Source organism: Calypte anna, chromosome 9, assembly GCF_003957555.1.
Source record: "Calypte anna isolate BGI_N300 chromosome 9, bCalAnn1_v1.p, whole genome shotgun sequence".
Classification (NCBI taxonomy): Eukaryota; Metazoa; Chordata; class Aves; order Apodiformes; family Trochilidae; genus Calypte; species Calypte anna.
Genome location: NC_044255.1, coordinates 2,040,919 through 2,329,276, shown reverse-complemented (window position 1 = coordinate 2,329,276; position 288,358 = coordinate 2,040,919). Strand labels below are relative to the sequence as shown.

The window sequence follows — 288,358 nt, the reverse complement described above, 5'->3', positions numbered from 1 at the left end:
TGATTGATTTCTGTGGGAATATGTGTTTGGAATAAAGCATATACAATTTAAATGTATCAGAATGTAAGCAAACATGAAAATCCTTGTCTCTTATATAGTACTGCTTTAGTGTTAACAATAGTACAACAAACTCTTCAGAACAAGCTGGAAGGTTACATTCAAAATGGTGCATCACATTTTTTCAAATGGAAACAGCTCCCAACTCACATTAGAGCTGCTGGGAGTTCCCATTTCTGAACCATCCAAAAGATTCCCCAGAGGAGAGTGATGTGATACCAGAGCTTTGTCCTCTGCTCAAAACATTTTAACAGGTACTTCTTCCATTTCATAGTGAGTTACAAAACCTCTAAAAGCTGACATCCACAAATGATCATAAATTCAACACGTGAGGAAGCCCCTCAGCCCCTAGCACCCAGTTCCACACGAATAGGTGGTGAGGTGATACAGGGTGCTTCCAGGTAAGCAGACTCCAGACCAAGCCACCACTACAAACATCTACCTGCAGGTCCAGACCACCCTGGGAGAGCTTCAGTGCAGCAAGGAAGCCTCAGGACTGTCTTGCTCTTTAGAGAACCCTAATCTGTGTAAAAGGTGCATGAAGTCTGATACACTTGGCCTGTACTGGCTAAGAATGTCTACGTTTCAGCCAGGATCACTAATCCTGTGCTACTTGGTGTCTGCAGCAAATGTAGGGAAGACCCAGCCAGCAGGACCCAACAGGCTGCCTGGAGAATCATATTTATATCAAGCACCCAAGAATGTTGTTTTGCTTGGCTTTTCCTGCCTGACTGGTTTTCTTCCTAACAACCAAACTCTGTCTTAATTTAAGATGTTTACATTTGCTGTGATTGCAGTAAGAGCCCATGTCCCTGTAAAAAGCAATCTACACAAAAAAAGGCAGGGCAGGAAATCAACCCATAACAATGTCCAAGAGACTGAGCCTGTAAAATTTCTGCTCGGGACAGTGGCAAACTAATGAGCAATCATCTAATTACACAGAATGTATCTAAGTAACCATGATAGAAGATGATAAACTGCCACCTCTTACAGACAAACTACTTATAGTTTAGCACAAGGAGCATCTGCAAATATCTACAGATTGTTCAGCCAATAAGGCTTTGGCAGTGATGCAAAATAAAAGGAGAATTTATTTTTTTTACAGTTGAGGTTTATTCTGTCCTACTCACAGATGCACCCTGCTGTAAACTCATCTTTATTTCAGTCTAAGTTCCCAGCAAATTAAAGATTTGTTTTGAAATCAGAGAGCAATACAAGAGCAGAGTCAATTCCTTAACTGAGGTTCAGACCCAATGACAGTGTCTTACAACAGACCTCATTTATTGCACTGTTTATGCATTTATTTATGAAGGCCAGCTCTTCTATACTAAAACTTCTTGCTCATAGTTCAGAAGTGTTTAAGGAAATACCTTCCAGCAAGAAGAAATCATCCATAATATTCAGGCTTCTTACGACAGATTAGATAAATTACCAGAACAAAAGTAATTCCTTTCTGGAAGAAACATGTCTTGGTCATAACCCTACAACTTTTTTGTTGGCTGTTATGCATTCTAAAGCTAACTGGGTGAAGATTAACCATTCTTTTTAGTTGTGTGTCATCTGCAAATTTAAGAAGAGAGCAACATGTCCCACCATATAGGTCACGTATGAAGATGTGAAACAGGGGTGAACTCAGCATTAACTCCAGCCATGGCATCCACCACTGGTGAATGGCCTCCAGCTGGACTTGATGGCACTGAGCTCGGCTCACAGCACAGCTCCTTTTCATTCTATCTCACTGTCCATTTATCCAGCCCAAACTTCAACATCTGTCTGTGAGGATATTATAGAAGACAGTGTCAAAATCTTTGCTAAAGTCAAGGTAAACAATACCCACTATTCTCCACATCAAAGCATGCTAGCTTTCTGCACAGCTTCCAGCCAGTGGAGGGTTTCTATTACCACCTCTTATTTCCTTAAGGTCACCCTAAAAAAGCTTTGATTTTGTTTATGGTGGGCAAATAGTATATTTCAGGTGAGTTTGAATCATTTAAGGGAGATGCAAACTGAGAATGCAAACTGTTAGTAGCAACTACAAAATCAAATAATACAGCTGAGTAAATACGAGTTAAAGTTTGGATGCTAAATTGAAAATTAGACATGAAGTGAATATACTGACTTTCTCCATGTTCTAAACTTAGACTATCTGCTCTCTCACAGCCCAAAGAAAGATCCAGTGCTGCTAATTCAAGTTCTCTCATTTATTTCTGTGAACTCAGGACCACAGCACCAGCATGGCTGTGTTGCCCCTAGCAGTCCTACCATGGCCAAGCTGGGCAAGCAGAGCAGAGTGGTGACAATAAATCTCATCAACAGTCCAACAATCATCAGAGAAAGGCAGGGTAAAAAACCATGTCCAAGGTCAAACAAAGGAATCCAAACAACTATTTAGGAACAGCAAGGTTATCAAGGTGTATTGATGGGCTTGGAGCTCCAACATGCAGTTCAATATCACAGAAACATCATGGAAAATAGGAGAGGAGGTCCCTTCAAAACATATTTGTCTGATCCCTAAACACATCTTCTCTTTTTCATACTCTAAGAATGGAAAACAGATCCACAAATCATGATTCCTATTTCAAAGAACTGTGAATTTCCAGCTTAATTGTGCTCAGATATAGCCTGCTTGTCAAGGCTAAAGTGGCTAGAGAAAGAGAAAGAAGATCTCACAGGGATAAAAAAAAAAAATAAATCAGAGCTTAGTCCACACACTCCATAGTCTGAAATCATCTCTTCCTCTTCCAAAGTCCATCCAGCATGGAACATAAGACTATCTGAATCTTCTCACAGACACAGAAGCATAATAATGGAAACTGATACATACATTATTATTTTCCCACTTGCTGCCCTTGCTTTCCAATTAAACATTATTTACTAAGAATTCTAGGCCATATATTCCACCCCCTAAGTATGGATTAAAATATCTGTAATTCCATACTGTCCTTGATAGTTCTTTTTACTGTTAACCTAAAAAACAATGCTCAGTGCTCCAAAGAAATCATCTCCATGAGCTAAAGTGAGTCACAGTACAACTCACTCAGTGTTTTCTTTCACAAAAGGGCTGGATTCCATTCGTTCTCTTTTTGAGTTTTGTATTATACCATGATAGACCTAAAATATGCACATTGTATAGCCACCTCTTTGCAAGTTGATTTACTACCACACAAACCATTAAGAGTTCTCCAAAGAATCTCTGAAAGCTTTAATATCAGAATCTTTCTCCAAGATCTCCTTTGGTACCAATATCTGATTAGATTAAAACCTAATTAAAGTCTAAAATGAATGATGTGCATTTTCTCTGCATTAGACAGTCTTATTTGCATTCCATGAAAGAGCACTGGCATGGCAGCATGCCATTTGATTCAGTTTAATTTGAAGATGTCCCAGTGAAATTTGTCTCTTTACCTACCTGCTCCCTGCCCCACATAAGCTATATTTGTCTTCTCTATCAGGGTCTCAGGGCCTAAAAGTTTAGACATATTTAATTACCTGAGATAGATAGTGCATAGGAACATTTAATTGGGAGTTACCAGTCCACTGAACCATTCCTTTTCTTTTGTCCCCACCTCCACTGGTGCTGATTACAAGATACTTTGCTCAGGTTTTGTACCTGAGTGTGAGAGGCATTCTTCAGTACCTGAAACACCTGAAACCTCTCATTAACTGCCTTCCCCTTCAGGTGTTCTTTACTTGTTCCCAGGTATTTTGTTCAGCAGAAACTCACTAAAGCATAGCAGTGTTTGGGACAACCAGTGAATTTTAATTATCTTCACGGGAGGAAAGCTGTCTTAAGGCTGTGACCAGAGCAATTATGGCATTTTAGCTGTAAACGATGGGATGGTCTTTTGCTATTGGAAGTACACTTCAAGGAGGTTCTTTGTTTTAAGGCACAGATTCCTGTGGAGTTTGTATTGACACAAAGAGGAAAGCTGTGACATAAAAAGTAGCATTCTTGTCTGCCACAAATATTTGACAGAGATAATTTTCATTTAAAAGAGAGTGGAAGTGGCTTGGTCATCTATAATCAAGAGAGCACAAGTAAACAAGGACAGAAAAGCAAAACCTCAATTGCTCTCTAACCCTTCCATGCTCAGTCTTTGAGTTTGTGAAGAAAATAAATATGTAATGATTATGAATGAATATGAGATTTAAAAGTCCACAAAAACTGATATAAGGAACTTTTCTGTTATCAAAACTACTCCCTGAGAGCTCAGAATTGCAACTGCTTTCTCAGAGCCCTGGCTGGTATTCTTTGCCTGTTTTATTCACATGCAAAATGAGGTACCCTGAACTGGAATGTAAGGTGGGTCAGAGCCCTTCCTGTCACAGACAAAGCTCTCAGCTTTTGGGCAACCAAAACTTGTTCTTTATGAATTGCTCCAAGGATCAGTTTGTGTCATTTGCCTTAAGGCCTTTTCTGCTTCCCTCCTGGTTCCTGCAGGGAACAGTTCTGCATCTCTTATGCTTTAGGATTCTGCTTACCAGTACATGAGACTACCCAGCACCACTGTTCTCCAGTTTTGGATTAAAAATCCTACAGCTAAAGACAGTTCTTGAGATTTTCCCAGCACTAGTTTGCTCCAGGCTAATTTATTACCTTCCTTGCTTCTACAAGTTTTTACCATTCCTTAGAAGCCACACACTGGACTTCCCTAGACCACCTTTTCCACCTTTTTTTTTTTTCCTGTGAATTTAGAAGAAATTAAAATAGGGGTATCTTCCAGGTTTCATCATAAGGGCCCATGTCAAACTGTAATTTTGGACTGAGCACCATGTTTTCCTCTATAAGTCACAAAATGAATATCAAGAAACATTTTTCCTATTTTTCCCCTGTAGATTACATCTCCTAAAAAGCTTAATCAAAAAGGTCACAGAAAAGGCTATTACAGCTCTTATTATATTATAACTGAGAGAATGAGCTATTCTGTCAACCCATGTCTGTTAAATCTTAATTTGTTCAGCTGCTTTTCTAAAATGAAACCTGTTGGTAAGTTTTCTATTACTTCTTATTTTATGTAAATCTGCTTACTGCCTGCTGCAACTCAGCTTGTTGTTACCCTGTAGCACTATGCACTCTTTCCTTACAACACTTCTCTGATTTAGGAAAGAGCTACTGTCCCCATATTGAGCATGGAAAACCAAGGCATAGTGAGGTCTGTTTAGATATCAGTTAGATATCAAGTCAAGTGTGGGTGTTTGTTTGGGAACCACCAGTGTGAATTCCCTCACAGCACTGCCCATTGCTTAAAAGCTGATTTCTATTAACAGCATTATACCAACTGTCTCATCAGCCATCAGGGTTTCCTTTGCTCTGTGACACGTTTCTCCTGTTCAGGAACAAGATTATTTACAGGCTCCCAAGTTCTTTTTGCTTTTTTTTACACTAAATCATGACCAGCTACTGGTAACCCAAGTCTTAACTGGGATAGGATGTGGAGCAGGGCTAAGCAGTTTGAGATGTCAAACAGGTTCATAAACTGAGTGAGAAGCAAGGCATAAATGACTACTGGCAGAAGAAAGCAGCAAGGAGCACTGCTCCTTGTGGGAGGGAAAGTTCATTTGACAGGAGAGAAGGTTTAGAGCTTTCAGAGGGCTGCACTGCTGAGAGTTAAATGGGAAGCAAGAAAAGACAGGCGTAAGCCCCTCACCTTGCACTGTCACTTTCACTTCTATTGCCACTGCAGGCAGCTTTCTCTGGCCTTGATCCCTCAGACAAGGCAGTGTGAGAATGTGTTTTCCAGTCAGTGCTGAGACATCTAATGATGTCTGCAGCACATCCATAACTCTGTTGAATGTGTGACACCTCAGCAGAGAGGCAGAGATGCATGACTACTATGTGAGATACATGACATGCTCTCCATAACATCCCCTTCTTTTGTTTCCTTCACAATGGCCAACCTTTTTGGAATTAGAGAACTCTGTTTTCTCTGTTCACCTTCACCTCCTGTCCTTTTTGCAAGGCTGTCTGTGGAGGTGATTCTGTCTTTTTTCCTGGCACAACATTTGCCATAGTGACCAATCATTCCTGAAGAATGTGCACAATGCAAGTATTTGGATCCAGCTTACATGGGTGGGTGGTCTTAGCCACATGAAGAACACTTGAAGCCTGCTATGTCATTCAGGCTCCTTGGTTGGCTGGTATTGTGATTTTTAGAAATATGCCCTTGAGAAGCTAGAAAATAACTGTGCCAGGTGTGATGTGAAGAATACATAATTTTCTCTTACCCACTGGCCAGGCTTGTGAGCAAGTGACTGTATGTAAAGGAATTATGTTAAGCTTGTTAAAAATAAGCTGACAGGAAGCAAAGGATTCACTGACAAGAAACAAGGGAATCGCTTCCACAAAACTAGGCTATGGATGAAAGAATCAAAAGTCTTTTCTTCAGCAATTCAGTGTAATTTCTGTTATATTGCTGGGATATTTACGATGCAACACGTATATCTTGATAAAAACCTCCACATGCTCAGCATTTGTTCATGGCAGAGGAACTAAAGACAGTATTTTCCTTCAGTCTGCTCTTGGCCATGCCACTTGCAGGAGTCACCAAATCTGATTCTTCAGTTATTTTAGAGTTGAAGTTATATAAGAAATCCTGGATTGGTATTTAGCCTGAATTCTACAGACAGTGATTATTTAAACATTATTTGTTGAGGGTGGTTGGTTACTATTTGCTTCCAAATATCAGTTTGATACCTGATTTGATATTCAGTGTATCATAGATAATTAACTTTTTATGCCTAAATGAAATGTGCATTTAGAAATGTTCATTAATACTATTATCATTAATTGGTTCTTACCTGCATCTCACTGCTGCAGAGATTCTTCAAATTAAATGACAGATTGTGGCCAGGGTTTTTTTGAAGGGGAATTTTAACAGCCTCCATATGTTGTACATGAAGTCTGATGGGCCAAATCCTGTTATCCTACCTGTTAAAAAAAAAAAAAAAAAAAAAGTTATAGTGTTTAGGCTATTCTTATTTCATACCAAGATATCAGGGTTCAGAATCAATGATATTTTGTTTTTTTTAACAATTATTCAGTGCACAGTTTTACCTAGGCATCTTCACCTGTGGAAGGAAGAATAGGCATTGAAATAATTTCATTTTTTCCTGTACTGAACAAAACTGCTGAGGTGCATAGACAAACACTCAGGAACAGCCTGAACTGAGGTTAATCAGCAGCAGTCTCACATAGACAAAAATCCTCCTCTCAGTTTGAACCTCACCTGCCCACTCTGATGTCCTTGTAACTCCTCTGAGTGCAGCTGTCATCTGCCAGGGTACTCTTGGCACTACACAGCAACTGAGATACCAGCTCACTGCAGCTGAGGATCTGACCTTGGGAATACACAGGCACAGGTGTGTCTGGGATGGTCATGCTTCAGATACTGAATTTTCAATGGCCTTTACACTTTCAGGTGCACCTGCAGTGTACTGCTAAGCTGCCAGTCTCTAACATGAAAGAACCCAGTAATTGGAATAGCAGCTTTCTTGTGACCCACTGAGACTCCCTCATACAGCTCACCCTCCCCAGGCTGTTTTCAAGTGTCTAAGTGAAACACTTCCTAAAAGGACAGGCAAAGGAAACCACCAGAGACACACTGAAAGTCTGGAATACAGAATTTATTCACTTCCACCAGCACTGAGAGAGTTCTCAAAGCACAACGGATGTTGAGCTCCCAGCCTCCTCATCAGAATGCAGAAACATTAAGCAGTATTTTCTCATACACAAAGCTATATCTGATTAAAAGCAAATGAGAGTCTTGATCCAACTTCTAGGATTAAGTATTTCCTAGGGAGATTACATGAGTCCTACAACATACTTATAATTAATAATTTACTCCTAAGGCAGTCCCCATCGGGACTGACTACAGGTGTAAAGAACTATTTTGTCTTGGTCAGCACGTTGACTTCTTGACTTCTCTCATGCAATGTAAAGCTGTGTGCAGCAAAGGAAGTGGCTTAACCAGGACAGACACTTGTATTGGGAGCAGCCATTTGCAAAGCTTCAGCAAAGGAAATTTGTTGAAAAAGTGCTAAGTGCTGGCACAGAAAATGAGTGTGTGGCCACATGCATGGTAGTAAAAGGAGGAAGGACATTTTTTTAACTCTTTTAATCCTGCAGATATTCTTCCCAGCACTTCAGCATAGACAATATATTTTTTCTTACCTTGGCAGATTCTATTCTACCAAAATTGACACCTGAAGCAGCATTTGGACAAAAATACCCCAGCAAAACCAACAAATAAGCAATAAAAGCCGCACACAGTACTTTTTTTCCCTTCCAAACCCCTGGATCTTTATAAATCAAAAGAGTTTACTGTTAGTCACGTTTTCCAGCTGAGAAACACTTCACTGAGATGGCAGCAAAATGCAACTTCAAGCCTGAAACTTGTTAGGTAGTGCACAATACACTCTTTCAGGCTCTGATCAAATCTAGTCCTAGGTTATAGTACATAAATGTGCCTCACAAACACTATTCTTTAACAAATTTCTTGTTCCTTGGTAGCTCTTTGCAACACCACACCATCCCAAATCAGCAGTAAACACAGGGAAGTCCATCACTAAAGAATCCTGCCAAAACAACTTTGGATCAAATTATTCTAGTGATTCCCACCTCATCCTCACTACCACAAACGATGCAATTGAAGAAAGGAAAACATAACTTTGTTTCCCCGGCTCTCTTTCTCCCTAGGTACCACAAAAATTAATTGGCAAGGACGCGTTCACAGTCCAGGTTTTACCAACTGAACAGGAAACCTCCTCACAGTGGGTTTAACACAGAGCACATCCAAACAAAAGGGTGAAGGGAATCGTGAGATTCACCTTGTTGAACACAGCAAGCCTGGTTATAAGTAGCACGAGGGCAGATTGAGAACTCAGTGGCTGAGCTGGAAAAATGGTTCCAATAAATACTGCAATTACCCATGGAATGCAGTCACTGGAGGTTTGTGCCATTTCCATGCTGACTGTAGGCAGCAGAAAACGTGTCTCCAGGAGGAAGATCTGCCTCCTGTACAGCACCACTTCTATTTGAGCCCAAACCAGTGAGCCAGGGGGCTCCCTGCCACCTGACCATGAGAAACACAAATCAGAGCATCAAACACCCCTTTTAGCAGAAACAATGCTTCCAACCTTCCCTGGTTCTGCTCTTCCCTAAATCATATTTACTGGCTTGGAGAACTAATTCTTCCCTTCTTCCTGCCACTATTTCCATGATTGCAGCTGCCCTTACTGATATGCAGCAAATTACATTAAAAAAAAGAATGACTGTATGGAAAGGATATGAAACCTACCACTGAACAAGACCCACATTACAGGTGTCTTCTGTATTCCTGAGTACCAGAAACAGACTGCCTTTGTTTCCCACACTCAACTCATGTGGCACAATCCCAAATTCCTTTTAGGCAACAGAAATCCTTCTGCTGTCTTGAACATATTTCAGAGCAGAGGCAAGAGAAGAAAAGTTTTCACAATTAAAAACATTTTTTGTATTCTACAAGGAATGGCTCAGAACCTAGTTTCAGCCACCTGTTGGCAGAACTCTTGAGAATAAACAAGCTGTTCTATACAGCCCTATCCTCTTAAGGTAAATTCTTTATTTTCTAAGCTCCTAATCTTCATAATCTTTGTTGCTGACCACTTGAGAAAAGAATCACTTGGTCTTGGAAGTTATTTAGCCTAGGAATAGGCAGGAAATAGAACAGCATATTCCTACATTAAAAGTGCAGTTTGGCCTCCTTGCTCCACTGAGTTTCAAAGGTTTCCTCCTAAATTTCTGCTAAATTTCCTTCTTGAAAAGGCTGTTACTGACAATCAAGGAAGGAAGCAAGCAATTACATGCTCTTATAATGCTCAAAAGATGTAAAACTAATCAAACATCTTCATAGGAGATGCAGAACAACCTGAATTTCTCTGTGCTGCGGCAGAGTTATAAGTTTGGGCTTTTTTAATCTTAAAGTCCTTGATGTATTTTTTGATCAGATGTCAGCCAATGACAATTTATGACAATGACTGCCTAGTACCAAAAATAACTGTTTAATGACAGCTCATGGTCCTGAAGTCACCTGGAAGTCCATTTCCTGAGACATCCTTAGTACATCCTTTTCCTGGGCCACCATACTCACACACCAAGAAGAAATTTTCATACTTCAGTGACCAGCATCTCTTTCCTTTTGCCTTCTTTACCAAGAAGCCCAAAAAACCTTTCTTCTTCATGTCTCCAAGTATACATGGCATTAAGTGACTTAAAGACAAAGATGTAAACTCAGTCAGGCTACATAACTGCATTCACCTTAGATGTCTGTCAGTTGTGAATCCATGCACATTAGATCAGAAGGTTTGCACACAAACATCCACAAGGTCCATCTAACTCTATGGTGGAAGACTATCACAGTAAACAGTTCTCAAAGGCCTCTGCCTTTTCTTCTTTTTCTGAAACTTCTGCCTTTTTTCCCAGTGATTTTTGATCTGGGAAAAGAGGGCTGAAGTACAGAACCAAGCCCAAGATTCACATCCAGATTCCTGTCTTAAAAGTTCCACTGCTCAGGAATATTTGGATATTTTTCTTTAACTGGAGTCACTTGACCATGGCTTACTGAAGCTCAAGTTCTCTACGATCTCCTACCTTTCAGAATTTTATATTTGAGTTTCCTTTGTCTCTGATTTTGAGGAGGCATCACTGCCATGACAACATGCAGTCTTGTTCTATAATATTTCCTTTAGAAGTCTGAATTTTCTTTAATCACAAATAATGAATAAAAAACTCCCAACATGACAAAATATACATTGATGAGATTGCATTTCCCAGCACTGTTTCACTACTTACACGTTGTAGTATTTTCTTTTTGGGAAACTAATGTGTATCTGTTGCTTCCAGCAATTAGTACACATAATTTGAACAGAAATTAAACATACTATCAAACTATTCAAACTATTACTTGTGGAAAAACGATCAGTTAATTCATAGCATTTTATTCCTGCCAGAAAGGTGTCTATAAAAAATAAACATTTTCTTAAATATGTATCTTATATAAACACAGCAGGATTGGGAAAGCATTCCAGGACATGTTTCTGTTGCTGTAGCTGCTGTGACCCTATAACTGCTTAGCTAAAATCACTATCTAATCAGAAAAGGTAATGGAGTTGTTCTGATGGCACCAGAAGGTGATTATATGAGTAAAAGGTGTCAAAAGTGTCATTCTTAGTACATTTTCATTCACAGCTGAGATTATATAGAAAAGCATAATTGTACCTTGTGCTCACTCAGTGTTTTCAGAAGAAAGAAGGTAGGATTTTAACATCTGCTCTCTATTCTTCTAGCCTTAATTTTGAGGTTTGGTAGCCAGAGAGGAAAAATGCAGCTTCATTTTCTGGTTTCTAGAGAGAATAAAAAAACCCACATTAATTTAACTAGCAGGCTCTGCACACACAGGGGGTGTGGTGGGATGAGAAGAAGGCATGAATAAAGATCAGGCAGAGCCATCACCAACATTAATCTCCAAGAAGCTGCCTAAGCATAATGTCTGAGGCTGTACATGAGGGCTTACACTGAAAGGAGGCAAAAAGAAGTTTGTCTCTGCCCATCACCCTCTATCAGGGAGAAGAGCCCCAGCAGCTGCCTCTCTCCTGTTTATGCACAGCAGGCTGAGAGCTGTGGGGGAAAGAAAATGAAGGTCTATAAAGTTAGTTCCAAGGCAATCACATTAGACAAAAGATCAGTTTAGTACCTTTGTTCTTAGTTGCAGTTCTGTGTGGTGTCTGGGATATCGTTATTGACATCCCAGTCACACAGAAAGGCACTTCAGGTACATATGGCACAAGTGAAATGTTCCTTTTTTATGGGTAACATTTACCCGCAGGATTTGGCTATCATATAAAGTGACATTTAAGAATATTCTCAAGGGCTTTCTCATCATCAAAAGAGAAAAAATATCCTTGTAGCCTGCCTGGCTTCCGTGTTCTATATAGAAGAAAACAGCCTGCTCTAGTCACAGAAAATGTAAATAGATATTTCACCATCATCTCACTGTGAGCTAGCACTTAGTTTAAAAATTCATCAGCATGACCATAAGGTCATGAAGGGAGAAGGGAGAGAAAGAAAAAAAAAAAGACAAGAACCACCCATGTTTCCTGAACTAACAAGTCTTGAATGGGACAAAAGGATTTAAGTCTTTTACTCAGATACTGCAATATTCAGGCTTTGAGATAACAAGGGAAAGAAACACTTCTGCAGATGGGTTAGGGTAGGAGGAGAAATTGTGAGAAATCTGCACAAGAAAACAAATACATTGTATTCAGTCAAACTTATATTAGGGTTTGTAGCCAAATAGCTTTATTTTATCTTTCAATTAGTAGGCAAGCTCATTTATGGAATAGCATGAGCCTTGCTTTCCTACAGTTTTTAGCACAATAGAAAACTAACTGGTGAAACTGGCAGATGCAGTTTTTATCAATAAAGCTCTGCTTAGAGGAGTTGAAAATCTTTTCCTTTCAAGCTTTCAAGTTCTCATTGTATACAATTGTTTTCCTCGGGGGATTATACCTGATCCCATGAAGCTTTCCCTGCCAAGACAGTCCAGCCTCATTGTGGAATAAGAGCAGACATTGATAGGCAGGGACCACAAGGGAGATTGTGGCAGCTCTGGGCCCCTCTCTCCCAGCAGGGTTTTGCTGCTCAGCCTGTAAGGGTCACCTGAGCATGGCTTAAAGGATCTGGAAAGGAGAGGATATCTGAAGGCCAAATATTTTAAAAATGCAAGCCCTTTGCCATTTCTTTATTAACCTCTCCCACCAAATGAAATAGATTCAACATTGTTTGTTTCCAAATGTGCTGGAAATGAAAATAACTGCAGTTATTGAAGCTGTGGGAGGTAAAATGGATACTTCAGCTGCAAAAGGATGGGAATGGCCATTCAAAAGTTTCCTTCAAGCTCTTTATAGCAGGCAAATCTTCAAAAGAAAACATACTTTGTAAACTTTCATTTGAATACATCCTGCTCCAGCCAGCCAGCCCACTTAAAATGACACAGAGGTAGTAAATTGTTCTGCTGATTTGTTAGCTGGAGTTTAACAGCTTGAGCTTATCAGGAGAGAGATAGGAACAAAAGTGTCAGGCATATCATCCTTCAGACAAGAACTCCATCCACTCTCCTGAGCCTCTGAGGTGAGGGCTGTTAATTCCTCTTTGTGGTAAAAGATTTGTCATGAAAACACTGAGAGATGGACAAAGGCCACCCAGAAGGGATCTTATTCGACAAGCCTTGCTTACAGCACACCCCACAAGAAGCCCTCTTAATGCAAAGTATTTGAATAGCTGCATTTGTGTATGGATCCGTGTTTTTCCAAGAATGTGTTTGCCTCAAAAGTCCCTTATGAGGTAGAAACAACAGGAGATCTTGTCCTCAAGGTACTTCCGATATCTAGCAGCAGAAAGATGATGAGAAGCACAGACTTCCTATTTTTGAGTTCTGAGAAATGGTACCCCAAGGCATTAAAATGCCCATGAAATATGAAGGGCTAGATAATCACAGACACTCACAGCACACACTCAAAATGCTCAATTCCTGTTTTCTGGCCAATCCATTTAGGCTGCTGACTTCTGGCTCTGAATCCCCTCCAGAGCTCAATGGCTTCTGCCCAAGAACATACACATGCCATGAAGCCCAGTGTTGTCAGACAGCTACAAGCTGATCAGAAGCAGTTGTAGGTTTGGTTATTTCTTTTTGATGTTCAAGTCAAATGAATAATTGCTTTGGAAGAAATAGGAGCAAATAACACACATCCAGTCTGGCCAAAAGCATTTTATCAATGCCAAAATCTCCCCAGTGTACAAGACTACAACAGACAAGGACAGCCCTTCAAAGGCAACTGTGATTGTTGCATGAAAAAGTAAAAAAGCAAAATTAACCAATTAAATTGTCTGCCAAGAGACTAAGGAATTCACTCTTCAGACATACATAGAATTCGGATAAATACAAAGTGTAGAGCTCTAGAAAGAATGGCCCTGCAAGAAAGAACATACCACATGTATCAGTTGCTAAGACATCCCCAAAGCTCAAGAAGCAAAGGAGATCCTAGGTCATGAAAGGGCTGGAGAAACAAATAATTAGCACATCTCAGTGGTGGTATTTTTTTTGAAACCCTGAAAGGAAACACAATATGAAAATCCACCAGTCAGGTATGAGCTCTTATTTGTGTTCAGTATGAGGTCAAAGATTCAAATATCTTAGATCCCCTTATGGTGTTGTTGTAGGACATGTGTGACACAACTAATTTGAGTTTCAGGGAGACAATCCATACATCAGAGTTTAAAATTAGATATAAGCTTCCTGATTTAACCCCATCTCCTATGTTTCTATCGTTTGTTTTGTAACAACATTTAAAATGTAACTATAGACCCTAGTGGAAGTTAAATGGATATAGTAAAGTGAAATCACACCTGTCCAACCTGACAGCCTTCTCCAATGACCTGACTAGCTCAGAGAAGAAGGGATGGCAGTAGACTTTGGTTATCTTCCTTTTCTTTTGGTTATCTTCTGCAAAGATTTTGTTTTCTATAATATCCTCACAGACAGATGTTGAAGTATGGGCTAGATAAATAGACAGTGAGAACGAAAAGGAGCTGTGCTGTGAGCTGAGATCAGCGCCAACAAGTCCAGCTGGAGGCCATTCACCAGTGGTGGATGCCATGGCTGGAGTTAATGCTGAGGTCAGCACTGTTTCACATCTTCATACATGACCTATATGGTGGGACATGTTGCTCTCTTCTCAAATTTGCAGATGATATGCAACTGGAAGGAGTGGCTGATGCACCAACTCGTTGCACTGCCATAAAAAAGCATATGGGCAGGCTGAAGAAATGGGCCAGCTGGAATCTCATTAAATTCAAGAAAGGGAAGTGCAAAATCCTGTCCCTGGGGAGCAATAAACCCCTATCCTAGAATAGGCTGGGGACTGATGGGCTGGAAAGCAGCTTTGCAGAAAAAGACCTGGGGCTCCTAGTGGACACCGAGCTGACTGCAACCCAGAAGTGTTCGTGGAAAAGAAGGCAGCAGCTTCCTAGACTGCATTAGGGTAAGCAGCTGCCAGCACAAATCCAGACTGGTATGCCTGATGCTAAGCTCCCCAGGACAGGAAAGAAAAGGCACAGAGAAAATGGACCAGCAAAGGGCCAGAATGATCCTTATAATAGCTTGCAGCACTTGACAGGTGAGAGGAGGCTGTGAGGGTTGAGGCTGTTCAGTCTGCAGAAGACAAGTCTTGAGGGTGACCTTATCAATGTGCATGAATACCTGATGGAGAGATTAAGAATATGGAGCCAGGTTATTCTCAGTAATATCCAGTAGCAGGGGACAGGACAGGATTCAATAGACCCAAATTGAAATAGAGGAAATTCAGCTCAAATATTAGAGAACATTTTTTCTGTGAGGGTGGTCAAACAGTGGAACAGGCTGTCCAGAGAGATTGTGGAACCTCAATCCTTGAACATAACAAAAAACCCTGACAGAACATGGGCAACTTGCTGTAGCTGACCCTGCTTTGAGAGGGTAGCTGAACTAGACAATCCCTGGACATCCCTTCCAGCCTCAGCTGTACTGTGAAAACATACTAATCACAGGATCTATGAAGAACAAAGGCACCTGTAAAGTGTCAAGTTTCTATGTGCATTTACTAAGAATTAATTTACTAGACAATCTGTTTTCCTTTTCTTTTTTTTTTTTTTCATTAAAAAGAGTCCTAAACATTTTAAATTTATTTTCTGAGGTCCAGATATGCTGAATTGCCTGTTGCTGCTGTTCTAATTCCAGACTTGGTCAACAGTGCTGCAAATCAAGCCACAGTACCTCAAGCACACAGGAAGATACAGATTGACTCCAAAGCCCCAAAGCCACCTTTAAGTCTGTAGGTCTGCAAACACAGCTCCTCTTAGAGCAGGGAAACTCCTCCCCAATCTCCAAAGTATCATTTAGGATTAAAGTGATAGGAAGAATATCAATTTAAAGGAAAATCTACTGGAGTCTGGTCATTCTAGTACATGCAACATTTAATAAATCCTGCAGTAGTTTGTACTCCTCTTTGCAGATGTCCACAAGATACTTGCTTTTTTTTCCAAGCTATTCAAGACATTCAAGCATTTCTCTAATTTTTTTACCCCTTCCAGAAATGCTGATATGAATCATATGGGCAAAGTAAACGGAGTACTCTGTTAGAGTTTCCCTTTTTACAAATGAGCCATAAAATTGTTCATTAATCAGCCTTCCTTCCCCAGGGAATGAGCTGCATTGTTGAGGTTTCTTTTTCCATTTCTGATCCCTATATTGTTGAGGAGATTACAAAAAAAAAGGAGAGCTTTTGAAAACTGCTCTCCTTTCCACAGCCCTGGGGCAGAGCTGGAGTGTTTGGTCAGTGGTAGAGAATTCTGAGTTTAAACACTCCCTACTTTTCACCCTTTGCCTTCTATTAAAATACTGTCCATATCATGGCTCTTTCACCTCCCATCCAGAGGACATGGCATTCCTGTCTATTTAAATCACTCCAAGTTCCTTAGAACCATAAAAAGGCACTTTAAGGTTTCCTGGAGTAAGTATCTACAAACAGAACAAGAATTAAAACCAGAATTTACTAGAAATACAGCATTTCAGAGCTTTGCCTTCTGTTAGTTCCTGAGAAAGCTGTCAATTCTGACAGTGCTTGAATTTATCTAGAGGGTAGATCCTTTTGAAACAGGGCAGGAGAAGGAAACATACATCTATCATACTTGTCACACAATGTCTGCAGTCTGTGGGCACAGCTTGGGCCAGCAACGCTACCACACATGGGAGTTTTGAAGATCAAACTCTTTGCTCAAGATGGCAAAGTTTGTACCTGGTTTTGAAAGTACACACTGGGAGTGGGGTGAAGGAGTAAACCTCAGTTAAAAGGCTTTGCTGTACTTTTTAGAATACGTAGAAAGGTCACAAGGTTTACAAAAGAGCAGTGGAAGCTGGTGTAAAATAGCACAGAATAAACAAAGTCAAGCAGCCTGAGCATGATTCTGCTACATGGAGAGCTGGCCTCTAGCTGTCACAGATTTGTCATCTAAAAGTTAATGCCTTTGTCTTCTAGGTGTTAAGATAATTTAATACAAACTTTCCAATCCATCTTGTCCCTAGTTAAAACTTGAGTTATTACATTGCATCTTTTGCCTGCTCTGACTTTCACTATCTGTCATACTTTTGGGACAGGAGATAACATAAGCTCCTTGTAGGGGTATATTTTCAGCAGAGCATCTTAGTAAACATGCAAACCAAATACATAATCAAAGAGGGGATTTTTAAAGGGAAAGTCATCTCAAGGTTGACTTAAAAGCCAAACAGCTTTATCTCACAAAAGTCTCATTTAAGTGCTGCAGTGTGGGGCCCTATGTGTAAGACAAGACTGCTCTTTCCATTGAGGCTCTGTTGATCTATGATCTAATCTAGGCTCTTTAAATAAGCTTTTAAGTGTGTAACTAAGAACCCCTTTATCTGTTATTAATGTCTCTCTCTGTTATCACTGCAAGCAATTTAAATACACTAGTCATATTTGATGAATTCCTCTACAGATTTCCTTCCCTCCCAAAAGTATGTGAAGCTTGGTAAGGATTTTTTTTTCTCTCTGTATCCCATATGAGCTCAGTGGCATGCTAACCTTAGCCCCACGCACATAAAACACTGAAATGTCTGGACATGCATGCAATGTGACTCACTCACACCTAGTGAACAAGTTCTCCTATTCAAAGGCTACAGAAGTGTGAGTTTCTTGAATCACTGATTTTATTAGCACAAACATGCTGAACTTAACCAATGTACCTTTTGACTTTATTGGTGTACCTTGTTTTATACACCTTCAAGACCTTGGCAGTTTTTCCATAGTTCATATAATCGAGATAGCACTCAGGGTAGAAAAAAGAACATCTAATTAAATCATAAAATGAATTTCTACTAATTTCTGTCATGTTAGTAGCGGGTGACCTAAGAAGGTACATGCCACATAACCTGGCTTTTTCCCATGGGGGTTCATTTATTCTTATTTATTCTTATCTATAGCCAGATCTTACAACAGCTCCAATTCCAGTTCAGTCTGAGCTGTGGGAAGTGTCTTGAGTTTTCACGTCCTCTTAGGGAAGCCCTGTGTCATGGTTGAAACCTAAAGCAATACTCATTTGGGATATTTGCATTGGCTTCTCTGTCACCCAGGAAAACTACCCTTGAAAAAAAAGCAAATAAAAGAAAAGCTGCTGAGAAACAATTAGCTGCCTTGAGAACAGTACCTGCCAAGTCAGCTCTTAACTTCTGCATCCAGTCGCCAGAGAATTCGATCAGCTCCACAGCACATTGCATCTCACTTATCCTGTTGCACCCCAGAACTGCTGAGCTGTTTTCTGCAGACAAAAAGGAAGACATCAGAAAGGTTACACCCAACCTTTCTAAATCTTTCAGTCCTAAGAAACAAATGTGTTCCTCTTCTAACTACTGCAATGTCAGATATTTAGCTCAGTGATGAGATAAATGAATATGCAAAAGTTAGTATCAGGATCACAGTTCTGTTCTTGCTTAATCAAAAATACCAGATGAAGTATATTATTCTGACCTTTGCCTGTCTTACCCATAATTGACTTACATTTACAGTACTTCACCAGATACTACATAGGAACTTTTCTGCGCTAACTAGGAAGGAGGAGCAAGTTTTGCCTTCTGTCTTAACAAGGAAGTGCCTTGAAACTATTTCAGTCCAGGCCCCCATTCCTCCCTCCAGCAAACTGTTGTAAAACCGGATGAGTAGTATGATCCTGCTGTCTTATGCCAAATCAGTGACTAAAAGCATCTCCAGTGAAAGTTAAACTAAAAGAACAGGTGTAGAGCATGCAGAAAGAATCTCATCCTATGCTTTTCAGTTAAGACAGAAATCCAGTAAGAAATTGTCTAATGTTGTAATTCAGCAGTTTCTGGTTTTGCATTACTTACAGGCTCAAGAGAGGAGTTGCCACCCTACATCTCCTTTGCATACATAAACATGTGTGCACACATCTTTATATCTGCATACACACACAGAACAGAGAGCAAAAATAAAAATGGATTCAACAATAACCTGAGCATCATATCAACAAAGCTCCAAGTGTAGAGCTTTGGAATGTTAAACTCTATTCCAGCAGAGTGTTTGTACCCACCCCATTGTGATTACACATCTGTAAAGGGTACAACATTTTCAAGACACATTCTTGGCTCCTAATTCTTAAACATGAGTGTTAAAATTGCAGCATAAAGGTTCCTCTCACAATTTCATGTGCCACCAAATTGTTTGTCAAAATCCAGACAAGAAACCATTGGAACCATAAATTCTTGTGATATATATTATTAAGTCTGTTGTTTCAGAATGACAATCCAGCTAATACATAAGCTCTAGGCAGGAGAAAATATCATGTGGGGTACAGAATGAACTCCTGAAGCAAGTCTTAGTAAAAGACCCAAGTATATAGATAATTCTTATGACAGTCACTAGGAAAGAGTGAATTTTGTACCAACATGTGTTCCCCCTTTCTAAATATATTTTATAACTCTCCGTTTTCCTCTTACTTCAAACTACTTGATTTTTCATTTTTTTTTATTTTTACTCCTTGCTCTGTTAACAACCTTTACATTGCAAAAGGTCCTGATGGAAAAAAAATGCCTGAAGCCTTCATATCATTTACATATAATTTAAAATATGTTTACAAGGCATATTAATCAAGAAAAATGCAGATGCACAGTTATAACTTTTTATTTATAGAGATTTTATAAGACATTCAGCAAAACACAGAGACAAAATATGACCTTAGGGCTGAAAAGGAAAAAGTATCAGTGAGAAGACTGTTGTCATGACTTGAAAATCCAATTGATTGATGTCCTGCTGCTTCCCATGTCCCTGTTATCATTTCAGGCTATTTAGGAACATGTAATGTTCTGGTTTAATCAGTTTTATGCCAGAAAAAAGATCTGTCTGGAAGTACCACTGTGTGGCTCACACACAGAGCACACAGGACTCCTCTAGTTTTGGATGTCATCTGGCAGGTAACTACTGGGACAATGATGCTCTAAGTCATGGGTTCTTGCAATCGACAGAGTCTTGGCAGATCTCACCTTCAAAGTTCTGCATCCCCTCAAATCTGGTATATTCTGAAGGTTTTCAGTATTTCTGAAAGTAATCACTTAAGTTTTCTTCCTGAAATTTCCCTGCTTCAAGGGCTGGGGATTTTTGACAAGTATTCTGATATAGCTGTGCACTCCACTTTCTTTAAGGTTGCTCTAATCTAGTAATTAACCCAGAGAAATGGTATCAAAACCATTTTCTGATGTTTCTGCAACAGGGTTCACTTCTTTACAATACTGCCAGATCTCAATAATTGGCTATGTCACATTTTAAAATACAGCTCAAGTAAAGCATAGTGAAGTAGGAAGAATGAAAAATGAAATATTGCAACTAAAATGTCTAAAATACTTTCACCTGTCTTGCTGTCTAGATTTGGTTGAAATATGCATTTTTATTTTTTTTTTTATATTAAAGTGGGATCAAATTGGCTTGTTTCCCCTCACTTGTTTAAAGAATAGGACTACTCAGAATACAGAATGTCAAATTCAGGAAGTTTATGCAGGGGAATATAATCAAAAAAGGAGATACACACATATATAGAAATTTCCTATTTCAATTCAATGTTAGAAAAAGCCAAGCAAATCCAAAGCCACTTTTTATTTATTTTTTGCCTTCATATTTTCTTCCAGAGTTATGTTGAGCATGAGAAAATGCATCACCAATAATATTTTAAAGCCATCACTTAATGTCCTACAATAAATCACCACACATTTCAGTTTCCAGACCTTTCAGCTGTTATTCAGCTGTTATTTATAGCACCAACTACTAGTTTAATAGGCTGATTATCAGAAAGGGAATAGGAATTAGGGCTTTTTTTCTGGCTTCTGTCTTTTTAAAATGAAAGCAGAACAAGATAAGCACAAATAAGAGGAAACTGTTCCCCTGCTTTTGCTTAGTTTGGGCTGCTTTCCTTTCAGGCTCCCTTTATGGACTCCCATAGAATCACAGAATCCTTGGGGTTGGAAGGGACCTCGAAAGATCATCTAGTCCAACCCCCCCTGCCAGAGCAGGGCCACCTAGAGCACTTCGCATAGGAACGTGTCCAGGCGGGTTTTGAATGTCTCCAGTGAAGGAGACTCCACGACCCCCCTGGGCAGCCTGTTCCAGGGCTCTGTCACCCTTACAGGAAAAAAATTTTTCCAGATATTCAACTTGAACCTCCTGTGCTCCAATTTACACCCATTACCCCTTGTCCTATCACTGGTCACCACTGAGAAAAGCCTAACTCCATCTCCCTGACACTCACCCCTTACATATCTGAAAACATTGATGAGGTCACCCCTCAGTCTCCTTTTCTCCAAACTAAAGAGACCCAGCTCCCTCAGCCTTTCCTCATAAGGGAGATGTTCCACTCCCTTCATCATCTTAGTAGCTCTGCGCTGGACTCTTTCAAGCACTTCCCTGTCCTTCTTGAACTGAGGGGCCCAGAACTGGACACAATACTCCAGGTGCGGCCTCACCAATGCAGAATAGAGGGGGAGGAGAACCTCTCTTGACCTACTAACCACACCCTTTCTAATGCACCCCAGGATGCCATTGGCCTTCTTGGCCACAAGGGCACATTGCTGGCTCATGGTCATCCTCTTGTCTACCAGGACCCCCAGGTCTCTTTCACCTACACTGCTCTCCAGCAGGTCAGCCCCCAACCTATACTGGGACATCGTGTTGTTCTTCACAGCCCCGCCTCCTGTCACATCAGCCTTCCTCACCTCGCAGGATCCCCGCTCAGACTCGGGTCCCCTCGCTCTGCCCTGGCTTCACCGTCTCTGGGAAGCCCAACTCCTTCTCAAATCCTCTTCAATTCAAAGGCACAGCTCACACCGGTGCCGCTGCCGCTCTCTGCTCTGCGCTGCCGCGTGCTCAGAGCAGGCTGCCAAATGGCCGCTTTCTAAACCTTGCCGCCCTTCACAGCCCCGCCTCCTGCCACGTCAGCCTTCCTCACCTCGCAGGATCCCCTGTCAGACTCGTGTCTCCCCGCTCTGCCCTGGCTTCACCGTCTCTGGGAAGCCCAACTCTTTCTCAAATCCTCTTCAATTCAAAGGCACAGCTCACATCGGTACCGGTGCCGGTACCGGTACCGGTGCCGCTCTCTCCTCTGCGCTGCCGCGTGCTCAGAGGAGGCTGCAAAATGGCCGCTTTCTAAACCTTGCCGCCCTTCACAGCCCCGCCTCCTGTCACGTCAGCCTTCCTCACCTCCCACTGAAAACATGTCTCTAAGGAGCATTTGTTAGGGATAAACTGACAGGTTGCTGGAGGCCTTTTTTCCCCTATTTTAATTTTTCCATTATGTTAACCACCAAAATATTCTTTCCATATTTATATAGTAGTGTCAAGTCCCATAAAGCTACACAACACTGAAGTGGGATTCCATTATCTCTTGCTTAACAACTCTCCAAATATCAAGCACCTAAGTCCAGCTCCAAAGACAGCACAGTAAAACATTAAGTGAATTTTAAAAGTAAAAAGAGATGGCAAGTCTCCCTCTGCACCTGTCAGACAAAAATATCTTTTATCTATTACATAAAATACAAACAGAAAAGTATAATATTCTGATTTAATGAGACGTGAAGAGTGACGCCACTTTTTGACATCAGCAGGCAATCATTATCATCAAAGAAAGGAAAACAGATAAATTGTTTGAAAGAAATGGTCTTGTTAGCAGAAACACAAGCTCCTATGTGCCCACAAATCATACCAGAAGAAAGACTAAACTGCCTTGCTCGCAAGCATAGGTTATGGAAGCAAAATGGAAGAGATATGTTCAGTGATAATTAAGAACTGAAACTATAATATTATAAATATTCATTATGAAAAGGTTGTTTCACTCCTCAGAAAACATTTCCAGGTTGCAAATGTTTAATTGACTTTTATTTCTTCCTTGTTATGAAGGTTGAAAGACCCCAGCATCTTTTGTACTACACAATTGGTCTGTTCACAACACTGAAAAGTTGGGCACTTAAAGGTGAAAATATGCAAGAGGCTTTTCTCTCATTACTTATTTCTTCAGGTCTGTAAAACTGAAAGGATTAAAACTTTGGATCCATTGATTACAACCCTAGGGAAAAGACTGGAATGGTGCAATTAATACCCAGTTCCTTTTAAAAGGGAATGCCCCAATGACTTATTCTGCCTACAGAAATAAGAGGATCTGGCTGGAAGAAGATCTCCAAAATGTAGAGGGCAAATCTTAACACAATCGACTTTATGGAGGTTTTCTATTCCCATGGTGAGAAAACAGCAGAGGTGTTAATTGTGGGCTCCAGTTCAATATAAAGGCCCCACAGAGCACTCGGTACCGACTTCTTTGTTTCTCATGAAAGGCCCATTTTTTTTTTTCCAGTTAAAAATTCAATCTCCAACCCCTCTGTTCCACTCAGGATTCATAGTTATGCCTAATCTGCTGCTTTTCTGGCTCACTTACAGGCCCTGTTGGCAGGTAGTGAATGCAAAATAATTCTAATGGGGGAACCCCTGGGAACAGGAGCAAAAGTTTTGAGCATTTACAATTTTACAATGACCTCCAGCCAGCTGTTAGAGGAAAGAGGCCTCCAGCACTGGAGCTCCCTGGAATGAGACCCTTTTGCACCTGATATTTTCAGCTCAGCAGTCTGCTAAAGAAAGAACCTAGATCATCCAAAAAAACAGGATCAATCAGGACAGGGAAGCATCACAAGGACATATGGTACTTAAACCAATTTGATGGTCACAAAACTGTTGAGGCCACGAGCAAAGTGAGGGCCAATAGGAGCTTGAAGGCCCAGATAGTGGGGTAAAGCAAATAAAATTGTTCAGAATGGTGGCAAGCAAAGAGAAGAAACTACCAGACAATCTGGTATGTTGGATAGTTTATGTAAACGTGAAGTTAATTTGGATCTAGCCCAGAACACAATCAGACACTAATTCCCATCTTCTCTGTTACTTGCCATCTCCTCAACAACAGCTCTAATTGACAACTTGTGCCAAGTTTAAAGAACAAAGACTTAGTTAATTTTCCACTGAAATCAATAGAAATCTCTCCTTACCTTCTGCAGAAGCTAGAGTAAGTCATCAATTGGTAAGAGTACCTGCTCATAACAATTGTATTATAGAACAACTAGAAAAATATAAGAAACTACAAAAACTAATGAATAAGCACCATGGTTTGGAAACAGTAAGAAAACTATTTTTAAATATACACTGTTTTCCCTTTGATACAGAAGTTATCCATAATATCTTACTTTGCATCCATTTATTCCCACTTACTCAACTGATCAATGTTTCCCAAGGCTTTTCCTCTATTTCAGTCTACTCCCTAGCATAGCTTCATCAACTTTTTTATGTAATTACAAGCATTATTTTGAATCCAGTGCCTCCTAAAGCACCCATGAGAAGGAGAGTAGAAGAAAAATATCTGTCTTAAAAATCTTGTACCCATTTGGGTGCATTGTTTTCTGAAGGAGGGTGGTAATTTAAAGAGCTAACTGCCCTGAATTCCTTTTTTGAAAAAAAAAAAGTCACACTTTTAAGTCAATGATGATGTCTCTGTTGGGACACTAGCTAGAACTCAGTGAACACAGTCAGAGACCTCTTGCTTAGTTTCGTGTACCAGGTACCACTTCTGGTTTTCCACAGCTGCCCCTTACTTTTGAAACAGAGGTGCTAAAAAGCCCTCTCAGGTCCCTTTGTACCTGACTTATCTTTGTGATTGGTTTGCTTCTTACTGGTTCCCGCTTCTTAGGCTCCATTTCACAGATGAAAGGAAAAAGGAAAAAAAAAAGGGGGAAAAAAGAAAAAAAAACACAACCAAACAGAGTTACTTAGGTTTAAAAAAAATTAAAACTATTTCTCTAGAGAAACTTGAGAAATCCCTTAGTACACACCCCTTCCACAAGGGAGACATGAGAGCTACACCATTCCTGATATCTATAGTTTACATTCCTTGAGATTTCCTCAGCAGGAGTAAAAGGGACTCATCAGCATCTACTAGTAAATTTATCCTGTTATGCCACTATCATTCTCAAGAACGTTATCCTGACTATCTAAATCAATTTTGCTGCAATGCAATTCCATAATTTCTTATCAGAACTATTAGGCATGGAGGGTAGATTATTCCCTCCTCTTTGCAGCATCGTGTTCTGTAGTTTTAAATGAATCTTTTATCTAGTCTAAACAACCCTGGTTTATTCAAACTTTCCCTGTGTCTGAAGTCAGGAAGCCATTCTCCTTGCCCTCTGCTGTGGTCTCTCCAATTAGCCAATACCCCTCACAAACGTGGTGCCACAGCTTGACACCACCCCAGCTGAGACTGCCACAGGCAACAGAGGCAGACAGTTGACTCCCTGGATCTTGCAGGTCATGCTCCACACAACCATGTTTGCTTTATTCACAGAATCCTGAGGTCTAGGCTTGAACCCAGTTCATAATAGCTATAAATCTAAGCTAGATGTTTTCCTACAAGATTACTATTTAGCCCATATTCCTGCACCCAGTGCTGAAGTGGTTAGTTAGTTGTGCCTAAATGTTGAACCTCCATTTCTTTCTGGACAATATCCTGATTTCCAAGTCACATCATCAACTCAGATTATTTTGACTTCTCATTTAAACCTAACAAATTTACAAAGTCCTTCATAAGTCTAGCCTTATGTCTATCCTTCCATTTGAGTCATTAATGAAAACATGAACTACAGAGCTATGTAAGGAGGAGGAAGCTGTTATTTCCTGACCCTCTCTCCTAACCTCCTTCCTCCTCATTCAAGACCATTTCCTTCCTTCCTCCCTCCCTAGAGACATCTGCAGACAGCAGGCAAAGAACGAAAAGTCAAGCATCCAGCCAGCACAGCAGTCAGACATGAAACCAAGTAGTGACAAAGACCAAAACCAGCAAGAGAAATATAATAGGATCGAGAACCATGGATTCCACAGGTGGAACTGCATAAGGCACAGTTGATATCACCACTTTGTTTAACATTTTCCTGCAGTTTCAAAGTGTGAAATCTACACATCTAAATGGTCCTGCACACAAAGCAAATTACACCTATGATAATGACATGTAATATATCTTACAGATCAAAATAAGACAGTAGAAATAGCAGTATATGGTACTCCTGTGTCCCCTGTAAAAGCATCCTGAGTGAGCTCAGCCTATTCCGATGGCACCCATGAGACAGTCTGCAGTATCTCTACAAACAAATAAGGGTTCTGGTTGGAAAGGACTCCAAAGAAATCTAGTACCAAGCCCTCTGTCATAGGCAGAGACACTTTCTACCAGAGCAGGTGTCTCAAAGATCCATTCAGACTTGAACACTTCCAGGGAGGGGGCATCCACAATTTCTCTGGGTAACCTCTGCCAGTCTCTCACCAATCTTTCTAACTCTTCTCAAATGTTCTTCTATGCTCAAAACAACTTTAATCCTAATGGTTTAACTATTTATTCAGATAATACAAATACAGTCTTTTGGCTGCTGTATAAAACCAAATCAAACAAACAAAACAAAAAAGCCCAACAAAACCCAAAACCAAAACAAAACCAAAAAAAGCAAAGCAGCAAAACAAACAACAATTTTGTCTGCTGACAGAGTGTCTAAGTGTGAAGGTATCTTCAGTGAGGGAAATTCTGCCTTATGCTGAATGTAGCCAAAAATCTTGATAACATTCAATTGTACTTGAGTGCTTCCAGTTTTAAGGTGTTGCCATACACAGGTGCCCCCTACCTGTGTAATGTCCCTTTTTTAAGACAATGCTAGAATCAAGGCCAAAGCTGGTAGTCTTTATGGAAGGGTTTAAAAAACCCCAATATATATATGTTTATGGGAATTACTATCATAAATTAAAATAGTAGTGTATTGCTTGTGAAAGGTAAGTAAATGGGAAATATGCACTTTAAAACAGAGATTGAGTGCACAACTGGAAATCCCCCACAGCTCGAGTTGCTGACCTTGCCTCCAGTCAGCAGCACAAAGTGAAAAAGAGTCTCTAATAAAGAAGAGAGAAAAAAAAAACCTGGAGTGCTCCTTCTCCATCAGGTATTCCATTTTTATGTGACTGAAGTTGCATTAATTGCCAGCTCAACTGCTCTAGCCTAACACTAGAGAAAAAGAGGATCACAGAGGTACAGGTCTCCAGAAACTTTCAAATAAAGGTTTAACTGCATTTCCTGTCAATATCTATCGAGGACAGCAAAGCATCTTTGTCTTTTTCTACCCCATTCAGCACTGGGAAGGACAGAAACTGAGTTTGTTCTCAGCAGAAACTGAGTTTATTCTCTCCATCTCAGTCAGGATTGACCTACTTAGATAATCCATGAGCTATATAACATTATTGCTAGGTGCATTGTTTTTCTTCACAACAAAAGAAACTCTTCAGGTTCCCTGAGCGTGCCACGTGCTAAAAGACATCTGCAGAATCTCAGAGAAGGCAACCACAGAAATCCAGAGTAAAAATACACTTAGGATATAATTATAAAAATGCTAGAGATTAGAGAAAAAATCAATTTTAATGTTTAAAAAATAATTCTGAAACCAGAAAGAGGGAAGATTTCTGAGGTTTACAGACCAGGGAAGGATTTTCTACTTAAAGAATGGAAGGCTTGTCCTGGCACCTGGCACTAGCAATACAGGCAAAACATTTCAAAGCATCTCCTCCCTTTTCACAATAATTTTTTCACAGCAGTGTTAGGGCAAAATAATGATGATCTTGCATCCCTGCCACCGTTGTACCAGAGCATTATAAGCATTTGGCAGGTATCCAGTGAGGCAGAACTGAAAATTATTTAGCTGAAAAATTAAGCACAGGTGTTTGCCAGTTTCTTTTAAAGCCACATCAATTCCCCAGTCAGGTTCACCACTGTCTTGTGCAAGAGCTTATGCTAGAATAGCAGTCATTAACACACAGGTGAAAACTACATGGCTTGTATTATTAGCCAACCTCTAGCTACAGTCTCAGGATCCCAGAAGACACATTAGTATATTTTGAGCAATAGGCTGGCAGGAGGGAGGATTCTGTCACTGAATTCAAACCTAGTCTCAGCTCACACTAGCTGCACACAAATAAGCTGCTCTTAATTTTTATCACTGTAAGGGAAAAATCAAGACCAATGAGTTAATGAAATGTCAGGTGGAGAATCAGCTAAACATGTCAAAATGCCACGAAAAATAATGCTCCCAGAAGATAGAGACTCAAAAGTTCACCAGAAATGGGATAAGGCTGGTGATCATTATTAACAACCAAAAGGAAAACAAAATAAAAAAGTGTTTCTTCCACTCCACAATACAGTCAAATCTTTTCCTGACTTCCACTCTGAAATGATGTTACATACATTACAAAAGACTCCAAAATACATATCTCAGTCTCTCTAGTCCAGATTTATTTATAGTGTTTTCAAAAACACAGACAACTGAGGAGCCCTCCATATGGTTGAACCTCAATATTATTAAATCCTAAAAAAGTAACAGCAACCTACTCTTAATCACAAAGATCAAATCCAGATCTCACCTCTTCTTAAACGTCATGCTGCTATCATGCTTCTCTTCATTAGCTTTTTTTTCCATGTCATGTTTTTCATTATCAATTCTATTCAGTGAGCATACTTCTGCAGTTAATTTTGCAATGGGTTTGCTCATTTTCTTTCCCAGCCCATAATCATGTACAGTTTGTGTCTTTCTGTAAGAAACAAAATGAACAGGGTTAACAGATACCAATATTATACAGCATAAGCACTGAACCCAAAATACCTAACAGTTATAACCTGTTATAACCTAAACAGTTATACCATTAAAAAAAAAAATAGCCTTCCTTCTGTATAAACTCATTAGAAGATAGAACAGATATAAAATGAAGTAAGATGAATTTTAATCTGCAATATAAATGCTCTCCTCTGGATTAAGAAATCAAAATAGATTTCTAGTGGATAATCAAACTCTGAAGGTTTGTCCCCCTCTTATAAAAAGTCAGTTCCTTATTGATGTAAACCAGCTGAATTGTATTTCCTACCATAATTCTTCTATGCATCAATGAAGGATCTGTAAACACAGGGAGAACAGCCTTGCAGTTAAGACTCCAGGAATGAGGAGCTCAGAGTTTATTTCCCATCTCCACCACCACATTTCTGCATAAACTTTAAATGCAAATCCCCTCATTCAGAACATTTATTTCTGCTCTACAAAATCAAAACAAAGCTTTTCTGGATAGCATATTTAAATTGTAAGCCATTTAAGGCAAGATAAACAATTGTTGTTTATCAAAGTGGTAGAAACATAATACTCATCATTTTTTCTCTAACCTCTGTGGGCTACTCCAAAAAACCACTGTTATTCACACTGGGGTTCTGTCCACAACAGAAGAGATTCCAGTTAAATCTGTCCAAAAACCTTATTTCCCAACCTATGAACCTTTGAACCACAAAAGATTTCAGATTTTACCCGGCGTTTCCTTCTCAGGCTTACATGACCATACTGTAGAACACATTGACCACCCATTCAATAAATACAGCCCACCACCTTTTGATGCCTGCTGAATCTCCTTCACCACTCTTTTAAACCTTTCCACCTAAGGTCCTTCCAAAACTCTTCAACACTTAGTTACTTCTTTCCTCTGTTCATACTCTCCAGCTTACTAGTTTGCTTACCTGTATCCTTTTTGGTTCCAAAATTCCAAATAACAAGAAACTGTAGCCCTCAGGCAGAATTTAAAGTTTAGATTCCCTCAAAATTCCTTAGCCAAAATACTGCTGGTTACTCACTCTGAAACTTACGATTTTATCACCACTATCTCCCTTTAGTGCTGGTCATTTTAATTTCCTTAGGGACTGACCCCACAAAAAAAGAGTGCAAATATTCTCCTTAACATTGAGGAAGGAATTACTGTGCCACATACAATCCCTACAGCACAGTGTACAATTAGGAAAGTCAGGGAATCCTTTTCATGTTGCTCATAGGCCCCAGGAAGCAGTTTTATCCTTTTTGACAGGGAAAACAACACTAAAAAATATGTAGCTGTTCTCAAAAGGCAGCATTCAAAAAGGCATTTATATGAAATAGCTGGTGCTGCTGTTCTGGGACTACAGAGATTATTAAAATCATACCCATATTCAAAGCTCAGGCATCCACAGGAGTTAAATAAACCAGACAACGACCTGACAAATCTTCCAAACATTCATGTGAATAAATGCACATAGAAACAGATGGCACAAAGGTGGTAGCAGAGAAGGGATCTCATATTTCCTGAAAGCTAGTAAGCCTAAATTATATCTTTCTCCATGGGTTAGATTAGAATCAGGAAATTTTGAACACTGGGGTCCCTATGTCAAAATGCTTTTTCTGTGACAGGGCCAGTGAGCAGTCTTGTCAAACTTCCAAGATGCACTCATCTTCTACTTTCTCTTTTTGTCATCTTTTCTCCCTTAGCCTTAAAGAACAAAGCCCCCGGGCTAAAACATTTACAAAAGTGCATTAGAATTAGAAATAACAGATTTTGAGACAGTCTTGGTTAAAAAAGCAAAATAAAAGAAAAAAGCCAAACCAATATGGAAATTATCTACACGGAGAAAGTTGTTAAAAATCAGTTTGTCTGAACTTGTTCACATGGAAATAACCACATAAAAAATAGGCAAGCAAGCTGCAGAAAAATATGCACAATATTTGCAGAAAGGGGTAAAAAAACATCAGCTGAATTATCTGCTGTGAATTGCTCCCCAGTTTCAGCACTGCAGTGTGTTCTAATACTTGGAAGAATAATTAGACTTCCAAAGTAATGCTTACAAACATGACTAACCTTGTACTAATCTGCAAGGTCTGAAAATCAAGCTGAGATCTCACAACAGGACTGGAATAAATAGGGAAAATATTTAATGGCTATAATGATTAGCTATATTGCTAAGGATAAATGGACAGTGGAACTTTATAAATTTGCTTCCAGTTGTGCAACAAATTATATAGCATACCAAATACCTATAGGACAATAGAACAAACATGTCTTTCTCCCATTACTTTTAACAGAGTTAAATCAATTTCCTAAATAGGTTATTCACAACTTGGTTTTTGATAAACAATTCAATATTCCAAGGAGGTGAAGAAGTAACAGTATAGCTGAGGGTGAAGTGTTAGACCTGGCTCATCCTTCTAGATGTACCCAGAAATAACAGTGACTTAAATGTTTGAGGAATAGCATGGCCCAAGTGACAGAAATTTTTTAAAAATAGTTGTTTCTTTTAGAAATACTACCAAAACCAACTCACTGCTTTTCAACATCTGCTCCTAAGGATATGAAGGTTGATGTTCCTAAGCATTACACTCCTAGGCTTCAACCAGGAGAAGCTGTAAGGAAATTCAGTCTTTTCAGAGAGGAAATCTACATATGACTAAAGCCTAGGAGCAAAATCTTCCTGGCTATGCTAAAAGCTTGGTTGTCTGCTTAGTTAAGCTATTCAAATTTTCTTTGCCTGACTTCTCTTATTATTCAGACACTGATCATGGTGACATTTGTCTCTAAGGGTGCTGGGAAGCTATACCACTAATATCAAAAATCTTTGAGATTTCTGCACAGAATATGTCATGTAAATGCAAAAAGGAGATTTTGCATTGAGTAGCAAAAATGCCTTTACTCCTTTGACTGGGAAGCACTGGAAGAAACGAATATACAGAGCCAGATCTTACTCCAGAAAATAGAAAGTGAGAAAATGTACACTCTAAAGAGTGTTATACTGTAAGGAGTATTGCTGGGTTTAATAAACATTTGATTATTCAATGAGAAAATATTTTGCTGCTGTGCAAAACTATCATTCCATCAAAATTTTAACTCTTTGCTGTAGAGATTTAAAGTATATTTTTTGTGATATCTTAACATTTGGTGCAAAAAGATGCAATCTCATTTAAAATAATTTCAAATGAAAAATTAATTTATATTTAATTAGAAATACACACAACAAGTGATTTGTTGACAGAGGCACCATCCAGCAGCTCTACCACCAAAACATGCAAAAACCTACACAGTACAAGAGCAGCCATGATGTTGTGCACTGCTCTCTGAATAGCCTGGACAAAGCCAGGCAGACAATGAACACTGGTGCTTCTTTTTTTTCAGATTAATCACCAACAGATCATATTTTTTCCTCCAAGGTTAACCCACCCATTCTGCTGGGGTGGATGGTGCTCTTGATTAACCACATTTCACATGGAAGGTCATGAGTCACAGCCTGACTTCCATCTCTAAGGCACTAGACACTCCCCATAAATGATAATCTGGGAATGCAGCAGGAATGGAGGAATGCTGCTCCCCCATGAGCAGCACGGATGAGCTGATGCAGGTGGTCATAACTCATTGCAGATGGATGTATAAGTTGCTAACATCTCTCCAAGGACCATAACATTAAGTATGTATGTACAATACCATATGCAAGAGTTCGAAGACACAATGACTTCCTCAGGAGAAGCATCATTGGGGAGCCTGAATGATTCAATCTTTTTCTTTCATCTGGAGGAAAATGACCCAAAGGAAAAGAGCCATGAGATATTTGTTTATCATTTTAAAGTGAACAGCTAGAAAAGTAGACAAATGTTGAAACATTTTTACCCTGGAAAGAAGAGAGACATTGTGGTCTTCTATTGATATCTCATTATAAGCCAAAGGTATGAAACAAGCAAGAGATCTTCACCAAACACCAAGACAAAGTATATGTTGCAGGAGAAGGAAATGGTTTTCTTGCCCACAGTTTAAGTGAGGGAGTGTTGGTGGGTTCTTCAAGGGTCTAAGTTAAAAGACCATCTATTTAAATTGCGAGTGTACACATCTCATTTGAAATGTAACAGACTTCAAAAGCTTCATACCTTAAACACAGGAAATCACCCAGGGCTTTAATCTATGATTTCAGGGAAGAAATTGGGGTACATTGTGAACATATGTACATCCTGGTGTGTCTCTGGGAGTCTCTACAGGTGATTTAACCCTTCAAATGCTAATAGTGAAGAAGATACTCTGCTGGGCCATAAGCAGAGAATTTTTACCCAGGTCTTTCTGATAAGAGATGTAGCAGTCCTACAAGAAAGATTACCAAATCATCCATTAGGCTTCTCCTTCTACCCTCTGACTGTATCCATTTTCCCAGATCATGCTGAGCCCTCCAGACCTTGTCCCAGATGCATAAATCTGATTTTCTAGGCTAGCCTACCTTAGCAGAGGTAAGGCTTGGAGTTGGTGCAATAGCAATGCAAGTTGTTCTACTGTTAAAAATATGTTGGTATTTAAACCACCAAACATCATAAACACTAATGCAAACACTTTAATAAGCTACTGTCTAGCCATTAAATTCTGAAATCTGTTTTTAATTAAGTGCTTTGTTTGACATAAAAATCCTCATTTTCAGTGCAAGATTTAGCCTTGTTCCCAAACAAGGGCAGCAGCGTGACACGATGCGTTAGACCATCTGTGTTTGCAATCCCAGGCTTTTCTAATGTATATATGAAATGAGGTCAAGCCTGAAACAGGTTGCTTCAGTTAGAAAATAAGTCCAGCTGGTACTAAATATAAAACCCCATGATTTACCATAGATCTCACCAATAACAAAAAGGAACTGCTCCACTGATATAGCACTTCTGAAAGTTCTTCATATTTCTTCCAAAAAGGTGTAGTGTTGTAGAGTTACCTACATTTATCCTATTTTTTGCTGCTTCAAGTGTCTGTGACAATGTGTATGCAGAAAATTAGGGGAAAACACAAGAGTCGTGTTTTTCAATGTTTTATAAAACATAAAGCACATGTCCCATTGATTTTTTTCTCCTTTGTTCTACACCTATATGTACCTTCAAACATAATGAAGGCGATGTACTCTCTCACTTTAAAATTACATCTTCCAGGCCCATCTAACTTTTAAATATCCTTTAACTATTATTATTCCTAAACATAAGGATAATTACTGACACAGTAATGCAAGATGATATTCAGCTATACCAAAGAGAATTATACCATGAAAAGTCTTACTTGGATTGCATTAGTAAAGATATCACTATTGAAAGAGGCCAAACCTGTAGATGAGGGAGAGGCTTGGCATGGGAAGAGAGGGGAGACAAAGACATCACAGCACCCTGGAGAAGTTCATTCTAATACCTACAACAAAAGAAGGCCACACCTTGTGAGAACTGCAGCTACAAGTAGCAGCAGGCTGTGGAAATTTATATAGAAGGCAGGAGCTCTGTTTCCCTTCGGGTTAAATGTATCCTGGCAAAAACTGCACAAGCTGAATGATCATTTCTTGCAGAGGTACATATGCTGCCCACTTATCCAGCTCTCTATCTAAGGGCAACAAACTTTACCTAAGAATAATAAATAAAATTCAGATGGGTAGTTTGAAGAGCTTTATTATAAGACACAAATTCCCACACTGCCCAGAAGTTACATTTCATCCTGGGCAAGGAGACACGAAGCACCAGGCTTCTGAAATTCAGCATTTCAATATATGGAAGTGAGCTACAATTTCCTCACAGTGTTTTGTGTTTTTCTATACTCATCAGTGCCTGTAGCACCATGTGGTAATTTGGCATTCTTTTAGTAAAATAGTCATACCTGTAGCTTTCAAAGATCCAAAAGAAAAAAAAATGTCAGGTATATGAGCTATACTATCTTGTATAGCCAGATGGCAAATAAAATATAAAGAAATGAACTGCAATGTATTTAGAAACTCTAAGTTGTGCTTGCATTTTTATCATTAGGGCTGGGAAAGCACTAACTTCTATAAAGGTATAAAAGGCTGGGATACCTAGGATGTTGGAGATTTATCTAGAGTGACTTCAAGATATATAATGAGCAAAAGCTACATTAAATCAAGGTAAGAACGTTTAGAAAAATAATGCTAGAATGTGGAAGACTGCAGACATCATTCTGAAGTCACCATTTTTCTTTTCCCCTTCCTATGCCTTTGATCTAGAGAGGCAATAAATGTGATATGAGCTATGAAAGAAAAATGATATAAAAGCCACACATTGGAGGCTGTTAAACACAATCAGTTAGAGGGAATAAAGGACCCTACATGAACAAAGCAAAGAAAAAGAGCAAGTTTAGATTTTTAATCATGACCTTGTTTCATTTTTTATAATGCCAGCCTAGTTTCTTTTGAACATCTATGGTTTCCTGTAATCTTTTTCACAAATTGGAGACATCACTTCCCACTATTAAGCTAGGGTACAACAGGCCAAAAAGAAGACTTAAACCCATCCTTCAATATTTTCTTTGTTTCTTTCATATAAAGTTCTTTTGTTGCAAACACTTTCCCGTTTTAAAATAACCAAATTCTGTGTTCAAAGTAAAAAGACAGTTAAGAACATATTTTTACTGATAATCCCCAGTAAGTTTACATTTTTTTGATTGCATCTTCATAAATTTTGATACAATTTTTGTATCAGGACAGAATTTTGGCTAAGACCACTGTCTTTTGACAACCTGTTGTCTTTTTTAAAAGAAACAAACAAAAAACACCCAACAGAAAATATCCCACTGGAAAGAAAGCAAGTTTGTCTTCTTTAGTTATGATTTCACCTAAACATTATTCCCTTCCAACCAAGGATAAATAATATCATGTATATTACTGAATTTGGTTTCTGAAATCCCAGCACCTGTTTTGTAAGATAAGGTCTGAAAGAGACATATTTGTTCAAATCCATGACATCTACATGAGAGCATGAGGAAACAAGCAGAGTTATTAGAGAAGTTTGAAACAGACATACCTGAGAGAGGAATTAATAGAAGAAGGAATTAATAGAGGAATTAATAGAAGAGAAAAAAGGCTATGGAGAATCTGATGTGGAATAACCACACAGATCCCAAACAAACAAACAAAAAAAGGTTTACAAGATAGATATCATATATAAATCTTTTATCCATTAAAAAATAACTAAATACATAAATAAATAAATGCAGGCATACAGATTGCCTACCAATAACAAACTGACTGCCATAAGCACTTATGTGTGGGACAGGATGTAAACATTCCTTCCTTGCACAGCTTCTCCTAAAATAAAACAATATGGAGCATGAAACCACCACTGAAATATTCATTTTTCTCAAACAGTGGAAGTCCTAAAATTTTCCTCTTTTTTTTGTTAATTTTCATATGCTACTTTTAATTACAATGGAACTTGGACTACTTCCTGGTTTCTGTTGGATATGACCAGCCTGGAAACTCTCAGGAATTGCCTGAATAAAAATATTCAATTCAAAATACAAGTTATGTTCAGCAGAGTGTAAAGCATACCTACATATAGCTTTTATTTCATTCTGAACTATCATAACCACAATAGAAGGATCAGTGGGAGCATATCATTCTTACACTAATAAATAGAAATTGAAGTGGGAACTGTTGAAATGAAATCAGGAGTTAAAAGTCACTTCTTATTCCCTGCACTCCATAGCATGACACAATTATATAATAGACATAGTTAATTTCAGGCATCCCAGGTACAAGGGTGGCTATCAAATCCTGTTCACACCAAGCACTAAATTGTGCTATGAGATGCCTCATTACTTTCAATAGCACCATTAGTTGAATAAATGCTGCATAATACAAGCATTAGTATTCAAATCTGCCCATAATTTCTAAAATGAAGTGTGATCACTTCAGATACTTACTTGAAGTAAAAGGTATTATGGTTAGCTCTTAATATTACTAACACAATCACCATACATATACCTACAACTTCATCCAAAAACATATGTACACTATGAATCTTTCACTTATTTGTTCTAAATTGCCTTTAAAATTCTCATTTGAAAGCTAGCTTCTAAACACTTAAGGAAAGACATTTGGAGCAACCTTTGTGATAAAAAGCTTGAAAAGAAAAGGTCCTCATCTGGAGTCTGAGCTTTTATTTAATGAGGTTAATGACAGTATTGTCACAATTTGTACTGACAGAAGAATCTCCCTTTTATAACCCATTGTCACATAAGCATTCTTAAGGAAGGATTGTGTTCTTAGGGACTGTAACTTTACCTGCAGCAGCATGCTGCTCATGTCTGAGCTCTGAGATTGCTTCATTATTCCTCCCCTGAGAGTTCGATGGTTTTGGTTCAAGCACCATTGAACGTGATGCTATATTAATTGCCCTGGAGGGTAGCAAGGCCTTTGAACTGTGGCTGTGAGTGATATTTTGCTATAAGACATGTGTCAGCACTTGGCTGGTTAACTCTAGGGCTGGGTTGTACAGCATGCTGGGACCAAGTATCTGGAAAACTACTTTGCATCCTAATCTTACATCTGTTTTGTATCATGCTGTGAGATTGACTGGCTATTCTATCAGAGAAGCATCGTTCTGGAATAGGCAATCTAAGTAAAAATATTGCACTGTCAAAGAATATTAAGAATACGCCATCATCTCTCATAGTTCATAAAACCAGCTGGCAAATGGAGATACCAAAGTAATGCAGTGGCTGACACCTTACCCTTTCCTCTGCAGAGGAACAGTCTGTGCTTAACCTGGTACAGTGGAAACTAAAGTTAAAACAGCTCCACAGTCCCACTTGTCTCTGCGTTTGTGGGTATAAATTTTCTCTAGATAAAATTGCAGGCAGAGTACCTATCACACAACCATCTATCACATAATTTATTATCATCAGTATTAGAATAGCCCCAAGAGGTCACAGCAGAGGTTTAGGAGTTATAGCACTCACCAGAACATTAGACTGCTCTGTTTTCCCAAAAGATCTCCAATCCCTGTTTCCTTTGCTTTGAACACCATTCCGTAGCCTGTTTCCACTCTCTTTTCTGAAGTCATGCCACTTTGCATTATAAAGCACAGTGAATATTGTTTCTGCAGCTGAGACCATAAGGGCATTCACCTGGTACTGAAAAGCCTGACTTCTGATTCTCAGTCTGAAAATAATTTCTGTTATGTACACTAAGTGAAATACATAAAAGTTACATCTAACTCATGCTCTGGCAACATCTTTCTGTGGAAGGCATAGCTGGCACCAAATATGTTGTCAAAAATATTTTACATGCTGCAAAAAGCTCCTTTAACAAGCACAGGTAGAGAAATGAGTAAAACAAAGCTCCTGATTTACCTGAAGTACAGGAGGCTCCCAAGATGCTAAGCCCTAGCAAGAGCAAGGCAGTCATGGTCACGGTTATGCACGAAAGGAGGAATTGTAGGAGCCTGCAGAATTGCAGTGGAGCAGAATCACTTTAATGGCCAGAGGCTTGCATGGTGGATAGGGAGAGTTTAACTTGTCAGCTTAGTCAGTATTTAGATGTCAAATTTCACTTTCAGTGCCCAGACAGTTTCTTCTACTTTCTCTCCTTTTTTCCTTCCTTTTTGCTTTCATTCCGCTTCTCTTTTCCTTCCTTTTCTGATTTAGTATACTAGGAATTCTCTGACAAAACAGGGAACTATACTTGTAACTGTTATGAAAAAAACACCTCTCTTTCCAAAATGAAAATGAGTTTTACATGAAAATGTAAACGAGTTACACCTTCTCCTTTTATCCCTTGCAGTAATAATGTTTGGTAGCAACACTTTATCTCCTCAGTTTAGAAAGTGTATGTGGGGTTTAAGTGGATGCATTAAAAAAGCAACCATAGACCAGATGGGTTAAAAATAGTGCCATCTACATATCACCATGGAAAGGAGAAATTTATTTGACAAATTCCTACATAAAATAATCAACCTTCCCTCTCAATCTGCTTGACATTCTAAAATATCAGTCAAACATAAAGTCTATTAATCCATGCTAAACATTAAATCATAGGTTCTTTCATTTTAAGACCTCTAACTAATGCAGAAATATTTAGAAAAAGAGATGTTGATATCTGAAGCAATATTTTAAACAAGGAGATGTCACCTTAAACCAGAATAATTTTGTGAATGCAAGATGAGGTATTTCAGATTTTACAGTTTGGCAGAGCCCTGTGACACAAAAAAATACAGGGTGTGGCCACAGTCCTTTAGTCTAAGACAAAAAATTGTTCTTTATATTGCTGGTAATATAAACTAAAGAATAGCAAAATATTACTAGTGCACATGATTTTTATTCAGTACATCAACAGCAATTTTTTCTCCTACTCAAAATTACAAGAATTTGAGTAGAATCTTCTCTGCAGAGAGAAAATATCCCATAGAACTGATGATTAAATAATAATCCCTTGTTAGGTAAAATATCCTAAACCTCACACTCATCTGCTTTGCTAGGCCCAGCACAATTACTGAAGCTCATGGAAAAAACTCCCCACTAAAGGAAACAACAAAAGAGAGAATCTCCTTCACAGGAGTGAAGGGTTCATACCACAGAACACTCAGTTCCATTCCTCTTTCTCCCTTGTCCCAAATCTCTGACTGGTGCAGTACTATCATATATTACAAATCCAGTTCCTGACAGCCAGAGTCCACGTGTAAGTATAAGGAGTACTTTTTCATATCCGAAGATGCTACCTTGTATTTAGTTTCACAGGAAAAAGAGATAGCTGGAAGTCTCCAAATCTGAACTGTCAAACAAGAAAGTTTTTGCACTAAGTACCAGTATAGTTTGTAGGCATTTACCAAGATAGCCCATCATGCTGACACTTGACATGTAAATTGTATAGGAAATCTGACAGCTCAAATATTAATGCATCCACCTAGTTCTATCTTACACAGTTACCACTGCAACAGACTTTCTGAAAGCATCCTTGATACCCATTTCAGATCCGGCTGATTTTTCAAGCTGACATCATAACAACCCAGTTTATTTAGAGCTGGCTATCTGAATACAGCTTAGTATGTGATTATTAAATTAATTACTGCTCTAAGTGACAAGTAATATTTTGGATTCATATTCCCCTTTAGTTTTTAAGAAGCTTAAGAAATCATCAACACACACATAAAAATTTTGTTCATTTCAACTGAAGGAATTGCCATTAGGCCAAGAGAATCCACTAAACTCTCCCTCTCTTGTATTTGCTTGCTCTGCAGGATGTAATTTTTGGTTATGTGAGTCTTCTCCTCATAACCTGATATCCAAAGAAGCAATGAGTTAAGACTTCCAGAGCCAACTCAAATACTCATAGCCTTCCACAAGAAACAGTTCTGGTGTTCTGCAGACAACAGAAAAGGCACCTTGGTGTGCTGAAGGTGAGGACTGCAACTACAGAGATCTCAGCATCATTCTGGGTGCTGAGCAACTTCACATCTTGCTGAGAGCTGCAGGAGCAAGAGCTCTGCATTGTGCAACACCAGGCTGCAGAGCAGATGCAGGCTGGTTTGTGGGATAGGATTTCTGTGGGATAGGATTTCTGGGCTGCACATGGTCAGTGTTTCTCCATTCTGTCTCTACTGGCAAGAGTCCTTTGCACTGGGCAGGTTTGATGCTGCCCAGGAAGAGTGGAAACAACATTGCTCTTAATTATGCTTTGGAAATAACAAATTGTAGGCTGAGGGAAGATACAAAATTGAAAACGTTGCTATTGGGCTGACCTGGAATGACTGCAGGATACTTAGGAATAATATTTATAATTCTCATCAGACTGGACAGTAAAAAATAAAACTGCAAGCTTCTCTCCCCACAATAGATTTAAGTGCTCTTGTTAAAAGCATTTTAATGCCCATTTTGGATTAATTCCTTCTTTTCTAGTCAGAGTTTATACCAATCATTATCCTGTGGTCATTTGGATGATTCGGTGATATTAAAAAAATAACTCCCAAATTGTTTATCTCACTACTTACATGTGACCTTTATTTTCAAGTCTCCTTTCTATTAATTTCAAGTCTCTGACTCATTTCATATCCAGACCAGCCTTAATTATTTAAAAAAAACCAACAAAACCCCAAACAAACAAAACAAACCTAAAAAATCTCAACAAAACAAACAAACAAACCAACCAACCAAAAAAACCACCACAAGACCAGATAGAGAAAAAAAAAGCTTGAAAAAAGTTTCTGATATGCCAATATGAAGATTTTCATGTAGCTAAGCTCTAAATATTATGTTTATTGCTTAACTTCCCTCAGTCTTCAACTCTGTTTTCATTCAGTCTGCTTACTGGCCTATTTTTTACTATTTTCTTTTTGTACTTGAGGAAATATGGACATTTATCTGGCAGTACCAAACTAATGATGAGTTCTCGTTCCAGTTAATTCAGGCAGTTGAATTTCTCTTAAAGGAATTAAGGTTGGTGGCAAAGTTTATTTCTTCCCTTATTATCATTAAGGAAAGCAGGAAAAAAATCCCAAAACTTTCATTTCCCCTCCTCTCAGTTATTGTTAATTGATTTCCCTTGTTCCACCATGGCCATGGAGAAAGTCACTGTCTTACTCTGTCTCTGGACCAGATGGTGGAAAGGAGAGGAAATAACAACTGTGGAGAAACAGCAGTCTGTGCCCAAAAGACAGAGAAATGGAGAGGTAAAAACAGAAAGCCAAATATCACAGAGGAAAATAAAATATAACTATATTAGTATTGCTGAAAATGGAAACCAGGATAAAGGCCTCAAGGATTTTTATTTAGAAGAAGACAATTCCTGCGGTAGGTATAAATATAAAATAATTAGCATGTAATAAAAACTGTTACCAAGGAAGCTACAATACAACTTAAATTATTTGTCTGGATTAGCAGAGAGCCATAGAACTGCTCCTAATAATAAACATTTCCCTGTTTTCTGCTGACATGGTTTTTCTGGCCTAATCCTTGTAAAATTACTCCTTTTATTTCCACACCAGTATTTGGAAAAGCTGATCTGTGTGTTAGTACCTCATATGAGATGGTCAAGCAATGACCAGGTGAACATTTTAGCTCTACTTCAAAGATCAGATTATTTCTTTTTATAAAGCTGAAAAAATCATCCCAAATAAAAATCAGGTTTTATGCTGTTTTGCATGTACTCTTCCAGCTGACTGAGAAGTAGCATAGATTTTGGGCTCAAGGTTCCCAACAGCATTCAGAAAGTGTCCTGACGAGAACATTTGAAGTCCATCCTGCCCTACACCTTGCCAATGTCACAGTTAACCCTATACTGATTTTTTGCATTTTGAAATTGAACACATTAGGTAATTGGAACACTGAAGCAAATACCATTTTTCAGACTTTTCTCATGCTTTATCCTGATTTTGCAGTGCCTATGATTCATCTCATTAGTAGTAAATAACTTTTTTTCTATCCAACCAAGCATCATGTCTTCTCTTGCTTGACATGGTACACGAGTATTTGGAAACATTTCAGAGGCATTTGCTGCTGTTTTAATTTCAAGCTCTATGTATTCTGGTAGAAAGCCAAGTACTTATTCTTTCCTCAATACTTACTTTCTTTTGCTTTTTAACAGTCTGTTTAAAACAAGTTACTTAGTGATCTTGGAAAGAATCTGCAACTGCCAGATCAACCTAAAACAAGTCAGCAAAAATGCTCAAACAGATACCTTTGAAACCAGCCATGAGAGCTTCTGTATTTCTCTTCAAGTACCAGAGCACAGCAGAAATCAATGCTGGATCTCACCTGCCACAAGGACAATCCATGTATTGGCCTTATAGGACTTAAGAAATGACCAGATGAAACACTTGCCCACCTCACAAATGGATGATCTCTTAAAGATGTGGACATAGTTTAGGTGATTTTGAAATTCAGAGGGGTTTTTGGTAACTATAGAAACATGAGAGTTTATAGAGCCTGGCTCCATTACTTGTTGTTATTCTCATTTTCAAAGGCTCAGGATAACAGCACTTCCACTGTGATACAACACAAAATGAACACAATAAAATTAACAATATCCTTTTAAAATTGAAAATAATACAACTCCATCTTTCTGTTCTTTTCAATTTCAGCCTGAAGCAAATATGAAAAAAAAAAAAAAAGATATTATATTTCCCAAATAGAAGCAAAAACCTCACAGGGGACTTAGTCTCACAGGGCTTCTATTCTACATCTGAGTGTTGACATGTGAATAAATTGTTTTAAAAACTGATCAAGTCACTGGCATTGAAGCAAGAATGGACTATTCCATTGAGTACTGAAGCAAGCTAATGGACTGGTCTTGCCAAAAGGTAACTGCACACTTTATTTATAATACATAAAATCATGTAGAGAGCTCTTCCATTCAATGTACATAAACTGACCCACAACAAACTATACTGAATTCACCTCCAGTGATGCATGTTAAAGTAGGTTAACTTATACTGCAGGCAAACCCAAACTTGCCTCACCCATGCTGCAAGCCAACCAAAAGCCAGAAGCCATGAATTAGCCACTGATCAGGTGCAATTAATAGAGCCTGACTGCTTTGACTAATACATACACTTATGTCTGATCTATTCTACTGTGTAAGTACTTGGTCTGGAGCTGACTTGAGACCCAGAGGATCTAAACCAGGGACAGAAAAAGTGATGTGCTTTATGCTTTACAGAGATAAAGCCCTTAGTAAGAATAATTATCTAGTAAGGGATATAATTAATTATAATTAATAATTATCTAGTGCAGGGAGTACCAGGTTAGGAAACTGGATTCCAGTGTAAGAAAACGATAGTGAAATTAATATCTGGGAAAAGGGTTACCCTTTTATCAACCAACAAGTATTGATATTAGACATTTAAGTTTAACTAGTGATGAGACATTAGAAGACAAATATTCTGTCAAAAGAATTAGATTGCAGTTCACCAGGATGGTGAATTAGTAAAAGTTTTACAGGCAAATCAACATCATAGATTCAACATTCTTTCAGCAATGTCCTGAAAAACCCAAACCTCTCTCATACTGTATATTCCTGAGCTAACAGACACAGTGTCAAGTGTCTGGACGTAGGAAAGAAGTCAAGGCAAGTACAAACTTTGTTATACAGGAGTTCAGCATCAGGATTGGTACTTAAAATGGGGAGAGAAAATCTTTTTAAAACACTGTATTTCTGAGTTTGGAACACTGCTTATGGAAGTTGTGTTGTCCTTCACTTTGACTTTCTCTCTTACCAAAGGTACATTACTTATGATCAAATGTCAGATTGACATGACTGAGTTGTGCTGATCTGCCAATATTACCAGCTTTTCTGATCTGATAAGATGTTCATTTCAAAAATACATTACTTTATCAAAGAAAGATGAAGGTCTCAATGCCCTTCTACCATGTTGTTTAATGCTGAACATACTTCTGTACTCTTCAACATTGTTTCACTGCAATGACTGCATTTTGCTCATGAGATAGAAAGCAGGTACCACATTTTGAAAAGAGATGTTACTTATTTGGTGATTTTATTTTTATTACTCCCATCCTGATTGCAAAATGAGAATCAAAATATAAACCCTTCACATTAGTTCATCCCATTGTTCCTTAAAATATTTGGCATGCAAATGTTTATGCTAATACTGATGAAGCAACGTGACATTTCTAATTATCCGTCTATGTGTTAATACACCAGAATATTTCACCTGGGTTCAGTTCACCAGTAAGAGGGAACTCTGCTTCCTTAGCCAAGGAAAGAAATATAGTGACATCACACATATTTCCATTCGATTTTAGTGTACAGAGGAGCATCCTTGCCCCCAGTAGGGTGTAGGATAAAGCAGCACATCATGGAGAAGAGAGCCAGCATATTTAGGAGGAAAAAAAAAAAAAAGAGGGGAAAACCACTGGGAAAGTTTAGGTGCCTACATGGTGTTTGCTTTTGTTGCTTAGAACTCAGAAGTACAATACAACAGGATAATTGGTAATCTTAATAAAGAGAATTTCAGAAAGCTACCAACTTTCTCAGCCACACCTCTGCATCTCTGCAGAGCTCCAATGAAGCCCAAGTCACCAATCGTGCCAGTAGAAACCTGGCACTGAACCCAGAGATTAGCTAAAGGCAGGATGAACTTGAGATGTGCAACACTGAGCTCCATGTGTTTTTAACAACCCCACCTATCTTCCCTACCAGCTCTCTGGTTCATCAAAATATTCTTGTAAAACTAAATAGCAGATTTCTACCCAAGAAGCTAAACCAGGTTTGATCTAAAACAAACAAGAAGTCTGGAGTTATTGCAGGGTTTTGTTTACTTAACTGTGCTTCAGCCCATGCTTTTCTTATAAGCAAGCATTCTGCCTTCCTAGTGAGCTCAGAATGTGAGCTATTCATGATGAGCACGGGGTGAAACCTGATCACAAGTGAACTTGTGTACTTGTATTTTGAATACAATGTTGAATTTATGAGAGGGCAGACAAGAGCTGTGAATCAACTCCCCTCTGAAAGCAATTTCCACATATCCAAGGTATGAACACCATCACATTGCCTCTCTTAGCAGGAAGCAATCAACAGCTGGACTGTAAAGTCATGAAACATTTTAATTAATAGCATCAGGGGCTAGTAATTATTATTGACTGCATATTCTACTTCTCTAAAGAGTTTTCTGTGTCTTATTGAAAGCTGAGTGTACAGGTGTTTAGCAGATATGAATATATAAAGTGCATACAAAATATTTTTATATTTTAAACATGCAAATGCAGTCCAACAACATCCCAGCTCCAGGATATAATGTGTATAATACTTATGGAGAAAACTCTTTCAATTGAAATTCTCATGCTTTTAAAGAAAATAGAGATGATGCCAAAAATATTGACCCCTGAATTAACTTCTTTACTTTTAGGTATATATTTCAGTGAGATTCTTCTTGTTTCTGGATTTTTAATTAAAATGAAACCATTTTTTCCAAATAACAAGATTTTCAAAACATAAAAATACCATGGCTTTTGGGCTAAAATATACATAATTATATACTGCTGTCATTTACAGAAAAGCAACTTTAAAAGAATTTCTTTATATCATGGACAAAGGCATACATGAATTATTCACCACAGATGCAAACTTTTTCTTTAAAATTTCACTGTTACATTAAAAAATTTAAAAGTGCTAAAGCTCTGCTGGCAGAAATCTGGTTATATTCTTCTCACGTGTATGGACACATAACACAGAGACTGCTGCTTCGCATAAAGCAATAAAATTTCAAGGACCTAATTCTAATATTAATCTGCCATTGTATAGGAAATTAATTGCTACGTAATTATAATTACATAAAATGCAAATGGGATTTCTTAATTCTGTCAACTGCTGTTTGAAATTACATTTATCTAGAAAATAGGAAAACCAGAAATGGTCTTTCCCAAACTTTGTGGCAATGAATTTTCCAGCTAGCTAGCAAAGCCTAGTGGAACCTCTTTTTCTCAAATAAGATGCCCTATAGAACAGATGAAATTGTGAATATTCAGCATGCTCAGTACAGCTCTTCCTCCCAACTCCTGCTAGATAAGCAAGAATAGATAAGAGAAGCAAACCTGAGAGAATGCCAGGACTCAGGACCCCCTCAGTTTCAAGAAATGATCAGAAATGTCTACCACAAGGAACTACATAGTTAATGAAAGCAAAAACGATCTGAACCTCAAGGATAATGATAATTCAATGTCTAATTATCCAAGATGAATTTTTGATGATACCTCCTACGGCCATTAGTTTGTTAGTCACCAAAGAATGGTTTTGGCAGGGAGGCTGGAAAAATAACAATAAGACTGAAAACATTGGACCTGGAAAGGTCCCAATTCTTCAGCCACTTCTCTCAGGGTCTGTAGGATCCAAGAGACTTAAGATAATTTTAAATCAGAGTGAGAAAGAAGAAGATCAGATGACCTGGGATGCCTCCCACAGCATCCAAGGTGAGCATTATCACCCTCACAAAACCTAAGTGCTGCAACCTCTCCTCATGGCCCACAGCACTGGTATCACACACAGCTGCTCAGCCTGCTCTGCCATCCATCACCCTGCATGCCCTACCACACCCAGAGAGCCCCAGTGCTGCCCTTCTGCACCCTTTCAAGAAGTTGCATACGCTCCTGCCTCAGCTCTCAGGGCTTTCTTCAGCATGTGATAGTGTGTGTCTTATACCTTGACAAGAAAGGGATGAAAGGAAGTCACTCTGGTTCCTATCAGAAGTAAAATAAAAAATAGCTATAAACCAATAGAAACTGGGCATACAAGAGGTCCTGTACTTCACATCCATAAATCACCACAGCTCCACTAAATCCTCTTTGATAATCCCAAATGCCAGCACCAACACTGGTCAGTTACATTTACCTTGCATATCCTACTCTGGCATTCAGGACACCATGTGGCTGTAGCATTAGTTTGCTCTCACTATGCTACTTCTGCAGCACAGGGAGAAAAGTGATGTGGTAGCTGCTAGAAAAGACTGGTGAAAGTTTCACTTATTTGGATTTAGAAACTTGATTAATATAAAACAATTCTACTGTAAACTACAGACCTCTGCAAACTGCTGTGCTCTTGTGAGCAGCTGGAAGAGTCAGGAAAGATAGGTAAACAGATACAAGAGTGATAATTTTTCTTGATTTTTTCCCTCTACTCCTTTGAATTTTACATGTTTGCAACCAACCAAGCTCATTTTTTTTTTATCTAAAGCCATACAGAAAAGAACCTTGTATCTTGTCATTTTCAATAATCCTACTATATCCCAGCAGGATTATTTTTTCCTAGGCCATAAATTTATTCTCACCCAGTAACCTACCACCTGCTGATCCCCATTATTTCCGAGCATTGCTACAGATAGATTTAGTTACAATTCTTTTTTTTTCCTAGTCCACAAAGCAGAAGTACTATGTCATTACCTGCATAACACGTTGCTCATTCTCTCTGAGAAGCTACTGAGACAGCTGGTATCCCACTGAAATGTTTGGTTTAGACTTTTCTCTCCAGATAAGAGCAGTGCAGCAAGGGAACACTGGGAGATAAATATGGATATATGGGAGATAAAGCTAAGATCTCACTAAAAGTAGTCCAGAGAAGGTCTAAGGTATAACCTGTTCCTCAGTGCTATAGAATATAAACAAATCAGTTGCATTAGATTTAAAGTCACTTGAGTCAAAACTAATTTCTGCAATACCATCAGGCATTAATATTGACATTTCATGGCATTTGAGGTGCTATTTGCACTCTGTACATGAGCCATACCCCAGAGAGCTTACCTTCAATACAAGCAGCTGGTAACCTCTCAGAGAAACCAAGGTGGGATGGGGTGGCCACTATTACTTTATGACCCTTAAAGATTACTGAACAAAGGACTGCAACACCAAAATAGCTCCAGAGATTGTCTCTTCTATTTGGAATTGACTGCAGTCACCACCTGCACACAGAAGAAATCAGTACTGCCCTGTCCTTTGTCTTTTTATCAGGCACACTAAGCATGCCTGGTAGGCTGGCCCTGTACATTGTCCCTGTAATTTAGAATAAGAAAATAATTTTAATTGGAAGGAACCCTGAAGTCCTACATTATCCTCAAAATAGAACTAACTTCAGAGCTAGATTTCTCAGGGCCTTGTCCAGGTAAGTGCTAAATGTCTTCAAGGATGATGATGGAAGAGCTGCTCAGGGCCCTGTTCCAGGGTTTGACAACACTTCTTGTCAAGAATAAAATAACATTTCTTATGGCTATTATTAAGAATTGTCCAAGTGGCAGCAAGACTTATAAGAGATCAACAAACCATGTCAAAAAGTTCAAATTTTAATATAAATGCTAAAGACTCTGCTTGTGACTGGTGGGAGCAGTACCATTTCAACTTTATTTTATGTTGGCCCTGATGTACCTGAACACAAACATGATAGCTGTGGCAAACTCCCAGTGGAACAACCATCACTAAAGTGCTGTCACCATCCTCCCATTCTCAAACAGACCATCCCATGCTTCTCTCAAGCCAGATGAAACTTCAGATATTACTGTGACACTTTCACCAGCAAGATTCTACAGTTCAGTTTCCTACATTTTAGAAGTTATTTTCCCTCTTTCAGCCATAGGCGTGTCCTAACTTCCCTCAGGCAAGAGCATGATATCATCAATGTGTTTATAAGCCAACCTTCTAGCAACAAGAAAAAGCAAATTAACAATTTGAAGAAGTAGTTATTTGATACAACCTGATTGGGTTATGTTTATTTCCAAGGAATGCCTTAAGCAGGGTTGATCCAAACCAGCGACAAGCAGTGCTTTCTGCTGCATACTTCAACTGAGACTAAATTAACAAACTCTTTCAGTTTGTAATCAGGTTATAAAAATAAAGTGCAGCAAACAGAAACTAACCTGTTTGTTTTGTAAGTAATGTACGTGCAGTATCCAGACCTTAATTAGACCGCATAGTAAGACTTTTATAGACGCATTTTTATAGACATTTTTCCAGACATGCTGTGCTCCTGATATGCCTCTCCCAAGCCCCAATCCACACCTTGCTAAATTGCTTTTATAGGTCTAATTAAACAGGCTGGTAATTCAGTAATAATCTTACTAAAACAACAGTACTTGAAAATTGGCACATACAATAGCATCTTCCCTTCTTTCCAGTAGGATTTTATATAAAGAGCTGCTGGCAAGATCTCAGGATGTCTCTGGATTGCATAATCTGATGTCATCCTTGCTGCCTCACCTACTTCTGTGTGAGCTGGGGTGCCTACACTGTTCAGTACAACACAAAAGGCATAGTGACTCTAGTGCCAGAAGTGGCACCCAAGCTGATTACCTGCTTTTCTGCCATACTCCTCCTTCTTTTGGAACTAGGGAAGAGCAAGTATTATTCAGCAGAGACACCACCTGAGATCTAGGATGTCTAATATTATTAAAAACCAAGATAAACTTCATCATTGAAATATGGCCTAGAACTAAAAAAGCATTTATTAACAGTATCCTCCAAAAGAGTGGTTTATTTAATTTTATTCTAGCACTATGAAATTTAAGGAATTATTCAATAGAAGGCAAGCAGACCCATTAAAGTTGATAACAAAGCTGCTCTTATTGGAATTGAAGCCACAATTCCCTAAGATGACTCAGAAATTACAGAGAGTGGTTCAGATCTCTAGTCAACTCTGCAGGCATTTTCCATGAAGAATAAAATGTTGGAAAGCCCTCAGGAATTATTAGAAACCCCTGCTCATGCTTCAGAATTACCACTTTCTAAGGCCTCCCTTCAGTCACAAATAGGCTTCTTGCACAAGAATTTGCATCTGTTGAATATTCCACTGGTATTATCCAGGTAATACTGGGACTCATGGCAGAATAGAGGCAGTTGCTGGCAGTCCTGCTCTAGCCTTCCATCATCAACATAACATACTTTGTCTATGCAAATTTTAAATTTGATTGTATTTAGCAAGCTGATGCTGAACTTCCCACAGCTAGGAGGATTCTTCTGAACTCTGTACAAAATACAAAGTTATGAGCCAAATTTTATTCTCATTTATGTAGGAGTAGTTTTAATGTTCATATAATGTGTATTTTTACTTCTCTAAGGGACCAATTTCTATATTACATAAGAGACTGGAAAAAGCTCCCTATCATGCTTCCAGCAACGTCTTTAAACATCTTGAAGTTATCCTCATACTTCAAACTCCTGATTATAGTAAGAAGTATTTTCCTGTGTCAATGTTATAAGTCACTTTTGTGGCAGAAGGTGAAATCGTTTGAATAAAATATAATACTCTCACCCATGACTACTTCCATATTCTTAAAGGAAAAATTTGCAACCCTAACATTTCAAAAAATAGTTGTTTTACTGTGGCTGAAACAACAATGTATTTTTTCACTACCTTTCTGGGTAAGGTTGATAGACGATTCAGCATAGAAATGCTTTAGTAGTAAGAAATAAAATAAAAGGTGAATAAATGGTTTGCAACCTTAGTGACTTCAAAATGCATGAAACTAACGGTGTCTAGAAATACACCACTTTCCTGCAAAACCCAATCCTAACCCAAATTTATGATCAGCAACTAAAAGCATAGGGTGGTCTGACACCATCCCCAAAATCACAACACAGTTTTCTGGGACAGCTCCAGCCAATAAAGAGTTAAGCACTGAAGCAGCAGAACACTTTGTATCTGGGCACTCCATGCCATTAAAACAATTCCTCCTATTTCTACCCTGTTCATAGGGAACCAGCAGGCCTTTTACTCATTATTATTTATTTCTTTGATCTTCTCTCCCCTTGAACCTTACTGCACTTCCTTTTACAAGTTTTCCAGTTCTTTGGCAAAGGTGTACATATCAACACCATCTGGCTGCACACAAAGAAACTTTACTACATGCTTCCCTGAAGACAAGCCTGCTGAGCCAGCCATGAGCCACGGCCCTGATTTCCAGCTCAGCACTTTAGGAGAGTTCTACTCAAACACCATTGCTTGCATTTTTCTCACAAAAATGAGAGGAAGAAAAGCCTAGAGCTTTCACTGGATTTATAATGGTAGGGAATGTGCATCTCGTTTTATATCAGCACAACCTGTTACTCCTAATGTACTCTGCCTGCCAAGCAAAGTTATCTGTTTCTGAGAACTACACAGCAATATAATAAAAGGACAAACTACATATCTTTTAAGTTGCTTTTAAGTACTGCTTTTTTCACATTAAGATCATAATGGGAGAGACTTTGCATCTCAGGAAGCATTTTGGCAAACCTTATCAATTGTTACTGTGTTTTACCAAAATATTTAACCAACTGAATAACAATAAAGTCTGTCATAAAAGTGAGTGGGGAGCAATTCCTGCTTTCCAGCTGTAGATTTATGACCAAGTAGGCTTAGAAGGAGGATTCTTAAACCAAAGCCTGTCATTTGATAGTTACTTCCCACATGCACGTATTTGTGTGTCTAAATATCTTAGGCAGGACTCCCATGACAAATTAAAGTTAATGGAAATTGTATGCATCTCTTAACTCTTGGAACTGAAATAATATTAGCAGTGCATGCAATACTAAATGAAAGCTCACTAAGAGCCTTTTAAACACAGCACTTTCTTCAGCTCACTACCTTTGGCTCTGCAGTCTGCTCCAGTTTATATTCAACAGCTACTCATCATTAAGCTGCTTTGACCAATTAACAAAACTGGGTATTACATTGGTTAAAGTGTCATAATCTGTTCAAGTCAAGCTTGGCTAAATCTAGTGATACAGTTATCAAAATCTGCCAATACAGACAGAAGCAAATATGACAATGGCTACTTTGCCCTCAGAACCTGGAGGTATCCAAAGCTGAATCCTGGCACCACAGTATTTGGCCTTAGCTTGAGCACTGTCAATGAAGATCTTTGATGTAAAGCCAAATACTTTTACATGCAAAGTGATTTGTTAAGAAAACAACCTTGCAAAATACCAGCTTACAAAATACCAGGCAGGCAATTTGCAGTTAACAGCTGAATGTGCATTTTGAGCACTGCATCTTTTAAAGTAAAAAACCAGCAATTTCAGAGTTTTACTTCTTTTTTTTACCAAATTTTCCATGTTGCAGGAGCATGATGCACTTGGGCACTATCTTGGTATAATTCCAGTCAACAGATTTTGCAGAGCAAAGGTGAAAGCAGGTCAGGAAAACAATCTGCTTCACTCATTGAAATATAACCAGATACAGTCCTCTGCCTGTGTGTTTCTAATAGTAGTAAGCAGAGAAGCATAGAAATTTTCAGACCACTGCAAAACCTAAATATACAAGCTGGGTTCCTGGACTATCATAGGTACTAGAAATTCAGATAAACTCCTACAACCTTAAAATTTTCAAATAAATTGATTTTAAGTTTGCTGTTTGTATTCTTCTTAAACTACAAACCTGATTCCACAGATGCTTTATAATCATCCTGAAGAAAATACAGATCTGTTCTTTCTCTTAAGTGGCAGAGAAAATATATCTCAAATATACCCAGAATTTAAAAAAGAAAAAAAAAAAGATATAGAAAAGTAACAACTGTGAAACCAGATATTGCCTTATTACACATTGGACAGTATCAAGGACAGACTCTATAAAAATGAGAATAATATATCATACACTTTTTATTGCAAGACTAGGTCACTGACAGTGAATTTAGAAGCCATCTCTGTGAAGCTCTTGTTTTGTGCTAGATTTCCATGAATTTTCAGGGTTCTAATGCATTAATTCTTTTTAAGCACAAAAACACCAGCAGTAGCCAAATGAAATTATCAGGGAGCAGGTTTAAAACAAACAAAAGGAAGTACTTCTTTACACAATGCATAATTTAATTGTTAAATTCCTTGCCACAGGATGTTTTGCGTGCCAAAGTCATAGACCAGCTAAAAAAATAAAATAGAATTAAAAGAAACTATAATTCAGAGAACAGAGTTTCCTCAAGGTCTATTATATAAATAGGTTAAATCTAATCTGCAGCTCTGGAATTCTCAAAACCTCCAAAATCTTGAAATCTGGCACAGTAAATAGACTGTGTGTCATCCCACTCTTGACTTACCCCCACTACCCCTAAAAAACATTTGGATAATCATAGCTTATTAAGAATATGTGTTTGAAGTTCCTATCTCAATTTAACTTTACAACAGGTTATGCATATACTCTGACCTCAAAGTAAAGCAGTGCTTGCCCCCTGGAGTTAGTTATTACTTTAATACTGAGTTGCAAGACACACACTGATAAAATGTCAGGGATAGAACTGTGCTGCTTCTAACTCTTGCATATGAAGAAGCAGCATTTTGTGACACAGGCAAAATAAAGAACTGAGAGCACTGACAACGAGATTCATGATTCACTCCTAGTCAGAGAAGTGATTCTTGAAAATAAATAAATAAATAAATAAAACAAAAAACCTGATTAAAGACAGCACATGAATAAGCTGTACCAACACAGTGGTTTTCCATGTGTGACCAAGTAATTACCCTTTTCCAAAACAGCCATCTAGATGTTCAGACATTGGTGCCATGTTTACCATGGGAAATGGTAACTCAGGTGTTGCTAGGCTCTCAGCTCAGTCTCTTAATATTTGCAGCAGTAGATATTACTGTAATTCATTTTTTTAGCATCACCTTCCCAATTTTATCTGCAAAGTGGAGTGTCAAAATTTATCTTCTGTTTAGACCATCAGCAGTAAAAATCAGGTGACTTAAACTTTAAAAAACACCAACCTTTTCAGTCAGGTGAAGCATGAAGGCTGCCCAAGCTTGCTTGCTTTATTTTTCTAGCAGAAAACTAAGGGTTCATACATCCATACCTATCCTTTGTTAAATCATTCAGGAGAGTAAATCAGTTCCTTAGATTATCTCTTTTTTTCATTTTCAAAAGGATTTTCAAAATTAAACAGCTATGTAGAAGCTTTCCTTTAGAATTAACACAAACTAAACCAAATGTATCTTAATTTACCTCCATGTCTAACCTAAATATTAATTTTAATTTTGAATGAGGGTTGGGAGAAGGAAATGATGTCATTTCAGCAATCCACATCAAATTCCAGTGGATTAAGTTTTAGTTTAGGGTTAATATGCACATATCAAGAGGTCCCAGTTGCTTTTGAAAAAGTAATGGATACTTCAGGTAGCTATTCCTTGATATGTACATTGGGTAGCACAGCTTTTTTTTCACATTATTTCTGGAAAACCTTTAAAGCTTAAAAATGTATTCAATTTGTTGCTGAAATACAAAACCTGCTTATTCATTTATAACATTTTTGTCAGAGACAGGTACTTCAAAATCAGGCACCTTCTCAAAATGCAACATTTAATTTTTAACTAGCAAGACATTGCTGGAAGATACGTGAGAAGAAGCTAATCAGAACCAGGAATCTTTGAATGGAAGAATCTGTTCATAGTAGTGCTGACTAAAAGCTAAGGAAATTAAAAGAAATCTTTTAAAAATACAAAAAAAAAACCAAACAACCCTCCTGCTAACTTTACTGCCTTTATCAATATTGTCTATAATGGGATTCACAGCCATGAAGAACCTGCAGTTGGGCAAATGTTTTAGCAAGTTATTTGTTCTAAAATAGTTACCAGATTATATTACACTTTGAAAATATATTTATTCTATAAGGTCCTTTGAAGTGCTTTCATTTATTTTCACACTCAACCAAGCTTTCTAATAGTTTTGAAACACCTTAAATGATTGGCAGTTATGAGGCTGATATTGTTGTGTTCCTGTTTGCAGATGAGAATCAATTCCACTTTTAAGAGAAGATCATATCCCTATGCACTGGTAATACACTTTATAAAATCCATTCTCAATTTAAATTAATATTTCTTTAAAATACCTGATATTTCAGATGTTCAAAAGCTAACTTGAGATGAACCTAGGTTAGACTAAAAGCATTATCTAGGAAAATGAAATGCAAGAGTCCAACCAAGATTAGTTCAGATGGTCTATCTCTACTCTGCTACTTCATTCAGCTCATTAGCATGTGGGACTGCAAATGGAAAAGACCAAATTCACTGTAGATTCTGTTCCTATTAACTTGCCCAAACCCTGATTACTTTCCAGCAGAAAATTTAGTCTACAGTGAAAACACTGATACCTGACTGACTCAAATACTTCACTGATTCAGGGATTTTTTCTTGTGTGAAGTGCTTAAGGTCAAATGCAGCTTGCTGATAGAATAGAGATCTAATTTTCAGTTCAACCAAGAAAGCAATATGAATAGAGCTTTAACTACATGTTTCTGTCCACCATGAATAAATGGATTAGTCATTCTTTTGTTTCTTCATGCAGCTAAAAGGAGAATGAGGATATTAGGGGCAAGTTTTAAAAATATGCATACCAAAGAATGATGGTGTCTGCATTCTCAGGGGAAAATCATCACTTACTCCACAAGTTGAGAACCATATGGACATTTCTGAGGCCACCTGGACTTCTGTGATTTAGGATAGAATTCCCTCAAGAAGGGGCATTCTAACTCATTCAAAAGCAGAGTCATGGTATTTATTATTTGAACATTTCTAAAACTGTATGTAAGAAAATTAATGAAGAGTTTAAGGAAAAAAACAAACCCAAAACTTGGAAGAAATGCACTGGATCCAAACAGCTGTTAAAATACATTAGCAAGCTGATGAGATTCTGAATAAATATTAGCCAGCATCACACAAAATCTAATGGAATTTCCTAGTCTGGAGATAGTATTATCACTATATGACCTCAAAAAGAAACTGTCTAACCATCTGCTACAAAATGATATCTACAGAACCTAAACAACAACCTCAAATTCTCTTTTATGGAGTTTCTCTTGTCAGTGGTGAAACACTTGCAAGATCAGAGGTCAGGCATTTCACTGCTAGTGGCATATAGGAGAGATATACAAACTTACTGAATCATAATAATTGAGATGTAAAAACTTATTGAAAAAATATTTAATACAGTTAACCCTGGAAGATATTTGATTTTAAAAAGTAGGTAAAAGAATAGTCTCCTAATCTTCTTGATTTCTTTGAGTTTTTGCCTTCCCCAGTGATATTACTACTTTATTTCTGGCAGTTGCTGATCTAGCTAAAGTCCACATCCTCAGCACTATAGTATTTAAGCAGTAAAAGGTAGGAAGCTGATTCCATTTTAATTGCTAAATAAGAGCAAAAGTTGAAGACTTTTTCCACTTACCTGAAGTCTGCAGGGTCTGTAATTGCTTGTCTGCTTTTGCAGATGTGACCTAAGTGAAGATTTGGCTCACTAGAATGTTCTGATACTTCCAGCAGCACACATGCCAGCTGAATTTTAGGGGTCCTGTGGATGTCAGTCTCTCAGGGGTAGATCTGAAAGAAAAATATCTCCCATTACTTTAGGCCAATCTTATGAAAAGTATTGCATATCAGGGTTAGATGCTTAAACTACATTCTATATTTTAATGGACAGCTATAGAACAGATTGCTAACGTTACTAAATATAGAATCTGTATCATTTTAGAGCAAACACATCTTTTAGTAGTGCTTTATATGTGTATAATTGTTATAGCTTTAACACTACATAAATGTATGTGTGTGTTTGGTGTTCATGAAAATGACCAGACTATTAAAAAGGCTAGAACCCACTAGTCTTTGGGGAAACGTCCCTTTATGAGACTCCTCCTCTGCAAATGGCCAACAATTGCACTGTGGACCCTTTCTTGAATTCCTGCCAATGACACTGGTTCCTGTAATGAAGCTAAAATCAACAGCTTTAAACTAAATGGAAAGGTGACAAAGAAAAAGGAACTGGGACATGACGATAGGAAATATGGTGAAGGCAAAGTCATTTAGAAAGTTAGGGGAAAAAAAAAAAAAAGAAAAGCAACTAGAGGAAATGGGAGAGAAAACTATACAGTATAAGCAGAATAAAGGAGATATGGGGTTTTTCTTCCTTTCCCTCCCTGGCACTCCGTTCCACTTTTAAGTGCAGACTTTTTTGAGAACCTGCAATCAGCAGCTGGAAGAGAAAAGATCTGATGGCTCTGTCCTGCTCTGCAGCTTGCACAAATTAACATTAGCATGAAACCTTTTTTTGGTTTAAAAAAAACTTCATCATGTCCAAAGCCCTGACCTGGAAAAGCATGAAAACACATAAGGAGTTTTATTCTATTGCACACTATTAGAAGCTGAAGTTTCAGTCACCAAATGCTATGTTTTCAGAACACTTCACAACCTCATTTATCTATCCTTACCTATCCTACTTCCACAGTGAATAACAAAAACCCCTGTTGAACTAACAAGAAAGATCTTGGGAAGGAGCAGAGCTACATCAGGAGTTCAAAGCAAAAAAAGTCTGCCATTATATTCAGAGCTTCCTAACCAAAAACATAGTTCTCAGGACAGGTTAAGAAAAATGTTTAACATTCTTATTATGGTTCACCTATTTCATGATCACATTCTTTAAATAAGAAAAGATCATTTCAAAGAAGAAAGAAGGCCTTTTGCAGGAAATGCAGGCTCAAGTATTGCTGTCAAACACGCTCTTCTGATGGTTTTTTTCTACTGTAAAACTTCTCAGTTTATATCATATTGTACTTTTTTACAATTTGCACAAAACTGAATCTTTCTTTGTTAGGGATCATCTTTTCCAGCTGCTTTTTACTGCACCACAGGCTAGGATCCTCAGTTCATGCCATTATGCTCAGAGGATCATCAAGAGGCCAGGAGATAAAGTTTTCATGCAGCAAGAGATCTCCTTACAGAAAATACTTTTTTTTTTTTTTTCCCCACACAGACTTCTCCAGTGATCAAAGTCACTGATGACAAAACCGTGAAGAAATAATAGAAAGAATACAATGTAACAATGAATTTACTTTACTGAAATGTAGGGGGGCAGGAGAGGGCAGAATAAAAATTTGCCTTTGAACGGAGTTTTAAAATTTTGTTTCCACATGTGCCACTGGTTTCCTGCCTGTGTGCAACTTCTTTCACTTCTCTATTCCCTGGTTTTTGCACAGTGGAGACAATACCAATAGCCCTTGGGAACTGCATTTAGATCTATGAATAATGAAATATGGTTAATAGCTAACTAGCAGTAACACATTTAAGCACCACCTTGTTTTTCCAGCTCTTCTCATACCATCATTCTCTTTTAAAAAAAAAAAAAACAACACTTCAAACTGCTTCTTTTTGTTGTTAAAAAAGAAATAGTTTCAAGTGATTACATTTATAATTTTAATAATGTAAGAGTTTTACAGTAAGATACCATGCAGCCAAGAATTCATTCCATTTCCTTTCAGATTTAATAAAAGTACATTATGAATTATTTAAACTAAATGAAGCTTGTCAAGATAAATTAATTTAGTACGTGTTGTGATGCAGTATATTCTGGTTTTTTAATTGTGTTTGCTGCTTACTGAGTATAGAGATTCACCAAAGTCCAACAATATATCTTCTCAACTACTAGAAACAAGAAATGTGTTGTATCATTTTCATTATTCAGAGATTTATTTATTTATTAAAAGTTGACGTTGGGTTGTTGCATTTCAAAAAACCCAACCAAACAAACAAATAAGCAACCAAACAGATTGTGAATATACTGAATAGTTCAGTGGATTTCTTGTATGATTCTTACAACTCATGTCTAGGCAGTTGTACCTAAGAAAGATCCAAGCATTATTACTTTTAGGAACTTCTGTGCAGAAGCTTTGAGAATTAATTTGGTTTTATTTAATTCTCATGATTCAGTAAAAACACAGTCCTGGGAAAGTCAGTTAAAAAATTGTCTCTGACATGAACAAAATAGAAGAAGACTCAATCCATTGCCCCAACACAGCTGTGAGTGCCATGTGAGCTGTTCTGGGGGACAGTGCTTGAGTTTCCTGTAGGTCTTGGTGCTTTCCCTGCCAGCTAGATTCCCCGTTATGGAGAACCCTTGGATGAGTGGGACACCTCAAACAGCACCAAGCACTACTTCTAAATCACTGAACCGAGCCCAAGATGTTTCCCATTGGACATCCCAGATAGATGGTGCCTTGCACAGAGACTGTTGTACACCTGCTGACAGCTTCAACCTAGCAGATTTGATGGCACTTGTAACAGAAATTATATTAAGAAACTTATATATAACTCATAAAATATTTACATATAAAATATCTGTTTATACAAATATTTTTAAAGGTGCATCTCCTGAAAGAAATTAATCATCCCTTCCATTCAGCTGATCTCTCACAGAGACTACATACTAAAGAGCACACCCATACTATACACGTAGATGTGATACAAATCTCTTTTCCAGGGCATTTGGCACAAGAAATTCCCTGAAGGATCTCGATGCAGAAAGCAGAACTTTTGGAAGTGGTGAACCTTCCTGAGACCAACATTTACTTATAAAGTAAGGAGCAGAAATTCTTACAAAGACTTTTGTCACTGTTAAGAAAGAGATGTGGTTGTTCACTTCTGTAAGAATGGGGCACTTTCTGGATTTCTCACATTTTAATAGAAGTTGTGAGTTCTCTGCCTGCTCAGAAATGACAATAACTCTATTTTTTTCACTTTGCACTGAATCATCCCTGTCTTGAGTTTTCTGAGGAAGTTAATTAAGAAAATCATCTCATTATTGTGGAGGGAGCTCTGTTTAGGAAGAATGATGCAAACATTCATGTCAATGTTCACTGTCCAGGATGATGACACTTGAAACTGCAACACTGCTAAGAAGCTGGTATCATATGAAAAATAAAGTAAGCTCATGTTTGTCTGAATGAACTGAAAATCAGGTTATTCTTTTCCCCAATAAGTTAAAAGTAATGCTTATAGCATATATAACCTTAATTTTAAAATTAAAACTTAAAATTCTACTTGGTAACAAGTCTATAAACAGAGTATTCATACAGTACTTTCTAAGTAGTTCATAAGACATTCACTGGTGTTTACTTAGAGATCATTCAGTTCAGGAAGATTAAGCTAGGACTTGGTATAAGTAGAAACTTCACCACTTTGGCAGGAAAATACAGCATTTAAGGTTCTGGAAAAAGTCTTCCTGAGATTACATATACTAAAAGATACTGGAGCAAGTTGTCTGTTAGCTACTGTTGCCTTCACATTTAACCATCTTTGCTGCTCTTATCCCCAAAGTGAAGAGGCCAATCCATAATTATTTGACATAAGAAAGTGCACCATGTTCTCTTTATATCTCTGACCAAATGCAACAGCAGACATCCTCTCCCAAAGCAAACATAATGTGAAGACCCAGGGTGCCTACACGTCAGAGCTGAGCTCCATGGTGCATCAGGGCCATGCAGAGAAACTCAACAGTTACTCCAAGTTGCCCTCTGCAATGTGAGCATTCCCAGAGAGACTCACTGAAGCTACTCTTGTAGTGCCACTTGCTCCTAATCCTCATCTTACCATTTCTTCTTTCTCTTTCCAATTTAATTTATCCCTTGAAATGTTTCTCCTGATCTCTCCTCACTCACAGAACTTGCTGATGGCTGGTAGCAGAGTGTCTGGACAGGGACAAGCAGAGAAAACTTGCTTTGCATCTCAAGAAACAGACACCAAGAGAGACACTTGTACAAGACATGAGATAGATGCTAAAATTACACACATCTATCTTCAGATTTAAGAGAGAGGTCTAGGGATTTTCTTCAGTAATGAATATCTGAAAGAAGAATGGAGGAAGTAACATCACCACACACTAACCGGGTAATTTATTCTGCATTGAAGGGTGGCATAACAAGTTCACAAGTCTGGCTGCCAGGAAAGGGAAGAAGGACCAAACAGAAGGGTGTAATTCAGAACAAATAAACCTTTTCCAGTATATTGAGAATATACAAGGTGAGCACTGAAGTGATTACATTTCCTTACATAGGTGCAAAGAAAAGATGTGGTGGAAAGGGATGAATTGGCCTCATTCTTCTCAGAAAAAAACCCAAAGCAACAAAACCAAACACTTTGCATTATAGTAAAAACAACTTTTGACATTTTTTTAATGACAGATTTTTTAATGGAGCTTCCCCAAGTTCCCTATCCCAGTTCTGGGTTGGGAAGCAGTAGCCCCAGTACATGCTGGTTTATGAGAAAAAATAGAGAAGAGAATACCATATCTAATTGATACTTCAGGGAGATTCGAAGGAGAATGAACACATATTTGGAATTAGGCCAGAACACTGGAGCTACTGCACCCTATACTACAAAAAGAGCCATTGGACTGTTAATAACCATAAGCAATCAGGTACTTGGTTTTATGTCTGATGAGCAAGATTATACTGCATATTCATTTCACTCACACTTGCTTTTAAACTATCCCATCTTTTATTGCTACTGGGTTTGATTCTTTGTTTTATTGATAAAGTGCATACCTGTACTTTTTTATTCGTTGGAAATCTGTACCTGACTCATCTAGCACAACATGACCAAATCATAAATGAAGAAATCCTGCACTGACAGAAAAAATGGATCAACCAGTGGAACATGTTCTTAAGATTTCTCATGTCTATATATAACTCCTCATGGCATACATTTGAGATTTATTTCAGATATTATCACTCTGAAACCATGAGACTTAAAAAATAGTTTAAAAATTGTTGAACTCAGTAAAACTAACTTTTAAATCAGTACTGAAGAAAACACTTTTTACTGGGGAAAATCCATATACATTTACAAAATATTTGTTTCAGCATCATGATAAGCTGTGACAAGTTTTTGAGGTGTTGCTCAATCTCCTGTCTCCATTATTCAATTGTTAATGGACACAGCATTAACCTAACAGTGAAACCAATCTGATGGGCTGTGGGAAAATCAGCATTTGATTTTTAAGTGCTTCAGGAGAGAACCTTCTAATCTAGCAAGCTGAAAACTTGTCTTTTCACCAGAATATGCATCAGGAAGAAGCCTGGAGCAAGCCCAATTGCATTTAGCTTGAGCTTGGGTATTTGTTCAGTATTCCATAGTTCACAAAACAGAGTTGCCTTGAAAGCACAGATCTTCAGAAGAAGGTATCATACCTAATACATCACAGTCTGAAGCTTTTCTTTACATCAGCATGATTTCCAGCACCATCTGCACAGGACTGTTATCTGCACATCTAATGGATTAAAGACACCAAGCCCAGATTGCAGGGACATTCCACATTGACACACTTTCTAGAGTACTCCAGACGTGTACTTCTAGCACATCTGAAGCAAAGGAAAAGCAGTGGGTGTCCAAAGCAGCTTCACAACTAATGTATAACGTATTAAAAAAACCAAACCAAACCAAAAACAAACCAAAAAAGCCCCAAACCTTAACCTTCCTGATTGCATGTAAGTGGACAAGCCTTGCTAATTATCTGAAGCAACAACTTCACTCTTGTTATCAACATTCTGAGCTATTTATACACTCACTGATTGTTATCCTGTGCTTCTTGCCAAGAAGCATTTTGAGAGCCCTTTAGCCACCACTCCTCAGCTTTTCAAGAGCTAGGTCAGATGCTGAATACATATAAACAGCCCTTTTGTGCTTGAACTTGGAAGAGAAATCAGTCATCTGTATATGATCTGTTACAGCAAAATGTAATTTTTTCCTCTGACAACATGTTTGTGTTTGTTATCTTGATTGCCAAGATAATTTTGTTTTCTGAAGAGACTTCTATAGATTAAAATGTCAAGTGTTTTACCCATCTGCCTCTCACTTCCTTTTGCAACAAATTCACAAGTTAGACCCTCTGGTAGGTTGGGGGAAAAATAAAATAAAAATTTCCCAGAAATTAGAAGTCTGACACCATCCTATGCTAAGAGTCCGTTTACCTTGTATTTTTTACAAAGATAGTTTGTAGATTAGGGCAAAGTAATAGAATTTCTATTTCCAGCAACAGAAGTCTCCAAGTACCTAGAACTTCTTCCTGGATACTGACCACAGTACTGTGATTAAGCTGCTTGCTAAAGGAAATATTGTTGTTATTTGTATTTATTATTGTAACAGGAAAGGAGCACAGAAACATTTGTATACTAAAAGCTGGATAATTTTGTCACTGATGTACCTGAAGCGATTCTGCAAGCTGTTAAGTTCAAAGGTGTTTATCCTCTCCACATGTTGCTTTGTTTCTCTGAGCTGAGAGGGCTACTGGTATACTACAAGCAACATAGGCTTCAACTGCTCAGCAAAGTAGTGGAAAAAGGCAGACTACGTAGACCACAAAACTGAGTCCCATTCTATATTCATCCATAAGTAGGTGCTGTCTGATACAAACACTTCTCTGTGCAACCTGTCTGAAACTCAGCATCATTTGTTACACATGAGTGTAAAGTCCTTAACCTTACCTTGCTTAATCTGTGCCTCACAGTGAACAAATACTTGTGTACATTCTCCCCATCCAGTTGCCAAACACTACTATTGGAAGTGTGCACCTCTCCCTGCCTCTGACAGGAAGAGGCTTTCCTGGTGATCCTGAGCTCTGGCATTCCATGTGTGGAGACTGCTGACTTCCCTGTAGCTCCACGTAACTCCAGTAAAACCATTACACCAAACTGGTTTATCTTTCATGGTGTTGGAGGATAAAGTGTGTGTGATGCCTGGAACCTTTTCTGAGCACAGAACAGTTTTGCAGATGGGGTTAGCAGGCTGCTCAAAGTCCTTGTGACACTTTCCCTTTCTTCCCTTTCTTTCTACTCACTAAGCAATATAATCCTCCTTTTACCATGGGGAATGCCAATATAAAGCCACTTTGTCAGCATCAGCGTTACAAAACTGAGGTATATATCAGCTCAATCATTCATAAATGTGTATATTCTTCCTAAGTTCTAATGTCATTTCATCAATGCACTCCTTATTTTACACTTGCTGATCCTAAATTCCAACATGATTACAAAGTCACAGTTTTCATTTTATTACATCTTGAATATTGAAGCTTTTTCTCCTTTAGTAGGCTACAAGATATTAGAAGAGTCTGGAAATCCTCAAATGGGTGACAAGGCCATAGTTTCATCTGTTTTGCTTTTCTCATTCAGGACATAGATTATTTTGTTTTAACCAGCACATGCATTTCACTTTAACTCCAGTTTATATCTGTCAGGTTACACCATTTATGACATGTCGAGACTCTGCTACAAACCCCTGCAAAACAACTTACATTTAAAGTAAAACCAGTTTTTTGCATAGCTCAGGTGTTCAGAAATGAGATATGGGGACTTAAATTACCAGTTCAAACTGAACACATGGCACAAAACCATATCAAAACCTGGTAGGACCAGTCCTGGCTAAAAATACTTCCTATATGAAGGTTGCTTGGTAGCCTATATAAAATGAACAGATTTCCTAACAGTTACTTAGCAATGCAGGTGTTTACACAACCAGGATTGCCAGCATAATTGGTAGATTGTCAGCAGTCTTAGCCCAAATTCCAGGTGTTTGATTTTGAACTCAAAGATTTTACAGTAAACCAGGAGAAATTCTGCTCTTGGAGTTACACCGTGCAAGTTTGCTGCTTGTAGTACAGAAGAACGTAAAACACTCTAAAAAAGATCAAGACTCCATGACATCAGGGACTGTACTGACACAGAGATGCCTAAAACAAGGAGGAATGAATCCCAAGCTCACTGAAACGTACTTAAGGAACCTAGGAATCTTGAGCACTTTCAGGAGATAGCTATGGAAGAAAAATCAGATTGCAGCAGACTGAATCACCCCCCTAAAACTGCCCATCTCTCACTGTGAAAGCTTGTACATCTATGGGTCACAATAAAAGGACAATTCCCTAGCTTATCCATTTGACAAACAAGTCATCTATATCCAGTGTTCCACCTGAATAAAGGTAAGGAAACAATCATTAACATTCACCAATTAGCCTCATTAACATGTGAGATTAATTTAAAGTTTCAAAGCCGTGGGGATTCACTGACCTGGACTGCTATCCTGTCTCTAGTGGTGGTACTGCATTATCTCATTGGTGCAACAATAATTTGATTGAAAATTTGCCACATAGCTAAAGAATTTTTTTTAAAAAGTATAAAAAAAGAATAAAAGGGAAAAGTGAATAAAAAGGAAAAAAGAATTAAAAGGAAAAAAGAATAAAAAGGAAAAAAGAATAAAAAGGAAAAAAGAATAAAAAGGAAAAGTGAATAAAAAGGAAAAAAGAATAAAAAGGAAAAGTGAATAAAAAGGAAAAAAGAATAAAAAGGAAAAAAGAATAAAAAGGAAATAAAAAGAAAAAATTTAAAAAAAAGAATAAAAATAGAAGAATAAAAATTAAAAATAATAAAAAGGGAAATATAATTTTTAAAAGTCCAGAAGCATGCTAGATAGGGGCTAAACAACCTACCACCCACTGGTATCTTAGGACATAAGTGAGAAGAGCCTCATTAGTCACTGACCCCACCTCACCACAGAACAGGAGGCATTCCAAGGGCTGTTTTAATGGCTTGTCATTTCCAACATAAAAGCTCAACATAGAGGCTAGGAATTATTATACTTTGTTTTATTCAGGAATAAACTAAAACAAAAAACAAACCCTGCCAGCTCTCAGTTTTAAGGTTTAAAAGGGCATCATTATAACAAAGGGAAAAGCAATTTCTTGCCTGCAACAAGTGGTGTTTGGGTAGAAACTCAAGACAGGAATAAATCAGCTCTGTGCACAAAAAACCCTTCAGTTATTTGCAGGGTCAAAGCTGAAGCAGTGAAATTCTTGGTTTGGTTTGTTTTTTTTTTCCTTCCCAGGTGAATGTTTAGGCCTTCATGGCACTTTGAGGAATTCCCTTTCAAGAGCACCTATCTTCCACTTGTAATGCTGCAGCTACACCCACATATGTGCCTGTGAGTGTATGTTTAAATTTGATTTTTTTTTTTTTCAGTAATCTTGCAGGTAGGCATTGAAAGATTCATTCTCCTTCCCCCCTGGAGGGCTGGTATTAACAGGCAACACTTACACCTCTCCAGATACAGCAGTTTTGGAGCTGAATGGCAATAAGAATAAGCCACAGCAGAGGAGAAAAGCCTGGACAACAGCAGAGGCTGGATTCATTTGCACCTCTAATTCAGACAATAAATTATAAAACCCTAAGTATGTGAGATCTTAGGTTTAGAGCACATTACCCTTTCTCCCAGCTTAAAGTACATTTAGTTTAAACCAATTTAGCTCAAGCCAGGATTTCTCATGAGAACAGGAACAAGTTAAATGTATCTGTGCTGTGTTCCCTCTCTGCTTCTTTCAATACTTCTGCAATCCTGAATTGAAAAGAAATTGCTATCTCTATAGCACAGCAATTCTTCACATTCTCAGCTCAGTTGGGCACAGCCATGACAAAATCAAATAATAAAATTAATTATTTGAGAGATTACAGACTACATCTAGCAATATCAAAGGGTCTTTATGCTTTTTAACTTTTAACACACACTTCTGCCCCAAAGAATAACAACTTTTTTTAGAACCCTACACAAAGATAGGCACTGCACTGAAATCAGGATGGTTTGGTGTTTGCTTTTATTTTCTACCAGTATAACAGAGAGTAGAATTTGTTTGATTAGCCCTGAAAACTAAGATCATTTTTATAAGTATTTGCTCAGACTGTGCTGCCCAGCTGTCATTGTTGCAATTTGCTTTACTAATATCATCAGATGTTGTTAAAACTTCAATACAGGGTGGAAAAAAAAACCCAGCAAAACCCCAATTTCCTTTAAAGACAGTTCCTTGGCATGTTTTGTTTTTTTTTTCTTTGGGGTTTCAGTATTCTATGCAACCCTCTTTAATATTTTTTTAACCACACACGCATGAGCAACACGAAATCAGCATCAGGGTTATTACCTAGGAGACATGGGTGGATTGCTTTCCTAAAGCAAGTACCATTTCCCAATCCATTACTTCTTCCTGTAACTCTATAAATAATTAAGAGAATTCGCCTGTTTCACAGGAAAGACTCTTATCAAGTGCCTGCTAGAAAGGGCTCCACAGCTTAGTGCACAGCAGAGTGTGAGCCACAAACCACATTGCTTTGATTTTCTGTGTGTGGAAATGTTTGGTTCAAACATAAAAGCATAATGCAGCATGCACTAAAACTGTAAGTCTTCAGTACTTTCACTTGTAAACTGGTTTTACAGTTGTGAATTAAAGGGATTTAAAGGCTTTTGTGCAGATGCTAATAAATTCCATTCCTCAAATAATTTTTCCTCATCCTTCCAGACCTTCCCCATGTGCTTGCACGTGATGCACCTGGTCTTGTTATGTGGACATATACCTTTGTCCTCTGATAAGGAATTCCTTCATCATAAAATAATTAAATCATCATAAATTAATTAAATAAATTAATTCAATCTCTCATTTCTCTTGATTACCCAGCAAATCCCTAGCAGCAACAAACTGCAGCAATGGATTGCACATCGTAAAGTAAAACTCCATGTTCTGGGTGATACCTGGCCATGAAAACTTAAGATATTTTCATTCAGTATAAATATGCATAAGTAAAAAATGAAATCTGTAACATAATAAGTTTACACTTTTCCTAATTTTTTGCAACACGTATGACCAATGATGTGCAACAAAAAACCACTAAAAAGAATGCATTTGAAGCACTGAATGGTGTTCAGCACACTGGAATGGTTACACAAACTGGTTTGTAGCTGTAGCACAGCCTTAGAAAGAAACAAGTGATGAAAACTTCCATCATTGGAAGATTCTGGCTTTTGCTCAGCTGCATAAAGCTAATACAGCAGGATGTACATACTCCTGTGGGAGTAAATGGCAAATGCATGAAGGGGATTGACAGCATGAAGCAAACCCTTTGTTTTCTAAAACAATAGTTCCTCATCCTATATTGTAATGTTTCTTTCACGAACAGCTCACGACAGCACTAAGCCCCCTTTCTCCTTTAGAGATTGTTCAGGTTTTAGAATGATCTCCTAATCTCCAGGGGCCATCGATTTAACTGGGAAAACAACAGCTGGAGTTTGGGCTGTGGCTGGGAGGTGAGGAAGGCACCATCGCAGCACTGAGCTGTCCCAACATCCATCCTGTGGATACCTTTCCATGCACCCATGGAGTACCACAAAAAAACCCAATAAAACACAAGAAACAAATCCACAAAAAAAAAACCCAAAAACCCCAAAACAAAACCAAACCAAAAAACAAACCAAAAAACCAAAAAAACCCCATCTGTTCCCTAGATTGCACAGTTATGCTCCGTATCAAAACCTGGGAATATGGTGATTTTTGCCTTCCTGCTGGCCACCCATGTTCCCTGTTATAATCACTGATTGCTAAGGGCACACACAACCCTTGCACCAAAGAAAAATCAGGCTGTCTTTGAAGATGTAACCCCATTAATAAGAGGAAACAAAAGGACACATCATAAATATGAATATTGTTTTGTGAAATAGGTAGAGTAATGCAGTCACGCAAGAGCAAGCACATAAAAGACACCAGCAGTGCACAGACATTATCCATGTCCTCCACACAGAACTAAGTTTACCCAGAAAACAGCAATGTATTTCCCTAAGCAGTTTTAATTTGGGGCATATCAATTGTTGGATTCACTATTTTAGAGGCATAGGTACTGTTGCAGTTTCAGTAGTTCTAACATCCCCACGCCTTCCTCAGCTTTGTAATCAGTGGGGTTGCAGTGGCATGGAAGAGATCAGAAATATGGACAGAATATACAGGTTTTTTCCATCTCCTTGAATGAGGAAAAAATTCTGAAGGCAAGAGAGACCGATCTGGTAGAAAAATTCACCAAAAAAAAGGAATGAAATTGATGCAACTTAAATCATGCTTTTATAAATGCTAGTATCCTTTTGTTATCTTTATTTCCAACTAAATGACATGTCTCACAGTAATAAGACCTATATTTTCTTGAACAGGAAATCAGTAAAACAGTTTTCTATCAGACATGACATCTGCTCATGCCTCAGGACACTCAGACTGACAAATGCCAGTAAGGTTGATGTGTGACAATCATAGGCAAATTACATTTTCTCTGGTTGTGTTATTTTATTTAAACTGTTAAGTGTATAAATAAATAGCTTAAATGTATTATACCCAACAGAATTGGGAAGGTCTCCTAAAAAAGGCAAAATGCTGACAGTCATGAAGTCCTCTAACTGGTGGATGTATCTCCATAGAAGCTTGGAAGTTTAGCCATTTCAGTTATCACTGAGAGGTACAATTACTATACCTGGCTCTATAAATTTATATATCTACCTCTGAAAACTACTGAGGGACCTGAGCACACCTCCTTTAACTGAATAAACTGAAAACTCTAAGAGGAATTTTGGGAAATTATTCCTAACCTTTAAATTTCTAACCATTCTCATTACTTTAATTAAGTGTGGTTTGGAAGAGTAGATGGCTTGAGAGACTGGTAATTGGTTTACCTTGGTTTAATTAGCCATTGATTTACTTCTAGTCCAGGTCAAGGACTCTACAAAAGGGATGCTGAACTATCACAGCCCACTAAAATGTAATTCCCTAATCACCTTTTCTTTCCTAAGTGCTTGGATTCTGAAGAACCTTAGTGATACCAGTCCTCTAGCAAGGCTGAGCAAGAATTCAGACAACTGCTCAGCTCCCAGGATGTCACACATTGTGCTAAGGGAAGCAGAGACCACAGACAGCTCTGCTCCAGTCTACAATCACTCTGGATCTACCTTGTCTTTTTGACAAACAGGATTTAATTCCTCATTAAATCCCTCATTTAGAGTCAGATCTACTGTTAGCTTGACAGAAGTTTTATTTATCTTTTATCCATGTTATGAAATCAGCAAGTGAGTAGGTATGAGGTATCCAAGGACTTAAAATATTTTCCCTTTATAGGCAACCAACAAACTTCTGTGCATTTCCTGAACACTAACATAACAATCCCTTCTTTCTCTGGCAAGGGGAGGGATGTTTTCAGCCTTTGCCTTACTGAAAGGTAATATTACTGGAGAGTTATTTGTCCATTCCTCAGTGACTTGAGTCTGCAGCATTCAGAATTTAACTATGAAAGTGGAATTCTTGCCTTCCAGGATTTATTTACAGATTTTGCCAAATCAATGTCTAACCTGTGAACTATAATCAGGGATTTTCAGCTGTTACCAGGAAGCCTGGAATGCATAGCCTGCAAGCTTTGAGCATACTTAAAAATCATCACTAGTAATCCTAAAGTTATATTAAAGTACCAGGGATAGAATAGCATCTGTTTAAAAGTGTATTAACCCTATAGGCACTACAATTATGGCATATGTATATTATAGAATATCCATGCAGACATTCAGATCTCTGTAATGAATTTAAATGTAGTATAATTTCAGTGCCACCAGCTCAGTATTGTATTTCCTTGGTTTGACCACTGGACAAAACTGGAAATTCCTGATTTCTGTTTTGATTGACTGAAAATAATTTTATGGGGCCTGAGAGAGACAGCCTTGATCCTTTAGGTATGTTACTAGGAGAACCAGTGTGTAGACAAGGAAAGAATTATCTCCATACTCCATCTGTGGTATCAGTTATCTATTTTCTAGAAAACCTTAATTCATAATATTTACCTCATTTCCTACAGTACCTGTTATGAATTAGCCCTCAACAGGTATTGTTTACACACAATTTAGAAATATCAACGTGCTCCAAAATCAAATCTTTGTAGAGCACCCTGCTATTTAAGTTGTTGGAAGATACAGCTCCTATTAAAAAACCCCCAAAATAACAACAAAAAATGTTTAGGTCAACTAGATACACAAGTTTTGTTATTATGAGATGTTTTGAGAAGTGACAGATTTTAGCATATGGAACATTGTTCTAATATTTTGGTCTACAAGTAGCTCAAGTAGTATTTGACATAAAACCCCTCAGATATACCTTTAGCACTCCCCACAAAACCAACTAGTGAAGGACCTGGTTTTTTACCATGTACAGAATTTTAAGTTTGGAGAAATTTGTGCTCTACCCCTCGGTTAAGGGGGCTGGAGTCCACAGTTTCATAAAGGGGTCACACAGCTTTTCAAAACTCTGTCCTGTCTACATTAACTCTTGAGTTGGGGATAAATATATCTTCAGGATAAACAAGAGAAAAATGTAAACAACTTCAAAATAAATGAGAAAAACCTAAACATTGTTCTTGTTAAGAGACAGGCTAAATGGTTTCCATCATGTGAAACCATGATAGCTTCATTCCAAAATCCAGCCACAGTCCTGATTAACGTAAATTCAGAGACTATACACATATGTTCCTAGTGTTGACCACTTGAGTTTGAGCCATTTAGTTTATTATTTTTTCTCATTTGATTTCTAGTCAATATTTCAAAAGAGACATAAAACAAAAGCAATCAAGAGCTCCCTTTAAAACTACAGACTTGTAAATGTCTATCTTTTTTTTTTCTCAAGTTACTAACTATAGTAATTCAAGCTTTGGCTGTCTGCCTAAAACTACAGTTTCCTTAAGTTTCAATTCAAACTTTCATCTATAAAATTGATTGTGCCATTAAAATAAAAGTGACATAGTTACCAACTACTCTCTATAATTAGATACTGTTAGGTGCTTCCTGTTACTTGAAAAACATTCTTCATTTAATATACAGAGAAGGGTAGTGTTGACTAATGAGCTACTCCATTACTAACTTTTACCAGTTAGTAATAAGTTTTATCAGAGCTGCAAACACTTTTGAATAGACAGATCTTTGTTTGGAGAGCTGAACTGGAATGTTACAAAGACAGCTCAACCCTGGAGCCCAGGTGCAATATGCATTCTTTGTTCACCTCCTGCACAGCCTGAAAGAGACAACCTAGGCATAAATGGTCATTTGTTCTCATTCCTGATCCAAGGGAATATTGTGGAAGAATGCGGAAATTAATCTAAGTATCCTGGCTATGTTCCAGTTTGGATAAGTACATCCTCTCTACCCTAAACACCCTCTATTTCTCTCCACTCTTTAATTTTGTTTTAACAAATTACTCATTTCCCCAGTTCTAAAACATGGCCTAGTGCTGATGCTCAAGAATGACTGACTTGTTCATCTCTGAGGATGGCTGCAGAATGAGCCTCCCCAGGGTCAGGCTGGCTTGGGAGACAGCATCTTGCCCACTTGAGATGCTTCTCAATTAAAAGTGCTGAGTAAACTGAAGAGATGAGCCAAAGCTAGGATAAAAAAATTTGAAACAATAAATAGCACCTCTCTAAGTAGGAGAGTGTTCCTATCTAGGGGGCAAAAAAGTTCACTGCCATATAAAAAATCAGATTATGTTTGCAGTTGTGGAGCCATATTCTCAGACTTTGAACATCACTAATTTGGAGCTGTGGCTACAAGTTCTTTCTCAGCAGAAGAGGTCCCATCGGCCCCTCTCCAACCTCTGGCTACTGCTTTCTTAGGCCTCCCAGCTAAGTGCTTGTTTCAGCCAAAGTAAATCTGATTAGTGTAAACAGCTTAATAACAGGTCTTTGCTAACACTCATCCAGTCCACATTGACTGGAACAGAGTTACAAAAAAAATGTCAATAGTACCCGAGTTGCTAGATGCCAGAAGACAACCTGTTCTTTCAGGGTGACAAAGACACCTGAAGGCTGGTCTGCCAGAGAAGGATCTATGTCTACTATGTACTACAAGTAATGCTTGTCTTGAGCCCAAAACCTATAAAGTAGGATGCATTGGCATTAAACTGGAAAGATCCAATCTCTTATCACAAAGCAAAGTTCACATGATTGAATTTATACAGAGATAACCTAGCCATACATAAGGGCACAGAAATACTGAAACATAAGCCAAGAAGATCAAAGTATTGTTTGAAGAGATCTGACTGTTGTATCAGACATAGGTCTTTCAAAAACCTTTTATAATCCTACCATATTTTCTTGGTTGAACTGAAGCTTTCCACTGTTGACATATCCTATTAACACTAGGAAAAAAAATGTGAAGGAGGGAAGGGAAGTGACAGCCAAAGGTGAAAGCTATATAAACAAACAAAAAAAACATCCAAAAATATGAAGTCCAGTACATGGGGGTAGGGATGCAGTGCAAGAAGCTAGCTTATTCTCTAACATCTAGTCCATATTTTCATAGAGTGAAGTGTGCACCCAGCTCCAAAGCAGCTGTCAGGACTATACAAACTGAATAATTCTGGCTTCAGGATCCTAGAAGAGACTGTGGTCCTGAGCAGGACTGAAAATTACAAGTGTTAATGGACTGTGACAAACCAGAGAGGAAAAGAGTTGTTCTGGCTGGAGCAGGGTTGATCTTTCCCTGTGTCTCCAGAATTAACATCCACCACCAGGCTTCACAGTAATTTTGGGCTCAAGTGTCCAGTAGCTCAAATCCACTCAGGTTTGTTTTTTTTTCAAAAGGGCGTAGCACCCACAATGGTATTACTTCAAACAAGATGGCACCCTGGGTTTGTCAGCATTAAGTAAGTTCATTTACACATCACTTCAGAGATGGAAATATTAGAAGCTTATCCCAGCAAAAAAAAGTTGAATGCTGAATGTGTATTGCAAGAAACAAGATTACAAAATAACACACAACAGAGAACTGAAGAGGATTTGCTTCCCTCTCTCATTAAGCCCACATTTAAACCTTCCTTAAAAAAAAAAAAACAAACAAATCACACACCCAAAAAAAAGGACCAATCAAAAAAAACCAATGCCAAACTATTCACCAATTTTTAGGCAGCAATACTCTGATAATTCACATTTGTCTCTTTTCTTTGTGAGCCTGGCTTTTCTCGGTCTTCTTTCAGTACAAGTAAAATATTTGGTGACTGGTGCTGAAACCAATTCAAGTTAAATCAAATACTTGGGGCATCTCTGTAAGGGAAGACAGATAAAGGGGAGAGTGGAGTTAACTTTCAAGACTATTAAAAAACTTTATGAATTCAGTGTCATAGGAAATGTTCACTGGATGCACATCCTGTCTCAGGCTCAGTTTAAGCTCTCTACAGGGACCAAGCACAGCACATTAATAATACAGATGACAGAACTGGCATCCAGAGTCTTTGTCTGAACCATATTCCCTGCTCTCTTGTCAGCTTGGAGGCCGGCAACAAGTGGTTCACTTCATCCATCACTCCCTTTTATGTATCCACTGGGTTAGATCCAGCAAACAAAAAACTGCTTCAGATATTTCTCTCAAGCATGACAGTAGTATCACAGTATAAATAAAGATATTTCTAGTTTTCTTTTCTCTGCTTTATACGCTTCATCTTTGCACTGAATTTCTATTGTTTCTGTCAGAAAGAAATGTTATTGATTTTTTTCCCCTCATTTCTCTGGATAGCTTTATCCAGGGCACTCAGCCTTTGATTTGTAGTATCAGTGATCATGACTAAATGGATAGTTAATCCAGTTTGTAAATTGTAAATTGCTATTGTAAGTAGCAGTTCAGTTTCTTTACCCTTTCTTACAGGAGACATTATCCATGACACCACAGAAAAAAGAAATGTCCAGTGAAACCATAAAAGCCTGAAAGCTGCTTCCTAATTTTCATCCTTCACTTTCCCTGCAACCAGCTGAGAGGTTCTACTTATCTGGGCTACAAACTGACTCTTACTATGAGAACAGCTGAGCACCCAGCAACCCTTTTATTGCAGCTATCCTCATATCACTCCTGAAGTAAATCAGTGGCATAATTTCCAGCATACTAACCCAGTGGAGCCTGTGGAACTTGTGCAAAGCATTCCCAAAGTTTGTGGTAGAGGCAAGATGCTCCATTTCCCACCAGTGCTCCTAACTCAGACAGCACAGAAGCAGGGAATGTTACTTGCTCTCCCTTTAACCTTCTTGCTTTTCCAATTTCAATGAGTAGGACGCTCACATATGGGAAACTTGTTTAGAAACCCCTTATTTGTGGGCAGGAGGAATAATTGGTTCTGTGTCACCAAAGGAGATAATTACTGCTAGAGGAGCATTGTGAATACAGTACTTCTCTGTAACATGCATCCTCAACCCAGTTAAAGATTCCCCCAGCTACAGAAAGCCTGGAAACAGAAATAAATACCATATCATCCTCTCTGGACATCAGTCTCCCTTGCCATCAGCTTATAATTTCACAAAGTACTAAATCAAACATTAAAAAATCTGGTTTTGTATAAAATTTGCCAGTCTCAGTACAGACTTAAAAGGAGAGAAAATCCTAGGACCTGGGTGTCTGGGTGTTCTGTAGTTGTGGCAACTTCATTTAAAAAACTAAGTATCCTGTCACAACTGAGACCATTCACCATTGTATTTATGTGTTCTGTTGCATTTGTAGCAGGCTAAGCACTCCCATCAATAGCCCCATAAGCAGTTTTCACACTTGTACTATCCAATTTACGAGGGAATGTTGGTTTCATCTCAATTATATACTGTAATCCTCTATTTAATCCTTCCTTTCAGGTTTTACTGCAATTTATTCTATTCAAACTCTGCCTTTGCTGTTAAAGATGTTACTATCCAATATGGATGTTCACAGTGCACTACTTTCTTAGGTCATACCAGACTCTTTCTAGCTTATAATAATTCCTTAAGCAATCTTTCATATATTTTAATTAATAAAAATAAAAAAGCTAAGTTAAGCAGGTACAAAGCAAAGCAAATGCCCTACCCATTTGTGCCTGCCATCCCTTAGCAGCTCCTCCTTTCCTCCACACTTTCTGTATCACTCCTGTCTTTTCTCTTGGTTCCTGGAGCCATATCCCATTATAAACTGATAACTTTTAAGCCAGGGTGATTAGTAGCTGCTGCTGCCACACTTAAGTTGTATGTGTGATAACTGTCCAGCTGGCTGCTGCTTTCTGGAATGGCAAAGATGCCAAGTTATAATCATTTCACTTCAGCAGGAAACGTGCACTCCAGCCTCTTTTGAGCCATTGTCATGGTTTGGCTCAGCAGGCAGCTAAATACCACACAGCCACTTGCTCCTTCTCCATCCCACCCTCTGGGTAACAGGGGAGAGAATTGGAAGGGCAGAGAGACACATGGGTTGAGCTAAAAAACAATTTTGTAATCGAAATAAAATGTAATGGTATAACAACAATAAAAATAATTCTGCTAATAACAGACTATTCAGACAAATGATGCACAGTGCCAATGCTCAGCACCTGCTGACCAATGACCTGCCTGTCCCTGGCTAGCATCCCCAGAGGAGAAAAACCCAGAAACCACTATTCCAGAAGAGGGATACTTCCCAGCCAACTGAATATCCCATTGGTCAATTTGGATCCCCTGCTCTGACTATAGCCCCCTCCTAGCATTTTGTGCATCTGCACACTAGCAAAAGATGGGCAGCTGAAAAGTCTTTGATTTCTTCACAGCTAAAACCATCATAGTATCAACATTCTTCTACTAAATCCCACACTAAAACCAAACTGCAATGCTATTTTAGCTACTAAGAAAATTTGGACTGTTCCAGCTGAAACCAGGAAACACAACAAAATGCACTGTTTAACAGCTTTGAAACAAATATCCCTCTAACAAATTTGGCTGAAAATGTCCAGGGAGATCCAAAGCTCCTGAAAACTGGAAGATGAACAGATTGACAGCATGGTTGCGTATTTTTGTCTTGAAAGAGTATTCATACCCCCATAAAAATTCAGACATTAGCTGCCTCTAGATTTGAGACAATGAGGCAGGTTTAATGACATTCCAGTCAGGTCAAAGAAACAAATTTTAAAAGCATATGGTCAATCAAAGATTATCCAGACTGCAGTAAAAGCCACTGGATCTGGTTACTGCATTGCCCACGGGGTACCCCTCACATCTGCAAAAAGCACCAGTGCCTTATGGAAGCTCCTCATTTAGCTTGTTTTGAAGTTGAGAAAATTGTCTCATCTCCCACAATATGTTAGAGACTGTCGTGCTTTCCCATAAGCACACAAGCCATACCTTCACCTTTCCCCAGTAGCTACACAGACAAATACATTCCAGTTGTCATTATAATCCTGCCAGAGGAGAGGGCTAGGGAGGGGAGGAAGATTTTTAAGCTAAATCCCTCTTTAAGCTTTACTTAAAGGTTCAAAATTAGTTCTGAGTTAGCTTTTCATGTGCACTTAAATTTCTTTCATCTTCTGTAAAAACTGCTTGTGGTTAACAGAAATAAGCAAGCACTCCAAAGAAGGTAACTCCAGTTGTCTTCAGAACCAACTACCAGCAGCATTCCTAAGGCATCAGGTATTTCTCATGTAAATGATAATTAATATAAGTCCATCTTATCAAATCAAGGTCTCTGTAGTAATGATATATCCACTACATCCAGATGTTGGCAGCCTCTACAGGGAAGTCTAGGTTGTTGAAGTAGGATATGATCCAACTGTGAGAAAAAGTCAGTACCTTCTAACCTTTCTACACACTGATTTTACCTCCTCTGCCAAGACACACACACAGGTGGCAACAGTAGTGAGCAGGGCCACTTATGTTGATAAAAACATGTTATTTCTCTGTGGGGACATGCAGTAGCATGAATATTGGAATGCAACAGTTTCGGGCTCTGGCAAACACAAAGCTGAACCCTCTTGCTGTACCTCAAACCAAGTGGATTTAGCTTTTTAGCAAATTATCACAGCACAATAAAAAGCTCTGGGTATTGAACTTAGGGCTAGTGGTCAGCTCTAGGCCAGAAGTGGCAGGGGGGTAAAAGTGTAGAACAGTTTTCAGGAAAAGCAGCAGTGCTGCCAGGACTAAGAGGCACCTTCTTGGAGAAGAGGCAAAGAAGACAGTACAGCAATGGGAAGAGAACAAAATTAAACATTTGGGGTAAAAAAAAAATTACAAATTAAAAATGCTGAAGAAACAAGAAGTTTAGGAAAAACAACAGAAAAAGAAAGGAGAAAGATGGAAGGATAGAGCAGGTGAGACACAAATAGGTCTGGTCAAGTATTTTGGAGTTTCCTTCTTTCAAAACCAAATGGTGCCTGGAAAATTTTTGCTTTCAAAACTTTCGTAAAAATGCTTTGTAGAACTATGGCAGAGCATGAGGCCCTCCCCAAGACCAACAGGGATGTAAACTCTGAGGTATCAAGATTGTGTTTGGGCTTGTAATACTGACAAACATAGAGAACTTTAAAAAGTGTAAGCTGCCCCTTTTTATAATTCCTCAATTAAGAAGAACCTTAACACTTGCACAACTAGAGACAGGTACCTCTCTGCTTAATCCACTGGTTTTATTCTCCCAGAAGGTATTCTCTGCTCCTTGATACAACACTAATCTTCCATAATCTTACAAGATCAGGTTACCTGTTTGTGCCCAGAAACTGTCTCTGTCCTCATCCTAGTTTGCTTTCATGTCTTCTCCCTTTCTGAACAAATGCATTTTTTTGTGTCTGAGCAGGGGCTTACGATGCATTTTCTCTTGTCAGTGATATTGACCCAAAGGCACATAGTACACCCTTTACTCAGAGCATCATTTAGCATCACTTAAAAAAAAAGAATGGCAATAATGTCACCCATGGCAAAAAAACCCAAAACTTCAAAATAAAAAACAAACAAAAAACCAAAACAAAAAAAACCCAAAACAAACCAAACAACTTTAAATAAAATAAAATTCTGGAGAGACAGAAATCAGCACATCTCCTTATGTTTACCTAGGGGTGAATTTCAAACTACAGCAAATTCTGGAATGAGTGAAACGACGATAATAGAAAATGCAAAGAAATAGAAATTCCTCGTAGTGTTATTTTCCTGATTGCTTTGCACATGCTTTGGGGAAGAGGTAGAGCAAAATCATTTCAAGATCACAGCATCCGAGGCAATAACGTAGCTCATTTTGTCACCACTACAGATGGCAAGCTGTAATGAGCCCACGTTAATGACTGCTCTAGATATTCCATGCACAGATATGTAAGAGTGCACTGCAAGATGTCAGCCATGAAACCGAGTGCTGAGTGCCCTGGCTTCATTTTAGGCTTTGTTACAAAAATGAAGCTCAGCCCCAGTTTTGCTCAAAAGTAGAAGATTGGTACATTCAAAAGAATTTTGTCCAATTTTTAAATAAAACAAAGGTTGGTTAATGGGCTTATACTGAATTATTTTCTCTCAAATAAAAGCAGGTGAAACTCGTCTTACCTATGTTCCTACTTAGAAAAGATGGACCAGATGACCCTTGAGGTCGCTTCCAACCTGGCATTCTATGAAACTCGCAGGTTCTTCCTGAACTCTCATGTTCATTTTTGGAAATCATCTGGCTGAAAATAAAAGACAAAACTGGAACTCAGAAACACACCTGCTTTTATTGCCTCTAGAGCTGACAGAGATGCCCTTTTAGACTACAAAGTCCCACAGAAACTCACACTAACATGCATTTTAACTACATATAGTCAGAGCCCCGGTGCACCAAGAGATCCCACCTGCTCCAGCCAGCCTTGCTCAGGATCTGCTCTCATTCCCTCTGCCCATACACCCAGGGTGATTTAAACCCAAGGCCCAAGCCCACAGTCCTGGCCTGAGCTATGTCACAGGTCTACCTGTTCCCATTTCTGTCCTGCTGTTGTTTAGATTGCCCACACACCAGACCTGATGTCTTACTAACACCTGATGATAGCTGAACTGTTGCCACCCCTCTACTCTGCTCTTACAGCTCAGATCAGGACCAAGTGCCCAGGGGGTTTGAGTTTAAATAAGGTTCCTCCATGCACAGGTGAGGGGAAAAGGTCTCAGGTGGGGCTTGTCAGGGCATTTAAAGCTTACTGATACACTCTGAGCCTTGACATATACCAAAACTGTGAAAGCTTAAAAAAAACCCAAACTAAACCAACAGATATTGCTTCCAGTCCTTCCAAAGAAGGTATTTCAAAATTACAGCCTTTAGTAGTCCAAAGACAATAGAAAACATCAGACAGAGAGCATATGGGGACTGGTAAATTACTTTCAAAGTGACCATGGTGATATTTTCCAAAAGTCAGGTGGGAGATGCTATAGGAATGCCTGTGACTCAACAGCAGGTAGGCAACCTGATACAGAGATGTGCAATTATTCATTTCCATACAAAACTGAAGTTACCATATTTTGAGCCTCATAGTTCATATCAAAGCAAAAATTACTTCCTGAAGTACAAGGTTAGAGAGTGCCATGCCCTGTTGGATAGATAGAGCATTTCTTAGATATCTATCACATAGAAGAATCAAGTGACATTTAGGGTGACAGCTTTGCTTTGTGGGATGGGTCATTCTGAAGGACAGGAATTTGTCACATGAAGATCTGGCATTTGGGATTAGTCCATGAAGAGTGATCTTTTAAACAAACTACCAGATGGGAAGCACACTTGTAATGAAGGTTCCCCTATTAGGCTCCAGCTTGAGGCTAATCTGAAAAAATGGGTTTGGACACAGCAACGAACTAAACAACAAGAATCAACAGTAGTGACTCAGATAATGGCCAAGAAAACAGCTAAACAAATGCAATGTGAGGATTATAAAGGTGTCTGATGTCATAAAGTTATATGGGGGAAATTATTGACCTTGTATAATTTCTGCCCAAAGTGGTGATAAACTTCTAATCATTTGTCACGGCTATAAGAGCAAAATTAAAACAGTGTGAGAATAAAAGCTGTGCAAGAAGCTCAGTACAGCAATGAAAATGGACTGCCTTGATATTAAAGGCATCTTCCACTATGCACTGTAAGTAGTCTGACAGAATCATGTTATCCTATGTTGAGCTACCAACTGAGAGTGGTATCTCCTTTCCAGTATCCCTTACAGTGATGTCAGCCTTTTAATGTCAGTGGAAATAGTTATAATTTACTGCTTAACCATAACAAAATCACATGTATTAACCTTCCCAGAATATCTAAACTTTTCTAACCTTGTCAATCAGAAAAGCTGATTCTATCATTACATGAACAAATAAACAAAATTTATATTCTTCTTCAAACTGTCACAACTTACTTCCAAAGGATATAACAGCAACTGGAAACTTCTTCCACACTACCTGAAATCCTCTTGGTATAGCCACTTTTTCAACCCTAGCATCACATCCCTATGTTTCAAAGAGCACATTGTTCATAAAGCACTCTTTGCCTGCTGTTAAAATTAAAAAAAAAAAAAAAAAAAAAAAAAAGCAAGCTCAAAACCCTTAAGCCCTGGCTTCTACCTGAAATATCCCCCAAATATTTGCAGTCCCTTGTGCATAATAGGTTTTCTATATGAGACCCATGTTATATTTAAAGACACCCTACACTAATTGGGTTTTATTATCTTAATAATCTTAACATTTCCTCATGTAATAATGGTTAATTTAATGTGCTCCTGTAATGCACTCCTAAATTACTAGTTTCTAAAACAAAACAAAAAAAAACCAAGCAGTACTGATTTCAGGTTTCCACACATTGAATTAATTATCTGGAAATGTCTCTGAAACTTCCTAGAGCAGATTTTCACAATCTCCTTATTATGCATTCACAAACCTTTTAAACACACTTTACCAGCTCCATCATCCTTGTAATTTACACCAAACCTTATAACTGAAACTGGTAAGCATAAAAAAATCTGGAAGTGAAAGGAAGTACTAGATGGCTTCCTGCTTTTAGCTCAGAGATCTTCCCTTGGAACAGATACACTGAGAACTGGTGTTAGAAACAGATGCATATCACCTCTCCTCTCAGTCCAGGGGAAAAGGAAATGAGAAGGTGCACAGAGATTAATCTTGTTCTTCCTTGCCTCCAGATTACTTCATTTGTTATTTAGGGAGACTTGTGAGCCCAGCAGCAAGCAGAAATGAAGGGGAAAAAATTTGGAAAATAAAAAAATGCCCTCCTATTAGAGTAGAAAAAATTATTGTAGTCATTAGTGGGACAATTTGCAACTACCCAGTAAGCCACAAACTTAAAGATAAAACTAGATTATTCAGAGGTTAAAAAAAATTCTTTTCTCTCTCTTCTACCACCAAGGTGACTACCCAAAGCCTAAATCCTGAAATTGCTGAATAAAACTACACATGCACACACAAAATCACACAGCTCAGTCCAATTGGGACACAGATAACACCTGTTAGGAAGTATAATATGATTGGGAGAATAATTATTGTGTTAATATGTGGGCTGAAGCCAGCTCAAACACATTTTTCTCTTCAGGCTTTTCTACTGTGTGTTTGGCTGAGCAACATATTCACCTCCCTCATGCTGGTCTGGCATATCTGCCTGTCAGGGAGACATTCACACTTTTTTAATGAACTCAGGGAATTTATCTAAAACAAAGGCCTCCTTCAGGACCCCTTTGTGCTGAGATACAACTAGTTTATTGCAACAGCTGTGATCACTCATACTGTGCACTATCCTCCAAACTTCATGGGTGCATCATCCTGTTCTACCTCTGACCTTTCCTGCACCCTCAGGGTGCACACAGGGCTTACAATCACTGCTGCTTAAGGTACATGGTACCACTTTTTTCTGGGCAATTTAAAAAAAGGGGGGGGGTGGGAAGGCTAGGCAGCTTCCACCATCTCTTTCAGGCAAGAAGTTACCTTGAATTAAAGGTTACTTTACAGCATTTTAATCTCCCATTGCAATTAAAACTTGATTTGTGGTAGTTACAGACCCAGAAAGATGTCACCAGACATCAGGTATCCTTCAGTCACATTGTGACTTGAGTCAGATTTATTTTCACAACCACAAAGAATTGTTCTTGGTAAAATAAGGGTGTTAGGACTCTACAAATCAGACTCCTTAGGATGATGCCTAATACATTGGAATTTTAATCTACTTGTTAGGTACACAGACCGTGGATTTGAGGACAGCAGTAACACTAATTGCTGAATGAACAATTTAAGAACCAACAGAAGATATGACCATGTAGTAGTCACAGCTTTTGTATACAACTCACTGTAACTAGTAAACACATCTTACAGCATAAAAAGCTTTTGTGCAATAGCAGAAGAAAACTGTAGAGGCTTTGACGATGCCTTTTCCAGTGTCCTCCTCTGTTTGCCTCCAGAGGTTGGTGACAAAGTTTCTCTCTGTCTGAAGGTGAAAGCATATAGATGAAGGCAAACAAGACTGTCAGATACTTCTGGCATTCCTATAGGCAAATGTAATTCACAGAGCACAGCCATAAGAGTATTAATGCAGATGCACCTACTCAATTGCAAGCTTTACACAGTAGCAGAACAGTTGGGAGAAAGTTCTGCATCTAATTTGTTTTTTATTATTGCAGAGCTCCAGCTAAAGCACTCAGCAGTTTGGGTTTACCAGTGCCACAGAGAGGGTATGCCCTCTAGTTGTTCTGCATTAGGTGGGAATGTTCTAATTGTCCTCACTCAAGCCCTGAACAGCACAAGGCATGGCTAAGGAAGGATTCTCTCTGTCAGTAGCAGTCCCTTGGACTTTGACTGCAGAAAAATCCTGACAAAGCTTAAATTGTACCACTTACAAGGTATAATGCAAGACATGGCTCTTTGCTTCCCCTAACTTTATCAGCTGGGACAATAGTATATTCTCTTGGTTGATGACCTCTCAGGACTAGCCTGCTTTAGGAAATTGTTTTGGTCTGTATGAAGGGATAAAGATTATATGCTTTCTTCCTGGAACCCATGCATGGATCACAGGGTTAAAAAAAAAAAAAAAAAAAAAAATTAACTCTTGATTAGCAGCATATAAACACTTGGGCAAAGGGATGTTATGTTGGTAAAAATAAATACTGACATATAGTTCTTGGTTTGTTTCTATATAAATTATATTCCAGTTCCCTTTGATCAGCCACACTGTTCAATCTGCAGTTGTGATGGTTTGAAGCTTTTTCTCCCAAAAAACAAGAAAAAGAGAACAAGTTACTGAATCACAGGAGTCTTAGAATCTAGAAGCTGCATACCCGTGAGTCTGTGTCAGCCAAAGTGCATAAATCATACCAATTGTTCTTTCCCCACCCATGGATATTTTCCACATTCCAGGTTTCCTTCTCATTTCCACCCTATTTTGAGGTTCCTTATCCTACTGTTACTATTCAGTTAACTACTGAGGATTTTGTCCAACTTCTTTGAACAAGTCACCTCCTTCTGCATCGCCTCCCTTTGTTTTGATTTCACTTTAATTACCAACTTTTCCTAGTGTCATGACTTCCACATACTCGATGTTGTTTTCCTATCTTTTTTTCAGAAAACTAATCTTTCCAGAATTGCCCTTCCTTTGGAAAAGATTCCTAGACTTTATCAGCCATGACATTGCACCAAACCAGTTATTGTTAGGCTACAGCATTTAATATGAAAAACTGAGCTTTTTCTGTGGCTGGATTGTTTGGGTATGATCCTGCTGTTTTGCTGGGCTTTTTAATTGTAGACTCCAAGGACATGACAGCCTATTAAAAGCTACAGAATGATATGGAAGGTCTAGCAAAATATTCCCATTTTCTACTATATAATACAAAGCAGCTTATAACGGCTTCTTTCCTATCCTATTTGAACATCTTTTAATGAATATTACATCTGTGTTTGTTTCATACAGCATGAAAGCTAGTGGTCCTTTTTTACAGCTAAGAAACAGCTCTATAAAAGAGGATGCAGCAGCTATTAGGGATGCAGGGCAGCCTCTTTGTCCCTTTGGGTTTTGTGGCAGTGGATCAGGGAACCTATTTGCCAGGCCTGTGTCTCCACTGGCAGACAGGGACTCTGTGCTGACAGGGACCCCACAACACCCTGATGTCCCTGCAGACCCTGTGAGGGACCACTGCAGAGCAGCCACAAGGAATGTTACCCCAGTGAGGCTGAGTCAGTGATCAGCCTGTATCTGGTTTGCACAAGGAGAAGGGGCTATAGGAATTCGTATCTCTCTTGCTCCCTGTTGTAGGTTTTATGGCAGCCATCTCATTCTAACTGTATTTGTTTAGCAGACTGAGCTCTCAAAAGGGCATTTCCCACAGAGCTCAGACAAACTGAGAAAAGAAGGATGTCGTGGGTCCTGATGCTGAGGAGGGCTACATCATGGGATCTGCTTATTAGACACCTGGGAACACACTGAAATTGTATAAATGTCCAGCCGTAGGAAGGATTCATGCTTATCAGGTAATGAAGGAAGAGCAACATAGGATACTTGTTCAGAAAAATATAGCATCATACTCCATGAGGAAAGAAGCTTTACTAGTGTCAGTACCCAAATAAATCACATGATTGCAACAAGTTTTAAAAGAAAAACAAAACAAATAAAAACAACCCCAAAAAAACCCATTTAGTTCAGAGTGACTCAAAATTAAAATTTAACTTATGTGATTCTCTACAACAAAAGAGAAAATTTTATTTCAAGATGAAAATATTTTGTGTTAAGCAGTCAATATATTTTTTTAAGACATTAAAGGGGATATACATTCACACCTTAACTCAAAAGTGGCATTTTGAAATTATACTTTCCTTTGTCTGGAACCATTTTCTTATTTTGACCCTAACTCAGTAACTATCTTTGCTCTCCTTGAAGTCCTATTTTTCAGCAAAATCCCTCTGGTCTTTGTTTTTTGTACAGCTCTGTTTCATGGTGTTTCAAAAACCTCAGTTCTGAAAAGAACTTGTTTCAGTATATTCACTAGTGCCTCACTGACCATTTTATCTCATGGATTAAGATGAAAACTTGCTCAGTTCAACCTTCTCAATTAGGAAACAGGAAAATGGAATGAGATCTTAAGATGAGCTTTGCAGTGTGCATTCTTCATCCAGTGCTACTGGTTTTCCTTCAGATCACAGAGAGAAACACTAAAGCCAGTAATATGTTTCATCTTTATCTTCTGCCTTGTTTTTCTTTCCTCTGTTCACAACAGCAGCCTCGCTGGTGTGGGATAATTCCCTATAAAGATCTGTCTTGCTCTTTGTGTCCTGTGTTGTTTTTCTCTCTTTTCACGTAAGCATCCCTTGAGTGGAATAAATGCCCTGTAAAAGCTTAATAGTAAGTGTGCTGCATGTTGCCTATTTGTGTTTTAAATGCCTTCCCTAGTGTGGTATAATACCTACTAAAAATCTGTCTTGTCTTTATGTCCTGCGCTGTTGTTTTCTGATCCCAGTGAATTCTGCAGCTGAACAGCATCTCACCCTTGTAAATGGCAGTGTGGTAAAATACAGGTACTAATACCATGAAAACATATTATATTCTGAAATGTTTCTCCTTAATTTCAGGAACAAACTCCACCAGTAAGCACCGATGGCATTCTGCATAATCCACCACTGGTGGTAATTACCTGAACTGTAGGAGACTGGGAGAGAGGTATACTAAGAATCTGGGGTCAGAGGTTCATGTAGTGTAGCTCTACAAAAATCACACCTCCTCTCATCCCAATTTCTGCAAGTAATAATAAGCAAAAACTAAAAACACAGCTGTACCTGCTGCACCCAGAGTACAGGGGAGAGAAGACAAGGGTGTGATCTGGGATGACTGTTTCTATCTGTTATCTTCTCCAGCTTGCTGTTCAGGCAACAGAAAAATTCAGTGGTAGGGTTGTACCTAGATTGCTCTCCATAACCCAGAGCAGCAGAGAGTCTGGAAATGGCACATAAAGCAAAAGCACGAGCAATATGGGTGCTGTATTCTGCAGAACACGATGCCGAGATCTCAGGCAAGCTCAGGTCTAAAGATGTTGAGCTCCTGCTCAGATACTTCTCAAAATTTTCATTCCACTTTGCTTTTTCCCACTCTAACAGTACTATGCATGGTCATTTTCCTTTTAGCTAAAAGCCCTTCATAACCCAGAAATGTAAAAAAGAAGCCCCAGTAATACTGGAATTTGATGATCATTTTCATTTACACATTACTGCTTTATATATTTTCTATGGCAAATCAGCATTTCTTCAGAAGTAATTTTCTGGTCTAAACTAATGAGCAATGAGTGTGACAAATCCTGCTGTTAGTGATTGTGCATTTTAAGGACATTTTAGAGTGCATGATCTCTGTGGGAATAGCCAAACACATTTTGCTACTCAGATGTATAACTTCAAGTCTCAGTGATAAAGTTCCATTAAAGATATCCTACCTTCTTCACTGGGGTTTTTATCTTTGCTAATGTAAAGCAAGTGGCTCTGATGCAGTGTGGATGTCCTTGGACTGATTTAATTGGGCAGAAACCTTTGAAATATGCCACAGGCTATATCACTGAGGGTTAAAACAATGAATCCCTGTAGAAAATAATATATTAGTCAGTAAAAAGATGAATTAATGATAGCACTAGAATATCATCTCTACAGCAACCAGAACAGCTGAATTAATAATATACCAGGGTTTTATTATGGCTGGAGAATTACAGCTATGATGACATTATGAGCAGCTCAGCCTTCCTTTTTATTGGCCCTTTGAGGACAGGGCAATCCTTTGGCCCCTGGAGAATTTGTTCTCTTGTGATGATCCAGCAAAGTTGTCCATTTATGTAATCATCTCCTCCCTGAACCCTCTCTTTCTCTTGTGCATTTCTCCCCCTCCTCCCTTTCTCTCCTTCAAGTTCACACATAGGTCACACACCAAACTATCTCATTATACCTGGACTCATGCAAATCAGTAGCTTGGAATTTGATTGCCCTAACTTCAAACAATTGATTTCAAGAGAATAAATGAGCTTTCATTCTTCCTACAAGATAATTCTTGTGATAAATATATAGGCATTAAAAAATCCCTCCTAACTAATACTAACAAAACCAGGAGGCAGTCTCTCCTCTCATGTGCCTTGGTAAAAAGCTGGAATGGTTCTCTTTTCAACCAGGTGAAGGATACCAGATTTATAGTGGAGTCACAGTGGGCAGACTGCACCATGTGCTTTTATTTATCTAATGACAGTGTTCAACAAAGACAGAGGATTCCTTGTGTGCATCTGACACTAGAATATTTATCTTAATGTACTTTTCTCTGCAGAAAGAATTTCAGGGGGGAAATCCTTCATCTACAGCATTATCTTCAGATAGCTAAGTGCTTCCTTGGTTGATACAAGTTCCATCTTGTATCATAAAAACAGGGAGACATTTTTACCAGTATGTCTACTGCTGCCAAGTTCAGGAAGAGGCTGATGAAAACTATGGACATCTGTTAACATTGTCTGTCACTTTGGTCAAGAACTTTAGATTTTATGCTCTACGAAAATTAAGTCAAATGTCTAAAAACCCAAACAAACCAAGATTAAGAGAATATGATTAATTTGAGGGACAAAAGGGGTAAAAGGTCACTTACCATACTTAAAAAAAATCTTTTTCTTTCAACCTGTTGGAGAAGACAAGGGCTTTAGGTGGGACTAAGGTGATGCAAGATTCTTGGTTTTTTTGGTTTTTTTGTTTTGTTTTGTGGGGGTTTTTTGTGGGTTTTTTGTGTGGGTTTTTTGGTGGTTTTTTTTTTGCTGTATTTTTCTAGTTAGGAGGGCAAAACACTTCATGCATTTAAGGAACCGATGTAACTAATTTGACCAGCTCAGAATCATAATTTGAGCTGGACAAAGCTATAGGCAGAATCACTATTCAGTTTCCAAGTCTCTGGAAGAACCTGACAAGAAAAGGATGAAAAAGCAGCAGAGGCAATGAAGGAATTAAATTAAAAGGAAAGGCAAGGAATTCAGTGAGGTGGCTTTACTTTCAAAGCTAAAATTACTTCCCATCACACTCAAACCCTTTTTACCACACACAAAATGATCACTTAGCTGCACCTGTGGGTATTTCTGTTCTATTTCCTACATATTTCCTGTAAATGAGGATTAAACCATTTCATTCACGACCTGCTTAGATAGGAATTACTCAGGCAAAAGAGCTCTTAAAATCAATGGGAGAGTTTGGTCCATTTACAGAACACAGAATAAAATCTATTACTGCTAGCCTTTCCCTAAACCTATGTTATGGGTACTGAAAGGAATCTATTACTGTGCAGGGTTTCATAGAGGATCATCTCATCTGCAAAAGTTCAGTTAGGATCAAAATGACTTGAGTAAAAGCAATGCCTGCAGCTCTCAGGGTGAGAGCACAGAGCTCCTTTTGGCTCCAGGCTTTTTCATATATACTTGTTTTGTCACTAACCTCTTTGCACCTGGATCCCCACCTGCACTGTACCACATTTGCTTACAGAGCTGTACTTCAGAGAGGAAAAAGTGTTTGTCTACAGTACAAACAGGTACGAGTGTGAAGCATGCATGGACATACCCGAGCTAGCACCTTCAGGAAAAAAGATCTAGTCATAATAACAATAGAAAAAAGGCATAGAGAAAGTCAAGTTAGAAATTGCTAATTCAGACTATGCATATTTTTAAACAGAGAAGCTAATTAAGTCATTAGAAGACATTACCAGGGGAATGGTTTCATTTCTCAGTCACTTAGGTCGTTGAACTCTTTACTTTAGAATTTGTTCTCAGTACATTTCCCAAGTACAAATCTTTTCAGATGCAGTATCACTCAAAATGAAGTGGTAATCTTGCCTAAATTGCTATTCAGGTTCTGTGACCAACATCAGCACAATGCTAGGTAACATTAAAGGTCTCCTGATACTTAATTTCCTATTTAATTACTGAGTCAAATTCCAGAGACCAGGCAGGAAAACTTATTATAAAAAAAAATGTCCAGTCAACTTTTTATATCGGCACTGCTTTGCATTTGTACAACTATCTGAATTCAAGACATTCATGCTGATCACCATGTTAGTAAAACTCCTCACCAGTTGTCTATGTCTGTACAAGGAAATATCTAATTTAACTTTACAAATAGATATATGCAAGACTTAAAAATCACACTAGAATGGAAAGCATTAGGCCTAGCAGAGATAATACAAGAACTGTCACACACTTGAGATAGGGCAAAACCCTCCATCCTTCACTATTATAAATGCTGCCTATGTCAAACCCATGAAATTATATACCTTGAGCAGAAATGTGGGTTGTTATGGATCTGCCCCAGGCCAGTAGGCTATGAACAGCACATTGTCAGTGTTGTGAGTGTAGTAGGAGCCGGTAATCTTCAGAGATTACAGGTGAGGGGGCAGGCCTGCCATCTTAAACTAACAAAATCTCTGTTGTCTTTGGCTTACAGGTCTTCACAAACACTACCCTACATTCATTTTCAAGCAATCGTAAATTGGACCCTCAAAATCAGGTTCTCTTTGAGGTCTAAAAGTTGAGTTATTGGCACTCCTTGGGGGAACAGGCTAAACTTCTGCATCAGAATAATCTGGAGTGTTTTGCATGGCGTTTTCAGATCAGCTAGTTTGGCTAATGAATGAGATGTGAAATGAGCTCCTAGGGCTCAGGAGAAAGCTGAAGGAGGATTTCCTAGTCTCTCTGAAACTTCCAGCATTAACCCTGCATATGCTATTGCATGCCAGTGTGTAACAAACACCTAGACAAACCAATCCATCACCAAACCTTCTGCAAAACATTAGCAGCCAAAAGCAAAGGGTGGGATTACTGTTCCTTGAATGCCAAGAATTTTTAAAGAAAACAAAGGTCGACACATAGAACTTTTACCAGCAAAAAGTGTCTGCTGGGGTTCCAAGTCTGTTTGTGGAGAAGAGCCCCATACAAATGCAATGTAAGATATCCCTCAGGCTATAGGTTCTTTCAACCCCAGAAGTGGCAAATGCACTTTTTTTGCTGGTATTAAGAGTTGAGAGTATGTCTGTTTGCCTGCACAGGCATGTCAGTATAGCTGGAAAACACTGAAGGTGCTTGAAACTCTTTTCAAGTACCACAGTCTGAACCTTTGCTGTTCCAGGCACTGAATGAGGTTTCAGATTTAAAAAAAAAAAAGAAGTTTCTCAGTAGCAAATTGCAAATGCTTTGTCATTTATTTGCATACATAGAAGTAGAGCAGAGCATGTGGGTGCCACCCTAATATAAATGTTTCTTACAAGCTATAATATATTTCCATATATAATATATATAATGTCCATATATAATGTCCCATATATAAGCACTAAAGAGTTTCTCCACTAATTCCCAGGCCTGCTCCCACCAGCCAAGTTGGGCTCTTTGCTTCTCATGCAAATGCTGTACAAAAGAGTGAGAGTGGAGCAAAGAGCCACAGTAGAAAGATTCCACAGGACTACCTGGAATGTCACCAACATCTGTGACAACACCTGGCTTTCTGCCTCCTCTTTGCTGTTCAGCTGAAAACTCCTCACCTCAGAGTATGCAGGACTCCTGTTGGTTCTCTCTCCAGAGCTAACATTACTGACAAGGATGAAGACTTCAGAGGATGCATAGACAGCTCAAATGAGGGAAGTCATCAGATGGGGGAAAAGGCTTATTTTTTCTAGTAGAACGGGAAGAAAGCAGGCTTTCAAAAATCAGATTGGGGTAAGCTTTTGGAGAAAAAGGAGGGGGGCAAAGCTGGCATTACTGCTATTGTGCTTCTCTAATTTATCATCAAATGCCAGTCATATTTATGCATTGATAGTTCTAGATGAGCGAGATGCCTGTCTTTCTGGACACTATAAAAATCGTATTGTACCCTCATGATAATATTAATGTCTAAGAAGATGTTTCCTAAGAAACAGATGGACGACTAAAACCTCAATTATTTATTAAAACAAAGCTCCATCAAAAGCAAAGAATTCAGAATTCAGAGCCAACAGTGATCAGCATTTTAAAGGAAAAAAAAAAAAAAAAGGTATAAGTAACAGTAACTGCAGCTGCTCAGGTTTCCAGTATCTCAGATTCACTCAAGGTTCATATTAGAGATTCTCCTGTGGCAAGCAGCTTTAGGATTTAGCAAGCTGCATTCTGATATGAAGCTCCAGGAGAAACAAATCACATCACTCTGTGAGCAACTCTGAAACCAAATCCTTATAGCATTGCCCATTGTTTGAACTCTCTCACCACATAGTTCTTCAACAAATAGCCTTTGTGACTCAAGTCAAAGTTAAATAGTGTTCCTATTTGTCATTTACACTTCATAGATATAAAAAGAGCATAGATAAAAACCTGCTAGTAGTGTATGGCACCCAAGCAGCATTCACTGGCAGTAATTAAATCCTGCTGTAAAACTACTACAAATGCTTCTCAAAAGCAGGAACAGATGTTTTTTTTGCAACCAAGCAATGATGAAAATGTGACAAGTTCCATAAACCAAAGACGTGGGCACTTCAGAGAAAGCCTCCTCTATGATTTTGCTACCATGCTGTCTCAATTTGCCAGCAATACTACAGAGATATAACATGACCACATTCTGGTATTATTATTGTCTTCGGTAATACACTAAGCATCAGAGAACTGTGGAGTTCAAAAGAAAACAAACAAAAAAAACCCCTACTCAATTATTATGAGGCACAAGGCTTACAAACTTACATTTTTATTTCCAAAGTCTAATAAATTAGGAAAATTGCTCAGACTTAGTTATGATTCAGAAATCATATACTGATGTGGCTTTTCCAAACTCTGATTGTTGTCTAATTAACACTGGTACTTTTAAGCATCTCCTGGTTATTCAGTAGTATATTTTTGGTATTGGTATGTATTGAAACTTAATTACAGCACACAAGTTGTTCTAAGTGGTACCCAACCTGTGAGGTAGTTACATGTATTTCAGATGTGGGAGGGATACATTTTGAATTTCCCTGGTTTAGGCCTGCTGCTAAGAGCACCTAAGTCTTTCCTTCAAAAAATGTCACTAAACCACCCTGAAGGATTGCTTTACAGTAAAGCAAACCTCCCCTCCAGTTCCAGAGTGTGTATATTCAGCATGGAGTTGTCATGATAACTTTTCAGTAGAGTGAGATGAAGAGAACTGCAGGGACTGAAATTGGTAGCAGAGATTCCATGTTCAGTCAAGAGTCAGGATGGCAACTGGGAAGCAAAATTCTCTATCAAGATGGCTTTAATCCACTGAAATGCAGTTTAAACAAAGAGGGAAGAGAGACAGAGAACAGATTCCCAAGAATGTTCAGCACACCAGCTGGGGTCATATTTTTAAAGAAATGGCTCAGATCAGAGATAGGCACCTGTAAAAACAAAAGGTTCTGCCTGATGTTAAGAAGTTATAAAAACTGGGCCACTTGAACTAAATGTCTTACCAGGAGCTGAGCTGCCTAGAAAATCTGACACATAAATTACACAGAAAATACAGTGTCTGCATAGGTCCCTTACTGAAAAGGACGATGACACCAGCTACCACTTGCTTAACTAGTGCATTTCATTATGTCAGGACAATTGCTACCCTGATACATATCTCATTAGCACTTATTTATTATCAATGTTAAGGAGGTTAACTGCACTGTTATTTCCTCTGCTACTGGGCTTTATTGCATGTCTGAGGCAGAGTTCTGACTAAGCTCAAAGAGCAAAGGAAGTACCAGAGGCCGTGGAGTAACAATAGATATCCTCTGAAAGAATACAGCAATCAGGCAGGGAAAAACAAAGCAAATTTCTTCTGGGGAACATCTAGAGAGGAAATGTAGAGCACCCGCTCTGATGAGAGATAGATGAATAACCCACAAAAGTCATTTATCCAAGAAACTGAATCTTTTTTTCTGGTGCAAAATAACTGCAGAGAGTGTGAGCTTCGCTTGCTTGGCGAATGCCCAGAATTCTTTGATTTAATATTATGAGTTGATTCCTATCAGTTGCTGTGGAAAGTAATTTCTCCTTGTAAAAGTAACATTAATTAGTTGCTGCCTGGTCAGAAAAGGTACCTTGTACTACTGATGATTTGTCATTGCATGACCTCGAAAGCACTTCCACTACTGATACTCATAGCCAACTGGAGCATTGTCATGTTCAAAAGCTTTCCCATCACAGCTTCAAACACTCGCCAATGTGATTACAAGGGAAAGTGGTATCAGTAGGAGTCCACCTTTCAGAAGAAAATTGTCCAGGAAAAAGAAATTGCATTAGTAGCAGCATTTTTGTATTGATCAGCTACTTTGCAGGAGCTCTGGTCCATGAAAACATTGTACCACTTAAAGTGTTACACAAGATATATTAAAAAGACCATAAGAAACCTGGGGAAAAAAAAATCAAGGAGAATAGCTACAGTGATGATCAAGCAGTAAACCAACAGTTCCAAACTTCTGTGCATTTCCAAACGACTAAAAAAAACCAACCAAACAAACCACCCCAAGCAAAACAAACAAAAAAACCCAGTTTTGAACTAGTAGGAAAGCAGGGACTCATTCTTTCACAAAATAGACAGCTTTTTTATATCACAAAAAATTCTTATCCTCTTACAGTCTTAAATAATCTACGTGAGCAGGCTCATCTACACAGACAAACAATTCCTTCCCCAGTCACTGGGGTTCCTGCAATACGTGAGCCAGCAGTTGGACCTGGTGTTTCTTAAGGGAGAAAAAATCCCAGTTCTAAACTAGAAATAGATTAGCTGTGCGTGTTATGAGAAAGACATCTTGCAGTTTTCTGCATTTCAGTGGACATGCAACACACAGATGGGGAATCCAAACAGGCATCTCAGTTGCTGCATGCAGTTTGTGGCTAAACAGACATTTTCTTTTCTTTCTGATATTGAAAACACTGAATGACAAAGCGCTTATCAACCAGCAGTTAATGCAATAACTGCTTTAGCTGCTGATTTTTACTTTACTTAAAATTTGTGAATGTATTTGTGGGATTTACTGCTAGACACTCAGAAAGTGCCTTTTATTTTCACTCCTCTCAGCTTGGCTCCCTCAAATACATGCCCATGTCTATCTATGGGTATGGTTTTTATGCATAGCTGTAAAACCATTCATTTTCAGCACTGCTCTCATCAAATCCTAGGAGGAATATAAACAGGACTAAGTCCACCCAGCCTGTAGAGAGGTACCTGCTGCTGGGAAGGACACTGTGGAGGAAGACAGGCAGCCCCAGAGGGCTCTGAGGGTCCAGTGTTCCTCCATGGCAGCTCACACACCCAACTTAGCAAAAAATAGCTGAAATAAGGGAAGGAAAGCATTCAAGCATTCCCTTCACCTTCAGCTGGTATCCAAGCAATTTGTTGAGTGCCATTTACTCTCAAGCACTGCAGTTTGGTTTTTTTTTTTGCTGTAGGGCTGCTGAAAATTTCTGTGAATTGGGTCAGTTTTATGGTATTAATACAAGGCCCCAAACAGTCATTACAGACTCCAAAAAAAGAAAAAAAGCTTGTTTTGTGTAGATGAAATCTTACCTTTCATTTACGCTTCACACTCTGTCAGCAGCGTGGACGGAGCCTTCTGAAAGGGCACACAGCAGGTTGTGGAGGGAAGTACCCTCACAGCCCCCAAAAGTTACTTTGAACAAAAGAATTCAAGGTGCTTTTTACCCCCAAAATAAAGAACTTCACTGGCTGGCAGCTAAAACCCAGCTCACAGACGGGCAGGCAGTGCAGGAGGCACAGGGCCGAGTCTGTGGCGTGCAGCTCTGCCTCAGCCATGGCTGGCCCAAGCAGCCCTGCCCACGGCACCCACCATCACCTTTCTGACTGGAAACTTTCCACCTGTAGCTTCGTTTAGTTGAGGGAGACAAAATTGCTCTCAGTTTCGCTAAATTTTCCCACTTTTTCCTGTCAAATCAGTCTTTTTGTGGCTGCCTGTGAGGGCGCAGCAGCTGAGGCGGCTCCGGGGTCTGAGGCAGTGCCGGACCCCTGGCGGCTCTGGGGAGTGGCTGAGGGGTCTGGGGCAGTGCCAGAGACAGAGCTGTGGCAGAGCCCGGGGTGCCCAGAACAGGACACCCCATGACAGCTTTATCCCTTCTTCAAGAGGGATAAAAAGATCTGAAACCTGCAGTTCTGCTGACAAGGATGGGTGAAAGGAAAAAGCAGAGAGGAGCAGGGCTGTGGGGTTCAGACACCTCCACCCACTCCCCAGGGCTTCCAGGCAGCAGTCCCAGGACAGCCACAGCAGCAGCCATTTGCTCATGGAATCCCAAGCAGGTTTCTGGGGCTTTCTCCCTTGTAAAAGCCTCTGCTTCACTTTGCTTCGTCATTCCCTGACACACCTCTTAGAAGAGCACTGCTCTTTTCCTCTCCAGATGCCTGGAGAGGTGTTGCAGGCTTATGGGTTCTGCAAGTAACATGTTTAGGGCTGATTTTCAAGAATCCCCCACAGCCTCAGTTGTGGTGATGAAAGCCTAAAATCAGTGTAGAATATTTGCCATAGTATTCAAATATGTGGTCTGTGCTTTTTTTCTTTTCATGCTAATTCTACAGCTCTTAATTATATCATAGTGTGACTGAATCCTTGGTTTTCTTCTATGTACATCAATGAAATTATTCTTCTCCTTAGCTGATACCTTGCTAACCGTGTCACATTTACCAGAAAGCCTTACATTTATCTCTGGACAGTTCCAGTCCACTTTATTTCTCTCTTATCAGTAATTTCAGGTCACTGACATCTTTACAAGATATCCCAAACACAAGCACATGAGGATGCATGCAGATATCAAGGCTACAAGATACCACTATGAAAGATTGAAGGCAAATAATCTGGAGAAAAATAAAACATTAAAAAACATTAAAAACTCAAGACCCAATCTGTGGTTTATTTGCTTGAGGATGTGTTCCAATGAATGCAGCCCCATGCTGTGCTAGCCTTTTTTCCTGCTATATCACATTGCAGACCAAAGTTAATTTTATTAAAAAAAAAAAAAAAAAAAAAAAAAAAAAAAAAAAAAAAAAATCAATTCCAGGCCTTTTTACATCATTCCTTGCTAGATCCTTCCCAGTTTGGAGAATGCTGCAAATAGGTTTTGTTCTCACAGATATTTCTTTCATTTTTCCACAGTATATTTAAATTTATTTTTTAGCTCATGAGTTAGCTCTACCTGAGGAATTAATAACTGCCACTATATATCAGATTTTATCTATAGCCAAAAGTTAAGTAGGGTGGATAAGGAGAAACGCTCAAGAAATAAAGATATTTCATAAGAATATTCATTCAACTTTAAACACAAACTGCTTCACTTATAATAGTATTCATGTTACCTCTGCTTTCTATAAATACCATTGAAATGTAATTGTATAAGATATTTTCTGAATGCTTAGAAAAAAACACCTTAACTTTCTATACATGAACATTTACACAAAAACCTGATTAAGAGGGTTATCCTCATCTGTTTAATAAATAAAAATAATACCATAGACTGTGGCAATCTGTGCAATAGACCCATGCAGAGCAACATGGAAGCCAATTCCTGTGACTGCAGGACTGAATATGAAGTGAACAAACATCCTGGTGGGACAGCTAAGTACGGAAATGGTTAATTAAAGCACAAGCAAAATTCATGAAATATTTAATCAGATCTTTTTAAAATATGAATGAGCTTTAAAAATAATCAGAGGGTGCATTCAATCACTGTGAAGGGGGGGGGGAAAGACATTGGAAAGCTCCTATTTCTGGAGATTTACTTACTTTCTTCTGTGGGAGTTAAAGTTACAACACTCATGCGAGTGTTAGAAAACAATCAGGTCTGAAAACTTGTGAGGCAGGAAAGAGCAAGACTGAGATATAACAATGTGATCTGCTTGATTTTTATGAGGAGAAATACACAGGAGGGAAAACCTACTCAAAGTCTGGACAATCAGTTCCACAGGGAGCCTTCTAATCATAGGAGATGCCCAACCAAGCTGGGACAATCATATCAAGGAGCAAAGAGATGCTCAGCAGCTACTGTGACTTCTCTGACATTTGCAGGGATCCTCCAGCTTCCTCCCTCTGACCTTGTGTCTCGCCTGGGACACAGGAGCAGGGTGATGAAGGCAGCTCAGACTTATATCTAGATACAAGGCCCAGACTTGCAAACGTTTTCTGTTAAGGATGTCTGTCTGCTGGTGGACTTCATAGCTTGCTGCTCTGCAGCAGCTGAAGTCCTGTTTTAAAGCAACAACTTCTTCTGGAATCATGCAATAGAAAAACAAATTTGGAAGCAAATTGTTCAGCTGGATTAAAGGCTTTTCTTGCAACAGAAACAGCCCAGCTGTATCCTGAGTTCCAGTGTATAGAGACTGTGATCATATTACTATTGTTCTCCTCCTCCATTTAACATGGACATTGGATATGAAAAACAAATCTCTCAAGCCATTATGGATACTATATGCTGTAACAGAATACTAGTCCTGTAACTTCACAAAAGGGGGCATAAGATATCACTTTCTTGCCATTCTTAGGTGACTATTGTTAAATTATGTATAGGCAAATGCGTGTGTGCATACATACAAGGGGAAAAATATCTTTTCCATGACTTCCAGGGTTACCTTAGTGAAACATTCAAAGACCTCGCTTATTTAGCTGTTTTTAGAAAGTGCCTGAACCCACCCCCTGGATGAGAAAAGAATGAACCATTAAAAAAAAAAAAAAAAGCTCCTGGATTAGGCTAACATCAACTTGAACAGAGTTGCACCTAAGCTCAAGATGTGTCCCGCAGTTCCCTGTTGTGCCAGCCTAGAGGCATTGCTTTGCATTGCCATGCAGGTGATTCCAGGTTTGATTTTCATTTCCACTTCCCCATGTCAGATGAAGATGCCAAATCTACTCAAAGATTGTAATCAAAACAACCTGCTCACTCCCAACCCCATTCTCATCTTATTCAGCCTTCAGAAGACCAATGTACCCCACTGTGAGGTCAAATTGGCAGGGGCTCTAGGAAGAGGCCTGGCAGGATGAGAAACACCCTGCTCGTAACAATCCAGCATCTGCCAGTTACTGCAGCAAGAGGAAAGCCCAGGAAAACTCAAGAAACCTGTTTCAGGCCCCACTTTGCTTTGTGCTAATGGAAAGCTGAGGAAATCCTTGCTTGGAAGCTCAGCTGATAGCACAAAGATTAATATTACGGGGGTGCAGGAAAATAAGTAGGTGCACACATTTTTTAGCCATGCTGCATGTTTCCCAGTGCAGGCTTCTTTCAATTTAATGCTGACAAGCTGCTGATTCTTTTATTTTTAATTATGAACTGAAATCCATTTTGCTGTCAGCTATAAATACAACAAACAGTTGGCTGCTTAACTTCAAATTCTGTATCACTCATGCAAGTTGTAAGTTTAGTCAGCTTAGTATCTCTGAAATGAAATATTTGCCAGCAGGAAAATGAAAGGTTATCTCATATTGAATAAATACATAGTGATAAGACCTGCTAGTGAAAATTCCAGCTGGATGACTAGTGTTAATCCTGTACTACCATTAAACAAATCCAGAGCCTTAAAGGGTTTCTCAGCCCATTTCAAACAGTGAAAATGCAAGAGTAAAGATATCCTTGTGATTAAGGGACAGGTTTGTGATCCTAAAGATCTGACTTCTGTTCCTGGCTTTGTCACATATGTCTGGGTGACCTTTAATAAAATAGCTGCTTCTCAGTATGCCTCAATTCCTACTTTGTGAACTGGGGATAATGAAACATTCCTATTTTTATCAATAGAGGAGAGTATCCATGGTAGAGAAACTGTAACTGACATGTTCAAATAACACAAGGGGAGCCTCAAAGAAAGGCAAAGATCTTCCAACATCCCAATAGAATATATAAAATTATATTTAACAACAAATAAAAAAAACAAACCCCACCATTTTTACCTGGAGTAGATGCATTGCTAACTGTGGAATTTAGTATTTTTTTAGTATTTTTTTTAGGTTTTTTTTTTTTAGCATTACCAACTGTCAGTGTTTAAAGCAGACTGATCTATTCTGCAGCTGCAGTCTTCACTCCTGCCCTGCCCTGAGAACCACCCTTGTTCCTCCTCATTTCCCTCCCCTCCGCTCCTCTACCTCTGTCCCCTTCACTTCCTTTTCATGACTGTCAGGGCTACAAGATGTTCATATTTGAGAACCTCTGATGCACTCAGAAGTCACATAAAGAGGATGTCTGCCTTCTGCACAGAAGCAGATAATCTCATTTTTCATAGGACAGCACTTTTATAAGAACTTGCTTTAACATACCTTGTCAGCTAGGGAGATCAACAAATCTGTGAGAGGGAAATGCTGTTACCAAATATATCTTTGAAAATCTGTCTTTTTTATTTATTTATTTAAGGAAGAGGAACAGAAAACCTAGCCAACCCTTTCCTTACTTGACAGACAGGCTGCAGGAAAGAAAAAAATGCCTCCAAAAATGAAGCTCTGTTGAAAGGCAGTACAACACCTCACAACTCCAGACAGTGTGCAGCAAAACAAGCTTGCCTTGAATTAATGAATTGACAAACTGGTTTCTTATAATAATTGTGAATCATCATAAACTTCAAACTTCTAACTCATTATATATTATTAACTGCTAATTCAACTCTCTCTTGTCTTCTGTCTCTTGGGAGTAATGGGAAGGTGTTTCAGACATTCCTTGAAATCTAAGCCTTTTGGTTAATTACTACAGCATCTCAGGAGCATCTAGCTACCACCTCAAAATACTCTAATTCAGCTACCACCTCTTACTACTCTAATTTAGAATGGCATTAACAATTCTCTTAATTCATCTATACTGGAAAAAAAAAAAAAAGTCCAGATAGAAAACTGTACACTGTGATAAAGAATGTTTTGTAGAACAAATACGGTTTCATATCTATTCATTCCATTCTGAGCTTCGTGGCTTTGTTATAGTCTTGAAATAGGAAATAAAATATTTACCAAGCAAAGGTAAACCTTCCTGGGAACACACAGTGTTATTCATCAAACCTCACCCTTACTCCAGAGAATCAATGTCACAGAGCAGCTGACATTCCCTTTGAGTGAGTGAAAGGCATTATCAGGTTCATGAAGTCTCCTATGGCCTCAGCAGTGACTGCAATTTGCAGCATCATCTAAGCAAAATGGAAAAACATAAGTAAACAAAAGCTATTGTTTTCACTGCAAGTTAATGTATTTTCTCTAAATAATAACTGCTTGTAAGGTCACAGTAGAACCTGTTAATTTTGCCACAACAGGTACACTCACAGAAGATCACTTCCTGCCAGGGAAGTCAAGCAAGTAAAGAATATTTTCCAGTAATTTCTGAGAAGGGCAAGCAAGACCTGAGATGCAAATCTTATATGAACTTAAGCATCTACACCAAAAAATTTGAAATTGAAGGGCAGTTCCTAGAAACACGAAGGTAACAACTCTTGCAAACAGCCTATTTAGAGAAAAATATTAAACTTAATTACAAGTACTTACCCTGCCCCTTAAAAATGAGCATAAGCATAAAGTACTCAACCCCTCAACCAGAGGAGAAAAAAAAACCCCAAAAAAAACCCCATAAGCACCCAAGTAGGGAATATAAATGTTAAATTACAACAAAGGCAATGTTGTTTTGGCCAATGGCATGAGCATGGTGATCTGCCTACAGATCAAGGAATGACAAGCTGGCATACAGGTTGCTGGACAGTTAGTTTCTGCTACATGAAGGCAAAAATGAACCTTTATTTTTCATATGATATTCATTAGTCTGATTAAATAGCCCTTCCTACAGCTTAAGCAGCAAAAAGATGAGCTGCAAGAAAGCTTTGTTTAAAAGCATTAAAACAATGAGTCAATCTTCATTTCAAACTTAATACATATTTATCTGAATCTAAAGTTATCTGAGACAAAGCAGTTCCAATGGTGTGCAATGAAAAGCTGAGCTCCTCTTAAAGCAGGGTGCAGGTTTCTCTCATTATCAGGGTGTCCTTCAACTGCCTCAGGTCACAGCCAAGCCCACCTGTAGCAACACTTCTGTAATTGTTTCCTACAAGTCCTTGTCTGCCGTGGCTCCCAGCTCCATTTAAATGCAGATGGGAACTAATGGAAGGGCTGCACATTTCTCAACAGAATTTCAGGGAACATATTAGCTGCCTATTCAGCTATCTGAATGCTTTTATTCTTTTCCTTAAGAGCCTTTATTTGTTGTGTGGTGTTTTTGGTGGTTTGTTTTTTTTTTTTTTTTGGTGTGTGTTGTCTTTTGGGCTTTTTATTTCAATCCAACACCGTGCTTTTTGTTTTGCATTTTTTGTGAGATTTTTTTTTTTTTTTCCACACTATGTTAAAAGAGGAAGGGGGAAAAGAGCTAATTATATCTGAAGTGTAACCACGGCCCTATTAAATAGGGAGCAGTTATGGGCTATTGATCGCAGTTCAGAGGAAAAGCTTGTCATGTAGTGTCAGGAGGTTAATGTCATTACAAGAGTGGGCAGCAGGATCAGCTGTGTCCTCCAATAGGTGAATAACTAAAAGCTGCTTTAGAGACACATAATGTTGTCAAAGCATAAATAATTCATCCCAGCATTCGAGAAGAAATTACTGCTCCGTTCCAGCGTATTATTCAGCCATTAAAATCTTGCCCTTGCAAAGTCTTTTGATGTAGCCATATTTTCAGTTCTAAGAGCAGTTTCGGAGTGTTGGGCTTTTATTAAGCCCTATATTGTGCGGTTTTCAAAGTATTAAAAAGGATATGAAATAGACTTACAATTTGTTTAATAACTGCACTGCAATTCATGTAAGAGGGGAAAGAGCTGTGTGGATTTATAGAGTGCCTGTGCAGCAGGAAGAAGAGGCCGTGGCAAGATGTGATGGAATTTTTAACTCCCCTAAGCTGGCCAGAATTAAATGCACTTCAGCTATTTACTAGCAGTGATAGCTGCAGCAGCCTTCGCAGCATTTGGTGACCTATTTCTTCAGAGCCATGAGGAGTATCAGTGTGCCCAGCTATTCTCCTGTTACAGCCTTTAAATGCCAGTTCTTTGCTTCTCCTTATTAAAAAGTCTATGGCACTTTGATATTGAATGGCTTCAGCTGGCCAAGGGAGGGGATTTTGGCCCTCTGCTCTGGTGCCCCCAGCAGAGGAAAGATCCAGACCAGAGGGTCCAGAGAAGGGCCCCAGAGATGGGGCTGGAGGACTTCTGCAGGGTGTGCACCTCTGCACACATGCAAAGGAAAAAAATCTTGTATTTGAATAGAATTTTGAAGTCTGATTATATTTTAATATTGAAAGAGAAAAGCAATTGTTTGCTTGAGAACAGTCTGGGCAGTTAAGAGCTTTTGAGAGAAGGGATGTGGCTTGACAGAGAACTCAGGTTTTCATTTCGAGCTGGCAAAAAGGAAAATGGCCTTCAACACCCCTCCTACCAAGTAATCCCCACCATAATTAGTCTTACTCTCCTGCCAGAGCCAAGTCCCCATCCTTCCCCTGCCCATGGATGTGGTCAGAGCAGGAAAACTCCAACAGGAGACTGAGGCCTGAGCCTCACACTCCCCTCTGCTAAGAGCACTTCTGTAAGATCATTGCCAAGGTTATGAAGTCTAGAATGAGCTTTCAGACAATGATGGCTGTGGATCACCAGGCACTTCTCATTAAAAAGCAACCCGTATTTGGTATGTAATTAGAGAAAACAATCAGAAGGAAATATTACAGCTCTTGGGTACTACAGTGATCAGCAGCAATCTGATGAAGAAAGGGATAAAAATTTATTTACAAAGTCAGATCAGGGAAAAAAGGAAAGTAAACCAAACTAAAAGTGAAGCTGAGAAGACAGCAATGACATGAAATAGAAACCTTAGAAACAAATTCAGGGGAAATGTTCACCAGCAGAGAAAAACTTCATGAGAAAAAAAGAAAGCAAAAAAAATAGAGTTTCTACTTTCTCTCTTGCCTTTCAGTAGCCCTTTAAGCAGCACAACTCGGGGCATAGCAATTACTCTTATAGCCTATTTTCAAGAAATAAAACCAAATTAAATAGCCAAAACCTATTTTTCTAATTTTGGGGGATATTCTGTTCAAAAGTGAGTTCAAAATTCATTTTTATCCACTCATTTCTTTACAACAACAAAAAACAAACAAATATTCAGGAAGAAGACTGAGAGCAACCGAGGTGATCCTCACCATCAATATCCTCATCTCTGAGCCTTGTACTTACTGCTTTTCTGGTGTAGGGATGTTTGCTGTGTTGAGAGGGGAGTTTGTCTTGGTTTTGTGTCTATCTGTATAGTGTTGACAAAGGGATTTTGACGTTTCCTACACTATTTCATTCAGTAAGGAACAAGCACAGTTTATTCCCAAGGGAAGTTGAGTTTAGTATCTTAAATTCACCAGACATGAGTAAGATCTTTAGGAGTGCATCCATATTCTGTGAACACAGGTTAGAACTCCACATAGTTAAAGAAAAAACTATTTGAAACAGCAAAATCAAGACTGAATAGCAACCTAAACACCTCTTTCTGACTGTTTGAAGGCTACAAACTCTGAAAAGAACATATCAGATGCAAAAATAGGAGGTTTATGCTGCTTTCCTGTTTCTTAGGGTTTGTTTCACCTATGGTAGCTTTGAAATTTCATCATCAGTGGTGCACAGGGACAGCCAATCCCACATTAACTCCCCCAGGAGGAGATTTGGTTCAGCTGAGAACTATTTTCCCTTCATTCAATCAGACAACCCTCAATCAGCTGGCTTGGTTCACACTTTACAGTAATGTTTGGCTTCCTTGAGCTTATTCTGTGATAAGCAAGGACCACCACTCACTTCCTATTTATCTGGAGTGGTAGAAATGACACCCATGCATGTGCTCCTCTGCTTGGTTAACAGTAGTCCAGTTGTCTACATGAAAATACATTATTCACTGCCATAGGCTGGACTTAACCCCAAACTCTTCTTAGGAAGCAAGCCAAAGCCTGGAATTTCCACCTGAAAATTTGGCAATTCATCAGTTTTAAAATACAGCTGTGAAAAAATAAACTACTAAAATTAAATAAAAGCTTGCTGAGAAGGTTTGGACAAATTTTCCAGAAAACTAGTTCCACATTTCTAGTTCATGAAGCAGTCCAAACCCCATCCCTCCCACAGAGGACCACTGGCTGAGCAGAATTCTTTAACTCTTAAGAGATGACTGAATAAAATAACACACAGGTTAAAATCTTTCTTCTTTTGAAGACAATGATAAAACTCCCATTGGAGCTAAGATTCAACTTGAGGATCACAGCTGCTGTGAATCAATTCTCTACCAGCTTTAGAGGAGTCAGGCCAATTAACACCAGCCAAGGGCACAGCCCTTTCATTCTACCCAGAAAGCAATAATATCCATTATTGTTTTTCCCAGCCAACACTCTGCCATTCTTCTTCACCACGATTTGCTCTCCATCTCCCACCTCTTCTCATTTCCCAGGTCTGACCTGTGGCTTGCAGAGCCCTCTGAACCCTTGGAAATGTTTGCTCTCTAAAAAGTAATAGAAAGGAAAATGTTTGGATTTTTACGTTGTCAATAATCTGCTTTCCTCACATCCAATTAAAACGAAGATAAAAAGTAATATCCTCATCTTCAGGGAGGAGGGAGATGGAGCTTTTAAAATATACAAATCTAGTGAAATAACATCAGAGACTGCCAGCTCCAAATCAGCTGTGTATGGATGGAGGCATGCAAAGCATTGCAAACATCCACATCACAGACCACATCCAAGAATGGCTCATGGCCATTGCCCATATTCTGAACTCTTTAACACATTACAAACTTCATGGTTTTCAATTATTTCTTGTTTTGATAAACACTAAGTACACTTGGTTCTAATGGAGTGAATGTTTCTTAAATCATTATTTCACTCCTAATTGTGAAAACTCTGAAAATAAACAATATTCTCTTTGAAAAACTTGTGCCATGCTCTTTTTCACAAGTTTGTGTTATAAATTTTTCTCTTGCTCCTCTTCCCCTCCTCTTTCTTGGCTTCCCTTTTTTTCTCAGCCTGGTTGCAGGTTTGTCCCTGTCATTGCCACCTCCTTTTACTTTAGACAAACTTTTCACAGCCTTGAAGCAAAGACAACCTCCTGACTCAGCAGGGCTGAACAGATTCACACCTGCTTACAGTGAAAGGTGGTCCACAGTAGGTTCTTGGGTTAGTTTTCCTTTTAAATTATGGAGAGTTTCTTGAGAAAGTTTGACTGATTCAGGCAAGATAAAAAAACCACCTCATGTAATTCAGTTGCCCCATCACACACTGAATTTCAAATAGCCATGAATCCAAGAGGACAGTTCATGAGCTGAATACTCCTCAGCAAAGCCATTAAAACAATCCAGTTTGGTTTACAAAATCATAAATAAACAGAAAGGGTGACACTATACATAACAAATATCATCTACAGAGGACCATGCAGTTGAAACACAGCTGCTTTAGCCAGGATTCACTTGAACCAATTGTAACATTGAGGCCAAAAAGCTGCAAAATGAAAGAAATGAAGCAACACAGCTCTGATCCCACCAGCCCAATGCTGCCCTGGAGAAATACTCCCCCACCACAAGTCACCTCATTCACAAGGATAAAGCCCAGTTCCCATTGTTTCCTATGGAAGAGGCAGGCTTTTTCTTTGCTCAGACTCATACTATACTTTACAATGAACCCATTTTTTTCACAAGACCTCCAGTTGCTCAATTTAAGATTCCATATGCTTTTCCTGCTGATAATGAGATATAAGGATTAAGAGATAAACCAGTATGTCATTCTGATTCAAAAAGGTAAGCTTTTAAGTCAATGGAAATATCTTTTTTATACAAACAGAAAGGGCTTAGCTTTAGTATAAATTTGTTCCACAATCAATAAAAATTAGGACCAATAAGGAAAAAGGTGGATTAAAAAAAGATTTATAATCCAGCAAGATAATAAGATTTAGTGTTAAGAAAATAATCTGGTAACTTGCCCTGTGCTGGGAAGTCGTTTGGCTACATGGATGTTTAGAAATGCCTAGTCCTGTGTCTGCTGACAATCCCACATCCAACTTCTCAGTCACACATGAAGGGAAAAGTCACCCTCAGAACATGAAACACATACAGGAAAGTGTGTGATGTCCAACAACTGCTTTCTTTGAGCACAAAGGGAGAAAGTGTTCCAGTACCCAACAGCAAATTCTCTTTATTGCCTCAATAATTTAAATAGAGCTGCTTCTCATTTATTCCTGAAACATGGTTGTATCTGGATTAGATGCTGCAGTGATTTGGGTCATTATGAGGAGCAGAAGCCTCTCCAGCCCTGTAGTGAGAACAGGGCTGCCAGGAAATCACAGCACTTTCAGGACTTGGGAAAATGGAAAACCTTCACCAGGGGCAATTTAAGAGTGAGGTTTAATGACAGAAAAGGAAAAACTGACAGAAATGTGAGCTGGATACCAGGAAGTGTGAAAGGCTTGAGATAAGTGTAAGAAAAAGGCAATTAAAAAAACCCCACAAACCACCCAAAAAATACCCACAATAAAAAAAACCCAACACAAGCCAAGCAAATTAAACAAAAAAACCCAAAACAGAATCACCCCTACTCCCAGAGAGAAAAAGAAAAGACCCAATAAAACCCACCAACCAACACACACAAAAAACCCCCTCAAAATAAAAACAAATAAACAAACAAACAAACAAAAACCCCAGCAAACCAACCAAACCCAGGACTTTATCTTAAACTTTAACTAAAGTTTGTCTCCATCAAGAACAATTTTACTAAGAGACCAAATTCTCCAGCACAGGTAAAGAAACCCAGTACCAGTACTGGCCCTGGAACTGGAAATTTCCAAATGGAAACGTTCAGGTTTCTTGAGAGAGAAGGAGCACTTCAGGTAAACCCTGCCAAGTGTACCAAGTGCTTCTGTGGTCAGCCCAGACAATTCCCTTGTTTTATTTATTGTTCTCTCTGGTTTCTTTGATCAATCCAAATCTGAGTTCACAGCAGAACTGGCCACATACACTCCTGGAACACATACTGATGCTGTTCAGCTTTCTTTCCTCTACTGTAAATAAGAAAAGCTTATTTCAGTTGACTTGGTGTTTAACAACAATTAACTTTGGGAGGAGAGAAGAGGGACCATGGCATTTCTCAACAAACTGCAAAACTACAACCTGAAAAAACCAGCACGGCTCTGTTTTCAGTTAAAATCCATACACACACAAATTTAGCATGATTTTGCAGGCGTTTCTGATTTAAGCCACACTTGTTTGCTGCTTGATACATTCTCCTAACTCCTTTAGTAAGCAAGTGACAAGGTAAAAGCTCCCGATGATACAAAACATACCCGCCGCAAAAGCACCAGCCAGGCCACCAGATCTGGTACTTGTTTCCCAGAAACAGCACCCCTCAGAAAGCCCCAAAACACAAGTCCTGCCTGAGCCTTACATAATTTGTTCACATCAAAGCAAAATTTCCATCTCCTGATAGTGTACCAGCTCTCACCCTTCCCCTCAACCCAAAGAAGAAAAAGAAAAAAAAATCACCTTGTATCCTCAGGGAGCCTTGCACCTTTCTTCTCCTCTTCCAGACGGCTACTGGCTGGGGGGAGAGCCAGGAGCCTGGTAATTGTGGTTTGCAATTAAGAGAAATGATCAGCACCTGGGATCCACTTGGGTTAATTTCCACAGCTGGTCAAGGCCAGACACACACTGACCACGGTGTGCCAGCTTGCAAAGGTCATGCTGAGGACAACCAGTTGCCTTTACCTCCGAGTCAGCCAGAACAAAACTCTTTTTATGCATGTGTGTGTACACAAGGCAATTTCATCCACGTTTGATAGACACAGATGGCTTTTGTACTACCTCATTGGGCTAAAAGGAGCCTCTTTTTGAAAACACCACTGTTGGATGCTATGGGCAATATTGCAGCAACTTTTTACTATGAAAAACTCCTCAAGCTCTTCTCAAAGGATTCAGAAGTATATTCCTCCTACTGCTTAGCTTGTTACTAAGCAAGAGAAAAAAACCACCCACTCTAATCCAGCACAGCTTTTGCACATCCATCTGTGTATTTTGCTTGTAATACTCAGCACTGTTGAATTCAAACACGGGTTTAATCCATAACTCAAAAATTCTTCCTAGAATTGAAACAGCTCTGGGGACTTCCTTGGGTTTCAGAATAGCTCCTTTGGAGAAATGCCCCGGTCAGTCAATTAAGAAGGCTAAAAGTAGTCAATTGCCTACAGCTGATTGCATTTACCAGGTGGTGAATGCTTTTTGTTCTTGGATCATCTGCACCCACTTTCACAGCTGATTAGAATTTTCTGATGATCTCTTACATCTGCTTAGGCTCCAAAACTAATCACCTCCAAACACCTGGGTAAGTCAAGAGTAGCTCTTTGCAGGCTGCAGCCTGGTGTAGAGACAAAAGCAGGTGAAAAGTGAAGCAGCACCTGTAGAAAAGTCTAGAAAAGTTTCTAAACATCAGTTTTTGAATATGCAAACACTTAGGAAAGCAAAATCCTTGGGGATGGGAGGAGTGGAAATGCTGCCTGCAAATATTCAGTAAGTGCCAGTGGCTTCAGCTGTCCTCCTGACCTCACCCAGCTCTGTAGGAAGCCACCACGCAAATGCACATGGTGTGAAATGGTGTCATTGGAGGTAAATCTTCAGCACTTGAAACAGCAGAAACTGCACTGCTGGTACTTCTGAAAAAAAACCCAGCTAGCTTCTGAGTTGCTTCTGAGCTGCTTTTCCTTCTGAGAGTGATTTGTACAGTCAGCAAAAGCCCCTCAATCCTGGCTCTGCAATTCCCACAGCTCCTCCAGACAAAGCTGAGCTGCTGCCCCCTGCTCGGACACTTGGATACCTTGGAGCCTGTTGTGTGTCCCTGTGTCCCTTCTCAAGCCTGACACTCATGTAATTGCAGAGGGGCCTGTTTAGTTTTTAGTTTTCCATTTCTTCCCTCCACCTCGTGGATACTAGAGATCAAAAGCTGGTGAATGATACATAGATGTCCTGTCTCTTCAGCAGCCACAGTGAGCTGACTCAGAGTCTGCAAAATGACAAAAAAGGTCCCCAAAGATGCCAGGCTGCAGTCCTAACAATTTGGCCAAACAATGCCCATCTGCCACCATAACATGAACCTGAAAACAAAGCCAACAAAGAGAGGAGTTGCAGGACTCCACAGAAACCTTCCTGCCTGTTGTTGGATACCATTAATTTTAAATATTTGCATGAATAATGGCCACAAAAAAAGAAATACAGTAGACAAAAAGACCAACCTGAACGTGCTATCACTACTTGAGTTATGGCTGAAACACACACACACACACACATATATATATAACATAAATCAAATTACATTGAAGTTTCAGGTAGCTAAGGAATAGATCCTTTAAGCTGATACAAACCAGGGTTGTCTAAGTGAAATTGGTTCATACTATGTGCATGACCAGATTAATCTGGTTTAATTCATTGATCCTTATTTTTTTATTATTATTATTACTATCACCTAGGCCTTTTGCTGTCACCATTCCTAAGCCTTTCACATCATGCTCTTTAACCAACCCAGCAGTCTCTAAGTGTGCCACAACACCACCATACAATTTTAATCCCAATTGATTTTTTCCAGAAGCATCTTTTCCCATGGGAGAATTAACTAATTTTTTGAAAAGGTGAAAGTAAATGCTTTCTAATACTTCTTATATATTGTAATCTGCTGCTTGAGAAGTCCCAGGTAAGCTCTCAAACACAGATAAGTCAGATGAGCCAGGCACTTCTGTGCCTCCCTGGGGATTTTAGTGCTGATTTAACTGTTCAGTTTCTGGATGATTCCATTGGCATGGGATGAGATGCCACTGAGCACCATGGCACTTCTGAAAACTGGAGACCAGAGTTTTTAAGGGACTTTTAGATTTAAACCTACTGAAAACTCTCTTCTGCCCTCTCACCTCCAAGACATTTGCATTTTCAAACCACATGTGACTTGGCCAGCCACAGCTGCTCATCAACCAAATTGCTGACGTTGTCCCAGAGCCACCAACCTTTCCCCAGCCTTCCAGAGAGCAGAAAAATCAGAGAGCATCTCCCAGGAGAAGGGACATCCCACCCAACTCCTCACTCACTGGATGATCCTCCTGTGCCTTTGACCCTACTCAGGCCCACGTCAGCCTGCCAATTGCTGGTGAGGAGGAGGAAAGGCAACACCTTTTGTGAGAGCTGCCATCCCAGCAATACAGTGAGAGAAGGACTGATTGCCAGGGCCACAAGGCAGGAAGGAAGAAGGGGCCAGCATGGGCAGGACCTGCCCGGGGCAGCTCTCCCAGACATGAGCTCAGGGCACTTTGTGGCAGGCTCAGAGGTGTGAGAGGCACCAGAGCAGCACAGCAGGTCCCTCCATAGCTTCCCAACCTCTCTAAGATTACCTGCTGTGATGGTCAGCTTCTGAAAAATCCCCCCTCCAGGTGATTATGATGGAGATATTTTGGAAGCTTTGTCAGCAAAATGCTTCATGCAAGGCTGAAAATCCATCTGGGAAGCGGGAGCTCATTACTTTGAGCTGCTGCACCCCTTGGCTAAGCAGCTCCAAAGCATCATTAAAAAGTTGGCAGTAGGCACCTACCTGCACCTGCAACTGCCAAACAGCCCCAGACTGCCCGGCCCGAGGATTTGAGTTACTGACCCCAGGGGAGCCAACTTACCTTGGAAGAAATGGGAAATAGTGTTCCTGACAGTGCTTTTTCTGCTGCATGGCTTTTTTTTTTTTTTTTTTTTTTTTCATTTAAAAAACAGTCTGCAAAAAAATGAATACCAAAATACCTCAGCCCATTTAATTCTTTACAAGATTTTATAGAACAGTCATGAGTAACATCAAGAGCACTATAAAACCAAGGATTTAATTATCCTTTGTTGGTCTGGTTACAGGCTAGTAATCCACAGCAGTTTACTGGAATTGCCACATATATGCAAGTATATAAATGTAGGTTGGTGTAGCATATTTCTGTGGCTACTCTCTCCTCTATCCACCCATGGAGAATACATTTTACTGAGCTGTTTGGAATAGATTACTTTAGGTTCTAATTTTATTTTTTAAAGAAAATGTCTACATATCCATGCAACTTTCTCAGAGGCTGCTGTAAACAAAGAATTATGTTCAGGGCCCCTGCCAGAAATAAGATATGTCAGAGGTCTGTAACCCATTCAACAGAGAATCAGTCAATGGCCCAAGGGTACTTCCTAGCAAGGGAAAGGGTAAAATAACTGAGGTCAAGGCCTCAAACACAGCTCTAGTTTAATCATGTTGTTGATTTAGAGAATAACATTTTTTTTCTTCCCAATTGTCAAAACCCATTTTGTTTTTCTTGACATACCTATAATGGCCCCAATGACTCCAGATAAACCATTCCTGTTCCTCAACACTGCTCCATGCTCAGCCCACGAGCAGCTATATACTTTGTCACCAAGATGCAAATATATCTGGGCTTAATCTGTTAGAAGAATCACTTCCTGCATGCTACTAAATAAATATGAAGAATCAATGAAGAACAGAGAGAGAATAAGTGTCTTTTTCATAAGGAAAAAGTTCAGCAAAATCTATATATTTGGAAGAAAATTAAACCATTGGGGTAAAAAAGTTTTGATAGGATGATTTCATAGATTTGAGGGCTAAAAGGGAAAAAGAGACTCAGAAAGAGAAGGGAGACTACCCAAGTGTTCAATCTTCACTGGACATTTTGAAATAGCAGTTTCTGAAAAAGATGTTAAGGTTTTGTGTTCGTTTCACAGGAATAGCAAATTATTCATAAAAATTTTCCTTTGTGTGTATGAAATGGAATGTGTTTTTCCACACATATCCTCTCTTACAGCATGGACTGGCCAAATAAATGCACCAGAGGAACACCCAATTGGCTGGCTGGCTGGGTCTCTTATCTACAGCAGTGAATTTACTTTGAAAATACAAGAAATTCAGTGTCACTGGTGGAGCTTCTTAGTACCACCAGCATACAGCACAGTGTGGGGCTGCTGACTTCACTGGAATCTTTTCCTAGGTTGAAACTCTTTTTCAAATACACAAATCAAAAGCTTAAGAAAATTTCTACAAGAGCCACCAGCCTTTCTGTGGTACCTCTGAACATACATAACACAGGCAGTTGAAGTGCCAGAAAGCCTCTGTCCTAAACTAAACTGCAGCCAAGGCCATTGCCCCACGGGCACTCAGGCCCCACAGCTGGCACCCCGATGTGTGCTGTCATTACACACCAACATCCTTCACACAAGATCCACTCTTTCCACCTCTGGCTTGGAGCCCTTGTCACAGAAACCCTCCCCCTCAATATTCTGCTGCTCCCAACACTCTCCTGCCTCTTGGTTTTCGTTTCACCCCTTGGCTTCTCCCTCCTGCTCCTGTCACCTTCTCCTTCTCTGACCCCCAGTCTCCAGCACGAGCCCACCAGCCCAGGCAAACACAGCCCACAAGCAGAGGAGCAACTGCAGTAACTCAGCAGCAAGGTCACTGCTCTCACAGGAGAGGTGAAATCCCGGCCTAAAGGAAGCTGCAAAAACTGCAGGATTTGTGCCAAGGTGATGTCCAGCCTCAGGCAAAGCCCAGGCAGCAGGAGACAGGGGAGGTGGACTAATCCCAGCTGATCCCAGGAGTGCAAACAAAACAAACCTGTGGGTTTTTCTCAGGCATGATGCCCATGGATATACTACCTGCTCTCCAATGATCTCAATGATTAACCTGACTGCAGCATCCTTCCCACGTCACAAATATTGAGCATTTCAATACTGGGCACAGTACACAGGAAAAAGTAACGTGCTCTGAGGTTATGCAGTTTAAATGAGCTTTGGGAGTACATTCCTGTCAAATCTACTGAAGAGAACGAATCCCTCTGGGCTGAACACCAGGGCTATTACTCCAAGTTCTGTATTCGTATCACTAAATAAAAAAAAACAAAACAGAACATGCAAAAATTAGCAATAGTCCATTTCAGGTTTGTACAGCAACTACTTTATTATTTTCAAACGCAAACGTTTGCATTGTTTACTATTTTACAATTTTACAAACTAGGTATAAAAGACCATAAATAAATGACATAAGTTATGTGTACCTAAAATTCATGGAGGGGGGAAAAATTACAAATTAAAACAAAATAGAAAAATCTCTATACCTAACCCAGAGATCGTTCAAATGCACGAACCAAGAAATGCTGTTAGATTTTTTCAGTATGAACTAAATTATAATATGCCTCATACATTCTAATTTTAACCACAGTCCTTGCATATTCCAACATACTTGCAGTGATACAAAAAAATAAATGCACTCTCTTTTTATTTGTCTGATTAGTATTTCAGATTTTTTTTTTTTTCTGGTTATGAAAATGTCACATAAAAGAAAAATACTGCTTTTTTAAGTCCTGTTTACTGGTTACTTACCAGCCTTTCGTATTTTATACATATATATTTTTAATACATAAGATCCATCACAAAATTAGTACAGCAAGAAACCTGGACAAACATCAACCAGTGGTGTGTGAGGAGGACAATTTCTGAACAAACAGAGGCTTATCACACAAGATGTTCCCGGGGATGGATGACTTCTTCCCAAACAGGATGAAGTGCCATGGCACTCACTTTCCTTCTGCTCCCAGCTCCATCTGCAGCAGTGCCACCAAGACCTCCTGGCACCCCAGCACCCTACTGGGCCCCCTTCCCATGGACCTGCAGCTCCTCCTCCACCAAAGCAGGTGAAGCTCTCTTGAAGGGTCAGCGAGGAGGAAAAGGAGGACCAGGAGCAACTTTGGGATATGGCAGCATGGCCCCATGAATGCTGTGGACACTTTTATCCCAGCCCCATCCCGTGGCCGTCCATGGTGCCCCCTGGGTACCACAGCAGGCACCAGTTCCCAGGGAGCAGATGGGGAGCATCATCTGCCCCACACTGAATTCCCAGCACCTGTAGGTTCCTGAGGCTCTAGCACACAGCTCCACTCAGCCCAGCTTACACGACATTAAGAGTGAATTCTCCTGACACAGAAAGCTTTCCTAGGTAGTATGAGTAAGTCACAGCACTGTCACTCAGGCCATGGAAGAACAAGTGCCCTCTCTGCACCTCACCAGCTCCTCATCACCTGCCCGAGAAGCAGGACACATTTCACAACTCTCTAGCTAACTGTTGTAAGCTCACAATTCTTGTTGCATTTTTGCCCCTTTTGCTGGGAGCAAATGAAGTGGTTTGATTACTACGTTACAAGTTTTCACAGCTTGCACACAGAGCAAGGTGTTTCTCTGAATGAAAGAATTGCATATTTTTGTTCACATTTACCAACTCCTTTAAATCCTATTTTTGCAGATAAATAGGTTCATGGTTAGCAGTGGATGGATATGGAGGTGTTGCCTCCGTCACCTTGCCATTGAGAAACTGGTTGATCTTGATGATGAACAGGGCATTAGTATGATAAACAACACTTAGGTAAATCTTTAGCACCCTAGGATCCTGTAATCCACAGCTCCAAAGCTAACTTGAAATTGCCCCTGTTTCAGGCTGCAAAACTACTCAAGGTTAGTGTGGCAGCTAAATAATACACTTATAGATACAGAAATCAAACACTTTTTAAGGTCTGTGTTCTCACTACCACTGAAGACACGAGCTATTGGCCTGTTCTCATGACAGGGGACTCCTGTGCTTCCAGAGATGTTTTTGGTACATTCTCAGGCAGTTCTAGACACGAGGTGACTCTCATACAAACACATGCACACCAGCACACACACGCACCTTTCAGAAGAGATAATAATCCATTATCCATTCAAGGAAAAAAAATATATTTATATCACTGCAACGGCACGTTTTGTGTCAAATGTCACTTCAGCACTGTATATAGGCAGCTCACAGAAACTGGGCTCTGCTCTGGCACCTGGCCTGGTGTCCATGGTAAGATGTGTGCAGGTCTGTCACCTGCATTTGTTCGAGATGCAGCAGTGACAGCCAGGGGGATGAGGAGAGAAAATACCAAAATATATAAATAAAACTGAAGGTAAGAAGAGAAAGAAGAAGGGGAGGGAAAAATATCCAGAAGTCTGCAGGGCTTTGACACAGTACATTCCTCAAGTGACAACTGGGTGCTGAGTCTTAATGAATTACTTATCTTTCAATGAAGAAAAAATCAGAGTGGGTGGCAGGAGGCAAAAAAAGAGAAGATAAAAGTCACACTGTCTTCAGGGACTGATGACTGTTCAGTGTGGGTTTTCCAGAATCAGTGCTGGGGAAGACACAGCTTCAGATCCAGAAGGCTTCATGTCTATTCGATGTTCCTCCATGGTCAATGTGATCAATAGGACAGGCTATGAGGCTGGGAAAGCAAAATCTAGTTTCCCTGCACAAAAAGAAAACACAAAGGTATTAAACCACATGTAACAAGGCAAGACACACACACATGCCTAAATGCCTCCTCTTAGCTTTCCCAGCAGAAGCAGTGATGTAGGTAGCCAGCCCCTCCTTGGCTGCTGCAATAACTGATTCACATCAATGGAAAAGAACCCTTTACCTTCCTTGTCCCCTTTCTTTCCCTCATGCTATCTCAAAGTCTTATTTCCATGCTGTATGTTATCTATATATTACATCCAAGAGCCACCTATTTTTTTGTCAACCTGCTCTCCTCCAGCTAAAAACACTTCCAAGTGGATGCCCCCTCACTGGCCGTACCTTATCACAGGGGACACAACCATCAGTGACAGATCTAAAAACCTGGGATTGTTTTCACAGTTTTCATTCTATAGAGATGCACTTTTTTTCATTTTGTGTGGAAAACATTGAGTGTTTTGAACTACCATTGCTAGACTCAACAAAAGCAATTTTACAAACTAGCCAGGAAATTGGAAGTATTTTGTTTTTACATAAAAAGACAGCATCAACAGAATGCAACAGATTCACAGCAAGGTGAAACTTAAAAGTATCTTTGGACTTAGGAAGGAAAAGAATTTTTGCTGCTGAAAGTGCAAGTGTCAGGTCTTCAAAATGAGTAACAACTTCTTATGTTGCCTGGCAAAATGACATCAAAACATGTTGGTTTAAGTAGTTTTTTAAAAGAAATCTTTAATTTCTTGAAATGGAAAATCTTTCAAAACTAATACTGCAGAACACTTTTCACTAAGTTGTCATCACTTGACAGGATCCAAATTTAGCATCCCATATCCTGAACAAGTTGTTTTCTGATAAAGTTGGGGGTGAGGGGGTTGGTGGTTAAAATCAGCAAGTTATTGTTACAAGTGACAAAAAGTGATGTGAGTGACAAGATAGTAAGTGTGACTTGTCCAACTAAGTGAGCTGTTTTGGATTTAGAATAAACAGAATTATTAAAGAAATCTGACATATAAAGCCACTAAATAATTTCTGAATATGCTGTCAGGTAGGGAGTGGGACCAAAATACTATAGACCAAAGAACCAGTCTTGGAACCATCAAAATATAAATCTCACCTTTCTGACACTGTGCCTGGCACAGCTGAAACACAATGTCTGTCCTAGAGGATGTGTCATGAAAATCCTGCTCTTATTCAGCACAGCATAGGTGAGCCTGATCCTGTCTCTTGGCTAAGGTCATCTCACCACTTTGGTCCTTGAAAGTACTTTAAAAGGAATCTACTTCACACACTCTGTTCAGGAATAGTAATAAAAGGTGTAATATAAATAAGACACAAGCCTAGATGACTTCAGAACTTTACCAGATAAAGCTTTATCTGATGTGACCTTATGAGGCCAACCACATTCCATAGCAGTCACCTCCACCCAACAACCCTGGGGATGCCTTCACTCACTCAGCTTTCCATCTGTTCCTGGGAGGAGTTGGAAGGCAGCTCTTCCAGCAGGTCATGCTCCATCTTGTTTGCCATACATGCAGAGGGGCACCTGACCTCAGCCATCCAGCCTGCACCTGGCACTCAGACCCACAGGTGCCAGCCTATGGGGCTGGTTTCTAAAGTGAGCTTGGTTTCCACAGCTGATGAGAGAGGATCAGCACAGTCTGGAATGTGATGCTGCTGAATAACACAGAGCTATCACTGTGCCCAACACCAAACTCTGCAAAACCAGGAAGGCTGCATGCACAATCCTAGTTCCTTCTGCTCCCCTTCCCATGAAACCACTGCAACAGCAACTGAGACTGATGTTTCTAAAATGCAAGTATTGGTTCTCCTGTTGTTTGTGAGAAGGCAGGAAAAATCCTTGGTTCTTCTTGGTGCATTTATGAGCATCTGTACTTCACAAACTTATTCTTTCTTTCTAAGGGATCTACACGTGTAAGCTTTTTCCAGCTAAAAAATAAGGGCATCCCCATGGCTCCCCATGTGATCTCTTAGTGCTGAGTGAGCCAAGACACACTCCTACACCTTGTCTGCACATCCTAACACGCAGCAGCTTGAGAGCAAGACCAGGTTTTGAAACAGTGCAATTTTTGCTGTCATCAAATAGAGCACACAATAGGAAACACTAAGCAATTAGTCTGGGAAACCAGCATGGGTTCATACAAACCAGTTGGGAACCCCAAATAATACTTACTACAGCACTTTTTAATTTCCCCAACAGTGATGAAATCCTAGAACGGTTTAAGAAACAAAGCACCATGAACACGTTGGACGCTGTACTTCCACTGACCTTCTCCGTTTGGTAAAGGGAATCACTTCTTGAAAGAGAAAAGAAGTCTGAAAGCTCCACAGCCATGATTGTCACAGCTGACTACTGGCAAGATGTTCACAAAATGTCTTTAAGAAGTAGGCTTCAGCACAGCACAACAACAGCCAATAATCTCCCCAGAAGTCCAGTTTTGCCGAGTAATCCACGATGGGGATCATTTCATTACTCAAGCCCATAAATGGGTAGGTCACTAACTGGCAGGCACTGATCAGCCAAGTGATATTCTCACTGAGGTTTCTGCAAGATATTAAGTGATGCATCAAGTCTGCAAATAATATCCTAGGGCAGATTCTTCATTCCAGTAAAAGATGCACAACGGTGGTTTCACCCACAAATAAAACACTATGGTTGTAATCCTACAGGTCATAAGGAGAAGGAAAGTTATTTTGTTCTTGTTTTTTAAGCACAGTATCTGGCAGCAAACATAGCATCAAAACTTGAATGTGACTTTATATTTATATAGGTACATGTATTTTACATATCGTTGATCAACATGGAAGTATGTTCCAAGAAACAATTTGTTCCAGGTCTGGTTTAAAATGACAGCTTGTCATTTCTGGAGGCCCCCCTCCCAACACACATGCCTGGGTTCCACAATCTGTACATCAAGCAATGCTGCAGATCTTTATTTCAACGGGCGAGGAGACGAAGTAAAAAAAGTGCAGTTCTTCAATTAAAGTGCATGGATGAGGTAAACTAATTTCAAGAGTCTTGAGTTTATTCAGTGCTGGCTCAGACGGGAACCATCCTGCCATGCATCTGTTGCATTTGGGTGCGCATCGCTTGAACGCTGCTCAAGATCTTGTTCTGGTGAGCGATGGCGGTGATCCCGATCCTTGCCAGGTCACTGTGGAAAGCAAAAGAAGAAACAGGGGACTGAGAACTGTGGATCAGATGCTGGTGCAGAGAGAAATATTAGGAGTCAACCGCAAGCAACGCAGCAAAAGCAAGGCAGATGTACAGAGACGTTTAATTAAATAAGTGAAGGCATTGTGGAGGCATTTTAAAGTTATCCTCCATCCAAATGAAAGGCATTCCATTCCTTTAATGAGTGTAATGATATGCAGCACAAAGCAAAACAGGCTGATTAAATCCAGATTTACCAGTTTTTTTGTTGTATCACTGAGTACTTACTCCTGGTTCATATGCACCACAGCCTCTAGGGTGGTATAGCCAGCAGCTGTGAAGTTATCCTTGTATCGCTCCATTTTAATGGCTTGGAGCCAGTCACTGACAGAAACAACCGCCGAGAACTCAGGGGAGCTGGGATCCAGCAGGGCTGTGCTCGGTCTGGATGCCAAACACAGAAAGGACAGAGATATGGTATCAGCTGGATCATGAACAGCAAACCAAAGTTTGGTCTTGGCTACAATTATCCTCGGTGGTGAGGGAAAGCAGGGGCAAGACGTTGGGAACAGCGAAACTGGTGGCTCTGCACAGCAACACAGATCAATGTCAGAAACCCAGCAAAATGCAAAGAATTGGCCAATTTTTGCTAAGAATGAATTAAACCTGAGGTTTCTATTTTTGCTTTCAGGTCTACATTGAACCACGGTGCCATTTACCATTTCCATTTCAGAGGCAACCAAGTTCATAAAAAAATGTTTCTACTGAAAGAAAAAAAAAAAAAAAAAAAAAGAAACTGGCAATGCTGGAAGGTGTTGAGCCTGCTGGGTCTGCATCTCACAGGGAGCAAAGCAGGGCCTTGCCAACCCTGCATGTGTCAGACCTCAGCTCAGCAGCTATAGAAACACCACTGAAGTATGCACAAAGGAACTGGGAGCTCACAACCTGCCAGACTGGTTTGGAGGGAAAAACTCAGGGCGGGTTCAGATAAGTCCTGTTTCTAGCCAGGTTCGCAGACAAACTCGGTGCATTCAATCAAACTCAGGACAGCAGGGAGTTAATCCCCTCTTTAATCAATCCATTCCTGACTGGAGTGTGTGCCAGGAGTGGCGGGAATCATGAGAGCTTTGATCTTTGTTTGCACTGCAGAATGTGCTTCTCATTTTCCCTTGCACAGATTTACGAATAGTTATTTTTACAAAGTTTCCTTCTCTTGTTAAGATCTCACTTATTATCTCACATATATTGTAAATCAGTTTCATTAAACCATTATAAATTACTATTATCTACCTAAAAAAAAAAAAAAACAGTTATCATTTAGCAATTTACTTGAAAATGCACATCATCAAAGATTAGGTGTGCAATAGCATACTTACGTCTTGCCTAAGGCACTGGGTATATGCTGGTAATACTTGTTACAACTCTTTTACTGTATTATCTAATGCAAGGCCAATGATAGCAATCTAGTTGTACTCAGTTATGCTTCATGAGTAAAGTCACATACTGTATTAAAAATGTTATATGAATATTTGAAATTCCAAAGAGAAAAAAACCTAAAGATCTATAAACAGCCATGAACAAGGAATGACCTTGAATAGGCTGTTAATTTACACACACACAGTCGCCTTGAACAGCTTTTGAAAAATCTGTGTATTTTCAAAGACCATCAGAAATTGGAGAGAAAGCAAAATGGATGCACTCATACGGTGATTCTCAAGCCAAATTATCACAGCAGATCAGACTGTGATTCTCACCATGTCAATTATTTAAACCTCAACGTTGGATACACTTTTGCTAGGCTACCAATGCAATTATGGCAATCTGGAAGATGGTGTGGTGATAAGTGTCCTCACAGGGTTAACAATCCCTCTTCTGACAATGACCACCACAAGAGTCACAAAGGGACCTACAAGTTTGAAAATGAAAAGAGGTTTTTTTTTGAGGATGTTGTTTTATTGGAACCTGAGTCAGAACCTCTGTTACTCCTTCACTGACTGAAGAAACTTAATTTTATATCACCCAATTGACATTTTTCTACCTTCTTGTCCAAATAAAAGTACTTTCCCTTTATCTTCCTATTGTTTCTTCCCTTTTAAGCTGTTTCATATTTGCTGTAAGCAAATTTAACTGGCAAAGCAAAGACATTTGAAAAAAAATAAAACAAGCCTGCTGTAAGTAAAGCTCCTATTGCTTCAGCAGTGTTTCACCAGCTTAAACAAACTGCTGATCTGTCCCAATAAAGATATTTTGGTTTTACCCTACAACTCTGGGAGTTTCCTTCCTAATGTGTTTCTTTTGCACGTACTGGGTATACCAGCCTCGGCAACAACACAAAACACAAACATAATGCGGGATCAGTGGAGACATGAAACTGGCTTTCCACAAAATTAAATTCAAATTCACATAAAAATTAATCCACACCTTCCAATGCCCGCGAGGCGTTGGCTGTAACGCTGCAATGCTCATTTGCAAATCCTACACAAATCTGGGGTTTATAAAACTTGATGATGCACTTTTCTTGCAGGAAACCAAATCACTTCTGCTAGCTACACTTCATTACAGCTACCCACTCAAGCCCTTTCACTGGATGGGGGGGGGGGAGGAGAGGGGAAGAAACACAGTAAATTTCAGACACCTCACCTGCATATGAACTTCTTCAGAACATTCTGAAGACTGGCCTATAAACCTGGTGATACAGCACTGCTCATTTGATTCTCCTTCTCACAAAGCTGGGAGAGCCTGAGGGGCCCAGCAGGGCCCAGCACCAACCCTCTGCTCTCCTGCAGGGTGCCAAACCTGCTGTGCAGCCCAGCTCTGCTGAGATACAGAGCAGGCTTTGAGCCCAGTGCAGAGGTTGAGGTGACTGGCAGCCTTGCCTGTCATCTCCACTCTGCTCCCTCTTCCATCAACATTACAAAAGCACAGCTGACCTGGAGCTCTCACTGCCTGTCCTCTTCAGGCTGTTGGGGTTTCGGATGAGTTTGTCCAGCATGTTGACAATCTGTCCAAATTTAGGCCTGTCACTGCGTTCCTTCTGCCAGCAGTCTAACATCAGCTGATGGAGAGCAATGGGGCAGTCCATTGGGGGTGGCAGCCGATACCCTTCTTCAATGGCTTTAATAACCTAGAAATGGCACAATTAGGAAGGCATTAGTATCAGACACTGCTCACATCTACCAGCTGAGTATCATTTATCCTAGGGTGACCCAAAGTATGGAAACAAATCCCACAATTAAGCGAAACAACGTGGAAAATTGCACTCAGGCACAGGCAGTTGGTGGTCTCAGAACTGTCATTTCTCCTTGGCAACTCAAAACTAAAAGGTTCCAGCAAGCAAAGCAGGCATCAGATACAGCAGTACAGAAAAGCATATGAGATACAGGGATTATAGTACAACCCAAGCTAGAATTAAGCAGCTATCCTACTCGGACAGAGGGCTGGAGAAGGAACAGCTGTACAGCAAATCTTTAATTAGTGTCAGTTTAGGTTCCAATATGATGAAGATAAATTTTCCCCTATCATTTTTAGGGTAAGGAGACCACCATTCCTCCTGGGCTAGCTCATCTCTGTCAGTAATACGTAACCTGTACAGAACCTCTTCTCCCCCTGATGGATGCTCTGAACCAAAAAATGCAGAGATGGGAATCCTTTAGTGCAGCCTTATTTAGCCCTCTCAGGAGAGCAGGATATGACCAGGACTCAACTCAGATATGGTAGGGACATGACCCAGAAACCTTCAGATCTTATTTAATTGATATGACTTTACTGGCAGGATTGACCATGAGAACAGAGACCAAGTCTGATCAGAGACTGAATTGCACTGAATTCCCTCGTTCTTGTCTTGTGGCTAAAATCCACTGGGAGGGCAGGGTGAGGGATGTGATTGCAGATATTCAGTGACCACAAAGTGACTCTCACGAGCCCAGAAATCATGAAGATCCTTTTGACTTGTCTTGATTCAACAAACACTGAGAATAATTTGACATCCATTTCTGCTTTGTTCTGAAAAGCACTGCTCTCACCATAGTTAAGGAGAAAAAAGTGGTATGACTGTGCCATATACTAAAAAGAGGACACAAAGACAGCAATAATGGCTTTCACTGTCCTGTTCAAGCCAGCTTCTCAACATGTTCTTGCCCAGCACACCAGCAGGGCACAGCAGCCTGATACCCCAGCTCTGCATTTCTTGCATTGAGCTCTACTGTGCTGTGTAGACATGCCTGATACAACTGAGACACATCTGGTGTTTTATTTTCTTACTAAGTCTTGATGACTTCCTGTTAGCAAAGGAAGGCAAGACTGGGTGCCAGAAGACATTTCACATCAGAGGGAAATTAAAATTATATTCTTCATTTAGATTAAATGCCATCCACATCCAGACACTCTTTGAAAATGTTCAGCTCTACATAAGACAGCAGATGATTTGGAAAATGACTTAACCACTCCCATGACCATATATTCAGATTACCATTTTCTTCTTCCTTTATATGTTTTTAAGTCCCCTGGGAAAAAAAGACAGATAATCTATGCCTCATTTTAACTTGGCTTTTTTTATTATTATTATTTAATAAAATACTATTAGCAAAAGCTCTTATTAGCATTATTATTAAATACTCTTTTGGAACAGCAGCTATTGTGCATGCTCCCTCTTGGAATACACTGAAGTAGTCCAGATGGTACAGTTAAACAGGACATGCATAATTTAAGAATGGTCATTTAGTAAAGCTGCTTTTTAATGTCCTCAGGGGGCAGCTATGCAATTGTCACAAGGATGCTCTGACTGATAATCAGAATTGGATTTCATATGTGTTGTTCTAGATATCCTACAAGAAATAAAATCATCTGGAAGAATTACAAGCACACTGGGGCTTGAAGAATTAACTACTAATATGAAGTCACATTAAATTCAAGTGTTTTTTCTTAAAGACTTTGAATAAAGTTGAGATTTAATATCAACATTCAGATCTTCCCTCTCATGACAGTATTACAGCCTACCAGTTTAAATATATTTGTTTCTCTTTACTCCATCCTCCTTTCTTAGTTCAATTGCTTATAATATTTTTTTTAAAATCAAAAGAAAAAAGATGCACACACAAGCTTTAGACCTTCACTTGAGAATACCCTATTTCCCCTATTCTCTGGCCAGGCTTGAAGTATTTAAGGAAATCAGTTCCACAGAGGTTCCCTAGAAAATAGGAATCTATCATATCATAGAATCATAGAATCATAGAATCCTAGGGGTTGGAAGGGACCTCGAAAGATCATCTAGTCCAACCCCCCCTGCCAGAGCAGGGCCACCTAGAGCACTTCGCATAGGAACGTGTCCAGGCGGGTTTTGAATGTCTCCAGTGAAGGAGACTCCACGACCCCCCTGGGCAGCCTGTTCCAGGGCTCTGTCACCCTTACAGGAAAAAAATTTTTTTACCACCCATATCCTTTTAAAAACCTGGAGTAAATGTCTTCTAAACTGGCAATTGACACAGAAACACAGCAGCAGATATCTAAGCACAAAGATAAAAGTTCTGGCCACAAGAAAAGAATAAGAAGAGGAAGCTCAGCAGGAGACTCACATCCTGGTTGGACATATCCCAGTAAGGTCTCTCTCCATAGGACATCACTTCCCACATGACGATGCCGTAGCTCCACACATCACTTGCTGAGGTAAATTTACGGTAGGCAATTGCCTCTGGTGCTGTCCACCTGATGGGGATCTTGCCACCCTGCCACAAGCAGAAGAAACCACAGGTTGGGGAGTCAGTGACCCAGTAAAATGTGCACTGCTGATACTGTTCTACACTGCCAATAGAAATACAAAATGGTTGTCTGCATGCAACTCCAGAATCCTTCTCAAAAAGGCATCCACTTTCTCTTTTTCTTGCCATAAAACTGTCAGCTCCAACCAGGAGGCAATGCTGCCCATCTGTTTTCTTTAGTCACAAGGAGGCCAACCAGTAAATTGTTAAATGTATTTTTATCAGCCCTCCAAGAGATCTCTGCTTAGGGCTATGCTGAAGCATGAGAACAAGCCAGAGGTTTTACAAAGTATTTATTAGAGATTTAGTTGACAAAACAAATAAGTACATGCTGTTAATTACTATTTCCTTGCCTGCCTGTCTGACCTGTTTGGCCTGTTTTTAAAAAAAAAAAATGGGATTATAAACATTTTGCTTTTCAAAAAGGTAAAATAAAGAGAGGATAATCTGGGAAGATTTATTAATACTGTGGTGTTTCCCATGGGCAATATCCCAACTCCTACCAGAGATGTGTGAAGGCAAGCAAGCCTCTGGGCTCTGCCAGTCCCTGTGGGAGGAGTTCAACACCAGACCACGGCACAAGGCTACTTTTGATACCTGGTGGAGAGGGCTGCCTCTTGTTGCAATACTTCTTTTTACACAAATAAAAGCACTTGGGCATCTGATTCGGGCCACTGAGGTCCTGCACTGTTTTAGAAGGAACTCACTCCATTCTGTTTATCTGATTTTACCTTAGTTGAGTGATCCCGAGCCAGAGAGTTCTCCTTTTGTTTATGCTAATGTTCAAGGTGTTTTTAATTGAGCTTTTGGTTTCCTGCAGTTTCATCTGAGGAATGACTTAAACTGAACAAAGATTTTAGGGTTTTCTCATTTGCTTTTATGTGTTTTTGATTAGGTTTATTTTGGTAGGTGTTTTTCTCAGCAATCTTTATGATAGTTTTTATCCATAACCGTGCTCCAGCATGTGCATACTTAATGACTTATTCTTCTAATATCTCTCTAAAATGTTCAATGTGGACTTGTTCCAAAGTCAAGTGAAATCCAAGAGGGTCCTTCTGCTGGCTTCTTTGGCCTTAGCATCAGGCCTTTTGTGACTCAGGGTGTAGCAGAATGAGACTTGTGTGACTAAACGATGCTTCACTTTAATGAGTTATACTACTAACAGGGAGCAGAACACACTGTTCTCTTAAAAAAGGATGCTTCAAAAATTGCCTTTTATTGCATCATCTGTGATTATGAAAAAAGCTCTATTCCTCCTTTCAGACTCAGACACATGGACATTCTTTATAGGTGGTTGTCAATGTAAAAATTGTCAATATGTGCTTTTTATTTAGGTACTCAAGTACAGAGGTGTTGATCCAAATTTTCCTGATCCTTTATTACTGATACCAAATGAAGACACTGCATTGTACTGCAAATGTCATTGATCCCCTGTAGTTTACTCCTGAGAGCAAACATTATACTATATCTCTACTCACTAAATGTGTAGGAAAGCTTTTCAGTCATTTCTGTCTTGCTCTTGTGTGTTTGTTTAAACTTTAATTTCTCTGAATAGAGCTTTTCAGACCTTTGCTTCTGCTTCTTCCACTTGATACCCTTATGAGAGAGAAATACCAAGGCTGGCCAGCATTTACTACTACATGTGCCTATCCTTCCCTGTAATGAACTGTGAATCCATTAAAGTGTGAGTGTTGGGTTTAAATTGCAAAATCTGAGTGCTGCAAACAAACTCTGCACTGGGGAGAACAGATGGAGAATGGCAGATATTTAAAAATGAAGCAAATAAGCAATTAAAAAGGAGACTTAAAACCTCTTGTTTTTTTCTTTGCTAGCATGTTAATTACAGAGGTATTGGTACAAAGGCTGGTAATGGTTGGGATGTTGTTTTGTGGCCAGAAGTACTTGCATTAGTGCTGTTCCACATGTAGCACATTAAAATGGCTTGTGCAAAATTAGTTAACTCTGGTATGCTGATGTACAGATAAAACAGGAAAGAAACATGAAATAGGAATGAACACCTCACACTTTGTCCTAGTTATTTGGGTTAAATTCATGATTAGCTTTGTCATTGGCCAATGTGGCTTTATCTTTTTTTTTCTTTTTGTGACATATCTACACTTGCTGAATCAAACTTTCTTGGGACTAGCTACGTGCAAATAATTGTGCATGTCTGTAAGTATCAGAAGGAACCCCCAAGCTCTAATTTCTGCCACCAGATTCCAGTCACACACTGAAGGAACCAGAGGAATACATGGACCATGGCCTCAAAGGAGAAATACTGATGTAGGCACTGATGTAGCAGTAGGACTACATGAACTAGCTATGGAGTGTGGGCCAGTGCTATTTTTGGTTTGTGATATAGGTTTTCACTTATAACTGAGATTATTTTAAAATAGTCACCTCCCACACAGTCAGACAAAGCCAGTATGCAGACGGGAAAACCCACTGGACATCTTCTTTCCCTCCTTACCCGTGTGGTATAAGCTGCTTCAGGGTCATCCTCCAGGACACGGGACATGCCAAAATCAGACACTTTGCAGACCAAGTTGCTGTTGACAAGAATGTTTCGAGCAGCAAGGTCCCGATGCACATAGCTCATGTCAGACAGATACTTCATTCCTGAGCCAATGCCACGAAGCATCCCCACCAACTGGATCACTGTAAATCTGCCATCATTCTTCTGCATATGGGGAAAGGAAAAAAATCAGGGAGCATTAAGCTAAAAGCTACAGTATTGGCATTGCTGACGCTGGCAAAAAGTGTATCTCTGGGTTTCCATCTTCTCTCAAACAAAACGCAATGCTATTTCCTCACTCTACTGTCTGTAATTCACCAGCAAACCCAGAAGTTCTCTCAGAGCTTCCAGTGATGCAGTATTCAGTTTGCAATGACTCTGGTTTTAATCAGTCTATAGCATTGCAATGCTTTCAAAAACAGAGCAAATCCAAACTGTCCACAGTAAACATGGATTATTTAAGACCCTGCTATTTTAAATATTACATTTATTCTAAATCCCTCCACTTTACATTTTTTCTGTTGTTTTCATAGAAGCAATACCAGAAAACAAAACTTCCCACAAACAAACTTAATTTCTTTAAAATGATTTTTCAGCATCTTTCTGAAAAAAAGGAACAAAAATCCAAAAACCCAGAAAAAAATGTAATAATGTTTCCCAGTATAAAATCTCTTTAGCTTACTATGAAGAAATCACCTACCCTGAGGAAAGCATCCAAAGAACCATTCTCCATGTACTCAGTTATGATCATTACTGGTTTACCTAGAATTTGCAAAAAGAAGAACACAATTCCTTGATGAACACCAATGTTAATGGGATAAAAATGTGTTGCACATGATTTTACTGCCAAGACACCTGGCTTACACAATCTAATTTAATTTGAAAAGCACTAAGCTTACGCCTCAGCTGTGGGGAGCAAGAAAAGAAATACTATAGGACAGAAACATTTAAAGGGCTCCATCTGGAAAATTAACCCTTTGGTTGACTCATTGACAAGGTCTTTAACTAAAGTGGCTCCTGTTCTCTAAGGAATATATGAATTGATAATTGAGAGCTACAAAACAAAGATCTGTTCAAACTTGACATAAATCTTTAGTGTAATTAAATTGCTTGCTGACTAGAGAGCCTTCCTCTTTCAAAGTGGAATTAGTGAATGCTCTGGTCTCTCTGCTTCTCTCAGGATCAACGCTTTAGGTGAATTAGAAGCTGTCAGCAGCTACAAGGTATTCCAAGACAACTGGATTTAAGAATGCAAAATACAAGCTGTTCCTCTCAACTTCCTCTGTCCCAAATTTGTATCCCATGTCTCCTGTAATTTATAAATAAGCCAAAGCCATTTCCCTCATTGAGTCAGCCATGGGATAAATGATTCCAAGAACTGTGTCACAGGTTGGGCATAGTGCTTCAGGACCTCTCAGCTTTCTAGCTGTAATACAGAGAGCCAAGCTGGGAGATCTGAAGATTAATGTAATATCATGTTAGTGACATGGGGATACTTCCTAGGCACTCTCCTGCCTAAAACAACTGCAAATATATAAATACTGATGGATGTTGTCTTGATGAGCTTTATAAAGTCATAAAATGCTGAAACCCAAACGATTTTTGTATATACAAGCAACACTATTTCACAGGGCCAAATCATATCAGATATTCAGCATTGACATATTTGAAGAAACTGGTCCAATATCATCCCCATTCTAAAAGTGAGTAGTAGGAGATGTAGAGAAGTGACTTATAAAAGGCTGATTGGCAAAAGCCATTGATGAGTGCTCAAGTCAAGGGAGAACATGGTGGTGAGCACCAGGCTGGCATGGCAGCCCTTCCTCCCAGTTTCACTTAAGCTATAGGAGGGGTAGAGTTTCTTCCTAAATAAAAGACAGTGTCCCTGAGAAACTCCATTTCTGTACTTACTGGAGCAGCTCTGAATAAAGGTAAATTATGGGGAAAGAAAGGTCCAATGGGCATGTCACCTATATTGTAGCTAGCTTTGTACAGTCTTGGTGTCAGAACTACTCAGCCTTTCCTTGCTTCTGTCACCAGCAAGTATCCAGAACAACCAGCTATGAAAATTGTAACACCAAAAAATGCTGTGGCACTGAAAATTACTCTAATCTTTTCTACATCAGTGTATTTTTCACCAAGATGCTTTTCTCTTCATTTGTCAAGGAGTTTTATTTTTGAAGTAACATTTTAATTGATCAGAAAACAATATGCTATAAGGACTGACTGTACCAAAAATTGTACATAGGTAACCATGTCTGTGTGATACATCACTTAGTTCACTCAGCATTACTTGTTTCACCTTTTCCATTCCATCCTATCATTTGCAGGCTTTTTACTATTCCTGCTTCTCCTTCCCTTTCCAATTGATCTTGAAACTCTTATTGTTTTGCTCCCATGCAAACTGGCATGCCCATGAAATGCCACTCTGGCAGCTGAACCCTTTCTGATTTGCATAATGGCAAGCAGAGAAGCCATGGTACTGCATAAAGCAAACTGCTCTGGATGAAGGGCTCAGTGACCTTGCCTGGGTACTGGCACCTTTGAGGAAAGGGACGTGATAGAACATCATTCTCCCTCTAATTCACCTTTGCAAGCATACTTTGGTAGGAAGAGAAGAAACTCCAATCAAATTTGCATAAGTCACTGTTTCATTTGTCCTTTGCAACTGTGACCAGAACCCTTCCACTGAACAAATACAGCTAAATGAGTTTTAATTAACCTTCCTCAATCAAAAGATACTATGTCAACACCGAAAGGCAGTCTCTTTCAGTGCATTAATACATAATTTCATTACTCAGGCACTTCTTTAGCAGGGGAGGGGGACAGGGAGAGGAGAAGTAACCATCAGTGAGTCAATTATTAAAGTACTTGACTAGCAGCCAATAATGTATTCACGGTTTCTTGCTGCCTCTCTCAGCCCCCATCTACACCACTATTTATCTCACATTTTAATTTTCAGTTTATTAAATGCATTCATTCATCACAGCATTCAGAAAACCTATGGAGAAATTGAGATAAATGTCTTGTTAAGTAGCCCTGTTTACCAAACACACCAGCTCTTGAGGTGACTGGCTTGCTGTGGGAGCATCTCTTGCTGTGAGCCAGGCAATGAAATGCTCCTGGGTCAGGCTACCACCTCCTCGGTGAAAATCTCCAATAATTTTAACTCAGTGACAACTACATTATGCAAATGTGTACAGTCATTTGTAACTGATAGAAGCTGTAATAGCTCAGGGCTTTGCAGCCTCAGTGGGATTTCAGCACAAAGATTCCCCTGTTGCCTTTCTTTTACTGAGGTGCTAGAGAGATCCCTCTTTGTAGCAAACACTGTGGCCTGACCAGGCATCCCCCCTGCTTTTTTACAACAACAAAAAGATAGAGTTGGACCTGCAAAATTGAAACAGAGTATTATATTTTCACTTCAGTTTCAAGGGCAGCCCTCAGTAAGCCCCTATTTTCCCTAGTGGAATTTGTCTTGAAAAGCAAACAGTGATTCACTCACTGACTCAGCCATGAGAGAGAAGGCAGAATAGGAGAAGAAAACACAAATGAGTAAGGGTAAGATTTCCAGAAATCTGGTAGAGTAAGCATCCAGATCCCTCTAACACTCAAGAAGGAAAGGGTTTTTCAGTGGTACTGATGGTTTTGGCAGCCCCCTATGGAAGATGCTTTGTTCTTCCAGTAATATTTTACCTGAAAAATTTTAATCTATATCTAATTTCCATTCCTTACACTGCTAATACCCTGCTTTCCTGTTCATCATGCACACCATCAGCTGCAGAAGGTAAGCTTCACAAATCCCACCCTTTAACAGCACCTCACAAGATCTGTTCTGTTTGCTACCCTGAGCATGAGACCCTGCATCCCAAAAGTCTTTTAGGATTAGTGATCAAGCTTTGCCAACGTGCTACCTGGGGCAGTCAGAGTAGGGACAGTCACTGCACAATTGCAGCAAGCCCTTATCAAGCCAGACCCAAACACATCTGTCTCACAGGTGTATTTGAAGTTCTAGCCCACAAGCAGCATCCAGGGAGTGCTGTCATTCCCTTTCTAAGGCAGGGTTCATGGCACAGTGAACACTAACAAACTTTAAAATAACCAAATCAAACAAACAAAAAGATCAGCCAGGTAAATTCTGCAGCCTGAAATTATCACACCTGTAAATGAGAGAAAACAAATAAGCAAGTTTCACACTAAAACAGCTTACTTCATTTCAAAGGCTTGCTCCTTACATCTGTGCTTTGTACCTTAAACATATGACTCTGTAGTTTTGTTTTGGTATTTTTCCCCCAACAATTTAAAATTCTTTGCTCACCATCTGCTTTTGCCTATCCTGTAACAATCAGCTCAGTCTATCAAAGATGTAAAAGATGCCTGCTTGGCATAGCAAGAAGGGGGGAAAAAGATAACCCCTGCAGTATTAATTCCCTCTACAAAATCTTGTACAAACTGCCTACAGAGAGAGTATCAGTTGAAACCATAAACCCATTTATAGCTGACAACAAGATTAATGACTTGTCCTGTACTGATTTCCTCCTATTAGCTATCAGTGGATCTGTTCCATCTGTCATTTCACAGGAAGGAGGGTAAAAAGGGAAAAAGAAAACCCACAAAAAACCCCGAGCACACATCAGCACAGACTTAATTTCTCAGTGGCTTCCAAATTGTCCTTGTCATGAAAATGACCTACTTACATTTAGTAACTACACCTTCCAAGTGGATGATATTGGGGTGGTCAAATTGTCCCATGATGCTGGCCTCACTCAGGAAGTCTCTCCTTTGTTTCTCAGTATAACCAGCTTTTAGGGTCTTGATAGCAACACATATTTCTCTTTTTCCTGGTACTTTGAGACGTCCACTGCATACTTCACCAAATTCCCCTTAAGGAAAAAGTCACAAGAATCCATGGTCAGGATAATAAAGTGCACACCTGAGTTGTCAATCTGTTAGGTCAATTCATTTTTCTCATACAAAAACCATAAGATCCATGTTTCCCAAAAGCAAATTTAAAACTATATTTACAGAAAAAAAACCCCAAACAAAAGTTCTAGCACTTACCCACACCAATAACTTTTTCAATCTTTATGCAGGAGGCATCAATTTCCTTGGCAAATTCCCTCACAGCTTGGTTTGGATCCTCATATGTAAAAGGATCCACATATGTTCTAACACCTGCAAGGCAGAAATGTTTTATTTGAAGTCACTGATCTACATGCTGCTGAACACAGAACATATGAGACTGAAGCCTTAATGATATACAACAGCAAAGAGAGTGTACAATAAAAATGTACTGTAAGCCAGGAATGAGTGATAGAGGAAGGAAGGACTTAATCTACTTTTTTCTTCAATGTGATGTTTTTAATGTAAACACTTAATATTTCTCATTCCATACATATTGATGTAAGGAATCAGGCTTTTGCCAATAAAGGAGCTTCACATATCACTGCCATCACTAACATGCCAATAGCCTGTCATGGACCCATGAGATTAAAACACATCCCATTTCCCTTTTGGGAGACAAGAAATTCTGAGCTCGGGTCCTAGGTTTGGTACCTGGATGACTGAGATGGAACCAAAAGTAGGAGTCAGTCCTGGGAAAAAGGCTGCAAAGTTCAAATTCCCTTTGCTGCAGGACAGCCTCCGGCCCATCTAGAAACTGTCTAAGCAGAGTATTGTCAGGAAGAATGATGCCTATCTATTGCTAGCCAAGAGCAGATGTCTTTTGTTGGCATATAACAATAGAAAAATTTGATGATTCTTCCTCCTGTCTGTCTTCACAAAATGTTACTCAGATACTTCTATTTTCCCATTACTAAAGTGGACACTTTTGAAGGAAGTTGTTTGCAAGAGAGAAAAATCAAAAAGTGTGTCTCAAGAGAGATGTCACCACTTATTTCCCATGCACCAGAACATGGGACGTGTTTTATGAACCAAACCAGAAAAACCCAAGCACCACTGCCTTTTACCTTGGTTCAGATGTTTCTCCTCATCTGCCTCTTGCTTAGCCTTACTGTACTTACTGCGCCTGTCAGAAGAGAGAAAGAGGATTACAGTTCAAATCAGTATCTCACTTGGAGACAACCTCAGTCTTCTGGACCTGCAGAGACTTGAGCTGTTTGCACCTACCACAACCTGTGCTCAGCAGCTCTCCCACAACAGCCCACGACACAACAGGCACTTATAAGCAGGGCAGGAGACTCCACTGGGATTTATTGGCACCAACAAAGCATCAAGGGAAATACAAACCTATTTGCAGCTCAGCATTTCAAGAAAGAAAATGGTTTTGCCTACTTTTGCTTCAAAAATGTATTTGCAATTCTGGGCAAAAAAGGGCCAAAAATGCTTTTTAGCTCCATCATATGGATTTAAATACCACTACAGAGGAGGCAAAGAACTGATGGCTGAGCTCCTCTACTCCTCTTCCTCAGCTGGAAGCCAATGCATGGTGTACTACGTTGATGTTATTTATTACTATTTCTACACTTACACACATGATATTGTACCAGTAGTGCCTTTAATTATTTCAGTATTAAACTTCAGTGGACAAATGGCATTAAGGTAATCCAAGAGGTTAGTCTGTTTGGAAACATATTGAGGAGTCAGTTCAGCCAAATGTGTACAGAGACTTGAAGTTTCCTAGCATCTAATGGTGTGGAGAGATTGGGATTTGATCTTGGCTTTTACCCATCATTCACTGAAATTCAGAACCAGGTATAAGAACAGACATTGCTGAAGACAGTAATAAAGAACATTATTGTTGCTTACTCCTCAGTTTGCTTTTTACTATGGAAGTCCAAATCTCCCAGTGTGTCAGAGTCAGGTTAACTAAATGAGAAGAATCTGAGATGGTGTGAAGAGGGAAGGAAGAAGAAACCAAGCGTGGAGAACAGGAGGCAGGACTGGTACTGCCTGCAATGTGCAACCTTCTGCCTGGAGTGGGGCAAGAGGTGACCAGGTCTGCCTGGTCTCAACTGGGCTGAGACTGGGTTAGAGGTCTGAATATGGTGAATGGGTGGAGGAGAAAACAGGAGTGGGTGAGTGAAAAGCCCATCAGGAGATGTGAATTAAAAGGGGTCAAAAACTTGCAGTTAAGAGGAAGAAAACAGGTGACAGAGAGCCTAGTCTGAAGCAACTCTTCCAGAGCCTTGCCATACCCCTCCTTTCAGCAAAACCCTCTGCCCATCAGCAAAAATCATCTCCCCCCCCACCCTGTGCCTGGCCTGCAGGGAATGGCAGCTTCCCACCCCTGACACCTGAAAGGGCATTTCACAGCCTTTTGTCCCTACAGTCTTTAGTGCTAACTATTAAACACACTATGCAAGTACTAAAATCTACAAATTAACCATGAAAAAGAAGGAAAAAAAGAACCTGTTTGACATGTGAAAGCTACCTGATGTTTGAACCAAGCCTCACAGCTCCCAACTGCCAACAGGACTTGTGTTCAGGCAGAAAAAAGTGGGTATGCATCCAACTATAAATGGTTGGGAGATTTTTTCCTTGATGAAAGCCAATTAAACACAAATAGCTCCAAATCACAAGAAGAGCATTATTAAAAACCACACTGGATCCAAACATCAATTTAAACCATTTTATCTACCTGAGGACTTACAGCACTGGGATAACAGAGCTGAGTTAAATAAAGGAATTATGTTCTGCTCCCACTTACTGAACTGAGGAAGAAGGAAGAGGCAGGACAAATCTCACCCAGTGCCATCCCAGTCAACTAAGAGGATTGCAAAGATGGTTTCACGTGTTATATAACTTCTCTCAGAGAAAAGGAAAAAAGGAAGGGAAAAAAAAACCCCTGCATTTTAAGCAGGACCCCTTCAAATTCATCTTATTAATGTTCAGGCACAGATGGGAAAGATAAAAGACAAACAGGCTTTGCAAGAAGGCATTTTAAGTATGAAAAAAAAGGTCTTTATCTTTTTTTTTTTAAAGTACAAGCACCCTAACAACAGATAAAAAAAAAAATAATCTCCCTTACTAAAACCCAAAGACATACAAAAAGCAGAGGGAAACAAAAGGATTACTGTTCAAGTAATATAAGTGTACCTTATTAACTTTAAATAATACCTTCCAAACTAACTAACTATTTCCACTTCTCCTTGTGTCACCTGTTGACCCCTCCTGCTTGGCTGGGGGCAGGACACTCCTGTCTGCCATTGTCCCCAGGGAGCCCCATGCCACGGGGCAGGCGGGGCTGGAGCTGCCTCTGGGGCCAGCTCAGCAGAGTGGCAGAAGGAAGCTTTTGTCACAGATTTGAACCCCATAATTACAGGGATTTTGGCGGTGGTGATTAAATAGCTGGCATTCAGGAAAAGAACACAGAAGCTTTCAGGAACTGTGGGGGTCAGAGACCTGGGCAGGTCTACAGGGGGGGCTGCAATGAAGAGGAGGTGAGAGCAGAGGGTAGAGGCACGCAGTGAGGCGAAGCAGCAGGCACCTGGTGCTGCAGGGCTGGGGCAGCAGAGCCTGGGGGTTGATGGTCCAACAACACCAGCAAAAGGTGTGCAAACGTGTTTAGCTGCTTACAGAGCACAAGATAAATCAGTCTGTCTCCTGGAATCCAGAAGATTCCGTCAGGCTGTCTTACTCTACCCAAGTCCTTTAATAAAGTGGCTCCTGTTCCTCTACAGCTCTGTTAAAGATATTCTAATTTCACTCAGTATTTCTGCAGGGCAGGGTTTAGGAACACACTACCTTCAGCATTCTGTTCTACAGATATGTTCATCTTACCCTCAGTAAATTGAAACTACCATTTAGGCAAATAAGTTCTCACATTAACACAAACACTGTGGCTGCAGGACGGAACCAAACAGCTTGAGCTGCCTGAAAGCAGAGTCCTTTGAAAAACTCTATTACAAAGATGGATTCTGGGATTTGAGCAATGACTTGAAGAACACCCACAATGCTAAATTAGCAGTAATAACCTAGGGCTCAACAGTGGACACTTGCAGCATAGGCCCAGTTCCCAGATTTGGATCACAGATGTAGAGTGGCCAAAGCACAGTTTTGGTTGTACGAATCTGACTTTAAGGCCATGGCTCGACTACTAAACATCCTCACGGGGTCTGTATGGACAGAAAAGCTTTTTCTTATCTGAAATAGTCTTGTAACAAAGAATAATTATTTTGCTATTAACTTCTGCTGGTGTAGGAACATGATGAAATATCCCCAAAGCCCACACCTCTAAATGACATTGGTGAAGTGGTTAAAATAGTTAGAGTGATAGTGAATATTTAAGTAGATTCTGTTTATTGAGAGCTACTTCCAGGTACTGGAGAGCTGTGTATTGAGGCAGGCTATTAATTAGCAAAGCACCATGCATTAGTATGCACAGAGCAATTTCACTATTCTAGTATTTCATTCATCTTGTTCTACACATCTCTCCCCTTCCGTGGCCTCCTCGAGCCCTACCACTGGGCAGGGGGATACCCCTGAACCCATCCCCACCAGCATACTTTTATCTCCATTCCCACTAGAGCCTTTTGTCCAGAACGTTCACCTTCTCTTTGTCCAAGTTGAACACTTGTGGGCAGAGAGATAACCAAACAGCCTGAGTGGTGACAAGACCTGCCTGAGAGCACACCCGCACCAGTGAGTCTGTCAGCTACCTGGCTCCAGGCAGCCTCTCCTTTGACAGCTTTATGGCCCATACTAAAGAGAATCAATATGAGGGCAAGGGGCTGACATTTCATTTTCTAAAATGTGATCCATTGAGGGCCAATCACCAAGCAGTGTTTATCAGCCTTGAGAAGTGACATTTTTTTATAGGGGGAGGAGGGAAAGGAATCATCTCAAAGCAGCTCGACAGGCTCAATTCTCCAAGGTGGCGACTCATAATTAGAAAGCCAATGTATCCTGCTATCAATCCTGCCTTAAATAATAAAGTGATCAATAAAAGCAGAGAGGAGATTAAGTCATCAAGCTCAGTGATGCTATTTGCTGTTGCAATGGCTTTTAATAAACCTGCCTCTCTGCATTACATTTTCATATGTTCCACTCTTCTTTCTTTTTGCCAGCATGAAGGCTTGGAGTTGAACACCCACAGAAAGCTGTAACAAAGCATGCCTACTTTCCAGATACTGCAGTCGTAGTAACTTAACTGTTCCTTAAGAGAATTTAAAGTAAGAGGAATTTGTCCATATTTATGTGCTGATGCCATTAAACTGAAAAACAGAGACTGACAAAATGTGCATCCCGCAGATCCCAGGCTTCAGATGCAGTCCTGATACATTCAGTTTTATCTCAGAATTACACTGAAACAAAATCATGCTGATCTTTTTAAGTGAGACAGAACACAAAGATGAAGGAAGAAAGACTCTCACTGTTTCTGCTCCACTGTCCTCCCAGTCTCAGGATTGTTCATGATGCCTGGGTTGAATCTGAGCGAATGAACAAGTACTTGGTAGAAGATTATGGCCCTGCTCTGATGAAATAACCATCTATCCAGTCTGCTGTGTCACTGCATATAATGCTGAATGACTGGGGCTTCTGTTTCACAGTCACATCCCCTCACATTGGAAAGACCAATCCAAAAGACTCACACAGACTAACACAAAAATCACCAGCATAGCAGTCTGATGATTTAGTTCACAACAGTGCAGTTGTTTACTCCCTGTCTATCAGGAGTCAGTCCATGAAAATCTACTGTACCCATTAAACTTAACTTGAAATTACACTAACCACAAATCTCTAGCTGGCTTGCTTCTCAATGCCAGTTATTGGGATCAGCTTTGCATTTGAAGGGCAAATAGAGCTGGAACTATTGCCATTACATCACATGCTGCTTGGTACTAATGTTGAGAAGATCAAAGCTACAAGGGAGAAGGCTTGTAATGCAAATGCACTGTTTATGATGCTAATCAAAGAATTTAGCTTTGTTTGGAGGAGACAAAAAGCTCCCTCATGAAAGAGAGAGAGGGAGAGAGAAGCTTAAGTTCTTACCTCCTGCTGATGACAAAGGCTGCAATGAGAATGACCACAAGAACAACACTGCCAGCCACGGAAACAAGAAGCACTGTAGGGTTGGTACCATCGCCAATGATGGGGGAAGGAACTGGAAACAGAAAAGGGAACATTAGTGTCAGACACCCTCAAAAAATCAACCTAGGTAGCACTCAGTGCAGCTTTCTGACTTGTGAAGGCACCTTAGAGCAGCACTCATATCTTCTTTCAGGCCTTTATTATACAGTTATTTGACATAATTTTCCATCAGGACTCTAATTAGCTGAAGACATGATGTTTGATAATGATTTGGGGAACTGCAGTTCACCAGGAACAAGGACTCCCTCTCCTCCAGTGTTACTCAGAGGGTATAATGGCTATTTTTTTTTCTTTTTTTGTCTTTCTAATTGCTTTCCACTCTTCTTTCCTCCTCTTTTTTCTCTCAGTAGGGTCAGATGAACCCTCCCCAACTGACACAAAGAGAATAAGTTATTTTAAAGTCTTTCCTCTTCCTGCTGGATTGATTATTTTCAGCAGTTAACATTCTGAAGGGTGTTGCCACTAACTGGAATGACCTTAAATTGATTTAAACAGACCTGTATGTCCAAAATCAAACAGGCTTGGTCCTACTGCCTTCCTGCCAATTAAAGGCAAACATTTTGGCAGCTAAATTTTCGTGTTACCTTGAGCAAAATGAACAGCTCTACTGACAATCTATTTCAAACCTTCTCTCTTTATATAACTAAGGAAAGGTGCAAATAGGTGAGCTGATGTAGGACATCTATCTGATCTGTGAAAACAGCTTGCAAAGGGGAGTGAAAGGGTTCTGTTGTCCTGCAAACAAGATATTCCAAAAATACCTGAAGTAAGGAAAATAGATATATAAATCTCTCAAGTATCAGTAGCTCCCAAGTGTGTAGAGGCTGCATGTCTCCTTATGCCACACTAAACTATTCTCATTGTTAGTAACTACAATATAGCACATCCAAATGGATGCCTCAGGTCAGGTTCACAGCAGCACTAACAGTCCTGCAGCCATGGAACCAAGTTGTCCCAGAAGCTTCAAGCCACCAACGGGAAACTCCTAATACACAGCTCAGTTACATTTGCACTCTGCTGAAGGAAATGGAAGAGAAATCAGTGGGCATGTCATTACCTGTGTTAGTTGTGAACTCAAATGGTCCACTGAAGTCACCATATCCTGCTGCTGTCCTGGCCCGCACGTGAAATACATATGAAGTCAGGGGGTTCAAGCCTTTGATGTCAGTATTCCTGGAGGCTGTCTTCACAATGCGATAGCTGCGCTCGTTTTGGTCCTAACAACACAAGAATACAGTGGTGATCAAGTGAAAATGCCTCGCTGAGCCATGAACCGTGGAACCCCACTTCCTTGCCAAAACTGTCATGATGAAAGAAGACGAGTAATAACGATGGAATTCTCAAAATACATCCTGAGGGCTCCTGCCTGTCAGCCTTGCTCAATAACTCGAGCACTGCGAGCTGCATGGAGCCCTGAGCAAGACAAAAAAGGATGATGAGGCAGTAGGTATGATGCTCATCTATCACTGATTATTTAAAAAAAGCACACAACAAAATCCTGTGGAAAAGAGCCAAGCCCTTATTAAGATTCCCTTGATGAACATGTAACATTTTACTCACACATTCTGGCACTTGGGTTTTTTTGTGTGAGAGAGAAGCCATATTTAAAAAATGATTAAAATATTTTTAAAAAGAAGAGAGTTAGAAAATGTCTTTGTGAATGTCCAGTCTTAACAACTGTTTCAGTTTTGGCAAGAAAATCCATCAGAGATGTAATAATCTTGTTTCCCTGCAAATCCAATGCCTTTTTCTGTATCTGTTAGGGAAACAAATACGTGATAATCTTTATTTACAAGTTTAGAAGTATGTATATATGTGTGAGAGGGAGAACATACAAGTAAGAGCTGGAGATTGTTCATTTTTGTAGGGAACCTTCGAAGAAAATAACTCTTCATAGTTCCACGCTTGAGAAGTTATTTGTAGGAATAACATTTCCCTCTAACTTGGAAGGTTAAAATGCAATGAAGAATTTAATTTTCTCTTCTTATTCTCTATTAAAAGCCATCCAGCCCACACTATCACTCTAAGCAGAAGCTATCGGCAAACACATCTTGTTATTATCACCGTGTTATATACTTCATTATTACACTTCTGTCTGTGAAGTAAAGCTAATGTCTCACTTCTGCCCAACATTATTGATTCTCATTATAAAATATGCTTCCTTCAAACACTCAGTTCCCAGATGGGAAAAAAAAAACCAAAATAAACTCATACTATACAGCTGGAACAGCCCATAAGTCTTGCAAGCAACCATTCAACTGTGTGAAATCCTTAATTGGATTTTATTAAACTGAATGTATTTGGTTTCAAGTGATGGAATACTATCTGGAAATAAACCATAATGGACTGAAGCAAAAAGCTCTTCCCAGACCCCCCCAAAAAAAGCATGTGGCTTGTCCCTTTCTGAACAGTACCTTTTCATAGTATTTGACTTCATACTCCAGGATAACTCCATTTGGCCTGTCAGGTTCCAGCCAAGCCAAGGCAACACTGTGCCTTGTTATCTCTTTAGCCTGGATCAAAGCAATTGGGGATGGAGCTGCCAGGAACAAAAAATACAACAAGCTTTTAATCAGAGCTTTCACAACATGAGCACCTTCAGTAACTGTGCTTTTCTTGTAGGGGGAGTTAGAAGCATTAAGTATTCTTCCTGTTTCTGTAATAAAATCGGATTGAATCTCTCCCTGGTAAAGCTTGTTTCTGGATTCTGGGCAATATCAGGTAGGTAGGCTTTGAACAAACCTTGAAGTTGTCTAAACCCTGCCATGTCCACAATACTTAGGTACAAATCTCCCTAAGAGGCTAAGGTACTAAAAGGTTCTGCCTTATTTTTGCCCTTTCTGAGGCACAGTACATGGACCTATACTTTTGTTTTGATAATAGTAATTATCTTCTTTCATCTCCTAAAATTAATTGACGTTACTGAATTAGCTATTTGCTTTACAGGAACTATGAAATTCCTGAGGGGCCAATCTGGTTTTCTCTAAAGCTGAGAAAATACTGCCATTAAATTAAGTAAGACCAGAATAAAGCTGAGCACGTATGAATTTGGACCCTCCCATTAAAACCAGGGAACTTGTATTTCAAGAGTCTGAGCCAATTTGTGCTTCCAAACTTGGCCTGCTTGTGCCTGAATCTGTGAGCAGTCCCTGGAGAATGAGGAAACTCAGCAACCCAGGGACAGCTTTTGGCTCTGATAGCTCCTTCCCAGCCAGAAGATACCAGAGATGAGCCAATGGAGTACAGAACTGGCATTATCAGACCCTGTCTCATGTGGCACTATATTGATGTGATGAACAGAAAAAGCAGGATTACATTGCCAAGGGTAAGGGCTGTGTCATTTTTGGGAAAACTCTTACCTAGTAACAAGCTAAACTCAAAGATCCTTTAAACTGTGTCTGTGAGCAGTAATAAGGGCTGCAATGAAGAAGATAATGGAAAACATCTTATTGTGCATCCTACACTTTCAATAGAGCCCCTGCTAATGCTGAAGTTCAGGTTTTTGACTGGCTGGAGGACAATGCATTCTCCCTTTGCCTGTGATAGCAGCAGATTCATGGCTGTGCTGGGGGAAAGGGTTTCTGAGGATTTATGAACCCGGCTGCCCCTTTCTTGCTGTTGTGTTGCTGTGTGGTCACATCTCTAGCCAGCTGTTATCAAGCTCTTTTGATGCTGACAATAGCAGGAATAAATGGTGGAGTCTCCGGGGATAAAAAGGGACATTCATGAAATTTTTAATCTTATCTAACAAAGCTGTTCTGTATAACCAGAGATTAGAGGTCTTCCTAAATTGAATATATTTCTTCTTTTGTGCCCTGAAGCTGTAGACACGTTGTTCTTTCCCCCACCTCCCCCCTTTCTTTGTTTTTCCTTTTCTACCTTTAACTTTGGGATGAAGATCCATGGAAATGTTAGAGAGTAAAAAGTATCCTTGAAACATATATCCTTGAAAACTACCAAGAAGGACAAATAAATAAACCAGTCACAATAAATGAAAGGAAAATTGAATGTTGAAAGCCTCAAACCTACTTGACCATATCAGACAGTTCTGATGGAAGTGAAAATAACCAGCAGAGGCTGCACAGTCACAAAAGGGTGTCTCCTCTTGATGTGAAACCATCAGGGAGCTGCTTCACGATTTACTATTTGACAGTTTGGCATCTCTGTTAGAAATGCCTCCAGAACCTTTCTCTCCTTTTCCTTGCCTGTCTCTCACATGCAAAGGCAAATACTGGATGACAGAGGAGACTATAAGCACAGCCAACAGGGAGGATCCAGGTGTGCTCCATCAAGTTATATCCGTGGCATGACTGAGAGCCTGCTTAATAGCCTCCCAGTTCCTCAACAGAGAATCAGACTACTTTTTTTTTTTTTTTCCTCCCATTTGCAGTAACAATACCACTCAGCTAGTAAATTAGAAATCAGATTTGTTAGCCTAAAACACACACATGTGTGACATTACTGATAAAGCAACCGTAGAGAAATCTGCTTAGTTAATCAGTGCCTCATGCAGGGCAGACAGGCAATTCTTCTTACTGAGAATGTCACTTATGCTGGTCTGACCTCAAGAATTGCACAAAGTTCACTTTCCTTCCTTTACCCTCTTTTTAACCTCCTTGGTCTCTCATTTCATTTCTGCAGGCATTTATAGTGGAATTTAGTGAGTTCTTCAATATTGAGCTGGTAAGCGCTGTATGAAAACATTTCTTCTGTGTTGTAAAATGGCTATTTGCAGGAGAAGGGTATATAGTTAATATATATAGTTAGTTAGTTAGTCTATATTAACTACCCCTTCTTGTGAAAGATGCTTAGATTTATACAATTTAAGAAATGCTTTCTCGTGTCTCAAAACCAGACAGCTGATCTAAGGCACCACACCAGACTGGAATAAACAACCTGCTCCTGGCCTCCAGGACACAAAGAGGACTTGGATATCAGTTCCTTTGTTGCTCTGTACAATTACAAATGTAAGAATGGCCCTAGATTTTCCTTCATGTCCTTTTTGTCCTATATTGTGCAGATGAGCAATTTGTTATTTGTTTTCACTAGACATCCTGCTGTTCCACATGCTATACAGAAATCCTAAGACTGTTGAAGTCCAGCTACAGGATGAAGTAAGTACCAGAATCCCAAGAGGCCATCCTGGAGCATTTGGACATCCCTGCAGCACAGACCTCTTACAGCAATGCAAGAAGATAATGATCTGAAACTCTGTGGGCCCTGAGGAACTGGGCTGGGTACCTACTGGGTATCTCACTGCATGGATAAAATCCTCCATTACCAACTCTCTCTTATTTCTTCCCATACCCCTACCAATGATGTTTGCTTCCTTGTTTTCTAGGATCCACCAGCTGACCTGAGGAGCTTAAAGTCTGGGCTTCTGGAAAAACAGCAGGTCTGTGTCTCCTTGGACATGTTTCCAAAAGGGTGATCTCCAAACCAAGAGATCACCATCACTGTGGTGACCCAGGCAGCACTCACAGCCTTCTGGGTGAGCTCATGCAAAATATTCACATTCTTTGTTCTTCTGCCTTTTGCCTTTAAATTGCCTCTCAGGGATGATGTGAATATAAACATGTAAGAGGTTGTAAAATGATGCTTTGGTTATGAACACAGCAAAAGACAAAATCTCTCTTCGTATGTGCACGGGCTAACTGTTCATTATATACACACATTCATACACAAAACAGACTGAGGACAGCTTGACCAACAAGAATAATGTACACAAATAAGATGATGACAACAAGTTCACATAATACTTTTGAAAGACACTGAGAGATTGCTTTTTCATGCATTTTTTTCTCATTCCTCCTCCCTAGTGTCAGATATTTGGAAAGGAACACTAAGCAAAAAACTCGTTTCTCAGGCATCATGACTTCAAATGCTAAGTTTTCCTGCCACATGTATACAGATTTTACATAGCAAGCACCAATTCTACCAGAACAGCCCATTTCACAGGGAAAAACGACAAGGTATTTTTGGTGTCTAAAATGAGGAGCCCTTGAACAAAAGCACCAAGTGTAACTTTGCCTAGTTCAAAGCTCAGCAGTTCCTTTCCCTTAAAACCCCACTCCCTACTGATGTGAATGTTGCAATTTTCTTTTATCTACTTCCTCAATAACCTGCCATTAAACACCTACCAGTAGTTTTATTACTGCGGTTCTGAGCTTGTGGCCTACAGAGAGAGAAAGAGCACAGATGTACTACAAAAACTTCACCCAAATGCCATAAAGCCATATCCCAAGGCTAGTAAGCGCTAAATTATAACAGTTTTGAAGCACTTTAAAGGATGGTAGAAGCAGAGTGTCAGTTTTTCATTACTGGTTCAAATTAGGTAAGGGGGGGGAGAGGAAAAAAACAGGAAATAAATAGATGCAATAAAGTCTCTGGCATGTAGGCACCCATGAGTGAAAACAGCCCTTTATAAAACTACAACACATGAGTACTCAGATATCAAAGATACACAATGCCCAGTGTTTTAGTGAAGATGCCTTCTTAACCACAGCAGGGTTTACTTTCCACTCCCCATGATTTGAATTTAAATGGATCATGTTTACTCAAGGGGTCTTTCACTGATTGAAAAATATACCCACAGTTTGTACATTATCTCAGCTAAATTCAAATAACATATTTAAATTTAATTACTTGAAGCTTAGGGGTTTTCGTGCTTTTCTTTTTTTCCCTCAATTGCACACAACAACACTTATTTGTTCTTACCAATGGCTATGCACTTTGTCAAGCTTCAAAATTAAATGCATGAAAGCACTAATGATGTTACTGTGATTAAGGGTTTTTACCTTCCAGGGTAGATACTAAAAAGCCTGCTCCATTATTAATTACAAAAAAAAAAGGGTTTCTGAGACCCTAACACTGAAGGAAAGTCTTTGAAATCCAAAGGAGAGAATAAAGGATCTTCTATTAATATGGACAACACACATATAAGGGAACCTGGTAAATTTCTCTTTGAGTATTTACCTTGTAATAATGTGGGGTTTTACACAGGGTTTTGTAAATTGTATTATCAAATAATGTCAGAGCAGGAAAAGGATATAGAACACAGAGAATCAAATATGTTTTAATAATTTCTGAAGGTAACACTCTCCAGGTGGAGGTTCCAGTAGTTTTATTCATTCAAGAGAGGGATTTACTAACTGTTACAGTGATTTCAAACCAAGTGAAAGAAAACTTATCCAGCCCTACTTAGTTACATGTACTGCATAAATTAAAAAGAAAGCAGCTCTGCTCCTTTCCAAAATGCTGATGTTCAGTTCTCCTTCCCATCGGTTCCTTGGGCCATTTACCCACTCCTCACTTTCATCCAGGCAGAAATGCTGCTGGACCCCTTCTGAGCAACACCACCCCTGTGCTATGAGTACTGCTGGCAAATACCTTCACAAAATAAGAGGAATGCACTTAACATGACCAAATCTCCACACATGCACATAACATATGTACAAGCCATGTACCTACATAAGGATAAGCATGTGTGAACCCATGTGCAGACACAGAGATCAGATACCTGTCCATGCTGGAACAACTGAGGCAGAGTTTGGCATTCCTGTTCTTCGCTGCCAGTATGAAAGCTACAGCTTTCTCCTAGGGTCTAGCAAGAGCCTGAGGATGGATATGCACTGGATACGCATTTTAAAACTTATGCATGCTTATTTTAGGTTTGGTTTTTTTCATGATTCCCGCCCTGTAAGCAGAGCAAACATTTGTACTAGTAGTGATGATGGGGCCAGGTTAGGACTTGGACAAGGATCTAGAAGCCTGATTACACAACTGAGCCACTGGAAGCCTCCCAAGACATTCCCGAGTCTTCTGTCTTCCCACCGTCTGCTTCTCCCTCCCTCAGGAATGATGACTGGCAAGGAACACCTCCCAGCTTGGAAACAGACACGCCAAGATTCAGCCAGCATTTTCAAGCTTTAGCATTTAAAGGAAAGACTTTAAATCTATGCCACTGGAGTAAAGTGCCCAAGGTTATCCACCCACACTTGAAAATCCTGGCCAAGGTAATGTGAAGCAGTGTGACAGCTGAGCTTTGCCTCTTTCTCTCAATCCCTGTAATTAGCTGCAATACTTCTACAACCAAACTTTCCTTCCTTGTTACTAGAAATCAGGCTGCTCAGGCAAAGCATCAGCTCAGCCACAGGTGCTGTTGTAGGACACCTTCATCTCAAAATGACAGGTACGGGTGATCTTCCCTTTCTTTCCAGGCTCTGCAACCCAGTTGCTGCCAAAGAGCTCTGTGAAAAGCAAGTGACAAGCTCTCAGACCTAGAGAGACCTGATTGACCCGTTCACATCAGTTTGTAATGATGTGTTGATAAAGAAAGCATCTAGAAAATAATATTTTAAAGACTGTTAACACAGCATTATTGTGCTTAAAAATTTTCCTCTGTTTTAAAGTTCTCCCATCTTACCTCTCCCAAAAGAACCTGCGCTGCAAATCTTGCCAAACCACAAAAGCTGTCTCTGACTTGCATCAAATCAAAAGCTCGAAGGAAAACCCAGGTTGGTAGCAGCAACAAATAGTAGTTGAGGATTATTAGAGTGCTGGGTTTTTATCCACTCTACTCCAGCTGCAGTTCTTGGAAACATGAAGTAGCTGCTGAGGATCCACAAGAGCCTGTGCATTTTCCAGGTTACCTGTCCATTTCTGTGTCAGTTTTCACACAGACTACTTCAGAGTACCAGAACTGCTCTAATTTAGATCAAACCAATAATAGGAGTCAAAGTCTGACCACAATTCCCTGTGGTTTACATCAGGAGCAGCAGTGAGGCAGGGATGAGGAAGAAGATTTTGCACACCCAGAATATGGCTCATTCTGATGATTCATTTCTGAGGACCAGCTCTTGAGAGCAATACATTATTTTCAACTACTGGCCCTCTAATTCTGAAGGCCAAATCATGATGGCAGCTAATGCAATGAAGGTCTGGAATAACTCCAAAGATATGAATCTGCATCCTGCAATCTCCACAATTGCCTTAAACCAACAGACTTTAGAATCTAAATAGCATTTAGCAAGAGATCTATCTGTATTACAACTCAAGCATGGGGTCTGTTTAGTCTGTGAACCACTTGTTTTCTTTCTGCTAGCTTGCTATGAAATCCTGTTGGCATGTTCTGACAAGGATAACTTAATAGTTGCCAACAGAAACATGGCAGAATACTGTGTATTTCCTGTATGTATGAATGCCAGTTTAAAATAAGCAGGAAAACAAGTCTTTCAGTTGGAAAGCAACTTATAAAAATCTCTCTGAACCACTTGATTACAACCACTTGAAAAAAACAGCATCAAAACATTTCTAAATGCTTAAACTGGAATGATTAACACAAGAAAGGTGAACATATTTAGTGCTGTGGACTGATCTACGAAACTCCAGAGCTATAATCAATTTGTTAAGGTGGGGAATTAGTCAGCAGTTGTCTGACCTGAGCAGGTTTGGAGCCAGTGGTCACAAAATCGGTCACGGTGCAGTTACTCTTCCCTCTAGTTGAGGTTAGAATCTGACCCAATATAAATAACAATAAATTTTGTAGCCTGGAGAAGCCAACACTGATGCTTCACTGTGTTACATTGGATTGAAACAAGCAGAGAAAATGGGCCATGCAGTCTGGTCAAAGAGAGATTGCTGTAACACTCAGAGCCCTTCCTTTGGAGCAGTCAAGCTTAGGGGCAGGATCCCACGACCTAAACTTGTACTGAACATTTCTAGAAAGGCCAAGCTGTAGTAATCCTCTTAATTACTTAAGTAATCCTTACTTACTCCTACTACTTACAAGCACAGCCCACCAGAAGGCACTGATGCTGGGACACAATGCATAGCACCCTAGGGTACAGTGGCTCTGTGGGAGCCAGAATGAGAAACTGAGACCATAAGCTCTAGTTATTAAAACAGGTAATAAGGATGGAAATGGGACATTCCCCAACACCTCAAATTAAGTAGTCTGGAGCAATCTGACCTATTTACCACCATCCCCTAGGGGCAACTCTGCCTCACACATACACCCTGCTGGTCCCTCCCAGGAATCCTGAGGTAGCCACCAGAGGTAATCTCTCCCTGGAAGTAGCCTGTCCTTCACCTCTGGATTGCTGCACAGCAGGAGGATCTGCTGAGCTGCCTTTTCAACTTCTCCAGCTCCTTCCACAATGAAATCAAAGCTACCATCAAAGACACATCAGGTGCCCCAAATGAGACCCCTGTCCCATTTTCAAGCCCTTCCACCAGTCAAGCAACTAATCTTCCCATTTTCCCAGAACAGTTAAGAGATGGCTGGATCCACATCATGAGTCAAAAGACGAGCTCAGTTGTTCTTAAAATTGTACAGGACCACAGAAATAACCTCCTGCATCAGTGCCCTGCAAACAACTTATGGTGCACAGCTCTCCAACCTCTTACAGTAGTGTATCAACAATCCATAAAACACCACCAAAAATATTGAATCTGCTCTATTAACATCCCAGAGGGGCAGCCCATTATCTGACACTGGCAAAGGACAGCTCTCACCTGACACCTCATGTCTCTACTTATTTACAGAAAGCATCGTGGATCCTTTCTTATCCTTACCACCAAAGCACCTGATCCTGCAGTTACCCCAGCAGTCATGGTGTAAAGCTGAACCCACTATGGGGCAAACACAGGATTTGTATCCAAGGCAATACATCTCCTAACACTGTTCTCCTTGGTTCTTGCACTGTTACTTTTTATTTACTTGAAACGTGTATGTCTAGATGATATATATGTGTACTAAATAACCTCCTCTGTCACTTACTTTCAGCATTAAGAATATTAGATTTTTTTTAAAAAGCTGCTTGAAAGCCTTTTTGAAACCTAGACAAATAAAAGCCACTGCCCTATATGCCACTTAGATGCTTTGGAGCTTTGGAAATAGTGAAGTAATCTCTAAACAAAATAAAGAAATAAATGATACTCCTCATTTTGCTAAAGCAGCATGCACTATTTCAACAAATAGACTTGGCCACATTGTCTCATCCTGGCTTCTGAAGTGCTACTGTAATAGCAGAGAATTTGGGTCTCTCAGATGCATCACCCAAAGACAGAAAGGGCAAAAATCTTGGGGGAAGAAAAGATAATGGAATTATAAAGATTTTAATTCAACTGAGATACACAGCTCCAACAGCAACTTCAGGCTGGGTCTCAAGGATGCTCTCCTGAGCCTGCAGAACTCAAAAGAATCAAAAGCCCGGACTCATCCGACAATAAAAATCACAACTCCTGTCTCAAGACTTGAGAATACCAAATGGTTTCAAAGTCAACAAAGTTAAGGAACTTCAACTGTATTTACTTTAACCTCCATCACACACAAGAAGTTGGTGCAGAAGGTTTGCATTTATGTATTTACATTTCCACTGAACGACCTTTAAATTTTAATTAGTTGATATTCGGAGCGTTCAACTGGAACTCTGGTGAAGTACCTTCTGTACAAAGTTTAGATGGATTCACCAGGATCTGATCTCTGCCTCTGGGTTGCCGAGAAACTCTGGAGATTGAATCAAGGTTTAGGTGTTTGGGGCTCACTTGAGCAGTACTTTGTGAAGGACACTGGTCTGGCAGCACATTGAGATCCTCAGTTCTTCTAAGACACTGCAAGACACCCTGCCCTGCTACCCCATCAAAATTCCCCTTGTCCAGTGGAAAAAGATACTCTGTGCTTTTGGAAAAGTACCACAGAGAATCAGACTGCAGCATACCAGACTCTCAGAGTCAGAGCTCTTCTACCAGCTCCTCTCCCTGGAGCTAATTAAGCCCCCTTTCCTTCACCCACAACAGGTAGATTTCTTCAGGAAATTAAAAATCATAAATACACCCGATGAGAGAGGAAACTGTATTCTGCACACGGTGTTGCTGCAAAAAGCAAAGCTACCCAAGGTTTGCTATGACTGGGGAAGAGTCTCAGGCTTCCTGAAACACATAAGCCTTAAAATTAAAATCTTAGTTCATGATGTCAGCAACCCATTACATCATTGGTGGCACATAATTAAACTTATAAAGGGGTTTCATTATTTTGGTTTTAAGCCGGATACTGAAAACTAGTGCATTATTCATTTTAAAATTGTGTCAATTAGAAAAAAAACCCAAATGGAATAAGCAATTAAATATTAAAGGTGGCTGCCTCAGTGGAAAACAGTCAGGAAGATAATTGGTAAAGCTTCCTGTGCAATGCATGTGCCATTACAAAGTCTGAACAATTTCAAGCCCTCCAAATTTTTTTTTTTTTTAAATCAATCTGATGAGGTCATGAAGATTTGAAGTTGTATAAAGAAATCAGCCATGTTTGTTTCTTGAAGGCAAATAAAAGCCAAGGAAAATATTAATCCCAAATTAGCTCAGCAATTGCATAGATGGGTCTGTGGTCTGAAAACCAACCTTCATCTTCAGTCCCAGATTTGCAGTAGACAGGAGGACACCCAGAGCCTGCCTCAGCTCCTGGTGAGAGTTGAGGAGATCAACTGATGAGAGCTGATGAGATCTCTGCTCCCCTCTGAGGCCAGGGCCCCAAAGAGTACTTACAGTGGGAGGACTGAGAAGTGCACAGGATGGGGAGTGCAAGGAAAAATAATCTGCATTCAAAAGCTGCAATTCAAAAATAATTTCTTCTTCCAATAGCATGCAAAGTACTTTACAGCGTCATGTCTCTCCTCCTTGCAAGGCCTGTGGTTTTGTCACCAATAGGTCTACAAATCTGAATATCTTCTCATTTGATCCAGATGAAGCTGGTAACTTTCATGAAAGGATCAGTCAGACTGAAAATAAGCTAGGAAACCCCTTTGTTAGAGAGCCTCTCTAACATGTGATGTTTGCAGCTTGCTGTCTAACATATATATATATATATATATATATATATATATATATATAAATATTTGCTGGTTAAAGAAAACTGACATATCTGCAAGAGGTGCTAAAGAAGCCTCCCTTTGTGCCCAGTCTGCTCTCCTCAAACCAGTTCTTCCCAGTTCCTGCGTTGCTGCAGGTTTAACCTTCAGCACAGTGAAAGGAAACAGCTGAAATGCTCTTGGAAAGGCAGCACCGGGGCTGCACACCGTGGCTGAAGTACCACAGAGAGCCCACAGATCTCTGCAGCTCCTGCAGGATTCCCCTCGGCCACCCTGTCCCAGACTGCCTGGGGAGCTTGAAAAATACGGGATTTAGCGCTCAGCCACTTCCACATTCCAACCCCGTTCTGTCTTATTTATCTGCATGCACAAGATCCTGATAAAGTAGAAGGGAGGCTGCAGCCATTCCATCTGCATTCCCTTTTATGCTAAGAAAGATAAATGGAGGCTGATTCAGAGGACAGTTTTTAGAACGCAGTATGTTATCGAGACAAGCGTAATCTTCCCAGGGAGCCGCTGTAGTGGGTTGTCTTGAGATCATGCCTTGATTTGTTTGCTAAAATAAATGGGTACCACACAAAACTCAATTCATACACGACACATCTCTTAAAGCCTACCATACCTTCCTATTTTTCTTGGGTAACACTCTTCTTCTATTATTTCCTGATAGAAACATTAACTGGCTCATAGAAAATTAAAAATAATGAAATGCTAATTGAAAACTTCGTTGTTTTGCTTTTAGTTTTCAGTAATCTATGGAGCTGGAAGACATATCCAAAGCACATTATGGTTCAAGGGTTTTTCTGTCTGTAATAATCCATGGATCCTTCCAATGGATTTTAATACATGCAAAATGAAAGATATTTTATAAAATAGTAGTAATATTTAATAAAAATCAGAATCAGTCAATCATCTTTTTAAGACTAGATGATGGAATTCCATAGCAGGAATAAAAGTCGTAATAAATTCTGCAGGAACAGTTCATAAGGCTGAGACAAAAGTTATCACTTCCTCTCAAATTAACAGTAGGACTTTTCCATAGGGGATGTTTTGAAATACAAATGTCTAGAGGAATAAAACACAAATGCGTGAGCATCTTCCATTTCTCAAAAGGCTGTAATTAAAAAAAAAAAATATATAAAAAAAAAATCTAAAACCATGATCAACTTTTGTTTCTATCAGTTTACAAACCACAGTTTTTTTGTAGCCCCTGAATCCATTCTCAGAGTGAATTAGTAAGAGTTCTGGGACTCTGGCTCTTGAATTTAGTAATGAAGGCAGATTATCTTAATCTAAGGAGACGCCATGAAATCCTTCAAGTAGCTGCAGATAGAGGCTACGCGTTTGCCTGCTTTGTTTGGGAGGGGAAGCCCACTGGAGCCCTGCCACAATAATAAAGGGCTCCCTGCACGCCAGTTCACACGTGGGGCTAAATCTGAAGTGACATTTCTCAATGAAAGGAGCAGTATTCACTCGTGTGCTCAGCATCTTGATGCCCGCCAAAATCTGGCAAACATGATTATAGAGATCCAACAGGCATGCCACAGCTCTATTTAGCCCCCGTGGTTCAAGGCAAAGCTACGCAAAAAATTAATAAAAAATAACAGGCTGCCTTGGGATGGCATTCTGGGAGTATGATTTCATGCATATGGATGGACTTGATACTTGTTTTGCAACTTCTCATACAAGGACAGAATATCTGAACCAAAGGGAGCTCCCTTACCACCCTTATGGGATCAGTTCAGCACCTTGCCCTCTAAACCATGAGCTGGTGCAGAAACTTTGGGCTGCAAGAACTAGCAATGTTTATTTGTGCTGGTCTGCATGGCATTTTAATTAGTAACTGTGCAGATTTAAAACCTCTGAATGGACACACAGGGGCAGTTGTGCAGCCTGGCTTTTGTGTTCCCATTCTCTCACAAAATCCTGTTTGAGGACATCAGCAGGGGGTTAATAGAAGCTTTGATAAAGTTCTCCGAAGCCTTTTATTGTTGCTCAACTAGAGACCAGACTCTCCTGTCTCTCTGGCTGCTTTCCAATTAATTTAGTCAGCAGCAAAAATAACCAGAAAAATTAGAAGCCTATCTAAACATTAGGTAGCCACAAACCTTCTTAGGCAAAAATCTTCCACAGGAAGATATTTCCTTGCCAATTGCTTAAGAGAAGCACTCAGGCTGGAGAGCAAGCTTCACAAATCTGCAATGTCAGGGCACCACTAGCGAAAGGAAACATGCAGAGCAAATAAAAGCTGCAGGACCATACCTTTATCTCTGTCAGTTTGGTAACTATTCATCTGTACTAACATCACTAAGCCCAGAATTCGATCTGATTTGATGCCTCCTAAAAGTAAATTCATATTATTTAAATACAGTCAATGCTACCAGTACTGAAATGCCTTGTTCCCCAGAAGGATATGTAGCTAGCTACGATTTTCCTAAGAAAACCATGACATTTTCTGAAAAAAAGTGACCAAAATTTTATTTAAATGCTTTAATTACTTCCTGGCTCTATCTGACATGCAACTTGTCTAAGCTGTTCGCTGAACCCTGAAGCTGGTTATTTACTAAGGATCTTTAGAAAGCGCTTTTTTTTTTTTTTTTTTTTCCCCTTCCGACCAAGACTCGTATCCCCCTCCTTGAATACAAATTCATGGAAATGGGTGGTGCAGACAGCTTTGCCAGCAAGCAGGCAGTTGTTATTATAATTATTATTTCTTTGTAGAAAGCTGTAGTTACCTTAAAATATTAATTTAATCCCTCCAAACAATAGTTTTCCCGGTTTTGTTTTTAAGACAGGAGCACGTATGCTTAGAGCTACATGTTTATTAAAGACCATCACATAAAGCCTGTGCAAGAACAGAGTTGTTAATATGAAACTCCCACTTGCATCTGCCAGCTTGGAGAAGCTCCTTACTCAGACACGTTATCTCACACATGTCATTAAACGTGCAGAAATCTGAAGCGGTCAACACACGACATCTCTGAGGCTCTGAGAAATCTCAGGCTCAGCACTGAAATTTGCCCTGTTTGCTTCCATGCAATACCCACATTTCTTGCACTGGGATCACTTATCTTCTTTCTGGATCTCCCACCCCGTTTGTATTTTAAAGGTCTGTGGTTTCCCAAAATACATTATTCAGTTTGCTTCCGAAGTCCTCGCGGTAACTCCCTCAGATGCAAATCTGAGGGAGCAAAAGCCAAAACACAACTCCTTGGGAGAGCCAAAGCAAAGGAGGAACAAGGCAGATCCCTGGCCCTGCACAACCTAGCAGGTCACCTCAGCAATTACACGAGGTGAAACCTTACAACAGCTGACAATTTGTCCCAACCTCCTGGTTTCAAAATGTGTGTACAGGAAGTGGTTGCTGCTTATGTCTAGCAGATAAATGAGAAGCCTTATGAACCACAAGGGTTTAAATTCAAAATGAGAAAGTTGGATACAATTAGACTGGAATTCTGCAAGATGCTGCAACATATCAGTCAGAGCGTCACGCTCAGGGATCAACCCTTTTTAGGGTCCCTGCTAACTGGTTTTGAATCTCTTTACCGACTGAATTAAGGCTTAACACACATCCATCATCTTAATTACAAATACCTTTATAGCAAAATCAAAACACCTCTTTGCTATGCCACTTTTTCATTACCCTGAAATTATGGGGGGGAAGGAAAAAAAAAAACAAAACCAAAAACCAAAAAAGCCCCAGCAGCAGCTAGAAGTATCCTACACATCTCCCATGCTCTGAACATTTGGCAGGGATCCAGACATTTGTCAAGAGATTATTTTAAATCAGGCTTGTAGGGAACTGGGTGGCCAGGGTGCTGTGACTGTTTACACACACCCAGCTACGTGCATGAGTTTCCCCACGGGTCTGGGTGCCTCTAAAAAGGATGCCTGGAACAGGCTATTTGTATCGTTTGGCTGCAGGGAACAAGTAACTGGAAAGGGTGGGACCATGCTGGTAGCAAATACTTTGAAAAAAAAAAAAGTAAAAACTAAAAATTAAATCGACTCCTGCATGTCTGGGAAGGCTACAGCCAGGTACCACTGTGCCTAGCATCTAGAGAGTCACTGGCTCCTCTGGACAGACACGAACTCGCCCACCTTTACTGCTTCCAGTTTGATCCGTCCAACTTGCTGCAAACCTCGACACTTTCCAGCTTGCTCAAAACACTCACCCAATAACAGACTGTCCCCAGCCCCTTAATCCTGCACTCCACAAAGCCCTAAGCCTCATCAGCACTATCCCATCCTCCCACCACCCAGGGGAGGCAGGAAGGGAGCTGGAGCAGAAAACCCACCAGCCAGGAAAGGGGAGCTGATCTGTGTGAACCTGCTGGTACCCTCAGGAGGAACTGGGGAAAGGTGATATCAGAACAGAAAATGACCCAACTGTATGATGGATCCTGTCTTCAGCTTCACAGAGATCCTTCCCTGGCTATTTGGAGATGACATCTTCCTTGAGGTTATACAGCCCTTCAAAATTATCTTTTAAAACAACAATAAACAGTTCATCACCAGGACTGCATCAAAAAAAAAAAAAACCAAGGAAAAATTTTGTAAGAGCTGAGCATAAAGCTACATCAGTCTAAACAGTTAAAGAGCTTGCTATCTTTGAAATCATAATTAGCTTATTTTACCCCCTCCTTATTGATAAGATTCTCAATATGGACATAAATATCACCACATATAAAACCAAAAAATGTTATGCTCACCCTCAGTCACAGAAATTACTTACTGTTATTTATACCTAAACCAGAACTCTAGTGAAATAACATGATGGAGTTGAGAGAATCAAATGGATCAATCGATCTCCAGAGTCGATCTTATTTTCCAGTAGTAGTATAAGGCTATTCATGCAGGCACCTAAAGAAAGCTCTGCAACCCAAAGCTGCTTAACAATGTCTTTTGATGTTTCACTACAGACCAATTCTTTATAGATAAGTTATAAATATCCAGGAAAGTAGCACATTAAAAAGAAAATACTGAAAACCTTAGGCTTCCTGGCCTTGGCATGTGTTGCTTTTGATCTGCCTGAGCAACTATTACTTTGTTGATAAGAGGAGTGCACACTGACCAAGGGCAATGTATGACCATGAATTTTTACTGACTGCAAATTTAGCTCTGCACAGGCTAAACCATGCTGGCAGAATGTAAAGCCTTATATGCATTTTCCGTGCTGTTCTGTATCACACGTGAGGAATGCTAATCAACATTTGAAAGGAAACGTGGGCTTTCAAAGAAGACCCACCGAAATGCAAAATGGGAATACATATTCCCTGACCAAAGGATCCAGTAGAACTCGTGAGTCATCTGGAAACAAATAACTCTCACTTCTTTCACCCCCCCCTTCCCCATCATTTCTAACTTAGACCACAATCTTCCTCAAGGGACCAGGATCTTTCTATTTTTTTCCTTTTAGTAATGGAATTAAGAACATAAACAACAAACCTAAAGGCTAAATAAAGCTGAGTAACACTTGATGTTTTCCTTCCCTCCACTCAATGTCAGTATTTCAGGTTCACAGTTTGGTCACCAAAACTGCAGCTCGTCCCAGCATACTGAATTCACTCAGGTATTCTCACCGGTGCTCAAGGCACCAAGATCCTTTTTAGTTCCTTCCTGAAACAGATAAACTGCAGGGCTCTGAGTGATGGTGAGGGACCAGGGGAGCATTGAGAAGGGAGGGAAGGACTGCAGCACAGCCAGCCACACCAATCTGCCTCCGAGATGAAGCAGCTTTGAGACAGGCAAACAGACAGCTACACAGGCAAGGTGTGGGGGATCGCGGAGACAAAGGAGCCGGGGAGAGGAGCGAGAACAGAAAGAGGAAAAAATGGGACAGAGAGCCAGACATATTCATAAGAAAGATCAGCTCTTGATCCTGAGCACAGGCAGCTTGAAAACATCCAGTCTAATGCAGTGGGAGAAAGAGTAAGTTTATTTATTTATACTGTATTTTCATCCTAATTGGCACATCCTGCCTCCATCTAGCTGCGCTGAACCATTTAAGGAAGAACTGTGCCCAAGGTAACTTAACAAGGTAACAAATCACCAGGCAGCTTGTTTATTCAGAAATATCAACCATTTTAAAACTACAGCAATCAAAAGAACAAGGACACCCATCCCTCATGAAATGCAAACAATAAGAAGGGAGGAAAGAAAGCAGCATAAAGAGTTTGGATTTTAAATCTTATTTAGAGCTTGTGGAGGCTCTCTCCCTTCCCTGTCTCTCCTGCCTCATAGAATGCCTTTAGCATCCGTGCAAAACCTCGTCCTTGCCCTGCTGCCCCTCGGACATGCACACAGACAACTTAGCAATGAATGAACCTGGCTGTAAGGTTGGAGACCTAAACAGCTTGGCTGCAATATTTAATCAAAGAATAAAGTGTACAGTGCCCCTTCAAAAAAACAAATCTTCCTGCTTGCTGTGAACCAGGTCTCTTTATTGAGAGATTTATGTTTAATTTTGAACAGCTTCACAGCATTATCCTTAAAGGCAAAAAAAAAAAAGCCCTGAGATTTTTGAGCTATTCAGTCAACTGCCTGCTAGGGTTTCTTATTGAAATTGGCTTCTTCTAGCAGCATCGCATGAGAACTGCTGGTTTGCATCTCTTCCACAATTCATTTCACATTTTTAAAAGATGGACAAAGTGTTGATTTCATGTGATCAAAACCTCACACTGCTGGTGGAGATTCTTAATACTAGCATTCCCAGTACTCATTGTGATAAGGATGCTGGCTGGAAGCTTTAACAGCTCAGCGTCCGATATCCTTTTCCTTTTTTTGAGTTTCTATTTCTCTTATATGGGAAAGGAATGGCAGGACTTACCTCAAAAAACTAAAAAAAAAAATTTAGTATATTAAACTTGTAGAATACCAAGCTGAATTCACCATTCAAAATTCTTAAGCTTTCACAACATTGAAGTATTTCACTAGGAGATAGAATTTTTTACTTGCTTTAAAGCCTTACATTTAGCTTCCCTCTTAAAAAAAAAAATAACCCACACACAACAAAAAACACAACCCAAAACCCCCCAAAAAACTATAAAACCCGGGGCCTTTTCAAAGGAAAAATTATTTTTCAAATGCTTTTTGATCCTACTTTGAATGGCAAAAGCTTATTTTCATTAAACATTTTTCTACAATATTGGAAACTGAAAAGAGTATCTAAACAAAGGGGGAGAGTAACCCTCTCACTCAGTTATCTCTAGGAGTAAAATGGTAAAAGCAAACAAAAAAACACCTGTACCTTTCAACTGCACTTTTTAGGTCATTGCAACACATTTTTTCAATTTTGTGCTGAATATACCAGTAACTGATTTCTCAATGCTTTCTGTCTGTCTCAAAATTCCTATCTTTTATAGGGGCTGGCACCAATGCAAGCAAACACACAGATATTCAGATTTCTGATTATGACATCAAAACCTTTATTCTAAAATTTCTGCATATATTTCTTCAGATTATATGGCTGCATGTTTGGAAGGTCAATTTGAGACTCCTGTTAAGAGGAAGGATTCCCTGGTAACCCTTCATACTTAGCAACCCTATCAAATTTAACTCAAAAAACACCTCTTGCAAGGAATTCCAGATAACTGCCTAAAATATGACCTAAAAGCACTTCTTGTATCTAAAGAACCACAATAAAAACATTTTTTCTATCAAATGTTGGAAAGACACAGACAGCCAAAACAATTAAGTCGTTTACAGGTTTTTGGTGTTGGTCATTTCATTTTCAGTAGCAAAACAGGGAAAAGAGTGTTATTAAAGGAGGAGTATGGCTCTAATCTGAATTTAGAAATTGTTGCAAAGAAACCAAGGTAGCTTTATATTAGTGCAAGAAACGTGCAAGATGAAAACCTAGCCTGTGGCAGTGCCTTATCACGGCATGATTTCTTTTTAATTAAATCAAGTGAAAGAAAAGAAATGGCACAAGAATTTTAATGTACTCCAGACACACATTTACAGCCATTAAATAGATCAGTCCTTGTAAGACCCAAGTGTCCAACCTTACAAACCTTTACCCAAGCAAGCAGTATCACTGAAATCAATGGCATTATTTGCATATGTAAGAACTATTTATCTTAGTTGAGAACTTGAGGGTTAGGCTACAGATTTCTATTCAGATCTTCTATGTAGCAGAACACATGAAGTCATATGAAGAACGGGAGAACACTGGCACCTTGGAGTTAATTTTCATTTGTACCAGGAGTTTTATCCAGCCCTCTGAAGCGTTTGATAGACCAGGCATATTTCATAATTGGAAATGTTGGCAAAAATACAAATTTCCTGATGTGAAGAACTGCTACTCATGGATAATAAACAAAATCAATTCTTATTTGCATATTCAATCAGATTTCAGTTTGCATATTAAAGCATAAAATGGTAGAATTTTCACACGGTAGATGGATCCCACTCACTTATTCATGCATATATGCATCCACTAATCCTTACACATGCCAAGATCAGTCAGAAATACTCCCTTTGCTAGGCATTCATAGCACAAAAACACTGTCCCTGCTGCTGTTCTCAACCTTCTCTTTTCGTATAGCATATGACAGCATTCTTCCACAGCTTTCTCCCAAGACTCAGCAATAGCTCCTGTTCTCTATTAGATTTCTTTTCACCAGGCAAAGCCATAGTTTGAATTTTTAAATCATAATTTAAAAGAGGTGCTGTCAACTTTATGCATAAAGAACAAAAAGCACTGGATCAGATTTTCAAAGGAGCTTCAGCATGGACTTGACAATTTCGCTTGTAACTGTCACTGAGAAATTGAACATCTCTCTCTCACTGTTAGGATTGGAGGACTACAGCTAAAATTTGTGGATTTTGACTATGCACACCTATTTTTCAAACTCACCTCTTAGGAAAGAGAATTCAAGGTGTTAATATAGTCCAGTACCATCGAAATACAAAATACTAACACTGTCCCATACACCATAAGCCTAGCAATAAATGATTACCCTGTAAGCTGCACTCTAAGGTGCTGAATGCCTGCACTGTGGGACTTGAAGTCCTGTGAGTGATTCAGTAACAGGTTTGACTGCCTTGTAACCAGCCTGACAGTCTGGATATCTAATTTGCATATAGAAGAATGTCATATTCAAATGTATATACTTTGTGCATTAAATTAAAAATTCAACTGAAACCTGACGCTTGAAACCCTAGCTAGCTGCAAAACAAGGAATGCTTTCATGTAATAAAAAGAAAAAAAAATCATACGAATGATCACCAAAACTAAACTGCAATCTGCTGCAGCAGCTTTTCCTAGGTCAAGCACAGGGTTCTGAAACAAGTAGAATGGTCCAGGGTATCTGAAACTATCAGGTGTAAACAGAAACAGCATTTCTATCCCACAGAGGAGTGAAATGCCTGAATCAGCCTGTATGAAGATGAAAGCTTATATGGGATTTCTACTGTAATGCCAGCTCTGATCAATTGAAACGTTGTTAGCAGCAGGTTAAGGAGGTAATTATTTAACAAAGGGAATGAATCTAATGGACTTTGCAGGAAGAGGAGGTAGAGCAGGCAGGCAGGCAAGGGGACCAACGCATTGCCCTCTTGGAATCTTAGGCAGCCCTTTTTGGATGGAGAAGTAAATTCTGTGCTCCCCAAGTGCTTGTTTTGCCCTCTGTAAATACCAAGAGCATATTTGTGTCTGTGTGTAGGGTCTGCCCTACAAAGGGCTAAGCCGCTGGTGGCCCTGGAGCTGCTGGTGGCCCTGGCTCTGTCCCCTGGCATTTCTCAGGGTGGCTGAGCTGTTCTGCTTCTGCAGAATGCCTCCCAGTGTCTTCACAGTGTTCTGCAGCACAGCTCTGCTCTCAGCCACGGCACTCAGACTGATGTTTTTTCTAGCTCTAAAGCCTTTAAAGCATCCATATAAATAACCGGAAAATAAGGGTTTGACCCAGTTACAGATCTTAGGGTTCCTTTAATTCATTTGCCAATGCTAAATGAAATGGAAATCACAGCTTTTATGAAAACCAGGCAGAAGAGAGATGAAGAGAATTCTTGTTTAGGTTCCTACCTGCTTGGTTAGTTGTCACAGTGACTGATACAGCTTGGTCCTGGCTGGGATTTTGTTTGGACACTCCATTCACCGCCCAGACTTCAAAGGTGTAGTTGGTGTGTGCCAGGAGGTCAGTGATGGAGACTTTGGTGGTTTTCAGGCCATTCTGCTGGGGGCTGAAGTGCACACCACTGCCACAGGACCGGCAGTGGCTCAGGTCACCAGCACCACACCTCTTGCACACTACATTGTAGGAGATGTCTTCACGACCACCTTTGTTCTGGGGAGGGCTCCACTCCAAGTTCACTGATGTCTCATTGACATTGGAAATCAGGTTTTGGGGAGCAGATGGAGGGCCTGAAAAGAAAAAGTACACATATTTTTTTACTAACTGGAAAAACTGTGCATACTGTTTTCAGACTTGGGGTCCTGCATGATACAGAGCTTCTGGAACTCTCAGATAAGTCAAGGACCAAGGAGAAAATACAGAATTTTCCTTCTCTGTGCTCTTAATTAAAGTGAAAAATAAACTGCTAAGTTCAACTCTGAGCTCTTTATCTGATGAATTAACAGTATTTTTCAGCTCTAAATGCACCTGAAATCTCAGTATTGCAATGAAACAAGAGTGGAGCTTTTTCATTTCTACTTATACTTGTTATGAAAAACTTTAAAATGGTATTTTTATTTTATATTACTTTTTCCATTATCTCCTGAGCAAAGCATCCAATGCACAAACTCCTGCCTCACTTGAGGTTTTTAAGGTCTTCTCATTAATACAGGCAGACTCACTGAAACCATTGATCTGATTTTTATTTTGTTTTTTTCTTTTTTAAGAATCTGAGTACAATATTTTCCAGACAAGTTGACATCTGACAGCATTCAGTGAACATGGAAGCCCATCAAGGAGGGATGTGGACATGACACTTTAAGATGCAGGAAAGAGACTTGAGTATAAAAGACACAGGATTAAGGTTTGAGAGACTACAGAAGAGTGCTAGAGACTGTGAAAGAAGTGGGGAAGAAAATGCAGTGAGAACCTCAAAGAACTGATACAAGGAAACTGGACAGGAACAAGAGACCATACAGAAAGTTTGGAAATAAGGTTGAGCCAGAGAAGAGACACAAGGTCAGCTCTTGCATCACAGGGACAGGAGACTTTAAGACTTGTAAAGACACTGTGAAATAGTTCCCAGCAGGTTCCAGCACAGGAACTATGGGCTTTGGGGATAAGCCTGAGGCAGGCTGGGGAAGGACCCCCTGGGCAGAGGCAGGGAAGGGACAGGAGGAGCAGAGCAGAGCCCAAAGCTGGCAGCTCCTCCTGGCACCTCGGCAGCCCGCTGGGACTGTCATGGTTGGTTCTGCCCAATTGGGCAAATGGCCTCCAGCAGAGCATTGCTTGGCTCTGTAACCAGTGCACAGGCAGAAATCTTTCTGAAATACTTAAATCACCATAGGCCCCAAACCAATAAGCACATTGAAAATGCAGAAGAGCTAATCCTGTGACTCTTAATCTAATTTCAGTACAGTTCAGGTGAGACACACTTTTTGTACCCTTAAATTTAACAAGGATGATTCAGAGCAACCCCATGAAACAGAGGGTATTTTATACAGCACTAAAATCATCAAAAGGCAGCCGGCTCTGGGGCAGAGCACGAGGGTGCTCTCACTACACACACAGTACTTTGGGACAGGACATGAGGCAAATACTGTATCCAACAGAAATGAAACAGAGAGGAAGAACAAATCTTGCAAGACGTATTGATCCAAACCTAAATACAGTCAAAATAGCAGTACTTAGTATTTACTCACAGTTGGAGCTTTAAACACAAATATTAATAACAGAAAAAAAATATTGGAAATAATTTTGTAGAGAGTCACAAATTCCATTTTTATTCAAGAGACAGATGAGATTATGAAATTAAATTTTATTAAAATACACTGGATGGTTGAAATTTAAAAAGGCTCAACCACATCTCCTGGTAGAAAAGGAAGGGAAACTCCTGGAAAATTTCATTCCAAGTTTTCCATTCTTGTTATTTGTCAAATATGACATTTGAAAAACTATGAAATTTGAAAGGCGTTCAACTAGCATCAATAGTTTCATTAAGTGCATAAATAAATCAATCAAAGCTGAAGGTAGAAAACCAGCCATCAGGCTAAGCTGGGAACCCAATACATTACGGTGAAAATCTGCTTAAATTACAAGGTGACTCAAGTGCAGAAGCAAAGAGGTCAAGCCATTAAGAGGTGACTGTGGCATAGATTAATTCTGACTGCCTGGATTCATCAGGTGCATCAAAAAGAAAGCCTGAGACCTGACCACACTATGGAGGGCATGGTTTTGACAGCTTGAAGCCACCAAGATGTAACACATGTTCTTTTAGGAGAGGGAGGTAAGCTTAATAAAAGAGCCTCAAATTACATGGAGGTCAAATATCTCTACTTATGTTCAGTACCTATTTGAAGAGCCTCTGCCACAAAGGTAGCTGAGCATGGATTGTTTCTTTGTGCTCACTTCACGAATTCGAAATTAATATATTCATTTTGAAAAGAAGGAAATCCTCCCTTCCTGCCAAATCTTTGAGCAGTCTCTGAGTTAATCAGGGCTGACAGGTAGACTTAGTGCAAGAAGAGAGAGGCTGGCCCAGCTCCTGTGAGGGGGAGCCCTCCCGCCTCTGCCCCACCAGGCTGCCATTATTTGTGCACTGGCAGCATTTAGGACTCCTGAGAACAAACCCCTTTCATTCAAAGATCAGTTACCAAACAGACAGAGATGTATCCTGCTCCAAAAATGCCTAGAAACTAGCAGAGAAACAAAAGCAAATGAAACTGGTTTTAATTTCTGTTCATCTTGTGGAAATTGAGGTACAGAGGGAGGGGCTGAGCAGACAAGGGTTCACAACATGTGCCTTGCACATCTGGGCATCTTTTATAACTCTCTCAAACCTCATGCCAGCACATCCTTCTCCCAAAAGCTGGGTTTGCCATCTCCCCCAGGAAGGAGAAAGCAGTCACTGCTTAGCCTGCAATATACAAGACTCCTTTTAAAAAATAAGCTCCGAGTGCAATGAGGTGGAAGACACTCCTAGAATTACGAACTCAAGCAGCAGCGCAGGAACTGATCCGAACACCATTTTCCCCAAAACTCCCCAAACTGCCTCATACCGGGGCTCTCTTTTCAGGGCAGACAGGTGCAAAGGGTGACAACATTTGTCCTTCCACACTTTCAGGGAGGCAGGAGAGCAAGAGCTTTACAGTATGAAAAAGCAAAAAGCATTTTCTTAAAGAGCATTCTCTTGCTTCGACGGCACAGGGGAGAGCATCTGCTTGGAGCAAAGCCAGGAGAGCTGAGATAAGGTGGTGCCAGAGCAAACACTTTCCCTCTTTGAGCTACACCTGGGATGCCCTCATTTCAAGGGGATGTACATGGAGCAAAGTACTCCACACAAGGAAGGTTCATACTGCCACAGTTATGGTCTGAAAGAGGTGCCTTTTAGCTCACATACAACAGCCAGTTTGGGGTTAAACTCGGATTTACTCTGATGTCCATTAAGACATTTTCCAAGGCTCTAGGTCCAGTTTCACGTGGGAAAATGTGCCAGAATGAATCAAGCTCCTCAGAAGCAAAAAGTCAGTAATTAGTATGTGGGACAGAGCATTGCAGTGTCTAAACAGAGAAGCAACGAAGCAGAAAAGCAGGGAAGCAGATGCTTGCAGGACACAGTGCACCACCTCCAGCATGAAAAGGAAGATGCGGGGGAGTCTCCAAATGGTGGGCTGACATTACAGTGAAGGAAAAAGCAGGTTTTTTTCTTTCTGGAGCATAGTCATCAATGGAGCTGTTGGCACTGGGAGTGGGGAATAGTTTCAGATTGATGGGCCCGGTTTTAGATGTTGAAACACAGGGTGTATCTGCTCCTTCAATGGTCACCAGGATTTACTTTGTTTCTGACAACAGAGTCACTGCCACTAGAGGAGATAAAAAAATCCTTTCAGGGCTGTGGCAGGCTAGAAGTGCCAGTGCTGTTACAGGATGAACCCAGCGAGCAGGATCCTGCAGGAACAGTGTCCTGCTGGCCAGACCACCACTCTCACACAAAGCATCTGTCTTCCCACAGAAAACTCTAGCTATGGGCTAAATGAGAGGGGAAACAAGGAGCTGTGCCTCTGAAACACTGGAGCCAACTTCTCTGATTTTTTCCCAAGTCCTATGAATTATAGAGTTTTTCAAAAAACTCCTGCTGATGGAAACATGCCATGCCATGAGCCGTTCAGCATTTTGGAAGCACAGAGCTAATACTGCCACACTACTCAAGAAGAGCTTAAAAATGTGACAGAAAAAAAAATTAAAATAAATCCAGGCATCTCTAAAAGTACTTGTTTAAAAAACAAAGTTAATTTTGTGATGTTAGGAAGCCAGGTGCTCTTGCTTCCCCTGCCCAAGAAAAAAGAACCTGAGGGCCGGATCTGCAGCTTGCTTACATTTCTGTCAGGGTCTGCAGAGGGGACATGGCATGATCACTGAGCCTGAAAGCTGGATCCTTGACCCAGCCCATTTACCAGCACCATGAGCAGACATGGGGGACTCCTCTGTGGGAACACAGGGAACGGAAGTTTTTAATTTTATTCCTTCCTGGAGCTCCATAAATCTTGCTTCACAATAAAGCCATCAAAATCAACCAAGCCATGAAGCAAATGGAAAGGCTCTGGGTGGAGCCGTTCACTCTGTGTGTCAGGACTGGGGGAAAACTGAGGAGTCTGTTTAGCAACAAATAATCTTTGTCAAGCTAATCTTGCTATCTTCCTCAACCCTTCTATTAGATTTACTTAAACATGTTGAGCAATGCAGATTGCTTGACCTTCTCTTGCAGCAATAAGCTATAGTCATTATAACAATCTGTCTCTTACACCCACAGATAGATAGATCTGTCTGTCTTAAGGACACTGTTGTATCCTGTGTTAAATGAATATTCAGGAAAACAAAGCTTTTAAGGGGTTAACAGCATGAGCATTACTTGTACTAAAAGGAGTGATGCAGTTTTAGCAATCTTACCAGAATCATAGGCCGCACTTGAACTTTTCATCCATCAGTATTTCTCTCCTTCTCGTCCTAAAAACCACTCAAGTCCCTCTCCTGTCAGGAGCCTCCCGCACCCACTGGAAGACTGAGAGAGAGGCCTGATGAAAACCCTGACGAGAGCACCTATCAACACTTGTCATGTTACCTCCTACCTTCCAGACCACAAGAATCTCTGTGTGCTACGTTACCTGTGTGACAGCTCTCTGGGGCTTACAGGGCTCTGTGGGCAGAGTTAAGGAGCCTCAGTGATTCACATCAGGGATCAAGTCCGGTCCAAACACTCAAGTGACTCTCGTACACAGAGAAGACCCAGTAATGAACCCAGTGTCTGGAGCTGAACTGGCACCTCTGGGGTGCAGGCGGCTGTGAGGTGAGGAAGGCCGCAGGTGTTTACCTCACGCGCCCTCCACACTGAGGGACCATCAGAGACTGTTGGCTCAAAGTCTGCCTGTTGTTCAGATATCCTGCTGACAGGCAGACCCTTTCCTCCTGCTGCTAAAGGATAACAGCACAAATGTAGGAGGTTCATCCTAGTGGAACTGGCAAAATCATTCCACCAGGAGAAAAAAAGTCTATCCTGAACACTATAAACAATTTCAAAGGCAAATAGTGCAAAGACGATTAGCTCCAACTACAAAAATGTTCCTGCTGCCCTCAGGGATCAGTCGTACTCAGCCCTTCACACATGCTAAAGGGACCATAGAGACACCAGGACCCTCAGTGTGTGCCCTGGATGGTCTAACCAGGCTGTGCCAGGGCTGCAAGTTCAGCACTGCCATGGAGACAAATGCTTCCCCCTTGACAAGAAGGACGGGCTGCAACTGGGCTCCCAGAGCTGGAGAGAGGGACTCAAAAGGGACAGGCAGACAGGCAGTGATTTACCAGGCATACCAGACAGACTCCAATCAAGTCAGACCACCCTTTGTTCCTATAGTTGTAAACCTGACCAACTCACCCAACTGAAAAAATACCTCTGGAAACTAACCCTGGGATCTGAGGATAGAACTGTGAGTGCACTGTACTGGAGAACTGTATTTAAATGGTTCTGACAAAGGCTCTAATATCCCTGGTTTTACATCTTTTTTATTACTGATCTGCCCAGCAAGATGCTTCTCTAAAAGTCTCTGTGGGTGTATGCAATAAATTCAATTACAGTTTTCTACAGCTGGACCAGACAGACTTGTTTGACATAAAGCATACTGTCTTCACCAAACCAGTTAATTTAGTTCAGCAACAGTGTATGGGTAGGAGGTGTGGATTAAAGGACAGTGAAAAGAAAAGAGGATGGAATGATTCCCAGCAAAACAGCAGAATGACAAGAAATAAGGAGGACCTTGGTGCTCTGCTGCCCTGCCACTTGTAGACAACTATCAGCTCCAAATTTTGGGCAGTTTTTGTTCATCAAAGCTATAGACCAGTAAAAAAAATTACTTTCTCAGCAGTGCTGTGGACAATGCTCTGAAGATGAAAGTTCTGGACTCTGGTTTGGCTGATTTTATCAAATCCAAGTATACTATTTCTTAGGTTGAAAAAGAAAACCAGTGCAAAAAAATCAAAAAGCACCTCAACACAGGGTTTTGACACTTAATACCTTTCAAGTTACACTTTGTAGAAACCTATTCTGATGACACCCAAAATAAAGCTCTCTCTAGCCACAAACAGCTGCCTGCTCACTCTCCTCTGTCACAGTCTGCCCCCTGGCTCCTTACCAGGAGCCCTTATTTTGTGCCAGTTTACTCCTCAGCCAGTAAATAACAGTGGCCTTAGATTATTTTGGCAGCAACATTAGCCATTAAGGCCTAAACTGATCTTATCAGTATTTGGATGGTAACCACATCTATTTACTACTAACCATGGTATGGTTAATATTTATTACCTTGACAGATCTCTCTGTGGGAGGAGATCTAGGACCATGGAAGTGCTAATGGAGATATTTCAAACATATACCCCTCAAGTAGGCAAACCTTTCTTACCAGCATCCTGTCAGTCACCAAATCAGTGTATTTAAAATGTACCCTCCTTCAAAATAAAGATGCTTTCAAAAGATAAGTGTGCGGCTAAGTAGCCTGCAGGATGACACTTTTCAGTTCTGGAAGGAGAAAAGGATTAAAAAAAATAATTTACTCAGTCTGTGTGTGCAAGTGTGTAAAAGCACATTTCTCTGTCAGGTAGGGGATGTCTCTGCAGCCAGGGCAATGGATAATTATTTTCAAGTGGGCTGTCACCCCGCATTCAGTCTGCATTCGCCTGACAGTGTGAAATCAGAAGGAAGCTTCATTGGCAATTCCCACCAGACATCAGAAAGCCTCAAGCATGTAGAAAAGACTTTAATCTTCTTTAACCATTCCTGCACTCTCCTTGAGCAAAATATCACCTCTCTTTTTGAGGCAGAAAAAGCAGGATAAAAATTAAAAATTATTCTAACAAACAGTAAAAATAATACAATAATCTGCTAGAATTGGAAGCTTTCTAACCTCACCCTCAAACTGGGAAAATCCTATAAACATACTGTTAAATGCAGCAGAGTGCCAGCTATGGCTGTTTGTTAATCAAAGTCAATCAGACAGCCCAGCAGGCTCCAATGGGCTTTGGACTGGGACTGACAAAAGGATCCTCTTTATAAGCCTGCTCCAGAGACACTGACCCTCTTCATCTCTGGTGATTTCAAAGGGAACTCAGGGTATTCAAAAATCTTGAGCTAATTTGCTACATAATAAACAAGATTCATACAACAGGGAAGGTTGCTATGACTCACCACCATTTAAAAGAAGCCTCGTATGAACTGGCTTGTTTTGAATTGGCAACTTGGCCTTGGCTAGACTACAGAGGAGCAGTGAAGTCTTTGATAAGTTACAGGAGCAGCAGGCACCTGGGAATAAGCATCCAACTGTCTAATAACAAGAAAACCTAACTAGAAATGCACCATCAGAAGCAGTGAAAAATTTAGCACATCTCATTTACAAGAGCTGAAAACCAGCTTTTGTGTACAACTCAGCAAAGCTGAAGAGAACAAATAAAGAGGTGTAAAAAAGAAAAGATCCATACAAGGTACAACTCCAAAGACCCTTGGAGCGTATCTACAGAGAGCAATGAAATGTCACTGGAAGTTCACCAGCTATCTTTCCAAGGGTTAGCTCAGGCCTTATGAGGCTGTACAACTCTACTGAGGCTTTTAGTCATGTTGCCAGCCTTGCCAGTGTGATCAGCCTGCTACTCTCTCAATGAAGCCTCATAATGCTGTTATTGTATCTATAACCTTTAACAATTCTAATCAATACTCCTTAACTCAATCATGATCCTAAAATTCATCTCCCCGGAGGCAGGGCCGTATGTGAAATAGTTTATGATTTTCAGAATGGATGCAAAGAAAGTAATTATTAAATAATCAATGCCTTTAAATTCTTAACTCTCATTAAAAAGTCTGGCAAAGTGGTGCCAAGCACAGCCTTCAAGAAAGAGCACCTTGTCCTCGTCTTTCCATCTCACAGAGCTTCATTAAACATGTACAACTCTGGAGCTGACAATAATGTTTCAGCATGTGAGCTGTGAAACCCTTCAGATAAACCTTTGTTGTTGATCTTTAGCCATCTGAAAGACAAGTTATAACCCAGAGTAAACACCTGGGCTGTGTAAGTTTAGGCTCAGAAATAAAGCCCATGCTTGTCCTGTGACAGTTGTCTATGCTGCTGTCACTAATTGCTTCTTTCAGCAGCTGTGGACAGGTCTCCTGTTGCTGTGGGCTAATTTACACAAGCACTGATGCTTTGGACAACCCTTCCTTATTGTCTGCCTGGCTATTCCTGATCATTTATCATTATAGATTATGTGTTTTTTCAATTGGCGAGACCAAAGTCAACAGTCCACAAGGTGCAGCAGCCACTTGAAATATCAGTCATCTGCTCTTTTTCTACCTCCCTCTCCTTTCTGTGCATGGTCTGCATTACAACTGGGTTTTAATAAGGCAACTGATTTGGTAAACAATCTTTAATTTATTTTCTCCTTTGACTTCAGTGGGAGCTCTGCCAAGCTAGGGATCTTGGACTAAGGCCAATGATAAAAAGCCCATTTTACTGGCATCTACGATTTCCTATTTACTTGCCAAAAGAACCCTGGTTACCAGCTTCACAAGAGGTTTTGTTCATTTCACCTGCAGAACAATCCAATCAACATTTCCTCTTGTCTCCAGGCTAAGGGAGTTAAGCAAAGAGGTTCAGTTACCACAGGCAGAGGTGTAGAAGAAGCAATGCCTGCAAGTACCACCCATGTGGGCCCTGGGTTTCCCTTCCTAAAACAGCCACATTGGAACATTTTTCACTGCCACATATACTAGGACATGATATCCTATCTACTCTAATATGCTGGGCTGCAGGCAATCCCACGTGTGTTCACGCACTTTTGAGATAAAAAGAAGAATTCCACTGTGGGTAACAGAAAGTTATCTGACAGTCTAACAAGAAAGAAATCCAACCAGAAAAATAAGTTGTTCTGTCACTGGTCCAATTGCTGAATTTTTTATTCTGTTAGCCCTCTAATTTACTTCAACAACTTTAGAACTGGGTCCTGACTAACCAAATCAAAGCCCCCACTTAATTGAGTAAATGTCTCTGTTAATTTAAGGGTCTGGCCAGAAAATCAGAAGACAGCTAATAAACAGTTGTATTTAAAGAGTGATGATTTTCAGTCTCCTGATTATAAACACATATTGTCAAATTACTCCTGTCTCTTCTCTTCAATCCATAGCCACTCCCCCTCTTATTCAACGTTTTCTCAATTCCTTCAGCCCATCACCTCAGATGAGGGGAGACAGCCTTCTCCTTTGAGATTCCCATCACTCACAATCCCTTTTTCTCGCTCTGGCAGTGATGCAGCAATAGATGGTCTATTTTCCCAGCCTACATGAAGAAGAAAAATCACTCTCTCCATACTCCCTACCCACTATTCCCTCTGCTCTTGCAACTGCCATACAGCACCTTAAAAGGCATTTTGACATACTCTCTACATAATCAACAACCTTATATGATATTTTAAGAACAAAATCATTTACTTAACGTACAGACATATATATGAAGACATGGGAGAATTATTGTGCCATAAATTTAACTTGTGAAGATCAGAGGCTGTATCTTCACGTTATAGAGGCCCCAAGAGCAGAGGCTGGACTTAAGTGGTGCCAGAACAAGAGCACAAGCTCTGGGAAGAAAACAACAGCAAAGCCAGTGCAAAGCTACCAACAAGACACTATCCAGCATGACAACACATTGTACCCTACTTTCTATTCTTTTCAAGCTAGAAGAGTGATAATCAGCATCTGTCTGGAAATTTAGAAGAGGCACAAGTTAAGTTGAAGGAAAAAGAGCACATTTGTTTATTTATAAGTCTAAGCAATCATAATAAACACATGCTCAAGTAATTAGCTCCTGTGTAATTAGTCATTTGCAAGCACGGTTATTAGGTAGGTAAACTCAGCCTTTTTGAAAATCCAGGTCAAATATTTATTGCTAAGATATATTAAATGCAACAAAAGATTGCACTAAGGCATATATTGGACTGTAACATATACAAAATTAAAGTGTTTAGACCTTTTTTTAAGCCTTGACCTTGGAAACAAATAAGGACAGTGTTATTTTAATGTGCATTCAAATTTTAACAGCACAGTCACACAGCTCTAGTGGAATCCACATTGAGTTTCCACTGTAGATTGCTCATCATTTCATTATGGTTCATTATGCTGATAACTGTCAGAAAGCATTAGAAGCAGGAGCCTTGAGTAATAGCACTGAAATGGTAATTTAAAAACAATATACTTTCTGGAGGAAATACAGCAGGGCACTAAATTCAATTAGAAGAGGCGAATGTAAAGACAAGTAAGTGACATTTGCTATTTGAAGTCAGGCTCTTCGATTTCTTGATAACCTAAACTGAAGAAAGCCCTTTTACAGCAGGCACTTTTCTCCTGCATCTCACTGAATTTTCTCTCATTATCTCTAAGCTCCTCCAGTATAAACTGCCTAAAATGCAACCGTTTTAGAAATATTTCAGGTCACTCCAAAATATCAATCAGTCACTGCTTGGGTGGCACAACGGACATGATTATTCAGGGTCATTTACCAAGACAAATTTCAAGCTGGACAGTCCATGCTGGTAATCTCTCTTTTGTAAAGGGCTCCCAATTAAAAATCATTAATAACCTGAATCAAACAGACAATACAGACAATACAAAACTGTCCTGCTCTAACTCATAATGTGATCATTGTTAAGAGACAGTTAGAGAACCCAGCTCATTAACAGGGGGGATGCAGGACCAACGCCCAATAACTTGGGTGGGAACTGCACCTGCCTGGACCAGGCTGCAATTCACAGAGTATCTCCTTACAGAGAGGGGAATTCTGGAATCAGAACAATGACTAAGACTGATTGTTTTCCAGCCTTATGGATTTTCATGTTGGTAAGGTAATTTATCCTCCATTAGCCTGCTAACCTTATGAAAGATGTGTCCTCCTCTCAGCAAGCATTGAAATGTAATGGTCAGAAACTGAAAGGGAACAGCACCCCTGTCTTCCACAATTTGTGCCCAAGTGTATTACAGGCCAATCATACCATTTCCATGCCCAAGTACACAGCTGACAAGCCCATTGTTCTTCAGAGCTGAAAGTCTAAATTCCTGAGTTAGGACAAAGAGTCAGATCCAGGGCAGCTCTGCTCCTCACTGGTGATGGACACGATGATGGTTTTCCCCGTGAAGCTGCTTTGAAAGCAAAGATGCCTCACCAAACACATGTATGTTGGGGTGTCTAGGCCTGGCCTTCTGACTCAGCCCACTCCAGAACCTCCTACACTTAGATCCCACCACTTTCTGTTCTTACTTGTACAAGCTTTAAGCCAGACATAACTGCTCACTCAAACAGAGCTAAAATAGAGCAGAATCCTAAAATCAGAGTTTGAGCCACTTTTCTAAATTGGATGCCTGGCTTACCTGGAAGGTAGGCACAGTTCTTACAGCTCAGATGAAGACACCAGAGTGGTGTTATGGAATAAGAAAACTCTGAAGTGCCTCTGCTGACCAGTGTGCATCAGAAAGTAGGTGGTGTGGGAATTGTGAGAAAGGAAAAGAAAGGAGAATTCTCCAGTTCCTTTTCATCCTCTAGCACCATCATGCTAATGGAAAGTCTTCTTCCCAAAGCCTAGAAGGCAAGGTAAGTGACGAGGCCAGCCAGTTTATTACTAAAGGAAATCAATATCCAAGGGTCAAAGCTTTACAAAGACACATCCTAAGAAGGTTGAAATTCTTAATCTCAAAAAGAGTTTAGAAATAATACAGGAAGGATCAATCCACAGTCCATTCCAGGTGTTCTTTCCAAATTACCCAATGTTACTTTTATTCACCTGGTCTAATAGTTCTCCAAGTGAACAGAAACCTGATTTTACAAGCCAGTGGAGCAGAGTCTTTTTGCTAGAAGAATGGATCTCAGATACTGTGTTTTATTTCTTCATTAGTGCCCCGTCACACTGAGTGATTACTAAATACAGGGCTGAATGAGAATACCAGGGTTAAAGAGAGCCTAACGAACAAAGAAGGTGCCTGATTATTATGGCTGTCAGCACAAGGGAATTGGGTTTGTCACCTGGTTTAACCAACTGGTAAGAACTTATTAGAGTCTGAATCCGTCTGAAAGAACCTTTGATGTTTACGGTCCCTTCTGTCTCCATATCTTGTCAGGACAGGCAGACAAACGAGGTGCTTCTTCCAAAGGGGCTTCCTTCAGCAGAAACCCTTTAAATGCTTTCTATCATTTGCCACAATGCATGGGCTGAGGGCTTCTCAGTGCAGGAAGCACAGCAAATGAATGCTGCCCCCATAGCCCAGGAGTGCCTTGCACAAAGCAGAAGTGCTGCATTTTGTGCCTGTGCAGGCACCACCATCATAACAATGCTCAAACAGTAATAAGGCAGATCTCCAAGAGGGTATATTAGAGAGGACAGCAGTAAGTGGTGGAGGAAGGCTGCCCCACTCAGAAATAACCTCTGTGCCTTCCTTTAGCTTGGATCACAAGAAAAAAGAAGTCCTTAAGTTAAAGGTACATTCAAAGCTATGAAATAGGGCCTCCAAAGATAGGTCTGCTTTCCAAGACCAGGTGTCTGTGGGACTGAGGCTTTGGAATGCCTCTGGCTGCCAGCTCCTCCTGGACTGCTGAAAAGATGAAGACTGAGGACAGCATCATGGCCCTTGCACTCTCTTCTTCCCTCTTCATATTTTCAGAGTAAAAGACCAAGATGAGGGACTTCAACTTTGACTGACCTCCAAAGACAGGAATGGTGCCAGAAGTAGACCCATAAATTTACTCAAAAAAAGGGCTAAGCTTGCAGGGGTACATTTTGCAATACAAGCAAACATACATATTATTTGCTCACAATTACCCCATCTGGAAGTGGTTTTCTCTCTTCTCATACTTCACTCACTGGACATGCCTATTTAAATGCAACCAGTTGACTACTAATTTGATTCCAATTTTGTCAGGCTATCACTCACTAGGACCAGGGCTTTATGAGAAACTTTTCTTGATACAATGTTATTTAGGGTGTATTCTGAACAGCTTTGTTGTTGCGTAAAGACATTTTTCCTATCAAAATGGTAAAGCTTGGGTACTTCCTAGCATAAATTGTATTACAAAAAGCATGTTCCTACTCACTTCAGCAAGGTTTCACAATGCAGTTAGACTTCTATACCCAGCCAACATTTGGCAAGGGATGTACAGACCTCTGTGCTTCCCCACTGAGCAAAAGCAGCTGTTCCTGGCTATGCCCAGACCTGCTTAACCACCACCCAGCAAACTCACAACTGAAAAGGAGGAGATCACTGAAGAATAGCTGGAATCAAGAGGGTGTAGGGAGGGGATGTGTGCTGGCTTAGTTATGGACATACTTTGTTTCTGCCTTGTAAGGGAGAAATTAAGATTTAAATAAATATGAGTCATCTCTCCAAAATTAATTTGGAATATATTAAAATGTTACAAAAGAAATATCTCAGCCTTCCCTCCCTCACAGATACATACACACTCTCTACATAAATATACAGCTGAACTCCAAAAATCTGGAAGCATTTCCAATAGCTTTCAGTGAAAGCCACACATGGATAGCCCCTGGTAAAACACAGCCCTTTCACTCATTGTGTCAAACTGCTCTGCTCCTACAGAAGTGAAAACCCAAGAACTGGATGATTGCAATTTAACACCAGGACATGCCTGGAACCCCAGGTCTTCACCTCTATGAGCTGTTAACCAACACCTAGGAAAAGGAGTAGTTCCAGCAACCCGTGGGTGTGCTCAGTGCACTATGATTCCTGTTCTCCCTGCTGAAGGCATTTTGGTGGAACTAAAGCAAGCTCCGTTTGCTGCACATGATGCATTAATTTACAAAGGATGATATAAATCATACTTCGTGGTTGTTTCATTAAGGTTTAAGATTTATTATTACCACCCTTTTCAGATGAACATTTTTATGTTTTTAAGGGACACCAGCTATACTCTGAGCGAATTAGATACACAGCATCTAAACTTCACCTATTTACATAGGTTATACAATTATGAGAAGAGCTCCTGCATTTTCTAGATAGATCAGTATTTAAAGAGATGAAAAGTGATGTGATCTACTGAACTGGTCCTCAGACTGGAACTTGGACCTGCATTTTATTCCCAACTCTGTTAACTAAGGTGTGTGTATCACTCTTCTTTTGTGGCTTTGCCTCCTCCCAGCCTTCTGATTTATTTAGGTCACAAGCTCTCAAGTCCCAGTGCAACCATGTCACTGTTAGGAATTCAAGGCTGAGAACTAATGCTTTCTCTCCCCAAAGTGTGATACAAAATGCAAACTGTGTCTGCAAAGAGCTCTAAGAACTACCAAATGCTACCCTCAGAAGCAGGACACTTCTTAGACACAGTCTCCAGGCAGTATTTCCTACGTACATAGTGAAAGGAAGACAGGAAAAGAAATGGATTATGAAAGGGGAGAGACTGTTCAAAGACCAACTTACGAGTGCAGGGCATGGAGGCAGCATCATTTTCAGCTCGGAAGAAGCCCCGATCACAGGTGCAAGAGGTAGAGCCTTCCCAGATGGAGTAGCTGTGAGGTGGGCATTTGGCACAAGCAACATCCGTGGAGAGTGCCTTGTAGTATCCAATTTTGCAAGCTAGATGGAGGAACAAAAAGAGAGAAGGTTACTTGCTCAGCCTGTGAGCATAAATTGCTGGTTTAGTTATTCAAAATCAAGGCAGGAGACATTTCAAAGAGATCTAATGATGTCCTCTTAGCCCCAGGTGAAGAATTAACAATCATCATACTCTTAATGAGTAATCCTATGTCAGGGGATACTGATTTCTAATTCCAAAAAGAGCCATTTAAAACCTGGCTTGGAGATGGTAAAAAAAAAATAAAAAAATTAATCTCTTTTACTAACACTGCCAGTAAATCAGCTGCCTCTTTGTATTTACTGTGGAGTTGCATGTTGCTTAACCCAGGTCCACCTGCATTCACACACAGAGCATGACAAAAGGGGTGCAATTGGTCTATTCTATGACCACTTAAGAAATGGCAGCTGATAGTCAGACACTGCCAATCTCTAAGAGGGAGTGGGACAGGAACCCACTGGGATTGCCAGCGAGGCCCCCAGCCTAACATTCCTGGAAATGGCACATCCCCCTCCTGGCAAGGCAGGATGCATTTGGCTCTTTGTCCCCAAGGGAGGAAATCAGCAATGCTCTCCCCTCCTCGAAGCCAGGGCACAGCAGGAACTGCACCGCTGCCACCAGTCCCACGTGTGGCTGGCATAGCATCATCTTCATAAATACAACACTTACACAAATGGCTACTTTTACCTCACTTGGAAAAAACTCATTAGCATCATTAATAACACATTTTAATATGCTAACAGGTATGTCATCCTAGAAATTTCTCCCTTGGATAGAGATAAAAGCCTACCATCACCACTGGCTTTCAGCACTAGAGAGAACAGAGAAAATACCCAAGCATTTGTGAAAAGGAAAGGCTGTTCCCAGTATTTACTGTGTGACTCACTCTCACACCTTGCCATTTATCACCTACACTACCTTTAGGGTCCCCCTGCTACTCACAGGCTCTGGTACCTGGTGTGCAGCCCCCTACACAGCCAAGGGCTTGCTATTACTGTCTTACCCTTAGCCCCCCTTTCCTGCTTTCTCTTACGGAGCTCTCAAATGGGAAAAGGAGAGGGATTTTAGAAACACATATCTAAATCAGCAAGTTATTTCACTGTTATTAACCGAAGCCATTTATGGAATTTCTTCAATGACTTCTAACTTTACGACGTGCTGTGCACCCTGGAGAAGGGTGCTGGGAGATCTGTCTGCTTTTGCTCATGGCTGTCGCTGGACCAGAGAATCTTACACAAACAAGAGACCAAGAGACTCTGAGTCTCTCTGAGCTCAAGAGACTAAGATTTATGCTTCTAGAGTTTACATGCATCATGTTATTAGATAAGGTTAAACTTGCAAGGTGCTTTGTGGTCATGTTTCAAGCAGCCTTGGGGTTTCGATTAAAATCAGAAACCACAGTTTTGTCAGGAAGAATCACAGGGGTCAAATCCAGACTCCCCACATCAGACACAATCAGTCCCTGAGCACAAATACAAACCCACTGGGTCCAGCCTATAAGCCAGGCAGTTGTAGTGCACAAAGGCTGTACAAAAGCTCATTCTGCTTGTGATACAAACTACCCAGGAAGAAAAAAATAAAGACATTACAAACCCACCACGGAAAATTACCTTTCATTTTTTGATATGGTTTTCAATATCTGGGGAGCTGTACTATCACTACCTGGCCTCTTGTGTCTGGTTTAACAACAGCAGCAGTCAAGAGGAAGATGCTGATCTGTGATATTAGTCCTGGTTTTCACTGTCACAGCTCAGATCAGCAGTACACCTAATCCTGCATATGACCAGGACAGACACCAACAGAAGGAATCTTGCTGCTATATGTAAAGATTAGGCATAGGAAAATGCAACACAAAAGGAGATCACACTGGCTGCTCTTATGCACAAAATTATTTGTTATTCAAGGTTTTTAAAAAGACATGTAAACTCTAATATTGCTCTTAATATGAATATCATCATTCACAAAAATTATTAAATGAAGAGCTATCTTTTGCATCTTCCTAGTAATAAAATATTTAGAAGATAAACAGTCTGGTACAAGGCTGAAGATCCTGCTCAAGCTATAACATTGTTGGAAAGGTACAAAAATGTCACAGGTAAAAGATTTTTGCAACCATTTCTCCTCCTCGATGTCTTAACAGACCCAGGGAATACACGGATACAGTGAGTTCTGCAAGGTCAACAGCCAGTAAATCAAGAATATCCCCCCCTCTGTTTCATGCACAGTATTTTGTTTTCTACTATACCAAGCCAAGATCATTAATATTTCAAGACCTGAAGAAAGCTCTCCAAACACAGCCACTGCTCCTAAAGCACATACAGTCATTCTGCTTCAAAACCCCCCCTACTCCTGAGCAGCCAGTTTGCATCACTTCAGCAGGCTCAGAGATTCTGCATGTGGCATAAAAGGACATCAGAGAATGTGTTGCAATAAAGCAGCAGTTCTTAGCCCCTAAGAACTCCATGATATCGTCACTTAAGAACTCAAGTCTAATCCTGTAAAAGCTGTTCTTAGCATGAAGTACTGCTGACACACCTACTACAAACCAGCACCAGCTAAGGCTACGGATGGGCTTTTTCTGAAGGTTAATGATTTAGTAGGCAAACAAGAAGCCTGTACAGAACCTGTTCCCTGAAAGTCTTTATTGCTTGCTCATGACAAATCTTCACTCAGCTGCTTTTCTAGGAAGGATTTGCCGGGTGAGACCTGGCATGAATGGTGCTCTTACACAGCTTTCGAAAGATACCATTGTAAAAAGATTAGTTCACATGTGCAATGCAAACTTTGAATTCAATTCCTTAGCTTTGCCTTAATTAGTTCTTTCTATTAGTTTTTAAAGATTAAAAAAAAAAGAGGGGGGAGTGGGAGGGCGGGGAGGAATCTCTTCTCGCATTCAGATCACCCACAAGCTTAACAAGGTTCTAATCATCTGCACCAGATCCAAGGAAAAATCTCAAATAAAATTATTTTCAGCATGAAAAGATTCCAGTTTTTCCTCGGGACAAATCACATTGGTTTCAAATGGACATTGCCTTGAAATAACTATGCTGGTATCTTTGAGTTCTAATGTTAAAAGCTATTTGATTTCTGTTTATCTTAAAGTGAGACAGGGACTGTCAAATTCTGCTGGTCATTATATCTTCTTTGGTTTCTTTTTTCTTTTTTTCTTTTTTCTTTTTTTTTTTTTAATAATTAACTGCAGCAATGCATGTTAAAATTGCAAAAACTGCTCTGAAGAATTATGGATCTTCAGTGAAATCTGAATGTAGATTTTCTCAAGCTGCTTTCAAATTCCATTTACTCATTAAAACCTGATTTTCTGACTCATGGCTTTCCCCCCCAACCAAACAAACAAAACAAACCAACAAAAAACTACCGAACCAAACCAAAACCAAACCAAAAAATCAAATTAAAAAACAAAAAAAAAAACCAGAGGAAAAAAAATGCATGTGTGGGCTGGAAAGTCTGCTTGCTTGGCCTCTTCAAATGCTGGATTTTCTACTAGAAAAATATCCCAGAAACTTCAGAATTTAAAAAGTCATCTTATAGTCAAAGGGGTTCCAGTCACAGTTATAACAAAATACATGTATTAAATCAGTTTTAATTGTTTAAAAATAAATAATTATTTTAATGATTGAAGGGGAGAATCTTTAAAATAATTACTCCTGCAAATCTAAAGGTGTTAAAAAAACCCACAACCCAGTGCTTGCTCTTAAATTGCTCCTTTGTCCTTGTTAAAATGTCAATGAATCTTTCCAGGGATTGGGATGCTCAATAATACAATTTTTTTCTGAGGGGAAAATAAAAAAATAAAAAAAAAAAAGACTTATCTTTGGGTAAAGAAACCATCCCAGCCTCTTTGCTGACAAGTTCTTAAATCATTAAAAATGCAGCGCATCTACACAAAAAAATCTCAGCAAGCTTCAGCATAGGCTTTGGTAGTGCCATGGAGGCAGTGCCCTGCTCTTCATCCACAGAAGGTAAAACAGGTCCCATACTCAAACCGGGGACCCTGGAACAGGGGTTGGGCTGGCTGAGCAGGTGCTGGGATGAGAAGGTCCAAGTGAGCCCACTCTGAGCAGAACGCTGCTGGGTGCTGGGCAGAAGCCCTTCCAGCAGCTCTGGCAACAAGGGACCAAAGTCAGAAGAAATGGTTCTTACCTGCTGGCTCAGCCTCTGCTGAAGATGAGAATTCACAACCAAGAAAAAGACTGATTTCCACATTAGGAGATAGTAAGAGGTAAATAACCAAGCACAGAAACATGGTTAAGTAAATCTTGTTAAGTTAACCTATAGGGGATGAAAATCTGGCAGAGATGTTCTACAGTGCTTATCTGCAGCAGAAAGGGCCAGGGAGCCAGTCATGAACAGGAGGGGTGCAGCACAGGCAGAGCCATCACCTATGGATCACTGGGCTTAAGGCTTCCATCTCCAAAGGAGTCCTGCAAGGAAAGGGCCCTTTACCAGAGCAGGAGCAGCACCCAAACACACCCCACATTCCCACTGCACCCCTCCTTCCCAAAGGGACCAGCACACCATTCAGAACATTTGTTATCAGAGGCAAGTGAATAATACAGCTAAAAATCTGTGGAACTAGCCAAGATTTAACAAGAGGTTTAACACGGCCAGGTTTAACAGGTCCTGCACTTTGGCCACAACAACCCCATGGGGAGCTCCAGGTTGGGCACAGAGTGGCAGAAAGGGAGCTGGGAGTCTGGATTGCCAGGAAGCTGAACATGAGCCAGCAGTGTGCCCAGGTGGCCAAGAAGGCCAATGGCATCCTGGCCTGGATCAGGAACAGCGTGGCCAGCAGGTCCAGGGAAGGGATTCTGCCCCTGTGCTCAGCCCTGGTGAGGCCACAGCTTGAGTCCTGTGTCCAGTTCTGGGCCCCTCAGCTCAGGAAGGATATCGAGGTCCTGGAGCAGGTCCAAAGGAGGGCAACCAGGCTGGTGAAGGGACTCGAGCACAGACCCTATGAGGAGAGGCTGAGGGAGCTGGGGGTGTTCAGCCTGGAGAAGAGGAGGCTCAGGGGAGACCTCATCACTCTCTCCAGCTCCCTGAAAGGAGGTTGTAACCGGGTGGACGTTAGTCTCTTTTGCCAGACAACTTTCAACAAGACAAGAGGGCAGGGTCTTAAGTTGTGCCAGGGGAGGTTTAGGTTAGATATTAGAAAGAATTTCTTTCTGGAGAGGGTGATCAGGCATTGGAATGGGCTGCCCAGGGAAGTAGTGGATTCTCCGTGTCTGGAGATCTTTCCAAAGAGCCTGGATGTGGCACTCAGTGCCATGGTCTAGCAACCGCAACAGTGGTTCAAGGGTTGGACTCGATGATCTCTGAGGTCCCTTCCAACCCAGCCAATTCTATGATTCTATGATTCTAAGATTTTAGAAGCAATGTATTTAATAGTTTCCATATTTTAAAGGAGAAAAATGTATCAGCTACATAGAAATGAAAATATTAGAATTTCTTGAAATTCAATTCCACACAGAAGAGGGCAAATTTTTCAAGTCAATTATGGTAGCCAACTTCAATGGAAAACCCTGAAATGGTGTTTTTGGTGAGATAATGGACAATGCAAACATTTTAAGAAAAGATATTTCACTGTCAGGCTTATAAATTCCAGTGAGAAAATAAATTTGTGTTTAAGGACTTGAAAAAATACTTTGATAGCATATTTCACATCTTTCATCACTGTTTACTTTTTCTACAGCTCATCTCTGCCTGGAATTATTTTCATCTCATGTTTTCTCTGTGCCCTTAGGAACAAAAGGTTACTTTTATTTTTCCCCTCTTATGTTGTTCTTATTCTTCAGCAAGATGAATTTTCTCTCTGAGCTTGTAACAAAACCACATCTGCCATTTAAGTAGGCAGCATCTTCTCAGGTCTCCTTTACTGTTATTACCATTTCTGAGCAGATTTTTGTCTGTTAATTATAGAACTCCATTGTTTGGATAGTCTCTTTTGATGAGCTTTCTGCCCTGCACCATGAAACCCTCTGTTATTGTACAGCTGGTTTACTTCCAAATGCTCATCAGGGTTTTCTAATTGTCAAGCTGTCCCACTGACTAGTTCTTTTGACCTAAAAGTCAAAGAAAGGGAGTCACCCTTGTCTCCCCGACATGAATACTGCAAGAGCCCCAGTGCCCCCCCTAATACCTACAAGACAAAGCCTTTCCAGATCATTGCCACTACAAGCATAATTGGGTTTGGGGTGAAATGAGAAGATTTAAAATAGGATGAATTAATGAGTTTCTTGTAAAATTAAGTCGTTCTCCTCGTCCAATCTAATTATGCACTGTAATGCCCCTGAGGGTGATAAATAAAGATCCTTAGAAGACAGAGGAAAAAAAAAAAAAAAAGCTTTCTCTTGAGCCTTTTTCAAAAGTCAAGTTATAGAATTGGAAGCCATGTACCAAATGCTGCTTCCAAACAACATCAGATTGCTTTGATGTTCACAGTGTAAGATCTTTGCCTCCTGTTAATAATGACTGTGGGATTGCTACAAATTAAAATGCCTTTTCTATCTTTAACTCATATCTCTGATGAGAAAATCAGTATTTTTACACACTAAGTGTGTATATCTGTTGTATCAACGACAAGAGGAAACACAAACACAGTCCCACTGGAGAAAGAGTTAACACTGATGGAACACTTCTACTCCACAGTTGGGTAAAAACCTGGCAAGTTCAAAACAGAACTAACAGCATCCTCAGAGCACAGAGGAACCATGATTTGAGATCCAAACCCTTTCAGCCACTGACACTGCTCACACAGGTACACTCTTGGGCACACACACAGAACTCTTTGTGCAATGCCACAGTGGAAATGGTATGGAGGAGCTTTTCACACAGCCTATCTGAACAAAGCTGTAAAAAAACAAAACAAAACAAACATCTTTGGTTATCTTTCCCCCCAGATATTGGCTACAAATCTGCAGCTTGTGCAGTGGTTTGTTGTGTTGATTTTTTTCATACTCCAGGTCCAGGGACATAATGAGGCAATGATCACATTATTGAGAGGTGGAGATCTATAGCTATATCTATAACTATAAATATATAGGGGTTTTATGGTTGGTTGGTTGGTTGGTTGGGTTTTTTTGAGGGTTTTTTTGGTTTTTTTTCTAGGAAGCAAAAATTCCAACTGCCCTACTTCAGTTTCTTAAGTCAAAAGAAGTGAGGAACAAGGAATGAACCAGAGATCTTCAGTGTGGAAATGAATCAGGATCACCAACCAAGGTGTCATCTTGAATCCTCAGGATGGAAAGGGATGAGGCACTCACTGCTGACTGCAAGGCACCAATCTCCATGGCCTGTCACAGACAGCAGGGAGTGGCCGTACATCAACATCAACATCAGCCAAATCCCTCTCTACCCTTGGACACATCCAACAGGTCACTTGGACTCATATCCATCTTCTTCACTTAAGTGCTCCTTAACTCAGTCCTCTCCTGTAACACTTCACTGCCACAGACACTGCTGGCCCTGGGAAGCCAGGGGACCAACCTGAGCAGTGAAAACCAAGGCAAAAAAGCATCCAGTGCTTCAGCCTTTTCCATGTCCTTGGTCACTAGGTGCCCTGCCCCACTGGATGGTGGGACCATATTTTCCTCAGCATTCCTTTTGCTGCCTGCAGAACCAGGTGTCCTTCCTGTCCTTTATATCCCTCACTACATCCAACTTCAGCCAAACTTTCCCTTTTCTAATGCCTCCTCTCTGCATCCTCAGGCAATGGTTAAATTATACAGTCCTCGTGGGCACTTTGCTTCTGTGCCTGAGATTAATCCCAGCCTAGGAGATCTCAGGGCATTCACCTGGGTAACATTTTCTTAATACAACCTTTAGAGCCAGTTCCCAGACATTTTTAGGGTGCAGCCCTGCACTTGCAGGCTGCAGTCCCAGCCCCAAAGCACTGCTGGCATCCTGACACTTTCAAACCCTCTCTGTAGGGACAAGAGTTTGGTGTTAGTTCTCCTGGATTTGACACAGAAAATTGCTATGCTTGTCTTCTAAAGAAAGTTTTCAAAGTAACCTGTATCTCACATGAAAGAAATACAACTACACTGGTAACCCAATCGTTTTAAAAGCTGAAACCTACTTTCTCAGTCTCTACTAGACAGCCAATAGCACAAAAGAAAACATGAAATACATATAAGATTCATATGTTAAATCAGCTAAATAGTCACATACATGGAAAAGCACCAAAATTAAAAATTAACTTTTATTCTCAAAAAAATACTAAGAATTATTTTTCTTATCTTTGCTACACAGCTAATACATCAAAACTTCTAAAAACCTTCCCAAAATGGAAACTTGAAAATGTTTTACATTTCTATGGATTAATAACAGCTTAGAAACATGTATCTTGCTATAGCTGTGGTATTGGGGGGGAAATAGTTAGGGGTAAGTTTGACAGTATCCACATCATGACTGCTAGTGATCTTTGCCCTGATCTGGTTCCAGCACTGTCAACTCTGCCTACATCCACTGCTTCCAGTACTATGCCAGGAGGGCCAGCTGAAAAGTCTCAAGACAGCACAAAAGGAAAACTAGCCCCAGGACAGAATATTTGCTGCATTGTTTTTATTTTGGTTTTTTTTTTTTTCCCCAATTAAAACAAAAACTAGAAAGCTAAAAATTCCAGGTCTTGGTGAAACTATTCCTTACTGAAAAAAAAAAAAACAAACCAAAAACAAACCAAACCCCTTTCTCTCAGTAAGAAGCCTGCACTTTCCACCAGGAGGGAAAATCCCAACCTGCTCTGCTCTCTACAGGAAGATATTTGCTAGGACTGGCAAGGAGAGAGGCGGCCGGCGCTGCCCCAGCGGGAAACGGAAAGGGACTGTTTGTCCTTGCAGCGTCTCCAGGAGGTGCCCCTTCCTTTCCCGGCAGCTGGAGGGTCCAGTTCAGGAGAATTAAAAGCACAAATAACTTTACATTCAAATGCTTTAACGAATAGGGATTTACTGCTGAACTGAGGACACGGCACCTCAGTGGTTTGGCATTTGGATGTATATTTTTTTTTTAATTTAAACAATATGATGAAGACCCCTTTTCTCAGAAGCAGCAGTTGAGCAGCTGTGTCCCTTTTTGCTGCAGTGGTGGATAGATGAGGAGCTTTAAAATATGACTGAGAAAAGTGTTGGGATGTTCTCCATTTCAGAGCACTTAAGCTGTCACTGTGCTCTATCACAGACTTCATTTAACTCTGGAAGTTTAATCACCTTTATACAAGCTGTGAGATTTAAAAGATGAGTCAACTAATCAGTTTCAAATAATTACTCAATTAGGCAAACAAGCTGATGGCTTCCCTGGAACAGAAGCAACACGAGAAGAATCACAAAACTAGCAGACTTTTAAGCAAAGTTAACATGAAAATCGTGACTTTCGGTTTTTAAACAACTGAAATTTACAGAAAGATTAAAAAAAAAAATCGCTGGTAAAGTTTTACAATATATTGCAGTGAAAGCTGATTAGCTGGCCTGGATCTCCACATTAACAAGCCCTAATCCTCATGTCAGGAGAGCAGCTTACAAGCTCCTGTGCCCAGTCCTGTAAAAGCACTGATGGGAACAGAGATCTGTATCTCAAAGCACTGTCCAGCCAGCCTAGGATTATCTCTCATCTCCTGAATCTTAACAGCTCTGTAGAAAGGCAATTAAACTTCCAAAGTTAGATGAAGTCTGTGATAGAGCACAGTAGCAGCTTGAGCAGTTTGATATTAAAAGGCCTAACACGTAGCCTTGGTGTTATTGTTTAAAATGTCTCTTGGCTCCTAACACAATCATCAGATGGCATCATCTAAGGAGCTTGGATTTCAAAAGAGTGTACCTGTAAGGTATTAAAAAGCATCTAGCATCTTATTTTCCTATATTTTAAAAGCGTTTGTATTTTATACATTGCAAATTGGCCGAAATAATTATTACTTAATCAATTGCCTATTGTCAAGAATCTGTGGACTGATCCTGCACATAAAGCCTTTAATGCTGTCTCCTTTGTGCAAGTGGAATTTCACACTGCAGCAGAACTCAGCATTGCTGTAATGTTTCCTGCCACTGTTTGAACTTGCACCATGACTGTGATGGAGCCACCTCATGCCAGCTAACTACAAACTACAGGGCTTTTTTCTGGGCTTTTTTTATACTTGGGTTAACTGTGTCCAGCCTGGAACAGAGTTCAAGTTTGTATCTCTGGAGCTATATAGCAAGATGCCTTAATATGGTTTAATAAGCACATGCTCTCTAAATGGCTGTATGACACTATATTTAAAAAAAAAAAAAAAAAAAAGCTATTCTGGTCTCACTGAAGAACTGCTTGACACAAAGGTTTTGGAAGATGCCTAAATATAGCCAGTTCTGGTGACATGTGAGTCTATGCAAGATAACTCCACACTATTTTTGACCATTAAACAAAGACACTGAGACCACAATGGCTTCAAACAAACACTGCTTTGGCTCTCCCAGCACTGTAGAAAATACATGGAGGTGCTTCTGAGAGACTCCCATCAACATCACTGTAAAAAACTATCAATCCTCCACTAAGTAGTACATCAATCAAAATGGTGGCATGCAAATCATGACCATTAAGTACTTCACACTTGATTACCCATGACATTTTAGAGAGGGTCATACATTGATGAGTTGCTTCTCTCTTCTTTGCCCTTTGCTATTTGGAGTTCATGACCACTTTTAGTTCATTACCAATGCAAAGTTTAGCACCAAGCTTAATTTCAACAAGAGGAAAGGAGCGGCTGAGTTTGTCCTTTTCTCCTTATTCTGAGCAGATCACAGCTTTTAAGGAAAAAGGTGTCAGAAATGGCAGGGGCACTGTTCAGCTATGGCATTCACTACCAAGAACATGCTGAAAATGAAGAGGAAGGCTCAAGCCACCTGAGATTCCTCTAGATACCATATCTTCCTGATTCTACCCTGTGAGAAATAAGCTGAAGATTTGCTACTCTATGGGCTAATTCACAGTACCCCAAACATGCAGGGAGGCAACTGGAAGCCAGCTGCTTCCTAAGGTTCTACTAACTACCTAAGTTCTCACACCCTGATGCCTCCCATGGAGGTTTGATCTCATGGCTACAGGAGAGATGGACACAGTCACTCCGGGCTAATTCCTGGCTCTGCCACAGAGGTTGGGGACATCTCACCTGACCTTCCTCTGGCATTCATGGACATGGTGTGTACCACCATATTAAGAGAAAAAACATCATTCATTCCTTCCCTGCTGCTCTGGCCTCATTTTCTGCTCAGTAACTTCCAGGTCATCTCCTGCACATCACGGGCTGTTCCCAGGTGTGAATAACCCTTTCCCAGAGGAGTTAATGGCAAGTAGGAAGCAGTGGTAAAGAAAGCAGGGCTGTTCCTTTGGGCCCCCAGGTTTAAGGGATGTAACTACTCAGACACCACAGGTGTCAACTTTGTATCCCTGCCTCTATTTATCAACTTAGAAAGTGGCAATAGATAACAATAGATAACCCAAAAGCTGTTATGAGCTTTAATTAAGCAATAAGCATACACACAGCACTTGGAGATCTCCAGATAACAGGGTGCCCATACCTGAGAGAGGAGGTGATTACTTCTGATGAAATAAAATCTCATGGCAACAACCTGATGTACTCAGCAGGGAATATCCAGGGCTATCTCAAATCCCCTTTTATAGCCTTGGTAGGGGAAGCTCATGGAGATTGTTTACCTGCTCCTTTGCATCACAGACATTGGCAGGATGTTTGAGAGGATGCAGAGAAATGCTTGCATGGGCTGAGTACTCAGAGCTGTGAAATACAGTCCCTATTTAAAAATCAAAGAGCTGGGGTCTGCTCCTGTCAACAAACCTTTCAATAGGGAAGAATAATTTAGCAAGTATAGATGGAATCTCCCACCTTAAGGTGATCCGGGTGGCTGTGAAGAGAAACAAATTTTGGCAGTTCCAACATTCTTTTGTCAAACTTCTGCTGTCTGGGAACAAGTGGAGTGCCAGAAGCCCTTGCAGGTGAATACCTTGGCTGTTTCAAGCTCACTTGATTCAGAGAGTGTTTATTTAGATGTTTGGAACATTATTAATGAGATCAGCAAATCCTCTCCATGTATAAATTATAAATCACCTCCAGCAATGCCACGTAAATTATCAAGTCAAGTGAGAACATGCTTATTTATCTGTGACAGCTTTTATCGCCAATAAGGAAAAGAAAAGAGGGAATTATCTATGGAGAAGCACACTGCTTGTAGCACTGAAGCACAAGCTGTTAGGTCACATGCTGGTGCAGCAGAGCCCCTGTTAAGTTCTGTATCACAACATCCTGAAGGAGATGCCAGCAGTGGCACTGGGCCAGTCTAGAAGAAGGAAGGCAGAACACTCACTGTCCAGGTTGCATTGCTGACCCTGTTCAGGTGCACCCAGCACAGTTTCCACCAGGCTGATGCATCAGCACTTGCTCTGCAAAGAGCAGATGTCTCCCCCAAGCCTGCAGCCAGTGCCTCTTCTCATCATCGCACCTCCTTGTGGAGTGAAGGAAAGGCACTGGATGTACAGAAGATGGTTTGGGGACCTGTTTCAAATGCTCCAGCCAGCAAGAGATACAGAAAAAGAACAGCCAGAAAGATATTTGTTTTAGGAGTAGCTGCTGCAAGTTCTAGATAAGAATTACAATCTGAACTGGGCTTAGCTTTCAAATCCTCTTCTATCCTGAATTCAGAAGACCCACCATGCACTAATTCCTTTATTTGCTATTTGGTATCTTTATAGCACAGTTCTGCCCATCCATCTTTGAGGTCCAGATAACTCACAGGCTTACACCACTGCTGCTGCTCTAAGAGTGCAGGATTTGGCCCAGTTGTGCAATGGGCATATCACCTGGTAAAATTTGAAAGTAGGTTTGTTTAGAGAGGCAGCCATTGGATGAATGCTTTAAACCAAGCTTTTTTCCAAGAGTTCTGCAAGAACTTTCCCATTGTATGACAATGGTGCATTAAAATATATGTATCATATTAAATGAAATTCTGGGCAAAACAATTGCAGAAACTTATGCTGGGCATGAACAAGAATGCTTGTGATATGTCACTGCTCCTTCAACTTAGCTTTGGCAGGCAGCTCCAGGGAGAGGAGACCCTCAGGAGACATTCTGGTGAGCTGGTGGAAAAAAAATAAATGAGGAGAGGAGCAGCAGCAGCCCTTCTGGCCCACTCCAGAAGAATACTGAGTACGAATCCATCCATACTGGATGGATTCCAGCATACTGGAGCAGCTTTCCCTGTCTGAAAGCTTACATGGTGCAGGTACCTGGGAAATGAAGCTCAAACTCTGGGTGCCTCAGGAAGCACACAAAACAAGGCAGAGCTTCAAGAGAAGACAACCTCCAGCATGAGGAATGAGCCCACAGCTGACCCCATCACTAAAGCAAATTAAGTCTTGGCTGGGATAATACTAACAGCACTGATGAACAATTGATCAGTTTCTTCCCTACATCCACACAGACCACTGGAGCCAGTCCTGTGCCTAGCATGGACAGGTGACAGTCCCTAGTGAGGCTTTTCCACATCACCCTGAGCCTTCTGTACCCCTGGGTGCCAGAGCAGGTACCTGGAGGACTGAGCCCACAGGATGGGATACAGGTTGGGATGCAGCCCAGCCTGCAGAACCTTTGCCCCTGAACTGGTGACTCACAAGAAGAAAAGCTTCCTTTCAAATTCCTGCTGCATGTCGCACAGCTGCTAATTAGGAGAAAGTGACAAAACAAATATAATTTTGCTTCTAATCTGGAAATGCATCCGTCTCCAACAAAACTATTGGCAAATGAACCTAACAATAACATCCCACTTTGGCTCAGGGGCCCTCACGGCTGACGTGATAGAGCTATTTATTCAAATATCTACATGATACGTAAATTAGAGGATGATAATAAACAAAGAAATTAATTGTGGAAGCCATGGAGCTATTTAGAAATGGCCAAAAGCACCACTGACTTCAGTCCAGGCCACAAAAATTTATGCTAGCAAAGAGATCTGGCGGGAAGTCTCACAGAGGCTCCAGAGGCTCTGGAGCTGGATCGTGACTCACATCCTCCCTGACTGCCCCACGCTCTTCCTGGTCTGATAACTTATCAGTTCCTAGTGCTTAGGACAGCTACTTTTATCTATTCTCAACTAAACCACATCAAAACTTAATTTTGCCTCAACAATTAACAGAATGCTATCAATAGAATCCAGATTGCATCTAAGATTGCTTGGGAGAGTAAGGTTTTTAAAATACTGTTGACATGGTGATCTTATACCAGTTAAACAGAAACACCTGGCTGTGTAAGACCACCAGCTTGGAGCACACATCTCCCCTTTTCCAGAGATCTCAAAACTCACAGAGTAACCTCTACTTCTAAACATCAACCAAACAAACCTGAGCCAGAAATATCCCCTTTTTCTCTCTGGCTTTGCCAGCTATGCTTGGATACATTCTAAATTACAGAAAACCACCTGAAAAACTTCACTGCCTTCCTGGCACCCCTGTGACTGTCAAATTTCCTGCAATAAGGCACCACACAGCTACAGATGGAGGATCCTCAAGGGTGGAGGATCCTCAAGAGCAGCCCCAGCAGCCATCTATGGCCTCCAGAGACTTCTGCCCTGTGCTGGCTCCACAGGACCATTACTTGCACTCTGTCCTCCGACACTGAGCTCCCTGGGAATTCCTTAGGTTGCCCCACCCAGAAGTCATTCAGGGACCACCATTTGCTTGAATTTTCAAGGACCTCATCACTTGATGACCAAAATCCTTATTAGCCTATCAAACCTCCCAGCAGAACCTGTTCTTTGGAAAACTAATGCTCACATCAGCATTTTACTGTCCTGTATTCCTTGCTAGCAATTAGTTAACACTTCTTGTCTGCATTCATTCATTAAGAAATACACATTCAAACAAACCCAGGATTTCCTATCAGAACTAAACCAAGAAATTTGTCCACGATCAAACCTTGAGGCAGTTAAGCAGAGCAGGAGGAAAAGTGCTGTCTGAAATGAATTAGTTATGGTGTATCTGATGTGTCAAGTTTATTTTCTAGACATACTTTTCCTCTGTGAAGGTGCAGCCAAAAAGGCAGCCACTAATGTGTCAGTAAATTTGCACTGAGCTCCAAATAACATGAGATCAGCAACTAACTGGGGGAAGAGCAGAGATGGATATTTCACTGTATTTTATTCTTCTGCATTTGCTTATATTTTCTGAGTGTGCCACTTAACAGAGCTATTTTTTTCGGTTGTACCCAACTCATCATGGGAGATAAGCAACCATTTACAAGACTTGCATGAAACACCTTTGTCAGCATTAAGTGGTTTTTGACATATCAAATGCTTAGTGACTTTATTCTGAAACACCAACAGAACTGATGATCTGCAGAGTAATTTTAGGGCATATTTAACTGAAGGAGAACAAAGCTAGGCCTAAATTAGATGTCCACTGTCCAGACTGCCTTCAAGCAACAAGAAGGCAAGTCACTCCCACATGGGAACAGTTACACAGGACTCAACTGTGGCCTTGGAAAGTCACCAAGTCCCTGGCTGAAAGCCTCCCAGGACCATGGAGGTGAAAGAAGAGATGCCCTGCCCAGACTGTGCCCCACAACATGCCCCACACCAGGCTGCCAGTGCCCCATAAGAAGCTATGGGCAGGGGAATCCCAGTTGAGCATGGGACTGTGCATGGGGCACTCAGACAGGGCCCAAAGAAGCCAAGTACAGAAGACAGAGCAGCTGCCCTGGTGTATTAAAAAGTCTGGCAGAACTGCTGCTAGGAAGCAGCCTCAGCATCTGAATACTTTCATGGTTAACTGAACACTTGCAGAACGGCCACTGACTCATAAAACAACTGCCCTGAAAATTCTGCATCTGGGGACTGAATGTGCTGCCTCAAAGCTTGTCCACCTTATTACACACATGGAACCCAAGACAAAATGCAATTCAAACTACTCATGGATTCAAGGCCAGAGTTTTCCAGTTTTAAGAACTCTTGTTATGTGCAAAACCTAAAGCACTGATTTTCTAGCAGCCACCTCAAGAAAGCGAAGAGAAAGGCAATCTTAACTTCAGCTTCTTGAGGGGGACTTCCCAGTCAATGTGTGTTAGTGACTTGTTAAACAAAATGTTTTGCAGTAAATCACATGGAAATGTGAACTCAGCAAATGCCAGAGGCAATGACAGGCGGATAGAAATGACAATTAGAAAGGTGTGTCCGGATGCTTGAGGTATGAGCCATGATAAAGGGCTTGTGAAATTTCACCTGCCCGGATTGGGACAGAGGTTGTGGCCCTTGTAAAAAAAAAAATAATAATCAGATGTGTTAATTAAAAAGAAAACTATACGTCTGAACAGACATCCAAATATTTCAGCCTCAGCAGAGAATAAAACCTACAGATTGTGGGAATTAGTCTGCATCAGACCTCATTAAATGATCACAGCAATGTTGGAGAAAGACAGTACAAGCCAATGGTTACTGCAAGCTACTCCAGCCAGGGAAAAGAGAGAATTCTTTTCACATAATCATTCAGTTGCACTCACAGGCTTCTAAAACAGATTTAGCGGATCTCTGCTCACTTTCTCTTGAGTTTTTGGAATATATATGGAAATGATAAAAATCCTTTCAAATTCTGAGAAAGAAAAGCAGACAGACATATACGTTAGCTGATTAAATGTTGAACATTACCAGCATCCATTACCATCACCAGCAGATAGAGATGACTAACAAAGGAGACAAAATCTCATCACTGCATTCAGCAAACCTTCAGAAAATGCTCCTTATCACAGTCAAAAATAGCATACCTTACCGGCCCAGATTTCATCAGCCCATTCTGCCAGCATTAAAGCTCTTTTCTAGGCCACAACATTTTCCATTAATGCAATCTGATTTGCCACTGAATTTTTAGAAAGCTCAGGTGAATGTGTGATCCTGAGTGCAGTCAGTAATTTAGAAATGAAAGCCTAAAACTCCTCATGCAGGGCAAGGGCAAAGAACAGCTGCCCTTGGAAAACTCCATGCAGAGGGACTTGTACACCATGTTCTAGTTGCATACTCCCACCAGCTTTATACTAAGGATATTTTAAATAAAGAATAACACCTTTTGCAACAAATTATTTTCATTTATTAGTTTTCTCTCCCACCTTGGCTGATCTTTAGGAAGTTGGGATTAGTGTTTGCATTGTTCTGAACCTTGTATCTCTTCCTAGTACCACAGAGAAGAAAAAAAGCCAAACCAAAATATAACATTACTGTTGAAGCCACAAGTAATAGTTACTTGGGATAAAATCCTGCCTGCATGTTTCCAAGAGTGGTACTACACAGCAGTAATAACAACAGAACTGGTAGCAGTTCTTAATAGAGACAACTATCATTTGTAAGCTACTAGCTAACTAAACAAAAATTAACAAGCTCCATAAAGCAATTAAAATTCAACGTGTAAAGTGGATGTAATGACTCAACAGCGTGATCAGTACTCTCATAAAACCAGCCTAGTAATACACAGTATGAGGCTTTTCACATTGACATCAACATAAATTTAAGTAGCAAATTGAAATTCTCACCACTAGTGGAGTTCACTGATATAAAAGTTCTGAAGCTCAAGAAATAAAGCCAAGGGCTCTGCACTGACAAGACCCAGAAGAAAGCAGATTTTTGCACCGTACAAAAGCTGAATGTGGTCACATCATGTGTCACTTCACAGGCCAGAGACTTAGCTATCAGCAGCTCACTGCATGATATGCACAGTACGGGCAGCTTTATCAAAATCCCACTCTCTAAAAAACAATTAGATGGGCACTGGCATGCTCATCTGAAAATCAAAAAGATCAAAGTACATCCTTACTGGAATGAAAGCCTTAATAGTCTTTTAAAAAACAAACAAAAAACAAACCAAATAAACCAAAAACAAAAAACCACCAAACAACCCCCTCGTCCCAACCTGCAGAAGAGAAAGAGCACTGTGTAAACTTGCAATTTCTGCGTTTGAGCCCTGTCACTACTGGGAGGACAGCCTTCCTTCCTTCCCTCCCTCCTTCCCCCTTCTGCATTGTCAGGAGTAATACTGCTTACAAGTTGTTATGTGTGATTCAGGCTTAGAAGATCATTCTCATTCTAGACTTGTAGCCAGCTGAAAAGTTTCAAAGATGGTGTAAGACTCTATACAATAAAACAACTGTCTGTGGTCTCCCAGATAACAAGGAAGGCTTTTTTGGTGTTTAAAATAATCAATATGCATTCCATGCATATTTAAAGGCATCTTTGTATCGTTTCTTTATAAAGACAACTTTGGCCCTCACAAAAGAGGCTGTTCATGGTCTTAGGTAATGCCGAGTTTATTAATTGGGCAATACCTCACACTTATTTTGGAATGCTAACTTGGACAGACCCCAGCTCTCACTGCACTGACTTGTCAGTTCTCTAGGGGGGTGGCCGTGTGGTAGGAACTCTCCAGCCCACTTGAGAGGCAAATTTCAGGCACATTCGGGTGTCACAGTATGGCTTGAGCCACCAACTTGAGCTTCTGAACAGCCACTCTAGTTCATTTGCCAGATGCCACCGATTTTTGACCAGCTTTTAACTTTGGATAGAGGAAGAGAGTTCAAAAATTAACCAGATACTCCTGGCTATCATCCACCACCAAGCCTCTGCTAGGAATGAAGCAGCTATTATTCATTGCTTATGCAGCTCATATCAAAGTTAGCCCTGGAACTCCTGATTTTAAAGAGTGCTTGCTACGTACTCATTCGGGACACCACCTGCCTGCAGAAAACGCAAGCAGGATTTTTAAGCAAATGGAACAGCTCATGAATCAGAAACTTCCACAGCTTGGGTTTGAACAGAGGAGCTCAAAGCAGCCAAGAATTTGCATGAATGTAACTGCACCCTTCCCTCCCACCCCCTGCAGCCCTCCCCAGGGCCCTGCCCTGAGCACCCTCCCGCAGCACCCAGCACCTCAGGAGGAGCGGGGCCCCTCTGAAGTCTGAGCTTGCTACAAGGCCGTGTCTCCAGGATTAAATGAGGCAGCCTCAGGCTGCTTCTGATGGGTGCTCATCAGCACTGGCTTCTCAGGACCATAAAAGCTACCGAGGCCCTGAGCCTCCTTCCTTACACTGGGACTGAGGTGCTGACTCAGCAAGGCTGGGGACACTTCAGGCTAAGGACAGGCTCGTGGGAAAAGGCAGGGTTTTATAGGGCTTCCCAATCCACCTTTTAGCAAAGCCCCACTCCTGCCCTTCCCTTCAGTATTTTCCAGAGCAGGACCAGTGCTAGTCAAATACCCTTGCTATCCTTAACAGCTTAAGTACCTCAATTTGCACAGTTTATTTCATCCCGATGCAGCCAGCAGCTACATAATAGGGCTCGCAACATTACCTTCCCTCAGACGTCCACCCTTATATTTTCTTTCCTCTTCCTCAAAATGAAACTTTGTTAAATCACCACGAAACAAAATGCAGAGAACCAGACAGACACTTCTTTCTTTTAAATGCTTTCCACTGACAACAGACAATATTCTTGGTGACTTGGGTTTGTTGAGCATCCACTTGCCAGTCCACAGAGGACCATTTCCAGTTTTTGATTCTGTGCTTCTTACTTGCACACAAATACACGCTCAGGGGCTCAGACAGAAGCTCCCACTCCACCAAACCCAACAGTTTGTTGTGCTGTGAGCTCCTCAGTGCCCAGCCCTGCCACCACAGCACCTGCTCCCAGCCCCAGCACCTCCACTCCTCTGACACATTGCTCCTCATCACTTGGCGCTGTCATTTTTGACCCTGGCTCCTATTTCCTGCTACTCCCTCCCTGTTGCAATGACATTCCCAGCAAGAGTTTTACATAACAGCCTGGGGTACGTAGAGTGACTAATTCTTTACAGTTCCAGTCATACACGGTGACCTAACAGACAACTTCACTGACAAGTTCTTCTAGCAATACCCTGTTCAGCAGACATTTTTCTGTGGAATGATGTCCCTATTCACACTTACAGCAATTAGAAACCCAAATTCTTTTTCCCTTTCTCCTCCCAGTCACCAGATAGCTGGGCCCTTGAAGTGAAGACACCCCAGGGGCTGTGCAGCAGGGCAGGTAGGGGCTGAAGGACCTCAGCACAAGTCTCCAGGCCATGCAACTTCAGCTGAACCTGCTGGGATTCAAGCAGGATGGCTCCTCAAATGAGAGCTTAGATAAAAACGGCTGAGTCAGAAAACAATTAAACTAAACAGATAAGCAAGATGGAACTGACTTTTAAACAAAAAGCATGGTAGTGGGCCAGGCAGGTGACAACCTGGCCCAAATAAGCCCTTGGTGGTTTTCACACAGGGTTAACTGGAGAGGTAAAGCAAAGCCCATAGAGTGAGGTCTCAGTATCAGGTAAATGGGGTCACTGTAAACTTGTCATATTTCATTGCCACATTTTATTACTCTGGTATTGCAGAATAACACATTCAGACTGCCATGGGAGCACTACAATAGTCTTTGTGAGTTAAGAAACTTTAAAATGTTAATAGTAAAATCAGAAGGCTCTCTCAACTAAAAATACATTTCTAGCTTATTAAAAACTAAACCCCTGTGATTTGCTAGCATTCACATATTTCAAAAGAACAGTCCTTCTCTGGCACTTCACTAAACTCAGGAGTTTACACTAGCAAACAAAATGAGTGCTATAGTCTGAAGTTACTCTTTGATCTGGTAAATAAACCCACAGTGAACTCAGGTTCAATTACAGTATTTAAATTTATGACATCTACAGTGCTGTAACAAGTTAGTGACAAATGCCAGTTTCATATAGAAAACATGCACTAACATGCACAAGCTATGAAAAGGAAAATCAATTGGCTCTATACAGATGTATCAAAATGTACTTTGGCAGTTTCATATGTATTTGTCAATACATCTGATTGCACTTCTGGCTACTATGAACAACCCACTGTAACAAAGAAATTTCTAGTTTGCTGAAAAGTACAGTTCACTTTGCTGCTATTTGTGCATGCACACTTACATTGCATATGCACAAATGCAGTTGTTACTGCCTAAATTTCATTTGCATGCAAAATACCTCTGGTGCAAATTACCAAACATAAGGGAGCCCATGAAATGTTAAAGACTTCAAAGGATGAGAGAAAAACTATTTACATTTTGAGCCTGATCCAAAGCACATTAAAGTCAAGGGGAGCCTTTCCATTGGCCACAACAGATGTTCTGACTCAAGGAAGTTTTGATGCAAGTTATTGACATAACAGTAGACCAGCAAGACCACAAAATCCACTTTCTGTAGAAACCAAAAGTGAACTTTGTTAAATACTGATTGACTGCTTATAGTCATGGCAGTTGTCCCTCAGCTTCTCCTGGAACAGTTCTTGCTGCCTCTCTTGTTGTCTACAGCACATCTTCCTGTTCTGATACCACTCATTCATTCCAGTTCATCCAACCTAAGCATTATTCTTTTGTTGATGGATTTTTAATTCTTTCTCACTCTGCAGATACTTTATGTACCATGGTACATGAACCAGGTAGAGAAATAATAGCAAGCTTATTTAAATAAGCTTGGATAATTTATTCCTTTTTGAATGGAACCTTTTTTCTGGCATGACCAAAAAATAAATGAATTAGCAAAAGGATCATTTCTCTAGCACAAACATTGTAAACAAATGCCATATCTGTTCTGTTTGTGTCACAAGTAAGAAAAATCAAACCCATGGCAATAGAAGAAAAAATGTACTAGGCAGCAGTATACATTTTTCTTCCTCTCTTCCTCTATACTTCAAAGTCATAAGTACTCCTTACAACAAAAGCTTTTATTTCTTGGTTCCCACAGCTCAGGTAATGATATCGTAACTCAAAGGTGGTACAAAGCTTGCTATAGCTCTGACTTTGTAAACAATTTTAATATCTCTTCTCTCCATCCCAGCAGATTTACCATTATACCTGAGCAGCCAACCTCTCCTCAGTAGGTACTTGCTTATTTAATTCAGCAGTGAGCACATGTGTTGCACATTAAACCCAACCTGGATGCAAAGAGGTTTCCATCTGCATGAGGGAGGCCACCTTTCAGCAACCTGAGATAAATTTGCCAAATAACTGAGGTGTGTGGGAGGGAATGCAAAATTAAGCCAAAACACAGCAGAGCCACCCAAAGCAGGGAGAACAGCACCACATTGGCTGCACACATCTACCTGGGGCTTCTTTAAGTGTTTGAAACAGTGTGGGGGTTCCTGTGTGGGGGTTCCTGCACTGCTGTACAGGGCTGGAGGAAGCAGGACCCAGATGGAAGCTGTGTTTCTGTTGCCTTTCTGGGTGAGCCAGCAACAGGCAGAGCTTCTGGTGGCTGCTCTGAAGATTCCCTGCCATCCTCTATCATTACCACAGGCTCAGGTATGGAAGGGACACAAAAGCCAGTAAACTGAAGTTACATTGCTAACTCGTAGAGCCACAATCCTTTGGAAAAGCCAGGACCCTGGAGAGGATCCTGGAGAGGGTCCTGGTTAGCTGAAACTAGCTGCTTAGTTAGCTGGAAAACTGAAATGCAGGGCAAGAGCTCTAGCAGCCAAGAGATCTCTTCAGACTGGAGAAGTTTATTCTGAGGGAATGGGATCAGGAGAGAGCACAGTCAAGTCTCTATTTCTAAGTCTGGCCCTGAGAGCTACCTTTCAGCAATAAGATGATGGTGATTCCATAGCAACTGTTCAAGAGCATTTACCACAAGAGATGAGGCTGGAGACAAACCCATTCAGTCTATTCCCCTGGCCCATAAGAGGATAACCTGTAGTTAAACCATGCCACTGGATGACTTCTTCTGAAAATCCTCCAGTGCAGAGATTTCCCCACATCCCTGGCCAATCTGCACTGGCACTACAGATCCTTGTGACTATGAATTTCTTTTTTTATTTTCTCCCCTTGGGTCTAGTCTAACCTTCTCTTTTGGCAATTTAAGCCCACTATTTCCTGCTCTGTTACCAATTCCATTTTTATAGCCAAATTCTATGCACCTGTGCTTAAAAAAAAAATAAAAGTGAGAGACATTTCAAACACATCCAAACTTTTAACTTCTTGAAGTGAACTGGACAGTAAGTGTTACATAGGCAGAAAGGGTGCCTTAGCCTCTTAAGTATGAATGAGAGCTACAAACCCATCAGCCAAGGTCTGAAGTAGTTAGACACCAGCTAGTATTTTGATTATTTTTTATTATATTTTATTTTTTGGCCTTTAAATAAGGCCAAAATACAGTAGTGGATGTGTTCTAGAAATCCTATTTGAGGAATAAATTGAAAACTGCTCTCAAAATTTATATCCCCTTATCATGTGTACTTATTTGTTATCAAAGGCCTGCTGCAAGATTCATGATGCTGAGCTCAGGGCAATAAACAATTTACTTTGAGAAATCACAGACTGAATAAAGCTATAAGAATTACAAGCTAATAGAGAAAGAAAAGGCAGACTGCATCAGCACTGGTCTGTCTTGATAGTGTCTCTAGAAAGCATCAATAATGCTGAATAAAATTGATGTTATACCAGTCTTGTATAAAGAATGTCTTGTCTTCAGAATGTTTTTAGTTAAAAAAAACTTTAAAAAAAAATCAAGCAACAACAACAACAAAAATTATCTGGAAGAAGACAGGTTATCCTCTATAAAAACAGTTGCAAGGCCTTATTTTCCATTTCTTTGGCACTACTCATCCATAGTCTCACCACTGTGGCAGACCACTTCCCTGTACAGAATCAATCACCAACCAGGTCCAAGTCTTCAGACTGGAAAATCTCCTGGGAAACATTCAGAACCTTTTTCCAACACCTGCCAGCATTACAGCAGGGGAGATGAGGAACTTTCATCCTTCTCATCACTAGAAGTGCTAGGTAAATTGCCAGAATATCTCATTTCCATACTTGCTTCAGATTGTCTTATAATGGGCAAATTCTGCCCTCTGCTAGGCTTCCACAACTCTTTCTAACTCTGCCCAAGTGACATAGCTATAATATTTGACCTAATTGCATTTTAAAGCTCGAGCAAGGCTCTCGCACTCTAAGCTGAGCCAGGCAACTTTTTTCTTTGCTCTACCCACACGTCCCTGTGACACAAGACTTCTGACAGGTTGCAAATTTCTGAAGAGTTATTCCTTCTAAACAAGCTGATCATCTTCCTTGTTATTTAGCTGGGCTGAAGGGCAGTTCACCATCATTTATGACAGAGGTGCAGAGACAAGTGAATAGCAATTACTCAGCATTTGTTAAAACGAAGGCCTCACCTTTAATAATTGCACAGTCACATTTCTTTGTGCAGGGTCAACCAGAACTCCGGAAGGGAGACTTGCTGATTGACACAAATATGTTTGTATTTCAAAGGGCAAACTACAAAGTCAAGTAAAAGGCAGTGTTTGCACAAGAGTTAACTTAGCCACTTGGCATTCTGAAGGAGCTCAACAATCCCACGGAAAAATGTCCTTTGCTCTGCTACCATGCATTTTTAAATCCAACTTTAATACAGGTGTATGGAGAGGTCAAATTACCATGATCCCTGCAGAAGGCAAGCTAAATGCACAACCACAAGAAACAGGAATTAAGAGTGACCTCTAAAGAAGCAGAGCAATATACTGGGGCAGAGCTCTTTCTTCCCAGTATCACCACAGCAATCTGGAAGCTGCTATAAACTCAATGGAAGTTAAGATCCACAGGACTCCTCTGACAGCATGGAAAGACAAAAACTAAACAGGACAGACAGACTTCCTTTCTCACACTTTCATACTTTGATTACTGCTCATCTAAAAGCCAAAGGACCAGTTCTGCACAGCCACTGCTCCGGTGCAGCCTAATGGGAAAGAGATGCAATATTTCAAATCACACAGTGCTCTTAGGATTTCACCATTCCTGCTAAGACAAGGGCAGTTCCCTGCAGTGCTGGATCAGACCCAGGATGCAGCTCCTTCAGATTCCATCAGAGCCAGCACTGCTCTTTCACAGCAGACGAGGTCTTCTGCCCCTTTCTGGAGCCAGCCAGCTGCCCTTCCTGGCAATGGGGTGACCATGCTCCTTTCAGCAGCTCTGCTGCTGCACCACTCTTTACTGCAAGTGACTGTGAAGTGATTTTGTTCTCTTTCCTCTCATAAATTAAAGTCCTCTGTCTATCCTAAAGCTGTAAATGGGTGCTTTCACAGTGCCCACAGCCCTTTGAGCTCACTTTCCCAAGCTACTGAGTGTGCTGAATTCAAGGTTACCAAGTACATTAAGTGTGGGTACATTAAAACTGGGCAGCAAGTGCATATCTTCAATGAACCACTGAGAACTTTTAGGTGAACCAACTAAATGGATAAAGGATCTGCACATGGGTAGATTCAGCCTAAAAAGATGGAAACAGTCTCGCGGGTGATTAATGAGGCAACTTAAGTTATAGGCACTGACTTCACCTCTTTAGTTGACTCCTTTCAACCTTCCTCCCCACACAGACAGGCCTTTGAACCTCAAAGCATAACAAAACAGTGTACATTATCAGCCATGCCAATGCAGATGTATCCAGCAGCCACTGAAGTGTCTAGTCCAGCTCTAATTATTGGGTCCAGTATTTTAATATTGTATGCATTTTCAGAAGCAGTCCAGATTTGGGTCAGTGTGACAGAACCATGCCTGGGATTAGCACAGAAGGACAGTTCCTAATGCCCTCTGGGAACGACTTCAGCAACAAACTACCAAAAAAGTTTTTCCACATGAAGTGTAACTATTACTAGCAGAGATTAAATATTACCTGGAAAGTACTCTCACTAACTGCAGAGTCCTTGATTAATGAGCATGTAGGAAGCTGGTTCTTATTTCAGCTGTCTTACCAGATCTAACTTGGACACTTCTGATCATCACAAAAATAAATGAGGAAATCCACAAATTAATTATGAGTGGACAAAAAGCATCAACCTAATAACTGTTGCCATCCTTCAGCGATTAAGGGGAGGTTGGCAGGTGTGCCAAATGCAAACACTGAAGCCACTAAACAGAAACTGCAACAGAATTAAGCTATCTTCTAGAATCTCTGATGCACAAGACCACAGGAAGCCTCTCACAAAACAGTCTCTATTTCAAAACAGCTCTAGTGGAATTTTTACTGCAACAAACTGCAATCATTTGTTGTTTTAACACTGATGAACCCAGAAGGAACATTCAGTGCTCACCCCATCCCAAGGAGGGGTGAAGGGGCTCTGCCTCCCACCAGGGCATGGACGTGGAGCACTGCACAAAGGTCCCAGGAAGGCCTTGGTCAGATTGCAAGAGTTTGTTAAGCAGAAAGCCAGAGAGTAAGAGTCAGAGCTTTGGAGGTTATCACTGCAGGTTTGAAAGCACACAGTCTGGGGATGCAGACCTTGCACTGGGGAAACCAGAACCAGCTTCTTAGTTTTGTCAGCAAACATAGTTATATATAAGCATCTCCTGCTACACCTACTTAGCAGCCACTGCCCCCAAGCATACATGTGAAACACTAGGGACTACACACACACACACACCCTCTTTTTAATTTGTGTCTACTTGTCTCTTGAAAAAGCCCAAAGAAGTCTTCTGCACATACCAGTTAAGTACAATGAAGCGGAATATTCCAGCACCTGAAGAAGAGTTCAACTGATCTCCTATTTCTCCCTACGCTTTTCTTCAAATCCTCTCCATAATTACATGAGCTGCTTGATCTTCCCAAAGCTACCATTTTCCCCAAACCCATTTTCAAATTGCCATCCTTGAAAGTGCCTGGGCATTGGATCCAGCTCTCTAAACTTGAGGCAAACCACGTTGCTATTGACAACTCCCCTGAAACACGGGTGCAGACCCCAAGGAAAGGGTTGCCCAGGCCCAGCACCAGTAGAGAGCAAGCAGGGGAAGGTATTGATCCGGTCCTTTTAACATGCTAATATACCCAATGGCTGCTTCAGTCACATTGGCAGGCTGGACACTTGGAAAGGAAACTGTTTTCAAAGCAGGGATGTCTTTTTCAACTGCAGAAAACACTTAAAACTGAAAACAATTGAATTCAAGCACCAAGTTCACAGAAGCCCTGATCATCACAATTCTCCAGCTCCCCAGACAGAGATGTTTGATGTATGGAAAGACAGACTTGTTAATTACTGCTGTTTAAATGTGGCCTGGCAAAAAGCCTCTAGGAATTAAAATTTGAAAATCCACACCCTTTATAATACACACTTTAATATAAAGATAGCTTGTATTGGTATTAAAAAAAAAAACAAAAAAACAAAACCTAAATAAATCAGCCACAACTCCTTGAAGCGTTCTCCTGATTTCCCCCAACACCACTCCTCAGAAGTAAAGCATAGTTAAAATTAAATTTCTGTAATTCAATTTCCGTAATTCTGCATCAACACTGGAGAGCATTTTGGCCTTTCGTAGCGTTGATAATGGGGAAAATAAAGCCAATTGTTCAACCCTTTCAGACGGCTGAGAATGCATGGTGAAGGCCAGACAAAACCCACAGTGTGACAGAAGCATTATTAAAATATTTCAGAACTCAGCAGCCTTATTGACTTATGTCTTTACTACCACCACACAGTCTTAGATCACTGACTAAATGCAATTCAAGGAATGGATACAATGACAGGATTTAATTAACTATCTGTGCAAGTACTGAAATCAGTTAGATGCACAAGGTTTGCAGACAGGAATCAGAGTGTTTTGCATCCACACTCGGGGTTCACATTGTGCTTCTAATAAAAGCAGAGATGAGCTGTGAAAACCTGGAATGGTCTCCAAGCTAAGGGAGACAATTGTAGCTCTGACCCACTGCACATTATTCTGCTTTCAAAGATTAAAGAGACCAAAAAAAAACTTCAGTTTCCCTGAAGAATGTCTCTATTTCCAAGGCTAAAGCCAGTGTTGGCCAGAAAGCACAAACAGCTGAACTCAGATGAAGGAAGAGGCTCAGCCATCCAGCTCAGCCTGCTCCTCTGGACCACTGCCCAGGACAGACACAACCCACCAAGCACTGGCAGCACCAGTCATCCCCTCCACTCTCACCTGCCCTCACAACGGGAAGGAATTTGGGGTGCTGCTGACCTCTAACCCCTGGCAGCAGGGCACAAAAAAAGCCCATCGGAAGCCAGGGGAGAGCACAGCAACCAGCGGGGAGCTGACTGTCAGCCTGACATGGCCTCTGGAGCAGGCAGCATCATCACAACAAACTTATTCACAGAAACAAGGCATGAAGAGATAACACCAGAAAATATGAACAAAATGGAACTTGTTTCCTTGCCACTAAATTGTTAGCTTTATGGGACTTCATGCTGAACAGCATGAAAAAAATCCAATTTGCTTTGAAGCGCATTAGTCTAACATCCTAATTATTGTTTACATTGCCATTTGCCTTCTATTAAGAATTGAATAATTACCCAGTGCTCCATAGTTTAAAAATACAAGCAAACAGGATTATCTGGGTAATTAAGATACTGTAATGCAGCTTTGTACTGTGGCTGTACAAAGCATTCACACAGACAAGCAGAAGCAATAGCTATCGATTGCCTTAATTCCAATGATGTTTTGAGGAGCTTCATCATCCAAGGTGGGTGACTCCTTAGAGAAATGTGACCAATGTCTCTGATGAGTGTGGGCAGTGAGGACTAAGCCTTTCCTCTGGTCTCATCTCAGCCACAGGCATCCTATGTGCCACCGGGAAGTCACCTCCTCTTCCTGCCCAGGAGCCCCCCATGCTTGCTGAACCCACAGCACCCCCACAGCCTCCCCAGTGCTGCACCAGGCTCCCTGCAAACACAAGGACTGATGCTGAGCACACCTCTTGCATTGGGGTGTGGAGATGAATTTCATTTTACAGATTGCTTTAGTGAGATTGAAACCCACCCATAAAGAAAAAAATAATAATAATAAAAAAAAAAGTTAACCAGCAAACCAAGTTTTCTCTAGGCACCCAGGACCAAATGAGCCAAAGAAAATACCAACTGTACAGTGTAGGGGTTTTTTTTAAGCCTTAATAGCCCATCTATATTGTACTTTAAACAGCATGACCTCCCCTTCTGGGTGACTATTAGAACAAAAGCAAAGTTTTTGCGCATTCCTTTGTTGTTTAAAAGAGCCTTTCCTCCATTTAATTATGCCACCAGGTTTCACACTGTGCAGTTTACTACCCCTGTGAAATTACCTTCAAGTTAAACACTAATTGGACATCCAACAAAAACGAAAACCCCCCACAACCTTGTTTGCCCTTCTGGTTTCTTATAGGATGTAGGCCCAGCACGATCAGGGTCCCAGTTTCATACCACTGATTTATAAAGACACAAAATGAAAAACAGTGCTTTAAAGAAATACAGCACATTCGTGCAGCATGTGTTCTAACTTATATCAATAAACCTTTCAACAAATTCGTTCTGAACAAGCCTGTGTTTTGGGAGCTTTTAATGAGCCTCAGCTTTATTTCAAGCCAAAGGCAATTTTAAGTGAAGCTGAAATAAAGAAAAGTTAAAAAGAAAAGAAAGCCACTAAAACCAAAAATAAAATAAAATATGGGCTCTTGTGTAATCATGAGGCTTAAGAAAGTAGAACTTTTCTCACACGTTATTTTCTTTCGATAAATAAAGACAGCAGTTCATTTGTGCCTATTTATCCAAGTACTACCAGCCCTTTTTCCCTTTGCAACAAACTGCAACTGGAAGCCAAGGCCATTTCTGCAGCCAGGCCAACAAAGCAAAGGGCACTCACCACACCACTTACAAAATGCCAGAAGCTGTAGTGCTCTTTCATGTACAGGTGTGCACACACACTCTTAGCATGGGAGGATCCCACCTCCCAGAGGCAGTCATTCCCCCAGCTGAGGTTGTAGCTACTGAAGGACTTCATGGTCCTTGGTGAACATCTCCATGAGATGACACCCAAGGGCCTCCAGCCCTAGCAGGATTGAGAAACAGCACGTTGCAGCTCCAGCTATCCTCCTGCAAATGCAGCAAGGGTTTTGGAACACAGGACTTTCTCAAACACCAGCTTGAAGCAAGCAAGCAGGCTGCAGAGATTGGGGAAAGAGTTCCAATCAGTCCTAGTCCAGAGACCTTGCAAGACAAGGAGAACACCGTGCAAGTATTACACTATCTCTTAAACAAAGAGATCAAAAAAAAGCAAAACAGAATCCATTTGCATAAAATCCAAATCTGAGCTCTGCATAAACAGAAGGAGATTTTGGCTGGCTTTTCCAAAGGAAGCTCTTATCTCCTTTGTGAAATGGGGAAATGGGTGTGCTACTTTGCATGAGGGTGTATACAAAAGATGTAAATGAGGAATTTGCTGCATGCAAAAGGCAAAGCGGCCGACAGCTGCCAATCCTCATTCACTGAGAGAGCTTCCTTAGTCTCCAGTAGGAGGAAAGAGAAGGGAACAAACATGTTTGCTTCCCAGGGAGGTGAAGCAGGCTCTCAATATTCATAAAATGGCCATTTAGTCATGGGAGTGTTAATTGTCTCTGATTCACAAAACTGTGTGACCTCACCTGCTCCCCTGCAACATATCAAAAGATGTGGCATCATGGAACGAAACCAGATTTCTATCTCACAAGTTTGGGGGGCTTGTTGATGCAGTCTCAAAAGACTGAAGCATTTCTTTAATCACTTTTCACAAGTGCAATAAAGATCAAGCTCAGTGAAGCATATTATTAGACAGATAATAACCCTTACCCAGCCAAGATATAAACACTGAAGTCATCACACACAAGATGAGTTGTCTGAAAGGTTTTGTTTTGCCTTTTTTTTTTTTTTTTTAATAAATAAATATAGAAAAAAAAGAAACCACAAGAAACAGAAGATGGTCTATATGCCCCAGAAAAGACTACTTGGACCTGCCATGAAATTCATCCCACCACAACAGCTCATCTGCCTTTGACTCTGAGGACTGTGCTTTTTACTGGTAACATGGAGAATACGGACCAGATATTGCTCCCCTGTGTATCAGCAGGAATTTTGTGCAGGAATTCAGGAGGAGGCAATCCCAGAGCTCTTCTCCAAGGGATACATGAAGAGATAATTGCTTGACAACTGTAGCTCAACTTCGGAGGGACTGAGGGAGGGGGAAAAAATTATGGAGTCTGCAATGCAATTTAAATGGAGATTTAGAAATGCATCGAGTGGTACAAAAATCAGTGGGAGAAACCCTCAGAAGATCTATTGAGCTACACAAGAACATGAAATAACCAAATCACTCTTTCAACAGGGAAGACAACCACCTAAATTTGATTCAGACAGACTGTGTTTCAGTATCGCTCCCATGCCCCTTCTGGTAGCTTCCATCTTCTCCTCTCCTTTTAAAATGTAACATGTTGAGTCTGTGCATTTATTTCTCCTGCCAAAAATAATCAACCTGAAAAAAAAAAAACCTTCAGAAATCTCAGATCTGCACAGTCTTAGTCACCCTTCTGATTACCCTTTTGTGCAGCCAGACTGTTCATCAGTGTTATTCTGAAAAAAAAAAAAAAAAAAGTTGTCTATGACTAAAATGGGAAAGTACATAGGAATTACTTCACTTCTCACCTTACAAAACCCACCTTCCAAAAAAATCTTATCACGGGAAAAAAGAATTAGTCTATACTCTCTGATGAAAACTGAATTGCTGCTCTCAATGATCACAGCCACTCTTCAAAGTCTCTGAGATAAAAAGAATCTTATCATTCAAATTGTTACTTCTTAGGGATGCTCTTATCAAAGTTTGAAGGAAAATTTTAAAAACAGCAGTGATATGAAACCAGGACTGAGTCGTATTTTAAATGACACTGGATTTTCTGCCAATTGGCCAATTCACAACTCAAAAAAGCAAGTGTAGATGAAGACAAAGCTGTTGGCTCTCATAACCTTTACAATATCACAGCAAAAAATCTCAACTGTCTCACATATTTATACTAAATGGCAGGCCTAAAATTGAGATTTGTAATTTCACAGCATCAAAATCATCACAGATGGCTGCAGTCTATTGCTTCTTTAATCTGCCTTTTCTTCCTTCCTGCTTGTGTCCCCCCCTCCTCCTTTGACTTTAAAAGATGTGTTTTATCATAAGGAAATAATAACTAAATCCAAACCACATAATATTAATGCATAACAAAACAATTTACAAGACAATGATGCATACAAGAAAAGTTTAAAATTACTTAATGTCTCAACTTTGCCCTAAAGCACTAATAACCTTAGCCTTGATATTTGCCACCAGTTAGGACAGTTTCAGATTCCATCAACAGTATTCCACAATTATGCTCTCCTAAATGGATAGGTGTTAGTGAAAGAGGTTTAGGGAAGAATAAATAACAATAACAAAAAAACGCAACATGTTTTGTTCTTTTGTTTTTAGCATCAAGTTCATAGCTATAAATTCACCTGTAAGAAAATCATGAGTGCTCAGCTAATATCTCCACTGATAAGGGCCAGTTTCATGGCATTACTCCTGTGAAGCTTCCCCTCAAAAAATACACTAACTCTCCCCTAATGGCTTCTCTGCCCTTCTATGGGCTCTGGGGTTTGCCTTTATGTATACATGTATGTACACATATATGTTCAGTAAGAAAATTATCATAAATAGTCATTTGGAAAAAAATAGTAGTTAGAGTAAGAACAGCTTTTTGTCATCGCATTCAAACACCTCCAAACAACCAACACTACTTTTTAAAAATCCTGTTCAAGGTCAGGAAGTGATTAACTCCCACTAGAGACACTACTTGAGATGTAAAGTGGCTTCCTCTTACATTTCACACATACATCAGAAATTCAGCAAAAGCAGCTCAAGAAAAAAGAATTATTTAAAAATCACAAGACTGAGCGATCTTGAAGCAGCTTTTAGGCACCAGTGGTCTGTCCCAGAACTGTAAGACAAGTCCCCAAAAAGGACAGGGAGCTCCAACATCTCCCATGGATCTTCAACAAGTACAAAGCCCGAACCCACAGGATGAAACTATTTCAGCCCACCGAGCTTTTGTCAAACATTTAAGATCTTAATCAATCCTTACTCTGACCCTAGGATCACAGGGGAAGATGGATGAGGAAACAGACAACCTCTGACCTATCCTTGTATTTGTCCTGCCACAGCCAACCTATTGAAAAACAATTGAGGTGGAACCTGCTCACCAGCTCCAGTCCCAGCCCAGTACCCTTTTACAGCTTTTCCCAAACTCAAAGTCTCTTCCCCCACCCCCAAGTCTCTGTACCAAAACCACAGGAATCCTCCCCACTTCATCCTCCTCCTCCTCCTTCTCCTCCCCTTCAAAAACCTGCCAGAGCAGAACATTTGCTGAACTCTGAAGTTAAGTGGGTTAAGAAAAGGGGAGGCCTCATTCAGCAGTGTCAAAGGCCAAACTGCTTTAACAGCCTCACTGGAAACCAGAGAACAAGCTCCATAGTTCTGGTAAACTTCATGAATTCATGGAGAAGAGCTTCCCAGTAAACTGTTCTGGATGAAGAATGGCAAATATGAGAAAAGGAAACCACAAATAACTGCTGATGAAATGGGCTTAGCACTTTCAAATTACATGCTGGCTCAAATCCTCTCAAAATGACTACTACAAGCCAACTTCACTTCACGGAGCCCAGGAGAAAGAACATTTCTGTCTTCTTTGTCAATATGGCATCACCTGATCTTCCCTTTACTTGGGAACACAAGAGTTTCTGAGCCCAAGCTCCTTGGATACAGCTGAGAGCTGGTAGGTAAACTGACATTCATCCAAGGTCTAGTCCAACATCACAAACATAAAAAGCATCCCATTATCACCAGTGCTCACAGGCAAAACCTTAACAGATTTCCCTTGAACAGCACAGGATTTGTTAGGCAATTAGCTCATCATGTCTGGGCCAGTGACACTGAAAAATGGCAGATCTCTGTCAGTCAAAGTGATCCATTACTGACCTAACAGACCTTTAAGAGAAAGCAGAATGATTTTTTGTGCAATAAACAAAGATGCTTTTTCACATCCCCATTCAATTCTTTCGCTCACAATCCAGGCTGTAAAGGTGTCAAGAAGCTCTGCCCTGAAGTTATCAAGTTGAAGTTATCACAAGGTAAGAGTTTCTCCCCAGCAGCACCCAGTCAATACCATAGCCATAGTTTTGCATGTTTAGCAATACACAAGTTTTCAAACTTTCATCTCGCAGGATTAAAATAAAAACCAAAAGCTTAAGTTTGGTGCACTTTGTATGGACTGTAAATTAAATCAATTAAAAGAAATCAAGTAGGACATCCAAAAGACTCTGTTCCCTAAGATTCTGGCATAAAAGCAGACAGTTACTTGCTCTGTTATCTTGTTCTCAGCCTGCAAGACTGAAAAAATGACCTGGAGAAAAACACACCAAGAAAACATGAAGCAAAAGTCATTTGACTGTGAAGAAAAACACGGGTCCAAATGCAATATGGAATTAAGCATCTTAATTCAGTACACAGCAAAACTAAGCCCAGCAAAACTAAGCAATATGCACGGGTCCAAATGCAATATGGAATTAAGCATCTTAATTCAGTACACAACAAAACTAAGCCCACTGACCTGTGCAAGAATCTGTTTGAGTTTGATCTTAATTTATGCTGAGATGAGCAGGAGTTCAGAAGATAAAGCTTAAGATATTTTATTTATAAACTCCCTTATCTCTTTCTCTAACCCTTTACAACTTCTTTTTCCAGGAAGAGGAGATGAAGAGAACATAGGTTTTGAGGTTTTTTTTTCTTTTTAGATAATCTGCCTTTTATACAAACTTTAATCCCTAATTCCGCAACACACAGGATGGGGGGTGTGGGAGGGTGGGGTGGAGACTTTTAGCATTTCTAAGAGTATCCTAGCACCTCTATTATTACACTGACAATAGAGACCCTCTGAGAAACGAAAATATTTAACAAAGGCAGCAGTGTCAAATATCAAAGGGTTATTTAGTGCTAAAAATTTGCAACAAGTAAAACACCAAAGACTTCCACTTCTCAAAGAGAGGAAGTAATCCAGCTAAAACTCCTGTTCCCCCCTCCCCATTGCATTATCCAAATGAAACTTTGCCAGAATTTCCTGTGCTTAAAAAAGGTCTCTTGAGATATAACTTTCAAGATTTGTCTCTTCAAAGGACAGTAGCTCAGCTGCATTGTTTTGCTGTCACTCACATTTTGGTCACTATCTTGAGCCAATTCAAATTCAGGCGCCTGCTAGAAAATGTGTTTCCCCTTCTGCCTATTATGGCAGTATCATTTGTTTTGCATTATATAATTCTTAGCCTTGCCACCTGGAGCTAGTGGACTTCTTTATTAAATCCCTCTGTCCCACCGCATCCCACAGGGGCTGCTAATTACTGGCTCTACTCCATTTACTCTCATCCCCAATTCAATTATGCATTCAACTAAGCCCTAATGAAGAGTACAATATGGTTCATCCTACCTTGGCATTCACCGTTATGTTCTTCATAGCCAGCATTGCACAGACAGTTGCCAATGGGCACCAGCCATTCGCCATCTGCCCCACAGTACATTTTTGGCACATCCTTTTCTTCCGAGTTGTTGACACAGGAGCCACGGACCTCCACCAGAGATGATGTATCAGCCCCAGTAACGGTGTCAGGAAACTGTGCCAGGTTTCGGACTGTCAACGGGCACTTCTTGTAGAAGACACGAACAGATACCAAAGCAATGCAGGCACCAACATCTTGAAAAGCCAAGTAAAACCCCTTCTTGCCAAGTGGTCCCACATCCCGTATCTCTGTATTCAGCTTCATGATCCTGTCGCCGATGTCCACCTGGGTGAAGCTCTCATCTGCAGCAATGGTGTCAATCTTGGCAAACTGGCTCTCTCGAATAAAACGTTCCTTGTCGTTGTTTGATTCATAATAATAAAGGTTGAAAGTCTCTTTGCAAGTTCCCATGACACCTGGCAGGCTGTTGCAGTCTCTTAGCGTGAACTTGATTTCAATATAAACCCTCTGAGCTCCCTCACGGGGAATCCAATCAGTTCGTAACCAATTATTCTGACTGGGCTCCATCACATTGCAGACTTGATAGGTGCGGATTGGAGTGTTCTTCTCATCCATAATGCTTACTTCCTCCCACTGCAGAGAGGGAAAAGGGAAGGAAAAATACATCATTATTAAAAGGAACAACAGAGCCTCACAGCAAACATAATCTGCACTTCCACAATTAATAAGGAGACTGTTTTTTCCATTAGAGGAAAAGAAACAAACAACCCAGCAGACCAAACCATAGGCAGGACCTCAACTACTTGGACATTAAAAGGACAACCTGTTCAGGGGAAACTCTCCACATCAAGTAACACCTCAAGGAGCAAGCATCTATTTTAAAGTCACCCTGAATCTTGACTTGCTATGTGTAATGGTTCAGCCCACAGAACCCTGCCTAGCTCAGGGCTACACATGGCACTTCACAAACTCTGAGCACATCAACACTGTGGTGCTTTCCCTGTAGCAGACAGGGCAGAACACACATATACCCTACTCTGTACCTGAGAATATCAAAGAGTGAGACCTTGGGACTTAGTCACACAAAAAGCACAGGGCAGAGTCAGTGCAACAACTGCATTTCTGACATGACTGCTTGTACATTTAAACCTTAAACCACCCCTTATTATTTCTAGAAGCTTTCCTGGGGTAGCAACATCCCAGTTACACTCTGCAAACAGCCTTTGCTTCAGAGCTGGGCAGCAATAGCTGCCTACAGAGAACTGGGTCCTGGAGTTGGGCAGCACTTAGAGACAGAAGGATGAGTAAGGAGATAGCAGCATTTGCCTACAAGAAACACAGCCGTAACTTTGCAGTTTCTTATTAGTGGGAAGGTAAGAAAATAAGGGATATTACACATTTTGTCCCCGAGGAAATCTGAGGAAATAGATAGAGTAATATTCTCAAAAACACAAAATGGTTAGCAGAGAGGGTAAGTGCTGAAAGATCAGGGTAGTACTATGCTTCAAAACTTACACCCCTTAAATCAAGTCCAGGCATCTTCAGAAGTGCCAAGCTAACTGGCAACATAACCATGAAACAATAACAATATACACAATCCAAGGAATGTATGGGAAGAAGAGATCTGGCCCTCGTTCAGTAATTCATCATGATTAACTTATAAAAGTGAAGCGCACATAACCAACAGCTTTGGAGAAAGATTGTTTGAAGGATTATCATAGAAGAAAATTTATCACTGTGCTTTTGTCATAGAGAGACAGAGGGGAAATACAGCCATTAGGATGAGATATCTTTCCAGCATAAGTCTCATCGTGCTTCAGTATAAAAAAATGCTTCTTAAAAAAATAATAATTAAATAATGATACACTGTCTGGGCTTGCAGATGATACAATGAAGCATATAAAATTATTCTTGGAAAACAGTAGTAACTTTAAAGAGACTTCCCATAAGTGCTTTTCAGAACTACTGAAGCCATGGCTTTGATAAACAGAAGCCTTCTTAATGTTAAGGGGCTTCTTGCATAATATCCTCAATTCTTCTCACAAGGATTGCTCTTATGCAAGTGATTTTTACTTAAAAAGATTCCAGCTTAGCTGAATCCGTTTATAGAATGACAGTAGTTAGCACCATGAGTCACCAGGAGCAGAAAGAATATTATTTTATTTGCTGCCTAGAGATAACTGCAAATTAAAATGAAGGAGGGGGGGAGAATCAATACTCAGCATGTCATTCCTTTCGACAGAAAAGGAAAAAATAAATCTTAAAAAGTCATCTATCAATGTAAAGTCTGACATGGTGTTAGTAAGAAGACAGAGTTGTTTAATTTACAGCTGCCACCGAGCCAGTTTCCTGGTACAATATTGTCTTTGTGATCCATCACTTTCCATTCTGCTTATCTTCAGACTGTCTCTGCTACCTATATTGTGTGTGGTACAAGAGAAAGGAAGAAGCAGAGGGAAATAATACTTGTTGATGGGATTTCCTTTAGTACATTCATACAATGGGGGATGCTGCTAGAGGATTCAATAAAGAGATTGCTGAGGTCAATGGACAGACTGCAGCTAAATTCAGCAAGTTTCAGGTCAGGTTGTCAACCTGCTTCTGTCTCCTGGCAGACATACAAATGTATAGAGCCAGGATTCTTATTTCATAAACACACACACACACACAAAACAAACATAAGTGCATCTTACTGCCAGAGCTGAAAATAACTACAGCCCCAAATTTCCAGCCACTGTAAATGATTCCTAACTCTAAATATGTGGTCAAAGCTATAACTTTTTACTTTCAAGCTGAAATTGAGTTTTATAATTCAACTCTTCCCACGGTTTAATGATGCAGAGTAAAACATTCTGGGCATAAAACCTGCTTTGCAACTGTGAAATACAAGAGTAAATCATTAATTATATTTATAATGCAATTCATTAATTCCTCCAGGTCTCCTATATATTCAATTACTGCTAGTCACTACTAAATGACTACATTTATCTCCAGCTTAGCTTATCCACACAACTCTCACACTTCAGATTGTGTGGTAGAGATCCAGAAAAATATCTTGTGTAACAGACAAAGGTACACACAGTTAAAGAAAAACTAGTACTGAAGGACTGAATCTTCCAGAGAAGATAAAGGACTTTATTTCTGCTGCTTGAAAAAAACCTGCAGCATTTCAAGTTAAAATAAATGCTTTCCAAGTGCTGTATCTCAGAGACAGTCCACATACTCTTAAATTTTTCACTACCAGCTTAAAAATAGAACACATGTATATAGGTTTAGTGAAACAAGTCACGTCCACAATAGGAGCACATATTTTCTTGAGCTTCCATGGCTCTTTCAGGGAAAACGTGGGGGGGAAAGGGGGAATCCAGCAGCCATTAAGAATAAACAGCTGTTCTCTGAGTATCAATTCAACTACCGACTTATTAAAGCTGGTACTTTAGATCCTATTTTAATATCCAGTGTAGACATCCCTTGGAGAGATGTATGAAAGACCCAAACTCATTAACTGACCTTTCCAGAGTATAGGATTAACAAGGAAGCCTGCCTCTCCCCGAGATAGAGCTGTACTTTTCCACACTGTCAGAGGATGAGGGCAATTGCCTGCAATCAGCGGTGACTGCACCGCCAGCACTGCCACAGGACTGCCAATCACTTCTCTGCTCTTTGGAAAACCCGAGGGGGTTTGGGGGACAGCAGAATGCTCAGGCAGAGCACAAGCCAGGACTGTAGTCAAGTTCACCCAGGACAACAATGGGGGAGCAAACAATTCCCCATTCTCCTGTCTTATGGTTATTCAGAGCTTATGCATAATGCATCACTGACCAACACAGCCCCGGATTCCTTCCGCTCGCTGCTGTTTCCTTAGCTCTGCTTCTTCTAATTACGAGGGGGAACGCACACAAAAAAAGTAAGTTTGGAGGTTTCCTGAAGAATCCAGTGCTTTGTTGTGCATGGGTCCAGAAGAAAAAGCCAAACATATATATATATCTATCCCAAAAGTTCCCATGAAGTACAGTCTCCACCAGATCCCACCAATTGTCTAAGTGCTCTTGGGAGTTCCCCACAGAGGCCCTGGGCACCCTGCAGGACAAAGCACAGATGAGGGAGCAGCAAGGTGCCCATCCACTAATAGAAAACTAAATTAGTAGAGATACCTTGCCTGCAGCTCCCTAAGCAAAGGGGCTCTAAGCCCCAGTGACAGATGTGCAAATCTTTTAATGTCATCACATCACCACTGGGCAGAGAATTCAATCAAATTTTCTCTTACCATCCTCTCTTTGAAAAGTAAACAAAAAGAAACTCAAATGAATCACCACCCAGCACTAAGGGCTTCGGTTAATCTGTTCAGAGACCAAAACATACTATGTTTACATCCTGAAATAAGGCAATGGTCCCGTCGTGCCGAAACGTCTTGTATATTGATCCCTACTCCTTCATCCAGAAATAGAACAGCAATTGCTGTGAACATCTCCCAGCCGAGACGGCCCACAGATATAATAACTACAGGCCAGTTCAGTCACAGATCACATTTCTTGTTGGTATTTCAGTTTTAAATAGGCATCTAAGCCTATGCCTCAACCAATCTCCTAATTCTGAAACCTCTTTTCTGCCCTTTTGGTTTCCACTTCTTCCGTGACAGAACTATCCAAAGGGAGTATAGAGTTTCTCCAACAAAGAGTAATTCACTTGGTAAGCCAGGGAAGAAATCTGACCTCCTCACCACAATCAACAATAATCGAGCCATTAGGACTCTCTGAAAGTTACTAATCACCCCCTTTACCCTTTTGATCAGATAGCGGTTTAAAACTTACCCCTCCTTCCAGGGGACTTGCTATCCACCCCAGTTCTCCCTGAACTGATCTGGAATCCAGCAAGGTAACTGCAGAGAAGTACAAACAAAATAGATTAAATTCCAACTGCCAAAAGGCAGTGCTAAAATAAATCGTTTACCTGAGCGTTTCCATGTGTGTGGAGCACAATCGCATCCACCTTGAACTTGAAAGGAAATGTTATTTCCGACCGCACCAGTACCTTAAATAATCTGAAACTCTCTGGTTTAGATCGGAGGGATCGCACGTCCCTTCCTCCGCGCGTTAAAGCTGCTGGCAAAGCGCGGGGTGGGCAGAGAATTCCCAGACACTTTCGGCAGAGGCACCTCGGAGCGCTCCCGCTTTGGGGGGAACACCGGCGGGCGGGCCGAGAACGGGGAGCGCCGCAGCCCCGCGCTGAGCACACGGCACCGGCCACGGCGGGACCAGCGTTACCGCACATTAGAGACGAGTGAGAAATTTTTGTCACTGACCGGAACACCACGGGCGGTCGCCTGGCCCGGCCCGGCCCGAAGGATGGTCGGGCACTCAGTAGACCCCGCAGGGGGATCCCGGGCGGAGCGGGCGCTCCCCGGCCGGCCAGCCGGCTGCACCGCGGAACGGCCGCGGGCTTCCCCTGGGGAGCCGCCGCCTCCACAGCACCGTCCCGCAGGACCAGCTGCGGCGCGGCCGCGGGGGAACAGCACGGAGCCGCCAGAGCTCCCGGGAGAACCGGTTTAATGAGCCGCCCTCCAGGCTCGGGGCCGCCCCGGCGCGGCGGCGCCGCTCGTGGGTGCGCTGCGCACCGCAGCCCGGCCCGGCCCGACCGAGGGTACCGGCGGCGGCAAGGGGGGAAGCGCGGGGAAGGCAGGGGCCGCTCCGCCCCGAGACACCTGTGCCACCGCCCTGGGAGCCCCCGGAGCGCCGCTCGTGTGGGTCAGCGCTGCCGGACACCCAGCCGCCGGCCGGGGCAACGCGGTGCAGGGGACGGGGCCGTGAGGGGAGAGGCGCGAGCGGGACGCCGTCCGCTGCCTGCGCGCGGGGCACCGAACTTTCCCCCCCAACGCTCCCTCAGCGCCCCGCCGAAGGAACGCGGAGCCCGGCCGCGGGACGCGCGCGGCGCCTCACCTTCGTTAGCGGGATAGACCCGGGAGCCGGTGACGGCCCCGCAGACGCCGACAAGGAACGGGAGGAGGGCGCAGAACGGGACCCCGGCCATGCCGCCGCCGCTCCGGCCGCTCTATCCCAGTGGAATAACTGCCTACATGGGGCGCGCGGCGGGCGATAGACATTGCCAAGGGGGCGGGGCGCGCCTGCCCGTCAGCACCGGCCGCCAATCGCCGCGCTCCCCGCGCCGCCCGCCCCGCCCCGCCGCTCGGTGGCACGGAGCAGGGAACGGGGTTGGGCGCTGCGCCCCGCGGGCGCTGAGGGTTGCGCGGCCCCGAAAAGAGCGTCGCGAGCGGCCGCGTTCCCGGCGGGAGGGAGGGGCCCCGCGTGGGTCTTTAACATTAACTGTGTCGGAACAACAAAAAAATACAGGGGGGAAAAAAAAAAAAAAAAAAAAAAAAAAAAAAAAAAAGTTAGGAGAAGCCCTCACGCTCTCCCCCGGTGCCGCGGGGGGAGCCGCCGCCCTACCGGACCCTACCCGCGCCGGCCCCCGGATCCCGGGAGCCTCGCTCCGCCCCGCCCGCCTCAGAGCCACCCTTGAGCAACAGCGACACCTAGCGGGGCCGCGCGGCCCGCGCCCCGTGTGCGGGGAGGGGGGGGCGAGTGGGAGGCGGGCGGCGGGGGGGCTGCCGCCGGGGTGAGGCTTTCGGGAGAAGCGGGCAGCTCAGACAGACCCGCAGCAACGCCCGGCGGAATTTCCGCGGCCGCAAACCCCCGTTTACAGCGACCGTGGAAATCGTTAATGCTCTTATATGCACGAGGGAAGCAGCCGGGGGGGAGCTCAGGAAAATCCAGCGTTAGGGGCGATTTCCTCTGGCCGCAGAGACCCTCCGGGCCGCGCAGCCTCACGCACACGCCCTGTTCCGCACCTGTACCTGGAATACACACGTACCAAATCCCCAGGGTCACAGCAGCTCCGCACCGCGTAGCGCCTGGGCTGGCAGCTGCCTTTAGGTTTTCCCCTCGTACCCACAGCCCCGCTCTGCTCCGAGGGCTTTGATCACCAGACTTTTAAAAATACTCTCTAGATGCGTATTTGTTGCTAAAAGTCGGACAGCCCTAAAACAGCCTTCAAGGACAGAGCTACCCTGGGACCCGATTGCCCGCCGCCGCCTCCCGGAGCAGTGCGGAGGGGACCGGGGATGCCCGAGCTGCAGAGGGGGCCGCGGGAGGGGAGGAGGCGGCTGCAGCCGCTCCCGCTCCCCGGGCTCGGCTCTGCCCGATAGCAGCTTGCCAGCTCCGGTTCGGCACCGCCGTTACCGGCAACGCTCCGCGGCAGCAGCCTGCTCTGAGGCTGCTTCAAACGCTTCCTAAACTAGCTCGGGAAGCGCCTTCCACTCCCGGGCGCGGAACCATCCTACGTTGTCATCTGAGTCACTTGGCGGCGGCGCTGCCTCAGTTTCCCCCCAGATGAGCAGGGCAGGAACAACCCCCTTCATCTGTGGCTGCGGCTCCCGCGCCACGCTGTCCCCTCGGCTGGGGACAAAACCCTGCTGGAGAAACGCCGGGAACGGTTCCTGGGAGAAACGCCCCGTCCCCCGCAGCATCGCTCCGGGTCCCTCTCGGTAACGCGGCTCTGCCCCGCAAGCGGAACGCGCTCCCTCCGCCCCGCAGGACACAAACCCTGCCCGGCTGCATCCCAGCACTCCCCGTTCAAGGGATCGCATCCAGACTCTCCCAGGATTTTTTTCCCGTCTAGAGTAAAACGAATTATTGGCACCATTAACTTCAGTTCAAGCACGGAACTCCTACAGAACCCCGGTTAGTTGAAAAAAAAAATAAAATGTTGAATACATCTGAAAGTTTGACAAACGATTTTGTGCATCAGGAAATACGCCTGCCATGGATCAATTGTTTTAGATTTAAATCACTATTTCTTTCCCCAAATTCAAATATGTGAATATTTGAGATAATTTGATATGACAGTTATAAACACAATCTTAACAGTATTTTTTTTTTCTTCAAAATACTGAGTATCTTTCACATTTTAATTTTAGGTCAGGATCTAGGTAGGACAGGTTGTTTTGTTTTTTTTTTATTTTAATAGCTTTAAAAATACTTAACACAGTATTTACAACGCAGTTTCAACAAGTCTGAGGTTCAAGGTATTTTTCTTTGCTTTAAGCACTTATTTTAGAGCACCCACTGGCAGAACCTTAAAGATAACTCTGCAAAGATAAATGGTGTATTTTTCTTTTTCCGTAGAAAATAAATCTTTTAAGCAGCTAGTTGGATAATGGGAGCTGGAAAACAGTGCAGCACAGTCAGTGCAACTGTTAAAACCTGTGCTTCCTGACTTCATTTATCTACAAGAATTCTTGGCCTAATGAGGAGGAAGAAAAGGATTAGTTCCTTTTTTTAATTATTTACACAAAAATATGGGCAGCCCCTCAATTAAAGCAATCTAAGTGTTCTTGTTTCCTCATCTCTGATGCACCTGATACGTCTACTATAAGTCAGGATAAACTTGATGGGAATGATGGAACTTTCTTTTTTTGACTGAAGTTATTTTTGTTGCAATGCCAGGAAATTCATTTTGTCAGAAAAAATATTAAAGGCTTCAAAAACATGAAAATATTTCTATTCTATTAATACCATTTAATTTTTTTAATTCTCATAAAATAAACATAAACAATGTACAAAGGGCCTGCAAATGCAATAAACTAAATCGTTTGCAATTCTACCAAATCCACTACAGTTTGGCTGCAAGAAAAGTGTTGGTTTTCTTTTTTTTTAAAGAAACCTTGCCAAAATAATCACCATCTCCTTACTTCATGTCATTTCAGTGGACTGTAAAAGCTCAGCTTAGTTTTAAGAGATGTCGTCGATACTTGGACTAAATTCTGTACAAGTAACTCCACCTTACAATAAAGTACATAAAAATTTATTCCTGAAAATTTTCTTGCAGGCGTTGGATCCATTACATTTTCCTTAACTGCCTATTAAGTGAGAAGCCTGTGCTGCTGCCAGCCTGCCAGTTTCCATTATTGTAACTCACTATCAGGAGAGATTCTGCTTTGATGGGAACTAATCATGTTTGCACCATAATCAAGTTTACACCATTTAAACGGTCAATTTAATGCAGCTTAGAAAAGCACAGCTAGTGTCTCTTATACTTGTCTGAGATCTTAGTTTTGTCTCAGCTCCTTAGTGGGACTACATTCACTTGTAATAATTATGACAGCGTGTTAAATGTTTGATCCTCTCTGCTTTGGAGAGGTCAAGCCCAGCTGAATTATTTAGAGTTCTGTTTGTAGGACTCACATGGTATAGACACACATGAACACACAAACAGGGAGTTTCTGAGAAACTGTAAATCACCCTGACGTGTAAGGGCTGAAAGATTGTTGTCTTTCCTACTCATTCATAATTTGTTTTCCCTTTATTTTAAAACCCCAAGGAGATATATTAGTTTACAAATAGCTGGGCACCTGTACATCTGACTTGTCCTGGCTGTATTTCTGTAGTTTCTATAATTTCTAATAGACCATTGCAAATAAATGTCTCAAACACACACACACACACACACACTCATATACATGTAGTTGTTTCACATTTTGCCCAGTCACAAACACAACATTCTTAAATGAAACACATTAGCCCCTGAAAAGGCTGTGATTTTGGATGAACGCTCTGTTCTATTTTTACTTTATCTTTTCATTCTCCATTTTTCTATGTCCACCTACTCATGCTCGTCCATCTCCCCAGAACCTTTTTGCTGTCAGTCAAGTGACAACCACAGTAGGAAGCTCTATGTGTTCATGGGCCTCCTGAGGCTCAGCAATACATTTGGTTGGGGAGGGGAGAGCGAGGGAGAGAGGAAAAAGAAGAAAGCAGGGAGGGGAAGAAGCACAAGCTCTTCCTTTAGTATGCAATTCCACAGCCTGCAGGAAAAAATTCTCCAGGCTCCTCTGAAAAGCCTTTTCCCACACACAAAAAAAAAAGCAATCCCAGTTACTCCAACTCCCACACAACTTCTACACTACTAAGCTATTAGCAAAAGAGTGTAAAATAACCCCAGGAAGTTTAACACACACACACACACACACACACACACACACAGAGTCTCTTTGTCAAAAGAAATAATGCCCTGAAGGTTCACCTTTATCAGGCTTGGCACCAGAGAGTAACTGCCTCTCCTTCCCAGTACAAGTGCTCAGATGTGCCAAGCAAGCCTTTCCCTCCCTGGATTTACTGATTCTTAATGGACCTGTGAGTATTAAACATTTGCTGATAAATTACTTGACAACATTTGTCGTTAGCTACCCGAGAATAAGAGCTTTTTATTTAATAGGAGTAAGATTTTGTTCCTCAGGTCGTGCTTACTGAGGTGAAGCTGCAGTCTGTAACACAAAAAGCCATAGTGGGAGAACCTCTGTGTGGAGTTAATGTGCATTTCTGTAAACATCAAGCTGGCAGAATGATTTTGTTTCAGATGGGATTAGCAGGAGTTTTGTTGCTGACCTCAATAAAGAAAAGGATCAGATTTATAGCTCATTTGCAAATCCACTCTGGGAAAAGTGAGCTTTAGGCACTGCAGATTATTTACACTTCCTTTTCTTAATCATGATCATCATCACAGGAGTTTCCTATTTATGACTGCCTCCATGCTGATTACAGGACTGGTGGCAGTGTATTTATTTGGACCAGGCACACGTGACGACTTGACAAGATGCAGAGAGACACAGAGATTTTTGCCATTGCTAACCTCCAGTGCTAAGGAAAATTAGATAATCGTAAGTGAAATGTAACAGGATCTTAATGACAATCAAATTAATACCTTTAATTGCATTGGTCCTGACAGCACACCTCAAATCTCCCCGTGAGTCAAATATTACCAGGTCCCAGAAAGGAAATCCTATCCCCAAAACTATTTGCAAAGGCAGGAGTGTCTGAAATAGTTTATGCTTCTTAAAATAAACAAACATTAAAGGACAATGGGAAAAGGTAAAATCTGAAAAGCAGTACAGATGGAGTGGAGAAAAAAATAAATGTCCTAGGATATCAAAGGAGGTATTATGGCTTTTTACCTAACAAGCAGATCAAAAAGTAGTAAATATCAGTGCCCACCTCTCCAACGTAGGAGTCAGCTTTGCCTGTGGCCACTCTTACCCTCATTAGACCCCAGGGGGCAAGCGGCAACCTGCAGGTTTTTTCCCGTGAATGTGTGACCAATAAACCAGGAAAAATAACTGGCTAAGTTACAACCAGGTTACAACTGCAGGTTGTTTGCAGCCCTAGCACGGATGCTTGGCAACCCGGCAAGGAATGTGCCCGCCTAGGTTTCATGGAGAGGTTATTTAAAGCTGTGGAGGTTAACAGACACCTTAATTATTACAAACTGCTTTCGACTAGCGCCGGCTTTGCTTTGCCAGCCCTGAGCAGCTGTGCTTCTTACTCATTCATGATCACTTGGGGAGCAGCGTCCGTTTCCAGAAAATAAAAGTTCCTGGGATGAGGATGCGGGGGTTCTGCGGGCTGGCAAACGGCGGTGGTGGAAGGGTTGCTGCTGGCAGCAGCCAGGGCCACCAGCCGGAGGGGATGCAGCTCCGGGAAGCTCCTCCTGAGCACTCCTGGAGCTGCCCATTCCTAAGGGAACTCGTGTAAGGGAGGCGGCCCCTGCCAAAACCTGCAGGGAATACGCTTGTGGCGATTCAGAGGAGCCTTAGTTGGGTTTGAAGGGTAAAGCTGAAGGATAAGCACAGGGAACTGCAAACAGCAGCCGGATTGCTTTCAAAGCATACACCTATTTTTCTGCAGTGGGAAAAAAGTCTTTAGTCAGACAGACTTAGGTTTCCTCTTTTAGGAACACGGTCACAGTTTAAAATTTCTGAACTAAATTCTGCTCTGTACTAAGGTAAAGTTGAATTTTAGTAGCAGCTTAGCTACCAAGCTTTAATAGGTAGGTAGAATTGGACCCTTTATGTGAAACGGAAAAAAAATCTACACTAAATGTAAATGGAGAAAAAAAAAATGTTTCCTAGATTTATCTTCATACTGGAACTTTATGTTTTTTGCAGTCATTTTCTGCAGGTGTTGTTTCTTTGTTTGTCTCTCAAAAAGGATACAAGATCACTTTCATTGTACCACTTCATGTTTCTGTATAAATAAGGATAATTTTTGTGCAAAGTTTCTAAATGATCTTTTTGGTTAAACAATCAAAAGAACAGAGTGTTTGAGCTCTAATTTTTATTCTGTGTGTTCGAAGATGGTGATCTTGTCAGAAATTATTTATGCAATGATGGTACCAATCAAACTGCACCAGAGACAGGTTCCCTACAGAACACTGAAGATTCCTGGTGCTTCTAATAGAATATAAATCCTAATTAACTCAGATTAAACTACCCTATGTGAGATGGCCCATCCATTAGTATGAGCAAAATATATTCAACCATATAGAAGAAGGCTGTGTTTAAAGAAACAAAACCAACTGCTCCTTTTTTAATGTGTGCATTTTTTTTAACAGTAGGTAAGAGGCAGGCTCTGCCTTTCTATAGAATTAAATATAAAATCCGTGCTTTTTTGTTCAAAAAAAGTGGAGAGCATTTGTGCATTTTTTTCTGTTCATGCAGAATGAATGAGAATTCTGATACATTGGCAGGACAGGAAAAAAATTAGATTGGGAATTTACACCTGGGAGAGAGTCTGCTCGAGTTCTGCACAGACTTCCCTAGAGACCTTAAACAGTCTCTGAAGAAAAACATTTTAATTTGGATGTAGATTGTTACCTCAAATGCCCACTTTAATACAGGGATGCTAAATAGCAAGCTGGAATGATCTGCAGGCAGCCCACGCCTGGTGCTCTGTTCTTGCAATACGGAGAGGAAAACTTTCATTTGGTAACATCTGCAAGACACTGAGACACTCTGAGTCTATAGGTTGGCCAGCCTTAAGGTAATAACCTTGAGCTTATCTGAGAAACTGAAACATTGCCTGTGTTTCTTTGTCCTGATTTCAGAGCTTTAGATACCAAACAATAGGTGTTTGCTTTCTAAGAAACTGCCCTATTTTAAGGGAACAACTCACTGAGGAAAGTAAGTATATGTGTATGTTCTAGATCAGTATTTGCACTGATTTTACAGCAGAATTTTGCAAATTCTGGATTAACTTCAAATCATTAAACCAGTGCACATGGAAAAGAAAGCCTGAAAGGACAATGCCTATGTTTTTAGGTCAGAAAAGTGACAGTCATTATTTTCCTCAATTTTGGAAGAGTTCAGAGAAAAAGGTAATTTGTTGTGCTGAGCAAAACTGCCACTGCATTTCCTTGTTCTCTTTTTATTTATACCCATCTGATGGGTCCTGTCATACACTGAAATCTTTTACAGCTTCAGCACAACCAGACCTCAAACCTGCTCTTAGGGAACAGAGCATCACTGTAGCATTAGGACAAAAGATGTGTGCAGGTTTGTACCTGCATCCTACATTAAACAGGCATGAACCTCATGTTAAGATTTTTTTCTTTACATGTATGACATACAAATTAGTTCCTCTTATTTCATACACTGCTGACACCAACAAACAGGTTTTTCTTCTACTGCAACCACTCTTAGTCAGCTCCTATTCCCCTCTGAGTTTTCCTTTAGCAGTATCCATCTCATTCTTTAATGAATGTCAGCCCCAAACCCTGCCTGTATTTTCTTGTACACAGGTCCATAATGGCAGCAGAGAACAGGAACACATCTCTGAATTCTACCTTAAGGCAAGGTTTCCATTAGGACTTACTAACTGTTATTTCTTCACTGAGGTGGCCAATTGTGAGACTTCCTGACACGTATGCAGCTGATATTACCAACAGTAATTTTTTGCCCAAGGTTTTCTCTTGAAGTATCCTGAGGCAAACAACAACAATCATAAAATCATAGAATCTTTTGGTTGCAAAAGGCCTTTAAGATCATCAAGTCCAACTTGGTGCCAAGTCCCCACTAAAATACTATGTTTGGGGAGAAATGTGCAACCACTTTGGCTGCTATAGGTACAAAAATGCCACCTTTCTCCTCAGCTATCTCCCCTGCCCATCACCATTCCTGATCCTTATTTATACTGTCACATGGACCAGACTTGCACAGACTAAAATTAGTAGTGTAAAACTTGCTCACCCCTCTTGAACAATGGGTTCAATTCTAAGGAAGAGGGTGACTATTTGCCTTGACCCCTTGTGATTCCTTGTCCCCTATTTCCAGGGCTTGCACAGCACCAGGAAAACAGGAAACAGCCATTTTCACTGTCTTAAAAACAAAAACAGAGGCTTTTTGGTCATTTTTTGTTCACTCCCTTCTGCTCGAAACCAACACGCATAGTGAAATGTATAGGTTTTTTTCCTCCCTTGTTTCCTAGCTGAAACTTTCACCAGAACAGATATTTGGGATGTATCAAAGTTAAAGATGATGTAAATTTGTTGGAATTTCCCCCACCATTTCAAAATATCCAAAAATGCCAACAAGATACTCAAATAAAGAGCTGCAACAGTAAAGCAGAATCCCAGTGGTGACTTCTGTTAGTATAAGGATTATTCAAACATCTCCAGTTTTCCAGAGAAATGCCAGGGTGGCTTCCTACAAAAAAGGCAGCTCCATCTAATATCCTCCTTGGCAAATCTACATACAAACAGTGGGTTTGAACTTTCTTGGCACTAAGAAACCCCAGTGCTTGTTTTGACATGGAAATAAAAAAGATTTACAGGAAATCTGAAAAGGTATAAACCAGAGAACCAGTTTAAACTGACTTAAGGATTAGAGAAATATCTCTTTGTGAAGCTGAGCACAACTGGCTGTGCATGGTTCAGTAAAAAAGACATTTCTGCTGGAAGTGACTTTATCGTTTGGTGCAAGACACTTTCAATTTAAGAGGATGCCAGTGTGATCAGGTGGTCTGTAAGGGAGCAATTTCTGCCTGTTGTGGATAAAGAGATTTGTTCTAGCTATGAATGTGAGCACACATGCAAACACATACAAAACCAGAATAAACCTGCTGCCAGGCAGGCAGATGGAAGGAAAACTGAGAAGAACCCACTAGAAACTGTGTTGTAAACAAAATCAGAGGCAGCAAAGCCTCTCCGAAGCTGTTCCCAGCCACATCATTCCCTATTTTCCTTATACCTCTCAGGTGGCCTATGCAGACCACCTACACACTCAGCCTCACAGCAGGCATTCTGGATCAGCCATGGGTGTTATTCCACTGGTATTAGTTTAAGAAGGCAGCTCACACCAGCGGAATTGCACAAATACACCGATGCGAGCAACTCCACACCACACGTAGGAACACCACGATGCTTTCATTACACTGGGAATTTCCTAGAGCCCATAAACTGATGAATAAACTTCACCTGAGGATTGCAACAGTATTTATAGCATGGAGAAGGAATCCATCAGAACTCAGTGTTTCCAAAGCCTGAGCATAGTTACTATGAAAAGTCGGGGGAGATTCACCAATGCATCAATGAAATTAAATATAGGAAGACAGCATTTACCCTGATTCCTACGCATCCTGCTTGTGAGAGAGAATGTTTTTTTTTTCTCCCTTAATTAAAATTCACTTTAAAGTGTTCTCTAAATAAAACATTGCTTAAAATGTAGCAACTCCTTAAGAGTCTATCACTCACGGGAAGTTTCAGAAACAATCATTGCAACTTGAAAGGCACTATAGGATATTTAGACTACAGTTATCTCACAACATGTTAGCTGGCTGCTTTGTTATTTGAGCTCTAAATGTTAAACATGTGGAAGCAACATAAAAGGATCTTCCCTGTAAAGCACATTTTCCAAATTCTCTCTATCTCTTATTTAGAACCCCATAAAGATCTGTGTGTGTCTACCCATCTGCAGCCACATTTATTTTTACATGTTTTTGAGTGCATATCTCTCAGTGTCATAAGGTCTTCATAAATAAATCAGCCGACTTAGATCTGCATGCTTTGAATAACAAGTCAGCCACCAAACCAGCAGATGGATACATTTTTAATTAGGGAAGCAGTCAAAACTCTCTTGTTTCTCTTGAAAAGAGGGAAAATAACCGCTTTAAATCCAAAATTGCAGTGGGTCAGCATAGTGGTTTTAATCTGTATGTAGCTGCAAATGGGCTCAGAGCCCAGCCTCTGTGACAACTTGAACAAATGCAATATTTTATATCAAGCAAACCTCAAAGTGAAATATTTAAGGATCTTGTACCAATACGTTGTAAACAATATGTATTTTTTCAATAACACATGTAGTTACTTATGCAATCTTCTCACTTGAGCAAGACTCTCTGATCTTAATTCATTTACTGGGCTGCCTTTGCAATCTCTCAACCAAAATATTTTTAAGCAGCAACTTCTAATTTACATAATCAGACATACTTTCCTGAATATCATGGAAGAAACTCAGAATTAACTACATCTTGTACTGCTTAAATAATCCATGAAAAGAAACTTCAGCAGTTCCAGTTAACTTTTTCCACAAAAAGGTTTTGAGTTTTGGACTTGGGACAGAATTTAGCATGACGGATACACATCTTATCCATACCAAGCTTTCCAAAGTCCTCTGAACCTCCCCGGCTCCAGAAAGTCCAGGTAGGTACTCCAGAGCACATCAGGCCTGGAGGGAAGGTTGGCTTATGCTGGAGAGCCCCAAAAGAGACCTCCATATGCCAAAGATTTTCTGGGCACCTTGCTTCCTGCAGGGAATGAGCCAGCCTGGAGCCACCTCTCCACTGTCCCCACCTTGCTTCACCCTGATATTTCCCTATTGGCTCGGGTTGCCCAAAACACAGCCTTTTGTGTCCCTTTAATTCTTTTTCCCATAAGAGTTTGGAAACTTTCCTGTGGTTTCTTAAGCAGTCTTCTCCTGTTCTTCTGAATTAGTGACATGGAGCAGCTGAAGCTGCCAGCAGCCTGCAGAAGGCTGCAGCCCTGGCCATGGCATCACCTCCTCCCCGGCCAACAAACTGCAGCATCCCAAGGGCAGAGGAGACACAAGAGCAGCTCTGGCTGCCTGGACAATGCTGGCTTTCCCACTTCCCCTTTGGAAAAAGAGGAATGACCAAGAGTTAGTGTTATCTAACAAAAAATTAAGATGGTGATCAGAAGATTGTCTTTTGAATAAAAAGGCTTTTCTGGCAGTATGCTGGCCATGGCTTCTCCATGGGCAAATTACTGTCTTCTGCTTGACTAAAACCCACATTCACTCCATGTCTTGACCTCAGCCTGAAGCTTTACAAGCCCAATACCCAAAACTGTCAAAAGAATTTAAGTGCCCAATACAATGATCTTATTTCAGTACTATTTTTTTTTCCTGATCCCTATTCATTATGTTTTAAGAAAAAAATAAAATTCATGAAGTAGAGAAAAACTTGACATAAAAATCTGATACTTAAAATATCTGAAAAATAAATGGACTAGGCTTAATCTTTGATGTCACTTCCTTGGATTTCATGATACAACACCTGAAGTGAATTTTTCCATTTTATTTCAACAGGCTCTTTTTCCTGCCTGTGCTTCTGGTAAAATAATAACCACGTTTCCCATACTTTGAATAATAAAACTTAGTTCTATCATTTCTTTCTGTCCCTTTACAGCTCTTTTCATTGACTAAATGGAAAATAATGTATCTCTAGAGATGACTGGAAAAGAAATAAATGTCTGACTCTCATCCCACTTTCATGCAGTTTGTGCAGATGCAGTTGTACAGATTTCAAGGAAATTGTTGAGATTTGTGCCATCAGTTAGATCAGAATCTAGATGTCATTGCACCCTGAAAATATAAACCTCTGCTAAAAGGTTCAAGCATTACCCTCATTTTCATGTCCTGAAATCTAATTGCTCTGTGTGAAATAACATTATTAAAGATCAGCTATGAAGCATAAAGATGGCAATTATTTGGAAGTGTAGGGTGTAAGATTTGCCCCTTGGTCTACATGGGCCATAATGCTTAAAAACTGTAGTAGCTCAGGAAATAAAATTTCTTTTTTATTTGGTACAATTTAATATTCTCATTTGAAATCAAAATACTGTAAGATGGGGAATATTAGTAGGGCATGCTGAAGCCAGCTTGTATTGTCTCAAAATTCCTTCTAGCTGGTAGTTACTCTCCTGTGCTACAATGCCTCACAATTGAGAGGGAAGGAAAATGCTGTCATTTGGCAGTTGCTGATGATGAGAAGTCACCCACATTTTTTTAAAAAGGCAGAAAATTACAGTGGGCTATGCAGTACCCTAGTGAATCCTCAACCTCTGCTCCCATGCACATCACAAGTGCTGCAGAACTTGAGCACAGAAGTCAGGGCTCTGTAGGCTGGAAGACGGGTGAAGGAGAAAGGGGCCCCACACCCATCTGCAATCTGAGAGATATAAAGGCTGGAAAAAATGGGATGAAAAGGTCCTTTTTGTATTTCAGCTCTAGGTTAGCAAATTACAGCTCAATACGGCAAGATGAAGGATAATGTAGCTTGAGTTATTTGCATTCAGGTATTTTTGTAGTGGGATTTGGAGCCATGTGCTTTGAGTGCTGCCCTATAAACCATCCCTATGGCATTGCTCTAACTCAGAGGAATAGACCCCATCAGACAATGGCCACAGTCAGTGCCTTACTACTCTATACAGTTTCTTGGTAGGAGCTATGCAGCCCATAGTTCCTGCTTCTTTTAGAGGCATCAACAGAAAGATGGAGCCTTTCTATTGAAAATAAGGGATTTATGATTTATATTGATGATCAACATCAAAATAAGTGAAAGGCCGTACGCTGCAAGAAGAATCAGAGTGAATTTCAAAACGTTTTTTGTGTTTATCCTCCGACCTTGTTCTGACCTCCTCTGCAAGATCCTCTTTTAAGTAAAAGTGTGTAAGAGCCTGAGGAACCCAATCCTATTGCTTAATTTTGTCTGCCTTTCATTAACATTAATATGAGCTTATGCTATGCCTTTTACTATTTTCCAGCTGATAAATGTTTTTTAATATTGCGCACAGATCATTTTGCTTATAATCAAGGAAGGGAAATTAAGTTTAACATCTGAGAGCTTTAGGCAAAAACGTCAGGCGTGGACCAGATGACCACATGAGAGCTGCAGACTCTCTTTGTGCCCCAGATTGGCTGCTATTGTTTTGATGCTGTTGTGCTGGAGCAATGGCAGTAACGTAATTATGAGATCAAGCAACATCTGGTGGGTTTGGCACCCACTCACAATCGATTGTTGGTGGGGGTCAAAGGATGAATGAGCCTTAAGTGCACGTTAGGGTGCGCAATCATAAAGCCAGGAAGAAGGAACAGTGGCATTCTTGAGTTTCATCACCCAACAAAATTGATGGCCCACAAAAGATCAGTGGCACGACACACAAAAGTGATGATGCCAAAGAGACTGACGTGCCGCGGGCGGTATTTGACATCTTCTGGCTGTGGGCTGTTGGGTGTTGTGATTTATGTCACCAAAATGATTGATTACTTTCAGATCGTTTCCATTCTACCATATCTCTGAGAATTTCCCTTCTCTTCAAACATCTTTTTGTTCCACAAGCCCTAGGCTGCAGATGGCATCAACCCACGCATCTCCATTGTTTGAAGTCTGCAAGGACTCCACCATTCTTTGGGAAAATGCTCACAGTTGAGCAGTTAGTGTCCAATTAAGTCCTGAAACTGTGGCTGTGGGCACTTTAACCTTTTTATCCCCTTGCTCTTTTAGGAATTTTCATTCTGTGCAGCAAGGATGCCTAAAAAAAGTTGTCAAGAAAGAGAATCAGAAGGAGATACAATTTTCAGGTTATGGGAAAGTGTTTCAAGTGATGCTGCATCTGTCACGGCTTCATAAAGGTTCTTCTGATCATGTTTCACAAAATGAATTATTATCTCTGACAGGCAGCATTACAGCAGACTCCATGGAAAGGCAACAGGCTACAGCTTCTGCATGCTGGGAATTAAAAATGCCTCTGGGAGGCTTATGCAAGTCATCAGTTTTCTCTGATATCTTAACTATTCTGTATGACAAATAAAACATCAGTGACTCAATATTCATATGATGGAAAAAACAAGAATTACAGGCTTGTGTTAAGAAAATGCTGATTTTTAATGTCTTTTAAAATTTATTTTATTTTGGTGGATCTAACAAGGGATGGTAACAAGGAGCTGGTGTAGTGGGTAGTTAGTATCTTAACTTCTTCCAAACAAAACAAGTACAACAAACTTTGCTAGTTTCTATTTTCTTCTTCATTAGAAAGCAACACCAAGGGAAATACTTTGCTACACTTCAGTCTCTGGCAAGATACTCAAAAGGTAATAAGTGCTCTTGTTTTATTCCACCTAATCCCCTGGCTCCACAAAAGGCTTTTTCCGTCACTGTGTACATCCAGTGCTGCTGCCCAGTGGTCTCTGGAGCTCTGTGCACCCTCTCCCTTCTGGAAGCCCCGGGTGGTGCAAAGGGATATATCCCACATGCCCCAAGAAATCCTTTCAGTTGCACGTTCTTAAGTAGCATCAAACACCATCACTCAGAGAAAATATTAGGAAGTATTAGAAAAAGCTTTGTTTCTTTCCCTCAGAGCACATACTGATTTGGGTTTTAAGTAGGATCTAACAGAACCTGTAACGTTTCATTTGCCAACAGTATCTCTTCTGAGTCAAAGAGGTAGATGGATCATGTATAAATCTAGCAGTGCTCAAGATATAGAATAGGCTGAGGAGCATCAGTGCTGCCCACCTGCCACACAAAGAGGTTTCAAAGCTATTTGGTTCCTGCCTGATGAGGGTAGAGTAAGCATCACTTTGACTGTACGTGCACCATGGTCTATTGCATGGCTACAAAAAACCAGGGAAAAAGACCAACAGGACTTGAGGAGACCTGGTAACACCAGTCAAAATACCCAAAGAACTCATATTGTGTCAAAAGAAAATAAACCAAAAAACTGACTGGAAAAAGAGGACAAGAGCCACAGGTCAGTTTATGTGGGCTAAAGCTAAAATTGTCCATTATCTTAAAAACAACATTGTCTTAAATTATGCTATTTCATATTTGCATGGACAGACCTAATTTCTCAGTGCCAGTGCTGCCTGTCTTCTGTTTTGATTAACTTTTGTACAGGTAACTAGGGATGCAAGATATCTATGATATCTATCAATGACTCCAAGCCTGTATTTGTCCTCAGAGTGAAGATTAGATGCATTGGGGGATTTTTTTTTTTATTTTTTTTTTTAATAAGTATCTGAGGAGCTCCTGTGAAAGCATTTAATGTAAGTGGGTCACAAAGAATGAAAGCTGTCCTTGTGCAGCCTTTGAACATGCACACAAATATGTTTTCCTCCTCATTTCTTTTATCAGCAGAATAGAAAACATAAGTCCCTTTCTGGAAGCAGTATTTCATTTTTAACAGGCTCTGCAACTCCTCTGAAACTGTAAACAGGGCTGAATGGAATTCAAATGGTCTTCGATACACACACTCTGGGCCTGATTCCCATTTAAATTACAGTTTACATTATTTTACACTCACTGTAAAAGTGTTTTCACTGCTGGAAACACAAGGAAGGTTTTAGTCCTAGGGAGAAGACAGATATTTTGAGAGGGGAAGAACATATCTGACATTGCCAATTCAAAGGGAAGGGACCATGCTTCAGAGACAGCACTGCCATCCATGGAATGAAAAGGTTGACCCTAACTTGTATCAAAGTGTTTCATTGACCCTACTGTACCAAAACCCAGATCCCATTGGGTTACTTCAGTTCAATGCTATGGATGTGTTGAGCTCACAGACACAAATGAAGACAGAGAAAGATTTTCTGAAAGAAAGCAGATGAGCCCGTGCACGTTGCCATGCTGAGCAGTCAGTCCTGGCCACACTTTTCCAAGGGGAGAACAAGCCTGTAGTTTTCCACAACACACTGTAGTGACCCAGGGTAATAACCTAAATCTTATGGTTTAGAATAATTCAATATAACATGGGTGAAATGAGTCAAGAAAAAAAAGGAGATACATTTAAAGAATATAACTACAGCTTTCTTCTTCTGTACAGCCTTTTATCTGCCTACTGCTGCCTTGTGGCTGTTCACAGCTGCCATGAGCTACAGAAACCCTCAGGTAATGATAAATAATTTGAAACTGGAAATACTTGCATAGCTGGATGAGGCAACGGGGAGGAGAACCTCTTTTCAGTTGCTATTTGCACACAAAATAGATTTGGTGGCTCATTCTTACCAGCAAAAAACCCCAAAAAACCAAGATGGTGTTTGCCAAACATTCAGTGTATTTCACACCTAAGAAATGGTGAGTTGTCTTTTCAGAGACATCTCTGCATTCTTCACCAAGCATCAAAATTTCAAAGACTTTGTAAAAGGCAAAGGCTTACATACAATGTGTGCCCTTCCTTCTGCTGCACAAACTACATGCTCTTCTTAGTAGTGTTTTAATTAAAATCATGAGTATGGCTCTTAGTCAACCAAGCAATTAAGCTTAAGTATTCTATAAAAAAGCACCTCTCTCTTGACTTCCTCAGGATTTTTCATGTGCCTGCTTTTGGCATTTAAGCACTTAGTTGAACCAAAGCCCATAGCATTATCTAATGAAAATAACTAAATATATTAGACACAGACAAAATCTGTGATCACTATTCCTGTGGAACCCATTTTCTGGAATGTATCCCATCTATAGAATAAAATAGGGCAGAGTTTCCTATTGGTATAACAGCTGAATGAAAATGAAGAGGCTAGGGAATTAGGATCCCAGACTGGCTGAGCTTGGCAGAGGCCTCAGGAGGTCATTTTATCCAACCCCCTACTCATGCAGAGTCACCTAGAGCACCTGCAGTTTACCCAGGGCCAGGGGCATACTTGCTATTTTGAAAACATCTGTGAATAATAGCAAAATGTGCAAGCTAAAAAGAGAAGACATTCTCTTTACAGATTCCTGACATCACTGAAGCCAAAGCTAAGGCTTTGCAGAACAGAAATAGCAGCAGACATCCCAGAATAAACTCTCCCCAGTGTGTTATCTGACAGCATCTGGTGATCTTAAGATGGTAAATAAGAAATCATCTTAACATAAGGAATTGACTGTATTCTTTTTGTGAAATATTATGTTCTGCATAAGGACAAAACCTTCTCTCAATATCATCTGTATACCTCTGTATGATGGAAGTCAGAATTTGGTTGCCTTTTCTAAAGAGAAGAGAAATGCTGTACAACACTTCTTTTCCAAGTAAACCAATCTGTTGCCTACTGAAAATGACAGATTTTTAAATTTCTTATTGTACTGTAAAAATTCTACAGTACCTACAAAAAGCTTGTACGCAGCTCAGTCTGTACCTGTCTTATGGAAAAAAGAAATGCAATTTATGCAGAAATGACCCTAGGAAGATATTATCTGTCATAGCACTGTGACTCTTGATAGGGATTTTGCAACGGGGACAGGCTGTTGTCATGGAAAGCAGGATTGCCACCACAGTTTGTACAGTTCACAGATCACTATGGGACCCAACAGACAGTGCTTGTCCTTTCAGTGTTTAACTCCAAGTCACAGACAACAGAAGCCACGTGGAGTGTGGGCTCTCCCCAAAAATGAAGCAGTGAGAAGAGTGAATGCAGTGGAAAATATTAATTTCTAGACTGGGCATGCTTTCTGAGATCCCTCCAGCAGGTGTTTCTCTATGGAGTAAGCTACTGATTAAATAAATAAATATTAATCTACATGCTAAACACAGTTCCAGGGAAGTTTCTCTGAAAATGAGCCTTGATAGTAGTCTCAGCATATACGGTTTCCCTTTTGTCCCTTCTTCCAAGTGGAAATAATCCTGGCATGTGCACAGGTGTCTGAATTTCTGGTTCACACTGATAGAAAGAGAGAGCCACTAAAATAAAAATCACTCTTAAAATGTCCCGGGTTTCCACACTCCTCCCATGTTTAGGATACTCATGGAGATGGAACATTTTATCTGGAATAACAGCAAGGATTAATTGGTGTCTGGTGTGTTCTCAGGAAAAGAAGAATAAAATTGGAATAACACCACTAAAGAACAAACAGTATTCTGGTATATTTGACCAGCACACAGCTCATAAAATCTTTTCTTGGGAAGAATCAGTATTTTGCAATTTCAGCTTAGTCACTATACCTTTCATGACAAACTCTTCTAGACAACTTATTTATGTATCCCATTTATAAGGATGTTCTGTTAGGGCCTGTAGACATGTGTACATAACATCCATGAAAATCACAAATACATTGGCAATCCCTGACTGAACAGTTAGTGAAAAGACATTCTTCATGTTCTGTACAATTCTTCAGTGTGTTAAATTACTTTAACAGAAGCAATTGGTTTTTTTCTCCCCACTACCCCTGTAGCACAATCACTACATTTGCCCTTGAAAATGTCTGTCAGAAAACCCCACCCCTCCCAGGATTAAAGAGCTGGGATTTGAGGCTTTTTTTTTTCTCCCAAATCAAAATCTTTTTAACATAAAAGGCTCGGAGCTTTTCTTTTCGCTACCTCGATGTCTGCAGCCCTGCTCAGCGTCTGCCAGCAATAAGCAAACTTGCTCTAATGGTAGACTTTCTGCTGTCCCCCCTCCAATGCAGAATAAATGTCCTTTTTGCACTCTGCAGAGCACTCAATTTCCCATAGAATGTTTTATTTCTGCAGAATTCTCCAGGCTCACAAACCATTCTGTTCTGGTGAGCTCTGCACGTCTTATTCATGGTAATTACGCTCACATCTTTGATCTCAGATGAGATCTCTTGTGCATATTTTGTTCTATTTATGTCTTTGATCTTGTTACTTGTTTTCCCCCCTTTTTTTTCCAGTTGCCTGTCTTTTCATTTGAAAGACATTCATCCTACATCACTTTAAAGACAAAAGGTGAAACACTGGTGCACGGATTCCAAGTAACCTTGCGGAATATACAGTAGCACAGAGCAATTTTTTGAGCAGAGCACATCTGGGTTTTGTCTCCCAGTTTAAACGAGCAGCAGCCCATCATGCTGCTGATGACAAGAACCCACCTAGGCAGCTGAAAGTAATATGTGGTACCGAGAAGAGTATATTGGAAAAAAAAGAAAAAAAAAAGCCCAGTTACTGTGCTGACCGCCGTGACAGCAGATTACCCGAGCAGAGAGGAGACGCACGGGACCCACCAGTGTGCATGACAAAATCTGCTCTCCATGGCAACAGGCAGGGGAGAGCAAGGCAGGAGCCCTGCGCAGAGCAGGGGCCCCCCCAACTCCCCCCCTCCCCAGCCTTTCCCACCACCCCGGATAGAGGCTTTGCAGCAGTGCCCAGGATGCAAAGCTTCAGCCTCACAGCACCTTTACAGTAGCTTGCCCCACACCAGGCATTTGCAGCTAAGCCAAAGGAAGCAATAAATATCAGGTGCTTGTATTGCCAATACTAAAAGACCCAAAAATACTAAAAAAAAATAAATACTGATACCCAAAGCTGTTCCCCCCCCCCGGCATCCTGCACGGTGCAGGCTCTGGTGCTCAGCAAGAGCCTCCTCAGCGGGTCCATATAACACACCAGTGTTGGCATTTGAAGTCAAAAGGATTTGGATTTATGGCTGAGAGTAAAAATGCAATACTGTTTTGCTAAAGCTGGTTCTTCACGAGGTATCAAAGCAGAACAGAGGAGTAAAATTTCTAGGGCTCAGAATCACTGTAGTAAGATGACCTACATTTACTGCAGCCTTTCATGGGGATTAAGCTGAAAGACTGGAGGGATCTCCAATTATGAGAGCACTGGTAGGTAAAAGCTATATAAAACAAAGGCCTCAAACCCCTCAATCAGTCAAAATTCACTAACACTTTTTTTACTGGGAAACAATCAGCATTTATAATTCCCCTCCACTTGGCTGAGACTGCATAGTGGAGCTACATGACAGAAGCATGACAAGTGTCCTCTGCTCCCCTTCATAGCCTCCCAGACAAAATCTGATATCGATAATAAATAGAGAATCATCACCAGAGGTTACAGGGCTGGTTAAGTATGAATGACAGTTTCCATCTGAGAATTTATATAGATTAATCAACATTTTGGAACTAGAATTTCTCAAGCTATGGGAAATATGTAGATGAGAGGCAGAAGAGTTCATCAGGAAAGTTGCTTCTAAATGACAAAGTCTGTTTACCAAATGTCAGTGCAATTCTCAAGCAGCCACATACATTCACACTATGTTCTAGCACTGAAAATCTCATTAATACTTGTTTGGCTTCCTCTGAAGCACGTGGAATTTATGGTAAAACTGCCATAGTATGGTAACATAAAGCTACTAGTGCCATAGACTCTGCTTGCAATGTACAAGTAATTAATTTCTTTGAGATCTCAATTATCTCTCTACTCACCCTGTCTTAAAAGTGGAGTTATTATCTCAGCAGGGAATACAATGTCACATTTCTTTCTTTGCACAGGTTCTTCTCATTGTGACTAATCCTCCACCCATGGATATAAAGGGGCAGGTTTGGGTTGCTAAAAGCCCTGAAAAAACAGCAGGCAGAAACTGTAGCTCCCAGGTCATCCCTAATCCAATACAGGTATCACAAAAACTGTGATTAAATCTGTTTTTTAGGTTTTTGTAATAACACATAAACAGCAATTCATTAAAAGATTAAGATGGTGAACAAGAATTTAAAATGTGACTATTTAGAAAAAAGAGAAGACAGAAGCTTTGAATAATTTCAGTTTCTATTTGATTGCCTTAATTGTAGCAGCACAGAGCAAGTGCATGTTTGCTTTGCACTGGAGTTCATCCTGATGTCTTCAGAAGCAGTGATCTTATTTTCTCCTGCCTTCCAAGGGAGAAATCTTACTTCCTTTTTGTGAATGAGCCTTTTCTAGGCTACTCTCATCTTTCTTTAAAGCAGAAACAGTGAATGCTTTGCAACCAACACCTTTCTGCTGGCAGGATCCTCCCCCTGTGACTGATGTTCCTTCTCAGCCAGAGCTGCAAATTGTGCAGCAATTATATCATTCGTTCTCTTTGGTGCTGTGCAGATATCCCAGGTCTTTTGCAGCCCAACACAATACTCCATGGGAAAATCCTTCCTGCTTAAATTTAGGATAAGTGGACAGAAACCTCCATGTGTGTAATCCCATTTAAAAATAATTATATAGCATGGGAGCCTGTAAGCCCTTGTTTGATTTGAAATTAAAACAGAAGTAATACAAACATGTTTTAAATCCTCCTCTATGTGTTCTTCCATGATCTCAGTAATACACATTACACTGCTGCATTTCAGAAACTATTTCATGTTCGCTGTCATTGCTCCATCAGTTTTCCCTAAATCCACCCCTCTTGCCTCATTTTAATCACTGAATAGTTAAAAATAAATAGTCCAAGGGGTCTAGATTGAGACCCCTGTCCCAAAGCAGGACACCACTGCAGACTGACACTTGCCAGCCTTTGCTCACACAGATCTGCAGTGCTGTTCTCATGCCACTGCTTTTTCCCCTCCTCTCAGCACCGACCCTGCCCAGCCCCTCTGGGTTCTCCGTCCCCATGTCCCCTCCTGAGCAGCTGGGATAAAACACCTCCCAGCTCCACACAAGCTTTCCTTGTGCTTCTGCAGACCTGGCCCATTTGTTGGGGTTTTGACAGCAACCAGAGGTAACTGGAAGAGCAGCCCCCCCATGCAGGGTGCCCGAACCCTGCTTTTAATCCTCCTTGGGCAGCTTCAACAATTAGAGTTAGAGAGAGGGCTTGGACAATACCATCAGGCCATAAAACTCCCAGCCCCAACATTTGCTGAATTCAGGAGTGTTTGATGTGAAAAAAGAAGCGTTTTGTGCCTCGTGGTAGAAATAGTGCACCCCTGGGTCACACCAAGGGACAAGGGATGCCCTTGGGAATTCCTGGTGCAGGGCTCAGGAAATGGGGGGCAGCTTTGGGAGGGCACGGGGTCAGAACATGGCAGCAAATAGAAGAGTGTCCAGAAATGTGGAAAACTGCCAGAAATCCTCTTGAATTCACAGCATTTCTGCTGTTCGGGGCAATGACATCAAACACAATTTTTTTCTTTTTTGTATATGAAGAACAGGATGCTCTCCCAGTTGAATGTATTTTAACTATTAACCAGTATTTGTCTGTGCTTAGGGAACAGACAAGATACTCTTACATATTGAAAGATGTATTTGTTAGCATAATATAAATGAACCTATATTCACCTATAAATTTAGGTTCATGCACTGCCGTAACTTGCAAGTATTACAGCACAATTTTAGACCTATGCCATAATAGAATATTGCCAAGAAACTGAACTAATTTCAAGGAGGGAGAAAATTTAAGTGAAGCTTGTATATTTTTTCTTCTGCCCAGGAAGAACTGTGGTCATTTTAGGCAAGATTTAAATAAAAGTTTGGTCTTCTCAATACAAAATTTTCTGATTTTTTTCTCTTTTGCAGAAATAGTCAAAACATTCTGGCTGTGACAAAAGGGGTTAACAACTGTTAGTGCCTTTCAACTTCAAAGATTTACATCACGATCGTTTCTTCACTGTGTGAATTTCATGTCTTAGAAAAGTATCTTAATTTCAGATTGAATGCAATGGTTCAGTACTATAATTACCCCCCCTTCCCTTCTCTTATGGAAATAAAAATCATAATTCTTCCTGTCATTTTTACATATTATACTCATGTCATCAGGAGTTCTAAAGTTTCTTTTTTTTCCAGGTAGTTACTGGTGGTATAATAAAAGAGAGAAAATTAATTTCCTGTAGTTTGAATCAAAGTGCCCCAGTGTCTCAAGATGCAATGTTATAGTAAAACTGTAAAGTTAATGGAATATTAAAATCTGTCAGTTGAGCTTTTCAGGAAAAAATAGTTCATCATCTGAGGACTGAGAGCATGATGGTAAAGGGGCTCTGTAAAGCACCAATTAACCACTCAGAATTAAAATGCAAGAGGATCTGTCCTTTCTGTTTATAGCAATGTGAGCTGTATTGCAACAATCAGAAGCTCCTTCTAATTTTAGTTTAATAACAATTACTGATTCTTTTTAAATATCATATAGCCATAAATGTGCTCCAAACACAAACAGTTTTTCCATGCCTTTGCTGGAGTGATTAAAATGTTGAAGGCATCACAGCAAGTCCCTGAGCTCCTTGACAGCTGTCATTGCTATTGAACACAACTATAAGAGCCAGAGAGAGCTTTATTGGTAAACTGTTCTGCATTGCCACAAAGGCAATCTCACCATTTCACACAGGCATCTGTTGCCATATTTTGGAGCTTTATTCCTTCCCTCTCAGATGGAGCCAGTGATTTGGTGCCATGTGCAATTTCTCCCTGTTTATCAATACCATTTGGTGAGGTTTCTGCCACCAGAGCACGGAAGGTTTGGTTTCCAGGAAAATGAGCAAGGAAAATACATTTTTGCCCAGTATAATGGTTTCTTTCTGTGCTAGTCATGTGCAACAATAGAGCTGAGGGCTTTTCAATAGGGAGTGGTGTGACTTCAGTGTTTAAATATAAACGCACAGGGGTTTTATGAGAAGTGTTGTATCCATCCAATTCACATCTTTTTTTATGGTGGGAAGAGGAGAAAGCTTCACCACAATGAGCTGTAGCTTCAATAAAGAGAGTTCAGCCAGCCCCCCACGTCTGGCTGTGCCCAAGCCCTCTGTCAGGGCAGCCCCTTCTTCCTCCCCACCTTGAGCCCCTCTGCTCCTCACACACAGCACCCCTCCGGCTTCCAGCCCCACAGATGCCCTCAGGCAGAAGGAAGCACACATTTTCTCTACTTTCTCTATTCTACAGAGAGCAAACTGGGGCAGAGCGAAACATGATTTTCTGCTCAAAATCCCTTGGATTCCCAAATCCCTTGTTTGATGGTGGGGCATTCTTGGGCTCTCTGCCAGCCTGGCCCAGCATCTCACCTGCAACCAAGGCAGGCAAGACCTGAGAAACCCCCCAGTGGTGGGTAATGCTCACATGCCCAGCCCATACCCAGCCCAGCCACCTTCTGCAGGTCCCCACATCTCCCAGGTTCCTCACTAGCACATCCCTAGAATGCAGCAGTGGCTCTCCAGACTTTTCCAGCACCTATCCCTGGTTTATTTAACACTTCTTGCTGCTTCTCCACATCCACATTTGGAGAGCAGTGGGGCTGCAGGGATGTTTCCCCCCAGAAGGTAACTTTGGAGTAGGAGGAGGGAAACTGTGACAAAACCTGGGTCTAAACTATGCTAAATATACTGGCCAGGGAAGAAGTGATAGAGCTCAGGTGTGTCAGAAACATTTGGATGCTTGTGGTGGATTCTCCTAGAATGATAACCAATTTATAGAGTACAGGTTTAATCTGTTAACAAGTGCAGTACTTCTTGGCTTGCCCCCCTCAATGGAAAATGGGCAATCAGGAAAGAGTTATGTCAATCATGAAGACAAGGACTACTGCAGTACCTAAAATATGTATACATCTTTGGGTGCCAAAAGCAGTTAATAGTAACCTGTATTTATACAGCTTTAATAACCCAAAAAGAACTCTTACAGCATGATTCAAACAGACATAAAAGTCATTCTTATTCTCTCAGTTCAGATAATGCACTCCTTCAAATCTCTTTGCACAAAGCAATCAGCAATTCTCTTTTCTGAAGAAATCATTACACGGAAAACATTTTGAAGTTAGAAAATTATGATGTCTTTTCTATGTTCTGCACCTTTAAATCTGTAAGACTGCTACTATCCATTTTAGGCTCTCTGTGTTCATTCATGTGTGCAGATACACACACTGTGTCATGGAGACTGAAGCATGTTCTTTCCTCTTTGCTGTTTTTAAGTATAAAATAAGAATTATTCAGACTGCAATGATCTATTTGTTTTTCACTGGAATATATAAAGCTTTATCCACCACTGCTCCTGTTTGAGGTGCAGTGTGAGAGCTGCTCAGCAGCACAAAGGAACATTAGAACTAGACCTGGTTAGAAAACAGATTTTCTGTCCTGCAGAACAGTCCAGGATTTCTTCTTTCTTGTTGCTGTTCTGAATAATTCTAAATAAATTTCTAAATATTTTCACATGGTGAAATTCTAGGGAAGGGAAATTATTTTTTTGAAATATCAATTCTCATTTTTATGTTAAATTCACATTTGCACGAACATCATTCACCCATTTGCACTTCAGAGATTACAAAACCTGCTACGCTTGGATTCCCACTCCCTTTTTCTTTGTCCAGTCCCTGTTTTTTGAGGAAGGCTGTTTTGCAAAAGCACTATTTTCTACATAGGAGCTGGGTTTTTTCCAAAAGAGAAAGAAGAAAGAGACTAGATTCATGTAAACAGAAGAGTTTCTGACCAGTTAAAATTGTCTAAGGCTGCAATTTAAATGCAAGCACAGGTCTTTAACATTCACTTGCCCCTAAATGCTAAGTTCAGCCAGTAACTTCTTAGAACCTGCAAGAGGTATCTCCACGTTTTCAGTTGCTCCCAAGAGATCTCCCAACTCCAACTTTCAGATCTGTTTGTTTCACTGGTACAAAGCATCATCTTGAATTTCAGACTATCTCAAACAACAGCTCTAGGAAATCCAACACCATTCCAAAGAATCAGCTCCACATTGGGTTAACAAAAAAAACAAAACCAAAAAAAAAAAATAGTGAACAGAAGTACTGTTGCACTGAACTAAATGGCCAGCAAGTGGTCTAAATAAAGAATTGCTATCTGATGCCTCAAAACAGATTTGACTGAAAAGGTATGCTTTCAGACTAAGAAAGCAGAAAAAACTAATTAGACAAGAAGCAACCGTGAACAAACATGTTAGCAGAATCAATAACTGGAACTGATCAGCTATTTCTTTAATTGTGCCAGCTGGGCTCTGGTGATGTGCGTAGAGGAGCATAATTACTCGTTCTGGTTGTAGAGCAGAGTTCTTTTTCTTTCCATATCCTTTTATTCACTCTCCTTTCTTTCCTTTTACGTTAGGGGCTGGTCATATGCCATTAGAGAAAGAAAAACAGGGTTGAGAAATTAGTGGAAAATGGGCCATCCTCATATGTAAGATGATATTATACAAATAATTAGGAGTAGCCCTGAACAGTTGTGCCAAATGTGACCTAATAAGAAAGTGAGCCATCAAGGAAATGTAACTAATTTCTTAAAAGGACATTGTGCCCACTGTGTGCAAGCAGTATGGTAAAATAAAATAAAATATAATAAAATAAGGACCATTCTCTTTCATATTTCCACATGCAGACCAGGGATTGTTCTAATTTGTAAGGCTGTGACTGATTGGGGCACAGAGTTCTGCTACTAAAGCACTGAAGTCTAAGCTGTACAGCTGCCTGCTACTATTAGAAAGAAACCAGGACAGACATAAAATAAAGCAGAGAAAAGAGAGGGAAAGTGGTCAGGAAAGAGAGAAGGGGCTCACTGACTAATTACCAAGCCAAAAAAAAAAAATTTTAAAAACTCCAGCCTTCCTTGACTGATGTTTACCCGTCTTTAATTGACAGCAAAACAAAAGGATTTAATAACTTCAAGGCTCTTATGGGCAGCTCCATGGAAAATCCATAGCGGTGCAGAGGAAATTTGGCTTTTTTTGATCTATAGCAATGGCTAAATGGGTCTCCTTTAAAACAATGGTTACCCCGAAAAGTGAAAATTAAAAACTGAAATATACATTTAATCAGCAACAGGCTAATATATCAAAAGATTCAGCCTATCCCAACAAGGGGCCTGATTCAAAACACATTGACGTGAGCAGAAAAAAGATTCATGCCCCACAAAAGCTTAAGCTCAGAAACTTGTCCAGCGTTGATCTAAACCCTTTATACAGCTGAAAGCCTCAGAAAACCACGACTGGTCCTATTTTCTGGTTGTAGGCAGGTCACCTCTCCATCACAGAAGCAATCCTAATTGGTGACATGTCCTAGAGGAGCCCAGAATGATGCTGGGGGGGTGGGCAGCTCAGCTGCCCCCTGGCAGGGCTCAGACAGCAGCTCTGGCTCCAGCACCGGGTGCCTCTGAGCACCCACTGCTTCTGCTGCCTTCCCCTCTGTCACTCACACCTTCTCTGGAGCTAGGAACTGCACCCATGCAGGGACAACTTCAGGAGAAGGGTAGGAAGGGAAGGAAACTAAAAATAGAAAGAAGTGAAATGCTTTGGGCATAGGCACAAGGAGCAACCCTGCAGCCTTCACCCACAAGCTCTGTAGGACACGAAGCAAACCAGGGTGACTTCCCCAGTGAAGCCGTGGAGGGATGTGGCACACAGGGCCCTACAGCTGGGGCTCATCTCCAGACACTGGCAGAAGGCATTTAAGCACCAGGAGCCCAGGGCTGGTTGGTGTAGACCAAGGAAACTTGCCTAGGTTTGTATTTTATCTGTGACAGCATTTCTATGCTTAATTTCATTTTTCTACCTGTAGCAATTTAGCTTTATTGTGTAGCACATATGGCTTTTGATATGGAAAAAAACTTATGTGAGGTGATATTTAAAGAGGTCTGTGTTTATTTGGGCAGCTACTTGTGGCAGATGGCAGCTCTTCTCAGAGAGCAGTAGCAGCATTTAAAGATAATGATAAAAATTATTAAAAATTATTTTAAAAAAGGTATTCTCTAATGACAAAAGATTCTTCAATCAAGATCAGTCAATCATCCTGACAAGGAAAATAATTTAAGATTATTTAGAGAGAGAATAAAAATTCATTACATGGGGTTAAGTCCCAACAATGTTCATGTTATCCTTTAAAATAAATGTCTTTATAGGCACTTAGCATTATAAAATAAACATAGAATATTGTAAGAGCTCAGTTTCATCTTTCAGTCTTTCAAAGAGTATCTCCATTCCTGATAATTTAAATCTTTGCTGATTATTCATCAGTACCACATTTTCAGATAGGAGATGCTAAATTAGCTACTTACTATGGATGATATTCATGATGCTGCAGAGTGTAGCCATGCAGCAAGCTTTGCAGAAGGAGTGGATGATAGGTATGATGAGCTCCATTTCAGCACCAAATAGGCTGGCACAGAACGTGGTCATGGGGCTAGGGTGAGGAAGAATGAAGGCTTTGGTCATTACCAGCAACTTATCAGCCCTGCTGCAGGTGAAAGAGACCAAGGACTTCATCTTCAAAAAGCCTGATTATGCCAAAACAAACTCAAAAGGGAGTTTGTCCAAAATTAATGAAGGCATTGATTACATTTTACAGGAACCCATTTTTACTCTAACAATAGTCCTGGTTTGGCTGTCCATCCTTAGGCCCAGTTAAGGCTTATTTCCACAACTGTTTTTAGAGATGAAAAGAGAACAGAGCTGAGGCCAGGATTACCCATGCTCCCACTGACAAACCATGTCTGTGCCCTGGTGAGGTGGCCCAGGCAAGAGATGTTGCCAGGCTCAGAGCAGCCTGGAGGTGGATGCTTAGGCACACAGGAAAAAGGGAGAGAGAAAAGATTTCTCATTTCTCCCTTCCCTCTCATCTTGTGAGTGTTGATTTGATAGGCAGGGAGGACTTGCCTTGAAGACTCAGGCAGAAGAGGAGTCCTTGGGAAGGGCAGGCAGGTGGGACACTGGTCCCTGGGACATTGGCTCAGAAGAGTGGGCTGGATGTCCTGTACCATCACAGTTGTGATGAAAAGCAAAGCTGAAGGGTCCAGATCATGTATACACTGTAACTTTGTGAGTGGAAAATTCTTCTTTGATTTCATATCATTGCTGTTTGTATTGCTGTTATCCTCAGAGGCCTCGGCTGAAGTCAGGTCCCCACTGTGCCAGGCACAGCACAAGCATATGGTTAGAGACAGCCTCTTCCCCCCAGGGTTTCCAGCCTAACTAGACTAGACAGACCAAATTAACATCATTCCTACTTTCCAAGGAGGAAGTTGTGACATAGAAGGGTTTCAACAGGAGCTGGGAACCTAAATGTTTCTAAAATATGCCTTTCAAGCTTTCTGGGTCTCAGAAGCAGAACTGAACTGTATCTTTACATACTATGAAAATATAGTCTGACTTTGGAGTGACCTTCAGAGCCTGATGTACAAAAGGAGCATTTGGCCTCGTTCAGAGCATGAAACTCAGCCTGGCCACACAGTCTGCCTGTCTGCAGCCACCTGACAGGCTTTTACATCTCTCAAAGCCAAGGTGAGCATTTACTTTGAAAGGAAAAATGTTTTAAAAACAAAAATACTCTGAGAACTTCTACGCAAAGTTGTCATAGCTAAATCATTCCTTTCTGCTGGTACATTTTTTCCCCTCCTGTAGTATGATCTGGGAGCTAAGTACAGCAGTCAATATGTAGTAATCAGGCTAATGATTGTCTAATAGCTAAATTAGGAAAGTGACTCTTAATCATGCAATATGATGCCAATAGTCTAGCACTGAAATACAGACATGAAGCAAAGCTCTTTGATTACACTTCATATTTTTAAAGACTTAATTAACTTTTATAAGACTTCTTGATTTTTAAAATATCTTAAGTGAACAGAGCATAGCATCTAAAGTCTATAAAAAGCACCAAATCTGTTTCCTTGAGATACCACTTGCTAGGTCTACAAAGATGGCAGCTCTCCATATAAAAATGTTGAAATGATGGAACACACAAACATATATAACATTACAAATCTTTTGATATTTGTATTAATTTTCTATTAAACTAAACTCCCTAAAAACTATGATATAAATGATCTTGCAGAAATACAATCCATTAAGCACTAGCTAATCTACTCCAGGACTGTCTTACAGTGAACCCTAAGTGAATTTGACCAGTTGAGGCTTAGAGAAAAGGTAAAGGGGAAATGGAGAGGGAAAAAAAAGTAAAATAGAGACAATATAAAACATGGACATGAGCCTATGCAATCCCCATTCTGTGCACTGGTATATTTGATTAGTTATGTACCATTTCTATCATTCATATTGAGGAAAAGTTTCCATTAAATTAAAGTGATTTCAAATCTTTTCTTACAAATCTGTTGCACAACTTCTAATGACATGGGAATACAGAGATCCTAATTTTAAAACAACAAAATATCAAAATCTACTTTGCTGAAATTACTGATGATGGAAGAGTGGAACTGTCTGGCCTCAAATGAAATGATAGTTCCTGATGACACAAAAAAAGTATAAGTATCCTACCAGAGAGTCACTTGCAGTCTGGATGATCTTGCAGACTTCCTGCCAGAAAAGGATCTCTGAAGCCAAGAGGAGTTTACCACAGTAGAAAAGAAATAGTCTGTAAAACCTACATCTAATGCTTATGGAAATCACCAGGCAGCCTTTTGGCTGAATACAGGATAAATGACTGCAATGAAGGGAGCCAAAGACCATTTTTCTTACTTAGAAAAATAATTCTTTTGGCTTCAAGTAAACTAACTGCATGGCAGCAGCAAGTGGGATTTGGCTCATCACAGCTGGAGAAACCTCGGGAACACCTCAGCAACTAAGTACATTGCTTCAAGGAAAGGGGCAGGGAAAAGATTTCACTTGCTTTTCCTATGCCTGTTTATTGGATTTACTGAAGTTTTAACACTTACTTCAATCATGTCCAGGAAATTCTCCCTCATGGGGAAGCTCCAGTGCACCCTCTCCTTCTAATGCAACTTTGGATTCCCCTCCATCCACCTAGATAATGAAAACAAGATCTTCAAGTACTACATTTTAGAAATCAGATAATGAATTAAATCATATGTTTCATCCATTAAGTTCTCTCTGAATCAATGGATATTGGGTATTTTGCTAGGAGACTGACCCAGATTCCATATATTTTTCTAATTACTGGGAAATCACTTCAACCAATTTTACCATTACTGATGACATATTTCATCGTTGTTTAATATTAAATCATAAAGGGAAGGAAAAAAACGGAATGGTGAGGTACAGGAGTTAATATTTCACCTCCCCACACTCACTGCAGAATTTTACTGAATGCTTACCTAATCTTTGTACGTGATTAGTCTGATGGGTCACTGAATTGCCTTCAGATTACTGGGTCCCAAATTCAAAAGCCTTTCTTCTATTATTACTTTAAAATTCAGTCTCCTATTTTTTTAATAAAGGTGCAAGTCAAAATAGAGTTTTATAATATGCTATAATATGTTTTCCCTGGCCTCCTGCCTGGAGTTGTTTGGATAGCTGGCAGAGTGTGGTACCTGACAGTACAGGAACAGTGGGGATAGTTTGCCATTCCTATGGGGATCTATCTTTAGCAATAAATTTGGTCTGTATGTCTGTTAGTAGAGTGAGTCAAAACTGTGCCAAAAGCACTTTTGGATGTATAATAATAATAACTGAGTGTTGCACAGCATTATTAGAGGAATTCTAATACAAGCTGTCCATCATTTCACAGTAAGTTCTTTACCATGTTGCTGAATTTATGTCTCATAATAAATTAACCATATCAAGTACTTCATCCCATAGGTTCAGAAAAATAAACATGCATAAGTCTAGGCAACTTCCATGCCAGCAGTACAATGCCCATATGCCTGCACATTCCTTTCACACACAACTCAAACAAACACAAGTCTAGAAGCCAAATTCATGGCTGGAGCAGGAGGGCACATTAAAGCTCAAAGTGCAGAGCTGCCGTGCTCAGCCCAGCCAGCAGCAGCCCGCTAGCCTCAAGTTGTGCAGAAATCACTTAATGGCACAGATACAAGTTTGGTTCACATGCCACTATTCTGATTCTGCCAGTCTAAAAGGGTTTATCTTTGTATAGCTTTCTACTCATGCATACATGTAGCCAGCAAATCTCAGTGGGAAACACATAACTTCATGGCAATGAGAATCATGCCAGTCCTTTACAGTATAGTGGTCAGTGTTTGCAAAACTGTAGCTACTGTTCAAAACAACCAAGCACACAAAAAATAGTGTGTGTTCAGTGAAAAGCCTCATAAACATCAGAATAGGTAGATACCCAAAAGCAGCATTTGTGAGAACAGATGTGTTGGTATGGTATGAATGTCTGATGATGCTGAGGTTTAGTACACAGGATGGTGCCACCAACTGATCATTGCACACAGTGAGGCAGACGTGGCAGCCCAAACAAACGTGATGCTCAAGGAAAAATGGTCCCCTAATTTGCAGGGGGAGGAGCCAGAAAGGACTTAATTTGGAAAATGGAAAGCCACCAAAATCCAGACATTGCAAAATAAAATACACGTTACTTTTAACTGCTTTTTTAAGAGTACTAGAAGAGTTTGCTACTTCAGAAGAGAGGACAGCTTTGAACAGGCTCAGTTATTTCTGTGATTAAAGAAAGAAGTGGTTAGAAAGCTGTGATTTAGTTTTCACCCATTACGGTCTTACAGCCAAAAAAAAATATTTTGCAACAGTTGGATAAAACTCAGGAAACAAAAACTAGATCAACTTGAAGGAATATCAAGTACTCATCTTTTCAAAGACAATGGAAGCTACAGAAGAGCCTACTTGCCAAAAAGCCTGTTTTAAAAACTGCTTAAATATGGATTGAAAGATGCTCCTGTTTGAGCAGTGACTTACAGGCACTGACTCCCTTGGGATGGCCTGAGGAGTGCATGTGGGAATGCCAAATCATCTGAATCAGAAATGCAGCACATGCTGCTTTCTGCCAAGAGGTGTCCCCTCTGGAGGTATCATACAGCAAAGGACAGCACAGGACAGTGGTTTAAGATGCTATAATTAGCAATGCATACTTCCAAGCAACATAGCCTATGGACAGCAAAGGTATCTGGAATTTCTCCTGGATTGTGTACGGCAACACATTTTTTGAACCTGAAGCACCCAAGGAGGGAATTCCTTTCCACTTCATTCAGTCTTTCAAAAACACTCAGTGTGGGCTCTCAGGAAGACTCATCACCAGCAGCTCCACATGGTGCATAAGACAGGCTGTAACTCTCCCCCAGCAAGATAAGAGCAGATATCTTCTGAGAGAGACCTGCACACTGCAGCTCTCTGAATGGAGCAGCAGGCAGGCATCGAGCCAGGGTGCAGCTGTGATTGATGTGCACTTTGTGTGCTTTGTGGCTCACTCTGTGATATTTCTAAAGGAAAAACTTGGGTGGAGTGACTGGCACCTCAATTGTGCAGTTTCCATCAGGAGCAGGGGAGCCTCACAGCTCGACTTTCAGACCCACTGAAAAGCTGCACCGTGGGGCACAGTGACCCCAGCCACACGCCTCTGTCTGGATGGTGCCAGTATGTGAGCTTGGGCCAGGAAACATTATCTGGAGGAATAACAGCTCAGCACCACATAATTTTTATTTGCATGGGTATTTTTCTTCATTAATTTCTTATGCCAAGGAGTTGAGGGTGAGGGCTGCATTGTGTCATACAGCACCAACCTCAGGAAGGCAGGCAGGGCTGGGACCTCCCTCTGCAGCTTCCAAAGGGTCCCACACTGTGAGTCCAGAGGGACCAAGGCAGAGCAGAGGGAAACTGCATCTCCCATGAATAGCCACCCAGCTGAAACCAGCAGCAGGAACCCACGAGCTAAACACCACTATCACTCAATGGCAAAAGTGGCCACAGCTTTGAGGTAATCCTGATTTTACTCTAGGAGTATGCATCTTCTAGGTTTGCCCATGGGGCAGTGTTGCTGTGTCCTTCTTACTACTACAGGCAGATGGGAGAAACGTAGTTTAAGTCTATACTGGCTATTACTTTTCTTTTAAGGACAGGAAACACCCTTCCTCTTTTAGACAGTGTAAGTGTACCTCAGCAGTTAAGATGCTGTAATTTTATTTCAATAAAAGGTATTTTTCAACAGTCCCAGATGAATATTTGTATTTTTCATAGTGACTTCAGGAAAAAAGTTTAAATTGTTATACTGTGAAAGTGCTCTCTATCTCTACTTTATAAATACTGCCATTTTAATGAGATACAACTTCCACACTTCTCTGCAGAAAAAGCTACACATTTCTGAAACATTTTTTTTAGTGCTGGAAAACAAACAGCAAATATTTGAGTGAAATTCATACTGTTTCCACTTTTTCATCTGAACAAACGTCCTGGCTCATTGTGCCTATGAAGCACAGGTAAGAAGAAAGGTATGAAGCACAGACTGCTGCAGCTCAGATGTTTCTGAGGACTCTTCTGGGCATCTATTATAAAGCTCTTGTGGAGGATGTGTCTCAGAGTAGAACACTGCACTTTCATAGTTAATAACTATTTTTCCATGGTCACTACATACAGATTCCTTTCTGTAATATTTGTATTCTGACACTGACATAAATGGCTCTGGTCACAGTGACATCTCTGACAAAAGCAGATTCTGGGGAAACCCTGCAGTAGGAATACCAGCACATTAAGATTTCCCAGCAAACTCACTACAAGCTACTTCAGGGAAGCACAGTTTGGCCAAAATGCCCACTTCTATGCTAAGGCTTTCACTAGTGAGGGTCTGAGCTCTTCCCAAACTTGACCCCTCTAGCTATATTGACAGAGGTCAACAGCAGAGACACAGCCTCCACCTTTCCTCCCTCCAAAACAGCCAGAGGGAAGCAAGTCACCAAAAATGCAATACATTAAATCAGCCAAGCATTTAATGGAGCAAGAGAAGGTTAGAGGGCTCTCTGCAACCCTTCCAAGGCTGGCACAGCAGAAGCTCTCTTGCTGAGAGAGCTCCATCTCCCACTTGGCTTCACTGAGATCAAATCTGCTCTTCTAATCACCTGCTTCCTCTGGGTGCACAAACACCCCCTGAAGAGAAAGGCTGGGCACCTAAACATCTATATGGTAGGTACATGTAATTATTTCTGGATATAGGAGCATAAGCACTTTTCCATGGGAGTCTAGCTGCATGCTGAGTTATGTTCTTGGGCTTGTGTACAATTTGGCCCCTAGCTCTCTGCAGTTCCAGCTCTCAGTGCATATGCACATCCACTGACAACAGGAAAACCAGAGTCCTGCTTCATAAATCTAAAGCTTGTAAAAGGCCACCTAATAGCATTATGAATTTCTTAACATAATTCTTAGAAACTCAGATTTTCCTGACAGCCAGAGCTGATGTGTTTTGAATTTGGTTTTATTGTGTATTTATTCTATTAGTACCATGGTAATAACATATACAGAACGATTAATTCATGAAGTAAAAGCTTCTCTTCCTTTCTGAAAGCCACTTAATGTAAACTGTAAACATCATGAACACTCTCATTCAGACTGATTCGAAGTTCTTAACTGGGGCCTAGAGGTACAAGATGAAATGTCTGCAGGAGATAATGGATGGCTTCAGGAAGGGGTTGCTCAAATTTGCACTGGAGCCACTCCTAGCACCTTACTAAAGTACAACAAGCTGAAAACCATCAGCAACCTTTCCAGATAGGTTACAATTGCCTTGAAAAATCATGGAGATTTTCCTATGAGCAGCATCTTAAGTTGACAGGAATATTAAAAATCACCTCTTCCCCAAGCCACTGGTTTCTTGCATCATTTCTGCATTTCGAATAATCCTTAACCAAATATTGTCACACATCTAGTGTCACAATGCCTCTAATCATGGCCAGACTGTGAACAAATACTGTGAACTTAACAGTGTTTATTGTCTAAATGTAAGCAGAAATATTTTTTCCAGAGATAGTTAATATGCTTGACTGCTTTAGTCAGAGATCAGCAAGGTCCATAAGACCATGTATAACTTCAAGCATGTGTGTTTTACCCTCGATTACAGCTGGGCAAGTCATATATTCAAGTTAAGTACATACTTACAGTCTTTATGGAAACATGAATTTAATGCACGAGAGTTTGAAGTTGGGGGCTGTTTGGCTCTTGTTAATCCTCCTGTTTGGACTGATTTCTTCAGCACATCTATCATTTTTGACTGATTATTACCCAATTTATTTTTAATTTTGCTTCATATGTGCCATATTTCCTTTCAGACAGAACACTTACTTTCTTTTTAATAGATTTCTGTCTTGAAATACTGACCTATTTACCACTGGAAAGAAGTAAAATATAGGCTCTGGTATAATGCCTACTGAAATGGGTCTTGAGCAGGTGCAGGATCAGACACACATAGAAGCCAGTAAAATGCAAATGGTATTTAGTTATTGAGGCAAATGGCAAGTTTTAAAGCACCACCTGTGTATATTTTGCAACATATCACGAAAGTGGTGAGAAACGTCCTCATTTATTCATGCATTAACTTGTGACATTTGGCTCAGAACAAAAAGCTGTAGAAAAGGGTAAGTTATGAGATGTCAAGGAAAAACGATACGGTGCACTTTATATTTTACTGTTCACTTCAGTGTTATTCTCAGCCCTGCAGCAAGGAAAGAGCCTGACTGAGGGAGAGGGTGGAGGACTGGTCATTTTCCTTAGGCACTGAGACAGAGACCCCTGGGTTACACTGACCAAAGTTCCCTGCTAGCCTGACTTTCCCCTCCTCTTTGTTAGATCAACACAAAGCCAATTGCCCTCTTGTTCTCTCATGTCTGCAATACAAGCTTTTCTGTCTCCCATCTCCCCCAAGAAACCCAGCAAGAGAGGAATCCTCCCCACTCAGAGAGGTCATCGGGAGGCAAATTGCACCCAAAACATTAGGTGAGGGCTATGAGCCAGCACATAACACACCAGAGGACAGCTAATCCCATAACCACCGCTGAATGTCCTGACCTCACGCTCCCATTAATGCCACAAACTGCTAGAGAGGCAAATAAATCATCTCCAGTGTCAGCATTTTCTATAAAGTAGAGTTTTATTTTCTTATTATGTATTTAGACTGTTTTCATAGCTACAGAACCACATTAACATAAGAAATTGCAATGCTGCTTCACTATTTACTACAATGTATTTACCAGTAAAATCTGACAGCTGACAGCTTGTGAATGTGATGGTAATGTAATCATTACATTTACAGTGGATAGAACACAACTTTCTGAAATTGTGTGATAATATTTTCAGACTTAAATGATGGTTTAGGAATAAGACATAAGTATTTGTTTATGAGTAATCTATCTTGAATATGTTCATTAGTAATATTCCTGAAGGCTTCTAATAAAAGCTATTTGAGATTAATTAAAACAGAAACAGCTAATTTGTCTGCCCGAGCAGTTATCACATAAGCCCTGACTTGAAATAACACCTAAATAAAACAAATATAAACCTGCCACAAAGATGTGAACATGCTGTCCCAAAAGGCACAACCATTTAACTTGGGTAATTGTCAGTACAGTCAAGAAAAGCTGTTCTAAGATTTGGTTTTCAGCACCAGATTATACAGCATGTCCAAACAGAGCAAATTAAATTAGACTGTGTCTAAATTAGACTCCTTCCAATGGCAAGATTACTTTACATCAACAGAAACATTGATCTGTGTTAGCAGCATCTAGTAAAGATGACAGCAGAGCCTAAAAGAGAATTTGGAAAGCCACTCTTAGATCTGATCCAATTTCCCCTGTCCTTAAAACAAGACCCCACACAATTCACTCTCATTGGGTTCAAAGGACACTGGCAAAGCCCTTTGTTCTTGTAATACTCAAATGTTTTTCTTGAAAAAGTTGTTTATTACAGTCTACTCTGGTCAGCTTACCATTTCTTGACATAAGCCAAATCTCTCTATTACTGCACTTATTTAGAGAGTACTTCAGCAGAACTTTATCACCTGAAAGCATCTCTAGTGTCTCAGTGTAATATACCCTAAAACTTGGAGAGATCAATGTCAGTTTATACACTTCTCATTAAAGCAGTCTAACAAAAAGAAAAGCCTTTATAGGTCTCTGCTCTTGAGCTTATTTTTAGGATATTAAAAGATGACCCAGAAGGCTTAAAAGTTTGAAGATTTTCTTGCTCCATCTTTTCAAGCCTCTTTGTGCACCACGTCAAAGTAAGCAGGGGGCAGGGAAGAGAGGGAGGGTGGAAAGCACTTTCCCTTGAGATCTTCCAAGCCTCTTTTAAGAAAATGTTTCTGAGAGTTGCATCTGCAGCTCCCACCAGCTTCTGCAGGAATGTGAGGCTGACAGTGAAGAAGAGGGCCTGGGATGGATGCTGTATGAAAATCAAGATCTGAATGGGGCAAGGTGGGGGGGGGGCTTTTCTGAAACTAATTTTTTTCACCTTGGGAATGTCAGAATTTGCTAAAATTTGCACAATTTGCTAACCAAGTAGGCTGCCAATTATTGGTCAGCTCTAATCAATAACTCTGCAATCAATAGCACTACAAAAAAAAAACCAAATTGGGGCAGAGTAAAGGACTACAGAGGCTTGGGGGATGCAAGTTAATCCTGACCAGGATTGTTAAAAAGGAAGAAATTGAGATAAGAAGAAGATCCAAGACAGTTAACCACAGATTTTAATGGTAGCCAGGACCAGACTGGAAGACTGATGCTGGACTGCCAACTCTCCATACTAATTCTGGCTGAGGATCATTACCTTGTTGGGGGCAAATGCTCTTGAACCTGTTTGTATTTTGAATTACCACCTCACCATTCATTCCAGGAAGTCACTGAGACACCAGCTGCTGCACTTGGACAGATCCAATCTTTATCTGTCTTTTCTTTCTGTCTGCAGTGTCCCTCCTGACAGCACAAACCTCCACCCAGGCTACTTAGAGGTGCTTTCTCAAGGCTGGCTGTACTCTGCCTTCACTCAGGAAACAAGCCACAATCAATGAAAGTACACTTTTCCCTGGGTTAATGGATGTTGTACACGTAATTTTTGTTCTCATTTTCTAGTAAGGTGCTGGAGGTGAAGCGTGTTGCATGGCCTTATGTCTCATCAGGCGTGACACAAAAGCATGACAAAACAGGTAAATGTGTCACAGGAATCATGCCCTGTTTTTCTTTAAAATTAATGGGATTTTTCTTGATTCAAGCATCATCTGACTAACATCTTCTTTCTTGTCTCTCTCTTCTACAAAGAATATAGGTAAGACGAGGTCAGCTTCTCCCCGCTAACGAAACAGCTTGCTGACTGCTATTATTTAAACAGCATTAATGCCTAAATGACCTTGCAACATTGTTCCTGGCACCACCCAGCCCACAGAAAAGGCAGACCCCTCCCCAAGAGCCATAATACAGGTGAACGTAGCAGACAGGCTGGGAGATAGACAGCAAAGCACTCACAAGGGCTTGTTTTGTGAGAAAGCCACAAACGTGCTGTGTACCCAGTATTTCAGAGTATCCACCAGGGATTGGTGTAAGTCGAAACAATAACGAAAAATAAGTTTCCAGTAAATGCTTTGCCTCTCTCCCACTAGCAAAAACTCTGCTTTTTATTAAGTAAAGAGCTTCATTATGCATCGAGGTAATTGCCTGGATAAATCTGGGACAGAGAGAATAGCTGGAAAGTTAATTTGAACGTTCAGTGATGGCTCAGAATATTTTTTCCAGTTTTGAAACAGAAGCCCTTCCTATTAGAAGAAAATCCCTCTTCATTCTAATATAGGTTAAAAGTCATCCAAGAGAAGCACAGCTGAACAAAAGGTCAGTCTTACCTCAGTTCTGTCACCCCTCTTTTGTATGATAAAGAATATATGCCATAATACATGAAAAGTGAAAAAGCATCAGAAATCCTGTCAGGAAACTGCATCCAGGCTGCTTTATGGGAAGAGGGAGAGTATGGATGGGGCTTTTGCCAGAGGCACAGTCCAGAAATGCACAGTCCCAGCTCAGGAGTCAGGCACTGATGCCCCAGGGACACACTCCAGACATCAAACACAACCATCAAACACACACAGGTGTTTTCTCCCCATCTTTGTACGTTCCAGTGACCAAAAAAAAAATAAAAATAATAATTTGCCAGTGTCTAAATCAGCCATTATGGGAAAACAATGCTGAGACCTATAACTCTGAGACCTATGTGCAAGAAAATTTAAACTGTTGATTATGATATTCTGTAATGAAGGTGTTCATTATATTATTTATGAGACAATGGTTGAACTGCTTAGCACAGAAATGTGACAGCCAGGTGAATGGGGTGGCTGTCATCAGTAGTTAGTTGTGTACATTTGGGGGCTTGATTATGAAAATATGAGAGGGAGAGAAAGAAGATAGAAATCAAATTAGAAAACCATGATCAGAAAGTAAAAACAGTGCTGACTTGTGAATAAACCAAGAAAAACAAATTGAACATTCTTCTGTGCTGTGGAAAGGATATTTGAAGTGAACAAAAATATAAATGGTCTCAAGAACTAACTGAAACAGAGTGAATTCTCAGCAGATTTCTTCTAAGAAAAAATGCAGTGCTTCCTGACTTAGAGGAGAGTATTCAAGAGGATAATTAAAGATGCTCATGATGAGAAGTACTGCATAAAGACATGGGACTGATAAATAATGTGCACATGGAAATGCTGGGTTTTATCTTCTGTGGTGCCTATAAAATTTCCACTAATTTGTCATCTCATTTTCATTCAAGGAGTTATATTTGTAATAATAATTTTATTGGGCAGACTCAAAAAACCTCTCTGCAACAGGAACTATGCATCACACTGCATCTCAGAGGTACAGGAAAATTATTTTCAGGTACAAAAGTGTATCCTGTGAGACATTTTTCCATCAGGAATAGTGTATGGATATTTAAAAGAGGAAAAAAATGCTGAGCTGGACATGGACCAGAGAAGAATTTTTATTTTTCTGAAAGCACCCCCTTAACTGCGTATCTGAACTGGGACCTTGAGTTGTGGATCCTGTGTACAGACAGCATTGTAAGATTAATTTTGGATCTAAGTTTTGCTTCTCCAGACCCACACTCAAGGTCTTACTGGTGATAAATACCTCAACAATTTAACTCAGCTCTTCTGTGACCGTGCAATGTCTCTTATTCCAAAGAGATACAGGAAATCCTTGGGCCAAGGCTCCCAGAGGTCAGAGCAGGTTTCAGCAGAGCAATGACAGGTGCTGGTTCAGACACTGTACAAATCACACTCAAGTGAGTCAGTCAGTATCAGAGAGAGAGAGAGAATATCTTGTCCCCCAGCCCAGCAGTTTGTGGAAAGCAGGACAAGAGTCAGAAGACCAGACTGCTTCCTTCTGGAAAGGCAGGATTTGCCCATTAAGGAAGTCAGCATGGGAAACTGCAAAGCAAAAAAGGGAGTGCATAAAAGATGGAGAAACTGGCCCAGAGCTCCTTCCCAGAAAAGAATCCATTTTCTCCAGCCCTGCTGGAAGGAATATTTTCACTTTGGTTTAAAATAAGGCTTCAGAGCCTTGATATTTGTAATGCATGGCCCCATTAAGGTTGCTTGTCACTCACAGAGGTTCCTCCTCTGCAGATTCAGATGGGCTTTTAGACATCTTTCTCAAAAGGGCCAAGAGCCAGATGTGCAGGCTGCCAGGCAGCAGGGAGCTACAGCAGGGATTCCAACTGTGCTCCTGGGAGGCAGAGCTTTAGCTGCAAACCTACACTGTGGGTGCTGGCAGTGGCACGGGCTCAGGAACATTACTGAGCACTCTGTTATTAGCCTGGGTGTCCCTTTCAGCAGTGACTGTTCTGGCCACCCAAGTATCTAATGGGGCTTCATCAGGCTGCAGCTGAAATCTGAAAATACACATAAGTTTTCTAAACATAACTGTGCTTTAATTCCTTTGAACTCTACAGACAGCACACAGCTGTTTTGAGCTAATGGATGTTACTTCTATTGTAAGATTGCTTGAAAATATAACAGATCATAGAATGGCAAAGGCACAAATACATTTTTATCAACTTCTGAAATGAGTCATTTATCTTCTGGGTTCTGTACTGATTCATGACACCAAATGATAAGTTTTATCTCTCTTACTGTCAACCTCAATCTCAGTTAAGCTCCAAATTGCTAAGAATACAAGTAAAGAGTGAGCTTTACTCCCAAACGAAGCTGTAAGAAGGCTGCCTAGCTGGCCTTTCCCTAACTGGCTTTAATCTCTGGGAGGTTTGCCTTAAATGAAAATATATGGCAGTGTCATCCTCCAACAGTCAAGCACAAGACCCTGACACAATTCCCCTGGCTGGAAAGGTTATCAGTGAGTAGAGTGCCTGTCTCCCCTCTCTGCCTTCACCTCCTTACTTTTCTTCAAAAAAACATTAAGCATTCCCTAGTCACCCAATCCCACTCTGCTATTCAGTTAAACACATAAATTTCCTTTTATTACCTCTTTTAAACAAATCCAGCTTTCCATCATACTGTACAATTAAAATTTAATTTTGTGTTAATCCTTGATAAATGATACCTAATAGCAAGGGTGACTCCTTGGAAGGGGCTAACATTTAAGGCTTTGATGAACATGGAGCACTTATGACCTATAAAGCAACAGTTGTGGTATCTTCATTTAACCCATAGATAGCAGGCTCATTTGAAAGACATTGAATTACAAAACATAATTATTTCCTTCTGAATTACTTCAGAAAGATCATGAAAGCCTGATAGTGACAAAGGTACCCCAAAACAACATCCTAAGAATTTGTGTTCCCACCAAAAGAGAAGCAACATAGCAAAAATACTTTATAGTTGTGGGATGAAATCTCTGGTGCTCTCCGTGTCCTGAAAAATTCTTCAGTAATGTGAAGCCAAATTCATGCTCTTTTGGTGATCAGCTTAAGGTCTACAAAAATTCCTCTAAGTCCATCATAAAATAAGTATATTTTTTAAAAATCAAAGACCACTGACATGGAAGTAAGAGCCTGTGGCAGAAAAGGAAGTGAAAGATTTATGGTAGGCTAATTTCATTTGAAATAACCTGTTTTCAGCCAGCCGAAGAAAACAGAACCCAAAGGAAATTTAGAGGAAATAACCTTTAGGTCAATTTGAGATCTGTTTCATGATGTGTGAAGAAACATCCTTCACAATCCTGGGCCCTCTACTCATAGGAGAACTGATAATCAAAAGGAATGTGGAGGAAAAATTGTACAGTCACCCCCAGCACTGATGGGCAGTCATGGCTAATCCATAAAGCCTGCAGGCTTGGCTCCCCCCTGGCCATCCAGTGTGCATTCCTCTGGGAAAAGAACAAGGATGAGAAGGGCTCTGGGGCCACAGCATCAGCACCTCCCAGCTGCCAGCTCTGTACCCCAACTCACCTCCTCCCCTGGGCCTTCCTTTCCCTTTCCTCACTCTCTTTTCCCAGTCGAGCAAATGATCTCAGCCCTCACCTCGGTGAAGGGGATGCTGAGACACCAGCCTGGCAGGAGCTGATGCACTGACAGACTCAAACTCCTGATCTGTAAGAACCCACAGGTTTGTTACTGCATGAGGCCAAGAGAAGAGGGGGGCAGGGGCATTGGCTTTTCAGGGGTGGAATCTCTGAATTTTCCTTCTTTGATTAGACTTACACTCCACACAACAGACATGGTTTTGAAGGGATGAGGTCTAAAGATTCTGCTAGGCACAAGCAGCACAATTCATACAGGCATGAATGTTTTACTTTAATAAGTCACAATTTTAGACTAAGAATATTGCTGCTTGGTTTCCTCTTAAGTAGGATTACCCAAGTTCTTGGATGTGACCTAGAGGCCACGATATTTTCTGATGACATTTTCCCTGTGTTTCTTTATTTGTAAAATAGCAAGTGAACAGCTTACCTCACTTCTGCCAACACCACCACAAGAGAAACATTCTCCTGCTAATTGATTTATTTTTATCTGCCTCTAGTCTCTACAGAAACCAGTGTCACCTGTGATCTATCTCTGTTAAACCCTCTCATGCAGTCTGTTTTCAATTTTTTGCCATAACCTTCCATATAAAATTGATCTGTCATGAATAATAGAAGTGCCACCACATTATGTATCCCCACTTCATAATGTGATTTAAAACAAGAATGTTGGTTTTAAAAAAAAAAAACCACCCTAACTTTTTGAAATGACAGACCCTTGAAAATATTCTCAACTTGGATTTTGAGTGCTACATATGTCATTGCAAAACTCCTGATTGAACAAATAAATGTGGATCCACATCAAGGGGGAAATGGCAGAATACACAAAAAATATTTCAGCAAGTCTGTGCAGGAAACACCAAGAACCAGTGAACATATGGCAAAAGAGAGCAAGGACATTCCATAAACTTCTAATGAGAAACACTCAACAGTCATGCACTTAGTCCCAGATTATATATAAATTAGCTTTAATTATTGATCACACTTACATATCATGTAATTTTCAATTTTACCTACTTTGTAAGCACTGCTTCATAGAGTGCAAGCTGCCTTAAGGCCAACTGGTTTGAAGAGGAAAGAGAGAGAGAACGAGCATCTGAAATAAGGCCCCAGGTTCTGCATGCTTAAAAATAACTGTAAAGCAAATTCTCCACCCAGCACATGCAGCAGAACTTCTTCCTTTTCTAAAGATCCAATTTCAGTTGCAAGACACATTATTTCTTGCACTGATCATGAGCCACCTGCTGAATAAAAGACTTCTGACTTCAGCTCCGATATTCCATTTCAGATGATGCCAAAATTCCAATCCCAAAAGTCTATGTTCAAATATAATTGAATCTTTATGGTAGTTACTTTGAGAGAAGCTGTGGAGAGGAAGAGTCTCTTTCAAAGCCTTGCCTCAACCCTGCATCCTCTTTTGCACGAGGGGAGCCCACACCATACTCATCTTGTGCTGAGAAATCCCTAATTCTACATAAACATCCTTCTCCCAGGGTCAGGGTTATTCTTCCAGAAGTATCCCAAATGTGGATGATGGGGATGGGGCAAGAGAAATGTGACTGCTTACTCTTCCCTGTAAAATTAAATTCAAGAGCAAAATATTGATGGTTAAGTGAATCATTAGCTGGGAAAATCTAGAGAACAGGGATCCTGCTCTGCATAATCCACACCAGATCAGAGCCACAGTGCCTTGTCTGGCTTGTCTCCCTGATCCCAGCAGCCTCAGCCTCTTTTCTTCCAGATATCATTCCTTCCTCCGTAACTGTCTACAGAGCATCCTTTCAGAAGTTCTGCAGTTGAACTTATTCTGGCAGGAAAAGGAATTGAGCATGATAACTCTGTTAAACTAATAAAAAGTGAGCAGCAACATTCTTCCTCTCCTAACTGCTTTGGTAGAAGATGACAACTATATTAAGAGAGAGAGAGAGAGAGAGTCCTGCTATGTTATCAGAGAAGAAGCTCCAGTCCTCAGGAGAGGTTTTTGAGCTCTGGATAATTCATTACACAGAGGCCCTCTACAACTGAGGAATTGAGACCAAAGACTCAGTGCTCTCCCATTTTCCTGCTGTCTGGTTTAAACACTCATGCTAAACATATTGCATGGGTTAGAGCCTATTCTGAAGCAGCTCCATACTTCCCCCCTGAACAGTCAGGGAGCCTAAGGCACTGGAGCCACTCTGAAGCATTTTGCTAAATCTTTTCCTGAGCTGAGCAAATCTACAACCAGTGTTTGTGAGAAGCAAACTGCTCCTGGCAAACATATTTGTAAATACTTGATTCTGCAGGTCCTAGTTAGCACAGGCATTATAAGAAGAGTTTTAAGTAGCATGGTAAGAGATGAACACTCAGCTTAAAATGAAAACATTTTCTTTTACCGTTTCTTTGTAATTTTCTTTTACAGCATCAACTACCAGACTCCAAATCAATCACGTTTTACTTCTGTCTGATCCAGAAGCAGCTGGACTGTGTTTATTTGATGAGCTCTCACTACCCCTAGACCTCTTACCCTTTCTGCCTTTTTCCTTTATCCTGCAAGAAGTAGAGGAAGATAGATTTTAGCAGCCCTCTTGCACAGTCCCAGAGGCAGCCTCCTGCCTTCTCTCCCTGCATAGGCAATATCTACCATTTTAATATTTCCATGCACAGTTGTGAACTGGATTTTACCACATACTTCCCACATCTGTTTTTTCAAATGAGGCACAGAAAAACTACCAGGCTCCCCACAGCAGGCTTCCAGTCAGTAATACTATGTTCAGTCCTAGCCACTGCACGTGTGAATTATGCATACCAATGGGCATATATTTTGGCACAGCAGTTTAGAAAGTCAAAGGAAGCATGTAGAGCCTAAGGTCATTGCTGTTGTAAAGCTAGCTTCAAAGATACCCATCACAAGTTACAGAATAAACAGCAATGGAACTTGTCCTGCCTCAAGAAAAATGAAAGAACAATGATTAATATGTTGTAATGGACCTTTTCATCCTTATCGCTTCCAGACTGTGGAATGTTATTTCTGGCACAGGGATTCCTGGTCAAGTATGAAGAGTCATCAATTGGATAAAGTGCTTGATTTAGCCCATTTTTATTCTCTTACAGAATGACAGAAAGAGGTTTTAGACAGGAAAAAAATCAATAGGGGAAAAAAGTAGACTTGGCAAAATAGCTATAGCTTGAAATGAAAATTATGTATTTGTAATGCTGAATTTATAGCAAGGACTAATTTTAAAAAGGACGAGAAACCTACTGTCAGGCATCAAAGAAATATGAACGAACCCATTATTTTTAAAGTGTCCTTTAACTTTATATGCACCCCCTCAAAAAAAAAGAAAAAATTATTTGCCAACTGGTGGGAGCATCTCCCTTGACTTCAATTGTCATACAAGTGTTCCTCCATGGAGGAGTCAAAGCAGCAGACAAGAGATCCTCTATGGAGGAGCCAAAGCATCAGGCAGCATCTCTGCCTTGTTTCCCTTCTTGTGAGATTTGGGTCCCAGGAGACCCAGGAACCTGACAGGTCTGCACTGCACTCCTCCCTCCCCAAACAGCAAACGTGGCCCATCGTCCTCCAGAGGTAATCCACGGAAAGGAGATCATGTTGATCACAGAAGTGGCACAGAAGAGGAGAGGAAGGGAGGGAGGGAGGGATCCCTTTCTGACTGCAAAGGCAAAGTAACACCTGGCAGGCTGAGGCCAGATTTCTGTGTGTGCATCTGAGGTTGGGAATGTTCTCTTCCTCTCTATGTGAAATAATATTATAAGGCCCTGGTCAAAATGAGGGCCCCGTAATGCACCACACTCCACATACCTGCAGTCAGGCACTTTCATGTTCAAAAAGTTCTTTTTAAATAAAGTTAAATTTGGACAGTAATAGAGGAAATGCATCTTTAGCAGTTGTAGTATTCTAGGAAAATTCTCATCATTAAAAAAAAAACCCACAAAGCCTCTTTATGAAACTTGTTCTATCCCAAGTGTCAATAATCTACACAGAGTTAACTGGCTGACTCTGTAGTGTGCAGAGCATTACAGAGGTTTCTTGAGGCAGGATTTAATGATGGAAATTATTCTGACTTTTCTGATTACTCAAGAAGACTTTTTTTGGTATGGATAGATTGTCAAGGACAAAGGTAACTGGATATTCCTCACACTGAAATACCTGGATAGAGGATATGACTTCATCTGGAGCACCAGAAAGCAGTCTGGTTTTAGAGAAAAAAAAAATCATTAAAAGTAGCATATTTGTATTAACAAAAAAACCCACAGCCTTGTTATAGGGACTGCAGGGTCCTCTGTCCTAAGGACAGCCCTGCTTTGCCTGTGCAAATTCCTACTACTAAATGTGGGCAGCAGAACTGCACTGAGCCCTCTGCAGGTTTTTCTCCCAGCACTCCCTAGTGGGGGCTTTCTCCTGCTTGTCCTACTTGTCTCCCCCCTCCCTTGCACAGCTAACCCAGGTGGTAACTTTGGCACAGAACCAGCAAGGTAAACACTCTGCCAAATGTCAAGATCTTCAGGAAGAGTCAACACAAGCTTATTCTTCCTTCAGTTCTGTGATCAAAACTTCCACAGGGAGACTGATAAGGCAAGCAGACTGTTTTTGCTCAATACAGCAAGTACCTACAGTGTAGATTAATTTCCACTTTACTCCAGGGTAACCCATAGTATGAGTCAAGTTAGATAGGAAAATGAGTTTCTTTGCTTAATATCACATTAAGTTTCTTGTTCATCAGAACAGGAATGCTGCTCATAAGGGAAAAAAACTTATTTATAACTTAAGAAAAAGTATAAGACAAGTGGTAAAGTCACAGGAAAGGGTGAAGAGCCCATCATCAGCTGGAGAGGAAGGTTTCTAGTAAAAGTACAGAAAATTGTTAGAACCTGGAAGTGCTCTGAAGCAGAGAAGTTTGAAGGTCAGAAAGTATTGCTTTTGCCCTTTCTTATAGACTACACCTTGAAGCACTGAGAAGATTTCATTTTTCTCTGTCTAGTTACCTTCATCAACCGAATTACCCCATATGCAATGCTCTGTTCTGAGAGTTTCTCGAGCAATCTTGTACCCTTTAGCCACAAGCTCTTCCCTGGAGAAGAGGAGAGCTCAGAGCTCTGCAGCTCCTCACAGGGCCCAGCCCCAGCTTTTTGCATGACAAAGCCTTTGCCCTGGGATACCAAGGCTTGGGCTCTTTCTAATTCATTTGCCAGCGATTTTCAGCCATCCTCCTCCTTCCAACTCTTCCAGTTCCACTCTTTCCTGCCCTTGTCCTCCAGCTATCTTTTAGAAGAGGCCAGGCAGATTGGAAGGGGTAACACTTTACCCTGTCCCAGAAACTGCATAGGTAAACATCACTGTTCTTTCCTCAGAGCACATAAGAGCTCATATCATGGGCTTTTTTCCTTGTGAACCAAGGCCAGGGCCAAGGACAAACTGCTTCTTTGTAAAATGGAGACCCAGGGAAAGAGGGGGGAGAGGGCAAGTCAAGTTCTTACTGAAGTCAACAAGCAGGATCAAACTACTAATCTGGGTAAACAAAATACAGAGAATGACATTGATTGTAGATTGGCTTTAACAATGAATAATTGTACTTTGATGTGCACATAAATGTGATAAAAATCAAGGCAGTATATTCAAAACAAAATAAATGAAAAATACAAAGGGATATTTTACAACTAGGCTCCATTACCATCTATCCTAATGAGATTAAGTAGTAATTGCTGTGTCAAGAAAAAATATAGTGGGCTCAGTGAACGAAAGATCGTGCTAGGATCCCAGTGTATTATAGGCTCAGGTCTAGCTGGAGAGAAGCTGTGGGATTTTTCCAGCATCACACAAACATTTTTTAATTATTATTTTAGTATCAAAGGTCTTTCCCTACAAGTGTAGCTCTTGACAAAAAAAGCACTCCCCTTTAAACACACCTGTAAGCCCTGCTGAAGCCGGCAGCAGGCTTTTCATTCTTCCACTGCAGTACAAAAGTATCTTGAAATCAGTAGTGTCTTTAAACAAGCTTTTCTGGGCTGTTTTCTTATTGAGGATGCCAGGTTTCTCACTGTGGTTTTTTGCTTTTTTCAGGTATAGCACTTGCTCATCTCTAAGTACAAACTTCTGTACCATCTCAAATTAATGAATACTGGATAAATGCAGTACTTTGCTAGTGTTATTGGAACTAGCATTGTCCTGAATGTAATATAGGTTTGTTTAGGCTCATGGGTTTCATAAAGGCTTTAAAAAACTGACACTAATATCACACTGGTATTCCACAAAAATTAAGCAATTACTCTTTTGAGGTATTTTTGAAAGTTTCCTCCTTAATACTTTCTTGGACCTGTACACTGAGTCCAAGCTGAACAAAGAACCACAGCTTAACTGATACATTTTCTACACCAAGAGACTACTGGTTTTCTTTGTTAAAACATTAAATTGCACTAAGATAAAAATAGCAAGTCTATAATTAAATGGCAGGCAGCAGAAAGTTACATTTCCTCCTTGATCTCCTTTTAACAGAAAACATTCAGACAGGTGGGAAAATAAATTGCAAGTTTCTGAGGCACTTTCATGTAAAATAATCTATTTCATAGAAGGCTTAGTGAAAATATTAATGAGTGGTAATGTTACCATCCATAAAGTAAATCCATTTTGACAGAATGATCTCTTTGGAACACGGTGATGGACACTGGTTGTAAAGCTCACCTAAAGACATACTGTAACAGCCCATTTGTTCCAGCTCTGCATCTTAATACAGTGTCACTGCAATGTAAATGTGAAACAGGTTTCTAAGCCAGCTTCAGGCAGCAGGAACAGCTTGGAGCAGGAAAGCCTGAGGAAAAGAAAGAGTCAAACTGGTGCAAAAGATGAAAATGGAATTTAGGTTTGGACTTCCTTATTTAAGGGACTAAGGCAAATAAAAGAGAAAAGAAGCAGAGACTGCTGCTTTTGTTCTGTTCTCAGCTGGCACTCATGAATTCAACCCTCTCCCATTTTCCTGCTGGCTGCCTTTAAACAGCTGCACTGGACAAATTACATCAGCAAGTCCAGTCTCATGCCATGTGCATGAAGCTCCATGGTTTCACCCAGTACAGCTGCTGCAGGTTCTGTTCCCATCTGCTCCTTGCTAGGGGCCTGTAAGACAACAGCCTCTTCTTTGGAGTGCTCCGCCAAGGGCCACCATGCTGCATGAGGGTGAAACCCAGCACCTGTGGGCTGTGAAATGCCATATGAAAGAAAACCACCCTCCTTATTTCTCATCCTGGTCCCTTCCTTATTGTGTGGATGTCTTCTCTGTGCCAGGAACCCACCTCTGGGAAAAATAAGCATAGAGGTCCTCTTGGGGTACTGCCTCATTGTACCCATCTCAGTGACAGAAGTGCTGTGTTTGCTGTCCTCACTCCCAGACCTTTAAAAAGCAAAGCTTGCAAACTGCTGAAGTCACCCAGGAACAGCAACAGGCAAGCTAAACACTTGAGTTAAACACAGTGCCCGAGGTTAAAATTAAAACATCTTATTGCTTATTTTTTATAAGGTAGATATTTCATGACCCAGATATCACACTCAGGTTAAAGAGTCAATGCACCTCCAGACTGCAGCATGGTCCAAGGTGGGTGAAATATAGCTATCTGCCACAGTCAACTCAACCAAGAACTGTAAAATTGTTTGAGGAAAAAAACCACAGAACAAAGCAAAAAAAAACCAAAACAAAAAAGCAAAGCCACCTCGAGGTTCAGGGTCACGGCAACTGTAACAAATTAGTATGGATTTTTGATTATCCTAAACATTCATTTCTTTTTCCTAAGACACTTCCATGATTTTCTATTTTTATGCACTGGTAATTAGAGTTTATGATTTACATATTAGAGTGCAGGAGAATCCAATTATAGCAAATCTACAGAGAGACTGCATTTATTTCAAGAGAAGATCCTGAGGAACTGTGTCAACACATAGGAACATAATGACCTGCTCACTTTCTTGCTTTCATGCAAAACACTGTAATGATCAGGTTTCAGACACTGCACGAGGCTGCTTAAGGATGAGCTATAAAACCATTCCACATCTGTGTTTGTTTTATTAGCAGAACCATTTCTGGGAAAAGCAGGAATGCAAATGCTGATCCAGCTGCTAGCTCTTGTACGCCTCTGACTGCATTACCAACTACTACTTCTTGTAATCCTTCCTCCAGCTCCTCCTTTCTCCATCAAGTATAAATTTTTTTTCATTCCTCCATCAGCACTGAAGCATAATTATAACTAATGTTAATTGCACAGGTTATATGTTCCACGTAAACTGAGCTATGGAGAAGATGGTTTGTTGAGGTAGACTGACAGATGATAGATAACAAGGAAACGAATGAAAAATAGAGAGTTCATAGACATTCTGCGACAGGCCAGGATGGAAGAGTAAAATATATTTTTTACAGATAACCACTCAGTTTATTGATAAAATGATCACAAGTGGCAGTCACCTTGGTCTGAGTGGAGCTGCTCATACACAACAGCAGCTCAAGTCCAGAGTTATTACTGCTGCTCATTAAACCTCAGACTCCAAAGCTCTGTTTCTCACCGAAGCAGTAACTGCAGGTATTATTTTATGCAGGTAAATTCCACAGCATTACTAAGTCTGCTGTGAATTAAGATATGCTGAGCTGATTTTCTGATGGACTTTGTGTGGGCTGAGCCTACCAAAGCTGATGAGAAAATGGGGGTAGCAACACCCCAATTAATTCTGAAAACTTTAGGCTAATGACCTGAATATTTCAAAACTTTCCTTCCTTGTGAATCTGCTTCTGGAAAATGTTTTCACATGCTACTCTTAAAATTTTTACATCTCATCCTTCTTCAACAAAAGCTGGTCTGATTGTTCTTGAGTCAGTCATTGTAACAAGCTTGCACTTGATTAATTAATAACCCTAGTAAAGGGTAATCAGGGAAGAATGCTGCTCCCCCTCCCCTATTTGAAAATTACAATTGAGTGTTGGCTTTACTGCAGAGTCAGATTGAACAATGACACCTTGAAGTCAATAACTCTCTGTGCTCTGTTCCAAAGTCACAAAATTAATCATGTTACTCCAAAAAATTTCCTTAAAGTATCAGAAAACAGACAGTATTGTGAGAAAACCAGGTGCATTTTTCCTGTCTCTGCTGGTAGCTTCCCTTTCAGTGTCTTGATAAAATTAAGGTCACAAGAAATCACAGAATCATCATGGTTGGAAAAGACCTCTAAGATCACCTACTCCAACTGTCATCCCAGAAAAAAATCACCATGACCACACTACAGCATGTCCTGAATTGCAGTGTCTACGTGGTTTTTTTAATACTGCCAGGGATGGTGACTCTACCACCTCCCTGGGCAGCCTCTTCCAGCTCCTTACTACTCTCTCAGTAAAAAAATTCTTCCTAATATCTAGTCTAAACCTCCCCTGGGGCAATTTCAGGCCATTTCCTCTAGTCCTATCATTATTTACTTGGAAGAAGAGGTCAACATCCATCTCAGGTGGGTACTTCAGGTACTTGGAGAGAGCGATAAGGTCTCCCTCAGCCTCCTCTTCTTCAGACAAAAAAATTTCAGTTCCCTCAGCCTCTCATCAGAGCACTGGTTCTCTAGATCTTTTGCCAGCTTGGTTGGTCTTCTATGGACACACTCCAGCAATTTAATGTCCTTTTAGTAATGAGAGTAGTCCAGAACTGAACACAGTACTCAAGATGCTGCCTCGAGTTCCTGTAACAAAGAAGGCAAGGGAGCACCTGTGCCCTGATTTGCACTCCTAGATGACTGCATGTGCTCTAACTTACTTCATATACTTTTCCCACTGAAGTTGTACAAAACTGAAAGGTATCTTAGTAACAAAAAACTTGCTTCCAGGGAGGCTGTAATATCTTTGTAGACAGAGATATTTTTCTTCCTGAGCCCGATGAGAAATTACTATATAATGCAAACCTGCTTCATTTCTATTACAAAGAAATCAAGGCTAATGCTGCCAGCTAACCATTAACTGAAAAATAATGAGGGTTAATGAAACAGCAAGAGTCCAGATCTTTCAGTGCTCAGACAGGTCTCTACAGGGAACTAAAATGAATTAGCCTGAGTTTGACAGCAGAGAAAAAGGCACCTGAGACACTGGAAGGTAGGGACGGGTCTGTCAGAAAAGGAGTAGAACATATTGACAGACAGACTTGTAATAAAAAAATAAATTTAGGGTTTAGAGAATAACTCAGAAAAATGTTAAAATAGTTCAAAATCATTTTAGAAAAGTAGTGCTAAGCAGGTTTTTATATTCCAGCACCAGGACTATTCAATGGCGCAGTATCATCATGAAGAGGGTCAGAACAATCATAATGGCTCCTTCTGGCCTCAAAATCCATGACTTTATTTAAACCATCCAGATTATATATTGCTCCAATTCTGCATTCCTTGTAATTCTGTAAGGATTCTTCCTTGAGAGGTCCAGCAAAGACTGTGGAAACTGATGTAGGGATCTGTGGGGTATAAGCACTTAACCTCAGGACCCTCTGCCTTGCTTTGTACAGGGGATGGGACTAGATGAGCTCCAGAAACCCCTTCCATCTGCATTTTTCTAAGTGTATCAACCAACACTCCAGCACACAAGCAGCTAAATGAAGAATCTACTTCTCTGTTTCACCTGAAAGTGACCTGACTTTCTACAGTTTTACTCCTGCATTTATTCAGAATTGACCCAACACAAACAGTTAAGTAGCTATCTCCAGGATGAAGCCCAGGCAAGATTTGGAATGCAGGCAGAGGAGCTTGCCAGTCCTCTGGAAGGTGCCCCTTTGGAGCAGGTCTGAAGAATGAAGCCTTCCCAAAACATTATGTCACATCTTTGTTTTCAAAACAAACACGGCCAGAGGAGAGGTAGCATTGCTGCCATCTGTATTTTATACAGCAGGTGAGTACTTAAAGGACTTGAGGGATTTGGATGTTAATCCAAGATCTCACATCTCATAGTAGAGCACTGAAAGTACAGGCATGGGAAAGCTTTATTCTTACACCAGAGGCCGTGACACTGGGCAGAAGAACTGGTGCAGTTCACCATGTCAGAGGATGTGCAAGATGGAGCAGGGTCCTGGCGTCAGGTCCCTCAATTACTTGGGGCAGAATCACATGTTTTGATGCTTGAACTTGAATGGTTGGCACAAGAAAGAAACAAGAACCAGGGCCAGGACACATAAAAAACAACCCTGGTTGTTCTGGCTCTATTGCAAGGACATCGAATAAATCTCTGTCACAGAAATCTGGCATGTCTAAGACAACTGGCTTTAGGCAGGATAGCAGGAGTCCAAAAACTAGAAAAAGTATGAGTCTTGGTCTTCCTGACATTAAAAACAGTAGGTAGCACACCAAGCAGTCTGATGAGAGAATTCTCTGGTTTGGATGGAGGTGCATTCAAGGACAATATACATTCGAAGTAACAGATCCTCACCAGTACAGAGCTGTTTGAGAACAGATGGGGAAGGATCAGCTCAGCACCTTCCAAGCCTTCCAAGAAAAATAAATGGAGTATCAAATCATACAGTGGATACAAATCTCTTGGATGAGACCTGGGAAGACTAAGAAAGGCAGCTCCCTCTCAGCTTAACCACTCATTGTACTTTGATTAGAGAGGGAGTTTACACTGATGTCTTTGATTAATAATCTATCCTTTCTCTTTAAGGGCTTCACTCACTGCTATTTTACTTTACACAAGACACTGCATTTGTATACGTACAGCACATGCTCATAAAATGCCTTACAGTCAGTTTGATTAACCAATGTTGCAGATTCACAGGGCTACCCCGTGTTTATGACAAATGCCTTAGTCCAAGCCTATCTGCATCTGCATCTGAATTCCTTGGGAACAGCTGGGATCATTAAACAAAGCTCTGAAACCCAATTGCAGCATACAGGGAGCAAAAAAGAAAGCTGAATAGCTCACACCAATAAGCTCAGCACCTTGGGTGAAGATGTCTTAGCTAATTGAGAGTCCACCTGGATAACCTGCCTGAATAATTTATTATGAGCTTTTATAAAGCTATCATGTTGCCTCTGAAGAAGATTATTTCATTAAAAAAAACTGAAATAAAAACCTAAATGTTCTGTTTAAGCACTTATACACCTGCATGAGACAGTTATTTCCAATAGTTCTTGGAATTAGCTGGTACTGCCATATTCTCTACTTGAGAAGTTCCAGCCAAGAGTTAAGTGGGTATCCTATAGTGGCATGCACAGTGTTTCCCAAGATCCAAATGTACAAGTGGAAAAAGTTCAACTCCCTGCCATGTGTTACGATTAACTGGTAGGATGATTTCAGTATTTGGTTCCTTCTCAACACAAAATCCTCAAGGATTTTTACAGAAGGAAAAGACAGAGCAGAAGACAGGGCACACAATTTACCCTGCCTATAATGCATTTGTAAGAAAGGAGCAGAAAGAAGGTGATCCACAGGTGGTGTTGCTAGACCAGCATGTTTTCCAGAAATCATTACTTGCCAGTTTTGCAATACACTCAGTGCCTTCTCCTCAAGGCTTGCAATAATTTCTGGACTGACACTGTTGGGATTCATGATGCAAAAACAGCAGGGAAAAAAAAAATGTAAGATGCAAAATATTTAGTCTATCCAGAGTTTACAGAAATGGGAGAAATCTCTAAGATTGCATTCCCTGTCTCTGACATCACTTATTTGTCAAGTTACCTGGCAAATAAAAACAGCAATTACTTTTAAAACTGCAAATGTGAATGGCAGTACCTGAGAGAGCAACACCCAGGGGTTTCCAAAGTTTCTCCGAAGGAAGGACCTGAAATATGAGCCAAGTCATGAAGATGAGGTGAACCAGCTTTCCCCAGAAGTACTCTCCACAGGGAATTTCTACACAGAGGATACAGAACATGCTCTGTGAGAGATTACTTCTCCTCTCTGCTCTCCTCTTTTGGAGCACAGCCATACTTTGCCCTTTCCAAGATGGTTTGCAGGATGCCAGTACAAACTCAGCATAGTATTTCAGCCAGGATAGGACGTATGGAAGATTTCAAATTCATTGGCAGAAAGAAAAAATTGAAAAAGCCAGGATTATTCAAAGTTATTAATTTTGCCTCGTGAGTACATTTACTAAGTACTGGTGGAGGGGAAAAACAGAGTGAAAGAAAATCAGTTGTTAACAGGCTGAAACATATGGGTAGTTTCCACCCTCACAAGGAAAGGGTGCTCATGCCACCCCTGGTCTGGCATTTTGGTCAGTTCATAGACACAATCTGAGCTTGAAAAATGTCAGCATTTGTACTGGCCTAAGCAGCTCTCCTCTTTGTCCCTGGTTAGACATCCCCACAGCTGCCATCCTACCACAGGGTTTAGAGGCCTTGGAGGATGCAGTACAGGGTAAGACATTTTTAATCCAGATCATTCCTCTACACGTTTCATCAGGAAGCCTTGCAAACAGTTGCCTCAGTACTATTGAGGGGGATAAATAAGATGGTGACATTATTATATGTGGGGGAAACAAACAAACTAATAAATCAGTTACCAGGGAACAGCTCTAGCTGCACATGAGGGAATTCCTGCCCAATTTTTTTATTAAATGTTTCTGTTGAAAGTTTTTAATTAATGCCAAAGAGGCTTTGTATTAACAATACCAGGTTATGACATTTGGTGTTATATATTGGGAAGTAAATCTATCAAAACCAGAGCATGCATATCCACAGCAAAAGTACACTGAAGTTATCACAAAGGCATCACAAATCTTCAGTGAAGGAAAGAATCAGTGCAAAATCTCAGATAAGTTTTGCAAAAAGCAGTTGAGTGCACCAAGGCCTCATCCAGCCTGCATTTACACAACACTCCTATTGACTAAAGTGGGATTTCCCCTGTGAGAAATGGGAATTCCAGAACTTTCTTTAGAATATTTATAATTAAGTTTGTAGCAAATGATATATAATTGCAACTTGATTGTCTTTGAGCATATCTATCATTATATTTATCCCTGGCAGATTCATAAAGATTGCCATTTTTAGCGACCTCAAGCCATTCCAGTGCTCCCATTGACTCTAACAAGAGCAGAGCTGGGTACAAGTATAATTAGAAATAATAATGCAATGGGGCTCTGCTAGAAGTGGGAGCTGCGTGTTTGCCCCTAAGTCAAACTCAGCTGCATAGATGCAGCTATGATGCTCAGCTGCATCATAGAATCACAGAATCCTAGGGGTTGGAAGGGACCTCGAAAGATCATCTAGTCCAACCCCCCCTGCCAGAGCAGGGCCACCTAGAGCACTTCGCATAGGAACGTGTCCAGGCGGGTTTTGAATGTCTCCAGTGAAGGAGACTCCACGACCCCCCTGAGTCCCCACATTCTTTTTCACTAAGGTTTTTGGCCGCGTTGTGACCATGATGTATGTAGCTAGTAGTTGCTCCCTACATTGCCCTCGCGCCTGCCCTCTGAAAGCGAGCTGCCGCTCTCTGCTCTGTGCTGCTGCGTGCTCAGAGGAGGCTGCAAAATGGCCGCCCTTCACAGCCCCGCCCTTCACAGCCCCGCCTCCTGTCACGTCAGCCTTCCTCACCTCGCAGGATCCCCGCTCAGACTCGGGTCTCCTCGCTCTGCCCTGGCTTCACCGTCTCTGAGATGTCCAACTCCTTCTCAAATCCTCTTCAATTTAAAGGCACAGCTCACACCGGTACCGGTGCCGGTGCCGCTGCCGCTCTCTGCTCTGCGCTGCCGCGTGCTCAGAGGAGGCTGCAAAATGGCCGCGTTTTAAACCTTGCCGCCCTTCACAGCCCCGCCTCCTGTCACGTCAGCCTTCCTCACCTCGCAGGATCCCCGCTCAGACTCGTGTCTCCTCACTCTGCCCTGGCTTCACCGTCTCTGGGAAGCCCAACTCCTTCTCAAATCCTCTTCAATTTAAAGAAGGCACAGCTCACATCGGTACCGGTGCCGCTCTCTGCTCTGCGCTGCCGCGTGCTCAGAGGAGGCTGCAAAATGGCCGCCCTTCACAGCCCCGCCCTTCACAGCCCCGCCTCCTGTCACGTCAGCCTTCCTCACCTCGCAGGATCCCGCTCAGACTCGGGTCTCCTCGCTCTGCCCTGGCTTCACCGTCTCTGAGATGTCCAACTCCTTCTCAAATCCTCTTCAATTTAAAGGCACAGCTCACACCGGTACCGGTGCCGGTGCCGCTGCCGCTCTCTGCTCTGCGCTGCCGCGTGCTCAGAGGAGGCTGCAAAATGGCCGCGTTTTAAACCTTGCCGCCCTTCACAGCCCCGCCTCCTGCCACCTCAGCCTTCCTCACCTCGCAGGATCCCCGCTCAGACTCGGGTCTCCTCGCTCTGCCCTGGCTTCACCGTCTCTGGGAAGCCCAACTCCTTCTCAAATCCTCTTCGATTCAAAGGCACAACTCACACTGGTACCGGTACCGGTGCCGCTGCCGCTGCCGCGTGCTCAGAGGAGGCTGCAAAATGGCCGCTTTCTAAACCTTGCCGCCCTTCACAGCCCCACCTCCTGTCACGTCAGCCTTCCTCACCTCGCAGGATCCCCGCTCAGACTCGGGTCTCCTCGCTCTGCCCTGGCTTCACCGTCTCTGGGAAGCCCAACTCCTTCTCAAATCCTCTTCAATATAAAGGCACAACTCACACCGGTGCCGGTGCCGCGTGCATGTGGACAAAAAACTCTCCTCAAAGGTACCAGGTGCTGCAAATACTAAAATCCCAGGCTGATGATCTTTCTGTCCATTCTAACCCAAACCGTTCCATGAAACAGCACAGACCCAATGCTGCCTTCAGGAGAAGATACCATGAAACTAATGGGCACATCATGTGGACAGAATTAGGTTTTTTTTACAGTGTCACAATACTGCATTCATGGTAAATTTATGAATAGAATCCCTAGAACTAAAATATGGATCAAAGGAGGACAAAGTAGGGGACAGTTCTTTTTTTTCTTTTATGGCATATTAATGCTGAAAAGAGTCTTCTCTGATGGTTTCCACTAAATAAAAATACCAAAAAAAAAAGGTCTCCTCCTGAAAAAAGTTCTGAAACATCATAAATAAAAAAGCATTCATGGTGTTTAATGTTGTTCTTCTTAATGTTCTGCCTCAAAATAAAAAGAGAGGGAATGCTAATGAAGCAAGTCCTGGTCTATAGATAAAAATTCAATCTTTCTAAATTAGTCTTTATTTCTATATCAAAAGTACATGTAGCTCTGTAGTAATTTGTGCTCTCTCTGTTAAAAGTACAAAGTATGATTAAAGTTAGAATTTATTTCTAAATAAAGATGAGCTACTAAAGATGCAGGATGCTCAGCAAACCACATTTCAGGAAAGAATTCAAATTGCTTTGGTTTTATTGCTTTTTTTCCCCCCTAAGTTAGCTCAGACTGGCAAATCATTTCCCAAGACAACACTGTCATACAAGGTGATATCTAGTTAGATCTAGCTCCCTAGGAGCTGGCATCTGCTTCCATTGGCTTTAGAAAAAGTGCTAACCAATGTGCCATTGAACCTTAACATCTAAAGCAAGGTGCTTCCATTGCATAAACTCTGAAACAATGTTTAGAGACTGAGGCTGATTTGCAGTTAAAATACCAGATAAGCCAAACTGGTCTCCCCCCGGGGCATGGCTGGATAACCAGATGTTTAATGGTTTGCATTTGTACCCAGAGAATCACTGCCTTATGAAGCTGATCCCAGATGTTTTTGTACAGTGTACTTTGGACTAAGATATTCTAAAAATGTCTCTGTTCCCTCTGAGTAAAGCCCACAGTCATCTGTCAGTAGCGTGAAAGGGTTCCTTTTTTGTGTGCATTTGCATTATTTAATTAACTCCCTTCAACTTACACAACTTTCCTCATGCTGAGAGATATATGGGACGTAAGGCAGTAGAAGATGGCTGTTCTTTGTCTCCTCAGGAAGGGCAAATTACTTTCCTCAATTACAGCTCTTCCTCATGTGACCAATATGCACAACCAAGAATTAACTTATTGTAGGTGTAAACAACATTGTGCATCCCCTGGTGAGTTCTCTGCCCAATTCCCAAGATTTTGGGTTTTGTCACCACCCAGGTACAGAAAGCAGAAGCCATTGTTTCTCACCATCTAATCAAGGTAATAATTACAGGCAGTGGATCTGGATTGCAGAAGAAACAGGCTTTTCAATCACTGCCTCTGCATTTCAATCGAAGCCCCATGCTGTAGAACACTGGAGAACAAGGTGTAAATCAGCTTAAGAACACAGCTCTGCATTCAATGCAATGTGGTTTACAGCTCCCAAATGACCTTCATCTATCTTCCTTAGCTGTAGAGGTGTATAATTGAACTAAAGAGAGGCTTGAATAATGAGGTTGAGAGTGGCAGCTCCGCTGCTGTTGCTTAATAGTGTACCAGCCTTGCACTTTGTTTTCTGATATGTAACAAAACACTGTAGTGGGTCCAATTCTTCAGGGTGACACTTAGTGATAGCTCCTTTTTAAAATAGAAAAGAGTGGGGGTTTTGCAAACACACACACACAAAAAAAAAAAAAAAAAAAAAAGAAAAAAAAAAAAAAAAAAAAGAAAAAAAAGAAAAAAAAAAAAAAAAAAAAAAAAAAAAAAAAGAAATCTTCGTCTGACAACTAGGCTCCCAAAAATACAATTATATGAACCATTTTCTATTCAATATCTGCTCACAAAAGCTCAGAGAGACAAACTGCAATTATCTGCTCCTCTTTCAGTCATGGAATTTACTTTTTGAACTTTTCATCTTGCTTATGAAAGATGCCCCTCTTGGCCCAGAGGAGCATATTTCCCAGCAAGACTTCTGTACCAAGACCTTGACAGAACAAGCAGCAGTGAAATTGGTGGGAGCAGCCTTTTAAGAAACAAGATCTTGTTTTTCAGATCATGCTTTTCCTATATTTAAGGGTACTGGAGTCATCCTTTCTCTCTGTTGGTGAGGTTAACATTAGAGGGCTGCAGTCTCTTCAACCCTTTAAACTCCTCCTTTCCACTAGTTCATTACTGGTAACTACACAGGAAAAAAGGTCTCACAGTCCTGGATCAATGCAAGATGTCTCACCAGTCAAGTGGCTGTTAAAACCACATGTTTCTCTTGTGACATTTTTGTTGATTTCATGGACACTAAAAGACTTACTTATGTGTTTACAGCACCAATTAAGCAGTCTGCTGACTGCCTCCCTGTTAAACCACCAGTAAGGCAGCACAACTCTAAGTCAGTACCAGATCTATTCCTCACTGAGGAGCCCAGAGGAATCTGGAGCAGAGGGGTTCCAAGATCTCAAAGATGTGGCCCCTGAAGCAGCCAGAATCCTCCCTGGATCCACCTGGTGGGAAAATGGTGGTGGAAGTGATGGTTCTTGAGCCAGTGAGGGGAGCTGGAGAACAGAAGGAACCTTATGCAGCAACTGACTTTCCAAGAGGCATCCTCCCTGGCTGAGGAAGCAAATTACAACCTGCTTTGGTCATCTTTACATCCTCTGAGACAAAAAAACCCCCACTCTTCTATCCCCAGATCACCTATGCAAGATCCCAGAAGTGCTGTGGAAGTGTTGCCTCTAAACGTTTCATGTCCACCTCATGTCTGACATACCCAGGAAAAAAAATGACCAAGTATATTGCCTCCAACATTTTTACTCCTCATTTTACTTTACTTCTCCCCCACTTTGTTGTTTGCCTGCTCGACATTACAGGCTTATTCAGAGTTGTTGTGCTGGCATTTTTCTTTTGCAGTGTTCTCCTGGACTGTAGGAGAGAAACACTGCCTTCCAGAGCCCTGCAACTGAGCTTGTAGAAAAACTGATTCTTGTCATTTCAGAAGTAGTGAAGGACAGAGGGTCTTGGAAAACAGCAAGACTAAGTCCTGTTGTCCAGAATAATGCCAGGAGGTAAAAATAATTTGGGTTTTTTTAATGTAATATTTCCTAGAGTGAGAGTCATCTAAACCTGAGAAATGCAGAGTCACAAAGAAAATAAAACATATCCATTTGTAGATTCCATGGGAAAATCTACCAGGCAAAACTGGACTTCAAAATCTAAAAGAGCTTTAATAGATAAATGACCCAGTCTGAGTCTGTAGAAGTCACCACTCATTCCTAAAATACACAACTCTGAAAGGAAAAAAAGTGAACTTATCAAATGTATGTTGTTCCTGGCTTTAGTATTTCAAGTTACCATTCTACCCTGTGCTAAATAGCTCTAAGAGGATTAAGTGGTTGTCAGGCCCACACACTTTTATTATACCTTTTAGAAGTAAACTCCAGTTGGCTTCACTTAACTCATATGTTAAGTTTTTCTTTAAAAGAAAATAGTAGCACCAAAGGCTCCAGCTGTATGATGCTGTATTGTATGAAGCTGCAAGGGAAGTACTGTAATATATAAATGTTTGGGAGATTAAGTAATAGTGGAGTAAAGCCTTTAAAGGGCAGTCTCATGTAAGTACTGACTTAAAAGAGTAGTCCTGCTCATTTTAATGGGCTTTTGTTTGCAAACAAAGGTTGCCCAGTCCAGCCCTAAGCCTTATCTAAAACAATTCTGAGCAAACTTCCCCCTTATTAAGGACTTGCCTGATGTAACAGTTATATCAGGGCTGAATTTTTCCACTTCAGAAAGGACAGCATCTCTCTGTAAAGTTAAACACATTCAAGAAAGCTGAGAAAACAAAGAATATCAAGAGTTACAGCTTCACTTTCACTGTAAGGCAAGCTGACTGGTGCAGCAAAGGCTATCTCATTTGTGGTGGAGGATGTGGCTTTCCCACAAATCTGAAAAATCTCATTAAGAGAAAGTAATAAATGTGGTAACTCTGTCCCTTGGGATTCTCAGCCTTTAAGTAAGTACAAGAAACTTGTCTAGAAAGAATAAAGTAGGAAGCCTCCATGACTTTTTCAATTTCACACCTCCAGTACCTGCCTACACTGGTTAAATGCAATACCACACTCCAGGCCTGATGATCTTGCATTTACTCTGACAACTATCTCCCCTTCACAGATAAGAATTACTGGATATTAATTTTCAGCACACTGACACTGACACACCTGCTTCACCTGCCTGGGAATAATGGAGAAACTGTCACTTTTCTGTCAAATGGTTTATGGTACCGTAAAGAAGTCCAGAGGTAAACTTTGCATACCTTCAGATACCTGCTTGTGATCCTGCTCCTATATGAGTTTACCACAACACCCTTGACTCTAGCTCAGTCAAGTTACTTTGGATTGACACCAGTTTACCTAAAGCACAGGCTGTGCCTGTTGGCTGCTTTTCATCAGCCTAATGTCCTGTGGAGAGCTTCACAGAAAGGAACAGAACAAAACCTCCCATCATTTCCTTCCTCAACACCATCACCACTTGCAATGACAGCCACCAGGCTCAGACACTGTAAATCCTGCAGATCACAGTGGGTTTCTGTCCCCACAAAAGCACTAGAAAGCTACTGCTAAGTTTAGGCACACAGGGGAAGAAACACAGTTTTATAGGACTTGCACTCAAAAGTAGGAGGGAAAAATGTTGATATCCCTCCTCTACCCCATGGAGAAAGGCTTCAGCAGTTTCCACAACCCCAGACTTCAAATATATTGAAATTACCCCAAATATGGTGATATTGGAGAGGTTTATGTTCTCTTCTGAGATGACTAAATTATGACCGCTACCTTATTACTCATTAAGTTTTAGGACAGACTTTTAATTGGTCTTATTTATTACAGTTTTCTCGAACTCAGTGGCACACCCTGAACATTTACAGAGAACATAATTCTTCTCTTTCCTAACAGAGGCAGAAGGACAGCATCCACAGGGAACCTGGGAAGGGGAGAACACTTTGAACTGACAGAATCCAGGAGGGTATTTTAATGATCTGACTTCAGGCCTTGGGAAGTCTGTCCAGCTGCTCAGAGGCCATGATGCACCCAAGGCAAATAGGTTGGGTTGTTTGTAGTCTGGCAATAATGATCTTTAGCCTTGATTATCCACACAGCACCCACATGCAGCACTTCAGCTATCCAGATTGCCTTTAAGAGGTTAGATAGGAGGGAAAGGAGGTTTGAGTTCTAGCAGGAAACATTGGCTGACCACAAAGCAATTCTGCAGCCTTTGCAAGCTGTGCAGACCCATGAAACCTCACTCAGGAGACTTTCTCTGGCTGGTAGACAGCAGGGCTGCTGTCAGAGACACACTCATCTTGTTTAGTTGGACCTCACATTAATTTCCTTTTCATTGTATGAGTGGCTTGAGAAAGCTTTATATAACCACTCACATGTTTCTTATTTCTACAAGGAAAACAAGGCAATGGGATTTCTGATTCTTGTTTTTAACTTTGCACAGCCAGAAGCCACATCCCTGTCCAGTGAGGGCATACAAGCAATGAAACACAAAAGAAAACCAATCATCAATACAGGCTGCAGCCAGAGACAGGAGGCACCTCCTCTCACACTGTTCTTTATCAATCGACTCACCCTTCTCTGTTCTTACTCCCTTTGTTGCACATCACAGCAAAGATCTGAGTGGCAGAGCTGCTTTCCTGCAGACACACCACAACTGTGGCACACCAGCACCTCCTGCCTGCTCCAGACAGAGCCTGTCCGGGAGAAGGTGCCTAATGGGGTTTGTCCTTACAGCCTCCCCTCTCCGACTTTTCTGTTAAAAACCCTGAACCTACACTTCATCCTTCCCTTTGCTCGGGATGTGCAGTGAGGCACAGAAGACCATTCCTTTCCTGGGCATCTGCCTCCCTCTGGAATAATCACCAGGATTCAGACCTGAATCTTCCTGTCACCCTGCTAGCTGAACCCACCCTCCCTTGGGGAGCAGTGCTGTCCCTTGGAGCCATGTCCTCTCCATGGGTGGAGGAGTTGAGCTCCCTTTTTGAGGGCTGTCTCCACCAGAGCACATCAAACCACAGTCAAATAGGGTAAGCCATTATTATAAGACACCAATACTTCAGTCAAAAACAAAAAAATCTTCCTTATGTTTCCAACAAAAAAAATAATCTTGTGATTTACAGCAAATAGCTACATGGGTATATAGGCACAAGGATAATGAGGTCTGGAGCTCTGAAATAGCTTAAAGTCCCTCTCCCCTGCAAGGTCATCTATGAAAAGAGCCACAGCCATTTGGCAAACTGAGGAAGCTTTGCCAAATGCTGAATGCAGGCAGCTTGTCAGTCACTCTGTCTGTTTGTTTTTGTGGGATGGAGACTCTGACTTGAGTAAAGAAGAAAACACAGGATAATTGTTATATATTTCCCTAGGAATGCTTTGAAAACAAGTGCCTTTTGGTGCCATTTGGGTCTTTCCAAAGGCAAACAAGTTGCTCCTGAAAAGAAAGGACTATAATCACTCTGATGATTTTTCTTCAGCTGAAGGCAGCATGAAATCCTCCACAGACAAAGGACACTCAGTGCTCCCTGTCTCCTCTTCACACCCCAGCACTGGACATCCAGAGGCCAAACATCCAGTCCCCCTCTCTGCAGCACATCGCAGGCAGAGTGAGCAAATGAGAGGGTGTGCTGGGCACACAACACACCAGGAACTCACAGTGTAAAAAGGAGTAATGTGCACATGAAGCATCCAGTCCTCTGAGCATCCCAGGCTCAGAGGAAATCCCAGGCTGGTGGAAATGTAGGAAACAGGCAAGTGATTAATTGATGCCATTAGAACTCTTAACCACAACAGTAGATTAGGTGGGTCTGGCTCAACTGGTATTTCTCTAAAACTGTTGTGTGTGGACTTACTACAAAATTATTTGAGAGACTACAAAACCAAACCACAGGAATAAAAGTAAATAGAATCATGCTACAAGATTAGGAAAGTCTGACTTACCAAGTCAGCTCCTGAATTGCTGCAAAATCCTGGGACTGGTAGACTGACTCTCTGCAGTATTAAAGTCTACTCCGTGTTTGAAAGAAATCTATAGACATAGAAAAGTCCTGTGTGCAAATTTCTCAGGGTCTCTGCTTTCTCTAAAACTTGGAAATAATTTCCAAATAACCTTCCCATCTCCACAAGGTACTTTCAAATTGAAACTAAAGTCCATATAAACTTCCTGGGAAGCACTACCACGTAAGCTAAAGCTGCTCTCAGCACTTGGCAGCTTCTTAAGCTGTGCACTTAATTATAGAAGAAAAAAAAAAACAAAAAGACTGTGTAATGTAGGCAAGAGTGACATAGCTCTGCATTTCCATCTAATTATAAAAAAATTAAGAGATCTTCAGAGCTTAAGTGTGGTCATCACAGAGTACTAATTGTATTACTTGGTATTAAGCTGGAGTAACTCCATTCTAAACTGGTTATCTCAAGTCCCTGCTTTTTAACCACCCTCTCTCTTTTCCTCTTCCTGTAATGTGATGACCCGAACTACAACCTTTGAGCATCCATATACAGATAAATGTAATTTCTGAAGACAGAAAGGACTAAGAAGGGATTTAAATAATTATTGAACTGAATTCTTCATCTTAAAGAGACACTGATCAATTTACTGTTTTTTGAATGGGTAGTTGTAGTTCCAGGACCAGTTATAGTTGAGGAACACTAATAAAAATAACAGTAAAAAAACCCAAAACTTCCATAATCTTGAAATATTTTTTCATATATTTTAATACAGTTTTTCTAGAAGCAATTGCACTGAAATCATCTGTTAAGTCCAGCAATGTACAAACAGGCCCTGCTGACCATATTCCCCACCAACCAGTTTTAGAGAGAGGTTAGAGCAGTTCTCAGAAATCAACAGTGATTTGTCTTTGCTGGGTGTAGATCAAAAGAAAGCCCCTCAGAATCAGTGATGCTACTGATGTAATACACTGGTATACAATAGAAGACTAAAGGTCAAAGACTATGAAAAGGTGAAAGTTACCAATTAACCCTCTGTGAGTGATTATTTGTATTCCAGTAGTCCCTAGAGGCCAGTGGAGACAATATCACTCATGATAAAAAAACTTGTTGATACAAAGACCTTAAATGAGTTCCCTATTCAGGATTATCCTGTCTGCAGTTCTCTTGAATTGAATCTTTGACTGCTGGGGGCATTTTTTTATTTGGGGGGTGGGGAGGGGGCTATGTTTTCTGAGTATTTTCTCTTTAAAAAAAATAATTTGACAGTTGTCACATAAGAAAATGTTATTCCCAGATTGCAGAGTATCTGTACTCCACCACACCTCAGCTCTCAGCAGGCAGCAGGTTAGTGCAGAACCCTAAACAAAACCAGCTTTGTCACAGTTACCTAAGAGCTTTCCAGCTGATTTTCACCCTGCCATAGGTAGCCACTGTGAGACAGTGTAAATCCATTTGCATAAATGCTCTCTGTAAAAATCATTAAGATTCAGAGGGTAACATCATGCTGTTAGGAAAAAGAACACCTAACATTAGTGTTGCTGTGTGAAGCCAAAGAGGAATGCTCCTGACACAGTGTGAGCAAAGCCTTGGTAGAGTGTCAGCCAGATTTCTTATTCTGATCCACACCTCTGGTGAGACATCAGTAATATTTCTGAGGCAGCACGCAAAGTACAGTAGAAAGATTGGAAATAACTGATGTGAACTGATTGTTCTCTGGAGACCAAGCAAACAACTCTTTGGAGTAGGCTTTCAATACCAATGATAAAAAGTGCAAACATTTTATTCAGCAGACAAGTTTGTGAAGAGGCTGCCACATACATTTTTCAATTGTTAAAATTTCTCACTGAAGAGTTCTGCCTCTCTCTCCAGTTAATATTTTGCCAGAGCAAAGAGTGAAAGAATTTAATGATTGCAACGTCCTTTAGATCTTCTGAGCAAACCAGAGTTCTTGCCAGGTAATTGACATCAGCCCCTGTTTACCAAATGCTCTTCAGCCTGTAGCAAATAAATGATTAACAAGGAACTTCTCTTTCCAGATGCTGTTTATTGAGATATCCTTGTGCTGTGATGACAAATGGGGCAGCAATAAGCAACACACAGCTTGGCAAGGTCCTGCCACTCAGCAGAACATCCCCAAGGCTGAATGATTTGGGTGAACACCAATGGACAAAGGTTAAATCTACTTCCCTTTTTAGAAAGGGAAATGTGTCCCAGATGGGACTCATTAGGGTTTGAAGACCCAGACAGTTGTATTTTCTCAAAACGTGTAGTAACAACAAGCCTTTAGAGCAAAGGGTAACACTTCAGTAGCTCTTACACTGTTTGATGTGCCTAATGCTTTATTCTCTTTTGGCTGCAGAGGATATCTTCAGCTAGCCCCAGTTTGCCAGAATGAGCTGTGAAAAGTCACACTGGTAACAAAAGTGGGAGGGAGGCTATTTTTTTTTTTTCCATTCTTCTGCACCTCATTATAATCCTAAAAACAATAGTGCTGCCATAATGATGATTCCAGTAGAAAGCAACTTCTATGGGACAAAGCTGCATACATACTACATGGGTGTGGGCATTCCTGTGTTACCAGGAGCTGAAGGGATCTGACTACTAAAACCAGCAATACTTGGAAAAATGTCAATATTCATTAGCATGTCTCCATGTGCAGAGCACACCTGTAACACAGGGTGACAGAGCTCTAACCTCAGAACTACTGGGATGAAAATTTTGAAATTCATAAACAACTTTTTTCCCAGACTATCAAATGGAATGGCATTTAAAAAAATAGACTGTATGTGTACAGATAAAATAAAGGTTATAAGACCTGGGATAATACAACTGTAGCTGGAACTGATCTAGAATAAAAATAAAAAGGGCATGGTTTAGTGACCAGATTTGCAGTAAGTTATGGAAACCTACTAGCTGGTTTTGCAAAATTTAAATCTCAGAAGCCAAAAAACTTACATAAATTTGCATACTTTTCAGAACCTAATGTCTAAATCTATAATGATTCAGGCACATTTGAATAAGAGACAAAAAGAAGGATAATAGAACCTGTCTGGTTTGGAATTCAATCAAAACCTGGGACCCTCCCTTCAACTGGGCTGTGATTCACTACTCTGCATCACACAAATAACAGCAACAGTTCCTGAGATAATGGCTGTGTTTTGGCAGCCAGCATGCAGGAGGAATAGCAGCAGAGCAGAGCAAGAAGAGCATCTTCCTTCCCCCCCTCCCACAGCCTTAGTTCTGATGCTTTGTGTGTGACTGGACTTCCCAAACACCACAAGTGACCTCTGGTGATGCTCTAACAAACCTCACTCTGATTTTCTCCCATTTCATAGCCCTGTGAACCTACAATAACAAATCAGACTTGGGGCTGGGAGAGGGTAGAGTTGGGGGTGAGCTGGTGTATTCCACTTGCCCAGATGCACCATATTATTTCACTTCTGTTCCTTCTGGTTTCAGCCATATGCTACCAGTTCCTCATCAATTTTGCTGGCACTCTCATGTCCCAGAGGATTTAGTTCTGCTAAGCTCTGGACCCCATATAATATTAGATATTTAGCCTCTGATCTTAGGCAAGGATTAGTCCCAAGAGCCATATTAGATTACTATACCACCAAGAAAACAAATAAAGGAAATCCATAATGAGGGCATTAGCTAAAGATGTATTCCATGCCACATAACACAAAGACACAAAATAATGTTGTGTAAAAGGAAGAAGAATTCCCTTCAAAGTGGGAAAATGGCCCTGTGGGTCTGAAGCATCAGCTGGAAGCAGCTGCAGGTCACTGGGCCCTGAGCTGAGCTGGGGGAAGCTGAACTGCACAGCTCAGCCCAGTCCCTGCTTTTCATCTGCATTCATTTCCAGATACACCACTCACTCCCCTATTCTAACAGCAGTGTCAGTCCACAGATAGACAGTGAACTTCAGGAGACATCACCCTCTTCCAATTTAAGTAAATCAAATACCTCTCCAGCTCCTGCCCAAATAAATATAAACACCAACAAGAAGTTAACTGGCCCTGCTTTCTCATTTCACTCCTGCAAAGAGACCCCAGGCACAGTCAAGGTCCTCCCAGCACATTATTTATCTTGTGACCTCTAGATGCTGGATTTTGATAGGTGATGATTTCACTACAAAGCAGATAATTGATAAATCAGTTCAGCTTCTTTCCAAATCAGGTACTGACACAACAGCACACTGCAGAAGGACCTGAAAGAGCTGGGAGATAATATATTGATTATAAACAACCCAAGAGCCATTGTCAAAAGCAGCAGGCATTGTTCTTTCCAAAAATCAAATCCATACTTTAACGATCTGTTTTCCTTCATTAAGCACTTGAGAGGCTTTCTTAGCAGCACTTTTTACTACATGGTTGCCCTATTTAATTTTGACACATGCAACGTGCTCCTGTCATTCTCTTCATTGTATTGCTTTGTTTACTGTAAGACAGAGGTGTTACTTGATGTTGTATCTTCTATTTTGTAATGCTCATTTACAAATAGAAAAATCCATCTTTGTCTCATCTGTCTTTAACAACTACATGAACAAAACAAAACCTCTAAGTAGCAAAAGGAAAGTCATACCAGAAAGAAACTGGAGAGAACATCAGAATTTATTTGAAAAATATGTGGAATTTTCTGCTCTGATTTTTCTTTTGCAGTTCACATGACCCACATCTTTGATGGAAAGGTAATGACTGCAAAGAAGCATGGAAGGAGATGTGATCCAAGCAGATCACTTTACTTTGATATATT

At 40.6% G+C, this 288,358-nt stretch overlaps 1 protein-coding gene across 3 annotated transcripts; it reads right to left on the bottom strand.

Annotated features, from left to right (window-relative positions):
* Window positions 1–113,588: 113,588 nt before the first annotated feature.
* EPHA4 (EPH receptor A4) lies at window positions 113,589–218,077 on the bottom strand. 3 transcript variants are annotated; one of them, XM_030456105.1, is made up of 18 exons: window positions 217,899–218,077; window positions 216,774–216,841; window positions 211,932–212,595; window positions 176,432–176,587; window positions 161,343–161,681; window positions 140,867–140,991; window positions 139,510–139,669; window positions 138,354–138,465; window positions 133,370–133,428; window positions 132,462–132,575; window positions 132,098–132,283; window positions 128,101–128,162; window positions 127,356–127,565; window positions 124,703–124,852; window positions 122,063–122,256; window positions 119,421–119,576; window positions 118,248–119,133; window positions 113,589–115,973 (listed from the first exon to the last, which is right to left on the bottom strand). In XM_030456105.1, exons 1-17 carry the CDS (start codon window positions 217,987–217,989, stop codon window positions 119,019–119,021), a joined length of 2,961 nt encoding a protein of 986 aa, XP_030311965.1. In that variant the 5' UTR covers window positions 217,990–218,077; the 3' UTR covers window positions 113,589–115,973; window positions 118,248–119,018. The 3 variants fall into 3 exon arrangements, with proteins under 3 accessions (XP_030311965.1, XP_030311966.1, XP_030311968.1); XM_030456106.1 differs by having other exon boundaries at window positions 118,152–119,133; window positions 217,899–218,067; XM_030456108.1 differs by lacking the exon at window positions 217,899–218,077 and adding an exon at window positions 217,265–217,343.
* Window positions 218,078–288,358: the final 70,281 nt, after the last annotated feature.

What these genes read in the sequence shown, in the direction of transcription:
- EPHA4 (XM_030456105.1), bottom strand. Translation starts at nt 217,989, where the DNA reads ATGGCCGGGGTCCCGTTCTGCGCCCTCCTCCCGTTCCTTGTCGGCGTC. An exon ending in TGTGACAACTAACCAAGCAG is followed by an intron (nt 140,992 to 161,342) that starts GTAGGAACCTAA and finishes TGTTCCTGGCAG; the next exon opens with CTCCATCCCCAATTGCTTTG. An exon ending in TGAGTTCACAACTAACACAG is followed by an intron (nt 138,466 to 139,509) that starts GTAATGACATGC and finishes TTCTGTTTCCAG; the next exon opens with TTCCTTCCCCCATCATTGGC.